This window comes from Mobula hypostoma, chromosome 3 (genome assembly GCF_963921235.1).
Source record: "Mobula hypostoma chromosome 3, sMobHyp1.1, whole genome shotgun sequence".
NCBI lineage: Eukaryota > Metazoa > Chordata > Chondrichthyes > Myliobatiformes > Myliobatidae > Mobula > Mobula hypostoma.
This window is the reverse complement of record NC_086099.1, coordinates 227,742,845-228,031,202: the sequence shown is the minus strand read 5'-3', so window position 1 is coordinate 228,031,202 and position 288,358 is coordinate 227,742,845. Positions and strand designations below refer to the sequence as shown.

Sequence of the window (288,358 nt, the reverse complement as noted above, 5' to 3'; positions counted from 1 at the left end):
GATGCAGTTGTTTCCCCAGGGTAACTGTGGGGTCTCCAGGTGCTGCATCAATAAACAGGTACTCAACCTGTATCTGTAGTTGTGAAGCAGGAAATCTGAAATAAGTGTAAAATGTTCCGCAGGTCAGGCGACATCTTTGGATTTAACGTCCAACTCCATATGTGTGAGGCAGAACAAAGAAAAATCAGACATTTTAAGTTGAGAAGGGGAAAGAATGGTGAGAACAAATGCAAAGAAAGGAGATCAAGTGAAATTGAGTTGTGGTTGTAGCTGCGAAGGAATGATGAAGGCTTGCTAATTAGATCTGGTCTGTCTGGAGATGTAGTTGGAAGATAATGAATGCAAACTCAAACAGTACTGGAAATGAGATTTTAACCCCCCCCGCCCCACCAAAACTTGTAGGGTTGGAAATACCCTGCAGATCAGGCAGCAAGGGTAGAGGAAAAATAATTAATATTAATTAGTCATTCATTGGAAGTGGCTATTTCTCAAGTTCAAGATTAATTGCCATTCAACAATACATGTGAATACAATAAAACAGCATTTCTCTGGGGTCAAGGTGCAAAGCACAGCACCAGTAGTGCATAACACATATAGCATTTATTGTTATGGTAACGTGCTCTGACACACACTTGGAAAGGCTGGTTATCTGAAATTATTGAAACAATTTGAGGACTGTGGACTGTAATGTGCCCAGTCCAGTGATAATGCTGTTCCTAGAGCTTGCTTTGCTCCCTGTTTCAGCAGTCATTTAGGGATGCTTCCTGGAAGCGGTTAATAAATGCTGATGTGCCAGAAGTTAGAATGCCACTGTAGCGTAGCGGTTAGTGCAATGTTAATACAGCTCTGGGCATTCTGGAGTTTGGAATTTAATTCCAGCATCCCCCTAAGGGAGATTCCCTTGCGTATGCATGGGTTTCCCTGGTGCTTACGCAGTCCAAAGATGTACTGGTTAGGTTAATTAGTCATTGTAGATTATCTTGTGATTAGGCTAGGCTTAAATAGGTGGGTTGCAGGGTGATGGGCCTATTCCACATTGCATCTCTAAATAAATTGTTCTGCAATAATTTAGCAGCAGCTCCTATTTATATGCTGAGTTTTATGATTTTGAAAGGGTATTGGGACTAGATTTATGATCCCTACAAAAGAGAATTGAACGCATATACAGTGCAAACCTGTGGGATTGTGTGGAAAAGGTGTGAGAATGATTGGAGATCTCTTGGAAGAGTGGGCAAGATTAACCAAACTGGCTCCTTTTGTACTGTATAAATATTTTCCTAAGTAGCTAAAGTTTCTGGATTTTAGAATGCTATTGTTGCTGCCAGCCATACACATATCCTTAGCCTATTACATGTAGGAGCAGAATTAGGCCAATCAGCCCATTGAGTCTGGTTGTCCTATTCCCGTATAGGTTGCAGGATGGTGATAATCTGAGTTTTTCGAGAAGCTGCTGCTTTTAGCATGATGTAGCTTTCTCTTAGATAGCAATACAATGGATTCTGGTTAACTGGGACACATTGGGACCACTACATTTTGGCCCAATTAGGTGCCTTCCCCATTTGGCCGAGGCTTCATGGAGCTATTTAAAAAACTATAAAGACAAATTGTTTAACTGAGTAACAAATTATGTATTTAAAAATCAATATAGAACAAATTGGAACACTATCAATACTACAGTACTATAAAACTATATTAGTTGCTAATTATCAACGGAAGAATTCATCCAGTGTACGCTGCAGAGTTCTTTTCATTGACTGTAAATGAGCAAGATCAGCACAGACACCCAGTGCCAATAATAGACTGCCTTCATACAGTGCTTTCTGCGGTTGCATCCTCCAAATCAAGATGATTGTTGGCACCTTCAAATTCTTTGTAGTCCCTAACTTGAAGTAGTGAAATCATTTCTTTTTCCATTCTTGGCTGTTTCTGGCATTTCCAAGCCTGAATGCTTGTAACCTCGGTGAGCAAAACAGTTCTGAATTGTCTTGCTGCTTAGTTCTCACCAATCATCAGTGACAAAAATTTCATTTTGAACACAAATACATGCAACTAACACCATTTAAATACGTTTGTTCTAAGCATTGTGTACCATCTAACTGCCACACAAGTGCATGTGCCTGGTACTGTTTAAAAAAAAATCTTTGGCAAGTCTTCTGCCCCAATTAAGTAGCTTAGTGTCCCGAACAAATGAAGGCAATCCCGGCTATTTTCTGGACTAGTTTTTGTTCTTTGAGTTGAACCGAGTAAGTGGTATCCCTGATTTACTGATTTCCCAATTAACTGGAATCCACTGTATTCATCCCAATGACAGGGGCTGGAAAGAAAGTTGAGGATCTTGCACTTCAGCTACTTCTTCTGTTGGCTTGTATGTTGTGGAGGGGAATGGGGTAGAATACTGGGGTCACTGGAAGATCACGTTTGTTTTGTACCAGGCAAATTGTACTCTTTTACTGTGAAAGCTTTAAACTACAATTAAAAACAAAATCAATGTCTTCCATGTATTATTGCACTATCTTTTCCAGGTTTCATTGTTATATGATCAAAATAAAATCTTATTTTACCACTATTTCATTGTGTGTGTTTTTTCCAATTATTTATCTTGCCTGTTTCTTTCCACTCATCATTTGACATTGGCCCGTTGCTGTCTGCAAAGAGTTCATACGTTCTGCCAGTGACCGCGTGGGCTTCCTCCGTGTTCTCCGGTTTCCTCCCGCAGTCTCCCAGTTAGTTTAATTTGTCACGTGGCGGTAAATTGGCAGTACAGCTCATTGGCCCGTAAGTGCTGCAGGCACTGAGAGGTCTGCAGAGGCTGAACGCCTTAGGTGATGGAGGAACTCAGGTCAGGCAGCATCTACGGGTGGCAATAAACATTCAAATGTTTCTGGCCAAGACCCTTCAAGACTACAAACCCCTACTGTTAGTGCTGACATTGCTTCTGTTTCATACTGCAATGTTTTTGAACTTCCATTAGAAATGGAAAGAGTTGGAGAGCTTCCAGGAAATGCACTGCGCTGTCTAATATCATGCCAAAAAAAAAATCCCAGTTTGAATTCTAATTGTGTAGTCTCATGGTGAAAGTAGATCATTGCTTACTGTTCCTGTGCCAGGAATGAGAGGTTACAGACTGAGCCTACTTTCTAATCCCTGCAATTAAATGTTGGCCTGTACAGCTTTTGCGCCTCCCATTGTTGAACAGCATGTTGGTATTCAAGTGTCATGAGCTTGAGAGTGACTGGAACATGGACAGAGTACTGGAAATAGTGTTTTTTGTTGTTACAATGCACGTCATGAGGTGCATTGCAAAAGGGCCAGTAACATCATGAAGGATCCCACCCACCCTGCCGAAGGACTGTTCGTCCCACTCCCATCAGGGAGGAGTCTGTAACATCTACACTTGAACCACCAGACTCAAAAACAGTTACTTTCCCCAAGCAGTAAGGCTGATCAACACCCCCACCCACTAACCCACCCTCTACATCCCCAACCAGCACAACTGTCAGTCACCTTGCCTACAGACACTTCTTACCCTAGCATCACTTTATGGACATACAGTCTATGTATATAAAGTATTTTATGTATTTATTTATTTTTAAATTATTATTGTGTTCATTTTCTTTGTGCTGCATCTGATCTGGAGTAACAATTATTTCATTCTCCTTTACACTTGTGTACTGGAAATGATATTAATGTTGAATCTTCTCCCCACCGATGCAGCCTGACTTGCTGTGCATTTCCATAATGTTCTATTTTTATTTCAGATTGGGTTGCTGCTAACTGGAATTACCATGTCCAAGCAAAGCAATTGTCAGGAGGCAAGGCTGAAAGTGAAGGGGAAAAAGAGAAACATTTGGGATTCACTTAATCTGGAGAACAGGCTCTTGGTCTTTACAGTCAGCTGGTGCTTTGTGAGAAAAGATACAGTAATCAATGTTAATGTCACCGAATATACAGGATATTTGCTCTCTTGCAATCTGGATTGATTTGGGGATAATCAGAGGTCCAGGACCATAAAATGGTGCTACCTGGAGATCTATATCCCAAGGTAGAACACAAAATAGCACAGCACAGGCCCTTGGGCCCACAATGTTGTGCTGACCATTTAGCCTACTCCAAGATCAATCTAACCCTTCCCTTCCAATTTTCTATCATCCATGTGTCTAAGAGTCTTTTAAATGTCCCTATTGTATCTGCCTCTACACCACCACCCCCACCCCCTGCAGGGCATTCCACCCACTCACCACTCCCTGTGAAAAGAACTGACATCCCCCTATACTTTCCCCAATAATAGCCATTGATATTTGTCACTTCTGTCCTGGGGAAGAAGTCTCTGGCTATCTAATTGATCTGTGTCTCTTATCTTGTACACCTCTAAGTAACCTCTCATCCTCCTTCACTCATGTAATTGAGTTTGTTTCTGTAGATGGGAATGGATTAATGCTCAAGTCTAATCAGTCCTCTGTTGCCATAGGCAATGCTTTAAGTACTGGATTCTGGGATAGAAGGAGAGTGGACAACCTTGCCTGATCTTGCTGTTTCTGCAGGCCTTGGTTGGTCTCCAGTTGAAATCTTTCTCCATATGGTAGTGCAGGAGCAACTAACTATCAAATGCTTGCATCTGAAATAGCCCCTGACAACCAAGTCCAGCTCCTGGTCTTTGTGTGTGGATTAGCTACTAAGCCTGGTGGAATAGTTTCTACTGACAGGAAAAGGGGCAAAGATGGGTTACTGGCATGTTAAAAACAGTCACTTTGGGGAGACGGGGCTCATCGGCCATGGTTGGCAGCTCATCTAGGAGAAGGAAAACTGATCTCAAGTCTCTGCTGTCTTGCAGCTATACCCACCCATTGGAAAGGCTGAGTAAACCTCAAGGAAAAATCGGGAACTGGAGTTCCTAAGGCAATCCTGTGAGTTTAATGCTGACTGGCAACTCCTGAGATGTCACTGGTGTCAAATTGTATCGGTTTTCCCTGTTCCTTTGGATTGGTCATCTGCATGGAGAGGGAGAGCCTGCTGTATGGGCACCAGCTTGCTCTCCATATAGTCACAGTAAAGTACAGCACAGAAGTGGGTCCTTGTTAGGCCCATTGGTCCATGCTGACCAATTTAAATGGTGTACCCCCGTCGACCTGCACCCGGACCAACGCCCTCCATACCCCTACCATCCATGAACCATCCAAACTTTTCAAATGTTGAAATTGAGCTTGCATGCACCACTTACACTGGCAGCTCAACCTTTTGAGTGAAGACATTTTCCCTTGTGTTCCCTTTGGTTTAAGGGTAAAAGGTGAAAACTATTGACCTCTAGTTGTAGTTCCACCCAACTGCAATGAAAAAAGCCTGCTTGCATTTACCCTATCTCCACCCCCTGACAATTTTGTATATCTCCATGAAATCTCTCAATCTTCTACTTGTTGTTCAGTCGTTAAGTCGAGTCTGACTCTTCGTGAGCTCATGGACTCCTGCACACCAAGCCTCCTTGTTGGAAATTGCCTCCCTAAGATCTCCCAAGGTCATACACATTGTCTGAGTAATATTATCTATCCATTGTAGCCTATGTCATCCTCTCCTTCTTTTATCTTCTGTCTTACCCAACGTGAGAGTCTTCTCCAAGGAATCCTGTCTTCTCATGATGTAACCAAAATATTTGAGCTTTTGTCTGATAATCAAGCCTCCTAGTGAGCAGTCTGGCTGTATTTCTTCAAGTATTGACTTGTTGGATCTTCTTGCTGTCCAACGATCATTTTCCTTCAGCATCCAAGTTCAAAGGCGTTGATTCTTTGAATTCAGCCTTACTAATAGTCTGGCTCTCACAGCCATACATCACAACTGGAAACACCATAGACTTGACTATACGGATCTTCGTAGACAATGTTATGTCTCTGCTCTTCAGTATTTTATCTAAATTTTCCATTGCTATCCTCCCCAGAAGTAAACGCCATTTAATTTCGTGGCTGCATTTACCATCTTTGAACTGAGGAAGACAAAATCCATCACTGCTACCACTTCCTTTCCATTTATTACCATGGAGTTAAGAGGGCTGGTCGACATAATCTTGGTTTTCTTAATATTGAGCAAAAAGCCAGCTTTTGGCACTACTTTCACTTTGATTAGAAGCTTCCTCAGATCCTCCTCACTTTCAGCTATTAGCATACTAGCATCTGCTAATCTGAGGTTGTTAATATTTTGTTTGGCAATTTTGAGTCCCCTAGACTAAGGAATAAAGTCCTAACCTATTCAAGCTTCCCATATAATTCAGGTCCTCCAGACCTGGAAACATCCTTGTAATTTTTTTTCTGTACTTCAAACTTATTTACATCTTTCCTGTAGGTAAGTGACCAAAACTACACACAATACTCCCAAATTATGCCTCATCGATGTCTAATACAACTTCAACATAACATCCCATCTCCTGTACTTGTATTTTGACTTATGAAGGCCAATGTGCCAAAAGCTTTCTTTATGACCCTATCTACCTGTGGCACCATTTCCAATGAACTATAGACCTGTATTCCCGGATCCCTTTGTTCTACTGTGCTATCAGTACTTGTATAAGACTTACCCTGGTTGGCCCTATTGAAGTGCAACACCTTGCACTTGTCCGTATTAAATTCCATCTGCCATTTTTCAGTCCATTTTCCCAGTAGGTCCAGATCCTCCTACAAGTCTTCCTCGTGTGTCCACTACACCACGAATCTTGGTATCATCCACAAATTTGCTGATCCAGTTAACCACATTGCCATCCAAATTGTTGATATAGATGACAAACAACAGTGAACACAGCACCGATCCCTGAGGCGCTCCAGTAAGAGAGACAACCATCTACCACCATCTTGACTTCTCAAAAAGCCAATGTTTAATCCAATTTACACACACAAAATGCTGGAAGAACTCAGTTGGCCAGGCAGCATCTATTGGGGGGGGGGGGGTGAAGTACAGTCGATGTTTCGGGCTGAAACCCTTAACCAGGACCCTTTGGGTTTCTGTACTTCAAACTTATTTACATCTTTCCTGTTGACCCTTTGCCTGCTGAGGGCCTCCAGCATTTTGTATGTATTGCTCGGATTTACAGCATCTGCAGATTTTCTCTTGTTTGTGGTCTAATCCAATTTACTACCTCATCCTGCCAAGTGACTGAGCCTTCTTGACCAACCTCCCATGCAGGACCTTGTCAAATGCCTTGCTAAAGTGATGTAGACAACATCTACGTTCACCAATTTTCCCGGTAACTTCCTCTTAAAAACTTTATTAGACATGACCTACCATGTACAAAGCCTTGCTGACTATCCTTAATCAGTCCATGTCTGTCAAAATACTTATATTTGGTCCCTTAGAATACCTTCCAGTAACTTTCCCCCTACTGTTGTCAGGCTCACTGGCCTATAATTTCCTGGTTTATTTTTAGAGCCTTTTTTAAACAGCGGAGCCACATTGATGGTACTACCCCTTCTCTAATCCCTCCTGCTCAGTACCTCACCTGCCACAAAGGATGATTTAAATATTTCTGCTTGGGCCCTGGCAATTTCTGCATTTGCCTGCTGAAGGATATAAGGGAAGACCTTGTCAGGCCCTGGAGGTTTATCCACTCTAATTTGCCTCAATTCGGCAAACACCTCTTCCTTTGTAATTTGTATAGGGTTCATGAAGTTGGTGCTGTTTTGCCTCACTCTTATAGACTGTCTCCTGTGCAAATGCAGATGCAAAAAATTCATTTACGATCTCGCCTATCTCTTTTGACTCCACACATGGTTACCATTCTGATCTTCCAGAGGACCATTTCCGCCTGCCCCCCCCCCCCCCCCGGCCTTGCAATCCTTTTGCTCTTAACATATCTGTAGAATCCCTTAGGATTCTCCTTCACCTTGTCTGGTAGGGCAAACCTCATGTCATCTTTTAGCCTTCCTGATTTCTTTAAGTGTTTTCTTGCAATTATTATACTCCACAGCACCTCTTTGTTCCTACCTGCCTGTACTTGCTATGCACCTCAATTTTTCTCTTAACCGGGGTCTCAATATCTTTAAAACCAAGGTTCCCCACACCTGTTATCTTACCTTTTATTCTAACAGGCACATACAAGCTTTGTACTCTGAAAATTTGACTTTTGAAGGCCTCCCACTTACCAAGTACACTTTTGCCAGAAAACAGCTTACCCCAATCCAGATTTGCCAGATTCTTTCTGTTGCCATCAAAATTGGCCTTTCTCTTATTTAGAATCTCATCCTGTGGACCAGACCTATCTTTTTTGCATTTCTACTTTGAAAGTAATGCATTATGATCACTAATCTCAAAGTATTCCCCCATACTAACTTCTGTCACCTGTCCTGTCACATTCCCTAATGGCAGATCAAGAATCTCACATTCTCTCAATGGCACTTCTACGTACTGATAAGGAAACTTTCCTGAATACATTTGACAAACTCTATCCCATCTAGTCCTTTTACGGTAAGGGAGTGGAAAATTAAAATCACCTACTGTAACAACCTTGTTTCTTGCAGGAGTCTGTGATCTCTCTACAAGTTTGTTCCTCTAAATCCCTCGGACTGTTGAGTGGTCTGTAATATAGCCCCATTAACATGGTCATACCTTTCTTACTACTCAGTTCCACCGATAACACCTCACTAGACATGTTCTGGAGTCTGTCGTGGTGGAGCACTGCCATGACGTTTTCCCCCCAGAGGTAACACCACCCCTCCTCTAATCCCTCCCACTCTGTCATGTCTAAAACAACGGAACCCCAGAATGTTGAGCTGCCAGTCCTGTCCCTCCTGCAACCTAGTCTCACTAATGGCTACATAATAATTCCAGGTGTTGATCCGTGTGCTGAGCTCATCTGCCTTTCCTACAATATTACTTTGAAATATATGCAGCTCAGGATATTAGTGCAGCACTAGCAAACCTTTCCCCAAGAGTACTAGTTCCCTTCCAGTTCAGGTACAAACAGTCTCTTCTGTACAGGTCCCACCTTCTCTGAAAGAGAGCCCAATTATCACACTGCCTTGGTTTGCGTAGTGTCCTGCGTATCACGTAGACAGCTGGGATGGTCAACCCCACCCATCTGATCTGTTAAATAAAGAGGGACCTAGGTTAACACTGAAAATGCTAGAGGAACTCGTCAGGTCAGGCAACAATTGTGGAGGGGGAATGAACAGTCAACATTTTGGACTGAGACCCTTCCGCATGGAAACATTGGAATTTGTGTAATTGAGATGGTTAGTGAGAAAGTGTGTAAAGTCTTTGAAGGGTTTTGATAAAAGTGAGGTGAAATTTAATGGCAGGAGTGCAAGAAACCAGAGGGCTTGCATCATGTCCAAGTATGGGAACATCAATGCTTTTGAAGGGGAAAAGCCACAAAACATAGTTTTCACAGCCCACTCTGTCACAGGTAAAGCCTTCCCCACCACTGAGCACATTTCCATGGACCACTATAGCAGGAAATCAGCATCTATCAAAACAGACCCCACCATTCTACATTGTTTGTCTGTATTCATGTAAGGTTTTTCATTGAATCTATTGTTTCTTTCTATTTAGCATGAATGCCTGCAAGAAAATGAATTTCAGGGCTGTACATGGTGACATATATGAACTTTGATAGTAAATTTACTCTGAACTTCAGGTTTCAGGTAATTGAAAGCATCAGTGACTAAGTGAGGACATTTTTCTTGCATGGCGCAATGTACAGATCTTATTACCTCATGTTAACCATATGGCCTTTAATGTAAGGCAGTGGCATGCTCCCTTTTGTTTTCAGATTATTAGCCAAGTCTTTGATATTTTAAAATAATTACTTAATGGTCCACAGTCTATCCTTAACCTTCTCTTCAACTTGAGACTGCCCTTTTTAATTTCCAGTTCTGTTAAAGGATTTCCAACTAAAATGAGCTGTTTCCCTTTATAGAGATGCTGCCTAGCCTGCTGAGCATTTTCTGTTTTTATTTCAGATTTTCAGTGCCTGCAGTGGACCTTGTCGATACTTGTAACCAGAGTTGCTCTTCATTTGGTGTCTGTCCATGCCAACATTTGAAACGTTTTAGAATCTCTAACTTGTAAAATTTGTATTTCTCACTCGAAGACTTCCATTTAATTCAAAGGGTGTTTGCCTGTTTTCTGAGAAACTGCTTTAACTTGGTCAGAAATTACTGTATGGGCATTGCACACAGCCAGCTGGTCACTGTCGACATGTGATCTGTGGGATCCTCACCTGGGCATAAAAGTCCTCTTTCTTTTCCCTATAGGTGGCTTTTGAGGTCTGATATATCTCTTGCATTGTCAATCAGAAAAAAATGGAGAATTTTCACCTGCGTGAAATCAAAATCTTCAGCTAAAAATGTATGCAAATGATGACACCATTACAAGACATGCGTTCTTTTTCCCACAATTAAAACAAGGCACAGTAGCATATTGGTTGGCGTAACACTTCACAGTGCTAACGATCGAGGTTCAGTTCCTCCCACTGTCTGAGGAGTTTGTACGTTTTCTCTGTGACTGAGTGGGTTTCCTCCGGGTGCTCTGGTTTGCTCCCACATTCCAAAGACCTATGTGTTAGTTAATAAGTTGTGGGCATGCTGTGCTGTGCTGAAGTGTGGTAACACTTGTAGGCTGTCCTCAATAGATCCTCAGATTGTGGTTGTTGATACAAAGAAAGTTCATTTTTATTGTCAAAGTATACATGTATAATACAACTCTGATATTTGTCTTCTCCAGTTAACCATTCAATACAGAAAGGCCATGGTTGTTGATGAAAGAAAAGACATCAACTCCCCACACCCACCACATGAAAAAAGAAACAAAACTTGCAGACCCCAAAATTTCCCACTCTTCCGTAGCAAAAACCAGCCACAATAACAATCATTCACCCCCTACACACAACAATCCCCGACCCCTTCACTCGCAGAAAAGAACTGTGGCAGTAGCACCAAAGCCCCAGGTCTCGCTCCCCTCTACTTACACACAAAAATTAACAGATGACCCACCAGCCAATCAGCCACAAGAAAGAAAACACCAAAAAACTGAAGGAAACCAAGATAAAGTACAGTACATAATCACAGATCGCAGAAGATGGGAAACATTTTTTTTGTCTGCATATGAGGAGAGCAGCCACATGAGCTCAGTCCTTCCATAAAGAGTGACTGTGACCTGGGCCCAAATGCTTCGAGATGGAGTCATTCATGACCCCACTCCTTGTCTTTGGTCTTTTCCACGAGTCAGCTTGTGTTCTTGGACCTTTTCAGCCCCACAAGGCCGCTCTAATCTCTGCACGGTAAGATCCTTCAATCGCGTTCCAAACTGTACGTCACAGTTTCTGTAACACAAACAAAGCAAAATGAATAAGCAAAAGGTGTAGAAAAAGTGAAATAATTGGATAGATTTGCCATCTGAAAGATGCCGCCTAAGGAATTGTTGTTCGCTGGTGCCATCTTGACCATCAATGACGCATTTCACTGTTTTGATGTACAGTATGCATGACAAACAAATGTAATTTCTTAATCTTCTCCTGAAGACCAACTACAGTGTTGGGTTTGATGCAGTGATTTGCCCATTCTCCCACAATAGGGTAATTGACTTTACAGTTCAATCATTTACATTGACTAGATGAGCCACCATCATTTTGTTCTGCATATCCCTACATTCTTGGAACTTGCTTATTTATAGCCATTTGTTGTACAGTATTAGATACCTGATTTCCAAGAACATGCCACTGCTGTGCCAACTTAATTGGCCCAGATTACGTTTCATCTTTTTAAGATCACTTGCGAAATCTGTCATTCCAATGACTGCCTAAATAAGTGTTCAGTTTAGTTCCCCTAAAGCTATTTCTGCCAGTTAACCTCTTTGACTCTATAACCCAGGTTTAATTTTCTCAGGTGACCTCCAGTGATCAAGAGTCAACTTTTTTTCACCATATAAATTTGTGAATATGAGGAATTTGTTGTGGGTTGGTGCAACTTACAACAAAAGACAGCATTCAACAAGTATGAATTAAAAAATAAAGTTGGTGGTTAAAATATGCATATGGAGTCAAATATGCCTAAATGCATAGACATAAATACCAGCATATATTTACAATGTAAACATTATAAAAAGTCATTTCAAAGGTCTATAGTGCTATGTATTGGTCACTGTAATATCTTGCCATCACACACTTTCTTTGGCAGCTGAGACCCAACTGTTAATTCTGTTATTTCTTGTAATTGTAGTGAGGTTAATTTTGATGTTGTTAAATCTCCAGCTGAAGTTATCTTTTATTGCATTCCTGTCAACAGTTTATCTTTCCTATTTACAGTTCCCAGTTACTGAAAATGTAACTGTACATTTTCTACATTCTTGTTTGCACTGATTACATACAGTTAGTTACACATAGTGGCAAAGAAAGGCTGCACCAATGCAAAAACCACAATCCAGGACACATCCACGGTTGTGCGTCATATATGCGAATCTTTCCAGAAACTGTGGGTCTTCACTGGGGTAAGGTCAAATGGTGTTCACAAGAAAAGGAAGTAAACTTAAGTGACAAGATTTGTTCCTGTTGTACTTAAATGATTGTATATATTTTGTGATGGGTAACCTTGAGGAAAATACCATTGTAAGGGGCAGAAAACGCTGGTGGGAGTTGTGTACAGGCCACCTAACAGTAGTAGTGAGGTTGGAGATGGTATTAAACAGGAAATTAGAAATGTGTGCAATAAAGGAACAGCAGTTATAATGGGTGACTTCAATCTACATGTAGAATGGGTGAACCAAATTGGTAAAGGTGCTGAGGAAGAGGATTTCTTGGAATGTATGTGGGATGGTTTTTTGAACCAACATGTCGAGGAACCAACTAGAGAGCAGGCTATTCTAGACTGGGTTTTGAGCAATGAGGAAGGGTTAATTAGCAATCTTGTCGTGAGAGGCCCCTTGAGTAAGAGGGACCATAATATGGTGGAATTCTTCATTAAGATGGAGAGTGACGTAGTTAATTCAGAAACAAAGGTTCTGAACTGAAAGAGGGGTAACTTTGAAGGTATGAGACGTGAATTAGCTAAGATAGACTGGCAAATGACACTTAAAGGATTGACGGTGGATATGCAATGGCAAGCATTTAAAGGTTGCATGGATGAACTACAACAATTGTTCATCCCAGTTTGGCAAAAGAATAAATCAAGGAAGGTAGTGCACCCGTGGCTGACAAGAGAAATTAGGGATAGTATCAATTCCAAAGAAGAAGCATACAAATTAGCCAGAAAAAGTGGCTCACCTGAGGACTGGGAGAAATTCAGACTTCAGCAGAGGAGGGCAAAGGGCTTAATTAGGAAGGGGAAAAAAGATTATGAGAGAAAACTGGCAGGGAACATAAAAACTGACTGTAAAAGCTTTTACAGATATGTAAAAAGGAAAAGACTGGTAAAGACAAATGTAGGCCCCCTACAGACAGAAACAGGTGAATTGATTATGGGGAGCAAGGACATGGCAGACCAATTGAATAATTTTCTTTGGTTCTGTCTTCACTAAGGAGGACATAAATAATCTTCTGGAAATAGTAGGGGACAGAGGGTCCAGTGAGATGGAGGAACTGAGCGAAATACATGTTAGTAGGGAAGTGGTGTTAGGTAAATTGAAGGGATTGAAGGCAGATAAATCCCCAGGGCCAGATGGTCTGCATCCCAGAGTGCTTAAGGAAGTAGCCCAAGAAATAGTGGATGCATTAGTGATAATTTTTCAAAACTCGTTAGATTCTGGACTAGTTCCTGAGGATTGGAGGGTGGCTAATGTAACCCCACTTTTTAAAAAAGGAGGGAGAAAGAAACCGGGGAATTATAGACCGGTTAGCCTAACGTCGGTGGTGGGGAAACTGCTGGAGTCAGTTATCAAAGATGTGATAACAGCACATTTGGAAAGCGGTGAAATCATCGGACAAAGTCAGCATGGATTTGTGAAAGGAAAATCATGTCTGACGAATCTCATAGAAGTTTTTGAGGATGTAACTAGTAGAGTGGATAGGGGAGAACCAGTGGTTGTGGTATATTTGGATTTTCAAAAGGCTTTTGACAAGGTCCCACACAGGAGATTAGTGTGCAAACTTAAAGCACACAGTATTGGGGGTAAGGTATTGATGTGGATAGAGAATTGGTTAGCAGACAGAAAGCAAAGAGTGGGAATAAACGGGACCTTTTCAGAATGGCAGGCAGTGACTAGTGGGGTACTGCAAGGCTCAGTGCTGGGACCCCAGTTGTTTACAATATATATTAATGACTTGGATGAGGGAATTAAATGCAGCATCACCAAGTTTGCGGATGACACGAAGCTGGGCGGCAGTGTTAACTGTGTGGAGAATGCTAAGAGGATGCAGGGTGATTTGGATAGGTTAGATGAGTGGGCAAATTCATGGCAGATGCAATTTAATGTGGATAAATGTGAAGTTATCCACTTTGGTGGCAAAAATAGGAAAACAGATTATTATCTGAATGGTGGCCGATTAGGAAAAGGGGAGGTGCAACGAGACCTGGGTGTCATTATACATCAGTCATTGAAAGTGGGCATGCAGGTACAGCAGGCGGTGAAAAAGGCGAATGGTATGCTGACATTTATAGCGAGAGGATTCGAGTACAGGAGCAGGGAGGTACTACTGCAGTTGTACAAGGCCTTGGTGAGACCACACCTGGAGTATTGTGTGCAGTTTTGGTCCCCTAACCTGAGGAAAGACATCTTTGCCATAGAGGGAGTACAAAGAAGGTTCACCAGATTGATTCCTGGGATGGCAGGACTTTCATATGAAGAAAGACTGGATGAACTGGGCTTGTACTCGTTGGAATTTAGAAGATTGAGGGGGGATCTGATTGAAACGTATAAAATCCTAAAGGGATTGGACAGGCTAGATGCAGGGTGATTGTTCCCGATGTTGGGGAAGTCCAGAACGAGGGGTCACAGTTTGAAGATAAGGGGGAAGCCTTTTAGGACTGAGATTAGGAAAAACTTCTTCACACAGAGAGTGGTGAATCTGTGGAATTCTCTGCCACAGGAAACAGTTGAGGCCAGTTCATTGGCTATATTTAAGAGGGAGTTAGATATGGCCCTTGTGGCTACGAGGATCAGGGGATATGGAGGGAAGGCTGGTGCAGGGTTCTGAGTTGGATGATCAGCCATGATCATAATAAATGGCGGTGCAGGCTCGAAGGGCCGAATGGCCTACTCCTGCACCTATTTTCTATGTTTCTACAGTGTTTCCTTGTCCTGAAATCGACTGGCTTCCATTTTCACTCTAGCAAAAACTGGCAAACTGTGCAAATACAAAAAGAAAAACAAAATAATAAATAAGCAATAAATAGTATGTTATTATATTCTGAGGCTGTGCCCTCTGGTCCCAGACTCCCTCCCTTAAGGAACCATCCTCTCCATGTCCAGTTTATCTAGGCTTTTCCTGATTGGTTTCAATGAGATTCCCCCTCATTTTTAACTACTGCAAGTACATACCATGAATCATCAAATGTTCCTCAAGCATTAACCCTTTCATCCCCAGGATTTTTCTCATAAGCCATCTCTGGACCTTCTCCAATGCCAGCACATCCTTTCTTAGATATGAGGCCCAGATTGCTCACAGTACTCCAAATGTGGTCTAACCAGTAACTTATGAAGCCTCAATCATTTGGTCACGATACTGGTTATTTTAAGAGTTTTATCACCACTGTTTGAGTCATGTGATTGTGAATATTTGGACCAAAATTGGCACTGGCAAGAGGCTCCTCTTTGAAGATGAAGTGGGCTATTTCAGAAAGGTTGAAGCATTGTATATATATATATATATATATATGGTTGGAATTGATGCAGAGTCTTTTGTTTAGTTACTTTTAAACAAACTCGGGTGTGGCAAAGAACTAATCACCTCTCAGTTGGCCACCGGGTTACCAGCGAGGGGGCTACGGAATGAGTTGGCCACCCGGTTGCCGGCGAGGGCTACGGAATGAGCTGGCCACCCGGTTACCGGCAAGGGCTACGGAATGAGCTGGCCACCCGGTTACCGGCGAGGGGGCTACGGAATGAGCTGGCCACCCGGTTACCGGCAAGGGCTACGGAATGAGCTGGCCACCCGGTTACTGGCGAGGGGGCTACGGAATGAGCTGGCCACCCGGTTACCAGCGAGGGGGCTACAGAATGAGCTGGCCACCCGGTTGCCGGCGAGGGCTACGGAATGAGCTGGCCACCCGGTTACTGGCGAGGGGGCTACGGAATGAGCTGGCCACCCGGTTACCAGCGAGGGGGCTACGGAATGAGCTGGCCACCCGGTTACCGGCAAGGACTACGGAATGAGCTGGCCACCCGGTTACCGGCAAGGACTACGGAATGAGCTGGCCACCCGGTTACCGGCAAGGGCTACGGAATGAGCTGGCCACCCGGTTACCGGCAAGGACTACGGAATGAGCTGGCCACCCGGTTACCGGCGAGGGCTACAGAATGAGCTGGCCACCCGGTTACTGGCGAGGGGGCTACGGAATGAGCTGGCCACCCGGTTACCAGCGAGGGGGCTACGGAATGAGCTGGCCAGCCGGTTGCCGGCGAGGGCTACGGAATGAGCTGGCCAGCCGGTTGCCGGCGAGGGCTACGGAATGAGCTGGCCACCCGGTTACCGGCAAGGGCTACGGAATGAGCTGGCCACCCGGTTACCGGCGAGGGGGCTACGGAATGAGCTGGCCACCCGGTTACCGGCGAGGGCTACGGAATGAGCTGGCCACCCGGTTACTGGCAAGGGGGCTACGGAATGAGCTGGCCACCCGGTTACCAGCGAGGGCTACGGAATGAGCTGGCCACCCAGTTACTGGCGAGGGGGCTACGGAATGAGCTGGCCACCCGGTTACCGGCGAGGGCTACGGAATGAGCGGGCTACCGAGTTACTGGCGAGGGGGCTACGGAATGAGCTGACCACCCGGTTACTGGCGAGGGCTACGGAAGGAGCTGGCCAGCGGGTTACCGGCGAGGGGGCTATGGAATGAGCTGGCCACCCGGTTACCGGCGAGGGCTACGGAATGAGCTGGCCACCCGGTTACCGGCGAGGGCTACGGAATGAGCTGACCACCCGGTTACTGGCGAGGCGGCTACGGAATGAGCTGACCACCCGGTTACTGGCGAGGGCTACGGAATGAGCTGGCCACCCGGTTACTGGCGAGGGGGCTACGGAATGAGCTGGCCACCCGGTTACCGGCGAGGGGGCTACGGAATGAGCTGGCCAGCGGGTTACCGGCGAGGGGGCTATGGAATGAGCTGGCCACTCGGTTAAGCGGGCTACCGAGTTACTGGCGAGGGGGCTACGGAATGAGCTGACCACCCGGTTACTGGCGAGGGCTACGGAAGGAGCTGGCCAGCGGGTTACCGGCGAGGGGGCTATGGAATGAGCTGGCCACCCGGTTACCGGCGAGGGCTACGGAATGAGCTGGCCACCCGGTTACCGGCGAGGGCTACGGAATGAGCTGACCACCCGGTTACTGGCGAGGCGGCTACGGAATGAGCTGACCACCCGGTTACTGGCGAGGGCTACGGAATGAGCTGGCCAGCGGGTTACCGGCGAGGGGGCTACGGAATGAGCTGGCCACCCGGTTACCGGCGAGGGGGCTACGGAATGAGCTGGCCAGCGGGTTACCGGCGAGGGGGCTATGGAATGAGCTGGCCACTCGGTTACCGGTGAGGGGGCTACGGAATGAGCTGGCCACCCGGTTACTGGTGAACTGCAGTTTCTTTGCTTTGACCAACAGTCAATGATTCTCAGAACTGGAAGAATTTTTTTTGCAAAATTAGGTTCATAACATTATGAACATTACATGTTTTCAATGTAATATATACTTCTGTTCTTGAAGGTAAAGATTAGCTTTATTTGTCATATCGATTGAACAGTGAAATGTGTAATTTCTGGTACAGCATGCCCACAAGTTACTAACTAACCCATACGTCTTTGAACTGTGGGAGGAAATGTGAAATCCCACACAGTCACGGGGAGAACGTACAAACTCCATACAGGCAGCAGTGGGAATTGAACCTGTGTCACTAGCACTGTAAAGCATTGCGCTAACCACTACACTACTCTGCCACTCAGTACACTATTGTATTTGGCTGTTGGGCTTAAGATAATGGTGATTACATGTGACAGCAGTGAAACCTCCAGGCACATGCTTGTCAGGAAGAGCTAGTTTCTTCACCTTGACCTTTTCTTCATTGAGATGATAACTAATCAATGTTCTTTGAGACTGGAAAACCTACCTGTTTTGTTTTTGCAAAATTAGGTACAGAATCTTTCCTATTTTCAACGTAATATAATTCTCATTCTTAAAGTTTAGCATTGTGTCGCATGGACATCGAAATGTTGTGAAATGTATCATTTTGTGTCAATGAACAACACAGTCGAGAATGTGTCTAGGGCAGCCTGCATGTTATGTTGGTGTTTCCAGTACCAGTGTAACTTACTAACTCCTAGCTGTATGTAGGAGGAAAGCAGAGCGCCCAGGTGGGACTGGGAGGAACGAGGTGCATCAGGAGAAAGGAAAGGACACAGAACGTCTAGTTTAACTGAAGTTGGAGAATTCAGTGTTCGTACCATGGGGTGGAATATGAGCTGCTGACCATTGGGTTTGTGGTTAGCCTCACCCAAACAGTAGAGAAGAAGACAGGGTAGAGATGAGAAAATGGGGAACTAGAGGTTGATTAGCCAAACATAGTGAGGACAGAGGTGATGGGTGGAGGCAGTATGATGGAATCTGACAGGAAAGGAAGGGGAAGATGGAATGCAATAAGTAGGCTGGGCAGATGGGAACTGTACAATCCTGTGGGAGGAGTCCAGGAAAGGAGACCGGAGGGCTGGAATAGGATGGGGAACCACACGGTCACAGGGAGTACGTACACAGGGAGCAGCGGGAATTGAACTCGGGTGCCTGGTGCTGTTGAGCTTTATGCTAACTGCTACACTACTGTGCTGTCCAGTATTTCCAACCAACCCCCAAACTTCAGACTGCTTTAATCTGGATTTTCTCCCAGCCGTCTAGAACACATTTTACCATAGAAAAGCTTGCATCAAATGGAATCTTGTGTTGCTGATTAATAATCTCAAAAATCTGAGGGAGTGTTTAACTCTAATAAAACTGCAGTCTTGAATTTGGAAATATAGTTTGATACTACAATCCTTTTGATATTAAGTTTGCTTGCTTACACCTGCTGGGATTTAGGGCAGCACTGAAGGTCTTCTATCTGTCTGTCTTTACACTCAGATGTAAAGAATTCATCACTGCTGTTTCTTTAACAGTTTTGTTTTACCAGTCAGGGTTGTTAGCCCTGAGCTGAACTCCCGAACTTGGAGGACCGCTCTTAGTCTGGCCCCTACGATTTGACCTGTTTGGCAAGAGCCAAAGAATGAAGCCCTGACTCTGGCCACATAGCTCTCCGGGCCATTGAGACACGCAAGCCCCAAACCACAACCAGATTGTCATCCTCTTGGAAGGTATCTAGTTCAAGTTCAAATTTATTGTCATCTGACTCTACATACATATAACCAAATGAAACAGTGTTCTTCTGGGCTATGGTGGACCCACAAAACATATAGTGCACACAGCACAAAAACAAAATACTACCACAAATAAGTTAATAAAATATAATTCAAAGTGCAAGTATTGCACAGCACGGGTAAATAGCTCACTGTCCCAGTGATGAGACCTGGATGGTAGCAGGGTATTCATTAGTCTCACAGCCTGAGGGAAGAAGCTGTTACGCAGTCTGGTAGTTCTAGTCCTGATGCACCTGTACCTCCTTCCTGACGGTAGTGGCTCAGAGAGATTATGGGATGGGTGGTAGGGATCCTCAACAATGCTTCAGGCCCTTTGTCTACAATGCTCCTGGTAAATTTCACAATGGGAGGGAGGGAGATCCTGATGATCCTTTCTGCAGTGACTTGGAAATCTGGCTGATATACCTCCAGCTTTCAGTTGGATCTCAGAGGTTCCAGGGCCCATGAAGATGGCCAGCTTCAGTTTGAAGTAAGAAGTGTAACAAATGTGTTAGTGCTCGTTTTCTTCCAAAGTCAGGGCATGTCTTACCATCCTGAAAATCATCGTCGTGGCTATCCCTCGAGGTCGAGGATGACGGTCTTCGTTCTGAAGAAGTGGCCCACAGTGTAAAGACACCTGTGCGTGTATTTGTTTAACATGTACTTGATGTTGCACTCCAAGAAGCACACGATACTTCACAAATCAACCAACTGATTCCAATGGCGTGGAAACCACGACGATTGGAGCTGATGGATTTGTTGCAGCCTCCACCCGCCTTCACAGCCGTTGAGTTTGAAGTAACTTCGTCCGCCTGTTCCACCGTTTTGAAGTAACTTCGTCCGCCTGTTCCACCGTTGAGGTCTTGGTTGGACTGTTCTTTGTCAGGGACCTCACCCTCGATCTCACCGCCATGGGTGACCCTACCAGGCCCATAGCTCCAGATGCCATTGCTGTCGGGATCACAGGACCACACAAGCTTCTCCACCAGGACAAGGTGACAATCCACGGAGAAGATCCTGAAAATAGAGATTGTTAGATTGGTTGTAAAACTTTAGATCAGTCTGACAAAAAGGTTGCGGGAACCTTGCTCTCACCACATCTACAGAATTGCCTCTAGTATCACAAATAATTGAATTCTTTATATATTCTCTAAAGACCTTTCTGTGTAGCTTCTGAATGATTAAAACCATAAGACAGATTGGGCCATTTGGCGCAGTGAGTCTGCTCTGCCATTTGATCATGGCTGATTTATTACCCCCTCCCTCCTCAACCCCATTCTCCTGACTTCTTCCTGTAACCTTTGACACCCTCAATAATCACGAACTTGTCAATCTCCACTTTGCAGAGTGCCTACAAAAAGTGTTCACCCCCTTGGAACTTTTCGTGTTTTTTCGTTTTCCAACATTGAATCACAATGAACTTTATTTGGCTTTTTTGACACTGATCTACAGAAAAGACTCTTGTGTCAAAGAGAAAACAAATTTCTACAATTGGTCTAAATTACAATTATTAAACACAAAATAATTGATTGCATACTTACCCCTTCAAGTCAGTATTTAGTAGATGCACCTTTGACAGCAATTACAGCCTTGAGTTGTGTGGATGGCTTTACGCATCTGGGTGCTGCAATTTTTCCCCATTCTTCTTTACAAAACTGCTCAAACTCCATCAGGTTGCATGGGGATCGTGAGTGAACAGCCTTTTTCAAATCTAGCCTCAAAGTCTCAATTGAATAGAGGTCTGGACTCTGACTTGGCCACTCCAGGACATTAACTTTATTGTTTTTAAGCCATTCCTGTGTAGCTTTGGCTTTATGTTTGGGGTCTTGCTGGAAGATAAATCTTCTCCCAAGTCGCAGTTCTCTTGCAGAGTGCATCAGGGTTTCCTCCAGGATTTCCCTGTATTTTGCTGCGTTCATTTTGCCGTCTACCTTCACAAGCCTTCCAGAGCGTGCTGCAGTGAAGTATCTCCACAGCATGATGCAGCCACCACCATGCTTCATGGTAGGGATGGTGTGTTTTTGATGATGTGTGGTGTTTGGCTTAACGTCAAACATAGAGTTTAGTCTGATAGCCAAAACGCTCAATTTTGGTTTCATTAGACCATAGAACCTTCTTCCAGCTGTCTTCAGAATCTCCCACATACCTTCTGGCAAACTCTAGCTGAGATTTCGTGTTGAGTTTTTTTCAACAGTGGCTTTCTCTTGGCCACACTCCTATAAAGCTGCCACTGGTGAAGCACCTGGGCAGCAGTTGTTGTACGCGCTGTCTCTTCCATCTCAGCCACTGAAGCTTGTAACTCCTTCAGAGTTGTCATGGGTCTCTTGGTGGCCTCCCTCCCTAATCCTCCTGTAAGGTCGGTTTTTGAGGACGGCCTGCTCTAGGCAGATTTACAGCTGTGCCATAATCTTCCCATTTCTCAATGATCAACTTAACTGCACTCCAAGGGATATTCAGTCACTTGGAAATATTTTTGCATCCATCTCCTGACTTGTGCTTTTCAATACCCTTTTCGTGGAGTTGCTTGGAGTGTTCTTTTGTCTTCATGGTGTAGGTTAAAATACTGACTCACCAGCAGTTGGACCTTCCAGATACAGGTGTATTTTTACTACAATCAATTGAAACATCTTGACTGCACATGGTGATCTCCATTTAACTAATTATGTGACTTCTAAAACCAACTGGCGGCACCAGTGATTTGGTGTGTCATATTAAAGGGGGTGAATACTTATACAATCAAATATTTTTTGTTTTATATTTGTAATTAATTTAGATCACTTTGTAGAGATCTGTTTTCACTTTGGCACAGTTTTTTTTTCTGTTGATCAGTGTTAAAAAAGACAAATTAATCCACTGTGATTCAATGTGGTAAAACAATAAAATATGAAAACTTTCAAAGGGAGGGGGGGGTGAATACTTATTATAGACACTGTATACTTATTGACTTGGTCTCCACAGCGGTCTGTGGCAATGAATTCCACAGATTCACCACTGTCCAACAAAGGAAATTCATCCTCATCTCTGTTCTAAAGGGGCATTTGTGAGGTTGTGCCCTCTGGTCCTATTGTCTTGTTTTGAGTGAAGACAATACCCTGCAACTGTTTTTAGCAAGCCGCGGTCTTTCTCAGAGCTTTGCTGTCGGTGTGACTTGTATATGCGGAATGTGAGAGCTTTTCTACCTTGGATATCCACATTGTCCAGTGAGATAATGTAAATTGTTCTTTAGTCTCTTAAAATGATCCAAGACCCAACTGTGTTCCTGAGATGGTCAGGAATAGGAATTCAAGGACAATGGATGGAAGTTTTTACTAAAACAGCAGTGATCAAAGTATGTGCACTAAAGGGCTGTTGTCTCAAATTGAGCTTAGTACCTTTATTATGTTGATTTTTTTTAAGGTTTTATTTTCATTTAGATTTTCAGGCCCATCTGCAACCTCCACTTGAATTACTATTGATACCTGTTGTAAATAATGCAAAATATTTGTGGTAAATCATGTGTGGTAAATACAATTTACCTCAGGTCTTTTCTGTAAATAAGGAAAAATATTTCCACACAAGCCTTCATTTCAGGGACAGTAATAGCACGAGATTCTGCAGATGCTGGAAATCCAGAGGAACACGCAAAATGCTGGAGGAACTCAGCCTGTCAGGCAGCATCTATGGAAATGAATAAAGAGTCAATGTTTTGGGCCGAGAACAGTCTCTGCTCAAAAAGTCAGCTCTATTCCTTTCCATAGATCCAGGAGCACTAGTAGCTAGATTATCCTATTAAAGCTGATAATAAACTTGACATTATTTCAGTGTGGAAATAACGGTGCAGTATAAATGCTGCATCCTCCAGTATAACCAAGTACACAATAAATATACCTTTGCAGTTATATGTGTGTTTAATATGTGCATGAGGTTGAATAATTAAATTTATCTGAATCAGTTTTATTATCCTTGATGTATGTTGTGAAATTTTGCAGCAGCAGTACAGTGCAGTTTAACATTGAGCTTACGGTTGCCCTCTCGGTATTGTACTCTGTGCCATGGGCTTTTGGTTTGCAGGGAGAGCTGGAATTCTGTGGTCCCTCCTGAGGTGGAAAAGCACATTTTCTGGTTACTGTGAAGTGATCTGAGTAGTGCTTCTGTCTGTTAACTATTGATGACAATTTTTTATTTTGCTAATAGTATTAAATTCCATCAGCTTTATTCCCAAAATCTGACCGGGTTGTGAAAAATGTTTTCATGTTTGATGGAGCACAAACTGTCCTAACTACAGTCTCAAGCAACTTCTAACCATCTTGCCAGGTTTTCTTATAGGGACCAAATTGCAGCTAACTACCTTCTTCCTCATTCACCTATTTGTAGTAAACTTCAGGCTAATCCCATTGCTAAATTAAAATCTCTGAATTTTCCCTCCAAAAGAAGTTTAATCGTGAAGCAAAAAATCTCAGTTCTACCTCAGTACTGTGCTACGCAGCAGTAAAAGATTAGTCACCCATTTTTTGGTTTAGTATGTAACATCTAGCTTATTGATCCTACCAACTTTTCAGACTTGGAATGGTTTTGATTCACATTGAAGTTTGAGTTGGAATATAATTTTTACAGAAACAACGAGAAAATGACCATAACAGCCTGTATTTTTCAAGTGAAGATCTCATTGGCGTTCCTTAAAATTCTTGCTGCTTTGTTTTTGATGAAAGGTGATCATCAATGGTGAGTTTCCTTGCGAAGGATCAGAAGACTTGATAAATTTTGATCAGCTTTGGGTGTAGATGAAACCGCAACAGCATCTGAACCCCAAATCTAAAGTGAAGTGAAAACTTTTTCCAGGCGTTAAATTTCTTGATAGTCAGACTGGCCTATGGCTGGATTAGAAATGGGCATTATTTGTAAAGCCCGGCTTTCTATTTGCAACTCTTGCTGAATGAATGGGTTCCCAAGATCCCTAGTTCCACACAATTTTTCTATGTCCAGCACCTGCAGCTCTGACCAGTATTTATTGGCCAGATGCCTGCCAGTAGAGGAGAATCCATAACCTTCCACAATCCTTGAACCAACTGGAACTTGGATCCAGTGCTTCTGGCTGACAAACTTTAGATTTGCCTTGCCATTAATGATTTCAGTGAATATACTTATTACGTCTTGCAGACCCTGCTAATAGACATAAGATTTTAATTCTATTGAGGTTCCTTAGTTCTGTCAACTTTTACGCAGCCCTTACTTTCACTAGTCTTCATAAAATTACACGACGATGCAAAAGAGAAGGATGCCTTTAGTCTTGTGTGCATTTGCACCCATTGAAGAATACCCTCACCTTCCAGCTTGTACTCCTTCCCCTCACCACCTTATTCTGGTTTCTTTCCTCCTTCCTGTCCAGTCCTGATGAAGGGTCTCACCCGAAATGTCGTCTGTTCATTCCCCTCCACAGATGCTGCTTGACCTGCCGAGTTCCTCCAATATTTTGTGTGTGTTGCTCTGGATTTCCAGCATCTCTTCTTGATTATGCAAGAATACCAATTTATCCTCCTGCTCTTTGCAAACCTGAAATTTCTTCGACCTGGTTTTTGTTTTAATGATTTACCCAGTGCTCATTTAGAAGGTTTTATAATTGTATCTGTTTCTGTAACTCTGGATTGCAACAGCTCTTCTTTTACAATCTTGTTTCCTTTGGCCACCGGAAGCAGTATCAAAAACATGCATGATTTTGAATTTTCCTTTGACCACCATTGCCGTGAAGCAAACTCGACTGCTCTCGCCTCTATGCATGTGATGTCCTCCATCGTCAGGATCAATCTAATAAAATTTGTTTCCGAAGCAAGATGCCTGTTCTCCAAATGGGGCCTAACCCATGATCTATAAAGATTACCTTAAGGATTCTATAGGCATCCGTTAGTCTCGTGAGACCATGGATTTGCGCCTTGGAAGGTTGGATGGAAGACTGGCAGTTGCCCATGCTGCAAGTCTCACCTCTCCATGCCACTGATGTTGTCCAAGGGAAGGGCACTAGGGCCAATACAGCTTGGCACCGGTGTGGTCGCAGAGCAATTTGTGGTTAAGTGCCTTGCCCAAGGACACAACACGCTGCCTCAGCTGAGGCTCGAACTAGTGACCTTCAGATCACTAGACCGCTGCCTTCACCACTTGGCCAACCTTAAGGATTACCTAAGGGCAATGATTACCTTTTCAATGGCGTGCTTACTGAACTCCTGCAGTTGTCAAAAAGTAATGCGCATTCAGCCTTGGGTCTCGCTGTTCTTGGACTCTTAAGATTATTCCTTTGAACTTGTCTGGTCGGAGTGCTGCTATGAGGGAGATGAGTGAGATGATCTTCCAGACTATTGTCAGATGGTTGCACTCCAGTCATCACATTGTCTTGAAGAATTTACATGGTTAGCAGCAGCCGGTCGTGGTTCCAGAGAACCTTTAGCTATTGCTCATGAACGAAGATGTGGAAGTGAGAAACTGCTCCCAATTGAAAATTTGTCTTCAAGCAGTGACCAAGTTCTTTTTAGATGACCAAATATATATGACTGAATCTAAGAACTAGAGAAAACTAACTAATTTTAATTGTAGAGATGCAACACAATAACAGGCCCTTCTAGTCCAACGAGCCCAAGCCGCCCAATTGCGCCCATGTGATAATTAATCTACTAACCTGCAAGTCTTTGGACTGTGGAAGAAAAAGGAGCACCTGGAGGAAACGTATTCAGTCGTGGGAGAATGTACAAGTTCCTTACAGACAATGGCAGGAATGGAACCCTGGTTGCTTACTCTGTAAAGTGTTGTGCTAATCGCTGTGTTTCCATGCTGAAATGCCAAGGAGTGGGGATTTCATAATTTGAAGCTGGTGGCAACTTGTTGAATCCTAGAATAAAGAATATTGTTTCTTTGGGTCAAATACAAATGTGTCTGGAGACTTTTAGTCACTATTATGCGCTTTTTCAAAGCCTAAAAGGATCAAAATGGACCCTTAGTTCCAAGCTTCTACGTAGATGATTCAGCTGGATGATGTTCTTCCTTGAGACATGTTTCCTGCTACAGGTCAGAGTTCAAGATTATCTTAGCATCTGGTGAATGGTACAAACCATTCAAAAAATTATTCACCAAAAAGTTCTTCAATTCCCTCTGACGTCAAGCTTAGAATTTTGCTCCTTGACCAAATGAAATTCAGTACCTTGCCTCTTGGTTGCCAGTTCTGCCTTTAATGAGGTGTGCTACTTGTATCTGAAATCTTGATTGTTAAAGGTTAAAGAGATCATGTTAGAGCAGTCACCTTGCTTCTCAACATTAGACTGTTTAGTAATGCAGCATGGCAGCAGGTTCTTCTGGCCCAACAAGCCTGTACTGCTCAATTACACCCACATGAGCATTTAACAAGAACGGTTCAACTGTCTGAGCTTCCTAAAGAAGGCCCAGGTCATCTAGTTTGACCTTTGTTCCTTTGTTTATCTGCATCAGTCTTGCCAGAGCAATTACACTGATCACTTGAACGATGACTCCTCTGCATTGATTAGTATTTGGACACATTGGAATAAGTTTGAAGAAAGCTTGAGTTTATTTTTCTTCCGCTTCTTTTCGCAGTTCGCAACAAACTTTGTATTTGTCTTTGGATGTAAATACAGGTCTCCATCAAACATTCCAAGTTAAAATTTAACTGTTGTTCAACCATGCACATGAATACAACTGAACGAGACAGTGTTCCTCCAGTGCTAAGGTGCAAAACACAGAACCAGCAGTCACACACAACTATCAAACAATTATGATAGCAGAAAAAGTTACAAAACTATCAAAAAAAATTATAATATAGCCCCAGTCAATGACTGTCATGGCCTGTAGACTGGTGGTGACTGGATGTTGTCCTAGAGCCTTGTTTCTGCAAGAACAAGCCCGCAACAGTTCCTCATCTTGTGCAAGTGCAAATGTGACTCATTCGTTTGTGTACTAACAGTTAGACAACAATAATCTGGAAATATAATTTTGAACATTTAATCCAGATTATCCTCCTCCATGTTACTAGCGTCCTGAAGCACACCCTGAAGTAGATGAGGGATACGTGAATGAGGAAGAAAATAAAAACTGTCTTTCACTCTGGTTTAACTCATTCTTTAAATGTGTTATCCTCCACATATCTCATGCAGCCTCGTATCTCACTGTTTCTAATCCCCATTTGGAATGTTTTATTAAACTTTCGCAAAATTGTTTTCCTCTGCTGTGCAAGTATAACCTACCCTGCAGGCTGTGCTCATCGATAAGCGAACCACAGACCGATGTGTGGCATGGCGCCCTTGTACAGCCTAAGAGAGGGAACCCCTGAGGGACTTCAGTGAGGTTAGATGGGGCCTGAGGTATGTGGAGGATAAGGATGAGAGAGAGAAGGTAGGTAACCTTGCTTGAAATAACTTTCCTTGCAAACTCCTATAAATTGGTATCAACAAACATCTGGTAATATTTCTCTTGTGGTGCAACTGCTAAGTGAGCCCTTCTGAGCTCAAATGCTCCTCCTAAAGCAGGGGCTCCCAACCTTTATTTTATGCCATGGACCCTCACCATTGACCGAGGGGTCCATGGATCCCAGGTTGGGAATCCCTGCCCTAAAGGAAAGATTGCCCTCACACAAAAGGTTGGAGGAACTCAGCAGGTCAGGAAGCATCTATGGAAATGAATAAGTAGTTGACATTGCAGGCTGAGGCCCTTCAGGACTGGAAAGGAAGAGGAAGATGTCAGAATAAGAAGGTGGGGAGGGGAAGGAGTACAGCTGGAAGATAAAAGGTGAAGGCTGGTGAATGGGAAAGTGGAGAAAAAGAAATGTGATGGGAGAGGAGAGTGATTGATGGAAGAAAGAGAAGGAGGAGAGGCACCTGGGGGAGGTGATAGGCAGGTGAGAAAAGTTAAGAGGCTAGCTTTCTGTGTTCTTCCAATCTTGCAGTGTGCGGGAAGTGTTTTGGAGTGTTAAATTTTGAGGTCCAGGCAAGTGATCCCTGGAATCTTGTGTTGATGAAAACTGTTGCTTTAAACTGATGCCAGAGTTTAAAATTTGCCACAAATTATTTGTGTCCCTGCTGAGCGAAGGTTTTAGTAAGTGACTAAGATTTCATTGTTGAACAGGACCGTGCAGGGTGTTGACAATAATGCAAGAGATATCTCTCCCAATGCACACATGGTCTGTGCCCGGCAGCACAGGGAGCCATGGTTGTGCTTGCCCTAGAGAAATTGGAGAATGTTCCCATGAAGCTTCTATCCAACCACTTCCCAGGCAGTATCCTCTTTTGACCAGAAGAGACATGTGAAATGGACAGTGCTTTCAGCTCCACCAACAAACTTTACTTAACTGCCTTGTGATGTTATAAAACTGCCCGAAGGCTGAAGACCACTTGGCTGCTTTATATTCCTACCCACATCTTCCCACTCTCCAAAAGCAGATGAAGTTACACCATGAAACAAAGCAGCAGAGCTAAGCCACTCAGACCATTCCATCGTGACTTTTTTTTTTATCCCTCTCAACCCCAATCTCTTGCTGTCTCCCTGTAACCTATGCGGCCCTCAATAACTGAGGACCTATCAACCTCCACTTTAAATATATTCAATAACTTGGCCATCTGTGGCAATATGTTCCACAGATTCACCACTCTGGCTAAGGAAATCCCTTCACCTCTGTTCTAAGAGGACACCCCTGTATTCTGAGGTTGTGTCCTCTGATCCTACACTCTCCCACCACAGGAAACATCCTCTCCACATCCACTCTACTGGGACCTTTCACCATTCCATAGCTTTCAATGAGGTCACCCCTCATTCTTTTGAATTCCAGTGAATACAGGCCCAGAGCCATCAAATGCTCTTCATATAACAAGCTGTTCAATCCTGGAATAATTTTTGTGAACCTCCTTTGAACCCTCTGCAGTGTCATCCTTTCTAAGATGAGGGGCCCAAAACTGCTCACAATACTCTAAGTGAGGCCTTACCAGTGCTTTATAAAGCCTCAACATTACATCCTTGCTTTTATATTTTGGTTCTGAAAGTCCCTTTACACCGTAGACTTTTCAGTTTCAAAAGTGGTCAACCCTTTTATTTTTTCTACTAAAGTGGATGGCCATACACTTCTCGACACTGTATTCCATCTGCCATTTCATTGCCCATTCTCCTAATTTGTCTAAGTCCTACTGTAGCCTCTCTACTTCCTCAAAACTACCTGCCCTCTACCTATCTTTGTATCATCCGCAAACTTGGCAATAAAGCCATCAATTCCATCATCCAAATCATTGACCCAAGTCCCAACACAGACCCTTGTAGAACATCGCTAGTCACTGGCAGCCAACCAGAAAGGCTTCTTATATTCCCACTCTTTGCCTCCTGCCAATCAGCCACAGCTTTATCCATGCTAGAATCTTTGCTGTAATACTATGGGCTCGTAGCTTGTTAAGCAGCCTCATGTATGGCACCTTGTCAAAGCCCTTCTAAAAATCCAAGGACACAACATCAACACGTTCTCCTTTGTCTATCCTGCTTGTTATTTCTTCAAAGAATTCCAACAGATTTGTCAGGCAAAATTTTCCCTTGAAGCCATGCTGACTATGACCTATTTTATCATGGTCCCCAACTGCTCCGAAACCACATTAACATCTTTCCACTGAGGTCAGACTAACTAGCCTATAATTTCTCTTCTTCAGCTTCTCTCCCTTCTTGAAGAGTGGAGTAGCATTTGCAATTTTCCAGTCTTCTGGAACCGTTCTAGAATCTAGTGATTCTTGAAAGATCATTTCTAATACCTCCACAATCTCTTCACCCAACTCTTTCAGAACCCTGGTGTGTACACCACCTAGTTCAGGTGACTTATCTACCTTCAGTTTCCCAAGAACCATCTCTCTAGTAATGGCAACTTCACACATTTCTGACCCCTGACGCCCTTGAACTTCCAACATACTGCTAGTGTCTTCCACAGTGAAGACCGATGCAAAATACTTATTCAGTTTGTCCACCATTTCTTTGTCCCCATTACTACCTCTCCAGCATTGTTTTCCAGCGGTCCGATATCCACTCTTGCCTCTTTCTCACTATAAATGTGGATCATACCAGAGAAGACCTAATTTGTTTTGGAAGGAAGTACAGAATTTGTGTTTTGGTATAATTTTAGCTGAGTTTAGAGTTTGCCAGTGTTGTTAACAAACTGTTTCTGAAGCATTAGAATTGACTGTTTTTACAAAGTTGCCATGACAACATCAGTGATGCAAACAGTTGTCCCTAGCGGCTGGGATTTGATATGCAGCAAATGGGTTCAGTCAAAGTTGAGTTGCTTCACCTTCACCCACCCTCTGCCCCTAACTCCTGCTCCCAGGGATTCCTGAGAGTGTTACCAGTGCCCTTTGAATAAATTAGTGTGGGGTGGGGTGGGGAGAACGTAAGCGTAATAATTTGTAATACATGTCTAAACAATATTGTCATCAGTTTGTTGCCGAATAAAGGTGGAGGCAAAAGCTTTCCCCATTTCAGTGGACTGTGGAAGCCTGCCACCAGGGTATAAAATGCTCTCTATTCAGTTCTCCAAGTGAGTATTCAGTTCCTTCACCATGTGGTACTTGCTCAGCAGTCTAGATGTGAGGGATCAGGGCAGTGGGCACAGTGCAGGCATGGCAAGAGTGGGATATTTGAATGCATCAAGATCTGCTGCATATCGGTTGGTCAGTGCTGTACCTGATCTTCACAATGCGTCATGTTTGGATGCCATGCAAAAATGTTTTTTCTCCTCCCAGCACTGTTCTCCCTACTCAAAAAAAAATCAAAAAAAGACTTGCTGCAGTGTCCAACCTGGTATAAATGTAAGTTTTCTTTCCGCCCGGCAGTGCACGAATGGTCACTTGATGTGTGCAGGCTGCTTCATTCACCTGCTGGCTGATGCCAGGCTGAAGGAGGAGCAGGCTACCTGCCCGAACTGCCGCTGCGAGATCAGCAAGAGCCTGTGCTGCAGGAACCTGGCCGTGGAAAAGGCGGTGAGCGAGCTCCCCAGTGACTGCGGCTTCTGCCTCAAACAGTTCCCACGCTCCATTCTCGAGAGGCACCAGAAGGAGGACTGCCAGGACAGGTAACGCGCTTCAACCTCAGCATCAGGCGTCAGGCACAGCCCCCACTCATCACTACTGAACAGGGTAGCAGCGACATCTTCACATGTCAAGGGTGCTTGGGACAATAAAATTTGGGCACCACCATATCATAGCGGTTAGCAGAACGCTATTACGGCTCAAGGTGCCAGAGTTTGGACTTCAATCCCGGCATCCCTATGGAGTACGTGGGTTTCCTCTGCGTTCTCCAGTTTCCTCCCTCGGTCCAAAAACATTACAGTTAGTAGGGCAATTGGTCATTGTAAATTGTCCCATGATTAGGCTAGGGTCAAAGCGGGGGGCTGTGCAGCACGACTCGAAGGGCAGAAGGGCCTTTTCCGTGCTTCACCTCTAAATAAAATTAAATAAATAACATTTAAAAACATCAAAGCCACAGTGGTGCTATTACCAGGGTCAAACTGCCCAAACAACCCCTAGCCCAAGGGAGGTCCTACCTTCCCGGTTATCAGTCACATCTTCAGGAACGCTGAAACCTGTGTTGAAACAGCATCTGTTTCTGCTACCCTTGTGTACTTTATTTTTAAGAACACTGGCCTCTTTCCAAATAGGTTATTGATTCTTTTTTTCCATCCTGTAATTTTTATAGATTAAAACTCTCAAACATGCCCAGAAAAGAAGTCCATGAGACCACTGACATTGGAGCAGAATTAGGCTATTTGGCCCATCGAGTCTGTCCTGCCAATCCATCAAGACTGATTTATTATCCCTCTCAACCCCATTCTCTTGCCTTTTCCCCGTAACCTTTCACACCTTGATTAGTCAGGAATCTATCAACCTCCATTTTAAATATACCCAATGACTTGGCCTCCGCAGCCATCCGTGGCAATGAATTCCACACATTCATTATCCACTAGCTAAAGAAATTCTTCCTCATTTCGGTTCTAAATAGATGTCCCTTTGTTCTGGTCCTAGACTATTCCACTATAGGAAACATCCTCTGCACATCCACTCTGTCAGCCCTTTCAATATTCAGTAGGCTTCAATGCGATTCTCCCCCCCCCCCATTTTTCTAAACTCCAGTGAATACAAGCACAATGCTCCTCATAGGTTAACCCTTTCATTCCTATTCTTCATCCTCTCCAATGCCAGCACGACCTTTCACAGATGAGCGGCCCAAACTGCTCACAGTACTTCAAGTGCAGTCTGACCAATGCCTTATAAAGCCTTAGTATCATTACCGTTGTCTCGCTGTCCATCTTCAAGCTGACAGGGCTTGGGGCTGGGGAAAGACATTAAAGCAGTGGGTAAGCCCACCCTGAGATAGAACATAGAGCAGTACAGCACAGCACCCACCCTTTGCCCCATGATGTTGTTCCAACTCTTTAACCTACTATAAGATAATTTATTTCTGTCATACATGTGCCTATCTAAGAGTTTCTCAAATGTTCCTAATGTATCTGCCTCCACCATCACCCTAGGCAGCACATTCTGTGCACACACCACCCTCTGTTGTTGTTTTTTAAAAAACTTGCCTCTGACATACCCCTATACCTTCCTCCAGTCATCTTGAAATTATGCACCCTTGTATTAGCCTCTTCTGCCTTGGGAAAAAGGTCTTTGGCTGTCCACTTATGCCTCCTGTCATCTTGTGCTCCTCTATCAAGTCATCTTAGAGGTTATATTTTAATGAAGTAGCCTGTGTCCAGTGCAGTCCATTCAATACTGAGATCTAGAACATCAACCAGCATAAAGCAGAAATTATAGAATCAAACCACTTAGTACTTTTATATTTTCTTACAAGCAAGCTATTTTTTCTTCAAGGTTAATTTAACCTCCGGTCCTTGGTGATCTTGTGCATCCACCAAGGTTTCAAGTACTGCCTGTGTTTTGTTTTTCTGACCTTCATTCCTATTAGATACAGAGTTTAGGTTCTCCCTCTCCTTGTAAACCATGTCCTGTAAGTGCTGAACTTACTGAGCACAACAAATCCTCCAGGCATCAGTGGCTGCAATTGCTGCACTTCTAAATAAAGCAATTATCCCCCAAATTAAATGTTTAAGAATTGATTTAAAAGCATACTACACACTCTTCTGGCCATTTCTAGTGTTAAAAATGCACCATGGCACCCTTGGATGCCTGCTTCCTTTTCACTCACCCTGGGCAAACACCTTGCCTTGGTGGACTATGCACCTAACAATTTCTGTTTCTTGGCACAACATGTCAGTGTAAACTGCAGTAGACCATAAAGTAGTTGTACAAACTGCCTCCTGGAATTCTCTCCACAGATAAGTTACTCATGAGAATAAGAGCAATGGCAATAAGCAAACATTTCCAACATCAAATCCACAAACATGAGTTTAAAGTTGACCTTAAAATAGGTGAAGGGACAGGAGAGTCAGTGGATATTGTTTATTTGGTTCAGAAATAATTCTGGGATTGAAAGGCTTGTCATATACTCAGAATTCAGCAGAATGACGGGTGATCTGATTGGAAACCTATCGAATGGTGAAAGACCTTGATAGTGGATGTGGAGAGAGAGCCTAAGACCAGGGGACACAGCCTCAGAATAGAGGGATATCCATTTAGAACAGAGATGAGGAGGAATTTCTTTAGCCAGAGAGTGGTGAATCAGGAATTAGAAACATAGAAACATAGAAACATAGAAAATAGGTGCAGGAGTAGGCCATTCGGCCCTTCGAGCCTGCACCGCCATTTATTATGATCATGGCTGATCATCCAACTCAGAACCCAGCCTTCCCTCCATACCCCCTGACCCCTGTAGCCACAAGGGCCATATCTAACTTCCTTTTAAACATAGCTAATGAACTGGCCTCAACAGTTTGCTGTGGCAGAGAATTCCACAGATTCACCACTCTCTGTGTGAAGAAGTTTTTCCTAACCTCGGTCCTAAAAGGCTTCCCCTCTATCCTCAAACTGTGACCCCTCGTTCTAGACCTCCCCAACATCGGGAACAATCTTCCTGCATCTAGCCTGTCCAATCCCTTTAGGATCTTATACGTTTCAATCAGATCCCCCCTCAATCTTCTAAATTCCAACGAGTACAAGCCCAGTTCATCCAGTCTTTCTTCATATGAAAGACCTGCCATCCCAGGAATCAATCTGGTGAACCTTCTTTGTACTCCCTCTATGGCAAAGATGTCTTTCCTCAGATTAGGGGACCAAAACTGCACACAATACTCCAGGTGTGGTCTCACCAAGGCCTTGTACAACTGCAGTAGTACCTCCCTGCTCCTGTACTCGAATCCTCTCGCTATAAATGCCAGCATACCGTTCGCCTTTTTCACCGCCTGCTGTACCTGCATGCCCACTTTCAATGACTGGTGTATAATGACACCCAGGTCTCGTTGCACCTCCCCTTTTCCTAATCGGCCACCATTCAGATAATAATCTGTTTTCCTATTTTTGCCACCAAAGTGGATAACTTCACATTTATCCACATTAAATTGCATCTGCCATGAGTTTGCCCACTCACCCAACCTATCCAAGTCACCCTGCATCCTCTTAGCATCCTCCTCACTGCTAACACTGCCACCCAGCTTCGTGTCATCCGCAAACTTGGAGATGCTGCATTTAATTCCCTCATCCAAGTCATTAATATATATTGTAAACAACTGGGGTCCCAGCACTGAGCCTTGCGGTACCCCACTAGTCACCGCCTGCCATTCTGAAAAGGTCCCGTTTATTCCCACTCTTTGCTTCCTGTCTGCTAACCAATTCTCCACCCACACCAATACCTTACCCCCAATACCGTGTGCTTTAAGTTTGCACACTAATCTCCTATGTGGGACCTTGTCAAAAGCCTTTTGAAAATCCAAATATACCACATCCACTGGTTCTCCCCTATCCACTCTACTAGTTACATCCTCAAAAAATTCTATGAGATTCGTCAGACATGATTTTCCTTTCACAAATCCATGCTGACTTTGTCCGATCATTTCACCGCTTTCCAAATGTGCTGTTATCACATCCTTGATAACTGACTCCAGCAGTTTCCCCACCACCGACGTTAGGCTAACCGGCCTATAATTCCCCGGTTTCTCTCTCCCTCCTTTTTTAAAAAGTGGGGTTACATTAGCCACCCTCCAATCCTCAGGAACTAGTCCAGAATCTAACGAGTTTTGAAAAATTATCACTAATGCATCCACTATTTCTTGGGCCACTTCCTTAAGCACTCTGGGATGCAGACCATCTGGCCCTGGGGATTTATCTGCCTTCAATCCCTTCAATTTACCTAACACCACTTCCCTACTAACATGTATTTCGCTCAGTTCCTCCATCTCACTGGACCCTCTGTCCCTTACTATTTCTGGAAGATTATTTATGTCCTCCTTAGTGAAGACAGAACCAAAGTAATTATTCAATTGGTCTGCCATGTCCTTGCTCCCCATAATCAATTCACCTGTTTCTGTTTGCAGGGGACCTACATTTGTCTTTATCAGTCTTTTCCTTTTTACATATCTATAAAAGCTTTTACAGTCCGTTTTTATGTTCTCTGCCAGTTTTCTCTCATAATCTTTTTTCCCCTTCCTAATTAAGCCCTTTGTCCTCCTCTGCTGAACTCTGAATTTCTCCCAGTCCTCAGGTGAGCCACTTTCTCTGGCTAATTTGTATGCTACTTCTTTGGAATTGATACTATCCCTAATTTCTCTTGTCAGCCACGGGTGCACTACCTTCCTTGATTTATTCTTTTGCCAAACTGGGATGAACAATTGTTGTAGTTCATCCATGCAACCTTTAAATGCCTGCCATTGCATATCCACCGTCAATCCTTGAAGTGTCATTTGCCAGTCTATCTTAGCTAATTCATGTCTCATACCTTCAAAGTTACCCCTCTTTAAGTTCATTGCCATAGTTGGCTATGGAGGCCAAGTCATTGGGTATATTTAAGGCAGAGAGGTTGATAGATTCTTGGTTAGTCAGGGCATGAAGGGATACAGGAAGAAGGCAGGAGATTAGGGCTGAGAGGAAAATCAGCCATGATGAAATGGCAGAGCAGACCCAATGGGCTGAATGGCCTAATTCTGCTCCTAGATATTATGGTCTTATTTTCAGAAGGCCTATGACAAGGTGCTGAACATGAGGCTCCTAAACAAAATAAAAGTCCATGGTGTTACAGTTATGGATAGAGCATTGGCTGATTGGCAAGAGGTGAAGATTGGGAATAAAAGGGGATCTGCACCCCAGGGTTCTGATGCAGGTAGCTGAAGAGATTGTGGAGGCATTAGTAGTGATTTTTCAAGAATCACTAGATTATGGAATACTTCAAAAGGGCTGGAAAATTGCAATTATCACTCCGCTCTTCAAGAAGTGAGAGGGGCAGAAGAAAGGAAACTATAGGTCAGTAAGTCTGACCTCAGTGGTTGAGAAAATGTTGGAGCCAATTATTAAGGATGAGATTTCAGGGTACTTGGAGGCACATGATAAAATAGATCAACGTCAGCATGGTTTCCTTAAGGAAAATTCTTGTCTGGCAAATCTGGAAATTTTTGAAGAAATAACAAGCAGGATAGATAAAGGAGAGTCAGTGGATGTTGTGTACTTGGATTTTCAGAAGGCCTTTGAGAAGGTGTTGCACATGAGGCTGCTTAAACTAGGTATTACAGGAAAGATACTAAATGGGTAGAGGATTGTCTGATTGATAGGAAGCAAAGAGTGTGAATAAATGGAACAGGTGAGGAAGAATTTCTTTAGCCAGAGGGTGGTGAATCTCTGGAATTCATTCCCATTGATGGTTGAGATGAATAGGTTCTTGATCAGTAAGGGCATCATAGGTTATGAGGAGAAGGCAGTAGAATGGAGTTGGGATGGAAAATAAAGTGATAGAGCAGACTGGCCTAATAGGTCAAGTAGGCATCCTGATTGGCATGGACGGGTTGGACGGAAGCGTCTGCTTCCATGTTGTATGACTCCATTTTGAAACTTTACACCCAGGTCAGAAAATCAGCAAATACTGGCATGCAATGTGACCCTGAATTGCAGGGTGAGGGACAATCAAAGCTTAACAAAGGTGCATAGCTAGTCAAGTCCTGGAGGGTGTCTTTACTTCCGCTGCTACCTACAAGTCTGTATGAAACAAACATGCCTGAGGTTCACTTTTTTTTTCCTGATTTGAGCCTTACAATTCCACATTGTACTTCCAGTTTACAAGTTGAATACTTAAGTGGTGTAGAGGCTATGATTTGAGAGGCTTCCTTCAGTCTGAAGCCAAAGTTGATTTTAACCAATTTGTGCTAGTGCATAAATGAGAGGTTTGTTTCATCTTGTCCACCCTTATGACTACATGACATGACAGTTTCCACCTACATGACATGATAGTTTCCTTTGAGAGAATTGGTTTCATTCTTTGCATGAGGCAAGGACAAGGCTGATTGCAAGCAATTCTCAGTATTGAAGTTCAGGAGTTTCTTCGATGTCAAACCAGCTATAAACTATTAGGAGAGATTTGATAAGATTATGAGAGGGACAGATAGACTAGACAGACATCTTTTTCCCCAGAGTTGAAACATCTAATACTAGAGGGCATGAATTAAGGTGAGAGGGGTAAATTTAAAGGGAGATATGAGGCAGGTTTTTTTAAACAGAGTGGTGGGTGCCTTCAGTGTGCTGCCTGAGGTGGTGGTAGAGGCAGATACAGGAGGGACCTTTAGGAGACATTTAGATGTACACATGAATGTGAGGAAAATGGGAGGATATGGCCGTTATGTAAGCAGAAGAGATTAGTTTAGTTGGCCATTTAATTACTAATTTATTTGGTTCACCTCAGCATTATGGGCTGAAAGGCCTGTTCCTGTGCTGTAATGGTCTATGTTGTATGTAATTATTGATTTTTGCACCAGGATGGTCGTTCTTTTTCTGTGTTCTGGTTTGTTTGAGAAAGAATCTTCAGCTGTAGGAAAACGGAGATTAGTATGGCATAGGAGTAGGACGATCCCATAGCCTGTACATGGGAATTCTGCATTAACTTCCTTGGGTAAATATGTCGGGTAGATTCTGTGAATACTGTCTTGTTAAGGGTCTGATTATTACTTAAAGCACATGGAACCAAAGTGCACGCAAATAGTGAAAAATACAACAGATTCTGCAGATGCTGGAAGTCTTGAGCAACACACACAAAATACAAGTCAGATAGCATCTATCCGAATCAGTTTTAATATCACTCGCATATGTCATAGAATTTGTTGTTTTGCAACAGCAGTACAATCAATACCTGAAAAAAAACTGTAGATTACATTAAATATAAAAAAGAAAATTAAATTAAGTAGTGCAAGAAAAAAGGGAAAAGTAGTTCATAGGTTTGTTGCCCATTCAGGAATCTGATGGTGGAGGGGAAGAAGCTGTTCCTGAAACATTGAGTGTGTGTCTTCAAGCTCCTGTACCACGACCTTGATGGTAGTAATGAGAAGAGGGCATGTCCTGGGTGGTGGGGTCCTTGACGATGGATGCTGCCTATTTGAGGCAATGCCTTTTGAAGCTGTCCTCGATGCTGGGGAGGCTGGTGCCCATGATGGGGCTGGCTGAGTTTACAACTTTCTGCAGCTTTGTCTGATCCTTCCAGTAAGATGGTGGCACATTCGATTGCATCAGCTTAAGCGGGGTCAACCAAAGGTGTTATTGTCCTTTTTAAATTTTTTATGATCACAAGACCCTACTGGAAATTAGAACTTAAAGTACTGCAGGTCTACTCCATCAGCGAGTTGCTTGTTGGTGGAGAAAGTGAAAGAGTTGGAATTGGTGCAGCTCGTGCTGCTGCCTGCGTCAGAGAGGCGTCGGAGGAGTCAGTGCGCCAAGGCAGTGCGCAGTCTAACAGCAAGTGATCGTCTTAGTTGCTTTTCTTGTGATCGCAAGACCCTGTTTGACATTGTTAATGTAGAATGCTGCAAATCCGATTCACTAATTTACTGGCAGACGGTGGGGGAGCTGCGCGGCCTTGGCTTCAAGTCATGGTGTCGCCTGTTTACAGCCGCCCAGCAGAGAGGTGTGGGAGTTGGTGTGCTCCACCAGTGTTCACTCAGCTGAAACGAGCTGTAATGTGTTTTGACAGCAGACTCCTGTAACATTCGTGATCTCAGGGTCTTGCACTATACTTTTGTGCGACTGTATTTTACTGATATCTTGTATGTGCTTGCTGTCTTATGTGCTATATGTGCCTTTTGCAATGTGTGACTTTTGGTATTGTGTTTTGCATCTTGGACCCAGAATCATGCTGTTTTGTTTGGCTGTATTCATGGATATTCATGTATGGTTGAATGACATTTAAACTTGAACTTGAACAGTGACCCCTCCATACCAGCTGATGAAGCAACCAGTTTCAATGCCCTCCATGGTACATCTGTAGAAATTTGCAAGTCTTTGGTGACATACCAATTCTTCTCAAACTCCTAATGAAATGTAGTCACGGTCATGCCCTCTTGGTAATTGTATCAAAATGTTGCACTCAGGATAGACTCCCAGAGATTTGAAATGACAGAGAAAAATACAGAGAGAGCTTAAGGTAAATAAACCCTTGTGGGAAAGTGACCATAATGTGATCAAATTTGCCCTGGTATTGGAGGAGTCAGGTGTATCAATATTACAGTGGAGTAAGGGGAATTACACAGGTATGAGAAAGGAGTTGGCCAGAATTGATTGGAAAAGAACACTGGCAGGGATGACGGCAGCAATGGCTGGGATTTCTGGAAGCAATTTGGAAGGCACAGGATATATACATCCCAAAGAGGAAGAAGTATTCAAAAGGAAATATGATGCAACCATGGCTAACAAGAGAAGTCAAAGCCAACATAAAAGCCAAAGAGAAGGCATATAATAGAACAAAGATTAGTGGGAAGTTAGAGGATTGGGAAGCTTTTAAAAACCAAAAGAAGGCAACTAAAAAAAGTAATTAAAATGGTAAAGATGGAATACAAAAGTAAGCTAGCCAATAATATTAAAGAGGATACCAAAAGTTTCTTCAGATACATAAAGTGTAAAAGAGAAGCAAGAGTGGATATTGGACCACTGGAAAACGATGCTGGAGAGGTAGTAATGGGGGACGAGGAAATAGTGCACAAACTGAATAAGTATTTTGCATCAGTCGTCACTGTGGAAGACACTAGCAGTATGGTGGAAGTTCCAGGTGTGAAGTGTGTGAAGTTACCATAGGTAGAGAGAAGTTTCTTGGGAAACTGAAAAGTCTAGAAGCAGATAAGACACCTGGGTCAGATGTTGTACACCCCAGGGTTCTGAAAGAAGTGGCTGAAGAGATTGTGGAGGCATTAGTAATGGCCTTTCAAGAATCACTAGATTCTGGAATGGTTCTGGAAGACTGGAAAACTGCAAACATCACTCCACTCTTCAAAAAGGGAGAGGGAGGTAAGAAAGGAAACTGTAGGCCAGTTAGTCTGACCTCAATGGTTGGAAAGATGTTGGAGTGGATTATTAAGGATGAGGTTTTGGTACTTGGGGGCACATGATAAAATAGCCATAGTCATCATGGTTTCCTCAAGGGAAAATCTTGTCTGATAAATCTGATAGAATTCTTTGAAGTCAGAAGCAGGATAGACAAAGGAGAATCGATCAATGTGTACTTGGATTTTCAGAAAGCTTTTGACAAAGGTGCTTAACAAACTATGAGCCCATGGTATTACAGGAAAGATTCTAGCATGGATACAGCAGTGGCTGATTGGCAGGAGGCAAAGAGTGGGAATAAAGTGTGCCTTTTCTGGTTGGCTGCCAGTGTCTTGTGGTGTTCCACAAGGATCTGTGTTAGGACCAATTCTTTTTACATTATACGTCAATGATTTGGATAGTGGAATTGATATTTTTTTTACTATATTTGCAGATATGAAGATAGGTGGAGGAGCAAGTAGTTTTGAGGAAGTAGAGAAACTACTGAAGAACAGACAGAGTAGAAGAATGAGCAAGAAATGGCAGATGGAATAGAGTGCCGGGAAGTGTATGGTCATGCACTTTAGAAGAAGAAATGAAAGAGTTGACTATTTTCTAAATGGAGAGAAAATGCAAAAAACTAAGATGTAAAGGGGTTCGGGAGTCCTTGTGCAGGATTTCCTGCAGGTTAATTTGCAAGTTGAGTCTGTGGTGAGGAAGGTAAATGCAATGTTGGCATTCATTTCAAGAGGACTAGAATATAAAAGCAAGAATGTAATGTTGGCAAAGCACTGGTGAGGCCTTACTTAGGGTATTGTGAGCAGGTTTGAGCACCTCATCTTAGAAAGGATATGCTGAGACTGGTGAGGGTTGAAAGGAGGTTCACAAAAATGATTCCAGGATTGAATAGAGGGATGTCCTTTTAGAATGGAGATGAGAATTTTTTTTTAGCCAGAGAGTGGTGAAGGCCATGTCTTTATGTATATTTAAGACAGAAGTTGATAGATTCTTGATTAGTCAGGGCATGAAGGGATACAGGGAGAAGGTAGAAGATTGGGGCTGAGAGGAAAATTGGATCAGCCATGATGAAATGGCAGAGCAGACTCAATGGGCCAAATGGCCTAATCCTGCTCCTATATCTTATGGTCTTACACAGTGGACCTTTTGAGTTGATATCACAAATGACACGAAGGAAACTGAGCAACACCTACAAAGTGTCGGGGGAACTCAGCAAGTCAGCAGCGTCTTTGGAGGGGAGTAAACGGTTGATGTTTTGGACCAAGACCCTTCATCAGTGTCACAGTTTGAAACATCGACTGTTGAAAGTAAATTTATTCTAAATTTTTGTCACCATATACAACACTGAGATTCGCTTTCAAGTGGGCATTCACAGGAAGTCCAAGAAACACAATAGGATCAATGAAAGACCGCTCAGCAGGATGGAGAACAACTTGTGTGCAAAAGGCAAACTGCAAATACAAAAGAGAAAAATAAATAATAAATTAGCAATAAATATAGAGGTCATGAGATGCCGAGTTGTTGAAAGTGATTCTCTAGGTTGTGGGGCGAGTAAAGTTATCTCTTCTGGCAATCCCCTCTATAGATGCTGCATGACCTGCTGAGGTAGTCATTTCGTTTTTGTGTGTGTCAGTGGGTGGAAGAAGGTGATGGAAATGAAAAAGGGAGGAGAAAGTAGAATGTGTCATGGTTCTCATCCCTGATCCACTCTCCTGAACTGAAGAATTGTACACTTACAAACATTGTAAGACCTCAAGACAGGAGCTGAACCAGGCCATTTGGCCCATTGTGTCTGCTGTGCCATTTCATCATGGCTGATCCATATCCCCCTCAACCTATTCTCCTGCCTTCTCTCCATAACCTTTCATACCCTGACTAATCAACCTCTGCCTCAAATATACGCAATGCCATGGCCTCACAGCCACCTGTGGCAACGAATTTGACAGATTCACTACCCTCTGGCTGAAGAAATTCCTCATCATCTCTTTTCTAAGAGTACGTCCCTCCATTGACTCCCCCACCAAAGGAAACATTCTCTTAACATCCGCTCAATCTCTTTCAATTTTCGATAGGTTTCAGTGAGCCTCTCTCCCCCCGCCCCCCCCCAAAGTCTTCTAAACCCCAGTGAGTACAGGTCCAGAGTCTTCAATTGCTGCTGACATGGTAACCCTTTCATTCCCAGAATTCACTGAAGCCGTACCCAGCCCTGATTTCATCCATCCCGGGCATTTGCCCAAAGAATAATTCCCTCTATGATGTCTTTATTGAAAGGAGCATCAGACAAAAATAAAATTGCTGAACCCTGAGCAGCTTTTTACCCTTAGCATTTATTAGCAGGCCAAGCATCAGCCAACGTTCCTAATGGTGTGATTCCTGATCTCCTGCTCAGTCATTTCCCCAGCCCTCAAGTTTGAAAATGACAGCAAGTAGCTGGCAATAGGCTAATGTAATAATGATGGTGTTACTGATGGGTAGGGCAAGAGTAGTGAATTTTGGGAGCCTCTTAATGCCCTGTCTAGGCTACTGATATATAATTATTAAACGCTCAGAACCTGTCCGCCATTCCATAACTTGGATTTTGAGCTGTGCTTGCCGCTGTTCCTGTCTGGATGTTTAGGATCATTGTCACAGACTTGTTTGGTTCCTTTCCCGTATACTCTGAGGAGAACGATTCAGAAATGTCTGGAAGGAAGGTGGATTAGCTTTATTTATCCCATGTACATCAAAGTGGACAGTGAAATGTGTCATTTGCATCAATGACCAACACACAGGCAGATGTGCTGGGGACAACCCGCAGGTGTCAGCACACTTCCGACGCCAATGTTCAAGTTCAGATTCAATTGTCAAAGTACATATATGACACCACATACGGCCCTGAGATTCACCTTCCTGTGGGCATTCTCAATAAATCTGTGGAATAATAGCCATATCAGGATCAATGAAAGACCACACCCAACAAGGGCATTCAGCCAGACTGCAGAAGACAACGGACTGCATTTAAAAAAGAAGAAATAACCTCCCTTTTGAAGTAGTAAATAATCAATTTACTTACCTTGGCATTACAGGAACAAGGAATTATAAGCGTCTTTTTGGAGAACATTTCACTAACCTTTTAAATCATACAAAACAGAGTCTAGTACAGTGGTCACCCCTGTCTGTCTCTGATAGGTTGAATTAATGTTGTTAAAATGTATATCCTTCCTAAATTTTTATACTTATTTCAATCTTTACCAATTTTTATTTCTAAAACTTTTGACTCGTTAGATTCTATTATTTCATCCTATCTATGGAAGGGCAAACGTCCCAGACTAAATAAAGCTCACCTTCAGAAACCTAAAAGGGTAGTTGGTATGGCCTTGCCCAATTTTCGTTTATATTACTGGGCAGCCAACATACGTTGTCTTATCTTTTGGTCTTACTTTTATAATCAGTCTAACTGCCCAATATGGGTGGCAATGGAGTTAAACTTTTATAAGAATTTCTCCATTCCCGCACTTCTTGGATCCGCACTTCCTTGCCATCTGCCTAAGCTAATTGTTAATCCTGTCATCAGACACACTCTGAGAATATGGGCTCAGTTCAGAAAATATAATGGTCTTCACGGTTTCTCTCTCTAGTCCTATTCTACATAATCATCTTTTTCAGCCTTCTATGCAGGATTTCACATCTCAAGACTGGCACAGAAAGGGCATTAGGTGCTTTGAAGATCTTTTCATAGACAATCGCTTTGCAACTTTTGAACAACTGTCTGTAAAGTTCAACCTACCCAACACTCATTTCTTCAGGTATCTCCAAATTAGATATTTTATCAGCCCTTTAATACCGAGCTCTCCTGAGGTACCCGATAAAAATGTTGTGGACTTATTTCTTCGTATGAACCCATTGGGTAAAGGTTTAATATCCACTATTCAAGATATGTTAGTGATTTTGAGGTGAGCCCCCTTTGACAAAATTAAAACTGCCTGGGAGCATGATTTAAATTTTCCTCTGCCCAACGAGGTTTGGGATTCAATTCTCAAGTCAGTTAATTCAACTTTATGTGCTCGCCACTGCCTTTTACAGTTCAAGGTTGTACACAGGGCTTATAACTCTAAAACTAAATTATCGCGGTTCTATCTTAATATTAGTCCCTGTTGCGACAGTGTAAAGGGGGCAAGGCTTCCCTTATTCATATGTACTGGGCCTGTCCTAGCTTGGAGAAATTCTGGAGAGATGTCTTTTTAACTTTATCCCATATACTTAATTGCTACTTGGAACCTAACCCTCTGATTGCTCTTTTCGGCACCTCGGGAGAAGTTGACACGCATCTGAGTCCAACTAAACGTCGTACATTGGCTTTTGCCTCTCTTTTGGCCAGACGTGCAGTCCTTGTGGAGAGATGTTGCCCCACCCACTCATGCTCAGTGGTTCAGAGACATTATGACCTGCTTAGACCTTGAAAAGATTCATTATTCACTTCTTAATTCGGACATAAAGATCTAAAAGGTGTGGGGACTTTTTCGTGAATATTTTCATAATTCTCGCTAAGGGTTCATCCCTCCTTTTTTCCGTTTGCATTTAAATCCCTTACTTCCAACTTCTTTCGGTTAAGATTTACGTTTTTATGTGTAAACATTACAGCTCAGGTAGTAGGTAATATACCTTTTTATAAATACAGCTCTGTGGTGATAAAAGTTCTGATTAACTTTTCTACAGTGGCATGCAAAAGTTTGGGCACCCTGGTCAAAACTTCTGTTACTGATAATAGCTAAGCAAGTAAAAGATGAACTGATTTCCAAAAGGCATAAAGTTACAAAGTGACATATTTCTTTAATATTTTAAGCAAGAAAACTTTTATTTCCATCTTTTACAGTTTCAAAATAACAAAAAAGGCAAAGGGTCCGAAGCAAAAGTTTGGGCACCCTGCTTGGCAGTACTTAGTAACACCCCCTTTGGCAAGTATCATAGCTTATAAACACTTTCTGTAGCCAGCTGAGAGTCTTTCAATTCTTGTTTGGGGGATTTTCTCCCATTCTTCCTTGCAAAAGCCTTCTACTTCTGTGAGATTCTTGGGCCGTCTTGTATGCAGTGCTCTTTTAGATTATGAAGACACGCAGTCCTCTTCTATTGTCATTTAGTAATGCATGCATTAAGAAATGATACAATATTTCCTCCATTGTGATATCACAAAACACAGGACAGACCAAGACTGAAAAAAAACTAACAAAACCACATAATTATAACATATAGTTACAACAGTGCCACAATACCATAACTTGATGAAGAAGTCCATGAGCACAGTAAAAAGTTCAAAGTCTTTCAAGTGTCCCACATCTCACACAGACGGAAGAAGGAAGAAAAACTCTCCCTGCCATGCCCAACCACGGTCCGACTCTGAGTCATCCGAAAACTTCGAGCCTCCGATCAGCTCTCCGACACCGAGAACTGAGCGCCATCTCTGTCCGAACAATTCGACCTCAATCTCGGTTGCCAACAGCAGGCAAAGCCGGGGATCTTGAGGCCTTCCCTCCGGATGATTCCTGACCGCGCAGTAACAACAGCAGCGAACGGGCGTTTCAGAAATTTCTCCAGATGTTCCTCTGTGCTTTCATGTCTATCTCCATCAAATCAGAATTGTTCACGGCCCCTATTTAATGGATACGATATCATTTTTCACCGGAGGGCTGTGCACGCGCGGCGTGCTGCTCTCTCTCCTCCCGCCTTTAAGGTCTATCCACAGATTTTTGATAATGTTCAGGTCAGGGGACTGTGAGGGCCATGGCAAAACCTTCAGCTTGTGCCTCTTGAGGTAGTCCATTGTGGATTTTGAGGTGTGTTTAGGTTCATTATCTTGTTGTAGAAGCCATCCTCTTTTCATCTTTGGCTTTTTTATAGATGGTGTGATGTTTGCTTCCAGAATTTGCTGGTATTTAATTGAATTCATTCTTCCCTCTACCAGTGAAATGTTCCCCGTGCCACTGGCTGCAACACAAGCCCAAAACATGATCGATCCACCCCCGTGCTTAACAGTTGGAGGGGTGTTCTTTTCATGAAATTCTGCACCATTTTTTCTCCAAACATACTTTTGCTCATTGTGGCCAAAAAGTTCTATTTTAACTTCATCAGTCCACAGGACTTGGTTCCAAAATGCTTCAGGCTTGTTTAGATGTTCCTTTGAACCTTTTGAATAGAAATTTTTGGAGAGGAGAAGATGGCGGTGCGACGCAGCACACAGCGGCCACTCCAGTGATGATATCTGTAATCTGTCAAGTAGGGTGCCGTGCACAATCCTGATTTGATGGAGGCAGACGTGACAGCATGGAGGAACACCTGGTGAAACTTCTGAAATGCCTGTTTCGCTGCCGCTGTTACTGTGTGATCCAGAATCTCCGGAGGGGAAGGCCCCGAATTCTCGGCTTTGCTTGTTGCTTGGCGGCCGGAGCGGGGTCAAAGCGCTTGGCAGAGATGGCGTTTGGAGGGCTGGTCGGAGGCTCGAAGTTTTCAGACGGACTCAAGAGTCGGCTGTGGTCGGGTGCTTCCAGGGTGCTGCATCGGCCAGTTTGTGGCGCTGGAGGTTCATGGCAGGGAGAGTTTCTCCCTTCTACTGTCTGCGTGAGATGATGGGACTGTGAGACTTTTTTTTTTACCGTGCCCATGGTCTGCTCTTTATCAAATTACAGTATTGCTTTGCACTGCTGTAACTATAAGTTATAATTATGTGGTTTTTGTCAATTTTAGTCTTGGTCTGTCCTGTGTTTCTGTGATATCATACTGGAGGAACATTGTATCATTTCTTAATGCATGCGTTTCTAAATGATAGTAAACGAGAACTGAGTGTCCTCATAATCTAATAATCTAATCTCACAAGAATTGAAAGACTCTTAGGTGGCTACAAAATGTGTTTACAAGCTGTGATATTTGTCAAAGGGGGTTTTACTAAGTACTGCCATGCAGGGTGCCTAAATTTTTGCTTCGGGCCCTTTAACTTTTTCGTTATTTTGAAACTGTAAAAGATGGAAATAAAAAAGTTTTCTTGCTTAAAATATTAAAGAAATGTGTCATCTTTAACTTTATGCCTTTTGGAAATCAGTTCATCTTTTACTCGCTTAGCTATTAACAGTAACAGAAATTTTGACCAGGGGTGCCCAAACTTTTGCATGCCACTGTATATATTGTAAGGTTGGCTTGGAGTTGGGTAGTGGGAGGGTGGGGTGGTAACTAACTTTATACGATTCTACTACGGGTGCTTTTCCTTAACTGTTATGAACTGTACATTTGATGTTTTGCACTGTATAAACTTTTTTTACTGTTTACTGAGTATGTTTATGTAGAAACATAAGAAATTAATAATAAAAAAGAAATAATAATAATAATAATAAATAAATAAACAATAGCCATTGAGGACATGAGATGAAGAGTCCTTGAAAGTGAGTCCATTGGTTGTGGGAACATTTCAGTGATGGGGCAAGTGAAATTATCTCCTTTTGTGCAAGAGCCTGATGGTTGAGGGGTAATAAGTCAATCAAATCAAATTCACTTGTCATTCAACCATCCATCAATACAGCCAATTCAAGCAGTGTTCCTTGGGGGCCAGGGGCCAGGGGCCAAGGTCTAAAACATACTCAGCACATTCAAGATTGTGAGCACACGTACAGTCAATCAAAAAGATATATAACCCAAGTCCCTGTGTGATACATCCTACAAATTGATGGGCAGTTCCTGGCAGTCCACAGATGAATGCACACACGCAATCTAGCTTTTCATTCCACCGATTGAATACTGGGAGGTAAAGCACCAATGGGAAAAGCCAGCTCCCAACCTTACTATTAAACCCGCTGATAAGTGGGGGTGCTGTTGTAGTCTGGCATACTGACCTCTACCTTGCCGAGGCACAGCGACAACTCGCAGATACCTCCTCTTATTTACCCCTCAATCGTGACTCCACTAAGGAGCACCAGGCCATTGTCTCCCACACCATCACCAACTTCATCCACTCAGGGATCTCCCATCCACTGCTACCAACCTTATAGTTCCCACACCCCGCACTTCCCGTTTCTACCTCCTACCCAAGATCCACAAACCTGCCTGTCCTGGCAGACCTATTGTCTCAGCTTGCTCCTGCCCCACCGGACTCGTTTCTGCATACCTCAACACGGTTTTATCCCCCCTTGTTCAATCCCTTCCTACCTATGTTCGTGACACTTCTCGGGCTCTTAAACTTTTCGATGATTTTAAGTTCCCTGCCCCTCACTGCTTTATTTTCACCATGGATGTCCAGTCCCTATATACTTCAATCCCCCATCAGGAAGGTCTCAAAGGTCTCTGCTTCTTTTTGGATTCCAGACCTAATCAGTTCCCCTCTACCACCACTCTGCTCCATCTAGCGGAATTAGTCCTTACTCTTAATAATTTCTCCTTTGGCTCCTCCCACTTCCTCCAAACTAAAGGTGTAGCTATGGGCATCCGTATGGGTCCTAGCTATGCCTGTCTTTTTGTTGGCTTTGTAGAACAATCTATGTTCCAAACCTATTCTGGTATCTGTCCCCCACTTTTCCTTCGCTACATCGACGACTGCATTGGCGTTGCTTCCTGCACACATGCTGAGCTCGTTGACTTCATTAACTTTGCCTCCAACTTTCACCCTGCCCTCAAGTTTATCTGGTCCATTTCCGACACCTCCCTCCCCTTTCTTGATCTTTCTGTTTCTATCTCTGGAGACAGCTTATCCACTGATGTCTACTATAAGCCTACTGACTCTCACAGCTATCTGGAGTATTCCTCTTCTCACCATGTCTCTTGCAAAAATGCCATCCCCTTCTCGCAATTCCTACGTCTGCACCACATCTGCTCTGAGGATGAGGCTTTTCATTCCAGGATGAGGGAGATGCCCTCCTTTTTTAAAGAAAGGGAGGGCTTCCCGTTCTCCACCATCAACTCTGTTCTCAAACGCATCTCCCCCATTTCACGCACATCTGCTCTCACTGCATCCTCCTGTCACCTCACTAGGAATAGGGTTCCCCTGGTCCTCACCTACCACCCCACCAGCCTCCGGGTCCAACGTATTATTCTCCGTAACTTCCGCCACCTCCAACAGGATCCCACGACTAAGCACATCTTTCTCTTCCCCCTCCCCCCCCCGGGCTTTCCGCAGGGATCGCACCATACGCGACTCCCTTGTCCATTCGCCCCCCCCCCCCATCCCTCCCCACTGATCTCCCTCCTGGCACTTATCCTTGTAAGCGGAACAAGTGCTTACCTGCCCTTACACTTCCTCCCTTACCACCATTCAGGGCCCCAGACAGTCCTTCCAGGTGAGGCAACACTTCACCTGTGAGTCGGCTGGGGTGATGTACTGCGTCTGGTGCTCTCGATGTGGCCTTTTATATATTGGCGAGACCTGATGCAGACTGGGAGATCGTTTTGCTGAACACCTATGCTCTGTCCCCCAGAGAAAGCAGGATCTCCCAGTGGCCACACATTTTAATTCCACGTCCCATTCCTATTCTGATATGTCTATCCACAGCCTCCTCTACTGTAAAGATGAAGCCATATTCAACTCCTTATATTCCGTCTGGGTAGCCTCCAACTTGATGGCATGAACATTGACTTCTCTAACTTCCGCTAATGCCCCACCTCCCCCTCGTATCCCATCCGTTATTTATATACACACATTCTTTCTCTCTCTCTCTCCCTCTCCCTCTCCCTCTCCCTCTCCCTCTCCCTCTCCCTCTCCCTCTCCCTCTCCCTCTCCCTCTCCCTCTCCCTCTCCCTCTCCCTCTCCCTCTCCCTCTCCCTCTCCCTCTCCCTCTCCCTCTCCCTCTCCCTCTCCCTCTCCCTCTCCCTCTCCCTCTCCCTCTCCCTCTCCCTCTCCCTCTCCCTCTCCCTCTCCCTCTCCCTCTCCCTCTCCCTCTCCCTCTCCCTCTCCCTCTCCCTCTCCCTCTCCCTCTCCCTCTCCCTCTCCCTCTCCCTCTCCCTCTCCCTCTCCCTCTCCCTCTCCCTCTCCCTCTCCCTCTCCCTCTCCCTCTCCCTCTCCCTCTCCCTCTCCTCTCCCTCTCCCTCTCCCTCTCCCTCTCCCTCTCCCTCTCCCTCTCCCTCTCCCTCTCCCTCTCCCTCTCCCTCTCCCTCTCCCTCTCCCTCTCCCTCTCCCTCTCCCTCTCCCTCTCCCTCTCCCTCTCCCTCTCCCTCTCCCTCTCCCTCTCCCTCTCCCTCTCCCTCTCCCTCTCCCTCTCCCTCTCCCTCTCCCTCTCCCTCTCCCTCTCCCTCTCCCTCTCCCTCTCCCTCTCCCTCTCCCTCTCCCTCTCCCTCTCCCTCTCCCTCTCCTCCCTCTCCCTCTCCCTCTCCTCCCTCTCCCTCTCCCTCTCCTCCCTCTCCCTCTCCCTCTCCTCCCTCTCCCTCTCCCTCTCCTCCCTCTCCCTCTCCCTCTCCTCCCTCTCCCTCTCCCTCTCCTCCCTCTCCCTCTCCCTCTCCTCCCTCTCCCTCTCCCTCTTCTCCCTCTCCCTCTCCTTTTTCTCCCTCTGACTATACCCCTTGCCCATCCTCTGGGTTTTCCCCCCCTCCTCCTTTTCCTTCTCACTGGGCCTCCCGTCCCATGATCCTCTCATATCCCTTTTGCCAATCACCTGTCCAGCTCTTGGCTCCATCCCTCCCCCTCCTGTCTTCTCCTATCATTTTGGATCTCCCCCTCCCACTTTCAAATCTCTTACTAGCTCTTCCTTCAGTTAGTCCTGACGAAGGGTCTTGGCCGGAATCGGCAACTGTACCTTTTCCTAGAGATGCTGCCTGGCCTGCTGCGTTCACCAGCAACTTTGATATGTGTTGTCCCAACCAAGCATTGACAGCATGCTGCACTGCCTCTGGCATCTCCTCTCCTGGATTGCCACGGCAGGCAAACCTGTGGCTTGATGTCTTGTCCTTGCTACAACAGAGACCACAGATCTCCTCTGCCATCTGTTGCATCACCAAACAAGGGAAGCAGGCTTGCAGCATCTCACATTGTCAATGTCCAACAGGGTCTTGGATTGCAAGAGAAACCTCCGAGACAATCACCTGCAGTTACACTGCACACCACTTTCGCGCACCAACTCCGATACCTTCCTGTAGCAAGCAGCAACATGTTCTCCACCCAGTCCAGCCCCTTTGCCAATGAGGAGCCCATTGATAGGGTAGCCCTGCAGTGCCCAAAGTTCTTGGAGTCCAGCATTGTCATGTGATCATAAAAAAATGACATTTTATAAAAGAAAAAGAACATCTTCGGTTGGCCCCTGTGAGGTTGCTGTGTCTGAATGCACCCTTTTCTTACTGGAAGGTTCCTGAACCTGGTGGTGAGGGTCCCGTGCCGCCTATACTACCTTGCTGATGGTAGCTGTAAGAGGAGAGCATAACCAGTGTGGTGGGTGTCCTTGATGATGGATGCTACATGCATGTCCGCAATTTACTAACCCTAATCTGTACATCTTTGGAAGATGGAAGGAAACCCTCTCAGTCACGGAGAATGTAAAATCTTCTGATGATCTGGTGGGAATTGAACCCCAATCTTACAGCTAGCACTGTAACCATAACACTATCGTGCCTGTCCTCTGATTGTTTTTTCACTGTCCTACCATTGTCTCTCAGTAGTCCACAAAGTTGCCAGATAATGATGGATACACTTCTAGACCAAGGCAGCAATTTTGCACCCCTAAAGGAGGTTATGTGTATGTATATATATATATATATATACATACACATATACATACACATTCTGGGAATTATACCAGTGGCAAAATCCAAGGGTGAAATTGCCATTTGAATTAATTAAATCAGGATAAAAATCTACAGTCCCCATATATAAAAAAAACAATGAAGTGCTAGATCCCTCCTGCCAACAATCCAAATCCTGTGAAGTAGTTCTTTGTAGGAAAGCTAATTCCTGACCTCAGTGTGAATTTGCCTTTTAACTGGTGCTCCCTTTCCCACTATTGTGGCACAGTTTGAGGCAGTGCATCCAGACTACTCATTCTGACCAGTTTCCTCAGTTAATTAACTCTTGAGGTCCTTGCTTCTTTGACACCTTCAATGCCAGATAGCCGCAGTCTCCAGGGGAGGGGCTTCCTTAATGGGCGAGAAGAAAGATGGTCATCTTGGAACAATCACAGTTGTGAGTGGCTAAACCATGGTGGGCTACTAATGAAGAAATATATCATTTTTGTTTAAATACTGGTTGTCTCAGTCACCTTTCTTGCCTACCTGTTCAGTCTTGCCCTCATTTTGCACTCTCTTCCCCTTTGATCCCTCGACAACTCATACAAATAGGAGAAGTATTGCTGCTGCTGCCATAGTTTTTAGATCAGAATCAGGTTTACTGGCAAATGACATGAAATTTCTTGTTTTGTGGCAGCAGTGAAATGCATTGAAAACTAAAAATTGCAATAAGAAATGTTTATTAACAAATTTAAATTAGTGCAAAAAGAGAGCAAAAATTATTGAGGTAGTGTACATGGGTTCATTGCTCATAAATCTGATGGTAGAGGGGAAGAACCTCATGCTAATACTTCACTCCTGGAAGGAAACTGTTTACACACCATTGTGGTTGAACCTGATGCAGTTAGGGAGAATTATATTTAGTATTATTCCGTAATGTTATCCACTGTAATTGAACTAGTTTGGAAGAATCATTTTCAGTTTAACAAAATTGTATGAATCTATGATAGATTCATGCTACTTTGCTGATCTACACATCCTCTGTCTTGATTACCCCCCCAACCCCCACTGATCCCTAGAACCCCCTTCTATTTCAGTCTGCTTATTATCACTGATATTAGGGTTAGGGTTTCACAAATGTCATGTTTTGTGGCAGCAGTATAATGTAATAAATAACAATTGCTATAAATGACAATAACTAAAAATAGTGCAAAAAGAGCAAAAATAGTGAGGTAACGTTTGTGGATTGTTCAGAAATCTGATGACCGAGGGGAACAAGCTATTCTTAAAACACTGAGTGTGTGTCTTGAGGTTTCTGTACCTCCTCCTTAATGGTAATAATGAGAAGAGGGAATGTCCTGGCTGGTGAAGGTTCTTAATGATAGGTGCTACCTTTTGGGGCGTCACTTTTTGAAGATGTCCTCAGTAGTGAGGAGGCTTGTGCCATGATGGAACTGGCTGAGTTTGCAACCCTCTGCAGCCTTTTCTTGTCTTGTGCATTGGTGACTCCATACCAGGCGTTCAGAATGCTCTCCACAGCGGTACATCTGTGGAAATGTGCGAGGGTCTTTGCTGACATTTCAAATTTCCTCAAACTCCTCATGGAAAATAGCTGCTGGAGTGCCTTATTCATAATTGCATCAGTGTGTAGGACTCAGGATAGATATTCAGAGATGTTGGCACCCAGGCTCTTGAAACTGCCTACCCATTGCACTGCAAACCCCTCGATGCGGACTGGTGTGTGTTCCCTCGACTTCCCCTTCCTGAAGTCCACAATCAATTCCTTGGTCTCACTGACGTTGAGTGTAAGTTCATTGACTCCAGTGCTGGGATGCCATCCCACGTGATGTAGGCTGCCCATTTTCTCCATCCTTTTTCCAGTCAGCTCGTGGATAGCCTGTACAGCTGCTACTGAATGGGATGATGTTTAAATATAGACTGCATTATAGCTGAACTCAGTTCATCCCTAGAACATACAGCCAAACACAATGTAGTGCATCAACACGGCCAGGTACTCTAGGAAAGGTTTTCCCCTGCAAAAGTGCTGGTTTAGTGGCCATGTGGTTTATCAAGAATCAATCAGGATATCAGAGGAACAGGCAATGCAGTTAAAGTGAAAAAGGAATCAAGGATTAACTTTATACCGTATACGTTTACACGTACAGTGGATTTTGGGTCATCAGGCCATTGGTTAATCAAGGCAGATGCTTATTTGGGACAACTCTTAAAGAACACAAACTAGTCGAGAAAATAGCTCTGATTCCCTTCTTTTATTTGGGGCTTTGTGCTACTTAATTGGGACAAGAGACTTGCCGTACTAGCACCAGTTGTGTGCACTTGTGTGGCCATTAGACACTTCATTGTGCTTACAGTAAACAGTTTTTAAATAGCATCAGTTGTGTGTGTGTGTGTGTTCAAAAAGCAGTGATTTTTGTCACTGATAGTTGGTGAGGAATAAACATTTAGACGATTCAGAACTGTTTTGCTCAGTGTAGTTTCAAGCATTCAGGCTTGGAGATGTCAGAAACGACAAAGAGTTAAAATGAAACAATTTCACTACTTCAAGTTAGCAGTTATGAAGAATTTGAAGGTATTGACAATCATCTTGAATGTTACAATGATAGTGAAGATTTGGAGGATGCAATCGTTAAAAGCACTGTATGAAGGCAGTCTACTATCTGCACAAGGTGTCTGCGCTGATTTTGTTCATTTACAGTCAATCAAATGAACACGGCAGCATAGTGTATACTGGATGAATTCCGTCGTCGATAACTGTTAGGAACTGATGCACAGCTTTATAGTACTGTAATAGTATTGGTAGTGTTTCAGTTTGTTCTGTATGTAATTTAAGTACATAATTTGTTACTCAGTTGTTTTTTGTACCTTTTTTATTATTTCCATAAAACTTTGGCTATTTGGGGCAGCTGCTTAAATATGAAGAATGCAAAATAATTGAAAAACACAATAAATATAAATACAAAAGACAGCTTATATGCATAGTTTGATTGTATGTCCATAACGTGATGCTAAACTTGTATAAGCTGATCGATTGGAAGTGGTGGAGTTAGTGGGTGGAGGTGTTGATCAGTCGTACTGCCCGGGGAAAGTAACTGTTTTTGAGTCTGGTGGTTCTGACGTGGATGCTGCGTAGCCTTGTCTCGGGTGGGAGTGGGACAAACAGTCCATGAGCAGGGTGGGTGGGATCCTTCATGATGTTACTGGCCCTTTCCTGGCACCTTTCTCTATATATGTCCTCGATGGCTGATAGGCTGGTGCCACCAATGTGTTGGACAGTTTCCATCACCCGTTGTAGGGCCTTTCTGTTCACCGTCGTACAGTTTCCATACTATGTAGTGACGTAGTTTATGAGGGTGCTCTCAGCTGTACATCGGTAGAATGACATGAGTATGGATGTGCTAAGTCCAGCTCCCTTCACCCTCCTCAGAAAGCAGAGGTGTTGGTGAGCTTTCCTGTCTGTAGGATGTGTTCTGGGACCATGAGAGGTTTTGCGAGATATGCACTCCTAGGAGTATGAAACTGCTGGACTAGATAGGTTGATCAGATTAATTCCTGGGATAAGAAATTTCTAAGATGCTGTGAAGTTTTTGTTTTGGTAGCCTTATAGCACTTTCCAGAAGGGAAAGCAATGGTTTTTCTTGCCCACTTCTTTGTCCAGGACACATACAAGTCCTGCAGTGATGGTAGACTGCAGACATGGACGTGACAGGTTACTGAATTTAATTAAAATAAACCAAACCAAATCTAAGTTCAGATGATGACTTTTCACCTCAACATCCTCTTTGATTTGCAGTCAGATTATATTTGATGTATAGTTTCAGAAACTGCAATACCTTTGACCATTCATTTACTTGGGTGTATTGGGTTTTAGGAATAAAATGGCTGTGGAACACAGTGAACGTCTGGGAAGTACGAACTGTGGTCAAACTCGGGTTCATGAACATTATCCCAGGAATGAAAGAGTTAACGTAGGAGTGTTTCATGGCTCTGGGCTTGTACTCACTGACCTTTAGAAGAATGGGGGTTGGGGGAGGGGAGAAACTCATTAAAACCTGAGCAAATATTGAAAGGCCTGGATAAAGTGGACATGGAGAGGATATATCCCATTGTGTGGGAGTCGAGGATCAGAGGGCACGGAGTCAGAATACGATGACATCTCTTTAGAACAGAGATGAGGAAGAATCTTTTTGGTCGGAGGGTGGTGAATCTGTGGAATTCATTGCCACAGATGGCTGTGGAGAGCAAGTCATTGGGTATATTTAAAGCAGAAGTTGATAGGTTCTTGATTAGTAATAGTGTCAGACGTTACGGGGAGAAGGCCGGAGAATGGGGTCGAGACTGAAAATAAATCAGTTGACAGAGCAGACTTAATGGGCTGATGACCTCATTCTGCTTCTGTGTCATATGGTCTTTCGAGATCTTTGGTTAGTCAGTGCAATCAACTGACCCAAAGCGCTGGATGTTCTGTGAGTCGGGCTTAATCTCGAGGGGAGCATAAAGGGGTCTGTTCCTCTGAATTCAACACTCCAGATAGAAACAATGTCCATCTGCAGAGAGTGTCTGGGTTGATGGACAGCTGAATGCTGTCCTTTCCACAACTTCCAGCGTAATGTCAAGGTAAGTGTGAATCAGTTTGTTTTCTCCTGTTGGCATCAGGGATCATTGGTGCACAACAGTAGAACACATCTTTACTGAGAGCAGAGGGGTTCCCACTGTAATACATGCAGAATGCTGGAGGAACTCAGCAGGTCAGGCAGCACCTATGGAGAGGAATAAAATGTCGACATTTTGTGCTGAAACCCTTCATCAGGGGCTTTTGTGTGTGTTACTCTAGATTTCTAGCATCTGCAGAATCTCTTGTGTTCCCACTGATGTAGGATTCAGTTGGTCGGACAGACAGGCAGTGTCTTTTTCCCAGGGTCAAAATGTCTAATACCATAGGGCATTCATTTATGGTGAGGGGGTAATTTCAAAGGGGATGTGAGGGGCAAGTATTTTACAGAGTGATGGATACCTGGAATGCACTGCCTGGGGTGGTGGTAGAGGCAGATACATTAGGAACTTATAAGAGACATGTATTCCCAAACTATATCATGTTTAAATTTAGAAAAAGTCGGAAGTGTCATTTTTGATCCTTCGGTTAAATTTGAAGAGACTTGGAAGCCATTTATTCAACATTTTCATATGATGTAGTTTGACCTCTTCCGAATCCTTTTTATTAACTTAGAATATATGAATAGAGGAGTGAAGTTGACGACATTAATGAATGCAACACACATCAAAGTTGCTGGTGAACGCAGCAGGCCAGGCAGCATCTCTAGGAAGAGTCCTGACGAAGGGTCTCGGCCCGAAACGTCGACTGTACCTCTTCCTAGAGATGCTGCCTGGCCTGCTGCGTTCACCAGTAGCTGTGATGTGTGTTGCTTGAATTTCCAGCATCTGCAGAATTCCTCGTGTTTGCGACATTAATGAATGTATTTGATCTAATATATTGGTTCAGCCCTATTTCGTTCTGTTTGGTTTTTGTTTTGGGTTTAGTAATTTAGGTTCTTTTTTAGGTTTTTTTGTTTTTTGATGTTTTTCTTTGTGATATCCTTTTCTTTTTATTTCTTTTCTCTTCATGATTGATTATATTAAAAGTTTGGAAGTCTATTACACTTGTACTATTTGTAGTTTCTCTTGCATATGTTTATGACCAATAATGTAATTCCAATCTCTTTGTATCACTATTGTTATAATGTTTATGAAATTGAAAACTAATAAGGTTAAAAAAGAAAGAAAGAGACATGTAGATAGGCACACAAATGTGAGGAAAATGGAAGGATATGGTTTAGTTAGTTTCATTATTTATTTGATTTCTAATTTAATCGGATTGGCTTAACATTGTGGGACAAAGGGCCTGTTACTGTGCTGTACTGGTCACGGTTTTATGTTCTATGAATGAGATGCACAGTGATGACCATATGAAGTAGATGAATTGTGGTTTCTCAAAGGAAACTGAGTTGAAGGCTTAGGAACAAACACCACTAAGATTTCTGTGGGACTGATTAGAGGTAACAGGAGCTCTTGCATTGAATCTTTCCATTCAGAGGCTTGGCATGAGATTTAATAGCGCTTTGACCAGTGGCTAATCTGGACATCAGAAGTTTGGAGAGGATGGGATTTCAAAAGGCAATGTTACAATAGTTATGGGGGATTTCAATATGCAGGTAGATTGGGAAAATCGAGTTGATACTGGATTACAGGAGAGGGAATTTCTAGAGTGCCTACAAGATGGCTTGTGGTTGAGCCCACTAGAGGATCTGGTATTCTGGTTTGGGTGTTGTGCAATGAGCCAGAATTGGTCAGAGAGTGTAAGGTAAAAGAACCCTCAGGGGTAAATGATCATAATATGATTGAATTCACCCTGAAATTTGAGAAGAAGCTAAAGTCAGATGTATCAGTATTATAGTGGAGTAAAGGGAATTACAGAGGCATGAGAAGGGAGTTGGCCAAAACTGACTGGAAAAGAACACTGGCAGGGATGACAGTAGAGCAGCAATGGCAGGAATTTTTGGAAGGAATTTGGAAGGCACAGAATATATACATCCCAAAGAGGAAGAAGTATTCTAAAGAAAAGATAATACAAGAGAGGTCAAAGCCAACATAAAAGCCAAAGAGGATATAATAGAACAGAAATTAGTAGGAAGTTAGAGAATCAGGAAGTTTTTAAAAACCAACAGAAGGCAACTAAAAAAGTCATTAGGAAGGTAAAGGTGGAGTACGAAAGTAAGCTAGCCGATAATGTCAAAGAGGATACCAAAAGTTTCTTCATATCCATAAATTGTAAAAGAGAGGCGAGAGTGGATATCGGACCACTGGAAAATGATGCTGAAGAGGTAGTAATGGGGGACATCGAAATGGTGGACGAATTGAATAAATACTTTGCACAGTTTTCACAGTGGAAGACACTAGCAGTGTGGTGGAAGTTCCAGAGGTCAGGATGCATGAAGTGTGTGAAGTTACGTTAACTAGAGAGAAGTTTCTTGGGAAACTGAAAGGTCTGACGGTAGATGAGTCTCCTGGACCAAGTGGTGTACACACCAGAGTTCTGAAAGAGGTAGCTGAAGAGATTGTGGAGGCATTAGTAATGATCTTTCAAAAATCACTAGATTCTGGAATGGTTCCAAAAGTCTGGAAAATTGCACATGTCACTCCACTCTTTCAAGAAGAGAAAAAGAAGAAAGGAGACTATAGGCCAGTTAGTCTGACCTCAGTGATTGGGAAGATGCTGGAGTTGATTATTAAGGATGAGGTCTCAAGGTCTTGCAGGCACATGATAGGCTGTAGTCAGTATGATTTCCTCAAGGGAAAATCTTGTCTGACAAATCTATTGGAATTCTTTGATGAAATAAGCAGGATAGGCAAAGGCGAATCGGTTGATGTCGTGTATTTGGATTTGCAGAAGGCCTTTGACAAGGTGCCACAGGCAATCTACGAGCCCCTGGTATTACAGGAAAGATTCTAGCATGGATAAGGTACTGGCTGTTTGGTAGGAGGCAAAGAGTGGGAATAAAGGGAGCCTTTTCTGGCTGGCTGCTGGTGACTAGTGGTGTTCCACAGAGGTCTGTGTTGGGACTGACTCTTTTTATATGTCAGTGATTTGGATGATAGAATTGATAGCTTTGTTGCAAAGTTTGCCAAAGATGTGAAGATAGATGAAGGGGCAGGTAGTTTTGAGGAAGTAGAGAGGCTACAGAAGGACCTGGACACATTAGGAGAATGGGCAAAGAAATGGCAGATGGAATACAGTGTTGGGAAGTGTATGGTCATGCACTTTGGTAGAAGAAATGGAAGAATTGACTATTTTCTAAACAGAGAGAAAATACAAAAGACTGAGACACAAAGGGGTTTGGGAGTCCTTGTGCAAGATTCCCTAAAGGTTAATTTGCAGGTTGAGTGTATTGGTGAGGAAGGCAAATGTAACGTTTGCATTCATTTCAATAGGACAAGAATATAAAAGCAAGAATTTTAACGTTGAAACTTTATAAAGCCCTGGTGAGGGCTCACTTGGGGTACTGTGAACAGTTTTGGGCCTCTTATCTTCGAAAGGTTGTGCTGAAACTGGAGAGGGTTCAAAGGAGGTTCACGAAAATGAATCCAGGATTGAGTGGCTTGTCATATGAAGAGTGTTTGATGGCTCTGGGCCTGTATTCACTGGAATTGAGAAGAATGAGGGGTGACCTCATTGAATCCTTTTGAATGGTGAAAAGCTTGATGGAGTGGATGTGAAGAGGGTGTTTCTTATGATGGGAGAGTTTTACACCAGAGGACACAGCCTCATTATAGAGATGCGGCCTTTTAGAACGGAGATGAGGGGGAATTTCTTTAGCCAGAGGGTGGTGAATCTGTGGAATTCTTTGCCACAGGCAGCTGTGGAGTCCAAGTCTTTATGTATATTTAAGGCAGAGGTTGATATATCTTGATTGGTCAGGGCATGAAGTGATATGGAGAGAAGGCAGGAGATTGGGGCTGAGAAGAAAATTGGATCAGACAAGATGAAATGGCAGAGCTGACTTGATGGGCCAAATGCCCTAATTCTGCTGCTATATCTTATGGTCTTATCCAAAATTATGAGGGTTATAGATAGGGTGGGTAAAGGTAAGCAGGCTTTTTCCACAGAAGTTGGGTGAGACTAGAACTAGAGGTGATAGTTTAAGAGTGAAAGGTGAAATGTTTAAGGGGAACCTGAGGGGAATTTTCTTCTCTCAGAGGATGGTGAGAGTTTGGAATGAGCTGCCACCACAAGTGAGCATGCAGGTTCGATTTCAACATTTAAGATAAGTTTGGGGATAAGTAAATGGATGGAGGGGTATGGAGGCTATGGTCCAGGTGTGGCTTGAAGGGACTGAGCAGAATAACAGTTTGGCATGGACTAGATGGGCTGATGGGTCCATTTCTGTGCTGCTATGTGGTATAATTTTGAGATGAGTTTGCAGATGATACATGCCAGCCGAGGTTCTGTCTGACCACAGGGTCAATGAGTCCTCCTGCTTTGTCACCGGCTGGAAAGAGCTCCTAGCAATGAGCAACCTTTTAAAGTTAGAGCAGTGAAGTTTAAATATGATGTGGGGGCAAGTTTTTTACACAGAGAATGATAGATGCCTAGAATGGGTTAGCAGCGATAGGAGTGGAAGCAGGCAGTTTCATGGAATTTAGGAAACTTTTACATAGAGCCATTGAGCACTACTACATGTAAACAGGCTCTTCAGCCCATCTAGACTCTGCCAAACCATTAATCTCCATAGCCCTCCCATCCATGTACCAATCCAAATTTCTCTTAAATGTTGAAATCAAACCCGCATCCACCATTTCCGCTGGCAGCTCATTTCACACTCAGCCCTCTGAAGGAAGTCATTTCCCCTCATGTTCCCCCTAAATGTTTCACCTTTCACCCTTAACCCATGATAAACAAGAAGAGGCCATTTAGTATACAGTAAATTGTTGTCAAGGTTGGCACATGTGAGCCAAATGGCCTGTCCAGTGCTGTACTCTCTATTCTATGTTAATTTGCCCATGCATTGGTCTACTACAGAAACTTGTTCTATTCTCCCACTAGAGAATTCTTTGTAGTGGTGTATAGATTTACAAAAGGAAAATCGTTTGACTGATCTGCTGGACTTTGTGGAAGTAGTCAGTCGAATAGATGCGAGGAAACTGAATATATATTTGGTTATTTAGAAGGCTTTTAGTAAGATCCCACTACAGAAGTTGGTCAGCAAGGCATTGGAGGTAATATACTGACACGGATGAAAATTGGGTTATTGTATAGAACATGGGAACTGGGAAAAATGTTTTGCTCTCAGGTTGACATGCTATGAGCAGTCAGTTGTCACAGGGATTGGCACATGGGCCCCACCTATTTGCCATCTGTACCAAATGTCATGTCCAGTAGTTTCTAGGTAATTGGGACACATCAGGACCAGTACATTTTGGTCCAATTAAGCGGCTGTCGCAATTAGCTGAAATTTCATGAAGTTTTATAAAGGTATAAAAAAGACAAACTGAGTAATAAATTTACATGAAATAGGAACAAATTAGAGCACTATCAATAGTACCACAGTACTATAAAACTCTGTATTACTTCCTAATAGTTATCGACAGAGGAATTAACAATACCAGTGCAGACACCTACTGCGGATAATAGACTGCCCTCATACAATACAATGCTATAGATGGTTGCATCCTCCAAATCCTCATTTTCATTGTAACATTCAAGGTGATTGTCAATACCTTCAAATTCTTCATAGTTCCTAACCTGAAGTCATGAAATTGTTTAATTTTCACTCCTGGCCATCCTTGTCATCTCCAAGCCTGAATAATTGAAACTTAAGTGAGCAGAACTGAATTGTCTAATGGTTTATTTCTCACCAACTATCAGTGACAAAAACACAAGCAATTGACACTATTTAAAAACTGGTCACTCTAACCATGGTGTAGCTTCTAACAGTCACACAAGTACAAGTGACTGGCGTTAGTTTGAACCTGTTCGGCAACAGTCTCCTGTCCCAACTAAGCAGCAAGATGTACCAAATAAAGGAAAGGAATTCTGGCTGTTTTCTCGATTAGATTTTTTATTTAAGAATTGTCCCTAATAGGCGGCTGCCTTGATTACCCCAATGGTCCAATTAGCGGGAATCCACTGTACTTCCTAGTGTAGTGCTGGAAGCCTGATAGAATTGTGAGTAGGGAGAACCCTGTGAAAGGGCTTCGAGGTAATCAGTAGCTGAGGATGAGTAATACTGTGGCTAATGAGCTTTTAAATGAGGCATTGGGAGCGTTAACATGTAAAGGGTTCTAGGAGTCCTTGTATACAAATTTCTGTGCAGGTAAAGCAAACAGTTAAGAAGGCAAGTGGTTTGGTCTTTACATGGAATTTTGAGTATAGGAGTAGAGATATCTTTACCTTAATATACGGCCTTGATAAGCCTGTATAGAACATAGAACAGGCCTATTGGCCCACAATGTTGTGCCAACCTTTTGACGTACTCTAAGCTCAATTTAACTCTTCCTTCCCACGTAGCCCTCTATTTTTCTTTTATCCATGTGTCTCTCTAAGTGTTTCTTAAATGTCCATAATATATCTGACTCTACCACCAGCCCTGGCAGCATGTTCTACACACCCAGAATTCTCTGTGTAAAATAAAGAAACTCTGACATTCTCCCCATAGTTTCCTCCAAACACCTTAAAATTATTTACCTTTGAATGAACCATTTTCACCCTGGGGAAGAATTCTCTGGCTGGCCACTCGATTTATGTCTTTTATCTTATGCGCATCTATGAAGAAGCTGTCTTCCTCCTTCACTCCAAAGAGAAAAGCTATAGCTTGCTCAACCTATCCTCATAAGATGTGCTCTCTAATCCAGGCAGCATCCTGGTAACTCTCCTCTGCACCCTCTCTAAAGCCTCCACATCATTCCTATAATGAGGCAACCAGAACTGAATGCAATATTCCAAGTGTGGTCTAACCAGGGTTTTATAGAGCTGAAACATTACCTCACAGCTCTTGAACTTAATGCTCCGACTAATAAAGGCCAACACACCTCATGCCGCCTTAACGACCCTATCAACGTGCACTGCAACTTTGGGGGATCTTTCAATGTTGGCATATTTTTGAATATTGTGTACATTTTTGCTCTCCTTGCCTACAGAGCACAGATATTTGACGTTGAGAGAGTGTGGTCCATGAGTCTGTTTCCAGGGGCTGCAGGTTTGCAGTTGAGTAGAGAGTAAGTAGATGGAATCTGTAGTCTCTAAAGTTTAGAATGAGAGAAGATCTAATGAAACGTGAGAATCCTGCCATTAACCCTGTCTTTTGCCTTCAACTTCCATCTTCTAAAGTAAATCACTGCACACTTTCCTGGATTCAACTCCATCTGCCACTTCTCAGCCCAGCTCTGCATTAGATTTTTGCTGTTGAGAGGGTGTGGTCCATGAGACTGTTTTCAGGGGCTGCAGGTTTCATGTATGAGTAGTGTGAGTCATCTTCAGAGTTTGGAATGAGAGTTCTAATGAAACTTTAACTTCCTAAGGCTGGATGTTTCCTTCCTGAGAAGGTTAGACCATTCAGAACTGAGGAGAAATCTCTTCACTCAGAGGGCAGAAAATGTTTATAACCTACCAAGGAAGACTGCCGAGCATCAGTCACACGGTTCATTTAGGTTTCTGCTTATCACGGGAGTTGAGGGACTTGGGTGGGTCTAGATTAATGGCATTGTGGTAAAATAGCCTTGGCCAACGGTGGAACAAGGTTGACGAGCTGAATGCATGTCTTGCTTTTGAGCCTTCATCGGGGTGAATATTTGGGATTGTTTTCCCACGTGTTGGGCACGTGGCCAAGTGGTTAAGGCATTCGTCTAGTTACCTCAAAGTCGCTAGTTCGAGCCTCGGCTGTGGCAGCGTGTTTGTGCCCTTGAGCAAGGCACTTAACCACATATTGCTCTAGTCTGTGCAAGGAGTGGCGCCCCACACAGACTTCCAATCTGCGCCTTGTAAGGCTGAAAATGCCCGACGCAGGCCTCTCATGGTCTGAGTTGACGTTCCCTCCCTCATCCCTCAAAAAAGTAGTTGAGGCCCCTGGGCACACATGGCAACCAAGATCAGTTACAGTCCACTGTTTCCCACTGTTTATCACTGGCCTCAGCACTGAACTGAACACAGTTGTGGCCTGCAGCCATTAGGCTCTTGGACCTGCTTCACTGGCCCCATTGCTGAACTGACCACAACTGGTCTGCAGACAGCAGGTCCCAGATCTGCTTCACAGATTCACGATTGTTTAATATCGTTTCCAGTACACAAGTGTAAAGGAGAACAAAATAATTTTTATATATATACATATGTATACACAAGATGGCTGATAGAGATTGACTGTATATCTATAAAGTGACATTAAGCACAGGAATGTCTGTAGATAAGGTGATGGACAGGAAATGGTAAAGTGGTGGTGGTTGGGGGTGTGGAGGGCTGGGTTAGTGGGTGAGGGTGTTGATCAGCATTACTGCTCGGGGAAAGTAACTGTTTTTGAGTCTGGTGGTCCTGGTGTGGATGCCACGTAGCCTGCTCCCTGATGGGAGTGGGACAAACAGTCTGTGAGCAGCGTGGGTGGGACCCTTCAAGATGTTCCTGGCCTTTTTCTGACACTTTTCTATATATGTGTCCTTGATGGTGGGTAAACTGGCTCTGGTGATGTGTTACGCAGTTTTGACGACCCATTGTGGAGCCTTCCTATCTGCTGCAGTGCAGTTTCCATACCGTGCAGTAATGGTCCAGACGTCGGTAAATGGCAGTAGGCAGAAAACCAGCCCAGCAGGGACTAGTTGGGCTGAAGGCCTATTTCTGTGCTGTAGTGTTCTATGACAGTATGTCATAGCCAGTATTTATATCTCCCTTCAACGTCAAAAAACTTAGCTGGTCTCCATCACATTCTTATCTTGAAGTGAATGATGTCCAATAAGTTTGCTACGTTGGATGCAGTTTAACACACATTGTTGCCTGCAGTGTAGGTAGAGTTCTGCTTTACCCTGGAGAGCATTCTAACTGGTTGCATCACCATCTGGTCTGGTGGGGTGCAACTGCACAGGATTGGAAAAAGCTGTACAGAGTTGCAAACTCAGTCAGCTCCATCACAGGCTCTCACGTCCACAGCATCGAGGACATCTTCAAAAGGTGATGCCTCAAAAAGACGGCATCCATCGTTAAGAACCCCCATCACCGAGGACATGCCTTCTTCTCGTACAGCAATCTTTCAGCAACAGTTTCTTCCCCTCAGCCGTCAGATTTCTGAACAGGCATTGAACCCATGAACAGTACCTCACTAGTTTTTTCCTCTCTTTTTGCATTGCTTGTTTAATGTTATGTATGTTTCATGATCTATGTCATTGATATTAAACCTGATTCTGATTCCGATGCATCAGCCACAATCAAAGAGTGGAGTAGACTTGATGGGCCGAATGACCGAATCCTTCTCCCATGACCTATGTCTTATTAGCTTCACAGGTGTAATGAAAAATTTGTAGTAGCATCACAGGCATGTAGCATCAGGCGAGCTCTATTCACAAGAAAAAGATTACACAAAAAAGTTATACAAGAAAGAAGATCTCACATGGTCTGTACACACCGGCTGTGTGGTGAAAAAGGCACAACAGTGCCTCTTTCACCTCAGACGGTTGAGGAAGTTTGGTATGGGCCCCCAAATCCTTAGGACTTTCTACAGGGGCACAACTGAAGCGTCCTGACTGGCTGTATCACTGCCTGGTGTGGGAACTGAATTTCCCTCAATCGCAGGACAGCTCAGCACATCTGTAGATGTGAACTTCCCACTATTCAAGACATTTACAGAGACAGGTGTGTGAAAAGGCCCAAAGGATCATTGGGGACCCGAGTCACCCCAACCACAATCTATTCCAGCTACTACCATCTGGGAAACGGTACCGCAGCGTAAAACCCAGGACCAACAGGCTCCAGGACAGCCACCAGGCCATTAGACTAATTAATTCATGCTGATACAATTGTATTTCTATGTTATATTGACAGTCCTGTTGTACGTACTATTTATTATACATTACTATAAATTGCACATTTAGATGGAGACATAATGTAAGGATTTTTACTCGTGTATATGAAGAGTTTAAGTAATAAAGTTAATTCAATTCAATTAGAACAACACACACAAAATGCTGAAGGAACTCAGCAGGTGAGGCAGCATCTGTGGAAATGACTGAATTTCCTCCAGCATGTTGTGTGTGTTGCTCTGGATTTTAAGCAGAATCTCTTGTGTTTACAATTAGAACAAGTCTGTTTTAGTGCAGAGAGATCACAGTGTTGCTATTCTCTCGTGGTGCCTGTTGGTTTAGGAACTGGACGGTGGGTGGAGGTGCATTCGTCTCATTGTTCTCATTAGACAGTAAGTATGTAAGCCTGCCTGTGCTGGTGTGAGAAATCAAAGCAGGAAGGCAAGTATTTTCACAAAAGGCTAGTTCCTGATTTAGTTCCAATCGATGTTTGTCATCGGAATCAGAATCTCTTTATTGCCAGTCTGTGAAACAGACCAGAATTGATCGTGGTTCGGTGCCAAGCATAAAACACAGAACAGTACCAGAACAGACAACACAATAGCAACCAACAATAGTGAAATCAATAATTAGCAGAGCAGTCACATGTGCAAACATCAATAAATGTGAACATATGGACAGACACTGAGAGCAGGAAAGACCATTTCACGGATGTTGTGCAGGGACAGTTGCGGTTTTGTTGAGAAGCTGGAGAGTGACAGGAATGAAGCTTCACAGATGAAGAGTAGTCCTGGTAGTGATGGATTTGTGGTGTCTCCCTGATGGCAATTTGGTGAATAGGAGACTGATAGGGTGGGTGGAGTCATCAGTAAATTTTTCAGATCTTTTCTTTGCTCCCACAATGAACAGAACATCCTCTTGGATTATACCAGTGCCTGAGAAGAATAATGTGAGCTGCCTAATGACTATCGCCCAGTAGCACTTACATCTACATGCTTTGGGAGGTTGGTCATGACTAGACTGAACTCTTGCCTCAGCAAAGACCTGGACCCATTGCAATTTGCCTATCGTCATAATAGGTCAACGGCAGTTGTAATCTCAATTGCTCTTCACACGGCCTTAGACCACATGGGCAACACAAACACCTATGTCAAGGTGCTGTTCATCGACTATAGCTCAGCATTTAATATCATCATTCCCACAATCCTGATTGAGAAGTTGCAGAACCTGGGCCTCTGTACCTCCCTCTGCAATTGGATCCTCGACTTCCTAACCGAAGACCACAATCTGTGTGGATTGGTGATAATATATCCTCCTTGCTGACGATCAACACTGGTGCGCCTCAGGGCTGTGTGCTGCTCTACTCTCTGTATACACATGACTGTGTAGTTAGGTGTAGCTCAAATACCATCTATAAATTTGCTGACAATACAACCATTGTTGGTAGAATCTCAGGTGGTAACGAGAGGGTGTACGGGAGTGAGATATGCCAACTAGTGGAATGGTGCTGCAGCAACATCTGGCACTCAACGTCAGTAAGATGAAAGAGCTGATTGCAGTCTTTAGGAAGGGTAAGACGAAGGAACACATACCGATCCTCATAGAGGGATCAGAAGTGGAGACAGTGAGCGAGTTCCTTGGTGTCAAGACCTCTGAGGATCTAACCTGGTCCCAACATATCAGTGCAATTATAAGAAGGCAAGACAGCAACTATACTTCATTTGGAGTTTGAAGAGATTTGGGATGTCAACGAATACACTCAAGAACTTCTATAGATGTACCGTGGAGAGCATTCTGACAGGCTGCGTCACTGTCTGGTATGCGATGGGGGTGGGGGGGATGCTACTGCACAGGACCAAAAAAAGCTGCACCGGGTTATAAATCTAGCCAGCTCCATCTTGGGCACTAGCCTATAAAATATCCTGGACATCTTTAGGGAGTGGTGTCTCAGAAAGGCAGTGTCCATTATTAAGGGCCTCCAGCACCCAGGGCATGCCCTTTTCTCACTGTTACCATCAGGTAGGAGATACAGAAGCCTGAAGGCACACACTCAGTGATTCAGGAACAGCTTCTTCCCCTCTGCCATCCGATTCCTAAATGGACATTGAAGATTTGGACACTACCTCACTTTTTAAATATATATTGTTTCTGTTTTTTGCATGATTTTTAACCTATTCAATGTACGTATACTGTAATTGATTTACTTATTGTTATTATTTTTTTCTTCTATATTATGTATTGTATTGAACTGCTGCTGCTGAGTTAACAAATTTCATGCCAGTGATAATAAACCTGATTCTGATTTGTCCCTGTCGGGGCAGCATTGTTGAATACACAGTGACGGTTCAATTTACCAGCTACTGTTTTTGTACAGAGTCTGTAAATTCAACAGAATTAGGTGAAGCAAATAAATTATAGATTCTAGGAAAGGTTACAGATTTCAAGTTTCAGCTGAAAATACTTAAAGCTTTGGATCTTTTCCTAGTAAAATTACTGTATATTCCATGAAAGAAACAGCTTCTTGTCCCTCTGCTGCAATGTCATTATCAACAGGATTACATTGTGCTGTAGTGTTCTTTCAAACTGTAACCTGTAACTGCAGAGCGACTAGGGAGACAAGTTAACTTGCCCTTTGAGTCGATGATGAGGAAAGCAAGTACAATGTTAGCATTCATTTCGAGAGGACTAGACTATAAAGGCAAGCATGTAATGCTGAGGTCTTACAAGGCATTGCACTTGGAGTATTGTGAGCAGTTTTATCTAGGAATGGATTGCTGAAAATGGAGAGTGTGCAGAGGAGATTCATAACAATCATTCCAGGAATGAAAGGGTTAACACATGAGAACAGTTGATGTCTCTGGGACTGTACTCACTGGGGTTTAGAAGCATGAGAAGTGATCTCATTGAAATATATCAAATATTGAAAGGCCTAGAGTGGATACAGAGAGGACGTCCCTCCATGAGGGTGGCGAATCTTTGGAATTCAGTTGCCACAGACGGCTGTGGAGGCCAAGTCATTGGGTATTTTTAAAGCGGAGGTTGATAGATTCTTGATTAGTAATAGTGTCAAAGGTTATGTGGAGAAGGCAGGAGAATGGGGTTGAGAGAGATAATAAATCAGCCATGATGGAATGGCAGAGCAGACTCGATGGGCTGAATGGCCTAATTCTGCTCCTATGCCTCATAGTCTTAATTACCTCAATCAGGTAACTAGATATCATCTCACACTGTTACAAGATAGATTGGTCAAAGTTAGTGAGCTGCCAAGGATGCAATAATTGAAAACGTTGCACACTGAATTCCAGCGCCATGTAGTGTAATTGCAGCTTGGGATGTTGGAGTTCAGTTCCGGCGCTGACAGTAAGAAATTTGTAAGCCCTTCCTGTGCATGCATGGGTTTCCTCCCATATTCCAAAGGTGTAGGGGTTGGTGGATTAATGGGTCATTGTGAAATGCCCTGTGATGAGGTTGGGGTTGAATAAGTGGGTTGCTGGATGGGGCAGCTCAGGGGCCAGAAGGGCCTGTTTTGCACTAATGAATATATCGAATAAAAATGAGAAACAAAAACTGACTCTGTACTTTTTCTCTGCTGAAGATCGTACTTTGGTATTTGAAATAGCTCATTTCTGATTTTAGAATATATGGTCAGCTGTACCCTTGATGGTTGAGGTATTTGTAGCTGTGGAAAGGAATGTTTTGAAATGCTCTGGTTGTGAAGCTAATTTGATTTTTGAGTGGAGGCAGGAATGACAATGATTTTCAGCAGAGTAAAATATGCTCGCAGTTTACTTATTGATATCTCACTTATTTCAGAATTTTTGGTTTATGTAACAATAAGCACAAGAGATTCTGCAGATCTTCAACGGGTGATGACTCGAAAAGATAGCATCCATCATTAAGGATCTTCACCCAGGACATAGTGTTATCTCACTGATAGCGAGGAGAATTAGGAGCCCGAAGACACGCACTCAACATTTCAGTAACAGTTTCTTCCCCAATGCCATCAGATTTCTGAATGGACAATGAACCAACCAATGAGCACTATCTTACTACTTTTATTTTTGCACTACTTATCTAATTAAATTAATACTGCAGTGTAAACAACGGCAGAAATGTAAATCATCATTCAGCTGAATCCTAGGAGAGCAAAGAATTCCCCGTCACACCAGCCTTTTCCTTCCCTACTGTTATTATAGGCTTATGAAAGACCTTAGGCCTGAAATGTTAACTCTCTCTTTCCACAGGTGCTGCCTGACTGTTCCAGTATTTTGTATTTCCTTCTGATTAAATATGTAGGAATGAGGTTGGGGCATTCGTTTCCATGATGCACCACTCCCTCCCGTTCCCACTCATGGAGAACTCAACCTTCAGAATCACAATCAGTTCAGTATCACTGGCAGATGTCGTGAAATGTATTGTTTTTCACAGCTGTACAAAATAATAAAAACTATAAGTTAAAGTAAGCAGATAAATTAAATAAGTAGTGTGAAAAGAGGGAAAAATTGAGATACACATCAAAGTTGCTGGTGAACGCAGCAGCCCAGGCAGCATCTCAAAGAAGAGGTGCAGTCGACGTTTCAGGCCGAGACCCTTCGTCAGGACTGAAAAATTGAGATAGTGTTGATCGGTCCGTTCTCCATTCAGAGAAATCTGATGGCGGAGGGGAACAAGCTGTTCCTGAAACATGATGTGTGTGTCTCTGAGGCATCACCTTTCGAAGGTGTCCTTGATGCTTTGGAGGCTGGTGCCCATGATGGAGCAGTATTAGTTCACAATTTTCTGCAGTTTTTTCTGATCCTGTGGAAAGTTATAAACTCAGCCAGTTCCATCACAGGTGCTAGATGCTCCTTTACATTTCATTCAGCTAAAAGCAAACTGTCAGGAGAATTCTGCAGGTCAGGCAGTATCCATGAAGATGCGGTTGATGAGATCTTCAGTAGTACAGTATGTCCAGAGGGGATAACTAGTGCAAACACAGAAAGTGTAAAGTAAGAACAGGGATGAGGAGGAATTTCTTAGCCAGAGGGTGATGAATTTATGGAATTCATTGCCACTGATGGCTGTGGAAGCCAGGTCATTTAAAGCAGAGTTTGATAGGGGCTTGATTATTAAGGATGTCAAAGGTTACAGGAGAGGGAGGGAGACTGAGGTTCATTGATCAGCCCTGATGGCATGGTAGCGCAGACTCAATGGACCGAATGGCCTAATTCTGCTCCTCTATCTCCTCATCTCAAGAGATTAGAGGAGTGACTGAAGCAGGAACTGATAGGCTATAGTTGGTGCTAATTGAGGAGGAGGAGGATAGCCAGTAGAAGCCTGGTGGGTGCAGGGGAGAGGAGAGCTCAGTCTGTTGATGTTCTTTGGCAGACAAAAATGAGGCATGAAACTGGTTGCTTACAATTGTTCATTGACTGTTACAAGAACAAAGAAAACAAAGGGAGAAGAAGCATGGGGGGAAGATGAAGAAAAAGAGAACCAATGTGGTCCTCTTGTGTCAGATGGCTAATTAACAGTAAATTCCATTTTTTGAATTAACCAGTCTGTTGTCAAGTAATGTGACCGATAGCCACCACTGAAACTGTGTTATTTCCAAACAGATATGAAGGCAACTGCACCCACTAAAAACACACACACACACACACACACACACACACACACACACACACACATATATACAAAATGTAAAAATACAAACTGCAAGGAAAATTTCTACAGATATACCATGGAGAGCATTCTAACTGGATGCATCATTATAATATTACAAAGGAAAAAGTGCTGGGCAAACTCAAAGGTCTTAAGATGGATAAGTCATCTGGACCAGATGGACTACATCCCAGAGTCCTGAGAGACATTGCTGAAGAGATTACGGATGCATTTGTCATGATCCTTCAAGTATCTCTTGATTCTGGCTTGGTCCTGGAGGACTGGAAAATTCCAAATGTCACTCCACTCTTTAAGGAGGGAGGAAGGCAAAAGAAAGAAAATTACAGGCCAGTTAGCCTAACCTCAGCGGTTGGGAAAGTGTTGGAGTCCATTAATAAGAATGAGGTTTCGAGGTACTCGGAGACTAATGATAAAATAGGTCAAAGTCAGCATGGTTTCTGTAAAGGGAAATCTTGCTTGACAAATCTGTTAGAGTTCTTTCGAGGAAGTACAAGCAGGGTGGACAAAGGAGAGGCAGTGGATGTCATTTACTCAGATTTTCAGAAGGTGTTTGATAAGGTGCCACACATGAGGCTGCTTAACAAGATAAAATCCTATAGCGTTACAGGAAAGATGCTAGCATGGATAGAGGAATGACTGTCAGAAAGGATTTATTGTCAATGGAGAAAGTCAAGAGGAAGTTCATGAAGATTCTGGGAATGAAGGGGTTAACATGTGAGGACCATTTGACAGCTTTGGGCCTGTACTCACTGGAATTTACAAGAATGCAAGGGGAATCTCAGTGAAGTCTACCAAACGTTGAAGGGGCTAGATAGCGTGGAAGTGAAGAGGATGTTTCCTATGATGGGGGTGTCCAGAACCAGAAGGCACAACCTCAAAATTGAGGGGTGACCTTTTAGAAGGGAGGTAAGGAAGAACTCTTTCGGCCAGAGAGTAGTGAATCTGTGGAATGCTCTGCCAAGGCCAAGTCCCTGGGTATATTTAAGGTGGAAGTTGATTGTTTCCTGATCGGTCAGGGCATCAAAGAATATGGCGAGAAAGCAGGTGTATGGGTTGACTGGGATTAAGGATCAGCCATGACGGTATGGTGTAGACTCGATGGGCTGAATGGCCTAATTCTGCTCCTATGTCTCGTGGTTTGGAGGGGCCGCTACACAGGATCGGAAAAAGCAACAGAAAGTTGTAAACTCAGCCAGTTCTATCATGAGCACTATCCTCCTCAGCATTGAGGACATCTTGAAAAGGCGATGCCTCCAAAAGGCTTCATCCATCATTAAGGACCCCCATCGCCCAGGGCATGCCCTCTTCTCATTGCTACCATCAGGGAGGAGGTACACACTCAACGATTCAGGAACAGCTTCTTCCCCTCCCCTCTGCCAACAGATTTCTGAATGGACATTGAACCCATGAACACGACCTCACTACTTTCCCTCTCTTTTTACACTACTTATATAACTTATTTTTTATATAAGTATGTACATATGTATACTTATTATAATTTAGTTTTTATCGTTATGTATTGCAATGTCCTGCTGCCACAAAAGAACAAATTTCATGACGTATGCTGGTGATATTAAACCTGATTCTGAAAGTAACAATTCTACAGTTCAATCAAACAAGTCAGGGAGCAGGTGATAAGTGAAGTGAATCTGCAGCTGAAAATGTATTACTAAATGGCAAAGTTACGCAGTGCTTTAATAAGGATGCATCTCAGGCAAGGGTCTATTTTAGATGCAGAATGTGCCTTGAGAGTGTGAAGTTTAATGGTTGTTTTTTCCTGTTGGAATGCTGATTTACAAGTGATGAAATGGAGATGTGAAACTGCAGATGCTGGAATCTGGGTCAAAAAAAATTCAGCAGGGCAGGCAGCATCTGCGGAGACAAGAATAGTTGACATTTCAAGTGGAGACCCTACATCAGGACAAAGGGTACACTGGGGTGATATAGACATCCCTTGTTCCTGAGAGAGAGGAGGGGTGAGGTAGAAGATGTTCACAATCAGCCTTCCCCTCTTCTTGAGGGAGAGGAGGGGTGAGGTAGGCAATGTCCACAATCAGCCATCCTGTGTTCCTGAGAGAGAGGAAGGGTGAGGTGGATGATGTCCACAATCAGCCATCCCCTGTCCCCGAGAGAGATGAGGGGTGAGGTAGATGATGTCCACAATCAGCCATCTCTTGTTCCTTAGAGAGAGGAGGGGTGAGGTAGACGATGTGCGTAATCAGACATCCCCTGTTCCTGAGGGAGAGGAGGGGTGAGGCAGGTGATGTCCACAATCAGCCATCCTATGTTCCTGAGGGAGAGGAGGGGTGAGGCAGGTGATGTCCACAATCAGCCATCCCGTGTTCCTGGGAAAGAGGAGGGGTGAGGTAGACGATGTGCATAATCAGACATTCCATGCTGGTTCAGAGAGGCCCCAGACTACAATTTAGGAATTGGAAGTAGGTAATCCTTTGAGGTTACACCATGGGAGGAGTTAGAGGAACAGATAACTTTGCAAATCCTAGAAGAGTGTAAAAACAAAGGTGCTGTAGTAATGGTGGTGGGGGAGATTTTAACTTTCCCAATACTGACCGGCATTGTCTTAGGTGCAAGGGGTTTTTGGATGTGGGTGTGTAATGTTCAATCAGGTTTGCTGGTCCAGCAAGTGAGAGACAGAAAGAGCTGTCTGTGAATAGGTATATTGATTATTTATTTACAAACAGTAAAAATTTGACCAAATGTTCATGTTCCCCAAGTTACAGAAACCACAAAGCTTGAATATTCAACAAACATACTTAGTTAAAAAACGCCCACAAGCATACTTTCCCAATTGCCGTGTGCACTGCTTGCCTGAAACACAGGAAGAGAGACAGAACCTCGACACGTGCTGTCTATATACCCAGGATATTTGAAACTGGACCCCAGGCAGCTAACCAATAGCAAAAGCGGTTGCAGTTTCTAAGCTAACCAATCATGATGGAAGTGGCTTTCACCAATCAGAATGAAACATGCCCTCCTCAGGACAGCCCACCTCTTGACAGTCGTGAACCTGTTTCAACATTACAGGCTGGAAATGTAAAATGCATCTGAGAGGGTTTTTTGAAGTTGGATGCAGAGTCATATAAGGATGGAGTTGCTATGAGACCTTGGAGTGCAACGATGGTAAATGATACTGTTTGTCAGGGACCTTTAGGGGATAATAACCTTTTTGCTGTCCTAATTTATTTCTTCTCTCCTATCCACTAATCAAAGGATTCATTTCATACCATTTCCTTATTCCTAATCTGTGTTTCCCCTTTTTTCCTGGTCAACCCTTCAACGTCCTTTGCTACATCAGTGACTCTCGCTACATCAGATTGACCTGCTGACTCCAACCATTTTCTAATTCACTTTTAAATGCTTTCCACTTATCGAATGTTGTTTTCCCTTCTAGCAGCTGGGCTCCATCCACCTCTCCCAGGCTTGGCCTTACATAAAACATTACCGCAAAATACGGACCATTCGGCCCATCACTTACTGTCAACCTTATAATCTACTCGAGGATCAGCTTAGCCCTTCCCTCCCACATAGCCCTTCGATTTTTAATCATCTATGTGCCTATTTATGAGTCTCTTAAATATCCCTAAAAGGAAGAAAAGGCATCCGTTAGTCTTGTGAGACCATGAATCTGCAGCTGGAAAGTCTTCACTCTCCAGGGCGCAGGCCTGGGCAAGGTTGTATGGAAGACCAGTAGTTGCTCATGCTGCAAGTTTCCCCTCTCCACGACACCAATGTTGTCCAAGGGAAGGGCATTAGGACCCATACAGCTTGGCACCAGTGTCGTCGCAGAGCAATGTGTGATTAAGTGTCTTGCTCAAGGACACAATATGCTGCCTCGACTGGGGCTCGAACTCATGACCTTCAGATCGTTAGTCGAATGCCTTAACCACTTGGCCACGTGCCCACTAAATATCCCTAATGTATCCATAATCTCTGCCTCTGAAATTCCTGCCCACCCCCCCCCACCCCACATTTCCTCCAATCAACTTAAAATAATCTCCCTTGTATTACTCATTTTAAGCCTGGGGAAATATCTCTGGCTGTCCACTCAATCTTCGCCTCTTATCATGTTGTACACCTCTATCAAGTTAAGTCTTATCCTCCTTCACTCCAAAGAGAAAAGCCCTAGCTTGTTTAACCTTTCCTCATAATAATAAAGACACGAGATCCCTTTCCACATAAGGCTTGTGGTAAATCTCCTTTGCATCCTCTCTAAAGTTCCCACATCCTTTCTTTAATGAGGAGACCAGAACTGAATAATACTCCAAGTATAGGAGAGGCCGAGAGGCGTATGGGCATAATTCAGGCATATAGGTTTCCCACTGATTTGCTTTGTGGTCTCGTAGCCCGTTCCCGCACCATGTGACTCTATCGTGGCAGCAGCCGGAATTTGTGACGAATCACAATTATACAGTAGATGTATATTATTTTTATCTTTATGATCCAGTGTGGAACTGGCCCTTCTGCTCAGCAAGCCGCACCATGCAACAACCCTCGATTTAACCCAAGTCTAATTACAGGACAACTTATGATGACCAATTAACCTACTAACCAGTATGTCTTTGAACTCTGGGAGGAAACCAGAGCATCCAGAGGAAGCCCACGCGCCACACAGGAAGGACGTACAAACTCCTTACATATCGTGCCGGAATTGAACTCTGAGCTCCGACACCCTGAGCTATAACAATGTTGTGCTAACCACTACACTGCTGTCGATGAGTGCTGGCTGACCTTGGGATGCACTGAGTTTCCAGGCACACCTGTGCTCACCGCCTCACCAACCTGTGAACAACAAAACCTGTAGATAATGTTCTTAAAGGCATTGCGTCTCCTAGAAAGGGGCCAAAGGACGGTGTGGGGTGAACAAAGAGTGGTCCCTGCCAAAAGCAGAAAAGAATCAGAATCAGATTGATTATCACTGACATACAGTACAGTGCAAAGATATAATTACTATATATTACAAAAAATTAAGTTAATAGCACAAAATAATAATAGATTCATGTTGTTCCTCTCCACGCCTTGTAGCGAATCGGGCAGTAACTTTAGCATTTGTGCATTTTTTACGAGGCCAAGTTGCTAGCTCAATGCTCAATCCAGCACAGATGGAAAGTGTGCAAGGAGCCGGCCAGATTTGTAGCTAGGTCCCCTCGCCTCGAAGCCCGGTGAGGATGCCACTGTACCCTTCACTGGAGTCCTGATGAAGGGTCTCGGCCCGAAAAGTCAACTGGTTACTCTTTTCCATAGATGCTGCCTGGCCTGCTCAGTTCCTCCAGCATTTTGTGTGTTGCTTGCATTCCCAGCATATGCAGATTTTCTCTCATGGGCGTCCAGTCTGAAAAACAGCCTTAACAGTTATGCCGAAGGGTTTCGACCCAAAACTTTGACAGTTTGTTCCTCTCCATGGATGCTGCCTGATTTGCTGAGATCCCCCAGCATTTCAGAACTTAGAACAAAGACCAGTACAGCACAGGAACAGGCCCCTCAGCCCTCAAATAAATTAATAATCACATGGCCAATCTCTTCTGCCTACACAATGTCCACATCTTTCCATTTCTATCACATTCATATATCTATCTAAACGTCTTTTAAAGGTCCCTATTGTAACTGCCTCTACCACCACCCCAGGCTGCACTTTCCGGGTACTATTGGATCTGTCTTCTTAGATTAGATTGTTTAATTGAAATTTCTTTGAAGTCTTAAAATTAATTATCTGCTTGTATTTTATATAATTACCTATATACAAGTAACTGCTTACTATGATTCCAAGTGGCTACAGCATGCACTTAACAGTTTAGTACATCTCTGGAAAGCTCTAGAAGCTTCTTTGTTGTGAATTAAGTGAATAAGTGCTTTCTCATTGGTTAACTTGGTACTGCAGTATTTGAATAAGTTCTTTCTAATTGGTTCTCTCTTATTTACAGATTTGAATGGAAATTTTCTTAATTGTTTTACGCAACGCGGCATCTTTAGTTTCTCTCTCTTCTTCAGCTAGTAGACCTCTGTCACTGTACTGTTCAAATTTTCTTTGTTCTGTCAACTCATAATAAAATGATTGTGAAGCCACAAGTTTTGTGCCTCAATCCTAACTTTGAAAAGAACCTTGGATTTAAATACCTGAATCTAATAGCACCCACCACTCTCAGTGTAAAAACTTGCCTCACATCTTCTTTGAGATGATCCCGCACACCTTAAATGTCTGCCCTCTGGTATAAGACATTTCCACCCTGGGAAAAGATACTGTCTGTCTACTCTATCTGTGCCTCTTATAATCTTATACAGGTGTCCCCTGCTTTTCGAATGTTCGCTTTACGAAACTTTGCTGTTACGAAAGACTTACATTAGTTACCTGTTTTTGCTAACAGAAGGTGTTTTCACTGTTATGAAAAAAGGCTGCGTTCGGAAAAAGCAGCGCATGAAAAAAAGCAGTGCGCCGCACGTCCCGAGCAGCTGCTCTCCCCCAGATTCAGAACGGCATTCTCACCAGCATTGCTTAAACACGTGCCTGTGAGCAGCCGTTTGCAAGATGAGTTCTAAGGTATTGGAAAAGCCTAAAAGAACTCGTAAGGGTGTTACACTTAGTGTAAAACTAGACATGATTAAGCGTTTCAATCGTGGTGAACGAAGTAAGGACAAAGTGAGTTTGGCTTGTGGAAGTTGACGAAGGTGATGTTGAAGAGGTTTTGGCATCCCATGACCAAGAACTGATAGATGAAGAGCTGATGCAATTGGAAGAGGAAAGGATAACAATCAAAACCGAATGCAGTAGCAAAAGTGAAGTAGTCCAGGAACTGAATGTGAAGCAACTGCGTGAGATTTTCGCTGCAATGATAAAGTACGACTTTAATTTTGAAAGTGTACGTCAGTTTAGGGCATATTTGCAGGATGGTTTGAATGCTTACAAAGAACTGTATGATAGAAAAATGCGCGAGGCTCAGCAGTCAAGCAAGCCTTCCACATCAGCCACAGCAGACGACGAACATCGACCTTCGACATCGAAGCAGGCAGACATAGAAGAAGATGACCTGCCTGCCCTGATGGATGATGAGATGACACCCCCGTGTCCTACCACCCCAATGGTCCCAATCCCCGGGCCGTGGACAGATACTGATTCGTGGAGAATGCAGCGGTGTCCGGGAGGCATCCAGCACATCTTTAAGAAAAAAGCCAAACTAAACAAACTAATTAATTAGGTGTCACCCGGCATGTAATTGTCGGCCCAGATCAGAGGCGACGCAATCGGCAATCGCCTCTGATCTGGGCCGACATTTACGTGCCAGGCGACACCTAATTAATTAGCTTGTTTATTTCGGCTTTTTGCTTAAAGATATGCTGGGTGCCTCCCGGCTACCGCTGGACCCCTGCATGCTTCGCAGATTGGTATCGGTTCGCTGCCCGGAGGGTGGGGGCCACTGCACCACCCCAGCCTCCGACGAGTTAGCCTAACACACCATCATCAGTGTGCTCTGCGCTGTCTTCCCGATTCCCGTAAGTGATATTACACTGTACATACATTATTTCTACTTTATATGGGCTGTGTATTTTTACATGTTGTTTGGTATGATTTGGCAGCTTCATAGCTTAAAGTTTACTGGAGAGCGCTTGCGCCGTGTTTCTGCCGAGAGCGCTTGCGTGAGATTTTCGCTACGGAGAACAGTGCAGGCAATCGTTGTAGAGAAGTATTTCTAATTTATATAGGCTGTGCGTTTATCATATCATTCCTGCTTTTACTATATGTTACTGTTATTTTAGGTTTTATGTGTTATTTGGCATGATTTGGTAAGTTATTTCTGGGTCTGCGAACGCTCGCAAATTTTTCCCATATAAATAAATGGTAATTGTTTCTTCGTTTTACGACATTCCGGCTTATGAACCGTTTCATAGGAACACTCTACCTTCGGATGGCGGGGGAAACCTGTAAACCTCTATCAGATCTCCCCTCAGCCTTCAGCACTCCAGAGAAAACAGCCCAAGTGTTTGTTCTTCTCCCATTACCCTCTGCGTTCTACCATCAAGGCAATTATATCTACCATCAAAGCTAGCTCTCCATAGCAGTCTCAGAGTAGAAGGGTGTCCATTTAGAACAGAGAGGAGGAGGAATTTCTTTAGCCAGAGGGTGGTGAATCTGGAATTCATTGCCACAGGTGGCTGTAACGGCCGTCATTGGGTATACTTAAAGCCGAGGTTGATAGGTTTTTGATTAGTAAGAGCATCAAAGATAATGGGGAGAAGGCAGAAGAATGGGATTGAGGGATAATAAGTCAGCCATAATGGTATGGCAGAACAGTGTAAATGGGCCGAATAGCCTAATTCTGCTCCTATGAAAGGAAGTGGAAGCTTTGGGGAGGATATATAGGAGATTTACCAGGTAGCTGCCTAGATTGGACAACATGTCTTATAAGGATAGGTTGAGTGAGTTAGGAGAATGAGAGGTGACTTCCCAGATATCTACACTCTCCTTATCTTTCCTCTGCCTTAACAGTGATTGAGCTACTCCTCTCCTCGTGTACCACCCCATGGGCCTCTGCATCCAAGATATTATTATCTGTAACTTCCACCACTTTCATTACCTGCCACCAAGCCTGCCCTCCCCCTGCCGCCCCTGACTCTGCCTTCTGCAGATTCCCTTGTTCATTTGTCCCTCTTGGCACATATCCTTGCAAGTTACAGAAATGATACACCTGCCCATTTACCTCCTCCCCCTCCTCCATTCAGGGCCTCAAACAGTCCTTCCAGGTGAGGCAACACTTTGTCTCTTGTATCTGGTGCTCTCAACGTGACCCCCCTGTGCTGGTGAGACCCAGTGTAAATAGGGGAGCCACTTTGTTTCCATCTACCGTAAGTGGGAATTCCCAATGGCTAACTATTTTAATTCCAGTCCCCAACCCTGTTTGGCATGTTGGTTCGTGGCCTCCTTTTCTTCCACGATGAGGCCACTCTCAGGGTAGAGGAGTGACACCTTGTATTCCATCTGGGTAGCCTCCAACCTATGGCATGAACATCGACTTCTCCTTCCGGTATTTTTTCCACTCCCATCTTTCTTCTTCTTTTCTCCACTCTGGTCTCTTCCCTCTTCCTGCCTATAACCTCACCCTTCTATCAGATTCCTTCTTCTCCAGCCCCTTACCTTTCCCACTCACCTGGCTTCGCCCTTCTCCTCCTTCCCCTCTACCCACCTTTTTATTCTGGTGCCTTTCCCCTTCCTTTCCAGGCCTGAAATGTTGATTGTTTATTCACTTCAGTAGATGCTGCCTGACCTGCTCAGTTCCACAAGCATTGTTTTGTGGGTTGAGAGCTGACTTTATCGAGGTGTACAATACAAGGTGATAGGAGGCACAACTGGAGTGGACAGTCAGAGCTTTTTTCCCAGGGCAGAAATGGCTAATACAAGGGGGCACAATTTTAAGGTAATTGGAGAGAAGTATAGGGGGGATGTCAGAGGTAGATATTTTACACAAAGTGGTGGATGTGTGAAACACCCTACCAGATAGAGCGGACACTTTAAGGACATCAGGAAACATTTGAGACATTCAAGAGACGTTTAGATGAACTTATGAATGTGGGGAGGAAAATGGAGAGATATGGACATTGTGCAGGCAGAAGAGTTTAGTTGGGTATTTGAATACTAATTTAACTGGTTCAGCACAACACAGTGGGCTGAAGGGCCTGTTCCTGTGCTGTACTGGGGCTATGTAGGAGTGCGGGGTTAAACAGTCAGCACAGTAATGTGGGCTGTTCTGTAACATTTGGTGGTGTGTGTTATCAGCTCATTTATTTCAGTTCTCTTGATTACTTGTCACACTTCATACAACAGTGACTGCTCTTCTTTGGCTATAAATGACTTTTGAGCTTGTGAAGGCACTGTATAAATACCATGGTCCTTCTATGGAATGTACTCAACTGCAATGTGTATTTGCTCTGTAGATATATATTGCGTGTACTATTTGATAAACTATGCATAGTAATCTAACCTGACTCATCAAATCAGGACTGTAACAGCTTGTCAGATATGAGGGGGTCTCAGGGCTCTGTGGGAGGACTTGCCAAGGGTCAGCACTGGGGGCACTGAGCAGCTGAACGCACTGCTATCTTTGGTGGAGCTGACCAGAGCCCTCAACCAGCTGCAGAGAGGCAAGTTCCTGGGACTAGGTGGGTCAACGGTAGAGTTTCTCCAGGCCTTCTGGGACATCCTAGGGGCTGATTATGCAGGGGTATTGGGGGAGAGCATGGAGACTGGTGAGATGCCCCTCTCTTGGCACAGAGCATTCATGGTCTTGCTGGCAAAGAAGGGATATCTGTTACCTGCAGAATTGGTGCCCTATATCCCTCCTGAGTGCGGAGTACAAGATATTTGGCCAGGCGATGGCCAATCATCTGGGCTCCGTGCTGGCAGAGTGGTCCACCCTGATCAGTCCTACACAGTCCTGGGGCAGTCGATCCAGGACATTATCCACCTTGTCCAGGATCTGATCTTCCTGTGCCGGGAGGCTGCTCTGTCAATCGCCTTTCTCCCTCTCTGTCAACCGAAAGAAGTCGTTTGGCAGAATGGACTCTGCAAGCATTCGGGCTCACATGCGATGGCTGTACGCCACCGCGGACTGAATGAGTCCTTGGCAGCATCCTTGTGCTTTGGGAGGGGAGAGCGCCAGGGGTGCCCCATGTCCGGACAGTTGTACTCGGTTTCCTCTGCCTTCTCTGCAGGAGGTTAATGGGTTTGGTTCTGCGCGAACCAGATCTGGAGGTTGACCTGTCGGCTTACAGCAGTGACGTCCTCCTCATGGTCACTGACCCGGTTGACTTGCAGAGGATGCAAGACTGCCAGCAGGTCTCTTCAGCTGCTTCATCTGCAAGGGTCAACTGGGAGAAGAGCGCGGGCCTCTTGGTGGGTCAGTGGCAGGTGGACTCCCGACCAGAGGGCTGAGGCCATTTGCGTGGAGCACCACGCACCTCCTCTACTCGGGTGTCTACCTGAGCTTGACGGAGGAGACCTGGCAGGTGAACTGACGGGATTTGGAGACAAAGATCTCTGCCCGGCTTGGGCGCTGAACAGGCCTCCTTCGTGCGATCTCATACCGGGTGAGGGCTTTAGTTATCAGTCAGATGGTTGCCTCCATGGTGTGATACAGTGTTTGTATCCAGGACCCAGAAGAGGCTGGTGGAATTCTTCTGGGGCAATAGATCTGGGCCAATAAGAGGCATTGGGTCTCTGCAGCTGGCCTGAGTGATCGCGGAGGGCAGTCAGTCCTTGGTGTGCGTGCGCATCCAGCTGGCGGCTGTCCGCCTCAGGATCCTGCAGAGATACCTGTACTGTGACCAGACGCCAAGGTGGCATGTGCTGGAGATGCACTTTCTCTGCTGGGGACGCTGCATGCAAGAGGCCACGCTAACCCTGGTGGACAGCGTCAGCCACACCGCTCTGTGGGAACTGCCCTGCTTCTAGCAGGAACTGTATGGGGTCTGGCTTCATCCCTGTTTGAGTTTCTCAAGGGGCTGTTGCTGAGGTTCTGGCTGTATTTTAGTCCCGCCCTCCTCATATATGGGCGCCCAGTTCAGAGGGGTGGGTCATGAGGAGGATCTCCTGGGCCTGCCCAAGATGGCCATTCACGGGTCTAGGCGGCAGAAGGTGGAGGGTGCTGCCCAGGCCGACTCTTCCGAGGATACGTCCATGCCCGGCTGTCCTTGGAGAGGGAGCATGCAGTCGCAATGGGCACATTGGGGGATTTCCGGAAGAGGTGGGCCCCACAGACTGTTTCATAGACGGTAGAAACCATATTTTAATTTGGGTATACTCACTGTCTTGTAAATACTGAATATCTGTACCTTGTGTGATTATATAAATAAACATTTATAGTTTTGTGAAAAAGAGAAAAATGGGCTGAAAGTACTTGCCTTTCTTTCATGGTATTGTAACGTGTCAAGCAGATGTAGATTGATAGTCTCAGAGTCTGCAGATGCTGCAAATCCACCTAGAAAATGCTGGAGGAACTCAGGTCAGGCAGCATCTATGGAGAGGAATAATCAGCCAATGTTTCAGGCCGAAACCCAAAACACTGGCTGTTTATTCCTCTCCATAGATGCTGCCTGATCTGCTGAGTTTCTCCAGTGTTTTGTGTGTGGTATGCTGATAGAGTTGTGTAATGGGATGTTACTGTGCTGTTGTTGTGTGTGAGGACATGGACACCAGCTGGGTATCTGTTTATTGGTGTTGCTGCTGGGCTTCCTACCAGTTAACCTGTCTCTATGTACTGAATATTCAACATTTAGGAATATGACTGAGTGTACACGGACCAGAGATCCAAGACTGTAACCTACTAAATGTTGACTGGCACTCAGACCTTGCACTGGGGGGGAGAGAGAGAGATTATCTGTATTTGTCACATGTAGATTGAAGCATACAGTGAAATTCATTGTTTGTGTCAACGACAACACAGTCTGAGGATGTGCTGGAGGCAGCTTGCAAGTGTCACATGCTTCTGGCACTAACATAGCATGACCACAGCTTTCAGACCCTAAAGTATATGTCTTTGGAATGTGGGAGGAACTTGGAGCACCCAGAGGAAACCCACACGGTCATGGGGAGAATGTACAAACTCATTACAGACAGCAGCTGATCTTTTAACCTACTCGTAAGATCAATCTAACCTTTCCCTCCTTCATGACCCTCTGTTACTCTATTATCCATGTGCTTTTCTAAGATATCCCTAATGTACCTGCCTCTACCGTCATCCCCTGGCAAGGCATTTTATGCACTCACCACTCTCTGTGTAAAGAACTTGCATCTGCCATCCCACACATTCACCCCCTCTGGCTAAAGAAATTCCTCCTCATCTCTGTTCTAAAGGGTCATCCTTGTATTCTGAGGCTGTGCCTGCTGGTCCTAGACTCCCCCACTATAGGAAACATCCTCTCCACATTGCAAGAGTGCTACATCTTTTAGAATATTCTTCAGACAAATGACGCTGAGACTTCCCAGAAGATACCCAGGACTATAGTTAGCTCTTATCCAGCAGCAGAAGATAAGATTTGCATCTTTGTGAGTGCTTGTGGTTTGCAGATCAGCTGCAGTCATCAGTGACGGAGGAGGTGAAAGAAGATGTGTGTTTCCTTCTGTTGAATGATGTTCAGGTGGCAGGGCTGACAATTGTGCCCTGGAGCAGTAATCCAGAGGATATGAACTCACTTCACATCTTGACAGATGTAGAATTGTAACTTAATCTAAATATATCACAATAAAGTTGTTGTCGTGGTTTTGGAGAGGGTGCAGAAGAGATTCACCGGGATGCTGCCTGGTTCAGAGAGCAGGTGTTGCACAAACTTGGGTTGCTTTCTCCAAAGCAGTAGAGGTTGAACGGGGACCTGATGAGATTATGAGAGGCGTAGATGGGGTTCAGCGGCTGTGGTCGGCAGTCATCAGGCTCCTGTACCGGCTGTAACGCTGAACTGGCTCCATGGCTGTGGACTTACCTTTGGGGACTCAGAGTGTGGTTCATGTTCTGTGGATCGTTTGCTTTTTTTAAAATTTCCTCAATTTGTTCTTTCTTTGTCGCACATTGGATGTATGTGACTGTCTTTGTGGTGTGGGTGGTTTTCATGAATTCTGTTGTATTTCTTTGTGTTGTGACTGCCTGCAAGGAGATGAATCTTAAAGTTGTGTGTGGTATGCATACTTTGGACTTTGAGAAGGACTATCTTTTTCTCACAGTTCAAATGTCTAATACTCAAGGACATGCATTTAAAATGAGGGGGAAGGTTGAAAGGAGATGTGCAGGGCAAGTTACAGGGTCATAGAACACTATAGTACAGAAACAGGTTCTTCGGCCTATCTACTCTTTGCCAAACTCTTATTCTGCCTAGTCTCATTGACCCACATGCCTGATCTTGACTTTGGCACCTCCATATCCCTCCCATCCATATACTTTTCAAACTTCTCTTAAATGTTGCATTTGAACCCGCATCAACTATCTCCACTGGCAGCTCGTTCCACACTCCCACCACCCTCTGTCAACAAGTGCCCCGTTAATAAAGCTTTACACATCCCTGCACAGAGAATGTGAATACGTGGAATGCTCTGCCAGGAAAGGTAATGGAGACAGTCAAAGGGGTTTTGTAAGTAGGCACATCAATGTGCCAGGAATGGACGTCAGGCCGAACAGGCAGGCACCACCTAACTCGTATTGTCCACGGTCAGGTTGAATCACATTGGCTGAAGCCTGATTCTGTGACGAGGGAGCAACCTCAGGAAAAGGCCAGGATGAATCATCCCCATTCAGTATTTTTGGTTGAAGGCATTTGCAAACGCCTGGTCTTGTCTTTGGCATTCGTGTTGTATTCCGGTGTGTGGAATAGTAGAGCAGACTTGATGGGCTGAATGGCCTAATTGTGCTCCTATGTCTTATGGTCAAGTGTTGTTGAGACTGAGGATGTTTTTCACCCATTAGCTGTTTATTCATTCACAGCTCCATGCAGAAGGGCTATAGACCTGTGATGTAGTCTGTTGGTTGTGAGATGACTGCTTCTGTCTGTTGTGCAACAGTTTTAATTATAATGCACATAGTCCTGTGCTGTGTAGTTACCTTGATACACTCACAACGCTTACAAGTGCTGGATATGGGGTTAGAATGGATATGACGAGCGAAAGGGCTTTTGTTCTGACTGAAGGTGAACAAGAAAGACAGGTTTAGAAAGAATGAATGCAGAGATGTACCTTTTTAATAGATCATCCGTAAACTTGGCCACAAAACCATGAATTCCATCATCCAATTCATTGACATAAACGTAAAAAGAACCGGTCCCAACACCAACCCCTGCAGAATACCGCTTGTCACCGGTAGCCAATCTAAAGAGGGTCTCTTTATTCCCAGCCTTTGCCTCCTGCCAATCAGCCAATCCTCTATCCATACCAATACACACAAAATGTTGGAGGAACTCAGCAGGGCAGACAGCACCTATGGAAATGAATAAACAGTCAACATTTCAGGCCGAGACCTTTCCTCAGAATACTTCGGCTTCTTTGGGATTCTTTTCAGCACCTTCCAAATTGCTCCCAGAAATACGGTGTCACCATGCTTTTGGCACTAACATAGCATGCCCACAACTTAGTAACCCCAACCTGTGCTGCAGGAGACCAGGGCACCTGGAGGGCGCTTTTATTAGTTGAGGCATTGAGTTCAGAAGTCAGGAGGTTATGTTCCAACTTTATAAAACTTTGATAAGGCCACATCTGGAGTTTTGTGTACAGTTCTGGTCGCCCCACTGTAGGAAGGACGTTGGGGTCTTGGAGAGGGTTCAGAAGAGACTTATCAGGATGCTGCCTGGTTTAGAGGGCATCTGCTATCACGAGAGGCTGGAGAAACTTGAATTGTTTTCTCAGGAGCCTCAGAGGCTGAGGGGAGATCTAACAAGATTGAGAGGCATCGCTAGAGTGGACAGAGAGTGTCTGTTTCTAAGGGTTGAAATGTTTAATAATGTTTAAGAATAACATACACTGAAGGTGAGAGGGGGATGTGAGGGGAAGGTTTTTTCACTTAGAGAACTGTGGATGCCTGGAATGCACTGCGTGGTATTGTGGTCGAGGCAAATACATTAGAGGCTTTAAGAGACGCTTGGATAGGCACGTGGATGTAAGGAAGATGGAGGGGTTATAGACATGGTGTAGATAGGAGAGATTAATGTTTGGGTGTTTTTGATTTGTTTTTAGCTGGTTGGCACAACACTGTGGGCCAAATGGCCTGTTCCTATTCCTCTTCTATGTTCACATACAAACCCCTTATGGACAGTGGTGGGGATCAAGCCCTGATCACTGATGGCTGGTGCTGTAAAGTGATAGTGCTAACTGTTATGCTCCTGTTCTGCCTGCTTCATTGGCTCCCTATTAATCACAATAAGCATCTATTCACTCATACAAAGTGTTGCTGCAAATCCTCGGCTGGGCTGAACCCACAGCCCGTCTCCAGAAAGCAAGTGCTGGAGAACACTGCCGCCTACAGGTTTCCCTTAACTTCACAGTTCTAGTCACCTCAAACAGGAAGGATTTCCAGCATTTGCAGAATCTCTCGTGTTTAAGAAGGACATGGGGACTTTGGAAAGAGTGCAGAGGTTTACCAGGATTGGAGGAGAACATGTGCAGTAAGGAGAGGTTGGCAAACTGGGGCACTTCATATGGGAGCGTAACGGGCCTTTCCTGCTGATCAAGCCCACACACCAAATGTTAAAAATGCCGTTATGATCTTTATTCACCAAAGAAAAAACAGCTGGAGTCGCTGAGCACTTTAGTGCAAGGGTGTTTATTAGGTGTGTCGAAAGTCAAACTTATAAAAATTAGTGAAAAAAATGCCAGTAACATAAAGAAAACACAATAATCACTCCGTACTCCATACTTATTCTAAACTCCTGACCACCTCTATCTCTCATACTTAGAGTGATGAGCTCCTTTTATAGGCACCAGGACATAATTACTCACAAAGTTAATTTCAGACTACGCATGAATTATGAGTGACTATGCATATAATACACCCACAACATTGTACCAATCATATTACAAAATAAACAGATGTATCTACATGGATGTGACCAATTCACCTACGAACAGGCAGCAGAGTGTGGGAGGAAACCCACGCGGTCCTGAGGAGAACGTGCAAACTCAGTGCAGACAGTGGTGGGCTTGAACCCCGGTCCCTGTCGCTGTAATAGCACTTCACTACCTTGCCCATCCCAGTATATTGATCTCTCTTTCTAAAGGGTATGTGTTTAATGTGAGAAGGGGAAAATACAAAGGAGATGTGTAGGGCAAGCGGTGGGGCTCAGGGGTGTTGGTAGAGGCAGATGAGACTTAAGAAACTCTTGGATGGGCATGTGAATATGTAGCGAGAGGGGTATGGTCAAGGTGCAGGGTTTAATTAGTGTGCGGCTACATTGTGGGCTGGCTGGCCTGCCCTGTGCTGTACTGTTCTACATTCTTTCCAAGCCACATCTTCTCAACCTGGAAACACATTGTGGACCCTTCTTAATTGTCTTAATCTTGGAGCCCCTTCCCCAATAAATACCTCCACTCGGAGGGGATTCCAGGGGCATTTAGGGATCGGTAGTACATGATTATCTTGATAGCATTGCCCAGCTCGCAGTTTTTATCTGAAATTGTTTAAAATGAACACATCAGGCTGGTCTGTTAGAAGTGCTGTCTCTTTGGGATGCATGGCAGGCGTGGGGGAGGCAGGATGAATCGGCTGACAATGGGTGTAGTGGTTAGTGCCACGTCATACCAGCGCAGCGGTTAACACAACAATATTACTGCTTGGGTCTTCTGCAGTTTGCTCTTTTATCCTGGTGTCCATTGAAAGGCGTCTGTACGTCCTCCCCATGGAATACGTGGGTTTTCCCTGGTTGCTCTGGTTTCCTCTCACAGTCCAGATACATATGGGTTAGTAAGTTGTGGGCATGCTGTATTGGTGCCAGAAGCATGGCAGGATACTTGCAGGATGCCCCAGCACATCCTCAGACTGTGATGGCCATTTCACTACTGTATATTAAAATGTACATGTGACAAATAAATCTGTCTACCTGTCCTCTAAGTGATTCCCGTACTCTCCTGGAATTATGGTGCAGATTGGAGTGGCATGCTTGTTTTTAAAACCTTTTACTTGTTTTGGGACAATGTGAGAGTCTGGGAGGTGATAGGTGGAAGAGGCAAAGGGTATACTGACATCTTTTACAAATGCACTAACTCCCACTGTAACCTTGACTACACCTCCACCCTGTCACTTACCATTCCCTTCTCAGTTCCTCCATCTTTGCCACATTTGTTCTCATGATGAGGCTTTCCATCCGAAATGCCCCTTTTTTCAGAAAATGGGATTTCCCGTCCACTGCTCTTCCTTTACCCTCTCTCTTTCTTGTGTCCCATTAACATATAGATTCTCCTGGTTCCCATGTCCCCCATGAGGCTGTGTACAAGAAAGGCCAGAATCACCTCCTCTGCCTGAGGAGACTGAGGTCCTTTGGAGTATGCAGGTCTCTCCTTCACGTGGTCTACCAGTCTGTTGTCGCCAGTACAGTCTTCTATGTGGTGGGGCGCTGGGGCAATGGTATTAACATAGGTGATGCCAACAGGCTCAATTAGCTGTTTAGAAAGGTTGGGTCTGTTCTAGGAGTCAAACTGGACACACTGAAGGCTCTGGTAGAAATACAGAAAATCCTGGCAATTCTGGACAATGTTTCTCACCCTCTGCATGCCATCTTGGCTGAACAAAGGAGCACTTTTAGTAATCGACTAAGACAACTGTGCTGCTCCAAAGAGTGCTGTCTGAGGTCATTCTTACCCTCGGCCATTAGGCTCTATAGCTGGGGGTGTGATGACCCCCTCCTGTTAGACTGTTTGAGGTAACTTATTTTTTATTCTTTCTTACTTCTCTTCTAATATTGTATATTTGTGTATCTGTGCACCTGTGATGCTACTATGACACTATAATTTCCTTTGGGATTAATGAAGTGTCTGTCTGTCTGTCCATCTATCTAACTCACAGTGGCCCTAGTTCCCATAAGCCCTGTAACACTCCAGAGCCCTTTAATCTTGCTGCATTCACTCAAAATTTTGTTATCCAACTGAATAAGATCTCTAAAAGTAAAGCAAATTAAAACTGTGTTGGCGTATTAGTTGTACTAGTCTGCACTGTCTGCCAGTCTAAGTGAGATGGTTAAATCTTTGTGGAACACAAATGAGGTACCAGATGACTGGAGGATGACAACTGTCAGTCCCCTTTCAGCAAAGGCAGCAGCACAGGGTCATGGGTTAAGGATGAAAGGTGAAATGTTTAAGGGGAACATGAGCGGGAACTTCACTCAGAGTGTGGAATGAGCTGCCAGCGAAAGTGCTGGATGTTTGTTTGACTGCACCGTTTGAGAGAGGTTTGGATAAGTACATGGATGGGAGGGGTATGGCCTGGGTGTGGGCAGAATAACAGTTGGGCATGAACTAGATGGGCTGAAAGGCCTGTTTCTGTGCAGTAGTGCTCCATGACTCTTTCAGGCTGTGCAGCCACTCTCATGGAGCTGCGGACCCTGCCATTAACTGTGCTGTCTCTCTACATTTTGCTCTCCCAAAGTGCAACACCAGATGTGACGAGATGGCCTTCGGGAGATCAAGTGTAATAGGAAAAGGAGTTCTTCAGCTCAGCTTATCCAAGCAACCTAAGCTTGTCCCAATCACCCACGTTTGACTCATAACCTTCCTATCCACGGACTTATCCAGATGTTGTTATGATACCTGCCTCAGTTGCCTTCTCTAGCAACTTGTTTCATGGACTCACCACTCTGTGAGTGAAGAAGTTGCCCCACGGTTCACCTTTAAGTCAGAATTGGATTTATTATCACTGACATATATTGTGAAATTAGTTGTTTTCTGGCAGCAGTACAGTATAATGCATTAAAAAATTCCATGTTACAATGAGAAATATATAAAAAAAAGTAGTCTAAAAAGGGAGAATAAAGTGAAATCGTGTTCAGTGTCCATTCAGAAGTCAGACGGTAGAGGGGAAGAAACTTTGTTGAGTGTGTGTCTTCAGGCTTCTGTACCTCCTACCTGATGGTAGCAATGAGAAGAGGGCATGTCCTGGGTGATGGGGGTCCTCAATGATGGATGAAGCCTGTTGAAGATGTTCTCGATGGTGGGGAGGCTAGTGGCCATGGTGGAGCTGGCTTTACCCTCTCACATTAAACCTATTCCCTCTAGATGTTTGGGTCTCTTTCCCTGGGAAATGGACTGTGTGTGTTCACTCTGTCTGCACTGTTCATGATTTATACAGCCTACACTCCAAGTAATGAAGTCCTAACTCTCCTCCTCATGACCCCACAACAGCCTCTATAGCTGTTCCTTCATTGTCACTGCATTTGAATGCTAAAATTTGTTTCCCAACGGCAGCGTGAGAGCACCTTCCCCAGAGGGACCACAGCACTTAGACCATAAGATATAGGAGCAGAATTAGGCCATCTGGCCCATTGAGTCTGCTCTGTCTTTCAATCATGGCTGATCCCTTTATCTCCTCCTCAACCCCAGTTCCCGGCCTTCTCCCCATAACCTTTGATGCCATGTCCAATCAAGAACCTATCAATCTTTGCCTTAAATACACCCAATGACCTGGCCTCCACAGCTGCATGTGGCAACAAATTCCACAAATTCACCATCCTTTGGCCAAAGAAGTTTCTCCACATCTCTGTTTTGGAAGGGCGCCCCTCTATCCTGAGGCTATGCCCTCTTGTTCTAGACTCCCCCACCATGGGAAACATCCTTTCCACATCTACTCTGTCTAGGCCTTTCAACGAAGAGCCATCAAACATTCTTCGTATAATAACCCTTTCATTCCTGGAATCATTCTTATGAAACTCCTCTGGACCCTGTTCAGTGCCGGCATATCTTTTCTTAGATGAGGAGCCTAAAACTGTTTACAATGTTCAAGGTGAGGCCTCACCGCTGTCTTATAAAGCCTCTTGTATTCTAGACCTCTTGAAATAAATGCTAATGTGGCATTTGCCTTCCTTACCACTGACTCAACCTGTAAGTTAACCTTCAGGGTGTTCTGCACAAGGACTCCCAAGTCCCTTTGCATCTCAGGTTGATGGATTTTCTCCCCGTTTAGAAAATAGTCCACACATTTATTTCTGCTACCTCCTTGATGCACTTCAAGGAGGCTTCTCATCCCCCACCTGCTCAAGGGTATTTAACGTAGCTGGTAAAAGTTGCCCAATCCTAAAAGTAAATAATAAAACAGTTGATAAAATTCCATCTTCCCCAAAATACTTTGGTGCAGTTCTACACTGCCATCACAGAGAGCGTCCTCACGTCAGCCGCTAGTTACTGTCCGATTTGGTGCAGCACCCTCTCACAATATACGGTGAATTGTTGGGTCGGCAGAAACAGTGGCCGTCTACCATCACTGCATGACTTGTATGTGTCTAGGACAAAAAAGCGGGCTGGACGCCACCCATCCTGCAAACTGCTTGTTCCAAAAGCTCTCTTCTGCAAAGCTCTATAGGGCTATTACAATAAAAAAGAACTTCACACCATCTTAAAACTTTCTTCCTCTAGACAATTAATCTAATCAACCTCTCTATTATCCCCACCCCGTCTATGATTGGCGCCACCTTTTTGAGGCATTGCCTTTTGAAGATATCCTTGATGCTGGGGCAGCGAGTGCCCATGCTTGTTACTGATGGTCATGCGACCACGTTGCTCTTCAAGTTGAGTCACTTGCCCTCTAATGCTGTTGTTTCTGCCTTGTGCCAGGGTGATGCAGTGCAAGTATAAACGGATTGGGTGCCCGTGGCAGGGACCCTACCACGAGCTGACGGCTCATGAAGGCGAATGTGGCCACCCCACCAAGACCGGCAACGAGTTGATGGAAATCCTGGATGAGATGGACCAAAACCACAAGAAGGAGATGCAGCTTTACAACAGCATCTTCAACCTGCTGAGTTTTGAGAAGATAGGATACACAGGTAAGAGAAGCACCACCTCCAGTATCTCATCCGTGCCTGCACTGCTCCTTGAGGAGACGCTCAGGGGCACCAGGAAGGCCACAGCAGAGATGCCCATCACAGTATGACACTGAGATTAATCCTGCTGGGCCAGGGGCAGGTTGGATAGAATCCTTAAGACATAGGAGCAGAATTAGGCCATTCAACCCATCAAGTCTGCTCCGCTATTCCATCATGCTTGATGCCGAGTCCCACTCACCCCCATACACCTGCCTTCTCACCATATCCTATGCTGCCTTGACCAATCAGGAAACGATCAACTTCTGCCTTAAATATACCCACAGACTTGGCCTCCACCACAATCTGTGGCAGAGCATTACACAGATTCACTACTCTGGCTAAAAAAAAATTCCTCCTTACCTCTGTTCTAAACGTTCGCCCTTAATTTTAAGGCTGTGCCCTCTAGTTCTAGATACCCCCACCATACGAAACATTCTCTCCACGTCAACCCCATCTAGTCCTTTCAACATTCGGTAGGTTTCAATGAGATCCCCATGCATTCTTCTAAATTCCAATGAGTACAGGCTCAAAGCTGCCAAACACCCCTCATATGTTAACACTTTCATTCCTGGAATCTTCCTCATGAACCTACTCTGGACTCTCTCCAATGACAATACATCCTTTCTGAGATATGGAGCCCAAAACTGTTGACCACTCCAAGTGCAGCCTAACTAGTGTCTTATAAAGGCTCAGCATTATCTCCTTACTTTTATATTCTATTCCCCTTGAAATAAATGCCAATATTACATTTTCCTTCTTTACCAGAGACTCAACCTGTAAATTAACCTTCTGGAAGTTTTGCATGAGGACTCCTAAGTCCCTCTGTACCTTAGATGTTTGAATTTTCTCCCCATTTTGAAACATAGAAAACCTACAGCACAATACAGGTCCTTCAGCCCACAAAGCTGTGCCGAACGTGTCCTTATTATAGAAATTACCTAGGGATACCCATAGCCCTCTATTTTTCTAAGCTCCGTGTACCTATCCAGGAGTCTCTTAAAAGACCGTATCATATCTGCCTCCACCACCGTTGCTGGCAGCCCATTCCAAGCACAGTAGTGACTTTAGATAATGGTCTGCACAATTGTTCCTTTTACCAAAATACATTATCATACATTTCCCAACACTGTATTCCACCTGCCACTTTTTTGCCCATTCTTCCAGTTTGTTTTTAAGAACTGCTGCAATCGCATTGCTTCCTCAGCACTACCTACCCCTCCACCTATCTTCATATCATCTGCAAATTTTGCCATAAAGTCATCAATTCCATTATCTAAATAATTGACAAACAATGTGAAAGATAGCAGTCCCAATACTGACCCCCGAGGAACACCACTGGTCACCAGCAGCCAACCAGGAAAGGCCCACTTTTATCCCCACTCGCTGCCTCCTGTCTCTCAGCCATTCCTCTATCCATGCCTGTATCTTTCCTATAACGCCATAGGATTTTATTTTGTTAAGCAGCCTTATGTGTGGCACCTTATCAAACACCTGAGAACCCAAGTAAATGACATCCACTGCCTCTCCTTTGTCCAGCCTGCTTGTTACCTCCTCGAAGAAATCAAACAGATTTGTCAGGCAAGATTTCCCTTTACAGAAACCGTGCTGACTTTGACTTATTTTATTATTAGTCTCCAAGTACCCTGAAACCTCGTCTTTAATAATGGACTCCAACACTTTCCCAACCACTGAGGTTAGGCTAACTGGCCTATAATTTCCTCTTTTGTCAGCCTCCCTTCTTAAAGAGTGTAGTGAGATTTGCAATCTTCCAGTCCTCTGGGACCATGCCAGAATTAAGTGATTCTTAAAGATCATGACCAATGTATCCGTATCTCTTCAGCAACCTCTCTCAAGGCTCTGGGTTGTAGTCCATCTGGTCCAGGTGACTTATCCACCTTAAGACCTTTCAGTTTGCCTAGCACTTTTTCCTTTGTAATAGCAATCAGCCCCAGCGAGGGGAAGGGGTACTTTGTGGGGAAGAGGCATGATATGGACCCCAGTGTGGGACAGGGACACCTTGCGGACCCCCGTGTGGGACGGGGACACCTTGCGGACCCCAGTGTGGGATGGGGACACCTCGCGGACCCCGGAGATGGACAGGGGCACCTTGTGGACCCCAGCATGGGTCGGGTCGACGTGACCCCAGTGTGGGACAGGTGGTACATTTGGATCCCTGTGGGGATAGCGATATGTTGTGGATCCTAGTTTGTGGGGCAGGGGAAGGTTATGGACCCCAGTATGGGATAGGGGTACATTGTGTACTCCAGTGTGAGACAGAGTAGGTTATAGACCCCATTGTGGTATAGGAATATGTTGTGTACCCCAAAGTGGGATGGGGGTACGTTGTGGACCTCAGCGTGGAGCAGTGTGGGAGGCAACTGTTCTATGTGGGGTGTTTGAAGGGACAGGAGGACTGAGGGGTTCAGAGGGATGGGGTTGGGGACTGAGGGGTTCAGAGGGATGGTGTTGGGGACTGGGGGGTTCAGAGGGATGGGGTTGGGGACTGAGGGGTTCAGAGGGATGGTGTTGGGGACTGGGGGGTTCAGAGGGATGGGGTTGGGGACTGAGGGGTTCAGAGGGATGGGGTTGAGGACTGGGGGGTTCAGAGGGATGGGGTTGGGGACTGAGGGGTTCAGAGGGATGGGGTTGGGGACTGAGGGGTTCAGAGGGATGGGGTTGGGGACTGGGGGGTTCAGAGGGATGGGGTTGGGGACTGGGGGGTTCAGAGGGATGGGGGATTGAGGGTGACTGAGGTTTAGAGGGACGGGGTACTGAGGAGTTCGGTGGGATGGGGGAACTTGGGGAGACTGGGAGGTTCAGTGGGACGGGACCGAGGGGTTCGGTAGGAGTGGGGACTGTGGGATTTGGGAGGGGAGACAGGGAATCTCGGGGGCCTGAGAGGTTCGGTGGGATAGGGGACTCAGGGGTTCGGAGGGATGGGGGACTCAGGAATTGAGAGGTTCAGAGGGATGGGGGATTGAGGGGTTTGGTGAGATGGGGGAACTTGTGGAGACTGGGAGGTTCAGTGGGAATGGGGATTTGGATTTAGTGGGCCAGGGGACTGTGGGATTCAGGGGTAGACAGGTAATCTAGGGGGGCTGAGAGGTTTGGTGGGATAGGGGACTGAGGGGTTCGGAGGGGTTTCCATTCATTTGTAGTTGTCCTCTTCCTTGGCAGAAGTCCAGTTCCGGCCTTACCGAACAGACGACTTCATCACGCGGCTGTACTACGAGACGCCCCGCTTCACCGTACTCAACCAGACGTGGGTGCTGAAGGCGCGTGTCAACGACTCGGAACGCAACCCCAACCTGTCCTGCAAGCGCACCCTCTCGTTTCAGCTGATCCTCAAGAGCAAGGTCAACTCCCCGATGGAATGTTCCTTCCTGCTGCTCAAAGGTCCCTACGACGATGTCAAAATCAACCCCGTCATCTACCACTTCGCCTTCACCAACGAGATGAATGAAACAGACTATTTACCATTGCCCATCATAGACTCGGTCGAGTGCAACAAACTGCTGGCGGCCAAAAACATTAACCTGAGGCTCTTTATATTTCAGATTCAGAAGTAGGAGCAGTGGGCGGGTTGTGGGGGGGTGGGGAAAAGGGAGGCAACTGAACGGATTGGCATCATTGAACCATATACCTCGAGAACGCCGGTCAACACCAGTCTGATGTTCAAAACACAAGGAGAATCCTTGAAAAGGGACAAAAAATAACAAATGTCTGCTCACTGCATGTGGTCATAACTACCCAAGACTTGAAACAGTTCCTGGATTTGTTCAGTAGCCTCTTGTACAGACGGTTGTAGTGGGAGTGGGAGGGGCAGTGTCGGAATCGAGAATCACTAATGTGGTGAAGAGCGGTCAGAATCTGTCTTCAGCAGCCCTCCCTCCTTCCTTTCACTGTCCTGTATGTCCTGGCTAGACGTTCTCTGAAATGACCAACCACAGATGGATGTCGTTTCCCCTTCCAACACTCCTGTCCTCTTTCCTGTCCCCCTTCTCCTCTGCTTCCTGCCCACAGGAGAGTCTCCTCGGATGAAAAAACATTCCGCTCACCGACTCCTGACAAAGAACCTCCCACTCACCAATCCCACTTGTCTGAGAGGGGCTGAGCGAGACTGACGTGTGCTGGGTGGGTAAGAACAACAGTACATAAACCCCAAGGATGTAAACTCAGGAGAGAATCACCTAGCTAACCTGAGAAATGTACAACACAGTAAAAGGCTGTTCGGCCCCTCGTGATCATGCTGGCAGAGGAATCCCACTTCCAGCACTCATCATAGATGAAAGTTTAGTATGTCCCAGCTACTGTTTAAATGTGATGAGGCTTTGTGCCATCTCCGTCCTTTTGGCCAGCATTTTCCAGACCTCCACACCCACTGGGTGAACAAATCTGTAGCTTATCGTCTATTGAATCCTTTTGTGTATCATCTTGAATCTCAACTCGTGGATTTCTCCTTTCTGGGTCACTCAGATCTGACCATAATAGCAGTGGGCATCCCAGGCTATTCTGGTGATCATCTAGACCAATAAACACCCCTGATGACTAACAGGGACCCCCCCCCCTCCCCGGTCACACTGCTGCAGTGTGGCAACCACAGGTCAAATGTGCAGCAGCCGGTCTCATTGAGATCACACAGTGCCCAGCACACGAGGGCTGCGACCATGCCTAGTCTCCAGTCTGTGAATGAGCATCTGTTCCAGGCTTAATGTGAAAAAGCAGGTTACACAGCAAGTGACCTTCACCGTTGGGTGTTCAGAACAATTTACATCCAATACCTGTTACGCCGATCTCCGGCACACAACAAGCCATCTGTCCCACCGAGGCTGTGTCATCGTTTCTGCTTCCCCTCCACCGGCCTCTGGCCACCTCCCTTCATCTGATAGATCCTTCCACTCCCAGCCTCCCCATAAGCCCACGTGCCCCATTCTCTTCCTTGCCCAGGAGGTGCGCACTCTCACCGCTCTCCAAGGGTAGGGGTTACTCTCAATTCCCACCTCAGTTTATAGTCTGTCATCTTATATTTATGTTTCATCGTATTGGCCTCCCCACCGGTGGAAGCAGTTTTCCTGCATATGCCTTGTGAAACACCCTTCCCTCACCTCGATGGCCGTGACCAGGTCACCTTTTAACGCCCTTCCAGAGGAAAGAGCACTAAACGTTTCAGCATTTTTCTCAATAGTTAAAATGTTTTTAACACCCCGCCCCACCCATTCCGTGCTGTTAACCTGAATACGTAACGATTTACCACTGTCACTACGTGGCCATTCTGGGCAGTTACGCAGGAAGGTGCCCTTACCCTGGTTAGCCCAGTGACTCCGTAATTACACAGTGTCCTCGGCATGGGCTGGATGGGTTGAAGGGCCAATGGTTACACAGGGATTGACTGTACAGTTACAGAGGGTAGGCATCCTGGACAGTACGATTTGTCACCCTGCTCATTGGATTGTATCACCACAACTGCTGTTGTGACCAGCACTTCAACCCTCCCACGCCCTGCTGACCAGAACTGTGTCCAGTTGCACAACCAATGGTTTTAACCAGCCCCTTTTAACCTTTGTCCCACTGAACTGGAACTCTGAATGGTTAAAGAAGCAATTGGTACGGAGGCTCTGGGGTCTTGTCTGGTACCAAAACGATAGTGTTGGTTCTTACCATTTATTTTCTGTACCCACTTGTATTGTATAGTTCAAATACCATAAAATCTAGATTATAATTCGCACTGGTGTACAAGTCACTCAGCCTACATTGGGTCACCACGGAAAGTGTGCAAGAATCCCGGATATTCAGTCTGTCAGCCTCATATCTTATTTTTATTACTGAATGTCTGTTTCTTTCTAATCCTCACTGACCACAAACATTTACAGAAAGGGCAGGTCACGGCGCGGGGACATTTCACAGTGGAAGGTCAAGTTCAGGTGGACCTTGCCAATCTATTATGCAGGAGGACACAGGCAAACTTGGGTTCTTTTCTCTGGAGTGGCGGAGGCTGAGGGAAGATCTACAAGATTATGAGAGGCATGGATAGAGTAGACAGACAATGTCTCATACCAAAGGGCATGCATTTAAGGTGTGAGGGGGTAATTTCAAAGGAGATGGGAGGGGCAAGTTTTTACACAGGGTAGTGGGTGCCTGGAGTGCAATGCCTGGGGTGGTGGTAGAGGCAGAGACATCAGGGACTTTAAAGAAATGTTTAGATGGGCACATGAATGTGAGGGAAATGGAGCGATTGGGACCTTGTGTAGGCAGAAGAGATGTAGGTGAGGGAAATGGAGGGATTGGGACATTAGAAACAGAAAGCCTACAGCACAATTCGACCCTCATGTCCCTACCTTAGAAATTACTGGGGTTACCCATAGCCCTGTATTTTTCTGAGCTCCATGTACCTATCCAAAAGTCTCTTAAAAGACCCTATCGTATTCGCCTCCACCACCGTTGCCGGCAGCCCATTCCACGCAGTCACCACTCTCTGAGTAAAAGAAACTTACCCCTGACATCTCCTCTGTACCTACTCCCCAGCACCTTAAACCTGTGTCCTCCTGTGGCAACCATTTCAGCTCTGGAAAAAAGCCTCTGACTATCCACACGATCAATGCCTATCATTTTTTAAATCTTTTTATTGATATATAATCTCCTACAGCAATAAAATACAAAAGTTCAACAAATTAGTATATATATAATTAATAAAGCTGAAGAAGAAAAAAAAACTTGTATATGCTAATGAAAAAGAAATTATATAAGAAAAAGAAGGAAAAAAGAGAACCCCAACTAACTAAAAAAAACCACTACAAAAAAAACCCCATTAGGAACCAACTCCTGGAGCAATGCGTTTTACAATCATCTATATATATATGAAAGAGAAAAAAAACAACTGCCAAATCACGTTCATATAACATAAAATTGGAAGGAAACCATATAAATTAATTCAAATTAATGATAATATTTGGCGAAAGAGCCCCACCTTCTCTCAAAATTGAATTGGGGTTCAAAAGTCCTACTTCTAATTTTTTCCAAACTAAGACATAACATTACTTGGGAAAACCATTGAGTTAGTGTAGGAGCAGAGGTATCTTTCCACTTCAATAAAATAGCTCTTCTTGCCAACTATGTAACGAATACAATTACATGTTGGTTTGAAAATGAAATACCCTGAATATGATGCGGAACTATTCCAAATAGAACAGTCAATGTATTAGGTTGTAAATTAATTTTCAAAGCTTTAGAAATTGTAGAAAATAAAGATCTCCAAAAAGATTTCAACGAGGGACATGACCAGAACATATGTGACAAAGTAGCTACTTCATTTTTACACCTATCACAATAATTGTTTATATTAGGAAATATTTTGGATAGCCTCTCATTTGTTAAATAATAACGGTGAACAATTTTAAATTGAATTAAACAATGATTGGCACATATCGAAGAAGAATTAACCATTTTCAGAACTCGCAACCAGTCTTCGTTAACAGAAGTCATATTAAGTTCTCTCTCCCAATCTTGTTTAATCTTTAGTGAGAGGTTATCTTTTTGTAGTAAAAATAAATTATAAATTCTACCAATGGAACCTCTCACTAAAGGATTCATATTCAAAATAGTATCCAACAAATCAGATTCTTGCATATATGGAAACGTAGAAACATATTTTTCTAAGAAATGTCTAACCTGAAAATATTGCAAGAGATCTGTATGAGAGAATATTTGCTAATTAGCTATTCAAAAGTCATCAATCGACCATCACTAAATAAATCTGCAAAATAACAGATCCCCTTCTTTCTCCATAAAAGAAAAATGGGATCAGTAATTGAAGGTTTAAATAGAAAATTTCAAAATACAGGGCTAAACAATTTAAATTGTTTAAAATTAAAAGAGTTGCGAAACTGAAACCAAATCAGTAAGGACTGTTTAATAACAGGGTAGAGATTTAAATTGGGAATTTTAACAAGTTGTAAAGGTAATGGAACTCCTAATAATGAAGTTAAATGAAATTGTTTAATAGCTTTTAATTCCAAATCAATCCAAGCTGGTTTTTGGCTCTTATCGAGCCAATATACCCAAAAACATAGTTGTTGAATATTAACAGCCCAATAATACAAGCTTAAATTAGGTAGCGCAAGTCCACCATTTTTTTTTGGAGTTTTGAAAATGAAACATTAACTCTTGGTTTTTATTATTCCAAATAAAGTACGAAATAGTAGAATCAATTTGATCAAAAAAATTTTTAGCTAGAAAAATAGGTATATTTTAAAAAATATATAAAAATCTAGGTAAAATCATCATTTTCACGGCATGAATATGACCTATTAAAGAAAGTTTAAGAGGATTCCATCTAGAAAGTAATTGTTTCATAGAGTCCAATAAAGGAACTACGTTAGCTTTATAAAGATCTTCATTTTTTTTTGTAATGGTAATACCCAAATATTTAAAAGAATTCACAATTCTAAATGGAATATCATTATATATAAAAACAGGAACATTTAAAGGGAACAATTGGCTTTTGTTTAAATTAAGTTTATATCCTGAAAATTTTCCAAAATCGTTTAATAATTCCAAAAGATTAGGAATAGTTTCTTCAGGATTCGAAATATAAACCAAAAGATTATCTGCATAAAGAGAAATCTTATGTATGGTCCCATTTATAGAAATACCATGAATGTTTTTAGCTTCATGAATTGTTACAGCCAAAGGCTCCAGTACAGGATTAAATAATAAAGGACTTAATGGACACCCTTGTCGAGTATCTTGTGAAAATGAAATAAAGAGAAATCTAAGATTATTAGTAATAATGGTAGCGATAGGGTTCTTAAAGATCATTTGAACCCACTTATTAAAATTATTACCAAAGCCAAATTTCTCTAATACATTAAACAAATAAGTCCATTCAACACTATCAAATGCCTTTTCTGCATCCAGAGAAATACCACATTGGGGTGTTTTGGATAATGTTGAATATATAATATTCATCAATCTCCAAACATTAGAAAAAGAGTAACAGCCTCTAATAAAGCCTGTTTGATCCATAGAGATAATTTTAGATCATATATTTTCCAAAAGATTAGCCATTATCTTAGAAGGAATTTTAGCATCCACATTTAATAGCGAAATAGGTCTACAAGATGAGCATTCAGTAGGATCTTTATCTTTCTTAAGGATTAAAGAAACAGAGGCTTCATAAAAAGAAGGTAAATTACCTTTCTCAAAAGATTCATGAAATATTTCCAAAAGGTATGGAGAAAGTAATTTTTCAAATTTTTTGTAAAATCCTACCGAATAACCATCGAGTCCAGGAGCTTTACCTGATTGCATTGACCATATAGCTTTCTGAATCTCATGCTCAACAATTGGGGCATCAAGGGTCTGTTGATCTTCAGCAGTAATTTGAGGAAATTTAATCTTATATGAAAAAGCCTTCATTTTGGAGGGATCTGCAGGAAACTGAGATTTATAAAGATCGGAATTAAAATCCTGAAAAATATTAATATCTTCATAATTACTTACCATATTTCCATTATCTTTACGAATCTTTAAAATTTGTCTTTTAACTCTAGCAGCCCTTAATTGGGATTTATCCCCAAAAATATAAAACTGACTTTTTAATTTAAGCAAATATCCTTCAATAGGATAAGTTAATAATAAATTATATTGTGATTGTAATTCCATTCTTAAACAAATCAACATTTGGAAAGATTGCATTGATATTATCTAAATCTTTAATTTGTTTAGCAATTTTTTCTAATTCCATTCTTGTCTGTTTCTTCAACTTAACTAAATAAGAAATAATCTGACCACATAAATAAGCTTTTAACGTATCCCAAGTTACTAACTTTGAGACATTTCCTGTATTATTAAAGAGAAAAAACCCTCTTATCTGAGTTTCAATAAACTCAACAAAAACTGAACTTTGTAACAAATGTTCTGGAAAACGCCAAGGTGGTCTTGTAGAAACAACATCTTTCAAATCAAGTATTTAAGGGAGCATGATCAGAAATAACAATTGCATCATATTCACATTTCTGAACATTAAATAAAAGTCGAGGGTCGGCTATAAAATAGTTGATTCTCACATACTTATTATGAACATGTGAAAAAAAGGAATATTTTCTATCACTAGGATGCATATGTCTCCAGACTTCAATTAAAAAGGAATTAATAAGTGATGCAGAGTGATTAGGGAGTGGATATCTAGATGATGATTTATCTAATAAAGGATTTAAACAAGTATTAAAATCTCCACCCATTAATAACATATATTCATTTAAATCAGGTAATAGAAAGAAAATATCTTTAAAAAATGAAGGATCATCAGCATTTGGTCCATATATATTAACCAAAACCATTTTCTTATTGTAAATTTTTCCTTTAACAATCAAAAATCTACCATTAATATCAGATATAATATCCTCCTGATTAAAGGGAATATTGGAATCAATAAAAAAAATGGAAACACCCCTAATTTTACTTTTGAGAGTTTGCATGAATCTGAGGGTCCTTCCAAAATTTAAAAAATCGATTTTTATCACATAACCTGACATGCGTCTCTTGTGCAAAAATTATATCAGGTTGGAATCGATTAATAATTTTAAATGTTTTCTTATGCTTAATAGGATGATTCCAACCACGGACATTCCAACTTAAAACATTTAACTCTCTAAGTAACATCATGAAACTTTATATCTAAAGAAAACAATGTCAAGATAAGGTAGTCGTGAATGGCGGTGATAAGCAACAATAATAACAATTTGCCTACGCTCCGGAATTCCATAATGGGAATAAAAAATAGAAACAGAAAAAAGAAAAAAACCCACCCAGAAAGCCCAGAAATAAGTTGATATCTATCGACGCAAGCCCCAAAGAATGCAAAAGAAGCAATTCAGAACTCCACCTGCCTTAATAAAAGGTACAGGTGAAAAAAAGGTAATCTGTCGGAGGATGGTCGAGGGGAGAAGGGGGAGGAGGAGGCCGGCTGAGTTGGCTCGACTGGAAGCTGGCTGTGTTTTGCTTGATGCGCGAATGTGGTTTGGAACCTGTTGAGGGAAAGAGAGTGGGGAAGGAACAGAAATTGCTGGGAGGGGGTCGTGTGGGTCCGGTAATGGCAGAAAAGATAAGAGGCGGGGTTGAGGGAAAGAAAGTGGAGAAAGAGAGGGATAGAGACTTGGGACCAGAGGTAGGCAGCTGGGGAGAGGTGGATTATTGTGAAGGGAGAAATAAAGGGAATGAGGAGGTAGTGAGGGGTCGGATGAATAAAAACCAAGACAAAGGGAATAAAAGAGTAACATAGAAACATAGAAAATAGGTGCAGGAGTAGGCCATTCGGCCCTTCGAGCCTGCACCGCCATTTATTATGATCATGGCTGATCATCCAACTCAGAACCCCGCCCCAGCCTTCCCTCCATACCCCCTGATCCCCGTAGCCACAAGGGCCTCTAACTCCCTCTTAAATATAGCCAATGAACTGGCCTCAACTGTTTCCTGTGGCAGAGAATTCCACAGATTCACCACTCTCTGTGTGAAGAAGTTTTTCCTAATCTCAGTCCTAAAAGGCTTCCCCTTTATCCTCAAACTGTGACCCCTTGTTCTGGACTTCCCCAACATTGGGAACAATCTTCCTGCATCTAGCCTGTCCAATCCCTTTAGGATTTTATACGTTTCAATCAGATCCCCCCCCCACAATCTTCTAAATTCCAACGAGTACAAGCCCAGTTCATCCAGTCTTCATATGAAAGTCCTGCCATCCCAGGAATCAATCTGGTGAACCTTCTTTGTACTCCCTCTATGGCAAGGATGTCTTTCCTCAGATTAGGGGACCAAAACTGCACACAATACTCCAGGTGTGGTCTCACCAAGGCCTTGTACAACTGCAGTAGTACCTCCCTGCTCCTGTACTCGAATCCTCTATAAATGCCAGCATACCATTCGCCTTTTTCACCGCCTGCTGTACCTGCATGCACACTTTCAATGACTGGTGTATAATGACACCCAGGTCTCGTTGCACCTCCCCTTTTCCTAATCGGCCACCATTCAGATAATAATCTGTTTTCCTATTTTTGCCACCAAAGTGGATAACTTCACATTTATCCACATTAAATTGCACCTGCCATGAATTTGCCCACACACCCAACCTATCCAAGTCACTCTGCATCCTCTTAGCATCCTCCTCACAACTAACACTGCCACCCAGCTTCGTGTCATCCGCAAACTTGGAGATGCTGCATTTAATTCCCTCATCCAAGTCATTAATATATATTGTAAACAACTGGGGTCCCAGCACTGAGCCTTGCGGTACCCCACTAGTCACCGCCTGCCATTCTGAAAAGGTCCCGTTTATTCCCACTCTTTGCTTCCTGTCTGCTAACCAATTCTCCATCCACATCAATACCTTACCCCCAATACCGTGTGCTTTAAGTTTGCACACTAATCTCCTGTGTGGGACCTTGTCAAAAGCCTTTTGAAAATCCAAATATACCACATCCACTGGTTCTCCCCTATCCACTCTACTGGTTACATCCTCAAAAAATTCTATGAGATTCGTCAGACATGATTTTCCTTTCACAAATCCATGCTGACTTTGTCCGATGATTTCACCGCTTTCCAAATGTGCTGTTATCACATCCTTGATAACTGACTCCAGCAGTTTCCCCACCACCGACGTTAGGCTAACCGGTCTATAATTCCCCGGTTTCTCTCTCCCTCCTTTTTTAAAAACTGGGGTTACATTAGCCACCCTCCAATCCTCAGGAACTAGTCCAGAATCTAACGAGTTTTGAAAAATTATCACTAATGCATCCACTATTTCTTGGGCTACTTAAGCACTCTAGGATGCAGACCATCTGGCCCTGGGGATTTATCTGCCTTTAATCCCTTCAATTTACCTAACACCACTTCCCTACTAACAAGTACTTCGCTCAGTTCCTCCATCTCACTGGACCCTCTGTCCCCTACTATTTCTGGAAGATTATTTATGTCCTCCTTAGTGAAGACAGAACCAAAGTAATTATTCAATTGGTCTGCCATGTCCTTGCTCCCCATAATCAATTCACCTGTTTCTGTCTGTAGGGGACCTACATTTGTCTTTACCAGTCTTTTCCTTTTTACATATCTATAAAAGCTTTTACAGTCAGTTTTTATGTTCCCTGCCAGTTTTCTCTCATTATCTTTTTTCCCCCTTCCTAATTAAGCCCTTTGTCCTCCTCTGCTGAACTCTGAATTTCTCCCAGTCCTCAGGTGAGCCACTTTCTCTGGCTAATTTGTATGCTTCTTCTTTGGAATTGATACTATCCCTAATTTCTCTTGTCAGCTACGGGTGCACTACTTTCCTTGATTTATTAAGAAATGATAGTGGAGAAAGCTCTGAAAGTGAGGAAGATGAACAAGCTCAGAGAGGAGGTGTTGTCATAATTAGGTTTAATGAGAAGGCTCAGGGATATATGAAGAAAATTAACCCGTTTGTGCTAACAACAACTCTGACAAATAAGATAGGGGAAATAGTATTTGCAAAAGTCCTTAATGATGCCAACCTATTGGTAAGATGTGCGAATGAGGAACAACTTGAGAAAGCACTCAAGCTAAAAGAATAGGAAAATGCAAGGTGGAATACACTGGGAGGGTGGGAGCACAAAATAGTGGTTGTAAAGGAGTGATCACGGGGATACCAATGAGTGTAAATATGGAGGAGAGAAAGAGGAATATCAAAGGAGGGAAAGTAATGAATGTTCAAAGACTGAAAACAACAAAGGAGGGAGTGAAAAAGGAAAGTGAATCAGTATTGATTGAATTTGAAGAAGAGTGCCAAGGAAGGTGTTCCTGGGTTTATGTGGTACCCAGTAAGGGTGTATGTGCCAAAGCCACTGAGGTGCTATAATTGTCAAAGGTTTGGACACGTGGCTAAAAACTGTAAAAGGCAGAGGAGATGTGCTAGATGTGGGGGTGATCATGAATATGGAAAGTGCGGAACAGGAGTTCAACCAAAATGCTGCAATTGTGGAGGAGTTCATAATGTTGCATATAGTGGGTGTGAGGTTGTCAGACGGGAGACTAAAATTCAAGAAATAAGAGTGAAAAGAAAGATCACTTATGCAGAAGCTGTAAGAATGTCAAGAGAACAGAATAATGCTCCTAATGAATAGGAAGCAATAGGGATACGAGAGATGCAACAAAGAACAAAAATGACAGGATTTATGTAGACAAAAAGGCTCTAGTAACACTCATTGCAGGAGTGATTAATAGTACGGCTGAGGTAAAGTCAAAAAGTGACAAAATTCAGCTGGTGGTAAAAGCAGCAGTAAACCATTTAGGGTTAGTAGGACTGACATGGGAGGAAGTGAGGGAGAACCTCAGTAATCAGTCAAGCCAGGAAGTGTCATGTGTTGGTTAATACTAATTATGGTGATTCTTTTACAATGGAATGCAAGGAGCTTACTGGCCAATAGCCAGGAATTCAAGCACTTTATTAAAGAAATGGTTGTAAAACCGGATGTAGTGTGTATTCAGGAAACTTGGTTGAAACCAACTTTAGACTTTGTGGTATATGGGTATACAATGATAAGGAAAGATAGAAATCTAGGGGGAGGAGGGGGTTGTGCTATGTTAATCAAGCAAGGTATACCATATAGGGTACTGGAAAAAGGAGATGATCAGGAATACATAGTGGTGGAAGTGTGGGAGAGAGGGGAGGGAGTGGTTATAATTAACTACTACAATCCATGTAAAAGGTTGGATTTGGACAGCCTATTAAAGATACAAGGACAAAACAGACATAAAGTAGTGTGGTGTGCAGATTTCAATGCTCATAGCACAATATGGGGGGATCAGATTACAGATCCAAATGGAAAGGTAATTGAAGATTTGATGGAAGAAAGGGATTTGGTGTGTATGAATGATGGTAGCGGCACAAGGATAGATATAACAACAGGAACTGAGTCAGTGTTAGATATTACGTTAGTGTCTAATACCTTGGCTGGCATTAGTAACTGGGGAGTTTGGACTGCTTCAGCAATAGGCAGTGATCACTACCCAGTTTTGTGTTCAGTGGGTGAAAGAGTTGAAGTAAGACCAGGTGGTGGAACCCCAAAGTGAGTGTTTGAAAAAGCTGATTGTGGTAAGTTCCAGAAGTTGAGTGAAGAAGGGTTGACAAAGATTGATATTTCTGGAAATGTAGATGAATTAAACAGTCAGGTGACTTCAGCAATTATCATGGCAGCAGAAGGATCTATACCTAGGAGTAAAAATAGGATGAATAGAAAACTGGTACCATGGTGGACAGAGGAATGTCGTCAGGCTGTAAAAAACAGAAATAGAGCATTCAGGCTAGTTAAAAGAACCCATAATATGCAGCATTTGGTTCAATATAAGAAAGCATAGGCAGTGGTGAGAAGAACTATACGTCAAGCTAAAAGGTCAAGTTGGAGGAGTTTTTGCGACAAGGTAGGAAGAACAACACCTGTGGGAGAGATATGGGGAATGATTAAGAGGATGGGAGGAGATAGAAGGGAATGGGAATATCCAGTAATGATATCTGAGAAGGAAACTGCAGTCTCCAGTAGGGATAAGGCTGAGGTCATGGCCAAGTCATTTGCACTGATACACAGTTCAGAAAATTTGTCTGAAGAAGGGAGAAGAAGAAGGGAAAGAATAATGAGCCAACACCCAGGTGTGTTAAGCAGGAGGGAAGGAACAGATGATATAATTGATGATCCATTTACATTAGCAGAAATGGTGAGAGCAATAAAGAGATCGAGACCAACCTCCCCAGGGAAAGATAGAAACATAGAAACATAGAAAATAGGTGCAGGAGTAGGCCATTCGGCCCTTCGAGCCTGCACCGCCATTTATTATGATCATGGCTGATCATCCAACTCAGAACCCAGCCTTCCCTCCATACCCCCTGACCCCTGTAGCCACAAGGGCCATATCTAACTTCCTTTTAAACATAGCTAATGAACTGGCCTCAACAGTTTGCTGTGGCAGAGAATTCCACAGATTCACCACTCTCTGTGTGAAGAAGTTTTTCCTAACCTCGGTCCTAAAAGGCTTCCCCTCTATCCTCAAACTGTGACCCCTCGTTCTAGACCTCCCCAACATCGGGAACAATCTTCCTGCATCTAGCCTGTCCAATCCCTTTAGGATCTTATACGTTTCAATCAGATCCCCCCTCAATCTTCTAAATTCCAACGAGTACAAGCCCAGTTCATCCAGTCTTTCTTCATATGAAAGACCTGCCATCCCAGGAATCAATCTGGTGAACCTTCTTTGTACTCCCTCTATGGCAAAGATGTCTTTCCTCAGATTAGGGGACCAAAACTGCACACAATACTCCAGGTGTGGTCTCACCAAGGCCTTGTACAACTGCAGTAGTACCTCCCTGCTCCTGTACTCGAATCCTCTCGCTATAAATGCCAGCATACCGTTCGCCTTTTTCACCGCCTGCTGTACCTGCATGCCCACTTTCAATGACTGGTGTATAATGACACCCAGGTCTCGTTGCACCTCCCCTTTTCCTAATCGGCCACCATTCAGATAATAATCTGTTTTCCTATTTTTGCCACCAAAGTGGATAACTTCACATTTATCCACATTAAATTGCATCTGCCATGAGTTTGCCCACTCACCCAACCTATCCAAGTCACCCTGCATCCTCTTAGCATCCTCCTCACTGCTAACACTGCCACCCAGCTTCGTGTCATCCGCAAACTTGGAGATGCTGCATTTAATTCCCTCATCCAAGTCATTAATATATATTGTAAACAACTGGGGTCCCAGCACTGAGCCTTGCGGTACCCCACTAGTCACCGCCTGCCATTCTGAAAAGGTCCCGTTTATTCCCACTCTTTGCTTCCTGTCTGCTAACCAATTCTCCACCCACACCAATACCTTACCCCCAATACCGTGTGCTTTAAGTTTGCACACTAATCTCCTATGTGGGACCTTGTCAAAAGCCTTTTGAAAATCCAAATATACCACATCCACTGGTTCTCCCCTATCCACTCTACTAGTTACATCCTCAAAAAATTCTATGAGATTCGTCAGACATGATTTTCCTTTCACAAATCCATGCTGACTTTGTCCGATCATTTCACCGCTTTCCAAATGTGCTGTTATCACATCCTTGATAACTGACTCCAGCAGTTTCCCCACCACCGACGTTAGGCTAACCGGCCTATAATTCCCCGGTTTCTCTCTCCCTCCTTTTTTAAAAAGTGGGGTTACATTAGCCACCCTCCAATCCTCAGGAACTAGTCCAGAATCTAACGAGTTTTGAAAAATTATCACTAATGCATCCACTATTTCTTGGGCCACTTCCTTAAGCACTCTGGGATGCAGACCATCTGGCCCTGGGGATTTATCTGCCTTCAATCCCTTCAATTTACCTAACACCACTTCCCTACTAACATGTATTTCGCTCAGTTCCTCCATCTCACTGGACCCTCTGTCCCTTACTATTTCTGGAAGATTATTTATGTCCTCCTTAGTGAAGACAGAACCAAAGTAATTATTCAATTGGTCTGCCATGTCCTTGCTCCCCATAATCAATTCACCTGTTTCTGTTTGCAGGGGACCTACATTTGTCTTTATCAGTCTTTTCCTTTTTACATATCTATAAAAGCTTTTACAGTCCGTTTTTATGTTCTCTGCCAGTTTTCTCTCATAATCTTTTTTCCCCTTCCTAATTAAGCCCTTTGTCCTCCTCTGCTGAACTCTGAATTTCTCCCAGTCCTCAGGTGAGCCACTTTCTCTGGCTAATTTGTATGCTACTTCTTTGGAATTGATACTATCCCTAATTTCTCTTGTCAGCCACGGGTGCACTACCTTCCTTGATTTATTCTTTTGCCAAACTGGGATGAACAATTGTTGTAGTTCATCCATGCAACCTTTAAATGCCTGCCATTGCATATCCACCGTCAATCCTTGAAGTGTCATTTGCCAGTCTATCTTAGCTAATTCATGTCTCATACCTTCAAAGTTACCCCTCTTTAAGTTCAGAACCTTTGTTTCTGAATTAACTACGTCACTCTCCATGTTAATGAAGAATTCCACCATATTATGGTCACTCTTACCCAAGGGGCCTCTCACGACAAGATCGCTAATTAACCCTTCCTCATTGCTCAAAACCCAGTCCAGAATAGCCTGCTCTCTAGTCGGTTCCTCGACATGTTGGTTCAAAAAACCATCCCACATACATTCCAAGAAATCCTCTTCCTCAGCACCTTTACCAATTTGGTTCACCCAGTCTACATGTAGATTGAAGTCACCCATTATAACTGCTGTTCCTTTATTGCACACATTTCTAATTTCCTGTTTAATACCATCTCCGACCTCACTACTACTGTTAGGTGGCCTGTACACAACTCCCACCAGCGTCTTCTGCCCCTTAGTGTTACGCAGCTCTACCCATATCGATTCCACATCTTCCCGGCTTATGTCCTTCCTTTCTATTGCGTTAATCTCTTTTTTAACCAGCAACGCCACCCCTCCTCCCCTTCCTTCGTGTCTATCCCTCCTGAATATTGAATATCCCTGAACGTTGAGCTCCCATCCCTGGTCACCCTGGAGCCATGTCTCTGTGATCCCAACTATATCATAATCATTAATAACAATCTGCACTTTCAATTCATCCACCTTATTACGAATGCTCCTTGCATTGACACATAAAGCCTTCAGGCACTCTTTTACAACTCTCTTAGCCCTTTTTAATGCTTGCCCTGGATTTGTCGGCCTGCCACTTTTACTTTTCCCCTTTGTACTTTTTGCTTCTACGCTCACTTTACACCCCTCTGTCTCTCTGCACTGGTTCCCATCCCTCTGTTGTGAACTAACCTCCTCACACCTAGCCGCTTTAATTTGATTCCCACCCCCCAACCATTCTAGTTTAAAGTCACCTCAGTAGCCCCCGCTAATCTCCCTGCCAGGATATTGGTCCCCCGAGGATTTAAGTGTAACCCGTCCTTTTTGTACAGGTCACACCTGCGCCAAAAGAGGTCCCAATGATCCAAAAACTTGAATCCCTGCCCCCTGCTCCAATCCCTCAGCCACGCATTTATCCTCCACCTCATCGCATTCCTACTCTCACTGTCGCGTGGCACAGGCAGTAATCCCGAGATTACTACCTTTGCGGTCCTTTTTCTCAACTCCCTTCCTAGCTCCCTATATTCTTCTTTCAGGACCTCATCCCTTTTCCTACCTATGTCATTGGTACCTATATGTACCAGGACCTCTGGCTCTTCACCCTCCCACTTCAGGATATCTTGGACACGATCAGAAATATCCCGGACCCTGGCACCAGGGAGGCAAACTACCATCCGAGTCTCTGGACTGCGTCCACAGAATCGCCTATCTGACCCCCTTACTATCGAGTCCCCTATCACAACTGCCCTCCTCTTCCTTGCCCTACCCTTCTGAGCTACAGGGCCAGACTCTGTGCCGGAGGCAGGGCCACTGTCGCTTCCCCCGGGTAAGCTGTCCCCCCCAACAGTACTCAAACAGGAGTACCTGTTGTTAAGGGGCACAGCCGCCGGGGTACTCCCCATCACCTTCCTTTTCCCCTTCCCCCTCCTAACCGTGACCCACTTGTCTGCCTCCCGTGGCCCCGGCGTGACCACCTGCCTTCCACTCCTCTCTATCACCTCCTCACTCTCCCTGACCAGACGAAGGTCATCGAGCTGCAGCTCCAGTTCCGTAACGCGGTCCCTTAGGAGCTGCATCTCGATGCACTTGGCGCAGATGTAGACGTCCGGGAGGCTTGGAGACTCCAGGGCCTCCCACATCCGACACCGAGAACAGCAAACTGCCCTCACAGTCATAATGCCCCTCTCCTCAAATAGCAACAGAAAATGAATGTCAAACCTTCCTCGCCTCACCCGCTTCCGCCTAAGCCCGGTGAGCCGAAGCCCTTAAGTCTTCACTCTGCTCCCGGCTCACTCCGCCGCCCGCAAACTACGCTGCCCGCTCTATGAGGCTCTGTTCCTTTTAAATCTGCCGCGCTGCACTGCCCTACGTCACACGCCTGCGCAGTCCCGCCTCTCAGAAAGCCGTTGGAGAAAAAAAAATAACGAAAATTTCAAAAATCTCTTTTTCGGCACTCCCACTCAGACTCTCAGACTCCTTCTTCGAATCAAATCCGAAGCAGGATGTCTGCCCTTTTAAATCTGCCGCGCTGCACTGCTCGACGTCACACGCCTGCGCAGTCCCGCCTCTCAGAAAGCCGTTGGAGAAAAAAAAATAACGAAAATTTCAAAAATCTCTTTTGAAAGATCTGATATGCTCTGTGATGCTAAAAAATCTAGGAGAAGGAGCGCTCTTGAAGTTGCTGCATTTTTATAACAGAGTGTGGGAGGAGGGAAGATTACCAAGTGCATGGAAAGAAGCAGTAGTAATTCCAATAAGGAAGCCTGGCAAGGATCTGTCAAAACCCACTAGCTACAGACCAATTGCATTAACATCAAGTATATGTAAGATAATGGAAAGGATGATAACAGAAAGGTTATCATATGAGCTTGAGAAAAGGGGAATGCTGGCAAGTTATCAGAGTGATTTTAGAAAGGGAAGGAATTCCATGGACTCAGTGATTATGTTAGAGACTGAAATAAGGAAGGCCCAGGCAAATAGAGAGTCAGTAGTGGCAGTGTTCTTTGACATTGAAAAAGCCTATGATATGATGTGGAAGGAAGGATTATTAATTAAACTGCACAAGATGGGGGTTGGTGGGAGAGTTTTTAATTGGATTAAAGATTTTTTGGTTGGTAGAAAAATTCAAGTTCGGATTGGATCAGAATTATCAAAACAGTACATAGTGGAAAATGGCACACCTCAAGGTAGTGTGATTAGCCCGTTACTTTTCATGATTATGATCAATGATGTCTTCACAAAGGTACCAGTGGATATAGGTAGGTCACTGTTTGCAGATGATGGGGCCTTGTGGAAAAGAGGCAGGAACATGGACCATATAATCAGGAAACTACAAGAAGCAATTGATGAAGTGGTGGAGTGGGGTTATGATTGGGGATGTAGATTTTCAGTAGACAAAACTCAAACTGTATTTTTTACCAGGAAAAGGGTTGAGGTAGGGAAGAAGTTAAGGATGTATGGGGTTGAATTAGAAAGGGTTGCATCATTTAAATTTCTGGGAGTTATATTTGATTCGCGATTAACATGGGCAGACCATGTCAGGAAAGTTGAGGAGAAATGTAAAAAAGTAATAAATGTGATGAGATGTTTGACTGGTAGGGAATGGGGAGCAAGTTGTTCAGCTTTGAAGAGAATGTATGTGGCTTTAGTAAGATCTGTATTGGATTATGGAAATATAGTATATGGATCAGCAGCTAGGTCTCTTATAAGGAAACTGGATGTGATTCAGGCTCAGGCCTTGAGAGTGTGCAGTGGGGCTTTTAAAACGTCACCAGTGTCAGCACTACAGGTAGAAATGGGAATAATGCCTTTGGAACTAAGAAGGATGCAATTGATGGCAAACTACTGGGCTAACTTGCAGGGGCACAATGATTCTCACCCTACTAAAGGAGTGTTGCAGGAGTGCTGGGAAAATGGGAGGTTTCAGAGGGATACCTTTAGTCGGGTGGGGAATGATATTGCTAAAGAATGTGGAGTGTTTGATCTGAGGATAAGTCCTTCAGTAGTTTATCCGGTTGTAGCTCCATGGAAGCTTGTATGGCCTGACATAGACTGGTATTTGTTAGAGGTAAAAAGGAAAGAAAGATATAAAACAGATTTGGTAAATGCATTTAACTGTCATGTGATGGAAAAGTATAGTGATTATACTCACATTTATACAGATGGTGCGAAGGAACCTGAAACAGGAGTGACAGGGTTTGGGGTGGTAATACCAGCAAAAGAAATTGGAATCAGCAGAAGAACATCTAATAAGTTAGGAGTGTTTACAGTGGAGATGCTGGCAGTGTTGGTTGCGTTGCAATGGGTGCAGAAAGCCAGACAAGCAAAGCATTGATATGTTCAGATTCATCCTCAGTTCTAGCAAGTTTAAGGTCTTTTCACACAAACAGTCGGCAAGATGTACTTTATGAAATCCTTCAGTTAGTTACAAGAATTGCAAATCAGGGAGATCAGGTAAAATTTCTATGGGTTCCAGCACATGTAGGGGTGAAGGGGAATGAGAGGGTGGATGAGTTGGCAAAGAGGGCGTTAAAGAAAGAAAATGTGGAAATGCACATTAGTATCAGTAAAGCAGAGGTTAAGTGTGTAATCCGGGAAAAAGTCAACCGAATGTGGCAAGAAAGATGGGACAGGGAGGGGAAAGGGAGGCATTTATATCAAATACAAAAGAGTGTTGCAGTTACTAGGGTAGGTAATGGAAACAGAAGAGAGGAAATTGTGTGGACTAGGTTAAGGCTGGGACACTGTGCATTAAACAAAACATTGAAAGTGACAGGGAAACACCAGACAGGATTGTGTGAGGAATGTCAGGAAGAGGAGTCAGTAGAACATGTAGTTCTGAGTTGCAGCAAGTATGGGATACAGAGAGATGATGAGAAATAAATTAAGGGAGTTGGGGATGCAGGAATTCACATTAAAAGGGTTGCTGGGCACGGGCGAGAGAGCACAAGTCCAGGTATTTTTAGTGTTTTTAAGGGGTACAGGGGTTTTTTATAGAATATGACGAATAAACAGGAATAGGATACTAGGATGGTCAAAGATGGGAGGGTGAAGTGTAGGTTTGTGTGTGTGTGTGTGATTGGGTGAAGGGATTTACAATGTATGTCTAGTGCACATTCTGGAGCAGAGGGTGGCGGTAATGCACCATTAAGCTGGATGCCAACCGCCGTAAAACAAGATACAGACTGACAGGTAATCTGTCTCCCTCTCTCGAGTATACAACTCATTACAGTCGACATACAACCCATTACAATTAAATTAGAAAAAAGTTAACAGAAACGACCTTCAATTTAGAAAGTAACCTTCATAACATTAGATAAGTCCAAAACAAATTCTTAAGATATTTGCTCAGAAGAGAAAACAGTCGCCATCTTTAACTTAATACATCTCTCTATAAAAAGTGAAAAAAAACCCGAATAGTAAGTTAAAAGTTCTTAACAAAAACATACAAAGCAAAAAAAAACAATTAGTTCATAAATGTAGCAAACAGAAAGAAATTCTAAATGATTTAAAGTTTCTACAGTCTTCCAACAGATCCCATACGATATCCTAAAATTAAAACCGTCCAAACGAGTCTATTTCAAAGATAAAGGTACATTTTAACACCAAGACTTTCTATAGTCCTCAATTCTTCCAATCTCATCATTCCTTATATCACGAAATGATCAAACAATTGTAAGTCCTTTAAACATCAGGCTTCAGACTCATCAGAGAGAGAATTAATAAAACGCAATGCATCGGAATCCTCAAAAATACGAACCCCAGAGACTTTAGCGAAAAGCCTTAATTTAGCTGGATATTTAAGAAAAGGATGCATCAGCTTTTGAAAAGCCATATGCATCACGGCTGCAAATTCAGAACGTTTCTGAACTTCATGCGGAAAATCTTGAAAGAAACGAATGTCAGAGCCTTGAAATTTAAACAGTCTTTGTTTTCTTGCCAGTTTAATAATAGTCTTTGTCTCGAAAACGAAGAAAACGCACAATAACACGTCTATTTTTGCCTTGATCCGAAGTTCCGACTCTATGAACTATTTCGATGTCGGGCGATTATGGAAAAGCCTCGGGACATAGAGATTGAAACATTTTAGCAAAACAGTCCAGTGTGTCGGCTGATTCTGATTTTTCTTTCAATCCAACAATTCGAATATTGTTCCGACGGAACGAGCTTCCAACTCAACAATCCGACGTTGACCCTTTTCCAGATGAGAGGAAATATCAGCTGCATTATGAGTTACTTCTTTAAGATCCAAGCTCAAAGAATCAACTTTTTCCTCCAACGGGAGACTTTCTTTTAGCTGAGTTAGTTCAGCGACGATAGAGCTCATTTGAGTCTCTCATCTATTAACCCAGGCTGGCTCCTCTGCAGCTTCGTCAGTGTTGTTAGGCTTACCATTACCTGTATCGGGATTCCTTTTAGTGCTGCTCAAGGTAGCCATAACTATAATGATCACTTTGCAAGATCCCACCGAATAAAGTTAAAATTTCAAAGTTTAAGTGAGGAAAGGGAGAAATTAAAGGCAGACAGAAAGACACTGTGTCTTACATGTCCACAGGCGGAAGGCGGAGTCCTGTCAATGTCTCTCATCATCTTATAAGGCATGCTCCCCAATCCAGGCAACATCCTTGTGAATCTCCTCTGCACCCTTTCTATAGTTTCCACATCCTTCCTGTAGTGAGGCGACCAGAACTGAGCACAGTACTCCCAAGTGGGGTCTGATCAGGGTCCCATATAGCTGCAACATTACCTCTCGGCTCCTAAACTCAATCCCATGATTGATGAAGGGCAATACACGGTATGCCTTCTTATCCACAGAGTCAACCTGTGCAGCTGCTTTGAGCGTCCTATGGACTCAAACCACAAGATCCCTCTGATCCTCCACACTGCCAAGAGTCTTACCATGAATATTATATTCTGCCATCATATTTGACCTACCACAATGAATCACTTCACACTTGTCTGGGTTAAACTCCATCTGCCACTTCTCAGCCCTGTTTTGCATCCTATCAATGTCCCACTGTAACCTCTGACAGTATCCACACTATCCACAACACCCCCAACCTTTTGTGTCATTGTGTAGGCAGAAGAGATGTAGGTGAGGGAAATGGAGGGATTGGGACCTTGTGTAGGCAGATTAGCTCGCCATAAGATTACTAACTGAATTGGTTCAGCACAATGTTGTGGGCCAAAGGGCCTGTTCCTGTGCTGTACTGTTCTATGTTCTATCAAAACAGTACAGCATGGGAATTCAGCCCATGATGTCTGCACTAAACATGATACCAAATGACATGAATCCCTTCTGCCTGTCCATATCCCTCAATCCCCTGCATATTCATGTGTGTGTCTAACACCTGTATCGTATCAGCTCCCATCACCACCCCTGGAAGCATGTTCCAGGTACACACCAGAAACATCTCCTTTAATCCTTGACATTTCCACCCTGGGATAAAGACTGACCGTCTATTTATGCATCTCATAATTTAACACACCTCTGTCAAATCTCCACCTCATCCTCCAGTGCTCCAGAGAAAATAATCGGAGTTTATCCAGCCTCTCCCTATAGTGAATTTTCTCTAATCCAGGGGAACCTGTTCTTCACCTTCTCTGAAGCCTCCACGTCCTCTGGTAATAGGGCAACCAGAACTGCACACACAGTACTTCACGTGATGTGGCCTAATATAGATTTTATGAGATGCCTGCTGCCAGGACAGATTCAGCCAGGGTCTCTTTATTCCAAGAGAGAAGACTACTGCCCCTTCTAAAGCCTTGCTATTCCCACTTTGCCACAGGATAGAGGGACTTGCTGTTGAACGCCTGCCCAGTGTCCACAACTTACTAACCCTAGACCGTACATCTTCGGAATGTGGAAGGAAACTGGAGCTCCTAGACAAAACCCACGAGGTCACAGGAAGAACATACAAACCCCTTACAGGCAGCAGATGGAATTGAATCCTGATACAACTATAAGACCACAAGGCTGGGGAGCAGAATTTACACCACTCCAACATTTCATCATGGTGTAAAAAAGACCAATTACAATTTAACTGAGTAACACATTTTGTATTTAAATGAAATACAGAACAAATTAGCACACTGACAAAACTACTACAGTGCTATAAAACTGTGTATTTGTGTCTAATAGTTACCAATGGAGGAATTAATTCAGTGTATGCAGCCATGTTCTTTTGATTGACTGTAAATGAACAAAATCAGTGCAGACATCTAATGGACTGCGTTCACAAAATGTTTTTAACGATTGCATCCTCTAAACCTTCATTTTCATTGTAACACTCAAGATGATTGCCGATACCTTGAAATTCTTCATTGTCCCTAAGTTGTGGAAGTACGTAATGAAATGGTTTGATTTTCAGTCTTGGCCATTTCTGGCATCTCCGAGACTGTGTGCTTGAAACCACAGTGAGCAACACGGTTCCAAATAGTCTTATTGCTTATTTCTCGCCAACTATCTGTGACAAATGTGTGTGTGCTTTTTGAACACAAGCATACACAACTGACATTACTTAAAAGCTGTTCACTCCAAGCACTATTGTTTAATGACCATACAAGTGCATGTGACTGACACTAGTTAGAAACTGTTTGGCAACCATCTCCAGTCCCAATTAATCAACACAGTGTCCTAAATAAATGAAGGGAATCCTGCTATTTTCTTGATTAGGTTTTGGTCTTTTAAGAGTTGTCTAAAATAAGCTGCCGAGCCAGTTAACCAGAATCCAAGGTCCCAACATTGATCTCTACAGAACTCTGCTGATCACAGGCTTCCAATCAATAAAACTACTCTCGGCCTCTGAAGTCATGTTTGGATCCAGCTGACCAACACAACTCAGATCTCTCAAATCTCCACTCTTCTTCAATGGCCTTCTGATCTGAGCGAGCATTCTAGAATCATTGGGATTTGGAAGATGATGACCAATATATCCACTGCCACCACCTTCAAAATCCAGGATACCCTCACCAGGCCCTTGTCACTTAGAGTCATAGAGCACTACCGCACAGAACAGCCCCTTCAGCCCATCTAGTCTGTGCTACACTGTTATTCTGCCTAGTCCCATCAACACACTCCTGGACCATAGCCTCCCACACCCTGCCATCCATGTACTTCTCTTCCAGTTGCAATTGAGCCTGTGTCCACTGGCAGCAATTCCACACTCTCACCATCCTCTGAGTGAAGAGGTCGCCCCCCCCCATGTTCCCCTTGAATATTTTACCTTTCACTCTTACCCTGTAACCTCTAATCTTAGTCTCACCCAACCTCAGTGGAAAAAGCCTGTTTCCAATTACCCTATCTATACCCTCCATAATTTTGTGTACTTATATCAAATCTTCCCTCATTCTCCTGCGCCCCAGGGAATAAAGTCCTCACCTACTCAGCCTCTACCTATAACTCGGATCCTCAGGATGTGCGGGTCAGGGGTTGTAAGTTGACACGCTACATTGGCTCTGGAAGCACAGCGACACTTGCGGCTGTCCCCAGCACAATCCAAGACTGATGACACATTTCACTGCATGCTCCGATATACATGTGACAGGTAAATGATCGAGGCACGACAGCGGAGGCACGTGGATGACAGCGAGTTAGACCAGCGGGAAGAATTCAAAAGGACATTATTTTTTCTTCAGTGTTTTGATCGAAGCACGACTGTGCAGGTGCATGGATGTCAGGAAGTTAGACCGGCGGGAAGAATTGTAAAAGACAGCTTTAAAGAGCGGGTGCTGGAGTAGAGGGAGTCAGAGTAGGAGGGCTTTGGCTCAACGGGTCGCAGCGAGGTAAATTACTTGTGAAGAAAAGGAATAGGAAGTATGTCTGTGTGGCCAGTGTTCTGTACTGAGTGTTGGATGTGGGAAGTCCAGGAGTTTCCCAGCCTCCCGGATGGGCAAATCTGCAACAGGTGCATCGAGCTGCAGCTCCTTAGGGACCGGGTTAGGGAACTGGAGATGCAGCTCAATGACCTTCGTCTGGTCAGGGAGAGTGGAGGTGATAGAGAGGAACTATAGGCAGGTAGTTACACCAGGGCCTGGGGAGACAGATAAGTGGGTAACAGGAGAGGGAAGGGCAGGAGTCAGATACTAGTGAGTACCCCTGTGGTTGTCCCCCTTAACAGTAAGTAGTCCTGTTTGAGTGCTGTCGGGAGGGATGACCTACCTGGGGGAAGCAACAGTGGCCGTGCCTCTGGCACAGAGTCTGGTTCTGTGGCTCAGAAGGGTAGGGAAAGGAAGAGGATGGCAGCAGTGATAGGGGACCCATAGTTAGGGGGTCAGACAAGCGATTCTGTGGACACAGGAAAGAAACACGGATGGTAGTTTGCCTCCCAGGTGCCAGGGCCTGGGATGTTTCTGATTTTGTCCACGATATCTTGAAGTGGGAAGATGAACAGCTAGAGGTCATGGTACATATTGGTACCAACAACATAGGTAGGAAAAGGGAAAAGGTCCTGAAAACAGGCTACATGGAGCTAGGAAAGAAGTTGAGAAACAGGACCACAAAGGTAGTAATCTCAGGATCACTGCCTGTGCCACATGACAGTGAGTATAGGAATAGAATGAGGTGGAGGATAAATGTGTGGCTGAGGGATTGGAGCAGGGGGCGGGGATTCAGATTTCTGGATCGTTGGGAGCCCTTTTGGGGCAGGTGTGACCTGTACAAAAAGGACGGGTTGCACTTGAATCCCAGGGGGACCAATATCCTGGCGGGAGGTTCTCTAAGACTACTGGGGAGAGTTTAAACTAGAATTGCTGGGGGGGGGCGGGGGGAGAACTGCACTGAAGAGACGGAGGAAGGGGCGGTTGATCACAAATAGAGGAAGCTTGTAGACAGTGTGAGAGGGAGGATAGGCAGGTGATAGAAAAGGCATGCACTCAAACCAATGGTTTGAGATGTGTCTATTTTAATGCAAGGAGTATTATGAACAAAGTGGATGAGCTTAAAGTGTGGATCAGTACTTGGAGATATGATGTTGTAGCCATTACAGAGACTTGGATGGTGCAGGGGCAGAAATGGTTACTAAGAGTGTCAGGCTTTAGATGTTTCAGAAAGGTCAGGGAGAGAGGTAAAAGGTGGGGGTGTGGCACTGTTGATCAGAGATAGTGTCACGGCTGCAAAAAGGTGGAAGTCATGGAGGGATTATAGACAGTAGACAATTGGTGCAGGAGTAGGCCATTCGGCCCTTCGAGCCAGCACCGCCATTCACTGTGATCATGGCTGATCATCCACAATCAGTATCCAGTTCCTGCCTTCTCCCCATAACCTTTGATTCCGCTATCAGAGATTAAGGGAGCTAGGGCTTTACTCTTTGGAGAGAAGGAGGATGAGAGGAGACATGATAGAGGTGTACAAGATAATAAGAGGAATAGATAGAGTGGATAGCCAGCGCCTCTTCCCCAGGGCACCACTGCTCAATACAAGAGGACATGGCTTTAAGATAAGGGGTGGGAAGTTCAAGGGGGATATTAGAGGAAGGTTTTTTACTCAGAGAGTGGTTGGTGCGTGGAATGCACTGCCTGAGTCAGTGGTGGAGGCAGATACACAGTGAAGTTTAAGAGACTACTAGGCAGGTATATGGAGGAATCTAAGGTGGGGGCTTATATGGGAGGCAGGGTTTGAGGGTCAGCACAACATTGTGGGCCGAAGGGTCTGTACTGTGTTGTACTATTCTATGTTCTATCTTTAAGAGCTCTATCCATCTCTTTCTTGAAAACATCCAGAGACTTGGCCTCCACAGCCTTCTGGGGCAGAGCATTCCATACATCCACCACTCTCTGGGTGAAAAAGTTTTTCCTCAGCTCTGTTCTAAATGGCCTACCCCTTATTCTTAAATTGTGGCCTCTGGTTCTGGACTCACCCATCAGCGGGAACGTGCTTCCTGCCTCCAGTGTGTCCAATCCCTTAATAATCTTATATGTTTCAAACAGATCCCCTCTCATCCTTCTAAATTCCAGTGCATACAAGCCCAGTCACTCTAATCTTTCAACATATGACAGTCCCGCCATCCCGGGAATTAACCTTGTGAACCTACGCTGCACTCCCTCAATAGCAAGAATGTCCTTCCTCAAATTTGGAGACCAAAACTGCACACAATACTCCAGGTGTGGTCTCACCAGGGTCCTGTACAGCTGCAGAAGGACCTCTTTGCTCCTATACTCAATTCCCCTTGTTATGAAGGACAGCATGCCATTAGCTTTCTTCACTGCCTGCTGTACTTGCATGCTTGCTTTCAGTGACTGATGTACAAGAACACCTAGATCTGGTTGTACTTCCCCTTTTCCTAACTTGACTCCATTTAGATAATAATCTGCCTTCCTGTTCTTACCACCAAAGTGGATAACCTCACATTTATCCACATTAAACTGTATCTGCCATGCATCCGCCCACTCACCCAGCCTGTCCAAGTCACCCTGCATTCTCATAACATCCTCCTCACATTTCACACTGCCACCCAGCTTCGTGTCATCGGCAAATTTGCTAATGTTACTTTTAATCCCTTCAGCTAAATCATTAATGTATATTGTAAACAGCTGCGGTCCCAGCACTGAACCCTCCGGTACCCCACTAGTCACTGCCTGCCATTCCGAAGGGGACCCGTTAATCGCTACTCTTTGTTTCCTGTCAGCCAGCCAATTTTCAATCCATTGTCTACGGAGTCTCTGTGGGTGGAAGTTAGAAACAGGAAGGGGTCAATAACTCTACTGGGTGTTTTTTATAGACCACCCAATAGTAACAGGAACATCGAAGAGCAGATAGGGAGACAGATTCTGGTACAGTGCAATATTAGAAGGGTTGTTGTGACGGGAGAATTTAATTTCCCAGATATTGATTGGCATGTCCCTAGAGCGAGGGGTTTAGATGGGATGGAGTTTGTTACTTATGTTCAGGAAGGTTTTCTGACACAATGTGTAGATAAGGCTACAAGAGGAGAGGCGGTACTTGATCTGGTATTGGGAAATGAACCTGGTCTGGTGTCAGGTCTCTCAGTGGGAGAGCATTTTGGGGATAGTGATCATAATTCTATCTCCTTTACCATCACATTGGAGAGGGATAGGAACAGACAAGTTAGAAAAGTGTTTCATTGGAGTAAGGGGAAATATGAAGCTATCAGGCAGAAACTTGGAAGCATAAATTGGGAGCAGATGTTCGCAGGGAAATGTAAGGCAGAAATGTGGGAAATGTTCAGGGATATTTGTGTGACATTCTGCATAGGTATGTTCCAGTGAGACAGGGAAAAGATGGTAGGGTACAGGAACCATGGTGTACAAAGGCAAGAAGGCAAGAAATATAGTTAAAAAGAAAAGAAGAGCTTACGAAAGGTTCATAAAACTAGGTAATGATAGGAATCTAGAAGATTATAAGGCTAGCAGGAAGGAGGTTAAGAGTGAAATTAGGAGAGCCAGAAGGGGCCATAAATGAGGGAATTAAATGCAGCATCTCCAAGTTTGCGGATGACACGAAGCTGGGTGGCAGTGTTAGCAGTGAGGAGGATGCTAAGAGGATGCAGGGTGACTTGGATAGGTTGGGTGAGTGGGCAAACTCATGGCAGATGCAATTTAATGTGGATAAATGTGAAGTTATCCACTTTGGTGGCAAAAATAGGAAAACAGATTATTATCTGAATGGTGGCCGATTAGGAAAAGGGGAGGTGCAACGAGACCTGGGTGTCATTATACACCAGTCATTGAAAGTGGGCATGCAGGTACAGCAGGCGGTGAAAAAGGCGAACGGTATGCTGGCATTTATAGCGAGAGGATTCGAGTACAGGAGCAGGGAGGTACTACTGCAGTTGTACAAGGCCTTGGTGAGACCACACCTGGAGTATTGTGTGCAGTTTTGGTCCCCTAATCTGAGGAAAGACATCTTTGCCATAGAGGGAGTACAAAGAAGGTTCACCAGATTGATTCCTGGGATGGCAGGTCTTTCATATGAAGAAAGACTGGATGAACTGGGCTTGTACTCGTTGGAATTTAGAAGATTGAGGGGGGATCTGATTGAAACGTATAAGATCCTAAAGGGATTGGACAGGCTAGATGCAGGAAGATTGTTCCCGATGTTGGGGAGGTCTAGAACGAGGGGTCACAGTTTGAGGATAGAGGGGAAGCCTTTTAGGACCGAGGTTAGGAAAAACTTCTTCACACAGAGAGTGGTGAATCTGTGGAATTCTCTGCCACAGCAAACTGTTGAGGCCAGTTCATTAGCTATGTTTAAAAGGAAGTTAGATATGGCCCTTGTGGCTACAGGGGTCAGGGGGTATGGAGGGAAGGCTGGGTTCTGAGTTGGATGATCAGCCATGATCATAATAAATGGCGGTGCAGGCTCGAAGGGCCGAATGGCCTACTCCTGCACCTATTTTCTATGTTTCTATGTTTCTATAAGAAGGACCTTGGTGGACAGGATTAAGGAAAACCCCAAGGCATTCTATAAAATGTGAAGTGCAAGAGGATAAGATGTGAGGGAATAGGACCAATCAAGTGTAACGGTGGAAAAGTGTGTATGGAACCACAGGAGGTAGCAGGGGTACTTAATGAATACTTTGCTTCAGTATTCACTACGGAAAAGGACCTTGGCAATTGTAGGGATGACTTACAGTGGACTGAAAAGCTTGAGCATGTAGACATTAAGAAAGAGGATGTGCTGGAGCTTTTGGAAAGCATCAAGTTGGATAAGTCACTGGGACCGGATGGGATGTACCCCAGGCTACTGTGGGAGGTGATGGAGGAGATTGCTGAGCCTCTGGCGATGATCTTTGAATCATCAATGGGGATAGGAGAAATTCTGGAGGATTGGGAGTTGCAGATGTTGTTCCCTTATTCAAGAAAGGGAGTAGAGATAGCCCTGGAAATTATAGACCAGTGAGTCTTAGTTCAGTGGTTGGTAAGTTGATGGAGAAGATCCTGAGAGGCAGGATTTATCAACATTTGGAGAGGTTAGGAATAGTCAGCATGGCTTTGTCAAGGGCACGTCGTGCTTTACGAGCCTGATTGAATTTTTTGAGGATGTGACTAAACACATTGATGAAGGTAAAGCCGTAAACTTAGTGTATATAGATTTCAGCAAGGCATTTGATAAGGTACACCATGCAAGGCTTATTGAGAAAGCAAGGAGGTATGGGATCCAAGGAGACCTTGCATTGTGGATCCAGAATTGGCTTGCCCACAGAAGGCAAAGAGTGGTTGTAGATTCTGCATGGAGGTCGGGGACCAGTGGTGTGCCTCAGGGATCTGTTCTGGAACCTTTACTCTTCATGATTTTTATAAATGATCTGGATGAGGAAGTGGAGGGATGGGTTAGTAAATTTGCTGATGACACAAAGGTTGGAGGTGCTGAGGATAGCGTGGATGGCTGTCAGAGGTTACAGTGGGACATCAATAGGATGCAAAACTGGGCTGAGAAGTGGCAGATGGATTTCAACCCAGATAAGTGTGAGGTGGTTCATTTTGGTAGGTCAAATATGATGGCAGAATATAGTATTAATGGTAAGACTCTTGGCAGTGTGGAGGATCAGAGGGATCTTGGAGTCCAAATCTATAGGACACTCAAAGCTGCTACGCAGGTTGACTGCATGGTTAAGCAAGCATATTGTGCTCAGTTCTGGTCACCTCACTACAGGACGAATGTGGAAACTATACTTTATACTTTATTGTCACCGAACAATTGATACTAGAATGTACGATCATCACAGCGATATTTGATTCTGTGCTTCCTGCTCCCTGGATTACAAATATTAAATATTTAAAATAGTCAAAATTAATAAATATTAAAATTTTAAATTATAAATCATAAATAGAAAATAGAAAAAGGGAAAGTAAGGTAGTGCAAAAAAAAACGAGAGGCAGGTCCGGATATTTGGAGGGTACAGCCCAGATCCGGGTCAGGATCCGTTCAGCAGTCTTATCACAGTTGGAAAGAAGCTGTTCCCAAATCTGGCCGTACGAAAGGGTGCAGAGATTTACAAGGATGTTTTCTGGATTGGGGAGCATGCCTCATGAGAATAGGTTGAGTGAACTCAGCCTTTTCTCCTTGGAGCGACGGCGGATGAGAGGTGATAGAGGTGTATAAGATGATGAGAGGCATTGATCATGTGGATAGTCAGAGGCATTTTCCCAGGGTGGAAATGGTTGCCACAAGAGGGCACAGTTTTAAGGTGCTTGGGAGTAGGTACAGAGGAGATGTCAGGGGTAAGTTTTTTTACGCAGAGAGTGGTGAGTGCGTGGAATGGGCTGCCAGCAACAGTGGTGGAGGCGGACACGATAGGGTCTTTTAAGAGACTCCTGGATAGGTACCTGGAGCTTAGAAAAATAGAGGGCTATGGGTAACCCTAGGTAATTTCTAAAGTAAGTACATGTTTGGCACAGCATTTTTGGCCAAAGGGCCTGTATTGTGCTGTAGGTTTTGTATGTTTCTATAATGTATTAATCTATTTACTGTGTGTTATGTCTTACCCTGGTTTATCATCCCAAAGTTCAACACCTCTCGCTTGCCTGGATTAAATTCCATCTACTGGTCCAGAACCTCTGTAAGATTCGATGGCCTTTCTTGCTGTCCACCATGCCCCAATCTTGGTGTCATCCCAGTTTATCAAAGACCATGTACTGTGTGTCACCGTATACTACCCTGGGATTCATTCACAGTTAATACAAAGAAACACAATAGAATGAATGAAAAAACACATACAATTGAGACAAACAACCAATGTGCAAAAGACAATAAACTTTGCAAATACAAAAACAAAATACAAAATGTATAGGTGACAACGGACCCAGCACCGATCCCTGAGGCACGCCTCTAGTCACAGGCCTCCCAGTCAGAGAGACAACCAGCTACTACCACTCTCTGGTTCCTCCTGCTTCTGGAGCAGCCTCCCATGTGGGACCATTTAACTGAATAACAAATTATAGATTTAAACAAAATACAGAACTTATTAGAACACTACCAATTCTACCACAGTACTATAAAACTGTGTATTTCTAATAGTTATCGATGGAGGAATTTGCCAGTGTACGTAGCTGTGTTCTTTTGATTGACTGTAAATGAACAAAATTAGTGCAGATAACAGACTGCCTTCATACCATGCTGTCAACAATTGCATCCTTCAAATCTTCATTTTCATTGTAACATTCAAGATGTTTGTCGATACCTTCAATTTCTTTGCACCTCTAGCTCGTTGAAGTGGTGAAATTGTTTCATTTTCACTCCTGGCCATTTCTAATATCTCCAAGTCTGAACGCTTGAAACCACAGTGAGCAAAAACAGTTCAGAATTGTCCTGTTGCTTATCTCTCACCAACTATCAGTGACAAAAATCACTGCTCTTTGAACACAAACACACACAACTGATGGTATTTAAACACTGTTTGCACTAAGCACGGTGTAGTGTCTAATGGCCACACAAGAGCACGTGACTGACGCTAGTTAGAAACTGCTCAGCAACAATCTCCTGCCCCAAATAAGCGACAGGGTGTCCGAATAAATGAAGCGAATCCCAGCTATTTTCTCAATTAGTATTTGTTGTTTAAGAGGTGTCCCAAATAAGCCACTGCCCTGATTAACCGATAGACCAATGAACAAGAATCCACCCTACTGATACGTATCCAGTCTCCTTCCAGACACTTCATTTCTCCATGAAAGCTTGTCGGAGCTGTTCGTCACTCAGGACCCCTAGTTTGTCACCAAAGTCCCTGCAACTTCTGTAGAAACAAAATATTGGATTGGTTTATCCATCGTATCTTCATTAGGCCAAGTAATGCATAGAAAATAGAACAGGTCTCTGACTCTATTCAAAGATCAATCTAAAACTTCCACTCTGCACAACCTTTCATTTTTCTATCACCCATGTGCTTATCTAAGAGCTTTATTAATGTCCCTAATGTATCTGCCTCGACCACCACCCCTCGCAGGGTGTTCCACAGACCCACCACTCTGTGTGTAAAACCTACCTCTGACATCCCCCCTCCCGCTTATACTTACCTCCAATCACATTAAAAGTACACCCTCCCCCCCCCCGCCGTATTAACCACTCTCACCCTGTGAAAATGTCCGGCTGTCCACTCAAACTCTGCCTCTTATCATCTTGTACATCTCCATCTAGTTCTTTCTCATCCTCCTTTGCTTCAACCAGATAAGCCCCAGCTTGCTCAGCCTATCCTCGGAAGACTTGTTCTCAGCACCCGGTAAATCAATGCATCTTCTCCCTCAGCCAGTGAGGGGCCTACTCATTGGAGATGATGGTGCACTGGCCGGGATTTTTACTCTGCAATCTCCGTCTCCTGGCATCACTCCCATTCCCAGAGAGCACTGAAGGATGATGGGTGACTCCATGAACTTTCTACCCACACTTACCTGGAGATGCTAGAATGCATACCCCATCTGATAGCAGTGACATTTCCAAAAAGCCCAGTCAATGACTTCCAAAATCATCCAGCAACACAGCCATCTGCTCCCTCACTTTTACAGTACATGTGGCCCTTCCCTGGCAGGGGAGAAAGGCAAACAAAATTCCTGTAGCATCTTAACGTCCATGTGCAAGTTCACATTGCTCTTCACGACGTGTCCGCTCCTCCCTGGTTAACTTGGCCCGTAGGAAAGTGCACTTAATTCAGGCAAAGAGTCATAGATTCTTCACCGCACAGTAAGAGTCGTAACCTTAGTTTGATGGTGTCTCTCCCTCAGAACAAACCTCATTCTGATAGTCACTCGATCATACCCACCCTTACTCTGATAGCATCACTCCCTCAGTCAGACCCTTACTCTGACAGCGTTATTCCCTCAGTCCCACCCTCACTCCAAGAGCGTCGCACTCCTATTCCCTCACTCCCAACCTCACTCTCAAACCCACCCTTTCCCAGATGTCCCACTTTGTATCCCTTCATGCCCTGACTATTCAAGAATCTATCAATCTCTGCCTTGATTTTAAAGAGCGGGGGGGGGGGGGAATGTCAGAGTGAGGTTGGAGCTGAGGGAGTGACGGTGGCGCTGAGGGAGTGACACTGTCGGAGTGAGGGTGGATCTGAGTGAGTTATGCCTCAGAGTGAGGGCAACAACTACAGCAGCGCCAGGAGAACTTCATTAGTCTTAAGGTTATGAAGCGCCGCTGGTTTCCTTGTCTGTAAGTCTCGGGTCCCGCCAGACTCTCCCATCTCAACCTCCGCTTTGTGTGGATGCTGTGGAATTTGCAACCCTGTTGCACCTCACTGCCAAGAAAGAACAGAAAGCACACTGCACGCGATTAAAGGAATTATATTTATGAATCTTAACTAAAGGGTTAGTAAAGAGAAAAACAAAAAAGGCCCATATAATTAAACAGTCAAACGTGCACTGGTTGGAGCCCAAATCGCCAATCCTCAGTCGATCTTGGAGCCCGGCTCCATCGAATCACAATCTCCCCACCGTGTCGGATCCTATGACCAGATATCTCCTTCAACTTCTCTCCTCATCTCACCCTGAACAAAAAAAACCAGCTCAAATTCCAAAGCATCCATTATCTCTACCCATAACTCAAACACAGCTTCTACAGGAAGACCATTATGTTAGCAATGAAACCTTTCCCAAGATGTCACACTCTCCCCCAACCAAATTAGTCATGTCCTCATGACATTGAGATAATGTGTCACCCCTTCATACAAAGCACAAAGTCCAGCCCTGGCGTCAATGGCTGTCAATAGGTGCCTCACTCCGTTCCCTGGCTGTAGCATAGGCCAGTCTGTCTGGGGGTGTCCTGATTCTTTGGGACCTCCTTATCCCATCATCCGCTTTTTCAGTTTCAGACACTCCCTGGGCTCTTTTCCGTCTACCTGGGGAGGCTCCCGCCTGTCCACTACTCGAGTCTCCCGACAACTCAGGGCCCCTCGTCACTTGGCTGAGCTCACCCTCATGCCCAGAGTCCAGCCTTCCGTTATTCTCTAACCACAAACCTGCCTGTCCATTGCTAGCTCCCCCAATTTCACCTGCCTCGGTGTGAGAAGGGTTGGGAATCTCTTCATCAATTATTGGGGAGTTTGCAAAGGGCAGCATATACCACACCCCTATTTCCTCTGAGTCCGTATCACATTCAGAGGTGGGGTCCGGTCGAATCCTTCCCACTGCTGGTCCTTCAGTCCCCCTCCCCACGTCACCACAGAGTCCTCTCACTGGGTGTAGGGTCCAGGTCGGGCTCTGGGTCTGCACGCACCCCTTGTCCCAGAGGTAGAAGGTGGTTCCAGTGAGAATCCTCACAGGCCCATTCCCATCCTCTGGTTTCACCTGGTTTGGCATCTGACTTTCCACCACATAGGGCATAGCCGCCCAGCGGTCAGCCAACTTATACTTTCCAGGTAGCCCCAAATTCTTTACGAGGACTCGGTCTCCAGGCATGAGTTGGGAGAACCTCACCTTCTGATCATACCTCCTCTTATTTCCTTGATTCTGCTTGACAGCTGAGACCTCAGCTAATTCATAAGCCTTTTTCAGCTCCCTTCTCATATCAGACAAATACTTCAGATGAGTCTTTGGTGGAGGTAAGTCTTTGGTGGTCAGTCTTCCTCACCAGTCCCAAAACAAAAGTCAATGGGCAACCTCACCTCACACCCAAACATCAGATAATATGGTGAGTACCCGGTAGCTTCATTCTGTGTACAGTCGTAGCAGTGGACCAGATGTCTAATATGTTGACCTACTTTGTTCTTTTTACTGATCTCCATTTCGAGAGGACTAAAACAGAAAAGCAAGGATGTAATGCTGAGGCTTTATAAAGTATTGGTCAGACCACACTTGTGAGCAGTTTCCGACCCCATCTGGGAAAGTATGTGCTAGCATTGGAGAGGGTCTGGAGCAGGTTGGCAAGAATTATTCTGGGAATGAAAGAGTTAACATACGAGCTGCATTTGATGGCTCTGGGCCTGTACTTACCAGAATATATCATTGAAAAATATCAAATATTGGGAGGCCTAGATAGAGTGGATGCGGAGAGGATGTTACGGGGAGAAGGCAGGAGAATGCAGTAGAGAGAGATAATAAATCAGCCATGATGGAACGGCAGAGCAGACCCGATGGGCCAAATGGCCTAATTCTGCTCCTGTGTCTTATGCTCCATTTTTCATTGGGAATTTGAAGAGATTTGGTATATCAAACAAAGACACCAACTAATTTCTACACATGTACTGTGGAGAGCATTCTAACTGGTTGCATCACCGTCTGGTACGGAGGGGCCAGAGCACAGGATCAGAAAAAGCTGCAGAGAGTTGTAAACTCAGCCAGCTCCATCATGGGGACCAGTCTCCCCAGCATCGAGGACACCCTCAAAAGGCGAGGCCTCAAAAAGACGGCATCCGCCATGAAGGAGCCCCATCACCCAGGACATGCCCTCTTCTCATTACAACCATCAGGGAGGAGGGACTGGAACCTCAAGGCCCACACTCAGTGGTTTAGGAACAGCTCCTTCCCCTCCGCCATCAGCTTCCTAAGTTGTTTATGAAGCCCTGAAAACTGCCTCACTAGTTTGCTCTCTTTTTGGACTATTTATAATTACATAATGCACTTGTACCCCTCAGTTCCGTGAGACTCCTCAGTGCACTACCACACACATTATATCTGTTGTACTGGTTCTTTAAGGTTGCCATAGCTGGGGGTTCAGTGGGGACAAACTCCTACTACCAATGGAGTGCATCTCAAATAGCCTCTGACAGCCAAGTCCAGCTCCTGGACTGTACACTGTGACTTGGCTTCTAAACTGGTGGAACTGTTGCTACTGACAGAAGAAGAGGCAAAGGTGGGTTACTGGCACCTTAAAACCAGTCGCTTTGGCAGATGGGGCTCATCAGCTGTGGTTGACAGCTCATTTAGAAGGAAAATTCTGATCTCAAACCTCCACTGCCTTGCAGCTATACTCACTCATGGAGAAGGCTTCAGAGTAAACCCTGAGGGAAAAATCCAGAGCTGGAGTCCCTAAGGCAGTCCTACGTTGAGTTCAACGCTGACTGGCAACTCCTGTGACGCTGCTGGTACCAAACTGAATTGGTCTCTGCCGGTCCTTTGGATTCATCAGCCAGACAAGTTTGCTCTCTACATCGTACTGCCCTGGGCTGTGTATCATGTAGGCAAGTAGGATGCAACAGCTATGGTCAACCACAACCAACAGAAGGCCATCACTGACTGAAGTGTAGCCCAGAAGCTCGGGGAACACACCGGCCGGTGGGCCAGCAGTTAGCAGGTCCCACACTAACACAATCTTTTCAGTGTTAATCCAGACCACTTCAGCAACAACTGGGCAACCATGGCTTAGACTGTGATTGTACAGAGGCTCCCGTGGGATGCAGGGGAGTGTGTCACTGCAGGCTGCAACCAGAAAAGCCAGGTCCCAAACAAGGTGTTCACTATTCATCTCCTCCCTCACCCCCATTCAGGGTCCCAAACAGTCCTTCCAGGTGAGGCAACACTTCACCTGCAGATCTGCTGGAATTGTCTATGTAGCCTCCTCGACATTGGAGAGACCCAGTGTAAATGGGGCGGGGGGGGGGGAATCGTAGAGCACCTCCGCTCCATCCACAAAAACCAGAAATTCCCAGTGGTCACCCAATTTAACTCCAATTCCCATTCCTGTTCTGATATGTCAATCCGTGGTGCCCTCTTCTGCCACGATGAGGCCACCCGCCCTCATTTGTCACATTTACCTGAAGCACTGTTGAGGATCCCTACCACCCATCCCACAATCTCTCTGACCCACTACCATCAGGAAGGAGGTTCAGGAGCATCAGGACTAGGACTGGCAGACAGGGTGACAGCTTCTTCCCTCAGGCCGGGAGACTAATGAATACCCTGCCACTACCGAGGTCTTATAACTAGGACAGAGAGCTGTTTACTGTTTACCTGTGCTGTGCACTACATGCATTTTGAATTATATTTTATTAACTTACCTGTGGTAATATCTTGTTTCATGTGTTGTGTGTGTGATGTATGTTTTGTGGGTTCACCGTAGGTTGGAGGAATATTGTTTCATTTGGCTGTCTATGGGAAAGTATTCTTAGAGATGGAAAATATAATCATCTGGATAGACAGGGTCTGATTAGGAACAGTCAACATGGATTTGTGCGTGGAAGGTCATGTTTGACAAATCTTATTGAATTTTTTTAAGAGGTTACTAGGAAAGTTGACAAGGGTAAAGCGGTGGATGTTGTCTATATGGACTTCAGTACGGCCTTTGACAAGGTTCCACACGGAAGGTTAGTTAGGAAGGTTCAATCGTTAAGTATTAATATGGAAGTAGTAAAATGGATTCAGCAGTGGCTGGATGGGAGACGCCAGAGAGTAGTGGTGGATAACTGTTTGTCAGGTTGGAGGCCGGTGACTAGTGGTCTGCCTCAGGGATCTGTACTGGGTCCAATGTTGTTTGTCATATATATTAATGATCTGGATGATGGGGTGGTAAATTGGATGAGGAAGTATGCAGATGATAGGTGACATTGTGGATAATGAAGTAGGTTTTCAAAGCTTGCAGAGACATTTAGACCAGTTAGAAGAGTGAGCTGAAAGATGGCAGATGGAGTTTAATGCTGAAAAATGTGAGGTGCTACATTTTGGTAGGACTAATCAAAATAGGACATACATGGTAAATGGTTGGGCATTGAAGAATGCGTTAGAACAGAGGGATCTAGGAATAATGGTGCATAGTTCCCTGAAGGTGGAATCTCATGTGGATAGGGTGGTGGAAAAAGCTTTTGGTATGCTGGCCTTTATAAATCAAAGTATTGAGTATAGGAGTTGGGATGTGATGTTGAAATTGTACAAGGCATTGGTAAGGCCAAATTTGGAGTATTAGGTACAGTTCTGGTCACCGAATTATAGGAAAGATGTCAACAAAATAGAGAGAGTACAGAGAAGATTTACTAGAATGTTACCTGGATTTCAGCACCTAAGTTACAGAGAAAGGTTGAACAAGTTGGGTCTTTATTTTTTGGACTTAAGAAGGTTGAGGGGGGACTTGATAGAGGTATTTAAAATTATGAGGGGGATAGATAGAGTTGACGTGGATAGGCTTTTTCCATTGAGAGTGGGGGAGACTCAAAGAAGAGGAAATGAGTTGAGAGTTAGGGGGCAAAAGTTTAGGGGTAACATGAGTAACTTCTTTACTCAGAGAGTGGTAGCTGTGTGGAACGAGCTTCCAGCAGAAGTGATAGAGGCAGGCTCGATATTGTCATTTAAAGTTAAATTGGATAGCTATATGGACAGGAAAGGAATGGAGGGTTATGGGCTGAGTGCAGGTCGGTGGGACTAGGTGAGAGTAAGAGTTCGGCACGGACTAGAAGGGCCGAGATGGCCTGTTTCCGTGCTGTAATTGTTACATGTTATATATGTACAGTCCCTTGTAAAAATATTCAGCCCCCAACCCTTTGTTTACATAAATGAGTATTAGAACATTGAAATCCATAGCACATTACAGGCCCTTCAGCCCACAATGTTGTAACCTACTCTAGAAACTGCCTAGAATTACCCTACCACATGGCCCTCTATTTTTCTAAGCTCCAGGTACAGTACCCTATGTATCCATCTCCACCGGCACTGCATTCCACACACCCACCACTCTGTGTAAAAAAAACTTACCTCTGACATCCCCCTTGTACCTACCTCCAAGCACCATAAAGCTGCACCCCCTCGTGTTAGCCATTACAACCAGGGATTTTGATCAATTTAACTGAGAGTTTTTATTTGTCAATCACATGCTCCTTTCTTTCACAGCAGAGCCCAAAAAAAAAGGAAAACTGTAAAGTACGAAAAAGTAAAAATTCGAAAACTGAACAAGTGCTCCTCACTGCCAGAGGACGTTACTGTCTTCCCGTTCGACCTGGGATCCTGCTGCAGAGCTCTTCCAGCAGACGGGCAGAAGCAGAAAAAAATCCTCACCATTACTGGATGAGATTCAGGAGTTTGGTAATGTACTGCTGATGGCAAGCTGAAGCCAGAACCAAGCCCTCGAGAATAACACGGCATTATTTCCCCTTCGCCCTGCCACAGCGATAACAGTGCAGGGCCCTTGCAGAAACATCGGCCCAGCACGGGCCTGGGATGAAGGAGGCTGCCTTCCGGTACACACAGGGTTAACGTGGTCACACTTGGATCCAGAGAGTGGACGTGCGGCTGAATATACTGCTTAGGCATTGTCGAAGTCTTTCTTTGTGGGGTACCTGCAGTCTTGCTTCTCTAACACAGGAGGCTCCGACCTGCAGAGAGGGCAAATCGATCAAACCTTCCTTCAGGCTCACCAGAGACCAGTTCATCCCCAAATCCCCTTCATCCCCACAACTCAGTGGGTCAAAAATCTCACCAATGTGGGAGGGGGCAGTACCGATGGAGGGGAGGTCACTGCGAGAGGGGTGGTACTGAGAGAGGCTCATGGTGTCACAGCCCTCTCTCCTAAAGTTGAAAATTTGCTGCAAAATCACCAAGGAACAATTTTGGAGACTGCCAGAAGATGCTGAGAGAGTGAAGTATCACATCAGCAGCAGAGTGACCCTGGGAGTCACTGGGTGTTCCCTCGGACCTTGAAGGAGACTAGTGTTGAAATTGCAGGGGCCCTGGCTGAAATATTTAAAATATCGCTGTCTACAGGTGCGGTGCTGGAGGATTGGAGAGTGGCTCATGTTGTTCTGCTGTTCAAAAAAGGATCAAAAAATAATCCGGGAAATTATAGGCCAGTAAGTTTAACGTCGGTAGTAGGTAAGTTATTGGAGGGAGTACTAAGAGACAGAATCTACAAGCATTTGGATAGACAGGGGCTTATTAGGGAGAGTCAACATGGCTTTGTGCGTGGTAGGTCATGTTTGACCAATCTGTTGGGAGTTTTTCAAGGAGGTTACCAGGAAAGTGGATGAAGGGAAGGCAGTGGATATTGTCTACATGGACTTCAGTAAGGCCTTTGACAAGGTCCCGCATGGGAGGTTAGTTAGGAAAATCCAGTCACTAGGTATACATGGAGAGGTGGTAAATTGGATTAGACATTGGCTCGATGGAAGAAGCCAGAGAGTGGTGGTAGAGAATTGCTTCTCTGAGTGGAGGCCTGTGACTAGTGGTGTGCCACAGGGATCAGTGCTGGGTCCATTGCTATTTGTCATCTATATCAATGATCTGGATGATAATGTGGTAAATTAGATCAGCAAGTTTGCTGATGATAGTAAGGGGGTCAGATAGGCGATTCTGTGGACGCAGTCCAGAGACTCGGATGGTAGTTTGCCTCCCTGGTGCCAGGGTCCGGGATATTTCTGATCGTGTCCAAGATATCCTGAAGTGGGAGGGTGAAGAGCCAGAGGTCCTGGTACATATAGGTACCAATGACATAGGTAGGAAAAGGGATGAGGTCCTGAAAGAAGAATATAGGGAGCTAGGAAGGGAGTTGAGAAAAAGGACCGCAAAGGTAGTAATCTCGGGATTACTGCCTGTGCCACGCGACAGTGAGAGTAGGAATGCGATGAGGTGGAGGATAAATGCGTGGCTGAGGGATTGGAGCAGGGGGCAGGGATTCAAGTTTTTGGATCATTGGGACCTCTTTTGGCGCAGGTGTGACCTGTACAAAAAGGACGGGTTACACTTAAATCCTCGGGGGACCAATATCCTGGCAGGGAGATTAGCGGGGGCTACTGAGGTGACTTTAAACTAGAATGGTTGGGGGGTGGGAATCAAATTAAAGCGGCTAGGTGTGAGGAGGTTAGTTCACAACAGAGGGATGGGAACCAGTGCAGAGAGACAGAGGGGTGTAAAGTGAGCGTAGAAGCAAAAAGTACAAAGGGGAAAAGTAAAAGTGGCAGGCCGACAAATCCAGGGCAAGCATTAAAAAGGGCTAAGAGAGTTGTAAAAGAGTGCCTGAAGGCTTTATGTGTCAATGCAAGGAGCATTCGTAATAAGGTGGATGAATTGAAAGTGCAGATTGTTATTAATGATTATGATATAGTTGGGATCACAGAGACATGGCTCCAGGGTGACCAGGGATGGGAGCTCAACGTTCAGGGATATTCAATATTCAGGAGGGATAGACACGAAGGAAGGGGAGGTGGGGTGGCGTTGCTGGTTAAAAAAGAGATTAACGCAATAGAAAGGAAGGACATAAGCCGGGAAGATGTGGAATCGATATGGGTAGAGCTGCGTAACACTAAGGGGCAGAAGACGCTGGTGGGAGTTGTGTACAGGCCACCTAACAGTAGTAGTGAGGTCGGAGATGGTATTAAACAGGAAATTAGAAATGTGTGCAATAAAGGAACAGCAGTTATAATGGGTGACTTCAATCTACATGTAGACTGGGTGAACCAAATTGGTAAAGGTGCTGAGGAAGAGGATTTCTTGGAATGTATGCGGGATGGTTTTTTGAACCAACATGTCGAGGAACCGACTAGAGAGCAGGCTATTCTGGACTGGGTTTTGAGCAATGAGGAAGGGTTAATTAGCGATCTTGTCGTGAGAGGCCCCTTGGGTAAGAGTGACCATAATATGGTGGAATTCTTCATTAACATGGAGAGTGACGTAGTTAATTCAGAAACAAAGGTTCTGAACTTAAAGAGGGGTAACTTTGAAGGTATGAGACATGAATTAGCTAAGATAGACTGGCAAATGACACTTCAAGGATTGACGGTGGATATGCAATGGCAGGCATTTAAAGGTTGCATGGATGAACTACAACAATTGTTCATCCCAGTTTGGCAAAAGAATAAATCAAGGAAGGTAGTGCACCCGTGGCTGACAAGAGAAATTAGGGATAGTATCAATTCCAAAGAAGTAGCATACAAATTAGCCAGAGAAAGTGGCTCACCTGAGGACTGGGAGAAATTCAGAGTTCAGCAGAGGAGGACAAAGGGCTTAATTAGGAAGGGGAAAAAAGATTATGAGAGAAAACTGGCAGAGAACATAAAAACGGACTGTAAAAGCTTTTATAGATATGTAAAAAGGAAAAGACTGATAAAGACAAATGTAGGTCCCCTGCAAACAGAAACAGGTGAATTGATTATGGGGAGCAAGGACATGGCAGACCAATTGAATAATTACTTTGGTTCTGTCTTCACTAAGGAGGACATAAATAATCTTCCAGAAATAGTAAGGGACAGAGGGTCCAGTGAGATGGAGGAACTGAGCGAAATACATGTTAGTAGGGAAGTGGTGTTAGGTAAATTGAAGGGATTGAAGGCAGATAAATCCCCAGGGCCAGATGGTCTGCATCCCAGAGTGCTTAAGGAAGTGGCCCAAGAAATAGTGGATGCATTAGTGATAATTTTTCAAAACTCGTTAGATTCTGGACTAGTTCCTGAGGATTGGAGGGTGGCTAATGTAACCCCACTTTTTAAAAAAGGAGGGAGAGAGAAACCGGGGAATTATAGGCCGGTTAGCCTAACGTCGGTGGTGGGGAAACTGCTGGAGTCAGTTATCAAGGATGTGATAACAGCACATTTGGAAAGCGGTGAAATGATCGGACAAAGTCAGCATGGATTTGTGAAAGGAAAATCATGTCTGACGAATCTCATAGAATTTTTTGAGGATGTAACTAGTAGAGTGGATAGGGGAGAACCAGTGGATGTGGTATATTTGGATTTTCAAAAGGCTTTTGACAAGGTCCCACATAGGAGATTAGTGTGCAAACTTAAAGCACACGGTATTGGGGGTAAGGTATTGGTGTGGGTGGAGAATTGGTTAGCAGACAGGAAGCAAAGAGTGGGAATAAACGGGACCTTTTCAGAATGGCAGGCGGTGACTAGTGGGGTACCGCAAGGCTCAGTGCTGGGACCCCAGTTGTTTACAATATATATTAATGACTTGGATGAGGGAATTAAATGCAGCATCTCCAAGTTTGCGGATGACACGAAGCTGGGTGGCAGTGTTAGCAGTGAGGAGGATGCTAAGAGGATGCAGGGTGACTTGGATAGGTTGGGTGAGTGGGCAAACTCATGGCAGATGCAATTTAATGTGGATAAATGTGAAGTTATCCACTTTGGTGGCAAAAATAGGAAAACAGATTATTATCTGAATGGTGGCCGATTAGGAAAAGGGGAGGTGCAACGAGACCTGGGTGTCATTATACACCAGTCATTGAAAGTGGGCATGCAGGTACAGCAGGCGGTGAAAAAGGCGAACGGTATGCTGGCATTTATAGCGAGAGGATTCGAGTACAGGAGCAGGGAGGTACTACTGCAGTTGTACAAGGCCTTGGTGAGACCACACCTGGAGTATTGTGTGCAGTTTTGGTCCCCTAATCTGAGGAAAGACATCTTTGCCATAGAGGGAGTACAAAGAAGGTTCACCAGATTGATTCCTGGGATGGCAGGTCTTTCATATGAAGAAAGACTGGATGAACTGGGCTTGTACTCGTTGGAATTTAGAAGACTGAGGGGGGATCTGATTGAAACGTATAAGATCCTAAAGGGATTGGACAGGCTAGATGCAGGAAGATTGTTCCCGATGTTGGGGAGGTCTAGAACGAGGGGTCACAGTTTGAGGATAGAGGGGAAGCCTTTTAGGACCGAGGTTAGGAAAAACTTCTTCACACAGAGAGTGGTGAATCTGTGGAATTCTCTGCCACAGCAAACTGTTGAGGCCAGTTCATTAGCTATGTTTAAAAGGAAGTTAGATATGGCCCTTGTGGCTACAGGGGTCAGGGGGTATGGAGGGAAGGCTGGGTTCTGAGTTGGATGATCAGCCATGATCATAATAAATGGCGGTGCAGGCTCGAAGGGCCGAATGGCCTACTCCTGCACCTATTTTCTATGTTTCTATGATACAAAGATTGGAGGTGTAGTAGACAGTGAGGAAGGTTTTCAGAGCCTGCAGAGGGATTTGGACCAGCTGGAAAAATGGGCTGAAAAATGGCAGATGGAGTTTAATACTGACAAGTGTGAGGTATTGCATGTTGGAAGGACAAACCAAGGTAGAACATACAGGGTTAATGGTAAGGCACTGAGGAGTGCAGTGGAACAGAGGGATCTGGGAATACAGATACAAAATTCCCTAAAAGTGGCGTCACAGGTAGATAGGGTCATAAAGAGAGCTTTTGGTACATTGGCCTTTATTAATCAAAGTATTGAGTATAAGAGCTGGAATGTTATGATGAGGTTGTATAAGGTATTGGTGAGGCCGAATCTGGAGTATTGTGTTCAGTTTTGGTCACCAGATTACAGGAAGGATATAAATAAGGTTGAAAGAGTGCAGAGAAGGTTTACAAGGATGTTGCCGGGACTTGAGAAACTCAGTTACAGAGAAAGGTTGACTAGGTTGGGACTTTATTCCCTGAAGCGTAGAAGAATGAGGGGAGATTTGATAGAGGTATATAAAATTATGATGGGTATAGATAGAGTGAATGCAAGCAGGCTTTTTCCACTGAGGCAAGGGGAGAAAAAAACCAGAGGACATGGGTTTAGGGCGAGGGGGGAAATGTTTAAAGGGAACATTAGGGGGGGGCTTCTTCACAGAGAGTGGAGGGAGTATGGAACGAGCTGCCAGACGAGGTGGTAAATGCAGGGTTCTTTTTTAAAATTTAAGAATAAATTGGACAGATACGTGGATGGGAGGTGTATGGAGGGATATGGTCCGTGTGCAGGTCAGTGGGACTAGGCAGAAAATGGTTTGGCACAGCCAAGAAGGGCCAAAAGGCCTGTTTCTGTGCTGTAGTTTCTACGGTTTCTATGGTCCTGGGGATGGGGTAGGGCCCGTGGTCGGGTCTACAGTGAGGGTGAGGGTGAGGGTGAGGAGTGAGGGATGGGGTCTACAGTGAGGGCGAGGAGGGAGGGATGGGATAGAGCCCGTGGTCAGGTCTACAGTGAGGGTGAGGAGAGTGGGATGAGGTAGAGCCCGTGGTTGGGTCTACAGTGAGGGTGAGGAGTGAGGGATGGGTCTACAGTCAGGGTGAGGAGGGAGGGATGAGGTCTACAGTGAGGATGAGGAGTAAGGGATGGGGTCTACAGTGAGGGTGAGGAGTGAGGGATGGTTCTACAGTGAGGCAGTGAGGGTGAGGAGGAAGGGATGGGTCTACAGTGAGGGTGAGGAGGGAGGGATGGGGTCTACAGTGAGGGTGAGGAGTGAGGGATGGGGTCTACAGTGAGGTTGAGGAGGGAGGGATGGGGTCTACAGTGAGGGTGAGGAGTGAGGGATGGGGTCTACAGTGAGAATGAGGAGTGAGGGATGGGGTCTACAGTGAGGGTGAGGAGGGATGGGGTCTACAGTGAGGGTGAGGAGTGAGGGATGGGGTCTACAGTGAGGGTGAGGAGTGAGGGATGGGGTCTACAGTGAGGGTGAGGAGGGAAGGATGGGTCTACAGTGAGGGTGAGGAGTGAGGGATGGGGCCTACAGTGAGGGTGAGGGGTGAGGGATGGGGTCTACAGTGAGGGTGAGGAGTGAGGGATGGGGTCTACAGTGAGGGTGAGGAGCGAGGGATGGGGTCTACAGTGAGGGTGAGGAGTGACGGATGGGGTCTACAGTGAGAGTGAGGGGTGAGGGATGGGGTCTACAGTGAGGGTGAGGAGTGAGGGATGGGGTCTACAGTGAGGGTGAGGAGGGAGGGATGGGGTCTACAGTGAGGGTGAGGAGTGAGGGATGGGGCCTACAGTGAGGGTGAGGGGTGAGGGATGGGGTCTACAGTGAGGGTGAGGAGTGAGGGATGGGGTCTACAGTGAGGGTGAGGAGCGAGGGATGGGGTCTACAGTGAGGGTGAGGAGGGAAGGATGGGGTCTACAGTGAGGGTGAGGAGGGAAGGATGGGGTCTACAGTGAGGGTGAGGGGTGAGGGATGGGGTCTACAGTGAGGGTGAGGAGTGACGGATGGGGTCTACAGTGAGAGTGAGGGGTGAAGGATGGGGTCTACAGTGAGGGTGAGGAGTGAGGGATGGGGTCTACAGTGAGGGTGAGGAGTGAGGGATGGGGTCTACAGTGAGGGTGAGGAGTGAGGGATGGGTCTACAGTGAGGGTGAGGAGGGAGGGATGGGGTCTACAGTGAGGGTGAGGGGTGAGGGATGGGGTCTACAGTGAGAGTGAGGAGTGAGGGATGGGGTCTACAGTGAGGGTGAGGAGTGAGAGATGGGGTCTACAGTGAGGGTGAGGAGGGAGGGATGGGGTCTACAGTGAGGGTGAGGAGTGAGGGATGGGGTCGACAGTGAGGGTGAGGGGTGAGGGATGGGGTCTACAGTGAGGGATGGTTCTACAGTGAGGGTGAGGAGCAAGGTGGTCACATCAGGTGTAGATGACGACTACCTGGAGGGGGATGAGAGCGTTGGACCCAGTGAGGGGGAGAGGGGGCCATTTTTGAAGCCGAGATGGCTGAATTCCTCGACCCCAGCACCGAGTCACAGCCTGTCTCTCTGAAGGAGATCCGACAGTTCTTATGGGATTACCGAAAGAAACCTTTCAAGGCCCAGTTGGCCACTGATCGCGGGTCGGGTCTGGGAGGGGTCGTCCAGTCGATCCGCGTGATCCTCCAATCGAAGGGGAGGGGAGCTGAGGTGACCCGTGAGGATCGGCGTCAGTTCAAGAGGCTCCTGGAGTCCCTGGAGAGGGTCACAGGGTGAAGGGAGGAGAGGGCTCGAAGGAGAGCTCCGATCCTTCATCCAGGGGCTCTGGTGAAGGGTCTCAGTAAAATGCACCATGAAGCTGAGTGTTGTGACCCTTAACATCAATGGCGGTAGATTCCATCATCTCTCTGTCCTCTGGGACGGGAGATATGTGGTGAGATTCCTGCAGGAATCCCGTACTGTTCCCGGAGATGAATCTACTTGGCTCCTGGAATGGCGGGGGTGGGGTGGGGGGGGGTGTCCACATGAGACACCTCAGCTCCACTTCCAGCTGGGTGGCCCTCTTGTCAGCCTGAAATAGGAACTCGTACCAGGCCGTCTGCCTCACCTCGCCGCGCGTCAGGACAGTGTGCCAGTGCACTTTGTCGATGTGTACACCCCTGAGCCCGGCCCGATGCAGGCCTGCCTGCTCCCAGAGGTGCCTCCATTGCTGGGGTTCATAGATCGGAGCGAGTGCGTTATCATGGGGGGTGATTTCAACTGTACCCTTGAGGACAGGGACCACACTGGTCCTCAGAGCAGCTGAACATCAGTGAGGAAGTTACCGTTGGTCGAGTCCTCAGACTTGGTCAATGCCTGGCAGAGCTCTCACCCTGACCTCTGAGCTTTCTCAAGGAGATACAAACGGGGTTGGGGCTTACGGATCAACCAACTCTATATCTCTAGGAAGACAGCCGGTTCCAAGATTCATTCCGGCTGTTCTGGAAGTCCTGGCGGGAGGAGCAGGGGAGTTTCCCCTCCCTGCGGCTCTGGTGGGATGTGGACAAGGCTCACATCCAACTGCTCTGCTAGGAATATGTGCACAGGAAGACCGAGTGGTGGATGTTTGGGATGGATCAGCTTGAGAAGGAGCTGGTCGACCTGGAATCCCGGCTGGAGCTGACCGATGCGGACCAGCCCCTCTGGGATGAGTACAGTGGAGGCAACTGCAGCTTGAGAGGTCCCGAGGCTCCTACGCGAGGATGCTGCAGGATCTGGACCAGGCCACACCCTTCTACTCTCGGGAAGGGGAGGGGTGTCCACAGGCAGCTAGTGGAGTTGCTGCAGAGGATGGCTCCTCCGTCGCGGATCCAGCAAGAATTGTGGTGAAATGCTTTCCTCTGCATGTCTGGCTCGCGCAGAAGAAAGCCCGTTAAACTCTTACGGAGAAAGCAAGGGCATGGGCTCTGACTTTATCTGGGCAGGGTGCTCCTGTGTCATTGGGGAAAGGTGCTCTGTCTGCTGAGCGGACTGGTCCTGGTCCTGATCCTATTACGGTGGGTGTCGGGAGACCATGGGGAAGTGGAGGGGTTCCAGCTACGTCACCACCCAACGTGCTCGTCAGACTCAGATCTCAGGAGACCACGTGGGAGAGGGTCCTGCACAACGTGAGCCGTCTCGCAGGGACGCCCACCGTGCCATTCTGTGATGCTCCAAGGTGCTTCTTGTACGGACTGTTCCTGCACACCTTCCACTTCCTCGCCTTCATCTGCCGACCGGACTCGCCTTGGTGGTCCGTGTTACCGTCCGGCAGTGGAGAGGGTCCCCAGTGGAAGTCTCTGTACACGGGGGTGCTTCCCCTGTACACTGGGGACCTGGCAGTACATCAGGCAGTCCCATTCAACAGTCTCTGTACACAGGAGAGCTTCCCCTGTACACCGGGGACCTGGCAGTACATCAGGCAGTCCCATTCAACAGTCTCTGCACACAGGGGTGCTTCCCCTGTACACTGGGGATCTGGGGTGGAAGGTACTGCAACAGGCTGTCCCGTTCAACAGGTTCCTGAGCAGGTTTACTGATGCCCCGTCCACCCGTGCATTCTGCGGGCGGGAGGAGTCAGTGTACCATGAGTACACAGAATGTGAGAGGTTGCAGCCCCTGTTTGAGTTTCTCAAGGGGCTGCTGAGGTCCTGGCTGCATTTTAGTCCCACGCTCCTCATGTATGATCACCCAGTTCAGAAGGGGGTGGGGCGAGAGGTGGGCCTGGCCATGATGGCCATTCACGGGTCTAGGCGGCGGAAAGCGGAGGCCGACTGCCTGTCCCTTTTCCGAGGATACATCCGTGCCCGGCTGTCCTTGGAGAGGGAGCACGCGGTCACCATGTGCACATTGGGGGATTTCCGTGAGCGATGGGCCCCACGGGGTATTGACTGTTTTTTATAGACAGTAGTAAGCATATTTTAATCTGAGTCTACTCACTGTCTTGTAAATACTGAATACGTGGACCTTGTGTATTTGTGATGTAAATAAACTTGTATAGCATTGTTAGACAAAGGGGTGGTACTGAGGGGGTGCTGCATGGGGAGTAAGCATGCACTGAGATGTTAACACCCCCTCTTGTTAAACAATCCCAGTCCATACAAAGCGGACTGCGGCTCCCAGGTGCAGTGGGACAGGGCAAGGTGGGGTCACTGCTCCCCTCTCCCGACGTGCCTGACGGCATCTGCCTTCATGAGCAAATCCGAGCAGAGAGATGGAGAGGGAGAGGCTGGAATTCTGACAGAGAGTTTGAAGGGGAGTTCGCGTGTTGGTGAGGGGGTGGCGTAAGGGTGTCTCAAAGAGAGAGCCTACCGGCTTAACGCGCCAGTACCTACCTGCATTCCCAGCCCAGAGTGAGGCCAGAGTCCACGCAGTCCCTCTTCTCTTTCCTGAGGAGTGGGAGAGAAGAGTGAATCATAGTCATAGTCATACTTTATTGATCCCGGGGGAAATTGTTTTCGTTACAGTTGCACCATAAATAATAAATAGTAATAGAATCATAAATAGTTAAATAGTAATATGTAAATTATGCCAGGAAATAAGTCCAGGACCAGCCTATTGGCTCAGGGTGTCTGACACTCCAAGGGAGGAGTTGTAAAGTTTGATGGCCACAGGCAGGAATGACTTCCTATGACGCTCTGTGCTGCATCTCGGTGGAATGAGTCTCTGGCTGAATGTACTCCTGTGCCCACCCAGTACATTATGTAGTGGATGGGAGACATTGTCCAAGATGGCATGCAACTTGGACAGCATCCTCTTTTCAGACACCACCGTCAGAGAGTCCAATTCCATCCCCACAACATCACTGGCCTTACGAATGAGTTTGTTGATTCTGTAGGTGTCTGCTACCCTCAGCCTGCTGCCCCAGCACACAACAGCAAACATGATCGCACTGGCCACCACCCTTGACTGTGACAGGGGCAGTGGTCTGGAGCCTTGCTGGGCGAGAGAGGGGAAGATGGTGATAAGGGTGGGGGAATACCAGCCTTGCTCACAGTGTTCTGGAGCCTTGCTGGGGCAGAGGGAGGTAGGGGTGAGGAGTGCCAGCCTAGGGATTAAAATGGAGACTGAAGACGTTGGAATCTGGATCAACACTCAATCCAGATTAGAGAGTAGGTCTATAGGCTGAGCAATGTTCTATAGAAAGGCACATGAATGTGAAGATGGAGGGATGTGGACATTGTGTAGGCAGGAGGGATTAGTTTTTATTTTATTTATTTATTTTTTAGCTGGTTCGGCACAACACGGTGCGCCAAAGAGCCCATTCCTGTGCTGTACTGTTCTATATTCCATGCTAGGACTTCCGCAGGGATCGCTCTCTATGCGACTCCCTTATCCATCTGTACCTCACACTGATCTCCCTCCTGGCACTTACCCTTGCAAGTGGAACAAGTGCTACACTTGTCCCTACACCACCCCCCTCACTACCATTCAGGGTCCCAAACAGTCCTTCCAGGTGAGGCAACACTTCACCTGTTAGCCTGTTGGTGTCATATACTGTGTCTGGTGCTCCCGTGTGGCCTCCTGTATATCGGTGAGGCCTGGTGTAGATTGGGAGACCGCTTCGCCAAGCATCTAGGCTCCGTCCGCCAGAACAAGCAGGATCTCCCAGTGGCCACCCATTTTAATTCCTTTTCCAATTCCCATTCCGATATGTCTATTCAGAGCCTCCTCCACTGTCGTGATGAGGCCACACTCAGGTTGGAAGGACAACACCTTACATTCCGTCCGGGTAGCCTCCAACCTGATGGCATGAACATCGACTTCTCTAACTTCCGGTAATGCCCCTACCCCAACCCCTCTCCTTCACCATTTCCCATCCCCTTTTCCCCCTCCCACCTCATCTCCTTGCCTGCCCATCACCTCCCTCTGGTGTTCCTCCCCCGTTTTCTTTCTTCCACGGCCTTCTGTCCTCTCCTATCAGATTCCCCTTCTCCAGCCCTGTATCTTTTTCACCAATCAACTTCCCAGTTCTTTACTTCATCCCCTCCCCTCTCAGTTTTACCTATCACCTTGTGTTTATTCCCCCCCTGCCACCTTTTAAATCTACTCCTCAGCTTTTTCTCTCCAGTCCTGCCAAAGGGTTTCGGCCCGAAACATCGACTGTACTCTATTTCCGTGGATGCTGCCTGGCCTGCTGAGTTCCTCCAGCATTTTGTGTGTGTGGCTCGGATTTCCAGCATCTGCAGATTTTCCCTTGTTTGCTGAGATTTACTTTTTTTATTTATTGAGATACAGTGTGGAATAGGTCCTTTCGGCACTCTGTCCACCCATCACTGATCACTGGCCTAATCACGGGACAACTTATACTGACCAATTAACCTACTGACTGGCATGCCTTTGGACTGTGGGAGGAAACTGGAGCACCCTGAGGAAACCCAGATGGTTACGGGGAAACATACAAACTCCTTGCAGACAGTGGCAGGAATTAAGCCCAGCATTGTGCTAAGCACTAAGCTACCACACCGCAAGATGCTCCCTGGACTAGAGAGCATGTCTTAAGAGATAAGACATATCTTATGAAGATAGGCTCTTCTCTTTGGAGCGAAGGACGATGAGAGGTGATTTGAGCGAGCCATACAAGAGGCAGGGATCGAGTGGACTGCCAGAGACTTTTTCTTAGCTAAGACGAGGGGGGATAGTTTTAAGGAGATTGGAGAAAGTATGGGGGGGGAGGGAATGTCAGAAACAACTTTTTACACAGAAGCTGGTGGGTGCGTGGAACGTGCTGCTGGAGGTGGTGGTAGAGGCAGGTAGATTAGGGACATTTAGAGACTTTGAGACAGGCACATGGATGATGGAAAAATGGAGGCTCCGTGCAGGAAAGTGTTGGATTGATCTCGGACTAGGTTAACGAATTGGCTCAACATTGTGGACTGAAGGGCCTGTACTGTTCTGTGCTCTGTGTTCTGATACCTCTCCATTTGTAAACCCCAAACCCTTCACACAAAGGCTAATTCGCCATTTATAAACAAAAGCGATTCTGCGGAGGCTGGAAACCTTGGGCAATGCACACAAAATGCTGGAGGAAGTCAGCAAGCCAGGTAGCATCTATGGAGGGGAATAATCAGTCAATGTTTCTGGCCAAGACCTTTCATCAGGACAGTTCCAAGGTTCATTTATTATCAAAGTATACAACTCTGAAATTCTTCTTCTCCAGGTAGCCATGAAACCAAGAGAGAAAAGAAAGGTAACACAATCATTAACCCCCAAATCCTTCCTCCCACACAAAAAATGAACAAAACAGAACAGACATATCGATCCCCAAATCCTCCTCCCCTAACAAAAAAAAGATGGGGTGAAAAACACAGAATATGAAAAACTGTAAGACTGAAAAAAGTATCTAGTAAAAGTCCATATCCAAAATGCAGAAAACCTGGGTAACATTCTCTGGGCACAGCAGCCGGCTCTCCCCTCTCCACAACAGAGCAATCCCCAGCGATCAAAAGGCAGGCAGCTGCCTCTCACCTTCCACATTTGCCTCAATGTTTCAATATCCCTCACTGCTTCAATCGGCTTGCGACCCATCCCGCAGCCCGCTCGCCATGAGGTTCACATACACTGCCTCTGCCTCCCGGAATCCTCTCGGATACTGCGGAGCGCTAAAGCACCCAAACGAACTCCAAACCTCCGCATTCATCTCGATGTTTCAATCCCCCTCATTGCTTAATCAGCAAAATGAAGAACATGGGCTTGTGCCCCATCCCGCAGCCTGCTCGTGCTCACCACCTCTGCCTCCCGGAATCCTCTGGGAGAATGCCGGTTCATCAGGACAATACGCCAATACGCTGCCTTCCTTAAGTACTTGCGGCAACGTCGACGAACCTGTTGTGATTCATGTACAGGAACATGACCTGCTCATCACTCATCTGCAATCCGGCTCAACCCACCTTTAGAATCCTCCTCCGCAAGTGCAAGACCTCACACCTTCTGCTTGTATCAGCTTTCACCCACTCTCCCGCTGGTTGGACAGCACCACACACAGATCGAGCAGAACTAGACCATTGGCCCATCGACTCTGCTCTGCCATTCCATCATGGCTGATTTATTATCCATCTCAACCCTGTTGTCCTGCCTTCCCCCCATAACTTCTGACACTCTGACTAATCAAGAACCTATTGCTACATACATAGCCAGTGACTTGTTCTTCACAGCCGTCAGTGGCAGCGAATTCCACAGATTCACCACCCTCTGGCTAAAGACTCATCTCTGTTCTAAATGGACATTCCTCTATTCTGAGGCTGTGCTCTCCGGTCCTTGTCTCCCCCACTATACGAAACATCCTCTCCACATACACTCTATCTAGGGCTGGGGGAGGAGGAGATAGATGGAGGGGGAAGGTGAGGAGAAGCAGATTTTACGAGGGGTAAGAAATCGCGAGTGAAGTGAGTGTTTGTGGACAGGAAAGAGGAAGAACCCTGGGAAGGAGGAGGGGGTAAGAGAAATATCTAGGTCTGGATGACGTGGAGGGGAGGGGTCACTGGCCAGGATCGAGTGAGCGAGGAGAGTCAGGGTGAGGGTTGACAGGGAAGAGATGCTGAGGGCTCTGGGCAGGGTTCGGTGAGGGGAGGGCCACAATACTCACTTCAATACGGGGGGCCGTGTTTGGGTTTCCGTGTTGATGAGCTGCACAGTCTGCCCCCAAGGAGGAAATTCCTGACGATCCAGCTCACACCACGGCCTCTTCCTGCTCTGACGGAAACTGTCGACATAGATAGAGGAGGAGGAGGAGGAGGAGGTTGAGGTTGAGGCATCCGCATTCGACCCCGGCCAATTAAACAACATTTCCTCTTCATTCGGCACCTGCGGGGAGACAGAAACCAGCTCTGTGAGAGATTTACTCACGGGCCACGTGGGGGCAGAGGAAATTTACCAGGATGCTGTCTGGATTAGAGACCATGTCTGATGAGGATAGGTTGAACAACCTAGAGCTTTTTTCTTTGGAGTGAAGGAAGATGAGAGGTGACTTGATACAGGAGTACACGATAAGATGCAGAGACAGAGTGCACAGGCAGAGACTTTTCCCCAGGGCCAAAATGGCTGATACCAGGAGGCATAATTTTAAGGTAATTGGAGGAAAGAACAGGGGGAATAGAAATAGAATTTTTACATGGAGAGTGGTGGGTGAGTGGAACACCCTGCCAGGGCTGATGATAGAGGCATTTAGGGGCATTTAAGACCATAAGACAAAGGAGCAGAAGTCAGCCATTCGGCCCATCGAGTTTGCTCTGCCATTTTATCATGAGCTGATCCATTCTCCCATTTAGTCCCACTCCCCCGCCTTCTCACCATAACCTTTGATGCCCTGGCTACTCAGATACCTATCAATCTCTGCCTTAAATACACCCAATGACTTGGCCTCCACTGCCGCCCATGGCAACAAATACCATAGATTCACCACCCTCTGACTAAAAAAATTTCTTCACATTTCTGTTCTGAATGGGCGCCCTTCAGTCGTTAAGTCATGCCCTCTCGTACCAGACTCCCCCATCATGGGAAACAACTTTGCCACATCCACTCTGTCCATGCCTTTCAACATTCGAAATGTTTCTATGAGGTCTCTCCTCATTCTTCTAAACTCCAAGGAATACAGTCCAAGAGCGGACAAACGTTCCTCATATGTTAACCCTCTCATTCCCGAAATCATTCTAGTGAATCTTCTCTGTACCCTCTCCAACGTCAGCACATCCTTTCTTAAATAAGGAGACCAAAACTGCCCGCAGTACTCCAAGTGAGGTCTCACCAGCACCTTATAGAGCCTCAACATCACATCCCTGCTCCTATACTCTATTCCTCTAGAAATGAATGCCAACATTGCATTCACCTTCTTCACCACCGACTCAACCTGGAGGTTAACCTTAAGGGTATCCTGTACGAGGACTCCCAAGCCCCGTTGCATCTCAGAACTTTGAATTCTCTCCCCATTTAAATAATAGTCTGCCCGTTTATTTCTTCTGCCAAAGTGCATAACCATACACTTTCCAACATTGTATTTCTTTTGCCACTTCTCTGCCCATTCTTCAATCTATCCAAGTCTCTCGGCAGACTCTCTGTTTCCTCAGCACTACCAGCCCCTCCACCTATCTTCGTATCGTCAGCAAACTTAGCCACAAAGCCATCTATTCCATAATCTAAATCGTTGATGTACAATGTAAAAAGAAGCGGCCCCAACACGGACCCCTGTGGAATACCACTGGTAACTGGCAGCCAACCAGAATAGGATCCCTTTATTCCCACTCTCTGTTTCCTGCCAATCAGCCAATGCTCTATCCACGTATGTAACTTTCCCGTAATTCCATGGGCTCTTATCTTGTTAAGTAGCCTCATATGTGGCACCTTGTCAAAGGCCTTCTGAAAATCCAAATATACAACATCCACTGCATCTCCTTTGTCTAGCCTACTTGTAATTTCCTCAAAAAATTGTAATAGGTTTCTCAGGCAGGATTTCTTTTAAGGAATCCATGCTGAGTTCTGCCTATCTTGTCATATACCTCCAGGTACTCTGTAACCTCATCCTTGACAATCAACTCCAACAACTTCCCAACCACCAACGTCAAGCTAACAGGTCTATAATTTCCTTTTTGCTTCCTTGCCCCCTTCTTAAATAGCAGAGTGCCATTTGCAATCTTCCAGAACCATGCCAGAATCTATCGACTTTTGAAAGATCATTGCTAATGCCTCCGCAATCTCCACAGCTACTTCCTTCAGAACACGAGGGTGCATTCCATCTGGTCCAGGAGATTTATCTACCTCTAGACTATTCAGCTTCCTGAGTACTTTCTCTGTCCTAATTGTGACTGCGCACACTTCTCTTCCCTGCCACCCTTAAGTGTCCGGTATATGGCTGATGTCTTTCTCAGTGAAGACTGATGCAAAATACTCGTTCAGTTCCTCTGTCATCTCCTTATCTGCCATTACAATTTCTCCAGCATCATTTTCTATCAGTCCTATATCTACTCTCACCTGTCTTTTACTCTTTATATACTTGAAAAGCTTTTAGTATCCTCTTTGATATTATTTGCTAGCTTCCTTTCACAGTTCACCTTTTCCCTCTTAATGACCTTCTTAGTTTCCTTTTGTAAGCTTTTAAAAACTTCCCAATCCTCTGTCTTCCCACTAATTTTTGCTTCCTTGTATGTCCTCTCCTTTGCTTTAACTTTGGCTTTGACTTCTCTTGTCAGCCACGGTTGCATCCTTTTTCCATTTGAAAATTTCTTCTTTTTTGGAATATACCTGTCTTGCACCTTCCTCACTTTTTGCATAAACTCCAGCCACTGCTGCTCTGCTGTCCTTCCCGCCAGTGTCCCTTTCCAGTCAGCTTTGGCCAGTTCCTCTCTCATGCCACTGTAATTTCCTTTACTCCACTGAAATACCGACACATCAGATTTCGGCTTCTCTTTTTCTAATTTCACAGTGAACTCAATCGTGTTATGATCACTGCCTCCTTAGGGTTCCTTCATACGTACATGGTTGATAGAAATATGGAGAGTATGTGGGAGGGAAGGGCGAGATTAATTGAGTGTTAAAAGATTAGCACAAAAATGTGGCACAAGTAGCCTGTACCATGCAGAACTGGTCTACGTTCTACCACCCAGGACATGCCACGGGTGAGGGAGCAGATGACTGCACAGCAAGGATAAGCCAGGTAACTACAGGCCAGTGAGTCTTGTAACGTCTCCAACCTGATGGCATGAATATTGATTTCCCCAGCTTCTGGGAATGTTCTCCCCCTCTCTCTTCCCTCTTCAATACTCCACTCTGGTCTCTTCTTGTCACCTGCCCATCAGCACCCCCGGTGCCCCACTTCCTTCCCTACCTTACAGAGAAGAAGGAGGTTTAGATGGGATCAGAGGGGTAATATTTTCCACAGAGAATGTGGTTACAATCTGAACACGCTGCCAGACAAAGTCTCTCTCACATAGTCTACATAAAAATTAGATCACAAAGATCTCGAAGGCAGGTTATTTAGTTGGTGAGAATGCTGCAGAACAAGGGACTTATCTCTGTGGTCACTAACACTCTGATTCCACACTATCCTGGCCCAGGGTTTCATCTGCACATTGCTACACTGGATAATACACCACCAGTACAGAAAATCATAGAGTCATAGGTCACTACAGTACAGAAACAGGCCCTTTGGCCCATCTAATGCATGCTGTACCATTAATCTGCCCAGTCCCATAGCTCCTCACATCTCTTCCATCCACATACTTATGCAAACTTCTCTTAAATGTTGCATCCACCACCTCCACCGGCAGCTCCTTCCACACTCTCACCATCCTCGGAGTCAGCTTCCTCCTTAGGTTCTCCTCAAATATTCCACCTTTCCCCTTTAACCTATGACCTCTAGTTCTAGTCTCACGCCTCCTCAGTGGGAAAAGTCTGCTTGCATTTACCCTGTTAGTACCCACCATAATTTTGTATCCTTCTGTCAAATCTCCCCTCAAACTCCGGGGATTAAAGTCCAAACCTATTTAACCTTTCCCTATAACTCAGGCCTCAAATCCCAGCAACATCCTTGTAAATTTTCCCTGCACTCTTTCCATCTTATGTTCATCTTTCCTGTAGGTGGGTGACCAAAATGGCACACAGTACTCCAAAGCAGGTCTCACCGACGTCTTACACAATTTCAACATAACATCACGAAGGATGTCAAAAGTGTAAACCTCACAGTCTTTCTTCCCCCCGGGAACAGAAACTCTAAACTAGAAGCAGAGGTTTAAGGTTGAGAGGTGAACGATATAGAAAGGACCTGAGTGGCCATTTCTTCACACGGAGGATGTCGGATGTCGGGTGTATGGTGTACGGTGCATGGGATGAGAACAGCACAAACAGAGAGCTGGAGGAACCCATTGGTCCAGGCAGCAGCTGTGGAGGGGAATACAGAGTCCACACCTCCGACCAAGATCCTTCATCAGGACCGAAAGGAAGGGGCAATAGGAAGGCAGGGCCAGGGGAAGGAGTACAAGCTGTAATCAGAAGAGGTAGTTGAGGCTGGTTAGACAGACCTGGGCCAAACAAGGAGAAGTGGGGTGGCTTGGCAGCTTTGCGGTTAGCACAACGCTGACCAGCACCAGTGATTGGGGATCGTTTCCCACCGTTGTCTGTAAGGAGTCTGTAGCTCTCCCTGTGACCACGTGGGTTTCCTCCAGGTGCTCCGGTTTCCTCCCACAGTCCAAAGACGTATGAGTTAGAGTCAGTAAGCTGTGGGCACGCTGTTGGCACCAGAAGTGTGGCGACACTTGCAGGCTGCCCCCAGCTCGTCATCAGACTGTGTTGGTCACTGACACAAAGCAACGCATTTCACAGTATCTCTCGATGTATAAACGTCAGATAAAGTTACTCTTTTATCTAGTTTACATGGGCATCCTGGATAGCGTGAACCAGTTGGGCTGAAGGGCCCATTTCCGTGTTGTGTGACCAATGATACGGGGGGGGGGGGTTGCTAATATGCATGGCTTCGCACTGACGCACGGAAACCCCTGAAACACACACAAAATGCTGGAGGAGCTCAGCAGGTCAGGCAGCATCTATGGAGGGGAATAAACAGCTGCTATTTCAGGCCAAGACCCCTCATCAGAAACTCTGGGCTTTGGCGGCCCCAGAACTCACAGTCTGTCAGCGTGACCCTGGCACAATAGGCCAGAGACATACCTTCTCAGTGCCCTGGTATATGACACGCAGAGACTGCAGTCTCTGGATGCCCTGCTGCAGCTCGAGACGCCGGAACACTAGCTGCGACTGCCACCGAACCATTAGAGCCTCCATCCACTGGGCAAACCGTGAGGACCTCCGCTCTTCATCCAAGACTACCACATCTGTCCGCTCCATGCCTGGAAGTGGTGGGGGGGAGGCAGGAAACGGTTAGAAAACAGGACAATTGAGGAAACCTATTTCAAGGTAAATAAGGGTCAGGAAGCAGGCCAGGGGAACTTTGGAGCCCTCTGCACTGATCTCGGAAGATCTCCATAGACCTAGCCTGGGATGTCACCCCGAATCATTCCCCACATCCAATCCCATCTCTCTCTCACTCACTCCCACACCGATCCCGGGAATCCTCATAGACCTGGCCTGGGATGTCACCCCGAATCATTCCCCACATCCAATCCCATCTCTCTCTCACTCACTCCCACACCGATCCCGGGAATCCCCATAGACCTGACCTGGGATGTCACCCCGAATCATTCCCCACATCCAATCCCATCTCTCTCTCACTCACTCCCACACCGATCCCGGGAATCCCCATAGACCTGGCCTGGGATGTCACTCTGAATCATTCCCCACATCCAATCCCATCTCTCTCTCACTCACTCCCACACCGATCCCGGGAATCCCCATAGACCTGGCCTGGGATGTCACTCCGAATCATTCCCCACATCCAACCCCATCTCTCTCACTCACTCCCACATCGATCCCGGGAAGATCTCCATACACCTAGCCTGGGATGTTCCTCCCAGCCATCCTCCACATCTTATCCCACCTTTCTTACTCCTGCACCAATCCCGGGAAAATCTCCATAGACCCGTCCTGGGATATTCCTCCCAACTTCCTCCCGCATCCAAAACCACCTCCCTTACTGTTGCACCTCCCCTCAAGGCAACAGTAAGCGTATCTGTTCACCTGCATTTCCTTCTCCAGATCCCCCACCCTCACCTCACCACATCTCAACCCTTCGCCGCTCCATCTTACCCCCTACTGCAGAACCTCCAGTCAATCATGGCTGATTTAATATCCCTGTCAACCCCATTCTCCTGCCTTCTCCCCATAACCTTTGATGCCCTGACAAATCCAGAACCTATCAACCTCTACTTAAAACATACCCAGTCACTTGGCCTCCACAGCAGTATGAGCCAATGAATTCCACAAATTCACCACCCTCTGGCTAAAGAAATTCCTCCTCATCTCTGTTCAAAATGCATGTTCCTCTATTCTGAGGCTGTGCCCTCTGGTCCCTGGCCCTCCCACTCCCGGAAACATCCTCTCAATGTCCAGTCTATCTAGGCCTTTCATTATTTGATAGGTTTCAATGAGATTCCTCTCATTTTTCTCAACTCCAGCACTTATAAGCCCAGGGCCATCAAATGCCCCTCATGTTAACCCTTTCAATCCCGGGATAATTCTCCTGATCTTCCTCTGGACCTTCCAGCTCATCCTTCCTTAGATAAGAGGCCCAACACTCATAACACACCAAGTACGGTCTGACCAATGCCTCATAAAGCCTCAGCGTTACATCCTTGCTTTTATATTCTAGTCCTCTTGAAATGAATGCTGACATCGCATTTACCTTCCTCACCACAGACTCCAGCTGAAAGCTTAGCTCTCTGTCTCAGCTCCACTCCTCATCATCCCACCCACTTCCTGCCTTTACTGCCCACTTACCAATACCCAGCCCACCTCCCCATTCCACCCCGCACCTCTTCCCCCCTCCACCCCGGCCCTCGCACTCCCACCACTCACCCTCGCCGTTCCATCTGTGGGTCAGGATGAGGAAGGGCATGCTGACACAGAACTCGCAGGAAGAGAGGAGATGGAATGGAACACGTTCCTCGTGGGGGGCAGAGTGCTCTGGGATCAGCAGGAGAGAGAGAGGGAAAGGGGAGTCAAGCCAGAGAAACATTTCCTTCCACACTCCCAAACTGAAACTGAACTAGCTTCACATCACCACCATCCATAGAGTAGTACAGCATACTTCCACCTGACCGGACTGTGCTGACAAGATGCCATATCCAAGCTAGTCTTGATTGCCAGCGTTTAGTCCAAAATCAGGTTTATTATCACTGACATACATTGTGAAATCTGTTGTTTTGTGGCAGCAGTACAATGCAATTTATAATTTAAGAATGTATAAAGTTTATATATATATACACACACACACATACACACAAACACACACACAAATAGACAAACACGTGTGTGTGTGTGTGTGTGTATGTGTGCGTGCGTGTGAGAGAGAGTAAAGGAATAAGGTACAGAAAAGGGGGCGTGGCCATTGTGTGAATGGAGCGACGTTAGAGAGGGGAGGATTGGATGAGATACATATCAGGAAGTTTCTTTTTTCATTCTTCGATGACAACTCCATTCTCCATTTGTTAGTACATAAAGCAGCGACGATGACTCCATTCTTCATCTCACAAGCTGCTCTAAAAGCATTCAAAAGTAGGCATTCAACAAATGATCTTGAGATCCATTACCAACCTGATTTTCCCAATCTACCTGCATGTTAAGATCTCCCACGACTATCATAACACTGCATTGTTGACACACTTGTTTTACTTCCCAGCTACTGTCTGGACACACCTTGCACTGCAAGGACATGCAGGTAAGCAGAGGGGGTGGCACGGATCTGTTGGTGACATAGGATTGGAAGATGTAGAATTGTTGTGGGCAGTGTTAAGAAACTGCAAGGGTAAAAAGACCCTGATGGGAGATTATACAGGCCTCTGAACAGTAGCCAGGGTGTGGATTACAAATTACAACGGGAGATAAAAAATGCATGCCAAAAGGGCAATGTTACGATAGTCATGGGGGACTTCAATATGCAGGTAGATTGGGGAAAATCAGGCTGGTGCTGATATTGGATCTCACAAGAGAGAATTTGTAGAATGTCTACAAGATGGCTTTTTAGAGTAGCTTGTGGTTGAGTCCTCTGGAGGAATGACTATTCTGGATTTGGTTTTGAGTAATGAACCAGATTTGATTAGGGAGCTTAAGGCAAACAAACTTTAGGAGGTAGTGATCAGAAAATGATCAGATTCACCCTGAACTTTCAGAAGGAGAAGCTAAAGAATGATGTTTTAGTGTTACAGTGGAGTAAAGGGAATTACAGAGGCATGAGAGAGGAGTTGGCCAGAATTGATTGGAAGGGTACACTAGCAGGGATGATGGCTGAGCAGTTGTGGCTGGAATTTCTGGAAATAATTTGGAAGGTACAGAATATAATCATCCCAAAGAGGAAGAAGTATTCTAAAGGCAGCGTAACACAACCGTGACTGACAATAGAAGTCAAAGCAAACATAAAAGCAGAAGAAAGGAAATTATGGACCTGACCTCAGTGGTTGGGAAGACATTGGAGTCGATTGCTAAGGATGAATATTCGGGATACTTGGAGGCACATGTTAAAATAGGCCAAAAGTCAGCATGGTTTCCCCAAGGGAAAATCTTGTTCGACACATGTGTTGGAATTTTTCGAGGAAATAATAAGAAGGATAGACAAAGGAGAACCCACGGATGTTGTGTGCTTGGGTTTTCAGAAGGTCTTCAATAAAGATACCAGCATGGATAGAGCACTGGCTGAGAGAGTGGGAATAAAGGGAGCCTTTTCTGACTGACTGCTGGTGACCAGTGGTGTTCCACAGGGGTCGATGTTGAGGCCGCTTGATTTTTACATTGTACGTTAATGATTTGGATGACAGAATTAATCGCTTTGTGGCCAAGTTTGTGGATGATACAAAGATAAGTGGATGGGCTGGTAGTGTCCAGGAATTAGAGAAGCTGCAGAAGGATTAGGAGAATGGGCAAAGAAGTGGCAGGTGGAATAAAGTGTTGGGACGATAGAAGGAATAAAGGCGCAGACTGTTTTCTAAACAATGAGGAAATTCAAAAATCCAAGGTGCAAAGGGTCATGGCCTCGTGCGGGGTTCCTTGAAGGCTAACTTGTAGGTTGGGTTGGTGGTGAGGAAAGTAAATGTAATATTAGCATTCATTTCGAGAGGACTAGAATAGAAAAACAAGAATGTAATGATGAGGCTTTATTAAGCAATGGTGAGACCTCACTTGGAGCAGTTTTGGACACTTGGGAGTGGTTTAATCTAACATGGCAGGGGGATGGGAACCAGTATGATAGAGCTGAGGATGAGCCAACAGGTTTACAAGTGGATGATGGGTGTAATATGAATGTAAGGAAGGACAAGCCAATGATTGGGTACCAATGCAGACAGAGCAAAGAGTTAAATTGTACCACAGAGGCAAAATTCAAAAGGATGAAGAATACAGGACTGAAAGTGCTGTATTTAAATGCATGCAGCATTCAGAATAAGGTGGACGAAATTGTGGCGCAATTAGAGATTGGTTGGTACGACGTTGTGGGCATCACTGAAACATGGCTGAAAGACGGCTACAGTTGGGAGCTTAACATCAAAGATTATATGTTGTATTGAAAGGACAGGCAGGAAGGCACAGGTGGTCACGTGTCTCTGTTGGTAAGAGATGGAATTACATCTTTAGAAAGAAGTGACATAGGGTCAGAGAATGTTGAATCTTTGTGGGTGGAGTTAAGAAACTGCAAGGGTAAAAAAAACATTATGGGAATCACATATAGGCCACAGATAGTAGCCAAAATGTAGGGTTGAGATTGCAAAGGGAGCTGGAAAAGGCATGTAAATGTAAAAGGCATGTAATAAGGGTAATGTCACAACTGTAACGGGGGACTTCAATATGCAAGGGGTTTGGAAAAATCAGGTTGGTGTTGGATCGTAAGAGAGGGAATTTGTTAAATGCCTACAACTTTTTAGAGCAGTTTGTGCTTGAGCCTACTTGGGGAAAGGCTATCCTAGATTGGATGTTGTGTAATAACCCTGATCTTATTATGGAGCTTAATGTAAAGGAACCCTTAGGAGACAGTGATCATAAATATGATTGAACTCATACTGTAATTTGAAAGGGAGAAGCTTAACTCACATGTATCAGTTTCACAATGGAATAAAGGGAATTACAGAGGCGTGAGAGAGGAGCTTGCCCAGGCAGATTGGAAGCAGTTGCTGGTGGGGATGATGGCAGAACAGAGGTGGCTGAAGTTTCTGGGAATAGTTCACAAGGCACAGGGTAGATATGCCCCACAGAGGAAAAAGTTCTCAAATGGCAGGGCTAGACAACCATGGCTGACAAGGGAAGTTAAGGAATTCATAAAGCCAAGGAAAGGGCATATAAGGTAGCAAAAGTGAGTGGGAAGTTGGATGATTGGGAAGCTCTTAAAATCCAACAAAAGGCAACTAAAAAAGCTAGAAGGGAAAAGATGGCCAGGATACCAAAGTTTTTTCAGTCATATAAAGAAAAAATAGGGAGATAAGAGTTGAGATTGGACCACTGGAAAATGATGCTGGTGAGGTAGTAATGGGGTCAAAGAAATGGCAGATGAACTTAATGGGTACTTTGTATTAGTCTTTACTGTGGAAGAAACTAGCAGGGTACCAGAGATCCGTGAGTGTCAGGGAGCAGCAGTGAGTGCCATTGCTATTATAAAGGAAGCAGTGCTCGGCAAACTCAAAGGTCTTAAGGTGGATAAGTCACCTGGACCAGGGATCTCATTGAAACCTACCGAATGTCGAAAGGACTAGATAGGGTGGATGTGGAGAGGATGTTTCCTATGGTGGGTGTATCCAGAACTAGAGGGCACAGCCTCAGAATTGAGGGGTGACCCTTTAGAACAGAGGTAAGGATGAATTTTTTAGCCAGAGAGTAGTAAATCTGTGGCAGAGCATTTTAAATCTGTGGAATGCTCTGCCACAGACTGCGGTGGAGGCCAAGTCTGTGGGTATATTTAAAGCAGAAATTGATCATTTCAGGATTTGTCAAGGCATCAGAGGATATGGCGAGAAGGCAGGTGTATGCGATTGAATGGGATCTGGGATCAGCCTTGATGGAATGGCAGAGCAGACTCGATGGGCTGAATGGCCTAATTCTGCTCCTATGCCTTATGGTCTTATCTAAGAAAGGATGTGTTAACATTGGAGAGAGTTCAAAGGAGGTTCACAAAAATGATCTGAGAATGAAAGGCTTGTCGTATGAAGAGCGTTTGATGGCTCTGAGCCTGTACTCACTGGAATTTAGAAGAAGGGGGGGGATCTCATTGATGGGAGAGGAGGTTTCCTATGGTGGGGAAGTCTAGGACCAGAGGTCACAGCCTCAGAATAAAGTCACGTTCATTTAGAAGAAAGACAAGGAGGAATATTTTTAACCAGAGATGGTAAATCTGTGGAATTCGTTGCCACTGGTGGCTTTGGCGGCCAGGTCATTGGGTGTATTTAAGGCAGGTGTTGATAGTCAGGGCATGGGGAGAAGGGAGGAGAATCGGGCTGAGGGAAAATGGATCAGCCATGATCAAACAACGTGGAGCAGACTCAATGGGCCAAACAGCCTAATTCTGCTTACGGTTTAAGTCTTACCGTTTTATAACTTTTAACCTCATGCCAAACAGAGATTAGGGATGAGAAGATGAGCTTCATTTGTCGTGTGTACATTGAACCATGCAGTGAAATGTGCCATTTGCATCAAAGCGGTGAGGACTGCGCCATGTCGCCAAGCCTCTGGCGCCAACATAGCATGCCCACAGCTCTTTGAATGTGGGAGGAAACTGGAGCAGCTGGAGGAAATCCACATGGTCACGGGGGGAAATGTACAGACAGAGGTGAGAATCGAACCCGGGTTGCCACCACTGTGCCACCATGCTGCCCTGTGTACCATTTCCCTTAAAACTTTCCAAACCACAGACCTGTCCAACTGTCTGCTAAAAGCTTTTATTGTACCTGCCTTAAGCACCTCCTCTGGCAGCTCGTTCAACATAGATGTCTAAAATAAGTTGTCCCCAATAGACCAGTATAGCACAGTACAGGCCCTTTGGCCCACAATGTTGAGCTGACCCACTAACCTACTCTAAGTTCAATTTAATCCTTCCCTCTCACATAGCCCTCCATTTTTCCATCGTCCATGTGCCTATCTGAGAGTCTCTTAAATGTCCCTAATGAGAATGATATATACAACCCTATTGCTACTGTTATTACCAATAACTGTAGATCCCCTTTTTTTCAGCTTTCACGGGGGACAAGACAAGGTTGCCCATTAAGTCCTTTGTTATTTAATTTAATACTAGAACCCCTTGCTATTGCTCTTCATGAAGCTAAAGGTATTTATGGGGTTTTTGTGAATGAGACCATTCATAAGATTTCTCTTTAAGCTGATGATTTACTGGTTTATATATCTGATCCCGAGGAATCTATTCCTGCCTTGCTAAAGTTATTGAATGTATTTGGAGATTTTTCAGGACATAAAATAAATTTTAGTAAAAGTGAATTGTTTCCTTTAAATGAATCTGTTTCTATATATGATAATACTCCTTTCAAAGTCATGGATTCCTTCAGATATTTAGGTGTTATAATCACTAAAAAATATAAGGATCTTTATAAAGCTAATTTTGTTCCCTTGATAGATTCTATGAAGTATTTATTTAGTAGATGGAACCCACTTACATTTTCACTTGCTGTTCGCATCCATATAGCCAAAATGATGATTTTATGAAAATTTTAAAATTTATTTCAGAATATCCGTTTTCTGACTAAGAAGTTTTTTGATAGGATTGATTCTATTATTTTACCTTTTATTTGGAATAATAAAAGACCACAAGAATTAGTAAATGTCACTTACGAAAGTTGAAAAAGGATGGAGGTCTCGTTTTGCCTAATTTAAGAATGTATTACTGGGCTGTTAATGTGCGATATATGTCCTTTTGGTTACACTGGGTTGATAAGAACGATTGGGCAATTTGGGTAGATTTGGAATTGAAAGCTGTGAAACAGTTTTATTTAACCTCGTTATTGGGAGCTGCTTTACCGATACAATTAGCTAAAGTTGCTAATTAAAATTTATACCCTGTTATTCAGCATTCTTTACAAACTTGGCTCCAGTTCCGTAATTTTTTTAATCTTAAAAAATTTAAACTTTGTGGTTTAATTTATCAAAAATACTTTTTTAAGCCTTCTTTGAGCGATCCAATTTTTTTACTTTGGGAAAATAAAGGTATTAATTCTTTTCTGGATTTATTTAAAGAAAACAGATTGATGTCTTTTGAACAATTAGTTGATAAATATTCTCTTTCATACTCACACTTTTTACAATACCTTCAAGTTAGACATTTCTTACAAAAATATTTAAGCAATTTTCCTTACATATTGGATGCCGACCTGTTAGATACTATTACGAGTATGAACCCTTTGCTGAAGGGTTCCATTGGAAGAATTTATAATTTACTATTACAATGGGATAAGCGTCCTTTATTTAACATTAAACAAGATTGGGAAAAGGAACTCAATTTGACTTTTATGACGGAGGACTGGACGCGGATTCTGAAGTTGGTTAACTCTTCTTTGATCTGTGCTAGTCATTCACTGATTCAATTTAAAATTGTACATCGTTACTATGTGACGAAGGAGAGACTATCTAAAAGGTTTCCTAATGTTAATAGTTATTGCAATAGATGTAAAACTGAGACAACTACACTGACACAGATGTTTTGGTCCTGTTCTATACTGGAACAGTTCTGGAAGTCAGTTTTTTCTACAATTTCTAAAGCACTTAAAATTAATATACAACCTAACAAATTAACTGTGCTTTTTGGAATAACTTCTCAAGATATCCATGGTATCTCTTTGTCGGACCAACATGTCATTGCACTTGTTACATTGATAGCAAGGAGGGCCATTTTGTTGAAGTGGAAGGATACATCGGCTCCCATTTTGTCACATTGGTTCTCTCAAATGATGCTATGTCTTAGTTTGGAGAAAATTAGAAGTCGAACTTTTGAAGCTATGTTTGATTTTGAGAAAAGGTGAGGTTCATTCGCTCGTTACTATCATTTGAGTTAATTGATAGATTTCCTCCACGATCTAATTGTAATTTTTTTTTCTTGCTGGTAGTTTGATGTTTATCTTCAGAAGCTTTTTGTCTAACACATGGCTCCGGGGATGAACACCTAATGGGGTTTTTTTTTCTCACTTTTCCTGGCTTAGTAGGGTTTTTTTTTCTTTTTTTTTGTCACCAAAATTTTTTCAATCTTTAAAATAATTTTTTTTTCTTGAGACATTGTAAGTGTTGCCTACTTCGATGTATTCTTGTTAATTTTGGATAATTATACTAATAAGATTTGAAAGAAATGTCCCTAATGTATCCGCCTCAGATAATGGTAGGGGTCCATGGCATGAAGAGCGTTTGGAACCCCTGTTCTAACCCAATGAGTCCTTCCCACCTTCTCTCCCCTGGTATCAGGCCAACTGGTCTCAGACACAACAAACCCCCATCACAAACCCTGGCATGACATACGGTGGTCCTCCAGGGAGAGGACACCCACCTCACCCCTCACAGCCTGACCACAATTCAGCAAACTCAGTTTATGTAAAGACTGAGACTGACCTTCATACTTGAGAACCACTTCATCTGCCGATATCTACGGAAAAGAGAGGGAAAATACCAAATGACTGGAAGGAAAATAATTAGATAGGGAGACAGCACTGTCCAAGCTAAATCTCCCTCACCCACAGGTCAACAGTAAACTTCCCCCCACCACACTCCACCAGGTCAACTCCCCCCACCCACAGCCCACAGCCCACCAGGTCAGCAGTCAAATCCCCATACCCACAGCCCATCAGGTCAACTCCCCCACCCACAGCCCACCAAGTCAGCGATCAAATCCCCATACCCACAGCCCAACAGGGCAACTCCCCCACCCACAGCCCATCAGGTCAACTCCCCCACCCACAGCCCACTAGGTCAGCAGTCAAATCCCTATACCCACAACCCACCAGATCAACTCCCCCCACCCACAGCCCACCAAGTCAGCGATCAAATCCCCATACCCACAGCCCAACAGGGCAACTCCCCCACCCACAGCCCATCAGGTCAACTCCCCCACCCACAGCCCACTAGGTCAGCAGTCAAATCCCTATACCCACAACCCACCAGGTCAACTCCCCCCACCCACAGCCCACCAAGTCAGCAATCAAATCCCCATACCCACAGCCCAACAGAGCAACTCCCCCACCCACAGCCCACTATGTCAGCAGTCAAATCCCCCCACCCACAGCCCACCAGGTCAACTCCCCCCACCCACAGCCCACCAAGTCAGCGATCAAATCCCCATACCCACAATCCAACAGGGCAACTCCCCCACCCACAGCCCATCAGGTCAACTCCCCCACCCACAGCCGACTATGTCAGCGGTCAACTCCCCCCACCCACAGCCCATCAGGTCAACTCCCCCACCCACAGCCCACTATGTCAGCAGTCAAATCCCCCCACCCACAGCCCACCAGGTCAACTCACCCCACCCAAAGACCACCAGGTCAGCGGTCAATTCCCCCCACCCACAGCCCACCAGGTTAACTCCCCCCACCCACACTCCATCAGGTCAATGGTCAAATCCCCCCCACCCACAGCCCACCAGGAGAGTGCTAAACTCCCTCTACTCACAGTCCACCAGATCAACGGTCAACTTCCCCATTTCATGGCCCACCAGGTCAGTGGTAGACTCCCACCCTCATTGCCCACCAGGTCAACAATCAAATCCCTCCACCCATAGCTCACCAGGTCAACAGTCAGCTCCCCCACTCACAGTCCACCAGGCCAATTCTCCCACCCCCACAGCCCACAAAATCAATGGTCAATCCTCCACCTACCCCAGTCCAAAGGGTCAAATCCACTCACAGGTCACAGCTCAACTACCCTCAGGTTACAAGGAAGTCAAAGGTCACCACTCAGAGTTCATAAGATCCATGTCCAACCCCACCCACAAGTCATCAGGTCAACGCAACCCATAAGGTAGCCCGAGTTGGTACAGGACATTCTGAAAGTGGAGGGTGAGCAACCAGAGGTCATGGTCCATATTGGTATAAACAACGTAGGCAGGAAAGGAGATGAGGTCCTGCATTGTAAGTATAGGCACTTAAAAGACAGGTCCTCTAGCATTGTGACCACAAGATTATTCTGATGCAATGTGGAAATTAAAGGAACGAGCAGTGCCTGAAGGGGTTGGTGTAGGGTCGGCTTCAGGGCACTGATGACCACACAAGAGAGATGGGATGTGTCTGAACTGGAGGAGCACCAATATCTTCGCAGGGAGGTGTTAAAAGTAAAAAGGTTGCAAAGGAGAGTGCGGAGCCACGCAAATGTTCAGGGTCTTAAATGAATACTTCCCGTCTACATTTAAGGTGAAGAAGAACTTAGAAGCTAGGAATTCACCAATGGACCAGTGATATCCTGCAGCATATCAACACTATGAAGGAAGTGGTGTTGGAGGTTCTGAAAGGCATAAAGGTAAGTAAGTGACATGATGCTTGGTGGAGTTGTGGATAGTGTAGAACGTTGTCCTAGGTTACAATGGGACATTGACAAGATGCAGAGCTGGGCTAAGAAGTGACAGATGGAGCTCAACCCGGAAAAATGTGAAGTGATTGACTTTGGAAGGTCAAATTTGAAGGCAAAGTACAGGATTAATCGCAGGATTCATAGCAGTGTGGAGGAACAGAGGGATCTTCAGGATCCACGTCCATAGATCCCGCAAAGTTACCATGCAAGTTGATAGGATGGTTAAGAAGGTGTGGTGTATTGTCCTTCATTAGTTGGGGATTGAGTTCAAGACAATCTTGCAACTGTATAAAACCCTGGTTACAGCACACTTGGAATATTGTACTGAGTTCTGGCTGACTAATTATAGAAAGAATGTGGAAGTGATAATTGAAAAACAACGGCAGGAACCTCAACAAGATCTGTCGGATTTACATCCGTTTGATTTATTTTCATCATCTTGACTTTCCCCAGGAATTTCTCCAGCTCCCGGAGTGGCGAGGACTCAGATGCTACTGGCTTCCTCAGGATCGTGGTTGGCTCTGCTTCCTCGTCGCTCTCTTCAATCTTGGGCAGATTGAAGTCCACCTGGGATCGCGCACACACAGTCGTCATCCACTTACGGATTCCGATCAGCTCTACCCAGAAGAAAGAAACAATAAGCAGTTATCATCGTCTACGGAGGGGGGTAAAGAGTTGACATTTTGGGCCAAGACCAAACAAAAAAGAGCTTTGACCAGTGAGCAATCTGGACATCGGAAGTTTGGAGAGGAGGGGACTTCAATCAGGTCCACTGCCCGAGGATAAAAGGCAGCAGCGGGTCACCACAGTGTAAAGAGATTTGACCAGTGACCAATTGGTGTTTGGGATTGATTAGCAAGAGCAAATTAAAGGAAGGCAGGGCAAGCATTGTGGCCATCACTGAAGCAACCTTCGTCTGAGTGGACAGAGTCAGAGTGGTGATCGAGGCTTCAGTCAGAGAAAGCAAAGGAAAGAAAAGCTCAAGGTTAAGTTTGTTTTCCCTCCCGTCTTTATATCTGCTCAGCTGGGACAGTAGAGATGCCAAGCAGGATGGTTGCGTGCTCCTCCCTGACGACTACAACTGCAAGAAGTGCATCCAGCTGCAGCCTCTAACAAACCAGGTTAAGGAGTTGGAGCTGAACTGGATCAACTCCAGGTCATTCAGGAGGCTGACGGGGTGATAGATAGGACACATAGAGAGGTAGTTAACATTCAAGGTGCCGGACACAGGAAACTGGGTGACAGTCAGGAAGGGGAAAGAGGTTAAGGAGCCAGTGCAGAGTACCCCTGTGCCCAACCCCCTCAACAACAGCTATATCACTTTGGATATGTCATGGGGGTTGACCTATCAGAAGAAAGCCATAGACATTGGGTTTCTGGCACTGAGTCTGCCTCTGTGCCTCAGAAGGGAAGTGGGGGAGAAGAGGCACGCTGTGTTGATAGGGGATTTGTTAGTTAGGGGAATGGACAGGAGGTTCTGTGGGCAAGAATGAGATTCCCAGGTGGAATGCTGACTCCCGGGTGCCAGGATCAGGGACACCTCAGAATGAGTCCTCAGCATTCTTAAGTGGGAGGGTGAACAGCCAGAAGTTGCGGTCCATGTAGGTACCAATGACATGGGTAGGATGAGTCACAGGGAGTTAGGTACTAAGTTAAAGGGTAGGACCTCCAGGGTTGTGATCTCAGGATTGCTACCCGTGCCGCGTGATAGTGATGCTAGAAATAGGAAGATTATACAGTTTGATACATGGCTAAGGAGTTGGTGTAGGAGGGAGGGCATAAGATTTTTGGATCACAAATAAGAGAAAATCTGCAGATGCTGGAAATCCGAGCAACACACACAAAATGCTGGAGGAACTTAGCAAGCCAGGCAGCATCTACGGAAAAAAGTACAGTCCACGTTTCGGGTCAAGACCCTTTGGCAGGATTTTTGGATCCATGGTTTCACTTCCAGGGAAGGTGGGACCTGTGCAGAAGGGACGATTTGCACCTGAACTGGAGGGGGACTAATATCTTAGTGGGAAGGTTTGTTAATGCTGCACGGTGGGGTTTAAACTAGAGTTGCAGGGGAATGGGAACCAGAGTGTCAGAACAGTTAGTGGAGAGGTTGTGGAGGCAGACGTTAACAGGAATCAAAAGCTTGAGCATGGTACAACTAGCGTCCTGAGCTGCCTAAATTTCAATGCAAGAAGTATTGTAGAAAAGGTGGGTGATAGTGCTGAAGGTGAGGTGGCTGGTTTACAAACAGAGGCAATATGCAGTGAGGAGAGGCTGTTGATAGGGCAACATTGCATCAACAGGGTGAGTTGCAATGTAAAAGCAGACAAAATCAAAAAGGGTGAGTACAGTACTGAAAGTGTTGTATTTGAATGTGCGCAGTATACGGAATAAGATAGATAAACTTGCAGCATAGTTGCAGACTGGCATTAATGAATCATGGCTGAAAGATTATAACTGGGAGCTTAATGTCCAAGGATACACATTGTTTTGGAAGGACAGGCAGGAAGGCAGAGGGGGCGGCATTACTCTGCTGGTAAAAAATTAAATCAAATCATTAGAAGGAGGTGACATAGGGTCATAAGGTGTTGAATCATTGTGGATAGAGCTAAGGAACTGCAAGGATAAAAAGACCCTGATGGGAGTTGTGTACAAACCGCCAAACAGTAGTAAGGATGTGGCTCACAAATTACAACAGGAGACAGAAAATGCATGCTAAAAGGGCAATGTTATAATAGTCACGGGGGGCTTGAATGTGCAGGCAGATTGGGAAAATCAGAATGGTGCTGGATTACAGAAGGGGAAATTTCTAGAGTGCCTACAAGATGACTTTTTAAAGCAGCTTGTGGTTGAGCCCATGAGGGGATCAGCTATTCTGGACTGGGTGTTGATCAATGAATCAGAATTGACTGGAGAGTTTAAGGTAAAAGAACCCTTAGGGGACAGGAATCATAATATGATTGAATTCAGTCTGAAATTCGAGAAGGAGAAGCTAATGTCAGATGTATCAGTATTACAATGGAGTAAAGGGAATTGCAGAGACATGAGAGAGGAACTGGCCAGAACTGATTGGAAAAGAACACTGGCAGGGATGACAGAAGAGCAGCAATCCCTGGAATTTCTGGAAGCAATTTGGAAGGCACAGGATATGTATATCCCAAAGAGAAAAAAGTATTCTAAAGGAAAGATGACACAACCGTGGCTAAGAGAGGTCAAAGCCAACATAAAAGCCAACAAGAGGGCATATATTAGTGGGAAGTTAGTGGATTGGGAAGCTTTTAAAAACCAACAAAAGGCAACAAAAAAAAATCACTAAGGTAAAGATGGAATACGAAAGTAAGCTAGCCAATATTATTAAAGTGAAAACCAAAAGTTTCTCCAGAAACATAAAGTGTAAAAGAGAGGTGAAAGTGGATATCTTCCAGAGTGAGACCACTGGAAAACAATGCTGGAGAGGTAGTAATGGGGGACAAGGAAATGGCAGACGAACTGAATAAGTATTTTGCATCAATTTTCACTGCGGAAGAGACTAGCAGCATGGTGGAATTTCCAGGTGTCAGGGATCATGAAGTGTGTGAAGTTACCATCACTAGAGAGAAGGCTCCTGGGAAACTGAAAAGTAGATAAGTCACCTGGATCAGATGGTGTACACCTCAGGTGCCTGCAGAGATCACGGAGGCATTAGTAATGATCTTTCAAGAATCATTAGATTCTGGTATGGTTCTGGAAGACTGGAAAATTGCAAATGTCACTCCACTCTTCAAGAAAGGAGAGAGGCAGAAGAAAAGAAACTGTAGGCCAGTTAGACTGACCTCAGTGGCTGGGAGGATGTTGGAGTCGATTATCAAGGATGAAGTCTCAGGGTACTTGGAGGCACATGATAAAATAGATCGTAGTCAGCATGTTCTCCTCAAGGGAAAATCTTGTCTGACAAACTTGTTGGAATTCTTTCAAGAAATAACAAGCAGGATAGACAAAGGAGAATTGATTGATGTTGTGTACTTGGATTTTCAGAAGGCCTTTGACAAGGGGCACACATGAGGCTGAGTTACAGGGAAATTCTAGTATGGATAAAGCAGTGGCTGGATTGGCAGGAGGCAAAAAGTGGGAATGAAGGGAGCCTTTTCTAGTTGGCTGGCAGTGACTCACAGTGTTCCACAGGGGTCTGTGTTGGGACTGATTCTTTTTATGTTATATGTCAATGATTTGAATGACAGAATTGATGGCTTTGTTTCCAAGTTGGCAGACGATAGAAAGATAGGTTGAGGGGCAGGTAGTTTTGAGGAAGTAGAGAAGCTACAGAAGGATTTAGAACAGATTAGGAGAATGGGCAAAGAAATGGCAGATAGAATACAGTGCCGGGAAATGTATGGTCATGTATTTTGGTGGAAAAAAATGAAAAGGGTTGACTATTTTCTAAGTGGAGAGAAAATACAAAAAAGATGAGGCACAGAGGGATTTGAGAGTCCTTGTGCAGGATTCCCTAAAGGTTAATTTGCAGGTTGAGTCTGTGGTGAGGAAGACAAATGCGATGTTGGCATTTATTTCAAAGAGAATAGAATATAAATGCAAGGATGTAATGTTGAGACTTTATAAAGCATTGCTGAGGCCTCACTTGGAGTATTGTGAGCAGGTTTGGGCCCCTTGTCTTAGAAAGGTTGTGCTGAAACTGGAGAGGGTTCAAAGGAGGTTCACGAAAATGATTCCAGGATTGAATAGCTTGTCGTATGAAGAGTGTTTGATGGCTCTGGGCCTGTATTCACTAGAATTCAGAAGAATGAGGGGTAACCTCACTGAAACCTATGAAATGGTGAAAGGCCTTGACAAGAGTGGATGTGGAGAGGATGTCTCCTATGGTGGGACAGTCTAAGACCAGTGGACACAGCCTCAGAATAGATGAGCATTCTTTTAGAATGGCGATGAGGAGGAATTTCTTTAGCCGGAGGGTGGCAAGTCTGTGAAATTTTTTACGATAGGCAGCTGTGGAGGCCAAGTCTTTATGTATGTTTAAGGCAGGGGTTGATAGATTCTTGACTGGTCAGGGCTTGAAGGGATACTGGGAGAAGGCAGGAGATTGGGCCTGAGAGGAAAATTGGATCGGTCATGATGAAATGGCAAAGCAGATGCAATGAGCCAAATGGCCTAATTTTGCTCCTATATCTAACGGTCTTCTGGTCCTAATGAAGGCTCTCAGCCTGAAATGTCAGTTGTTCATTTCCACACATGCTGCCTGACTTGCTAAGTTCCTCCAGCATTTTGTGTATGTTGTTCTGGATTTCCAGCAACTACAGAATCTCTTGTGTTTATGGGAAATGGTCATCAGCTTCTTCCCCTACACCATCATGATTTCTGAATGGTCCACAGACACTGCCTCGCTCATTATTCCTCCTTTTAATGTTATTTATTTATTTTTGAAATTTAGAGTAATTTTATGTCATTGCACTCTACTCTGCCACAAAACAAACAAATTTCACATCATTTAAGTCAGCAATAGTTAATCTGATTCTTATTGTTTATACCAGGGATTCCCAATTTGGGGCCCATGGACCCCTCTTTTATGGTATTGATCCATGGCACAAACAAGGTTGGGAATCCCTGGGTTAAACAGATTGAAAACTGGGTTGAACTCAATGGGGTTTTAAAGAATGAGAGGTAACCTTACTGAAACAGGATTCTTAGGGAGTTAGGCAAGGAGCTAAAGGAGATTTGGTATGTCACCAAAGGCTCTAGTAAATTTCTACTGAAGTACCGTGGAGAGTATTCTGACTGGTTACATCACTGTCTGGGATGGAGGGGCCAGAGCACAGGACCAGAAAAAGCCGCAGGAAGTTGTAAACTCAGCCAGCTCCATCATGGGCACCAGACCCCCCGACATCCAGGACACCTTCAAAAGCTGGCATCCATCATCAAGGACCCCCACCACCCAGGACATGCCCTCTTCTCATTGCTACCATCAGGGAGGAGGTACAGGAGCCTGAAGACACACACTCAATGTTTCAGGAACAGCCTCTACCTCACCCCCATCAGATTTCTGAACGGGCTGTGAAATCACAAACAGTGCTTCTTTATTTAAGACCATAAGATACAGGAGCAGAGTGAGGCCATTTGGCCCATTGAGTCTGTTCCGCCATTTCATCATGGCTGATCCATTTCCCTCTCAGCCCCAATCTCTTGTAGCAGCTCTTCATTTCTTACTGTCTGTCAGTAATTTTGTACAAATGTCCTGCCACTGCCACTACAGAGCAACACATTTCACTACTTGCGCCAGTGATACTCAAGCCAATCCGTCTCTGATTGTGAGATGGTTTCTGGCCAGTGAGTCTGGTGGCCTGATCCAGGTGTGACTGATAACTGAGAATTTCTTTCCTCAGAAGGGTGAGTGGAACTCCTTGATACAGAGAGTTCAGCAAGCAAGCATACAAGGATGGAATAAATAGATTTCTAATCAGTGAGGGTTCAGGGGTTTAGTAGTGCGATCACTCGAGTCGAGGGTGATGTTCTCCCATAGGGCTATTCTCTTAATGGAGAACGCCTCTGCATGACTGTGAGTCTATGGAGTCTGATGCACAGCCAACCATCACACGGTCCTTGACAGATCGGGGTCAGGGTCCAGTGCATGGAGTGTAAGATGGCTGGGGACCCTTCACTGCTGTAAGCTTCCTCCACCTTCACTGTCATTGTGATGCGTCATCATCTTCTGCCAGCTCCACCACTGAGGTCGTGGCTGGATTGCTCTTCGTCCTTACCCAACCAGGAGCTAATCTCCAGATGGCATCACCCTCGGGACCTCAGGAACTCACCACGACAAGATGACGATTCTCAGAGAAGATGCAGGGGTTCGGGTGAAAGGGCAGGAAAGTGGATGAGGAATGCTGGATCAGCCACTGTTCTATTGAATGCAGAGAAGGATCGAGGGGCCCATGTCTGTTCCCACAGCTTACGGTTTAATGAGAGGATAGGAATGGTGATGGGAAGTGAGAGGGTCTTACTGCGGTGCAGAAGCACCCCGAAAGGGAGCAGAGAAATGAAAATACTGTTAAACTCCAGTTGTGCCTCAACAATATCAGGGGATTCCCAAACTTAGGGCAATGGAGCCAGACACCAGAGACATGAGACATTTGACTCACCACATTCGTGATGAACGCCCCACCCCACCACACACCCCACGCATAAATAACACTTACTCACGACAGAGCCTTATTCTCCCAATGTAACACACACACACACACACACACACACACACAAAGTTCTGGAGGAACACAGTATTTGCTGATACTGATACTGAGCCTCTATGGAAGGGCATAATCAGTCAATGTTTCTGGCTGAGTGTATCACATCAGATTGATTCTGAGAATGTGGCAAGGATGCAGGGGACCGATCGAACGTGCAGGCAAATTGACTGGATGCCCGGAGTGCGGGAGGCACGCTTTTTTTTGGCATAGTCTTTTGAGCGCGTAGTGTATGCGGTCGATCAATCACGCGGTGAATTAATTGGGCTGCCTCCTAGTGGCAGAGGCTTTTGAGTGCCTATGTTTGTCACTCCCATGGCGTTTACCGTCGCTAACATGATTCATTAAAACACTCAATCGTACTACTCTGTTGTGCGACATAAGACATAGAAACATGATTATGTCATTCAACCCATCAAATCTGCTCCACCATTCCAGCATGGCTAATTTATTAACACTCTCAACTCCATTCTCCTGTCTTCTCCCTTAACCTTTGATTCCCTGACTAAACAAGAACCTGTCAACCTCCACTTTAAATTTATCCAATGACTTGGCCTTCACAGCTGTTTGTGGCAATGAATTCCACAGATTCACCACTCTCTGAATAAAGAAAATCCTCATCTCTGTTCTAAAGGGATGCCCCTCTATTCTGAGGCTGTACCCTCTGGTCCTAGACTCCTCCACCATAGGAAACGTCCTCTTTACATCCACTCTATCGAGGCTCCTGTCATTCTTCCAAACTCCAGTGAGTACAGGCCCAGAGCCTTCAAACTCTCCTCATATGTTAACCCTTTCATTCCAGGGATCTTTCTCATGAACTTCCCCAGGACCCTCTCCAATGTCAGCACATCCTTTCTTAGATAAGTGGCCCAAACTGCTCACAATACTCTAAGTGAGGCCTTACCAGAGCCTTATAAAGCCTCAGCATTTTATCCTTGTGTTTATATTCCAGTCCTCTTGAAATGAATGCTAACATTGCATTTGCCTTCCTCACCACAGACTCAACCTACAAATTAACCTTTAGGGAATCCTGCACAAGGATCCCAATTCCCTTAGCATTTTTTGTTTTGTATTTTTTGTATTTTTGTATTTTTCTATTTTCTCTCCATTCAGAAAACAGACAACCCTTTCATTTCTTCTACCAATGTGCATGACCATACACTTCCTGCAATCTATTCCATCTGCCATTTCTTTGCCCATTCTTCTAATTTAAGTTTTCCTGTAGTCTATCTACTTCCTCAAAACTACCTTCCTCTCCACCTATCTTCATATTATCAGAAAACTTGGCCACAAGCTGTCAATTTTGTCATCCAAATCATTGACATGTAACGTAAAAAGAATTGGTCCCACCACAGACCCCTGTGGAACACCATGAGTCACTGGCAGACAACCGGAAAAGGCTCCCTTTATTCCCACTCTTTGCCTCCTGTCAGTCAGCCCTATTCTCTAGCCTTGCTAGAATCTTTCCTGTTGTAGTTCTTACTCTGCATTATATGTAACACCCCCTGCACAAACCCCACTAACCCACAACAGCGGCGTATTTGTTAATACAACACACACACACACACACAAAATGCTGGAGGAACTCAGCAGGTCAGGCACTATCTATGGAAATGAATAAGCAGTCAACGTTTCTGGCTGAAACCATTCATCAGGACTGGGAAGGAAGGGGGAAGAAGCTGGAATGAGAAGATGGGGTGGGGTGGGGTGGGGAGAGGGTAGGAGGACGTTAAAAGGTGATAGGTGAAACCAAGTGGAGGGGGAGGGCAGACTCAATGGGCTGAACTGCCTAATTCTGCTCTTACGTCTTATGGGTAATCTAAGAAGCAGAGAGGTGATAGGGGAAAGGGCAACTTACTGGAGAAGGAAAGGAGAGGGGACCATTGGAGAAAGGACAGGAGGAGAGACACCAGAGGGGGGTGATGAGCAGGTGAGACTAGAAGGGGTGAGAGGTGAACCACAATTGTGAAAGGGAATAGAGAGAAGGGGAAGGGGAAGAAACGACCAGGAATTGGAATAATCGATGCCTTTAGGTTGAGATGTTATTCGTCCAACCCAGGTCTGGCCTCATTGTGGCAGTAGAGGCGACCATGGACTGACCTAAGATCACAAGGCCATAAGGTATAGGAGCAGAAATAGGTCACTTGGCCCAAGGAGGCTGATCCAGTGACCTCTCAGCCCCAGTCTCCTGCCTTCTACCCATATCCCTTCATACCTTGATCAATCAAGAATCTTATCAACCTCTGCCCTAAACATACATAAAGACTTTGCCTCCACAGCTGCCTTTGGCAAAGAATTCCACAGATTTACCACTCTCTGGCTAAAGAAATTCCTCCTCATCTCCATTCTAAAAGGACGCTCACTCTCCACGTGTTGGAATGGGATTGGGAATGGCAGGTTGAATTGAAATGGTGGCCTCCAGGAGACCCTGGCTTTTGCGGAGGACAGAGCGGAGGTGTTTGTCAAAGCCCTCTACTTACTGGGGATAATTTCATCGATTATCTGCAATGGCTTCAGGACCGGTTCAAACTGCACCGATAATTCATTGCAGATTTCATCCAGAAACTGCTTCAGGCGAGAGTGGATTTCTTGCTGAACAGTAAGAGAGATGATGGTTAATTCATCTTATCCAAGTTCAAGGTTATTGCCATTTCAACCATATACACATATACCGCCAAAGGAAACAACGCTGCTCCAGACCAAGGTGCACAACACACAAGACAAGGTAATGCTACCCAAATAAATTAACAAACAATTCCAATTCTTCCCACCACACAGTGGGTAGTGTTTACCATCAACTTGTGGACTGTGTTTGATGAAAAGGGCTGATGGCTCTTGACCACCGTTCGTCTATCAGGAGGCCACGAAGTGCAGTGCAGCCAAAACTGGAGTATGATTGTCAGAGTGAAAGCTTGTCCTGCACACTGTTTATACAGATCAGACCATTACACAGAGCACTGAGGTAGAACAAGGTAAAACAATAACAGAAGGCAGAGTGTTACAGTGACAGAGAGAGTGCAGACAAACTAATAAGGAATGAAGCCAAAATAAGGTAGATTGCGAAGTCAAGAATCCATCTTATAGTTCTAGGGGCATAAAATGGGGGAGTCACGGTAGTGCAGTGGTAAGGGTGATGCTATTACAGCTCGGGATAGCGGAATTCAGAGTTCAGTACCAGTGACCTCTGGAACGAGTCTCTGTACGTCCTCCCCGCGGAATATGCGAGGTTTCCCCAGGTCCCCACAGTCCAAAGGCACACCATGTTGGTTAACCGTCCTGTGACGAGGTTAGGGTTATACGGGGTGGTTGGGGGTTGCTGTACAGCACAGCTTGAAAGGCCCAGAAGGACCGATTCCACACTGTATCGATAAATACATAAAATTAAATTTTTAAACGTTCTCCTTCAGTTCAGTGGCACACGCGATGCTGGGGGGGGGGGGAGAGAGAGAATGTCCAGGGTGGGAGGGGGAGAGAGAGAACGTCCAGGGTGGGAGTGGGGAGAATGTCCAGGGTGGGAGGGGGGAAAGAGAGAATGTCCAGGGTGGGAGGGGGAGAGAGAATGTCCAGGGTGGGAGGGAGGAAAGAGAGAATGTCCAGGGTGGGAGGGGGAGAGAGAGAATGTCCAGGGTGGGAGGGGGGAGAGAATGGCCAGGGTGGGAGGGGGGAGAGAGAGAATCTCCAGGGTGGGAGGGGGGAGAGAGAATGTCCAGGGTGGGAGGGGGGAGAGAGAATGTCCAGGGTGGGAGGGGGGAGAGAGAATGTCCGGGGTGGGAGGGGGGAGAGAGAATGTCCGGGGTGGGGGGGGGGGGAGAGAGAATGTCCAGGGGGAGAGAGAATGTCCAGGGTGGGAGGGGGGAGAGAGAGAGAATGTCCAGGGTGGGAGGGGGGAGAGAGAGAGAATGTCCAGGGTGGGAGGGGGGGAGAGAGAATGTCGAGGGGGGGAGAGAGAATGTCCAGGGTGGGAGGGGGGAGAGAGAATCTCCAGGGTGGTTTGGGGGGGGAGAGAATCTCCAGGGTGGGAGGGGGGGAGAGAGAATGTCCAGGGTGGGAGGGGGAGAGAGAGAGAATCTCCAGGGTGGGAGGGGGGGAGAGAGAATGTCCAGGGTGGGAGGGGGAGAGAGAGAGAATCTCCAGGGTGGGAGGGGGGGAGACAGAATGTCCAGGGTGGGAGGGGGGAGAGAGAATGTCCAGGGTGGGAGGGGGAGAGAGAGAGAATCTCCAGGGTGGGAGGGGGGGGGAGAGAATCTCCAGGGTGGGAGGGGGGAGAGAGAATGTCCAGGGTGGGAGGGGGAGAGAGAGAGAATCTCCAGGGTGGGAGGGGGGAGAGAGAATCTCCAGGGTGGGAGGGGGGAGAGAGAATGTCCAGGGTGGGAGGGGGGAGAGAGAATCCCTCTTTATCTCAGTTCCAAAGGGACTCCCTCAATTTTGAGCCTGTGCCCTCTAGTTCTGGATCCCCCTATCAGAGGAAACATCTCCACATCCACCCTATCGAGTCCTTTCAACATTTGTTAGGTTTCAGTGAGATCCCCACACATTTTTCTAAATTCCAGTGAGTACAGGCCCAAAGCTGCCAAACTCTCCTCATGTGGGGAGAAGGTAGGAGATTGGAGCTGACAGGAAAATTGGATCAGCCATGATGAAATGGCAGAACAGATTCGATGGGCCATATGGCCTAATTCTGCTGCTATAACTTGGGGTCTGGTGCAGAAGGCAGGAGAATGGGGTTGAAAGGTATCATAAATCAACCATGATGGAATGGTGCAGCAGACTCAATGGGCCAAATGGCCTAATTCTGCTCAGATGTCTTATAGTCTTATGGTCCAAATTTATTCTCAAAGTCCATATATGTCACCATATACTACGCCGAGATCCAGTTTCTTGCAGGCATTCACAGTAGAAGATAGACATGCAACAGAATCACTGAAACACTACCCACAAAGCCTGACAAATAACCAATGTGCAAACAAAGACAAGCTGCAAATAAAATCATTGAATAAATAGATTTAAGAAATAATACAGAGAGCAGGACTTGTGCAGCCCGTGAAAGTGAGTCTGCAGGTTGTGGAATCAGTTTGGCGTAGAGGAGAGTGAAGTTATCCTCTCCGGTGCAAGAGCCTGATGGTTGGAGGAGGGTAATTACTGTTCCTGAACTTGTGGCTTTGTACCTCCTGCTTGACGGCAGCAGCGAGAAGACAGCACGGCCCGGGTGGTGGGGATCCTTGACGACGGATGTTGCTTTCCTGCGAAAACACTCCTCGTAAATGTGTTCAGTGACGGGAAGGACTTTTCCTGCGGTGGACTGGGCTGCGTCCACCACCCTTTGTAGCTTTTTCCACTCCGGGGCATCGGTGTTCCCACCCCAGGCTGTGACGCGGCTAGTCAGGATACTCTCCGCTGTGCGTCTAAAGATGTCGGACAAAGTTTCAGATCTCTAAGACAGTAGAGGCACAGTCATGCCTTCTTTGCGATCGCAGCTACTTGCTGGTCCCAGCACAGATCCTATGAGATGATAACGTCAAGGCATTTAAAGCGTCAGCCCACCCCAACACCGCGGGCCCCTCACCTTTAAGAGATCCAGCTGGTCTGTGAGCTTGCGGCAGGCACCGGAGAAGAGCTGATCCTTCTCCTCGTGGACGTACTTCTCCATCTGGGATTTCATCCGGTCAAAGCAGCGTGGACCGCGCTCTGATGCGCACACTGCGAGGAATTGGGAGCGTTAACAGACCGACCGTTCAGCAGCTACAAAATCAGATCCACGCTCAGCTGCAGTTAAACACGACAGCCAGTGTGCACAGCAAGCGCCCACAATGACCTGAAGCCATCTTTGGATGGTGTGCATCTCAGACGGCCTCTGAACAACCAGGCCCAGCTCCTGGTCTTCACGTGCGACCTAGTTACTAAGCCCAGCTGAATGGTTTCTACTGACAGGAGAAGGGGCAAAGGTGGGCTACCGGCACCTTAAAACCAGTCACTTCGGGCAGATGGGGCTCGTCAGCCGTGGTTGGCAGCTCACCTAGGAGAAGGAAAACTCTGATCTCAAACCTCCACAGGCTTGTGGTTATACCCACCCCTGGGGAGGCTTTGGGATAAACCCTGAGGAAACATTTGGAACTGGGATTCCTAAAGCAGTGTTACGCTCAGTTCAACGCTGACTGGCAACTCCTGCGACACCGCTGGTACCAAACTGTATCGGTCTCTGCCGTTCCTTTGGGTTCATCTGCTGCGTGGAGAGGCGGAGCCTGCTGTATGGACGCCAGCTTGCTCTTGGTGTCCTACTGTCTTGGCTTGAGTATTACACAGACAGCTGGGACACAACATATCCATGGTCAACCCCAACCAACCCCTATCATCTTTCGATAGTATCCATAGAGAACAATTTTACACTGCTCTTGCTCAAAAAATGACTTCAGTACCACCCCTCCCACAGTGTGACCCTCCCTCTGTACCACCCCTCCCACAGTGTGACCCACCCTCGGTACCACCCCTCCCACAGTGTGACCCTCCCTCGGTACCGCCCCCCCACAGCAAATACCTCCCTCAGTACCACCCCTCCCACAGTGTGACCGCCCCTCCCACAGTGTGACCCTCCCTCGGTACCGCCCCTCCCACAGTGTGACCCTCCCTCGGTACCGCCCCTGCCACAGTGTGACCCTCCCTCGGTACCGCCCCTCCCACAGTGTGACCCTCCCTCGGTACCGCCCCTGCCACAGTGTGACGCTCCCTCGGTACCGCCCCTCCCACAGTGTGACCCTCCCTCGGTACCGCCCCTCCCACAGTGTGACCCTCCCTCGGTACCGCCCCTGCCATAGTGTGACCCTCCCTCGGTACCGCCGCTCCCACAGTGTGACCCTCCCTCGGTACCGCCCCTGCCACGGTGTGACCCTGCCTCGGTACCATCCCTCCCACAGTGTGACCCTCCCTCGGTACCACCCCTCCCACAGTGTGACTCCCCCTCGGTACCGCCCCTCCCACAGTGTGACCCTCCCTCGGTACCACCCCCCCCACGGTGTGACCCTCCCTCGGTACGCCCCTGCCACGGTGTGACCCTCCCTCAGTACTGCCCCTCCCACAGTGTGACCCTCCCTCAGTACCGCCCCTCCCACAGTTGTGACCCTCCCTGAGTACCGTCCCTCCCACAGTGTGACCCTTCCTCAATACCGCCCCTCCCACAGTGTGACCCTCCCTCGGTACCGCCGCTCCCACAGTGTGACCCTCCCTCAGTACCACCCCTCCCACGGTGTGACCTTCCCTCAGTACCGCCCCTCCCACAGTGTGACCCTCCCTCAGTACTGCCCCTCCCACAGTGTGACCCTTCCTCAATACCGCCCCTCCCACAGTGTGACCCTCCCTCAGTACCGCCCCTCCCACAGTGTGACCCTCCCTCAGTACCGCCCCTCCCACAGTGTGACCCTTCCTCAATACTGCCCCTCCCACAGTGTGACACTCCCTCAGTACCTCCCCTCCCACAGTGTGACTCCCCCTCAATACCGCCCCTCCCACAGTGTGACACTCCCTCAGTACCTCCCCTCCCACAGTGTGACACTCCCTCAATACCGCCTCTCCCACAGTGTGACCCTCCCTCGGTACCACCCCTCCCACAGTGTGACCCTCCCTCAGTACCACCCCTCCCACAGTGTGACCCTCCCTCGGTACCGCCCCTCCCACAGTGTGACCCTCCCTCAGTACCACCCCTCCTACAGTGTGACTCTCCCTCAGTACCACCCCTCCCACAGCAAATACCTCCCTCAGTACCACCCCTCCCACAGTGTGACCCTCCCTCAGTACCACCCCTCCCACAGTGTGACACTCCCTCAATACCGCCTCTCCCACAGTGTGACCCTCCCTCAGTACCGCCCCCCCCACAGCAAATACCTCCCTCAGTACCACCCCTCCCACAGTGTGACCCTCCCTCAGTACCGCCCCTCCCACAGTTGTGACCCTCCCTCAGTACCGCCCCTCCCACAGTGTGCCCATCCCTCAATACCGCCCCTCCCACAGTGTGACCCTCCCTCAGTACCGCCCCTCCCACAGTTGTGACCCTCCCTCAGTACCACCCCTCCCACAGTGTGACCCTTCCTCAATACCGCCCCTCCCACAGTGTGACCCTCCCTCAGTACCGCCCCTCCCACAGTGTGACACTCCCTCAGTACCTCCCCTCCCACAGTGTGACCCTCCCTCAATACCGCCTCTCCCACAGTGTGACCCTCCCTCGGTACGCCCCCGCCACGGTGTGACCCTCCCTCAGTACCGCCCCTCCCACAGTGTGACCCTCCCTCGGTACCGCCGCTCCCACAGTGTGACCCTCCCTCAGTACCACCCCTCCCACGGTGTGACCCTCCCTTGGTACGCCCCTGCCACGGTGTGACCCTCCCTCAGTACCGCCCCTGCCACGGTGTGACCCTCCCTCAGTACCACCCTTCCCACAGTGTGACTCCCCCTCAGTACCGCCCCTCCCACAGTGTGACCCTCCCTCGGTACCACCCCCCCACAGTGTGACCCTCCCTCGGTACGCCCCTGCCACGGTGTGACCCTCCCTCAGTACCGCCCCTCCCACAGTGTGACCCTCCCTCAATACCGCCTCTCCCACAGTGTGACCCTCCCTCAGTACCGCCCCCCCCACAGCAAATACCTCCCTTAGTACCACCCCTCCCACAGTGTGACCCTCCCTCAGTACCGCCCCTCCCACAGTTGTGACCCTCCCTCAGTACCGCCCCTCCCACAGTGTGCCCATCCCTCAATACCGCCCCTCCCACAGTGTGACCCTCCCTCAGTACCGCCCCTCCCACAGTTGTGACCCTCCCTCAGTACCACCCCTCCCACAGTGTGACCCTTCCTCAATACCGCCCCTCCCACAGTGTGACCCTCCCTCAGTACCGCCCCTCCCACAGTGTGACCCTTCCTCAATACTGCCCCTCCCACAGTGTGACACTCCCTCAGTACCTCCCCTCCCACAGTGTGACACTCCCTCAATACCGCCTCTCCCACAGTGTGACCCTCCCTCGGTACCACCCCTCCCACAGTGTGACCCTCCCTCGGTACCACCCCTCCCACAGTGTGACCCTCCCTCGGTACCGCCCCTCCCACAGTGTGACCCACCCTCAGTACCACCCCTCCTACAGTGTGACTCTCCCTCAGTACCACCCCTCCCACAGCAAATACCTCCCTCAGTACCACCCCTCCCACAGTGTGACCCTCCCTCAATACCGCCTCTCCCACAGTGTGACCCTCCCTCAGTACCGCCCCCCCCACAGCAAATACCTCCCTTAGTACCACCCCTCCCACAGTGTGACCCTCCCTCGGTACCACCCCTCCCACAGTGTGACCCTCCCTCGGTACCGCCCCTCCTACAGTGTGACCCTCCCTCGGTACCACCCCTCCCACAGTGTGACCCTCCCTCGGTACGCCCCTGCCACGGTGTGACCCTCCCTCAGTACCACCCCTCCCACAGTCCCTCAGTGACTCTCCCTCAGTACCACCCCTCCCACAGCAAATACCTCCCTCAGTACCACCCCTCCCACAGTGTGACCCTCCCTCGGTACCACCCCTCCCACAGTGTGACCCTCCCTCGGTACGCCCCTGCCACGGTGTGACCCTCCCTCAGTACCGCCCCTCCCACAGTGTGACCCTCCCTCGGTACCGCCGCTCCCACAGTGTGACCCTCCCTCGGTACCACCCCTCCCACGGTGTGACCCTCCCTTGGTACGCCCCTGCCACGGTGTGACCCTCCCTCAGTACCGCCCCTGCCACGGTGTGACCCTCCCTCAGTACCACCCCTCCCACAGTGTGACTCCCCCTCAGTACCGCCCCTCCCACAGTGTGACCCTCCCTCGGTACCACCCCCCCACAGTGTGACCCTCCCTCGGTACGCCCCTGCCACGGTGTGACCCTCCCTCAGTACCGCCCCTGCCACGGTGTGACCCTCCCTCAGTACCGCCCCTCCCACAGTGTGACCCTCCCTCAGTACCGCCCCTCCCACAGTGTGACCCTCCCTCAGTACCGCCCCTCCCACAGTTGTGACCCTCCCTCAGTACCGCCCCTCCCACAGTGTGATCCTTCCTCAATACCGCCCCTCCCACAGTGTGACCCTCCCTCAGTACCACCCCTCCCACAGTGTGACCCTTCCTCAATACCGCCCCTCCCACAGTGTGACCCTCCCTCAGTACCGCCCCTCCCACAGTGTGACCCTTCAATACCGCCCCTCTCACAGTTGTGACCCTCCCTCAGTACCGCCCCTCCCACAGTGTGACCCTTCCTCAATACCGCCTCTCCCACAGTGTGACCCTCCCTCAGTACTTCCCCTCCCACAGTGTGACCCTTCCTCAATACCGCCCCTCCCACAGTTGTGACCCTTCCTCAATACCGCCCCTCCCACAGTGTGACCCTTCCTCAATACCGCCCCTCCCACAGTGTGACCCTCCCTCAGTACCGCCCCTCCCACAGTGTGACCCTTCCTCAATACTGCCCCTCCCACAGTGTGACACTCCCTCAGTACCTCCCCTCCCACAGTGTGACTCCCCCTCAATACCGCCCCTCCCACAGTGTGACCCTCCCTCGGTACCACCCCCCCACAGTGTGACCCTCCCTCGGTACGCCCCTGCCACGGTGTGACCCTCCCTCAGTACCGCCCCTGCCACGGTGTGACCCTCCCTCAGTACCACCCCTCCCACAGTGTGACCCTGCCTCAGTACCGCCCCTCCCACAGTGTGACCCTCCCTCGGTACCGCCCTTCCCACAGTTGTGACCCTCCCTCAGTACTGCCCCTCCCACAGTGTGACCCTTCCTCAATACCGCCCTTCCCACAGTGTGACCCTCCCTCAGTACCACCCCTCCCACAGTGTGACCCTTCAATACCGCCCCTCCCACAGTGTGACCCTCCCTCAGTACCGCCCCTCTCACAGTTGTGACCCTCCCTCAGTGTGACCCTTCCTCAATACTGCCCCTCCCACAGTGTGACACTCCCTCAGTACCTCCCCTCCCACAGTGTGACTCCCCCTCAATACCGCCCCTCCCACAGTGTGACACTCCCTCAGTACCTCCCCTCCCACAGTGTGACACTCCCTCAATACCGCCTCTCCCACAGTGTGACACTCCCTCAGTACCACCCCTCCCACAGTGTGACACTCCCTCAGTACCGCCCCTCCCACAGTGTGACACTCCCTCAGTACCGCCCCTCCCACAGTGTGACACTCCCTCAGTACCACCCCTCCCACAGTGTGACCCTCCCTCAGTACCGCCCCTCCCACAGTGACACTCCCTCAGTACCTCCCCTCCCACAGTGTGACACTCCCTCAATACCGCCCCTCCCACAGTGTGACCCTCCCTCAGTACCGCCCCTCCCACAGTGTGACACTCCCTCAGTGCCACCCTTTTGATTTTCAACTCGGCTATTATCCTTCAGTCCCTGAATTTGAGCTGTCTGTTCACAGTACGACCGGGTCTGGCATGGATGACAGCTCATAAGATCACGCAGGTACTAGGGGCTGACTGGGGAAAGGGCACTTCCTCTGTCTGACCCCAGGCCTTGGAAGGGTCTGCCTCTGCTCCCTCCCCCCCCCCCAACCTGTGATAACTCGAGTTCTGCGGGCACGTTTAAAGAGACGGTAAAGGGCAGCTTACCCGAGTAGGCTCGCATCATCCCAGTCTGCACGGACGGAGTAAGGATACGGGAGATGCTTCGCTGGCGATCAGAGATGTCGTTCATGAGCAAGATGGCAAAGTTCTCCAGCTGCAGGTGTGGGGAGAGAGAGGGCGAGGGGGGGGAGGCGTGCAGAGAGGGGTATACGAATACAGGAAGAGATAGAGAGAGGAAAGGGGGAAAGATGGAGCAGAAAATATTGGAGAATCAGATTTATTACCAAAGGAATGATCAAAGTTCAAAGTAAATTTTATTACCAAAGTACATACAGGTCACCAAATACAACCCTGAAATTCTTTTTCTTGTGGGCATTCCGAGGAAAACAAAACAAAACAGAACCAGTGAAAAATCTACACAGAAAGACGGACAAATAACCAATGTGCAAAAGACAAACTATACAAATAATACTATAGGAATCTTTGAAAGTGAGTCCATAGGTTGTGGAATCATTTCAGATTTGAGGTGAATGAAGTTATCCACACTGATTCAGGAGTCTGATGGCTGTAGGGTAACAATTGTTCCTGAACCTGGTGGTGTGGGACCTAAAGCTCCTGTACCTCCTGCCAATGATGGTCATGGCCTGGAAGATGGATGCTGCTTTTTTGTGCCAATGCTTCACTCATCATCAAAGACCCCCGTCACGCAGGTTATGGTCTCTTCACTGCTGCCATCTGGAAGGTGGTATCAGGTTCATTGTTCAAGAAAGGCTCTAACAATAAGCCAGGAAATTATAGGCTAGTGAGACTAATATCAGCCATTATTAAATCACTGAAAGGTATTCTAAGGGACGAGATATATCAGTATTTGGATAACGGCCCAATTAGGGATGGTCTACGTAGCTTTGTGTGTGGTAGATCATGTGTAGCCAATCATATAACCATATAACAATTACAGTACGGAAACAGGCCATCTCGGCCCTTCTAGTCCGTGCCGAACTCTTAACCTATCCTATTCCCACCGACCTGCACTCAGCCCATAACCCTCCATTCCTTTCCTGTCCATATATCTATCCAATTTCACTTTAAACGACAACATTGAACCTGCCTCAACCACTTCTGCTGGAAGCTCGTTCCACACAGCTACCACTCTCTGAGTAAAGATGTTACCCCTCATGTTACCCCTAAACTTTTGTCCTCTAATTCTCAACCCATGCCCTCTTGTTTGAATCTTCCCCACTCTCAATGGAAAAAGTCTAACCACGTCAACTCTATCAATCCCCCTCATAATTTTAAACACCTCTATCAAGTCTCCCCTCAACCTTCTACGCTCCAAAGAATAAAGATCTAACTTGTTCAACCTTTCTCTGTAACTTAGGAGATGAAACCCAGGCAACATTTTAGTAAACCTCCTCTGTACTCTCTCAATTTTATTGACATCCTTCCTATAATTCGGTGACCAGAACTGTACACAATACTCTAGATTTGGCCTTACCAATGCCTTATACAAATTCAACATTATATCCCAACTCCTATACTCAATGCTCTGATTAATAAAGGCCAGCAAACCAAAAGCTTTCTTCACCACCCTATCCACATGAGATTCCTTCTTCAGGGAACTATGCACCATTATTCCTAGATCCCTCTGTTCTACTGCATTCTTTAATGCCCTACCATTTACCATGTATGTCCTATTTTGATTAGTTCTACCAAAATGTAGCACCTCACATTTTTCAGCATTAAACTCCATTTGCCATCTTTCAGCCCACTCTCCTAACTGTCCTAAATCTCTCTGCAAGTTTTGAAAACCTACCTCATCATCCACAACACCACCTATCTTAGTATCATCTGCATACTTACTAATCCAATTTACCACCCCATCATCTAGATCATTAAAATATATGACAAACAACATTGGACCCAGTACAGATCCCTGAGGCACACTGCTACACACCGTCATCCAATCTGACACACAGTTATCCACCACTACTCTGGCGTCTCCCATCTAGCCACTGCTGAATCCATTTTACTACTTCCATATTAATGCCTAACGATTGAACCTTTCTAACTAACCTTCCGTGTGGAACCTTGTCAAAGGCCTTACTGAAGTCCATATAGACAACATCCACCGTTTTACCCTCGTCAACTTTCTTAGCAACCTCATCAAAAAATTCAATAAGATTTGTCAAACATGACCTTCCATGCACAAATCCATGTTGACTGTTCCTAATCAGACCCTGTCTATCCAGAAAATGATATATACCATCTCTAAGAATACTTTCCATCAATTTACCCACCACTGACGTCAAGCTCACAGGCCGATAATTGCCAGGTTTACTCTTAGAACCCTTTTTAAACAATGGAACCACATGATCAATAAGCCAATCCTCCAGCACCATCCCCATTTCTAATGACATTTGAAATATTTCTGTCAGAGCCCCTGTTATTTCTACACTAACTTCCCTCAAAGTCCTAGGGAGTATCTTGTCCGGACCCGGAGACTTATCCACTTTTATATTCCTTAAAAGTGTCAGTACTTCCTCTTCTTTAATTGTCATACTTTCCATAACTACCCTACTTGTTTCCTTTACCTTACACAATTCAATATCCTTCTCCTTAGTGAATACCGAAGAAAAGAAATTGTTCAAAATCTCCCCCATCTCTTTTGGCTCCGCACATAGCCGTCCACTCTGATTCTCCAAGGGACCAATTTTATCCCTCACTATCCTTTTGCTATTAGTATAACTGTAGAAACCCTCTGGATTTATTTTCACCTTACTTGCCAAAGCAGCTTCGTATCTTCTTTTAGCTTTTCTAATTTCTTTCTTAAGATTCTTTTTACATTCTTTATATTCCTCGAGTACCTCATTAACTCCAAGCTGCCTATATTTATGAAGATGTCTCTCTTTTTCTGAACCAAGTTTCTAATATCTCTTGAAAGCCATGGCTCTCTCAAACTTTTAACCTTTCCTTTCAACCTAACAGGAACATAAAGATTCTGCACCCTCAAAATTTCACCTTTAAATGACCTCCAGTTCTCTGTTACATCCTTCCCATAAAACAAATTTTCCTAATCCACTCTTTCTAAATCCTTTCGCATCTCCTCAAAGTTAGCCTTTCTCCAATCAAAAATCTCAACCCTAGGTCCAGTCCTATCCTTCTCCATAATTATATTGAAACTAATGGCATTGTGATCACTGGACCCGAAGTGCTCCCCAACAAATACCTCCGTCACCTGCCCTGTCTCATTCCCTAACAGGAGATCCAACACTGCCCCTTCTCTAGTTGGTACCTCTATGTATTGTTGCAAAAAACTATCCTGCACACATTTTACAAACTCCAAACCATCCAGCCCTTTTACAGAATGGCCTTCCCAGTCTATGAGTGGAAAATTAAAATCTCCCACAATCACAACCTTGTACTTACTACAAATATCTGCTATCTCCTTACAATTTTGCTCCTCCAGTTCTCGGTCCCCAATTAGGTGGTCTATAATACACCCCTGTAAGCGTCACAACACCTTTCCTATTCCTCAATTCCACCTGTACAGATTTTCCAGGAGGGGGGTTACCAGGAAAGTTGGTGAAGGGAAGGCAGTGGATGTTGTCCACGTGGACTTTAGCAGGCCTTTTGACAAAGTTCTGCATGCGTGGCTGGTCCAGAAAGCTAAGTCACTTGGCATTCAGGGTGAAGTAGTCAACTGGTTATGACACTGGCTTCGTGGACAAAACCACAGAGTGGTGTACAGGGTTGCCTCTCTGACACCACTCTGTGGTTTTGTCCACGAAGAGTGTCATAACTGTCACTCTGGCCTGTGACTAGTCACTCTGGCCTGTGACTAGTGGTGTGCCACAGGGATCGATGTTGGGTCTATTGTTGTTTATTGTCTACACTAACAATTCAAATGATAATGTGGTAAACAAACCAGCAAATTTGTGACACGTTAGGCACAAGTAACAGACTCCTAGACAGTCACATGGATGGAAGATGTCAAATCGAGGACAGAGAACTTTCATTAGGGGCATGATTGAGAGCATCCTGACTGGCTGCATGACTACCTGGTATGGGAACTGTACTTCCCTCAATCGCAGGATTCTGCAGAGAGTGGAGCCAACAGCCCAGTGCATCTGTGGATGTGAACTTCCCACTATTCAGGACATTTACAAAGACAGGTGTGTGAAAAGGGCTCAAAGGATCATTGGGGACCCGAGTCACCCCAACCACAATCTATTCCAGCTGCAGCCATCCAGGAAACAGTACCGCAGCATAAAAGCCAGGACCAACAGGCTCCAGGACAACTTCTTTCACCAGCCCATCAGACTACTTAATTCATGCTGATGCAACTGTATTTCCATGTTATATTGACTGTCCTGTTGCACATACTATTTATTATAAATTTTGCACATTGCACATTCAGACAGAGATGTAACATGAAGATTTTTACTCCTAATGTATATGAGGGATGTAAGTAATAAAGTCAATTCAATATGGATGGTGTAGAAGGAAGGGGTTAGATTGATTGTGGAGTAGGTCTCATACAGGCTGATACAACATCATGGAACTCCCCGAGCCCGGCTGCAAAGGGGGAGGGTTGGGCATACGGCTAGCAACCACATCCCATTAAAAAAAAACCAGAGCCACAGAAACACTAAGAGAAGCTCCAAAGACGTCATCCCTGCAAGAGGAAGGATCGAAAATATGGGTTACACCTGGGGACAACCTTAAAGACCGTCCCAGCAGAGAGGACTCGAGCAAGCTGCTGTCGGAGTTCTGCGCCCCAGTAGGCATGGGGGGGCTTCAGAAGAAAGAAGAAGAACACCATGGGCTAAAGGGCCTGTACTGGGCTGTACTATTCTGCACTCTGTGGACAGTTCAGGCAAAGATGATCAGATCATCATCGGGGGCTCACTGCTCCTCCAGGACAGAACTCCCCAGAAACCAAATAGGGCGTCAAACAAGAAGCTGGAGGAACTCAAAGGATAATCAGGCACTGGACATAGAGTATCGGAGCTTTATTTATTTGTGTGTTCAGGAAAGCTTCCTTAACCGTACGCTGTCGGAGCAGTGCTGCCAGGATAATCAAGGACACGACCCACTCAGCCAACACACTTTTCGTCCCTTTTCCCTCCGGGAGAAGGCTCAGGAGCTTGAAGACTCATACGGCCAGATTTGGGAACAGCTTCTTTCCAACTTTGATAAGACTGCTGAACGGATCCTGACCCGGATCTGGGCCTTACCCTCCAAATATCCGGACCTGCCTCTCGGTTTTTTCACACTACCTTACTTTCCCTTTTCTATTTTCTAGCTATGATTTATAATTTAAATTTTTAATATTTACTATCAATTTGTAATCCGGGGAGTGCGAAACGCAGAATCAAATATCGCTGTGATGATTGTTCGCTCTAGTATCAATTGTTTGGCGACAATAAAGTAAAGTAATCAGCATGTAGAGGTCCCAACAAGAGTGCATGTGATACTGGATCTGCTATTGGGGAATGAGACAGGGCAGGTGACAGAAGTTTGTGTAGGGGTACACTCTGCATCCAGTGACCACAATGCCATTAGTTTCAGAGTAAATATGAACAAAGCGAGATGTCTGGCCCGCAGGCTGATATTCTAAATTGGAGAAAGACCATTTTTGATGGTATCAGAACTTATCTGGGAAGTGTGAATTGGGACTGGCTGTTTTCTGGCAAAGGTGTACTTGGAAAGTGGGAGGCCTTCAAAAACAAAATTTTGACAGTACAAAGCTTGTATGTGTCTGTCAGAATGAAAGGTAAAGATAACAGGTGTGGAGAACCTTGGTTTTCAAGGGATATTGAGGTCCTGGTTAAGAGAGAAAAAAAAGAGGTACATAGCAGGTTTAGGTAAGTAGGAACAATTGAGATGCTTATGGAATATAAGAAATACAGGAGAACACTTAAGAAATAAATCAGGATGGCTAAAAGAAGGCACAATTTTGTCCTAGCAGACAAGGTGAAGGAGAATCCCAAGGGATTCTACAGATATGTTAAGAGCAGAAGGATTGCAAGGCATAAAACTGGTCCTCTGGAAGACCAGAATGGTAATCCATGTATGGAGCCAAAACAGATGGGGGAGATCTGAAATGCATTCCTTACATCTGTACTTACTCCAGAGATGGACAGAGTCTATAGAAGGGAGGAGAAGTAGCATCACCTTCGTGGACACTGTACAGATCACAGAGGAGGAGGTGGCTGCTACTCTGAGGCAAATTGGTGGGAGAAGACAAGAGAGTGGAAGTAAAGGGTTGCCTCGCTGACTGGAGGCCTTTGACTAGTGGTGTGCCACAGGGATTGGTGCTGGGGCCGTTGTTGTTTGTCATCTATGACAACAATTATAGATGGATGATAATGTGGTTAACTCGATCAGCGCATTTGCAGATGACACCAAGATTGGGGGTGTAGTGGTCTGTGACAAAGGCTTTCAAGGCTTGTAGAGGGACCTGCATCAGGTGGAAAAATACAGATGGAATTTAATGCAGACAAGTGTGAGGTTTTGCACTTGGTTAGGACCAACCAGGGTAGGTCTTGCGCAGTGAACGACAGGGCACTGAGGAGTGTGGTGGAGCAAGGGGATCTGGGAATACAGGTACATAATTTGTTGAAAGTGGCATCACAGGTAGTTAGAGTCGTAAAGAGAGCCTTTGGCACATTGGCCTTCATAAATCAATGTATTAAGTACAGAAGATGGGTCGTTATGTTGAAGATGTACAAGACGTTGGCGAGGATTAATTTGGAGCAGTGTGTCCAGTTTTGGTCACCTACCTACAGGAAAAATGCAAGTAAGGTTGAAGGAGTACAGAGAAAATTTACAAGGATGTTGCCGTGTCTGGAGGACCTGTGTTTTAAGAAAAGGTTGAATAGGGTAGAACATCAAAGATTGAGAGGAGATTTGATGGAAGTATACAAAATTGAGGGGTATGGGTAGGGTAAATGCAAGTAGGCTTTTTCCACTGAGGTTGGGTGGGACTACATCCAGAGGTCATGGGTTAAGAGTGAAAGGTGAGAAGTTTAAGGAGAACATGAGGGGAAACTTCTTTGCTCAGAGGGTCATGAGAGTGTGAAATGAGCTGCCAGCACAAATGGTGCCTGCAACTGTGATTTCAATGTTGAAGAGAAGTTTGGACAAGTACGTGGATCGTTGGGGTATAGAGGGCTACAGTCCAGTACAGGTCAATGGGAGTGGGTAGCTTAAATGGTTTTGGGATGGACTAGATGGGCTGAGGGGCCTGTTTCTGTGCTGTACTTAGCAGGACTTCTTTCTTTCTTTATTTATTGATTGATTGAGAAACAGGCTCTTCCAGCCCTTCGAGCTGTGCTGCCCAGCAATCCCCCCGATTTAATCTGAGCCCAATTTACAATGAACAATTATCATACCACCCAGTACGTCTTTGGACTGTGAGAGGAAACCAGAGCACCCGGAGGGAACCCATGTGGTCACAAAGGAGATGGCACAAACTCCTCAGAGACAGCAGTGGGAAATGAAGCCGTGTGGCTGGGATTGGAAAGGGTTGTGAAAACCACACGCTCCCATGCTGCCCTGCTGAGGTGGATCGAGGCACGACTGCACAGGCGCGTGGACGTCAGCAAGTTAGACCGGTGGGATGAATTTAAAAAGAGAGCATTTTTTCTTCAACGGTTTCATCGAGGCACAACTGCGTAAGTGTATGGACGTCAGCCGGTTAGACCAGCAGCAAGAATTTAAAAAGAAGACAGCTTTATAGAGCTGGTGTCAGAGTAGAGGGAGTCAGAGTAGGAAGGCTTTGGCTCAATAGGGCTTCGGCGATTACGGGTCGAGGCGAGGTAAGCTACTTGTGAAGAATAGGAATCGGAAGTATGTCTACGAGGCCGGTGTTCCGTACTGGGTGTCAGATGTGGGATGTCCGGGAGACTCCCAGCCTCCCGGACGGCCACATCTGCACCAGGTGCATCGAGCTGCAGCTCCTTAGGGACCGGGTTAGGGAACTGGAGATGCAGCTCGATGACCTTCGTCTGGTCAGAGACAGTGAGGAGGTGATAGAGAGGAGCTGTAGGCAGGTAGTCACACCGGGGTCTGGGGAGACAGACAAGTGGGTAACAGTCAGGAGAGGGAAGGGCAAGAGGCAGATACTAGAGAGTAGCTCTGTGGCTGTCCCCCTTAAGAGTTACTGTTTGAGTACTGTTGGGGGGGAACAGCCTACCTGGGAGAAGCAACAGTAGCCATGCCTCTGGCACAGAGTCTGGCCCTATGGTTCAGAAGGGTAGGGAAAGGAAGAAGATGGCAGCAGTGATAGGAGACTCTATAGTTAGGAGGTCAAACAGACGATTCTGTGGATGCAGGAAAGAAACACGGATAGTAGTTTGCCTCCCAGGTGCCAGGGACCGAGAGGTTTCTGATCGCGTCCATGATATCCTGAAGTGGGAAGATGAACAGCCAGAGGTCATGGCACATATTGGTACCAACGACATGGGTAGGAAAAGGGAGGAGGCCCTGAAAACAGACTACAGGGAGTTAGGGAAGAAGCTGAGAGGCAGGACCACAAAGGTAGTAATCTCAGGATTAATGCCTGTACCACGTGACAGTGAGTATAGGAATAGAATGAGGTGGAGGATAAATGCGTGGCTGAGAGATTGGAGCAGGGGGCAGGGATTCAGATTTCTGGATCATTGGCACCTCTTTTGAGGCAGGAGTGACCTGTACAATAAGGATGGATTGCACTTGAATCCCAGGGGGACCAATATCCTGGGGAGAGTTTAAACTAGGATTGCTGGGGGTTGGGAACTGAACTGAAGAGACGGAGGAAGGGGCAGCTGAGTCACAAGTAGAGAAAGCTTGTAGGCATTGTGAGGAGGAGGATAGGCAGGTGATAGAGAAGGGTTACGCTCAGACTGATGGTTTGAGGTGTGTCTATTTTAATGCAAGGAGTATCATGAACAAAGTGGATGAGCTTATAACGTGGATCAGTACTTGGAGCTATGATGCTGTGGCCATTACAGAGATTTGGACAGCTCAGGGGCAGGAATGGTTACTTAAGAGTGCCAGGCTTTAGATGTTTCAGAAAGGACAGGGAGGGAGGCAAAAGAGGTGGGGGCTTGGCACTGTTGATCAGAGATAGTGTCACGGCTGCAGAAAAGGAGGAAGTCATGGAGGGATTGTCTATGGAGTCTCTGTGGGTGGAAGTTAGAAACAGGAAGGGGTCAATAACTCTACTGGGTGTTTTTTTATAGACCACCCGATAGTAACAGAGACATCCAAAAGCAGATAGGGAGACAGATTCTGGAACGCTGAAATGGTAACTGGGTTGTCGGGAGATTTTAATTTCCCCAATACTGATTGGCATCTCCCTAGAGCAAGGGATTTAGATGGGGTGGAGTTTGTTAAGTGTATTCAAGAAGGTTTCCTGACACAATATGTAGATACGCCTACAAGAGGAGAGGCTGTACTTGATCTGGTATTGGGAAATGTACCTGGTCAGGTGTCAGGTCTCTCAGTGGAAGAGCATTTTGGAGATAGTGATCACAATTCTATCTCCTTTACCATAGCATTGGAGAGGGATAGGAACAGACAAGTTAGGGAAATGTTTAATCGGAGTAAGGGGAAATATGAAGCTATCAGGCAGGAATTTGGAAGCATAAGTTGGGAACAGATGTTCTCAGGGAAATGTACGGAAGAAACGTGGCAAATGTTCAGGGGATATTTACATGGTGTTTTGCATTGGTATGTTCAACTGAGACAGGGAAGTTATGGTAGGGTACAGGAACCATGGTGTACAAAGGCTGTTGAAAATCTAGTCAAGAAGAAGAGCTTACGAAAGGTTCAAAACACTAGGTAATGATAGAGATCTAGAAGATTATAAGGCTAGCAGGAAGGAGCTTAAGAAAGAAATTAGGAGAGCCAGAAGGGGCCATGAGAAGGCCTTGGCAAACAGGATTAAGGAAAACCCCAAGGCATTCTACAAGTATGCGAAGTACAAGAGGATAAGACGTGAGAGAATAGGACCAACCAAATGTGACAGTGGAAAAGTGTGTATGGAACCGGAGGAGATAGCGGAGGTACTTATTGAATACTTTGCTTCAGTATTCACTACAGAAAATGATCTTGGCAATTGTAGTGATGACTTGCAGCAGACTGAAAAGCTTGAGCATATAGATATTAAGAGAGAGGAAGTGCTGGAGCTTTTGGAAAGCATCAAGTTGGATAAGTCACCGGGACCAGACGAGATATACCCCAGACTACTATGGGAGGCACGGGAGGAGATTGCTGAGCCTCTGGCGATGATCTTTGCATTATCAATGGGGACAGGAGGGGTTCTGGAAGACTGGAAGGTTGCAGATGTTGTTCCCTTATTTAAGAAAGGGAGTAGAGATAGCCCAGGAATTTATAGACCAGTGAGTCTTACTTCAGCAGTTGGTAAGTTGTTGGAGAAGATCCTCAGAGGCAAGATTTATGAACATTTGGAGAGGCATAATATGATTAGGAATAGTCAACATGGCTTTGTGAAAGGTAGGTCCTGCCTTACGAGCCTGATTGAATTTTTTGAGGATGTGACTAAACACATTGATGAAGGTAGAGCAGTAGATGTAGTGTATATGGATTTCAGCAAGGCATTTGATAAGGTACTCCATGCAAGGCTTATTAAGAAAGTCAGGAGGAATGGGATCCAAGGGGACCTTGCTTTGTGGATCCAGAACTGGCTTGCCCACAGAAGGCAAAAAGTGGTTGTAGACAGGGCATATTCTTCATAGAGGCTGGTGACCAGTCGTGTGCCTCAGGGATCTGTTCTGGGACCCCTTCTCTTAATGACCAGGTTGAGGAAGTGGAGGGATGGATTAGTAAATTTGCTGATAACACCAAGGTTGGGGGTGTTGTGGATAGTGTGGAGGGCTGTCAGAGGTTACAGCGGGACATTGATAGGATGCAAAATTGGGCAGATGGAGTTCAACCCAGATAAGTGTGAGGTGGTTCATTTTGGTAGGTCAAATATGATGGCAGAATATAGTATAAATGGTAAGACTCTTGGCAGTGTGGAGGATCAGAGGGATCTTGGAGTCTGAGTCCATAGGACACTCAAAGCTGCTGCGCAAGTTGACTGTGTGGTTAAGAAGACATACGGTGTACTGGCCTTTATCAACCATGGGATTGAGTTCAAGAGCCAAGAGGTAATGTTGCAGCTGTATTGGACCCTGGTCAGACCCCACTTGGGTACTGTGCTCAGCTCTGGTCGCCTCACTACAAGAAGGATGTGGAAACTATAGAAAGGGTGCAGAGGAGATTTACAAGAATGTTTCCTGGATTGGGGAGCATGCCTTATGAGAATAGGTTGAGTGAACCTGGCCTTTTCTCCTTGGAGTAACGGATGATGAGAGGTGACCTGATAGAGGTGTACATGATAATGAGAGGCATTGATCATGTGGATAGTCAGAGGCTTTTTCCCAGGGCTGAAGTGGCTAGCACAAGAGGGCACGGTTTTAAGGTACTTGGAAGTAGGTACAGAGGAGATGTCAGGGGTAAGTTGTTTTTTTTTTACGCAGAGAGTGGTGAGTGCGTGGAATGGGCTACCGGCAGCAGTGGTGGAGGCGGATACGATAGGGTCTTTTAAGAGACTCCTGGACAGGTACATGGAGCTCAGAAAAGTAGAGGGCTATGGGTAACTGTAGTAATTTCTAAAGTAAGGACAGGTTCTGCACAGCATCGTGGGCCGAAGGGCTTATTTTGTGCTGTAGGTTTTCTGTTTGGGGTATAGGTCATTAGTGAGGCTAATGAACTGATTCCTGCCCACCCACATGAATGACGGTGGTCAGGGCGAGTCTGGTCATTGGGGAGAGCACTGTATGGGACAGCTGAGGAGCGAAGCTCGGCCTGCTGTACTCACTGACCTTGGCACGGACTGCTGAGAGCTGCTGCCACCGAATATGATTGACCGGCCGAATGTCGCCTTCAATCTGCCTCACTCGCTGCAGCAAATCAGAGAAGAAATATTCCAATTTCTCCAGGACGTCAACTTTAAATCTCCCCAGGTGCTGGGGGATGAGGATACTGCAGGAGGAAGGAGCGTGCAGATGGTGAATGTGGGGGAGAGAGGGGTCAGTGTGTGTGGTATAGAATGGAAACAGGCCATTCAGCCCAAACACCTCTCCCGCTGCCCCCACCCCTGACAAATATCACCCCCACAGAGACATCTACATCCCCCCTACCCCTACACACCACACAGGTATAGCCCCACAGATATCTACCTCTCCATACCCCCACCCCCTACAAATATCACCCCACAGAGACATCTACCTCTCCCACTACCCCCACCCCCTACAAATATCACCCCACAGAGACATCTACCTCTCCCCTATCCCCACACTCCACAAATATCACCCGAGAGACATCTACCTCTCCATACCCCCACCCCCTACAAATATCACCCCACAGAGACATCTACCTCTCCATACCCCCACTCCCTACAAATATCACCCCACAGAGACATCTACCTCTCTATACCCTCAACCCCTACAAATATCACTCCACAGAGACATCTACCTCTCTCCCTACCTCCACACTCCACAAATATCACCCCAGACATCTACCTCTCCCCTACCCCCACCCCCTACAAATATCACCCCAGAGAGACATCTACCTCTCCCCCTACCTCCAGACTCCACAGGTATAACCCCAGAGAGACATCTACCTCTCCCCTTACCTCCAGACTCCACAGGTATCACCCACACAGAAACATCTTTATTTAATTCGCGTTTCCAGTATGGAATTGGCCCTTCCAACCCAACCAGCCGCAACGCCCAGCGAAACTCTGATTTTACCCTCGCCTAATGACAGGGCGATTTACAATGGGGAACGAACTACAATCTATACGTCTTTGGAATGAGGGCAGACTGCGGAACAGCCGGAGGAGACACACACACTCATTGAGTGAACGTACAAACTGATTACAGAGGACACCGGAACTGAGCTCCAAACTCGGAGTCCCCAAGCTGTAATACCCTGGGCCGACTGCTACAATACTGTGTTCACCCTTTCCTCCATCACCCCTCACTCCCTCCTCCCAACTGACCCTCAGTGCTTCCCTGCTCTCTCTTTTCCCTTCAGTACCCTAGACACCACCCCAATACCCTTCGCCCATGCCCACCTCCCACGCACTGCCTGCCCCAATACCCCTTGCCCATGCCCACCTCCCACAGCTCCAATAACCCTCGCCCATGCCCACCTCCGACGCTCCCCCTGCCCCAATAACCCTCGCCCATGACCACCTCCCACAGCCCCAATAACCCTCGCCCATGCCCACCTCCGACGCTCCCCCTGCCCCAATAACCCTCACCCATGCCCACCTCCCACGTTCTCCCTGTCCCAATAACCCTCACCCATGCCCACCTCCCACAGCCCCAATACCCCTTGCCCATGCCCACCTCCCACAGCTCCAATAACCCTCACCCATGCCCACCTCCAACGCTCCCCCTGCCCCAATAACCCTCGCCCATGACCACCTCCCACAGCCCCAATAACCCTCGCCCATGCCCACCTCCGACGCTCCCCCTGCCCCAATAACCCTCACCCATGCCCACCTCCCACGTTCTCCCTGTCCCAATAACCCTCACCCATGCCCACCTCCCACAGCCCCAATACCCCTTGCCCATGCCCACCTCCCACAGCTCCAATAACCCTCGCCCATGCCCACCTCCGACGCTCCCCCTGCCCCAATAACCCTCGCCCATGACCACCTCCCACAGCCCCAATAACCCTCACCCATGCCCACCTCCCACAGCCCCAATACCCCTTGCCCATGCCCACCTCCCACAGCTCCAATAACCCTTGCCCAGGCCCACCTCCGATGCTCCCCCTGCCCCAATAACCCTCGCCCATGCCCACCTCCCACGTTCTCCCTGCCCCAATAACCCTCACCCATGCCCACCTCCCACAGCCCCAATAACCCTCGCCCATGCCCACCTCCCACGTTCTCCCTGATCCAATAACCCTCGCCCATGTCCACCTCCCACAGCTCCAATAACCCTCGCCCATGACCACCTCCCACAGCCTCAATAACCCTCACCCATGCCCACCTCCCACAGCCCCAATACCCCTTGCCCATGCCCACCTCCCACAGCTCCAATAACCCTCACCCATGCCCACCTCCCACAGCTCCAATACCCCTCGCTCATGCCCACCTCCCACATTCTGCCTGTCCCAATACCCCTCGCCCATGCCCACCTCCGACGCTCCCCCTGCCCCAATAACCCTCGCCCATGACCACCTCCCACAGCCCCAATAACCCTCGCCCATGCCCACCTCCGACGCTCCCCCTGCCCCAATAACCCTCACCCATGCCCACCTCCCACGTTCTCCTTGTCCCAATAACCCTCACCCATGCCCACCTCCCACAGCCCCAATACCCCTTGCCCATGCCCACCTCCCACAGCTCCAATAACCCTCGCCCATGCCCACCTCCGACGCTCCCCCTGCCCCAATAACCCTCGCCCATGACCACCTCCCACAGCCCCAATAACCCTCACCCATGCCCACCTCCCACAGCCCCAATACCCCTTGCCCATGCCCACCTCCCACAGCTCCAATAACCCTTGCCCAGGCCCACCTCCGATGCTCCCCCTGCCCCAATAACCCTCGCCCATGCCCACCTCCCACGTTCTCCCTGCCCCAATAACCCTCACCCATGCCCACCTCCCACAGCCCCAATAACCCTCGTCCATGCCCACCTCCCACGTTCTCCCTGACCCAATAACCCTCGCCCATGTCCACCTCCCACAGCTCCAATAACCCTCGCCCATGACCACCTCCCACAGCCTCAATAACCCTCACCCATGCCCACCTCCCACAGCCCCAATACCCCTTGCCCATGCCCACCTCCCACAGCTCCAATAACCCTCACCCATGCCCACCTCCCACAGCTCCAATACCCCTCGCCCATGCCCACCTCCCACATTCTGCCTGTCCCAATACTCCTCGCTCATGCCCACCTCCCACGTTCTCCCTGCCCCAATAACCCTCACCCATTCCCACCTCCTGCATCCTACCTGCCTCAATAACTCTCGCCCATGCCCACCTCCCACAGCTCCAATACCCCTTGCCCATGCCCACCTCCCACGTTCTCCCTGACCCAATAACCCTCGCCCATGTCCACCTCCCACAGCCCCAATAACCCTCGTCCATGCCCACCTCCCACGTTCTCCCTGACCCAATAACCCTCGCCCATGTCCACCTCCCACAGCTCCAATAACCCTCGCCCATGACCACCTCCCACAGCCTCAATAACCCTCACCCATGCCCACCTCCCACAGCCCCAATACCCCTTGCCCATGCCCACCTCCCACAGCTCCAATAACCCTCACCCATGCCCACCTCCCACAGCTCCAATACCCCTCGCTCATGCCCACCTCCCACATTCTGCCTGTCCCAATACCCCTTGCCCATGCCCACCTCCCACGTTCTCCCTGCCCCAATAACCCTCACCCATTCCCACCTCCTGCATCCTACCTGCCCCAATAACCCTCGCCCATGCCCACCTCCCACAGCTCCAATACCCCTCGCTCATGCCCACCTCCCACATTCTGCCTGTCCCAATACCCCTCGCCCATGCCCACCTCCCACGTTCTCCCTGCCCCAATAACCCTCACCCATTCCCACCTCCTGCATCCTACCTGCCTCAATAACTCTCGCCCATGCCCACCTCCCACAGCTCCAATACCCCTTGCCCATGCCCACCTCCCACATTCTGCCTGTCCCAATACTCCTCGCTCATGCCCACCTCCCACGTTCTCCCTGCCCCAATAACCCTCACCCATTCCCACCTCCTGCATCCTACCTGCCTCAATAACTCTCGCCCATGCCCACCTCCCACAGCTCCAATACCCCTTGCCCATTCCCACCTCCCACATTCTGCCTGTCCCAATACTCCTCGCTCATGCCCACCTCCCACATTCTGCCTGTCCAAATATCCCTTGCCCATGCCCACCTCCCATATTCTGCCTGTCCCAATACCCCTTGCCCATGCCCACCTCCCACATTCTGCCTGTCCCAATACCTTGCTCACGCCCACCTCCCACATTCTGCCTGTCCCAATACCCGTTGCCCATGCCCACCTCCCACATTCTGCCTGTCCCAATAACCCTCGCCCATGACCACCTCCCACGCTGTCCCACAGCCCCTGCCCTTACCTGAATTGCTCGTTCCAGACCATCTGAAGAGGGGTGAGCAGCGGTCGGCTCAGCTCCTCATTGAAGTCGACGGCTCCACAAGCAGGGGACGAGAAGGTCCCGTTACGACTGCACGTTGCCTTGTAGGTTGGGTAGGGAAGACCACTGGGAGGCTGTAGAGAGCAAGCAGAGAGAGTCCAATGGATGGGATGCTCCGGACTCACCCAGAGCAGGGGCTCGAATCGCACCATCACACACAGCAGTGTCATTCAGCCAGCTGGCCCGTCGACTTTGCTCAAACCCATTCTCCAGTCATCCCTCTGTAACCTTTGATCCCTGACAAACCAGGACCCTGGCAAACCCTGTGTTAGGGATTAGTGTGGGGACTGATACAGGACTGTGGGGAGAGAGTGGGATTAGTGTGAGGACTGATACAGGACTGTGGGGAGAGAGTGGGACAGTGGGATTAGTGTGGGGACTAATACAGGACTGTGTGGAGAGAGTGGGACAGTGGGATTAGTGTGGGGATTGATACAGGACTGTGGGGAGAGAGTGGGACAGTGGGATTAGTGTGGGGACTGATACAGGACTGTGGGGAGAGAGTGGGACAGTGGGATTAGTGTGGGGACTGATACCGGACTGTGGAGAGAGAGTAGGACAGTGGGATTAGTGTGGGGACTGATACAGAACTGTGGGGAGAGAGTGGGACAGTGGAATTAGTGTGTGACTGACACAGGACTGCGGGGAGAGAGTGGGACAGTGGGATTAGTGTGGGGACTGATACAGGACTGTGGGGAGAGAGTGGGACAGTGGGATTAGTGTGGGGACTGATACAGGACTGTGGGGAGAGAGTGGGACAGTGGGATTAGTGTGGGGACTGATACAGGACTGTGGGGAGAGAGTGGGACAGTGGGATTAGTTTGGGACTGACACAGGACTGTGGGGAGCGGGGCAGAGAGAGTATTTGAGCTTTGTGACGGGGCTACGGGAATTAGTCTCGGAATGAATCGGGTCTATAAGGGTAACCACCACTGATATGATAGACCAGAAGATCTGCTGTCCACTGGACACAAGAGGCCGATGGTGTACGTCGATCAGGAATCCGGACTACAGCTCAGAACACAACAGAAGCACAGCCCACTGACCCGTGAGCCCCAGCGCAGGACGGTGTCCGAACAGGTCTTCAACGCCACCTTCTTCCCAAAGCTCAGCTGTGTCTTGATTTCTGCAAATGAGCCCTCGATGTTCCGGCTGCAATCCTCGGCTGCCTGCTGGAATATCTCTCGGACGCGGAACAGACAGTGTCGTACTGCCTCGCGCACCTTTGCCTGGAGGGAGACACTCTGTGGAGAGACGGCACACACCCACAGTGAAACAGAGTCGGGGGTCGGGGAAGGCGAAGGGCGTACAATACAGCAGCCTCACCTTCGATTCCAGCACCCTCCTCCTCACAGGGCTGCACGAGATGCTGCAGTTGTTGGAAAGCCAGCGTAGTGGTTAGTGTAACACCATTACACCGGTGACCCAGGTTCAATTCCCACCACTGCCTGTAAGGAGTTTGTACATTCTCCCCGTGACCACATGGGCTCCAGTTCCCTCCCACAGGCCACGGGTCAGGGTCAGGGTCAGGGTCAGAATCAGAGTCAGGGCTGGAACTGTGGTAACACTCGTTGGGTGTCCCCAACACATCCTCCTACTGTGTTGGTTGTTGACACAGACATGGCTTTGATGTACATGTGATAAAATAAAGCTAACTTTTAAAATCTTTTTCCAATACACACAAAATGCTGGAGGAAGACAGCAGATCAGGCAGCTTCTTTGGAAAGGAGTAAAGTCTATGTTTCGGGCCGAACCCATGTTCATGCCATCATGGAGACTCTCTAGATGGAATATGAGGTGTTACGAGTCTGGCCTCATCGTGGCAGTGGACCGACATGTTGGTGTGGGTCCTCTCGCTGTCCACTGCCCTTCCACGCTCCTGCTGCCGTGACCAACCCCCACCCCCACGTACCTGGGCTCTGCGATTCGTCAGGTAGTTGACGACGTGACTGACAAAGGTGGCCAACTTGCGGATGACCACCTCAGCGCCCAGCGCTCGTCTGGCCAGCGTGATCCGATGGACGAATCTCTGCACAGCGGGAATCTCTGCGGGGAAACCAAGGAGAGGAGACTGGCATCAGTGTTCCCAAACCAGTGTACGGAGGTTTCACAAACAAGAGGAAGTCTGCCGATGCGGCAAATCAAAGCACCACAAGCAAAATGCTGGAGGAACTCAGCAGGCCAGGCACAAATCTTTGGAATGTGGGCGGAAACGCATGCAATTACGAGGAGAACGTACAAACTCTTACGGACACTGGAGAGAATCGAACCCTGATCGGTAATCAATGACACTGTAAATCGATTATCCTAACTACTGTCCTGGACTCGAAGGCCTGAGCTACAGGGAGCCGTTAGGCAGGTGAGGACTTATTCCTACAAACATAGGGTGTTGAAAAGGTGTCCTTATCACGAGATATGAAATCATGGGGGCCACAGATAGGGTGAATGCAAAGTCTACCCGGCTGTCTGTCTATTGACTGATTGACTGATTGATTTATTGATTGATTGATTGCCCCAGCACTGCACAGGATGTTCCAGCACACTGAGCCACGTTGCCCAGCAACCAACCAATTTTAACCCAGGCCTAACCACAAGACGTTTTACAATGACCAATTAATCTCCCGAAGGTAGCGCGACTCTATTACAGCTCGGGGCATCTGGGTTCAGATTTCAATTCCAGCGTCCTCTGTAAGGAGTCTCTGTACGCCCTCCCAGTGGAACACGCAGGTTTCCTCAGCTACTCTGCTTTCCTCCCACCGTCCAAAGACGTACTGGTCATTGTAAATTGTCCCGAGATTAGGATAGGGTTAAATCGGTGTTGTCGGGGGTTGCTGGGGTGGGGTGGTGGGCTCGAGGGCTTGAAAGGCCTACTCCGTGCTGTATCGTTAAGTAAATAGCTGGTGGGTCTTTGGAGCGCGGGAGAACACCAGAGCACCCACGCGGTCGCGGGAGGGAATGTACAAACTCGGTTACAGAGGGCGCGGGAACTGAACTCTGATGCCCCCAGTTGCAACGGCATGATGCTGTTTTTCTTCAGGTTTTGGGGTTTAAGGTGAGAGGAGAGAGGTTTAAAACAGATCTGAGAGGGAACTTCTCTGCTCAGAGGGTGATGTGTATATGGGACGATCTGGTCAGAGGAAGTGGGTGGGGTGAAGCTGGGATAAAAACACTTAAAAGACATTTACCTGGGGTTGGTGTGATGTGGGTCAAACAGGGGCAAATGAAATGGGATTCACTCAGGTAGGCTGATCCCATCAGAAGAATGAGATGGGGGGGGGTGGAATTTAATTGAAATCTATCAAATATTGAATGGCTTAGAACAGGACTCACTCAACCTACAGGACATGCTCTCTAATCCAGGCAGCACCCTGGGGTAAATCTGCTCTGCACCCTCTCTAAAGCTTGCACGTCCTTCCTATATGAGGGGACTAGAGCTGAACACAATGATCCAAGCTCCTTCTGGAGGCTGAGACTAGGGGTCCTCTTCAGCACATGGTCAAGGCTCCCGTAGTTAGAGAGGACGCAGGGAATATGAAGGTACTGACTTCATCCCCTCTGTACCCGTCTCTGCATCTTTCGCTTTCCTAGTGACACACACAAACAGCTGGGAGAACCTTGCAGGTCAGGGGAATAAACAGCCGACGTTTCAGGCCGAGGCCCCTCACTAGGACTGGAAAGGAAAGGGGAAGATGCCAGAATAAGGTGGGGGAGAGGGAAAGCGGGGGGGGGGGTGAAGCAAGAAGGTGGAAGGTGATTGGTGGAAAGGGTAAAGGGCTAAAGAAGAAGCAATCCTATAGGATAGGAGAGTGGACCATGCGAGGAAGGGAAGGAAGAGCAGAGCCAGAATGGGGAATAGAGAAAGACAGCAGGTGCAGGGGAGAGAAATTACCAGAAGTCTGAGAAATTGATGTTCATGCCCTCAGGCTGGAGACAATGTGAAAAATCAAGAAATTTCCCTCTAATATTTCAAGAAATTACCTAGGGTGATCTGTATTAAAGGAGAGAATGACTTTTTTGACGAAGAATTTTGGTCTGAAACGTTGACTGTTTATTCCCCTCCATAGATGCTGCCTGACCTGCAGAGTTCCTCCAGTATTCCGTGTGGGTTGCTCAACATTCCGGGCACCTTTGGAATCTCTTCCGGTTTTATCTGCTTTCACTGGCAAAATGGATCCCACCACAATTTCCGATGGTTTATGTTACCCCAGAAATCAAGGGATCCTTTTTATTCCCTCGTGGAACAGCCAGGGAACTTCAACATCGATCTGAAGAAGCAAAGGGGCCTTGGTTTAAGCGGCCACCTAAACTAACCCCATCCCAATCTGAGAGTCAAAACATCCAGAGACGCTGGAAATCCAAAACAGAAGCTGAAAAAGCTGGAAACACTCAGCAGTGGGTTTCCACAGTAATGTAGCGGTTAGCCTGAGCTCAAGGAGTCAGAGTTCAGAGTTCAATACCGCGCTGCCCGTAAGGAGTTTGTACGTTTTCCCGGTGACCGCGTGGGTTTCCTTCCAGTGCTCTAGTTTCCTCCCACAGTCCAAGGGCGTACGGGTAGTAGGTTACCTGGTTACCGTAAATTGCCCTGTGTAAATAAATGGAGATTGCTGGGCGGCCTGGTTCGTTAGGCCGGAAGGGCCTGTTCTCTCAATGAAATGTTAAAAATAAATTAGAAAGTCTGTGAGAAGAGAAGCAGTTTACATTTCAGGTCTGGCAGATCTGGGTCTCGAACCTGGAGGATTATCTCTGGTCCTTGTCCCGATTGGATATTTTCTGATTTTATTTCCCACCTCCACCCCCTGTCCAAGCCTCAGTGAGGGTGACAGACTCAGGAAGGTCTAACCTGTGTCCTCGATGTTGTGAAAGACCCTTGGGGGACCATCACGCTGAAGCTTGTCCCTCAGCTTCAGGTACTCGGTGGAGCTGACCGTGAACACGGGCAGTTGTGTGTCCATGGGAGGGTCTGGGCCCGGTCCGTCTGCCATCGAGCGATACACCTCACATACATCCTCCTCCTCCTCTTCCTCTGTCTCATCGCTTTCCTCCTGATCCTCATCAGAATCTGTATCTTCATTTATGACTTGGCACTTCAGATCCTAAACACACCAAAACAGACATCACAACCTGGGGGGAACGCAGAGTCAGGTGGCCAACACGCACCGATGGCGGACAGACACTGAGAAGAGGACAGAGGAGCCAATCTAACACCCAATAGAGGAGTCTTCTGCTGAGGAAAGCATCCTCCACCACTCCCTACAGCAATGAGGTAAATAAAGTTGAAAGACTACAGAGAAAATTTACAAGGATGTTGCAGTGACTGGAGGACCTGAGGTATAAAGAAAGATTGAATAGGTTAGGACTTTATTCCTTGGAACGTAGAAGATTCAGGGCAGATTTGATAGAGGTATACAAAATTATGAGGGGTATAGATAGGGTAAATGCAGGCAGGCTTTTTCTACTGAAGTTGGATGAGGCTACAACTGGAGGTCATGGGTTAAGGGTGAAAGGTGAGAAGTTTAAAGGAGACCCAAGGAGAAACTTCACTCAGAAAGATCATGACAGTGTGCAACGTGCTGCCAGTGCAAGTGGTGAATGCATGCTGGACTTCAACATTTAAATGAAGTGTGGATAGGTACTTGGATTGTAGGGATATGGAGGGCTATGGTCCGGGTACAAATCACTGCGGCTAGGCAGTTTAAATGGTTCAGCATGGACTAAATGGGCCGAAGGGCCTGTTTCTGTGCCATACTTTTCTATGGCTTAAAATTTACTGAGGTGCAGTGAAAATCTTGCTAGATCAAGTCATTTGCAGTGTATTGGCATGTGACAATAATAAACCAATTTCATCTAAGGCCGTGTAATTGCTGCACGGAGTGACAAACAAGAGAAAATCTGCAGATGCAGGAAATCCGAGCAACACACACAAAATGCTGGAGGAACTCAGCAGGCCAGGCAGCATCTGTGGAAAAAAGTACAGTTGACGTTTTGGACCAAAACCCCTGCCAAAGGGTTTCAGCCCGAAACGTCGACTGTACTCTTTTCCTAGATACTGCCTGGCCTGCTGAGTTCCTCCAGCATTTTGGGTGTGTTGTTTGGTAGTGAAGTGGGTTACGATAACATCAGACAACAAAGATTTTGCTTCCTGAATACTTTATCTTATACAATATCTTATGGATTTTGGGCTGCCGACCATGAAAATCACCATGAAATTTCCTGATCACGCAACATTCATTTGAAATCACCTATATTTGTTATTTCAATTCATAATTCATTCAAATGCTGCCCACAATCTAAGCTGGAAAGTTTTCTATCTTGTGTGGGCATGCTTAGGCAGGGCAGGTTTTAGAAAGGCTATAAATTTCCGTGACAGATTTCGATATGTGGCACTGTCAGGGACAAGCATGGTGAAATGTTTCACCAGGACACTGAGGTCATGGAGAAACAGTATCAGGGCAACTGGAATCCAGCAATGTTGGCTGATTATTGTTGGACATTTAAGCGAGAAACCTCAGACACTGACTACAAATGAAAATCATCAACAAAAAAACATTTTTAGCTTAGTTGAACTATTGCAAAGTATCAGCACCGATATGCAATTAAATGCATTATATTTGATAAAGGCTAATTTTTTGTTTCTCCGAATTCCTACATGATACACGTAGTCTGAAATTATATTTGTGTTCAGCTTCAAGTGTCCTATCATAAACAAAAAAATTCTGAGGAAGCAACATTTTTGAAAGAATTTGTTGTTGAGTGTTGTCAGATTATTATTGGAGCTGGTACACTCCTTCCATCACTGACTGTGAACTGAGGCTCATGCCGAATATCCCCTCTTCCCCTGACAAGATCCTAATCCTATTTCTTCAAAGGAACTTATAAAAATATTCTTCATTCTTCTACAGTCTGGCTGAAAATCTCTTCAATAGACAGCTCAAAACAGAGGGTGCAGGTTCTTCAACACGTCCACTGGTTTGTTCTCCATTCTGACGGTACAACATTCCACAGTGCAGGATCTACTCAGCACCATACCCATGATATTTCTGCACTTTCCTCTGATTAGCACTACTCCCCCCACAGTGTGACACCGTCTCAGTACCGCCCCTCCCACAGTGTGACCCTCACTCGGTACCACCCCTCTCACAGTGTGACCCTCCCTCGGTACCACCCCTCCCACAGTGTGACCCTCCCTCGGTACCGCCCCTCCCACAGTGTGACCCTCACTCGGTACCGCCCCTCCCACAGTGTGACTCTCCCTCGGTACCACCCCTCCCACAGTGTGACCCTCCCTCGGTACCACCCCTCCCACAGTGTGACCCTCCCTCGGTACCACCCCTCCCACAGTGTGACCCTCCCTCAGTACCACCCCTCCCACAGTGTGACCCTCCCTCAGTACCGCCCCTCCCACAGTGTGACCCTCCCTCAGTATCACCCCTCCCACAGTGTGACCTCCTGTACCGCCCCTCCCACAGTGTGACCCTCCCTCTGTACCACCCCTCCCACAGTGTGACCCTCCCTCAGTACCACCCTCCACAGTGTGCTTCTCCCTCAGTACCACCCCTCCCACAGTGTGACCCTCTTTCAGTACCGCCCCTCCCACAGTGTGACCCTCCCACAGTGTGACTCTCCCTCAGTACCACCCTCCACAGTGTGCTTCTCCCTCAGTACCACCCCTCCCACAGTGTGACCCTTCCTCACTACCATCCCTCCCACAGTGTGACCCTCCCTCGGTACCACCCCTCCCACAGTGTGACCCTCCCTCGGTACCACCCCCTCCCACAGTGTGACCCTTCCTCGGTACCGCCCCTCCCACAGTGTGACCCTCCCTCGGTACCGCTCCTCCCACAGTGTGACCCTCCCTCGGTACCACCCCTCCCACAGTGTGACCCTCCCTCGGTACCACCCCTCCCACAGTGTGACCCTCCCTCGGTACCACTCCTCCCACAGTGTGATTCTCCCTTAGAGCAACTCAGACTCCCCACCACTTTGTGATATTTACCGGGAGAGTTGAATACCCTGTCACAACCGGGGTCTCGTCACTAAGACAGTGAGCTGTTTGCTGTTTACCCGTGCTGTTGAACGATATTTTATTAAATTATTTATAGCAATATTCTGTTTGACTGCTGTGTGTGATAGATGTTTTGTGGGTGCACCATGGTCTAGAGGAGAGTTGTTTCATTTGGTTGTACATACAGATAGTCTTGAGCTTATTCCAACCCTGACTTTTGTCCCTTAGCTCAGCTCCTCAACCTTGGCACTCACCTGCAGTCCTCGCTTGAAATTGAGGCAAATCTTTTGCTTGCAGAAGTAGTTTCGGGCCCTGATGGCATTCAAGGAGAGTTCCCTCTGCTTCACGCCCTCCTCATGGCGGAGATGAGTCAACTGTGAGCAAAAGAGAAAAATGTCGGACTAAAACTCCTCACTTCAGGATCACAGCACCCCGCTAACTAAAACTGACGGAAAGAGTAAAGCATCGCAGCTCAAAGCGTCAACTATCCATTTCTCCTTTGTGATGCTGTTTGACCTGCTGAGTTCCTCCAGCTACTGGCTTTAAAAGACCTCTTCATTGTGGGAGCAAAGAAAAGATCTGAAAAACTTACTGCTGACTCCACCCACCCTATCAGTCTCCTATTCACCAAATTGCCATCGGGGAGACACCACAAATCCATCACTACCAGGACTACACTTCATCTGTGAAGCTTCATTCCTGTCACTCTCCAGCTTCTCAACAAAACCACAACTGTCCCTGCACAACATCCATTAAACGGTCTTCACTGCTCTCTGTGTACTGTTGATAATTATTGAGTCTGTCCACATGTTCACGTTTATTTAAGTTCGGTTATTGATGTTTGAGCTTGTCACTGTTCTGCTGATTGTTGATTGCTCATGGCTGTTTGCACTATTGTGTTGTCTGTTCTGGTACTGTCCTGTGTTTTATGCTTGGCACTGAACCACGATGAATTCTGGTCTGTTTCACAGACTGGCAATAATGTGGTTCTGATTAAAGACTCAGCGTCATTGAAAAGTACAGTGCAGAAACAGGCCCTTCAGCCCATCTAGTCCATGCTAAACCATTTAAACTGCCTACTCCCATCTACTTGCAATGACCACAGCCTTCCGTACCCCTACCATCCACGTACCTATCGAAACTTCACTTGAATGTTGAAATCGAGCTTACATGCACCAATGTGCTGGCAGCTCATTCCACACTCTCACCACCCTCTGAGTGAAGCAGCTTCCCCCTCATGTTCCCCTTAAACTTCTCACCTTTCACCCTTAACCCATGACCTCCGGTTGTATTCCCACCCAACCTCGGCAGAAAAAGCCTGCTTGCATTTACCCCAACTATACCCCTCGTAATCCTGATTCTGATCTTTTGTCTTGCCAGATTCCTCCAGCTCCCCTGCACCCTCACCACCAACAGAGAGAGCAGAGCGGGTCTCCGCTGAGCTCCTTCTAAGAAAGATTTGCGATATGGACTTGACTGACATTCACTGGAAAATGGCACCACTGAAGATCCTGGGATTGTGTTAACTTGAGGAAGTGTTGGTGAGCTGGTACTTTCAGGCTGGACGGAAGGATGCTGATAGTATTTCCCCGAAGCTGGTGTTGGGCTACTGAGCCCTGTGCTAGAGACAGCACGGCGGCCAAGCGGTTAGTGCAACGCCTCACAGTGACAGGGTTCAATTCCCTCCCACCGCTGCCTGGATGGAGTTTGCATGTTTTCCCCATGACCCCGTGATTTCCTCCAGCTGCTCCGGTTTTCCTCCCACATTAAGGTACCACATAGGAGATTGGTGGGTAAAATCAGAGCTCATGGCATTGGGGGGAGAATATTGACATGGATAGAAAACTGGTTGGCAGATAGAAAGCAAAGGGTAGCAGTGAATGGGTGTTTCTTGGAATGGCAGATGGTGACTAGTGGGGTGCCACAGGGCTCGGTATTGGGACCACAGCTGTTTACGATTTACGTCAATGATTTAGAGGAAGGCATTGTGAATAACATCAGCAAGTTTGCTGATGATACTAAGCTGGGTGGCAGTGTGACATGTGATGAGGATGTTAGGAGAATTCAAGGTGACTTGGATAGGCTGGGTGAGTGGGCAGAAACTTGGCAGATGGCGTTTAATGTGAATAAGTGTGAGGTTATTCACTTTGGGAGCAAGAACAGGAAGGCAGATTATTATCTGAACGGTGTGGAGTTAGGTAAGGGAGAAATACAAAGAGATCTAGGAGTACATGTTCATCAGTCTCTGAAGGTGAATGAGCAAGTACAGCAGGCAGTGAAGAAGGCTAATGGAATGTTGGCCTTTATTACAAAGGGAATTGAGTACAAGAGCAAGGAAATCCTTTTGCATTTGTACAGGGCCCTGGTGAGACCACACCTGGAGTATTGTGTGCAGTTTTGGTCTCCAGGGTTAAGGAAGGACATCCTGGCTGTGGAGGAGGTGCAGCGTAGGTTCACTAGGTTAATTCCTGGGATGTCCGGACTGTCTTACGCAGAGGTTAGAAAGACTGGGCTTGTACACACTGGAATTAAGGAGATTGAGGGGTGATCTGATTGAGACATATAAGATTATTAAGGGATTGGACAAGATAGAGGCAGGAAATATGTTCCAGATGCTGGGAGAGTCCAGTACCAGAGGGCATGGTTTAAGAATAAGGGGTAGGTCATTTAGGACAGAGTTGAGGAGGAACTTCTTCTCCCAGAAAGTTGTGGAGGTGTGGAACGCACTGCCTCAGAAGGCAGTGGAGGCCAATTCTCTGGATGCTTTCAAGAAGGAGCTAGATAGGTATCTTATGGATAGGGGAATCAAGGGTTATGGGGACAAGGCAGGAACCGGATATTGATAGTAGATGATCAGCCATGATCTCAGAATGGCGGTGCAGGCTCGAAGGGCCGAATAGTCTACTTCTGCACCTATTGTCATTCCAAACACGTAAAAAACACAGGAGTAGAATTGGGCCATTTGGCCCATTGCCGTTCAAAAATGGCTGATTTCCTTTCCCTCTGGGTGACTTGGAGGCTGAGAAGTCATCTTGTAGTATATTAAGATCACAATGGGCATAGAGGGGGTAAGCAATTTTTTCCCCCCCAGCATTAAGAATCAAAAACTACAGGGATAGATTTCGGGTCAGAGGTGAAAAGTTTAAGAGGGTAAAGAACAAGTTGGTAAGTTGGTTTATTATTGTCACACGTACCAAGGTACAGTGAAAAACTTCTCTTGCACACAGTTCATACAGATCAGATCATTACACGGAGCATTGAGGTAGAACGAGGTAAAACAATAACAGAATGCAGAACAGAGTGTTAGTTACAGAGAAAATGCAGTGCAGGCAGACAAGAAGGTCAAGAGTCATAATGAGGTAGATTGAGAGGTCAAGAGTTCATCTTACTGAACGAACAGACTGTTCAATAATTTCATAACAGCGGGGTAGAAGCTGTCCCTTGAGCTTGGTGGTACAGTATATGCTTTCAGGCTTTTGTGTCTTCTGCCTGATGAGAGGGGGAGAAGAGAGAATGTTTGACGTAGGGGGGGGTCTTTGGTTATGCTGGCTGCTTTATTGATGCAGTGAGAAGTTTAGGCAAGAGTCCATGAAGGGGAGGCTGGTTCCTCTGATTTGCTGGACTGTGCCCACAACTCTCTGCAGGTACTTACATTCACAGGCAGAGCATCTGCCATATCAAGATGCAGATAAGATGCATTCTGTGGTGAATTGATAAAAATTGGTGATGGGCAAAGGGGACATGCAGAAATTCTTTAGCATCTGGAGGAAGGAGAGGTGTTGACGAGCTTCCTTGCCTGTTTACTGGCAACGTTTAAGAACATAAGAAATAGGAGCAGGAGGAGGCCATCCGGCCCATCTAGCCTGCCCCGCCATTCAATAAGATCATGGCTGATCTGTCCGTAAACTCAGCTCCATCTACCTGCCTTTTCCCCATAACCCTTAATTCCCCTACTATGTTAAAATCTATCTAACTGTATCTTAAATATATTTAGTGAAGAAGTCTCAACTGCTTCCCCGGGCAGAGAATTCCACAGATTCACCACTCTCTGGGGAAAAACAATTTCTCCTCATCTCCATCCTAAATCTTCTCCCCTGAATCCCGAGGCAATGTCCCCTAGTTCTAGTCTCACCTACCAATGGAAACAACTTTCCTACTTCTATCTTATCTATCTCTTTCAAAATTTTGTATGTTTCTATAAGATCCCCTCTCATTCTTCTGAACTCCAGAGAGTATAGTCCCAGGCGACTCAATCTCTCCTCATAGGTTAACCCCTTCATCTCTGGAATCAACCTGGTGAACCTCCTCTGCACTGCCTCCAAAGCCAGTATATCCTTCCTCAAGTACAGAGACCAGAACTACACACAGTACTCCAGGCGCGGCCTCACCAGTACCCTGTATAGTTGCAGCATGACCTCCCTGCTCTTGAATTCAATCCCTCTGGCAATGAAGGCCAACATTCTGTTTGCCTTCTTAATAACCTGTTGTACCTGCGGGCCAATTTTCTGCAATTCATACACAAGCACTCCCAAGTCCCTCTGCACAACAGCATGCTGCAATCTTTCACCATTAAATAATAATCTACTCTTCTATTATTCCTTCCAAAGTGCATGATCTCGCATTTACCAACGTTGTATTCCATCTGCCAGACCTTGGCCCGCTCACTTAACCTATCTATATCCCTCTGCAGACTCTCCACATCCTCTGTACAATTTGCTTTTCCACTCAGTTTAGTGTCATCAACAAATTTTGCTACGCTACGCTCAGTCCCCTCTTCCAAATCATCAATGTGAATGGTAAACAGCTGCGGGCCCAGCACCGACCCCTGCGACACCCCACTCACTACTGACTGCCAACCGGAGAAACACCCATTTATACCAAATCTCTGCCTTCTATTGGTTAACCAATCCACTATCCACGCCAATACACTTCCTCCGACTCCATGCATCTGTATCTTATTTATAAGTCTCTTGTGCGGCACCTTATCAAACGCCTTCTGGAAATCTAAGTATACAACATCCACCTGTTCCCCTCTATCCACTGCACTCATTATGTCCTCAAAGAACTCCAGTAAGTTTGTCAAACAGGACCTGCCCTTTCTGAATCCATGCTGCGTCTGTCTAATAGAACCACTCCTTTCTAAATGTTTCGCTATTTCTTCCTTAATGACAGCTTCAAGCATTTTCCCGACCACAGATGTTAAGCTAACTGGCCTATAGTGGCCCGTCTTTTGCCCACATCCTTTTTTAAAAAACGGCATAACATTTGCTGTCTTCCAATCCGCCGGGACCTGCCCAGAGTCTAGAGAGTTTTGATAAATGATTACCAACACGTCTACTATAACCTCCGCCAATTCCTTCAGCACCCTGGGATGCATCCCATCAGGACCAGGGGACTTATCTACCTTCAGGCTCTAGTTTGCTCATCACTATCTCTTTAGTGACAGTGATTTTATTGAGGTCTCCACCTCCCATTTCGTCCATAACATCCTTCTTTGATATATTAGACATGTCCTCCACCGTGAAGACCGTGTTTTTACATAGGAGATGGCAGATGTGTGGAATGAGGAAATGATAAAGGCAGGCACATTATGCGGGCAGGTATATGGATAACCAGAGCTCAGAGGGGTAGTTTTAATTTTATTCGGAGATACAGCAAGGTAATTGACTTTTCTGGCCCAACGAGCCCACACCGGCCAATTGTACCCTGTGGCTAATTAACTTACTGATGTGTACATCCTTGGCTGGTGGGAGGAAACCCACACGGTCATGGGAAGAACCTACAAACTCCTCATAGACAGTAGGGGGATAGGAGCTGGGTCGCAGGCACCGTACTAGCGTTTGGCTAGCTGTTACGATACCGTGCCATGTCACCAAGTGCAAGAATGCATTTGGTAAAATAAATGCCAGCATTGCATTTGCCATCTTTACCACAGACTCAACCTGTAAATTAACCTTCTGGGAGTCTTGCACGAGGACTCCGAAGTCCCTCTGCACCTCTGATGTTTGAATTTTCTGACAGCTGGGAAGGCCAAGTCATTGGGTATTTTTAAAGTGGAGGTTGATAGGTTCTTGATTCGTTAGGGCGTGAAAGGTTACGGGAGAAGGCAGGAGAATGGGGTTAATAATAAATCAGCCATGATGGAATGGTGAACGAGGTGGACCTGATGGGACGAATGGCTTGATTCTGCTCCTATGTCTTATGGACAATGACAGAAACACTCACGTCCACTTCCAGCTGTTTGATAGCCAGTTCCAGCTGTTTGGCCCGTTTTCCATTCTAGAGAAGAAAGAAGAAAAAAATCATTGCAGGAATTCCTCTAGATAATAAATGGTCCTCAAGAAAGCACGAGAGTTTGACAGCTTAAGCCAACTACCCACTACCCTAGTCATTGTAGAATCTTTGTGATTTCTATGCCTTGGACGAGGAAGTGGAAGGGCGGGTTGGTAGGTTTGCAGATGACGCAGAGGTCGGTGGAGTTGTGGATAGTGTAGAATGTTGTTCTAGGTTACAATGGGACATTGACAGGATGCAGAGTTGGGCTGCGAAGTGGCAGATGGAGTTCAATCTGAAAAGTGTGAAGTGGTTCACTTTGGAAGGTCAAATTTGAAGACAGAGTACAGGGTTAAAGGCAGGATTCTTGGCAGTGTGCAGGAACAGAGAAATCTTGGTTTCCACAGCCATAGATTCCTCAAAGTTGCAGCGCAAGTTGATAGGATGGTTAAGAAAGTATACGGTGTGTTGGCTTTCATTGGTCGGGGGGGGAGATGACTGAATTCAAGAGCCACAAGGTAATGTTGCATCTCTATGAAACTCTGATTAGACCACACTTGGGAGTATTGTGTTCAGTTCTGGTCACCTCATTTGTAGGAAGGATGTGGAAGCTTTAGAGAGGGTGCAGAGGAGATTTACCAGGAGGTTGCCAGGATTACAGAGCATGTCTTATGAAGACAGGTTGAGTGAGTTGGGGCTTTTCTCTTTGGAGCAAAGGAAGATGAGAGGTGACTTGATAGATGTATACAAGATGATAACAAGCATAGATTGAGTGAACAGCCAGAGACTTTTCCCCAGGGTGGAAATAGCTAATACAAAGGGGCATAATTTTAAGGTGATTGGAGGGAAGTGTAGGGGGATGTCAGAGGTAGATTTTTTTTATATATACACAGAGTGATGAGTATGTGAAAAGCCCTGCCAGAGGAGGTGGTAGAGGCAGATACATTAGGGGCATTTAAGATAGGTACATGAATAACAGAGAGATAGAAGGTTATGTAGAAGGGTAGGGTTAGATTGATCTCAGGTTAGGTTAAAAGGCTGGCATAACATTGTGGGCCGAAGGGCCTGTACTGTGCTGTACTGTTTTAGGTATGTATGTAGGGGTGTACAAGGTGTCCAGGGAGGGGTAGCACCTCTGGTGAAGGGGCTTGTCGCATCTTTTCTGGGGCAGCTCACTCACCTTTGGTCCTCACCGGACACTCAGCTCTCACCTGCGGCTCCAAGTAGCTGTTTGCTTGCGACAGCGGTCACACCCCGGTACACCGCTTCGACAGGTGGGCGAAGCCAGGTGAGGATAACCGGCAGCTTTGCACCCCGGTGACCCCGGGATATTCCCGTCCAGGAATGCGGTCAGCTCTGGGCGGACTGGGCAGATGAGATCTACAGTGAGATCCAACCGCCAGGAAGGCGGCCCTGCAACGCTCCGTGGGGAGCGAAGGGCACAACGGGGTACAGAGGATGTGCTGGTCATCCACTATAACTGAGGAAGATCCCTGCTTGTGACGCTTGTTCATACAGCTGGACCCAGCCTTCTGAGAGCAAGAGAGTGGAAATGTTCCAGCACCACGGCTTTTCCACTTGAAACACTCTCCCACACAGGTTTCATGCCGTCGTTGGACAACCAACATGGTCCTAGGTTCTATGTACAGTGCTGCGAGGAAGTTTGTGAATCCTGTACAATCTTCTCTATTTCTGCATAAATATGACCTCAAGTATGATCAAATCTTCATGCAAATCCTAAAACTAGATAAAGAGAGCCCAATTAAATAAATAACACAAAAATATCATTTATGTTTGTATTATCTATGTGATTGGGTTCTCTTTATCTAGTTTTAGGATGTGTGAAGATCTGATCCCATTTTAGGTCGTATTTATGCAGAAATAGAGAACGTTCGAAAGCGTACACAAAGTTTCTGGCACCACTGCAAGTGCTGATTCAAGGGCACACCCTGGGCATGGAAAGCCGTTTCTGAGAGTATAGATTACCTCGCTGCTGGATTGTGCGCATTCCAGCTCCAATCTCCAGGCCTTTTGGTTCGCTTGCTGCTGGTCAATTCGATCCCTCAACTCGGCAATCTCAGCTTCCAGGGAGCTGCAGGCGTCAGTCATAGACAGAGCTCTGGCAAAGGAGAAAGCACGTCAACCCACAGCAATCCACCGTCTGCATACCCTGCTGCTGTTGCTTTGTGGGTTGTTGTGTGGAGAGTACCCTGACAAGCTGCATCACTGCTCATCACAAAAACTGCACTGCAGTGGAAAAGGCAGCTCCACACTGAGTAGCTGACACTGCCCAACGCGTCACCGGCACCAGCACCAACCTACCTGCCGTCAAGGGTATATATATATCAGGGCCATCTCCCTGATGGGAGTGGGACCAACACTGCATGAGCAGGGTGGGTGGGATCCTTCATGATGTTACTGGCCCTTTTCCACCATCTTTCTATATATATAGTAACATCATGAAGGATCCCACCCACCCTGCTCATGCAGTGTTGGTCCCACTCCCATCAGGGAGAAGGCTGCGTAAGTTTCTTTCCCCAAGCAGTAAGGCTGATCAACACCCAACGCACATCAATGTCGCTGGTGAACGCAGCAGGCCAGATAGCATCTCTAGGAAGAGGTTCAGTTGACATTTCGGGCCGAGACCCTTCGTCAGGACTAACTGAAGGAAGAGCTAGTAAGAGATTTGGAAGTGGGAGGGGGAGGGGAGATCCAAAATGATAGGAGAAGACAGGAGGGGGAGGGATGGAGCCGAGAGCTGGACAGGTGATTGGCAAAAGGGATATGAGAGGATCATGGGACAGGAGGCCCAGGGAGAAGGAAAAGGGGGCGGGGGGGGGAACTCAGAGGATGGGCAAGGGGTATATTCAGAGGGACAGAGGGAGAAAAAGGAGAGAGAGAAAAAAGAATGTATGTATATAAATAAATAACGGATGGGGTACGAGGGGGAGGTGGGGCATTAGCGGAAGTTAGAGAAGTCATTGTTCATGCCATCAGCACCTGATCAACACCTCCACCCACTAACCCACCCCACCACACCCTCAACCACCACTACTTTATCAGAGTCACCTTGCGTACAGACAGACACTCCTGTGGCCAGTGTCACTTTATGGACATACAATCTGTGTATACAAGCTATCTTGTGTGTTTACATTTACTGTTGTTTATTATTTTTTATCTTCTGTGGGTTTTTGTGCTGCATAGGATCAGGAGTAACTCCTTTACAGTGTATTCTGGACATGACATTAAACAGTCTTAATTGTTGAGTTCTGTGTTGTTCTGCTGAGCATGGTATAGATGCTGGAATGTGTGGTGACACTTGCGGGCTGCTCCCAGCACATCCTTGGGTTGTTAAGGCAAATGATAGATTTCACTTTGTTGATGATAAATAAATCTGAGTCAGGATCTGAATCTGAATGTGCTACTCCTTCACCTCACCGTTGCCTGCAGCCTGAACTACACCACGGAGTCAGACTGCACAGAAACACATCCACAGGCCCAACCAGATGCTTGGAGTGCTGTCGCAGGAAAGCAGCATCCATCATCAGGGACCCCCACTACCCGGGCCATGCTCTTTTCTCGCTGCCACCATCGGGGGGAAGGTACAGGAGCCTCAGGACTCTCACCACCAGGTTCAGGAACCCCTCAACCATCAGGCTCTTGAACCAGAGGGGATACTGAGCTGTTCCCACAACCTATGGACTCACTTTTGTCTCTTCATCTTATCTTTTTGATATTTATTGCTTAATTTTCCTTCATTTTTCATTTGTACAGTTTGTTGTCATTTGCACATCGGTTGTTTGTCCTTCTTGTTGTCTGTGGTCTTTCATTGTTTCTATTGTGTTTCTCTGTATTTACTGTGAATGCCCGCAAGGAAATTAATCTCAGGGTTGTATATGGTGACATACATACAGTACTTTGATAATAAATTTACTTTGAATTTTCTCCATCCAAGCTGGTCCCATTGGCCACATTTGACGCATATCTCTCTAAACCATTCCAACCCATGTACCTGTCCAAGAGCCTTTTGAATGTTAATGTCCCTCCCTCAACCGCTTCCTCTGGCATCTCTAGGTACCACCCTCTGGGTGAGACGGTGGACCCTCATGATCTTATTAATTCTCTCATGTTAAACTCTGACCTATAGTTTTTGATTCTGGTTTAAGGTGGCACTGGTGAACTATAGTGACGACTTGCTGGTAGCAAACGCAGCCACTAACTGCTTCATTAATCACGCTTTTCCTCGAAAAAGACTCTGCAATCAATAGCCTGTAACTTTTCTTTTGGAGTTGAGCTTTTGAACTGCCTGTGATTTCTACAGTGCCTCACAGGTGCAGGATGGTTGGGTTGTAGCGTGTACAGCTGGGGCCTGGCCTGGGCATGAGAGTGGGAAACAGGACAATGTTTGGCTGCTGGAGTGGACTAGGAAGCTATTTGAAGCAGTGGAACCGGGGGGGGGGGGGGGCACAGTCCAGGCAGTGGGGCCTGAGCCCAAAAGTGAGGAACATTGGAAAGGATTGGTATAGGCCAAATAGAGGTGGCAGAGCCTGGGCCTGGGAGCATATCAAAGTGGAAGGGCCTGGGCTCGGGAGTGAGGAACGACCCACCGTTTGGCCGATTTAGGTGCCGGGCCAGACTGAACAGGTCAGGGTGTTGGGGTGGGAGGGGAGGGGAGGGAGGAAAGATGCTCAGCTCACTGCTTGGTGGGGTTTACTTGTCTCTGCGTTATACTGAGGTTGTGGCCTGCGACTAACGGGCTCCTGCACCAGCCATGACCGTGGGCTCACTTTTGTGACTGTGGCTTGTTTACGTTTACTGTTTGCATGATTTGGTTTTTTGTTCTGCACAGCTGGGTGTTTGACAGTCTTCTCATAAATGGGTTCTAGTGTGTTTCTTTGCTTTGCGGTGCCCTTAAGGAGACAGATCTCAAGGTTATATATAAGATACACACTTCGATAATAAATGTACTTTGAACTTCGATCACCCTAACGATGCCCCTCTTGATTGTATGCAACTTTATAAAATCACTCCTCCTCATTTTCCACCACTCCAGTGAATGAATTCCTGGCCTGCTCTAACTCTATCGGTAACTTAGAACTCTACTTCTGGCAACGTCCTGGTAAATTTCCTCTGCACTTTTCCCAGCTTTCTTGCCGCAGCATCAAATTTAAAGCAGATTTATTATCGGAGTACGTACACATCACCATATAGCATGTTGAGATTCATTTTCTAGCAGGCATATACAGAAAATAAATACAATTTATGAAAAACTATACAGTACAGAAACAAAGACTTGACAACCAACCAATGTGCAGAGACAAACAAGACCATACGTTATAGGAGCAGAATTAGGCCATTCAGCCCATCAAGCTTGCTCTGCCTTTCCATCATGGCTGATCCATTTCCCTCTCAATCCCATTCTCCTGTATTCTCCCCGTAACCTTTGATGCTCTGACTAATCAAGAACCTACCAACCTCCAGTTTAAATATACCCACAGCCGTCCATGGCAATAAATTCCACAGATTCACCACCCTCTGGCTAAAGACAGCCTGCTCCACCATTTCATCATTGCTGATCCAATTTTCCTCTCAGCTCCAACCTCCTTCCCTGTATCCCTTCATGCCCTCTATTAACCTCTGCCTTAAATATAAATAAAGACTTAGCCTTCACAGCAGCCTGTGGCAAAGAATTCCACAAATTCACCACTCTCTGGCTAAAGAAATTTCTCCTCATCTGTTCTAAAAGGACACCCCTCTATTCTGAGGCTGTGTCCTCTGGTCTTAAGACTACCCCACCACTGGAAACATCCTCTCCACATCCACTCTATCAAGGCCTCGATGGGCCAAATGCTCTCATTCTACTGCTATATCTTACGTTTTTTTGGTCTAAATGCTTTTCTGCTGCTTTTCACTGTCTGGCACAGACGCGGCTCTGATCAAGTTCAAGTTTATTATCATTCAATAGGTACATTTAATGTCAGAGAAGTGTATACAATATACATCCTGAAATTCTTTTCCTTGGCAAACCCTGAACATGAATACAGCCGAACGAAACAGTGTTAGTCCAGGTGTGAGGTGCAGAACACAGTACACACAGTCGGACCCTGTGCAGGCAGTCACTAAATAAGCTTAGCACAAATCCCTGGGTGGCGTGGCCTGAAGGTTGATTTTCCAAATCTACCTGCATGTTGAAGTCCCCCATAACTATTGTAACTATTGGCATGCATTTTCTATCATCTGTTGGAATTTGTAGGTCACATCCTAACCACTGTTTGGGGGGGGGTCTGTACACAACTCCCATCAGGATTTTTTTATTCTTGCATTTCCTTAGCTCTATCCACAATGATTCAGTGCCTTCCGACCCTATGTCACCTTTTTCTAATGACATGATTTCATTTTTTACCAACACCTTCAGTCCTGTATTCACCCTTTTCAATTTTGTCTACCTTTTACATTGCAACTCCGTAAGACTGCAAGACATAGAAGCAGAATTAGGCCATTCAGCCCATCAAGTCCATTCTGCCATTTCATCATCCTTTCTGAGATATGGGGCCCAAAATTGTTGACAATACTCCAAGTGCGGCCAGACTAGTGTCTTATAACGCTTCAGCATTATCTCCTGTTTTTATATTCTATTCCTCTTGAAATAAATGCCAACATTTCATTTGCCTTCATTACCTCAGACTCAACCTGTGAATTAAACTTCCGGGAGTCTTGCACGAGGATTCCTAATTGTCTTTTCCCCCATTTAGATAATAGTCTGCACTACAGTTCCTTTTACCAAAGTACATCATCATACAGTTCCCAACACTGTATTCCACCTGCCCATTCTTCCAATTTGTGTAAGTCTTGCTGCAATCACATTGCTTCCTCAGCACCACCCCTCCACCCATCTTTGTATCATCCATAAACTTTGCCACAAAGCCATCAATTCCATTATCTAAATCTTTCACAAACAATGTGAAAAGTAGCGATCCCAAGACTGACCCCTGAGGAACACCACTAGTCACTAGCAGCCTTTTATTCTCTCATCTCCCTATGACTGTCAGTCATTCCGCTATCCATGCCATCTTTCCTGTAATGCCATAGCATTTTATCTTGTTAAGCAGCCTCATGTGTGGTGCCTTATCAAACGCCTTTTGAAAAACCAAGGAAATGACACATTCTGCCTTTCCTTTGTCCCCCCTGCTTGTTACTTCCTCAAAAACTTCTAAAAGAGTGGTTTTGTAGACGGGTCATATTCTTTATTGAAGGTCGGTCACCAGTGGTGTGCCTCAGGGATCTGTTCTGGGACCATGATTTTTATAAATGATCTGGATGAGGAAGTGGAGGGATGGGTTAGTAAGTTTGCTGATGACACAAAGGTTGGGGGTGTTGTGGATAGTGTGGAGGGTTGTCAGAGGTTACAGCGGGACATTGATAGGATGCAAAACTGGGCTGAGAAGTGGCAGATGGAATTCAACCCAGATAAATGTGAGGTGGTTCATTTTGGTAGGTCAAATACGATGGCAAAATAAAGTATTAATGGTAAGACTCCTGGCAGTGTGGAGGATCAGAGGGATCTTGGGGTCCAAGTCCATAGGACGCTCAAAGCAGCTGCACAGGGTGACTCTGTGGTTAAGAAGGCATACGGTGTATTGGCCTTCATCAATCGTAGGATTGAGTTTAGGAGCCGAGAGGTAATGTTGCAGCTATATAGGACCCTGGTCAGACCCCACTTGGAGTACTGTGCTCAGTTCTAGTTGCCTCACTACAGGAAGGATGTTGAAGCCATAGAAAGGGTGCAGAGGAGATTTACAAGGATGTTTCCTGGATTGGGGAGCATGCCTTATGAGAACAGGTTGAGTGAACCTGGCCTTTTCTCCTTGGAGTAACGGATGATGAGAGGTGATCTGATAGAGGTGTACATAACAATGAGAGGCATTGATTATGTGGATAGTCAGAGGGTTTTTCCCAGGGCTGAAATGGCTAGCACAAGAGGGCACAGTTTTAAGGTACTTGGAAGTAGGTACAGAGGAGATGTCAGGGGTAAGTTTTTTTTTTACACAGAGAGTGGTGAGTGCGTGGAATGGGCTGCCGGCAACGGTGGTGGAGGTGGATACGATAGGGTCTTTTAAGAGACTTTTGGATAGGTACATGGAGCTTAGAAAAATAGAGGGCAATGGGTAAGCCTAGTAATTTCTAAGGTAGGGACATGTTCGGCACAACTTTGTGGGCCGAAGGGCCTGTATTGTGCTGTAGGTTTTCTATGTTTCTATGTTAAGATTTCCCTTTACAGAAATGATACTGACTTTGACTTATTTTATCATTAGTCTCCAAGTACCCTGGAACCTCATCCTTAATAATGGATTGCAACACTCTTCCAACCACTGAGATTAGGTAAATGGTCTATAATTTTGTTTCTTTTACCTTCCTCTAACTCCACCACCCTCTCTCTGTTTATTCAACTTGACCATGCCCCAGCCCTCTAGTTCCACCAACCTCTGACTGCTTGTGACCCAAGAATACAGCACTGGCAGCAACCACTTGGACCCCAGGCTCACAAGTCCCTCGCCATCCTCCTCATCATCCCTCACAGAATTAAACCCTGCCCTAATACGCAGAGGGCCGCACACACACACACACACACACACACACACACACACACACACACTATACACATACTTGCGTGTGTCACACAAAAACACACACATACCCACAAGGATGGCCATATCAGGTGGCGCTGTAGTGCAGTGGTTAGCACAACGCTTTACAGCACAGGTGAATGGGGTTCAATTTCCGCCTCTGTTGGTCAGGAGTTTGCACGGTCTCCCCGTGACTGCGTGGGTTTCCTCCCACAATCCAAAGATGTATCAGTTGGTAGGTTAATTGGTCGTTATAAATTGTCCATGACTAGGCTTGGGTTAAATCGGGGGTTGCTGGGCGGTGAGGCTCGAAGGCCCAGAAGGGCCTGTTCTGTGTTGTATCTCAATAAAATAATAACATTTTAAAAAAAACAATCCACGCACTACCTCCGATCAACACAGACACACCTACACGCTCACACACAAAGTGATCATAATTGCATTAGTTTCAACCTAATTATGGAGAAGGATTGGCCTGGTCTTCAGGCTAAAATTCTAAATTGGAGAAAGACTGATTTTGATGGCATTAGAAATGATCTGGCACGTGTGGATTGGGACAGGCTATTTTCTCGCAAAAGTATATTTGGTAAGTGGGAGGCCTTCAAAAGTGAAATTTTGAGTCACAGAGAAGTACAGCACAGAAACAGGCCCTTCAGCCCATCTAGTCCGTGCTGAATCATTTAAACTGACTATTCCCATCGACCTGCACTGGGACCATAGCCCTCCATACCCCGACTATCCATGTACCTATCCAAACTTTTCTTAAACATTGAAATTGAGCTCATATGCACCACTTGCTCTGGGAGCTTACTCCACACTCTCACAACCCTTTGAGTGAAGAAGTTTTCCCTCATATTACTCTTTCACCTTTCACCCTTAACCCATGACCTTTAGTTGTAGTCCCATCCAATCTCAGTCGAAAAGCCTGCTTGTACTTACCCTATGTATACCCCTCACAACTGTATATACCTCTCTATGTACATCTCTGTCAAATCTCCCCTCAATCTTCTTCGTTCCAAGGAAGAAAATCCTAACCTATTCAACCTTTCTTTTTAACTCAGGTATGCCAGGCCTAGCAACATCCTTGTAAATTTTCTCCATACTCTTTCAACCTTATTTACATCCTTCCTGTAGATAGATGGCCAAAACTGCACATAATACTCCAAATTAGACCTCACCAATGTCTTGTACAACTCCAACATAACATCCCATCTTCTGTACTCAATACATTGATTTATGAAGGCCAATATGCCAAAAGCTTTCTTTATGACTCTATCTACCTGTGATGCACACCGTCACTCACAGGCCTCCAGTCGGAGAAGCAGCCCTCTACTCCCACTCTCTGGCTTCTCCCACAAAGCCAATGTCTAATCCAATTTACTACCTCATCCTATTTAACTATCTCTGCTAGGGTCCCACCAAGTTCTGCACCTGCTTCCTGTAGGGTCCGAGGGAACAGCTTGTCAGGCCCTGGGGATTTACCCATCCTGATTTGCCTCAGGACAGCAAACACCTCCTCCTCTGCCATCTGTACAGGGTCCATGAAGTTGGCTCTGTTTTGCCTCACTCTTATAGACTCTGTGTCCACCTTCCGAGAAAACAGTGTTTTGAAACATAGAAAACCTACAGCACAATACAGGCCCCTCGGCCCACAATGCTGTGCCGAACATGCAAGTGTCTGTCAGAATGAAAGGCAAGGATAACAGGTTTTGGGAACCTTGGTTTTCAAGAGATATTGAGGCCCTGTTTAGGAAAAAGGAGGTGCATAGCAGGTATAGACAGGTGCTTATGGATTATAGGTAATGCAAGAGAACACTTAAGAAAGAAGCCAGGAGGGCTAAAAGAAGGCATTAAGATGCTCTAGCAGACAAGATGAAGGTGAATCCTAAGGGCTTCTACAGGTACTGTATATTCAGAGCAAAAGGATTGCAAGGAAGAAAATTAGTCCATGCGAAGATCACCATGGTCATCACTCAATGGAGCCGAAAGAGATGGGGAAGATCTTAAATGGATTATTTTTGCATCCCTTTATACTTGGGAAATGGACACTGAGTCTAAAAAGCTGAGGCAAAGTAGTTGTGAGGTTATGCACCATATTTGGGTTACCTAAGAGCAGGCACTTGCTGTCTTGAGTCAAATTAGGGTGAATATATTCCCAGGGCTTGACAAAGTGTTCCCTCAGACCTTATGGGAGGCAAGTGCAGAAATTGCAGAGGTCCAGCAGAGATATTTAAAACGTCCTTAGCCACTGGTGAGGACCGGAAGACTGGAGGATAGCTAGTGTTATTCAAGGAAGTCCCTAAATATTAGCTAGGAAATTGTAGGCCAGTGAGCCTGACGTCAGTAGCGTGGAAGTTATTGGAAAGTATTCTAACGGACAAGATGTACAAGTACTTGACAGTCACGGTCTGATTAGGGATCACCAATTGCTCACCCTCTGGCTAAAGAATTTCCTCCTCATCTCTGTTCTAAAAGAACATCCCTCTATTCTGTAGCTCTGTCCTCTGGTCCTAGACTCCCCCCATTATAGGAAATAACTTCTCCATGTTTACTCTGTCAGAGCCATTCAATGAGATCCCCTTCCATTCTTCTAAGTTCCTGTGAGTATAGGCTCAGAGTCACCAAACACTCCTCATATGTTAACCCTTTTATTTCTGGGATCTTTCTTGTGAATCTCCTCTAGATCCTCTCCAATACCAGCACTTATTTTCTTAGATAAGGGGCCCAAAATTGCCCATAATACTCCATGCAGTCTTGTCAATGCCTTATAAAGCCTCAATATCCCACCCTTGCTGTTACAATCTAGTCTAGTCTTTTACATGGAGGATGAAATAGTAAATTAGATTAGATATTGGCTTTCTGGGAGTGGCCAGAGAGCAGTAGTAGATGATTGCCTTGCTGACAGGAGGCCTGTGACTAGTGGAGTGCCGCAGGGATCGGTGCTGGGTCCGTTGTTGTTTGTTGTCTGTATCGATGATGTGGATGATAATGTGGTTAACTGGATCAGCAAATTTGCAGATGACACCAAGATTGGGGGTGTAGTGGACAGTGAGGAAGGCTATCATGGCTTGCAGCGGGATCTGGACCAGATGGAAAAACGGCAGATGGAATTTAATGCGGACAAGTGTGAGATGTGACACTTTGGAAGGACCAACTAGGACAAGACTTGCGTGGTCAGTAGCATAGCACTGAGGAGTGCGGTAGAACAAAGGCATCTGGGAATGCTGATCCATCATTCTGTGAAAGTGGTGTCACAGGTAGACAGGGTTGTAAAGAAAGCTCAGGGCACAGTGGGCTTTATAAATCAAAGTACTGAGTACAGGAGATGGAATGTTATGCTGAAGTTGTACAAGGCATTGGTGAGGCCTAATTTGAAGTATTGTGTGCATTTTTGGTCACCTACCTACAGGAAAGATGACAGTAAGATTGAAAGAGTGCAGAGAAAATGTAAAAGAAAGTTGCTGGGACTTGAGGACCAGAGTTACAGGGAAAGGTTAAATAGGTTCAGACTTTATTCCCTCGAGTGTAGAAGAATGAGGGGAGATTCGATGGAGGGATACAAAATTATAACGGGTATAGATAGGGTAAATGCAAGCAGGCTTGTTCCACTGAAACTGGGTGAGATAGAGGTCATGGGTTAAGGGTGAAAGGCGAAATATTTAAGAGAATCTGGGGGATACCACTCATTGGGCGGTGAGAGTGTGGAACGAGCTGCCAGTGAAAGTGGTGGTTGTGGATTTGGTCAATATCTAAGCGAAGCTTGGGTAAGTTCATGGGTGGAAGGCCTATGCAGAATGACAGCTTGGCATGGACTAAATGGGCTGAAGGGCTTGTTTCGGTGTCGTGGCACACACCACACGCTTTCGGTCAACCCTGCCCCCTGAGCGTGGCCCCGGCCCGTACCTCATGATCTCAGTGACATTGTGGGAGTCGGTCTTGGTGCAGATGAAGGCGATGCAGCCAAACTGACCGTCCATTAGCAGCTGCCTGCGGAGACTCTCATCCAGTGTCTCCTTGGCCGTCTTGTCGTCCACCGCTCGGGTCACGTTGGCAACGATCCACACCGCGTTGCACGTCTTCAGGTACTGAGTTTGAGAGAAGTACAATGGAGTCACCATTAGTCCGAGGTCACAACCCGCGGCCCTCACCCCCAAAAGGGACGTTCAGGTCCTCGACCTTCCACCTGGCAAATGAATGCACAAACAGCTAATCCCTTCCCAAGCACGTGTCACCAGACTCAAGGAAAGCTTTCACCCCACTGTTGAGTGGTCCTCTAGAACGTTGAGATGGACTGGTGACCTGACAATCTACCTCGTTATGGCCTTGCACTTTATTGTCTGCCTGCACTGCTCTCTCTCTCTCTGTAAGTGTAACAGTTTAATCTGCAAACCGCAACAACACACACACAAAATGTTGGAGGAACTCAGCAGGTCGGGGAGCATCCATGGAAATGAATGAACAGTTGACGTTTCTGGCCACAACCCTTCTTTAGCAGAATCTCGTGTTTACATTCTGCACTCTGTCACTGCTTTCCCTTGCACTACCTCAGTGCTCTGACAAGGTGAAATAATCTGCATGAATGGCATGCCCAGTCAACGTTCCAGGCCGAGACGCTTCATCTGGACTGAACAGTAGAGGGGAGAGAATGATATAAGAAAGAGGTGAAGGGAAGAGATGGAGCAAGACCTGGCAGGTGATGGGTGGATCCAGGTGAGGATAGTCCATGGGCAGATAGTGGAGGGGAGAGTGGGAATGGTGACGGAGGGTGGATATTTTACGTGGAAGCAACAGAAGACTGCAGAAGATGGTATCTCATAGAGAAAGGTGACGGAGCATGGAACCAAGTAAGGGAAGTGGGTAGGGCAGGTGGGACAGTGGAAAGAGAAGACCCAGTAGGAGATGTGTGAATATGACGAACAGACTGTGGAGGGCTAACAGCCAACACCCACGCCTCCTCCCTGCCCCTCAGGGTTTGAGACCGGTGTACACACGTCTATCATCTCAAGCTTTAGACCATAAGAACACAAGATTTTGGAGCAGAATTGGGCCATTCAGCCCATCGAGACTGCCCCACCATTCAATCATGGCTGATTTATTTCCCTCCTCAATCCCAGACTCCAGCCTTTTCCTTGTAACCTTTGACCCCTGACTAATCAAGAACCTATCAACTTCTACTTTAAATATACTCAAAGACTTGGCCTCCACAGCCATTTATGGCAACAACTTCTGCAGATTCACCAACTTCTGGCTAAAGGAATTCCTCCTCATCTCTGTTCTTAAGGTCCATCCCTCTGTGCTGAGGCTGTGCCCTCTGGTCCTAGACTCTCTCACTATAGGAAACATTCTCTCCATATTCACTCTGTCTTAACCTTTCAATATTCAATAGGTTTCAATGAGGTCCCCTGCATTCTTCTAAACTCCGTTGAGTTCAGCCCCAGAGTGATCAAATGCTCCTCATACATTAACCCTTTCATTCCTGGGATGATTCTTGTGAACCTCCTCTGGACCCTCCCCAGTGCCAGCACATCCTTTCTTAGATAAGGGGCCTAGAGCTGTTCACAATACTCCAAATGCCTCATGAAGCCTCAGCATTACATGCCTATATATGACCCACGCACACCCACGTCCTAACCCTCAGCCACAGTTGATTGCAGGGGCTTCAGCCACTCACCTCCTTGGCCACGGAGTTCCTGGCGGCGTTGGAATCCCTGACGCCGGGCAGGTCAACCAAGACCGCGCCAGTCTGCAGCACTGGCGAGTTAGGCACTTGGACACGCACCCTCTTGACAATGGGCCAGAACTCTCCACCCCTGCTGTTTGAGGAATCGTTGCGGGAGTCAATGTAGGGTTGCACTTTGGAGCAGAAATCATTGACCTGAAGGTGAGCGAGGGCACAGAGACAAGTTAAAAAAATAAAGGCCGGCGGATCAGACTTCAGAGCTACACAAGGCGGCAACAGCCAGTGTGTGAAGAGAAGTTTTAAGATACCAAATTCAAGCTCATTTCAAAGTAACTTTATTATCAAAGTACGTTTACGTCACCATACAATGCTGAGATTCATTTTCTAGCGGGCATTCACAGTAAATATAAGCAACACAGCAGAATCAGTAAAAAAAACGCACACAACAGAAACGGACAAACAACCAGTGTGCAAAAAGACAACAAACCGTGCAACAACAAAACTAAAATAATAATAATAATAATAATAAGTAAGCAATAAATATAGAGAGCATGAGGTGAAGAGACCTTGAATACAAGTCCATAGGTTATGGGAACAGTTCATTGATGGGGCAAGTGGACTGAAGTTATCCCCTCCAGTTCAAGAGCCTGATGGCTCCTGACCCTGGTGTGTGAGTCCTGAGACTCCTGTACCTTCTTCCCGATGGCAGCAGCCAGAAGAGAGGATAGCCTGGGTGGGGTCTGTCTCTGATGATGGACGCTGCTTTCCTGCAACAGCACTCTGTGTAGATGTGCTCAATGGTGGGGAGGGCTTTAGCCATGATGGACTGGCCGTATCCATTACTTACTGTAGGATTTTCCATTCAAGGGAATTGGTGTTTCCAGACAAGGCTGTGATGCAGCCAGTCAGTGTACTCTCCGCTACACATCTATAGAAGCTTGTGTAAAAACACAAACACGAGAAAATCTGCAGCTGCTGGAAATTCAAGCGACACACACAAAATGCTGGTGGAATGCAGCAGGCCAGGCAGCATCTATAGGAAGAAGTACTTCTTCCTATTCTTCCTATAACGTCGACTGTACTTCTTCCTACAGATGCTGCCCGGCCCGCTGCGTTCCACCAGCATTTTGTGTGTTTATAGAAGTTCGTCAAAGTCATGCTGAATCTTCACAAACTCCTAAGGAAGTAGAGGTGCAGCCGTGCTTTCTTCATAATTGCATTGACGGGCTGGTCCCAAGACAGGTTCTCCAGGAATATCTAGGAATTCAAAGTTGCTGTCCCTGTCCACTTCTGATGAGGACTGACTCACTGGCCTCTGGTTTCCCTCTCCTGAAGTCAATAATCACTTCCTTGGTCTTGGAGACATTGAGTGAGAGGTTGCTGTAATGATTTTCATTCTCCCTCCTATATACCGAGTCATCGCCACCTTTGATTCAGCTACGACAGCGGCGCCATTGCAACTTGAATATGGCATTGAAGCTGTGCTCGGCCACAGTCAGAAGTGTAAAGCAGGTAGAGCAGGGGGCTAAGCACATAGCACAGCCTTGTAGTGCACCTGTGCTGATGGAGATCGGGGAGGAGATGTTGTTGCCAATCCAAACTGACTGGGGTCTCCAGGATCCAACTGCACAACTGCTGTCTCCCATGTCACCTGATTTAACTTTATAGGAGCTGACAGTATTCAAGCTCTGCCACAACGGTTGAGCATCCCTCATTGATTCAAGTTTGGTCCGGAATTTACACTTCGTCCATGAGATGGCTTTCCAGAGATCGTACCTAGACCTCCTGTAACTTCCTCGGTCTCCAGACCTGACTGCCTCTGACCTGGCTCTCAGCAGATTTCAGATCTCATGGTTCACCCAGGGCTTCTGATTGGGGAAAACTCTGAATGAATTAGTGGAGACACATTGGGTACAGAGCGGACAGAGGCTGGTTGGGGAAGGAAGACTCGGAATGAATTAGTGGGGACACATTGGGTACAGAGCAGACAGAGGCTGGTTGGGGAAGACTCTGAATGAATTAGTGGAGACACGTTGAGCACAGAGCGGACCAATGCTGGTTGAGGAAGGAAGACTGGATGATGTAGTGGGGGACATGTTGAGCACAGACTGGAGAGAGGCTGGTTGGGGAAGGAAGACTCTGAATGATTTAGTGGGGAGCGCACAGAGGCCAAGAAAACATTCACCCACCTGCACTTCGCTGATGGTTTTTGTTGTCCCCAGGTACTGGGTGACTTCCCGGATCTGCGCTAGCTCTGGGTACGGGAGAACTCGTCCGTAGACCGCCTTGACACGGCTGTACGCCACACTGGCCTCGGAACCAGGGTCCGGTCGCCGTTTCTTCAGTCGCCCCTTCTTGTCAGTCATGTCACTGAGCAGCGCGAGCAGCTCTTTATTCCATTCCTGAGGGCAGACAGAGAGTCATTAGCACACGCCGGGGAGGCTCAGTGCGATCAGGCACTGCGGCACTCCACCACGGACAGTCCCAATTCCGGGCTGGGCATGGCGATAACAACCTCTTCTCGTAGGAACTCCAGAGCTCCAAAAACCTCATCTCCGAGAGAGGAAGGATCTTCGAAGGATTATACCTTGAAGATTGAAGGAGAGGCCCGTGACAGAGGACTCTGGGGAGCTGCTGTCAGTGGCCTATTGTCCAGCAGGGGTGATGGGATTAAGACCAAGGAGCAGAAGAGACAGCAGACAGTGTTCTGTAGAGAACAACACTCAAAGCATCAACGGTACAAGGTGAAAGGTTTAGCAGAATTTTGAACATGCTAGATCTAAGTAGTGACAGAGCTACTAGGACTTGATGTTTCAATCCCTATGGTAAGTTGGCACTCTCGATGTTGGCAGTGGGTTTGGAGTGGTGACAAGGAGGGAGGGTTGGTACGTCATCGGGGTCATCAGGTGGGCACCCTCCTTTATTGACGTTTCGTGCTTAAAACTACCTGTCCACTCATTCTTTAGAGCTTCCTTATCCAATAACATTAAATAAAGATGAGGGAGATGGGGAGACGGGGAGACGGGGAGACAGACCACGTGACTGTATGTATATATGTGCGTGCCATCTATTAGCAGCTACCATCAGGCCGGAGATACAGAGGCCTGACGTCCTACACCACAAGGCTCAATAGTCATAGTAGTCATAGTCATACTTTATTGATCCCGGGGGAAATTGGTCTTCGTTACAGTTGCACCATAAATAATTAAATAGTAATAAAACCATAAATAATTAAATAGTAATATGTAAATTATGCCAGGAAATAAGTCCAGGACCAGCCTATTGGCTCAGGGTGTCTGACCCTCCAAGGGAGGAGTTGCAAAGTTTGATGGCCACAGGCAGGAATGACTTCCTATGACGCTCTGTGTTGCATCTCGGTGGAATGAGTCTCTGGCTGAATGTACTCCTGTGCCCAACCAGTACATTATGTAGTGGATGGGAGACATTGTCCAAGATGGTATGCAACCATTTCCCTTCAAACATTCCTGAAACAATCAGCAAAACCCTTATCAGTGCAGTCTAGCAACGCTAAGAACAGTTTCACCACTTTGTACTCAAATGGACTTTTTTTTAAAGTCTAATTGCGTTTTGTTGTAATAATTTGTATAATTTATGCCTTTCTAGTTACTGCTGCTTATCTGATGCTCTGATTCTGCTGCAAGCAAGATTTTCATTACGCGTGGACTTGCGCAGGTGACCATAAACTTGACTTTGGAGTGATCTGCAAGCTGACTAACCAGCCCAGCCAGATCCTAGTCTAAATCATTTGTGTGTATCAAACAATATCCTTCTACTAATTACCACCACCAGGCTGAAGGACAGCTTCTACCTCACTGTTGTCAGACTCTTGTACATTAAAGATTAACTATTCATTTATTTAATGAGATACAGAGTGGAACAGGCCCTTCGAGCCACGTCACACTGTCCAGCCTAATCATGGGACAAGTTAAAATGACTAATCAACCTACCTACCGACCAGACAACAGGAATTCTGCAGATGCTGGAAATTCAAGCATCACACATCAAAGTTGCTGGTGAACGCAGCAGGCCAGGCAGCATCTTTAGGAAGAGGCGCAGTCGACGTTTCAGGCCGAGACCCTTCATCAGGACTAACTGAAGGAAGAGTGAGTAAGGGATTTGAAAGCTGGAGGGGGAGGGGGAGATGCAAAATGATAGGAGAAGACAGGAGGGGGAGGGATAGAGCCCAGAGCTGGACAGGTGATAGGCAAAAGGGGATACGAGAGGATCATGGGACAGGAGGCCTAGGGAGAAAGACGGGGGGGGGTGACCCAGAGAATGGGCAAGAGGTATATTCAGAGGGACAGAGGGAGAAAAAGGAGAGTGAGAGAAAGAATGTGTGCATAAAAAGGAGTAACAGCTGGGGTACGAGGGGGAGGTGGGGCCTAGCGGAAGTTAGAGAAGTCAATGTTCATGCCATCAGGTTGGAGGCTACCCATACGGAATATAAGGTGTTGTTCCTCCAACCTGAGTGTGGCTTCATCTTTACAGTAGAGGAGGCCGTGGATAGACATGTCAGAATGGGAATGGGATGTGGAATTAAAATGTGTGGCCACTGGGAGATCCTGCTTTCTCTGGCGGACAGAGCGTAGATGTTCAGCAAAGCGGTCTCCCAGTCTGCGTCGGGTCTCACCAATATATAAAAGGCCACATCGGGAGCACCGGACGCAGTATATCACCCCAGTCGACTCACAGGTGAAGTGTTGCCTCACCTGGAAGGACTGTTTGGGGCCCTGAATGGTGGTGAGGGAGGAAGTGTAAGGGCATGTGTAGCACCAGTTCGTCTTTGGACACTGGGAGGAAACGGGAGCTTACCGAGGAAACCCATGCGTTCTTGGGGATAACGTACAAACTCCTTACCAGTATCCCGGGTTCAGGACCTGAACCCGGGACACTGGTTGTGCTAACCACCACACTAACCAAGGAGCCCCTGAAATCTCAGTCTGCCAGGTCATGGCCCTCGCACTTTATTTGTCTCCCTGCTCTGTAAGTGTAACACCAGAATCCGCATTCTATTTTTGCTTTACACTTGCTACTCCCCGATGCCTTTGCCTGGCAATGATCTGCGCAGATGGCAAACAAAACAAAGCTTATCTGTGTATCTTGATGCATGTGACAAAAAATGAAAGAACAGAAAGGACAGCATCTACCCCGTTGTATCGAATGGCCTCCTAGTACAATAAGATGGACTCTTGACTTCTTACTCTCTGACTAATCAAGAACCTTTCAACCTCCACTTTAAATGCACCCAATGACTTGGCCTGCACAGATTCAGAGTAAAAGGTTACAGGGAGGAGGCAGGGGAATGGGACTGACAGCAGACCCAATGGGCTGAATGGCTCCTACAGAGCCCTCAATGGATCTACAGGATGTACCGACCTGAGAGTCTCTTCAATGTTCATGCTTCAATGCCCCTGTTGTAATGAAATGGTTTGTATTTCACACTGTGTCTCAGTACGTTAACTAGTACTTTCTTCTTTGGAGCGACGGAGGATGAGAGGTGACCTGATAGAGGTGTATAAGATGATGAGAGGCATTGATCGTGTGGATAGCCAGAGGCTTTTTCCCAGGGCTGAAATGGCTAACACGAGGGGGCATAGTTTTAAGGTGCTTGGAAATAGGTACCAAGGGGATGTCAAGGGTAAGTTTTTCACACAGAGAGTGGTGGGTGCGTGGAATGCACTGCCAGTGACGGTGGAAAAGGCGGATAAAATAGGGTCTTTTTAGAGCCTCTTAGATAGGAACATGAAGCTTAGAAAAATAGAGGGCTATGCAGTAGGGTAATTCTACGCAGTTTCTAGGGTAGATTTAAATACGAGGAATTCTGCAGATGCTGGAAATTCAAGCAACACACATCAAAGTTGCTGGCGAACGCAGCAGGCCAGGCAGCATCTCTAGGAAGAGGTACAGTTGACGTTTCAGGCCAAGACCCTTCGTCAGGACCAACTGAAGGAAGAGCTGGTAAGAGATTTGAAAGTAGGAGGGGGAGGGGGAGATCCAAAATGATAGGAGAAGACAAGAGGGGGAGGGTTTCGGATCTCCCCCTCCCCCTCCCACTTTCAAATCTCTTACTAGCTCTTCCTTCAGTTGGTCCTGACGAAGGGTCTCGGCCCGAAACGTCGACTGTACCTCTTCCTAGAGATGCTGCCTGGCCTGCTGCGTTCACCAGCAACTTTGATATGTGCTGTAGATTTCTATGTTGTACGTTCTTTCGTATGTTCTGTGTCATACAACATGGACATTCTTGGCAAATTTTTCTACAGAACTGGTTTGCCATTGCTTTCTTCTGGGCAGTGTTTCTCCAAGACAGGTGACCCCAGTCATTATCAATACTCTTCAGAGATTGTCAACTGGACATCAGTGGTCACATAACCAGGACTTGTGACGTGTACCAGCTGCTCGTACGACCGTCCACCACCTGCTCCCATTGCTTCACGTCACCCTGATCGGTGGAGGGGGGGCTAAGCAGGTGCAACACCTTGCCCAAGGGTGCAGGCTAGCGGAGGGAAGGAGTGCCTTACACCTCCTTTGGTAGAGACGTATCTCCACCCTACCAGGATAGAGATGTACAATACAATAACAGGCAGAGATCGAGTGGACAGCCAGGAATTTTTTCCGGGATGGAAATGGTTAATACTAGGGGGCATCATTTTAATGTGATTGGAGGAAAGTGTAGGGGAATGTCAGAGGTAGGTTTTTTTTTAAATACAGAGAGTGATGGGTGTGTGGAATGCCCTGCCTGGGATGGTGGTAGAAACAGATACACTAGGAGCATTTAAGAGACTCTTGGATAGGCACATAGATGATAAAAAAAAATGGAGGCTATGTGGGAGAGAAGGGTTAGATTGATCTTGAAGTAGGTTAAAATGTCAGCACAACATTGTGGGCTGAAGGGCCTATACTGTTCTATGTGACAATAATAAACAACTTTTCCAGTCTATTGGTGCAGTTGATACGAACCTTTCATGGAAATTGCCACTCTCACCTCCTCAGAGAAGAATTCTATGACAGCCCTGTAGCAGCGCGAGCTGGCGTTGTGGGAGACCTCGACAACTACGGCTGTGCAGGCTCTCATGGCCGACGTGGGCAGGACACCTTCCTCGTCTAACAGGGCGTTCAGCAGGCTGCTCTTCCCCGATCCTGTGTCTCCCACCACAGCCACATAGGTCAGAGGAGGCACTGTCTGTTCCTGCAGCTCCTTTATCTGTTCCCTTTAGACAGGGCGAGACAAGGAAGAGAGGGAGCAGTATTGAGAAAGGTACAGCAGAGGTCATAAGACATAGGAGTGAAATTAGGCCACTCAGCCCATCAACTCCACCATTCCATCATGGCTGATTTATTATCCCTCTCAACCCCATTCTCCTGCCTTTTAGATTATGAAGACTCTTTCATTGTCATTCAGTAATGCATGCATTAAGAAATGATACAATATTTCCTCTGGTGTGCTATCACAAAACACAGGACAGACCAAGACTGAAAAAACTAACAAAACCACATAATTATAACATATAGATACAACAGTGCAACAATACCATAACTTGATGAAGAAGTCCATGAGCACAGTAAAGTTCAAAGTCTCTCAAATGTCCCACATCTCACGCAGACGGGAGAAGGAAGAAAAACTGCCTTCTCCCCGCAACCTTTTTTACCCTGACTAATGAAGAACCTATCAACCTCCGCTTTAAATATGCTTAATAACATGGCCTCCACAGCTGTCTCTGGCAATGAATTCCACAGATTCAATACCCTGTGGCGAATGAAATTCCTCCTCATCTCTGTTCTAAATGGACATCTCTCTGTTCTGAGGCTGTGTCCTCTTGCCCTGGACTCCCCCATCATAGGAAACATCCTCTTCATATCCATTCTATCTAGGCCTTTCAATATTTGATAGGTTTCAATGAGATTCCCTCTCATTCTTCTAAACTCCAGTGAGAACAGGCCCAGAGAAATCAATCGCTCCTCATACGTTAATCCTTTCATTCTCGGGGTCACTCTCATGAATCTCCTCTGGACCCTCCCCAGTGCCAGATAAAGGGCCCAAAACTGCTCACAATTCTCCAGAGCTTCAAAAACTCCTCATACGCTAAACCTTTCATTCCGGGGGTCATTCTCGTGAGACAGCAGGCATCATTGTGGCGGGGTAAGAGATGTGCCCATGATTTTGCAGAGACTGGGCCCAATAACGCAGAGCGACGAGATTACTATGGCTTCTTTCAGATAAGACCCTGGATCAAGAACCTGACTTACAGTCACACAGGAGGCTCTTTTCAAGTCCAGCCACAAGTTCTCTGTGGGATTGAGGTCCGGACTCTGACTTGGCCACTCCAGGGCATTAACTTTGTTGTTTTTAAGCCATTCCTGTGTTGCTTTGGCTTTATGCTTGGGATCATTGTCTTGCAGGAAAACAAATCTTCTCCCAAATTGCAGTTCTCTTGCAAACTGCATCAGGTTTTCCTCCAGGATTTCCCTGTATTTTGCTGCATTCATTTTACCCTCCACCTTCAGAAGCCTTCCAGAGCCTGCTGCAGTGAACCAACCCCACAGCATGATGCAGCCGCCACCATGCTTCACAGTAGGGATGGTGTGTTTTTGATGATGTGCCAAACATAGCGTTTAGTCTGATGGCTAAAAAGCTTAAATTTGGTTTCATCAGACCACAGAACTTTCTTCCAGCTGACTTCAGAGTCTCTCACATGCCTTCTGGCAAACTCTAGGCGAGATTTCAGGTGAGTTTTTTTTCAACAGTGGCTTTCTCTTTGCCACTCTCCCATAAAGCTGCCACTGGTGAAGCACCTGTCCAACAGTTGTTGTACGCGCAGTCTCTCCCATCTCAGCCACTGAAGCTTGTAACTTCTCCAGAGTTGTCATGGGTCTCTTGGTGGCCTCCCTCACTCATCCCCTTCTTGCACGGTCACTCAGTTTTTGAGGACGGCCTGCTCTAGGCAAATTTATAGCTGTGCCATATTCTCCATTTTTCAATGATCAACTTGATACTCAGTGACTTGGAAATTTTCTTGTATCCATCTCCTGCCTTGTGCTTTTCAATAACCTTTTCGTGGAGTTGCTTGGAGTGCTCTTTTGTCTTCATGGTGTAATTTTTGCCAGGATACTGACTCACCAGCAGTTGGACCTTCCAGATACAGGTGTATTTTTACCACAATCTATTGAAACACCTTGACTGCACATGGTGATCTCCATTTAACTGATTATGTGACTTCTAAAACCAACCGGCTGCACCAGTGATGATTTGGTGTGTCATGTTAAAGGGGGTGAATACTTATGCAATCAATTAGTTTGTGTTTTATATTTGTAATTAATTTAGATCACTTTGTAGCGACCTGTTTTCACTTTGACACAAAAGAGTCTTTTTCTGTTGAGCTGTGTCAAAAAAAGGCAAATTAAATCCACTGAGATGCAATGTTCCAAAATAATAAAACATGAAGACTTTGGGGGGCGGGGGTGAATAGTTTTTATAGGCACTATAAGTACAGTACTGTGCAAAAGTCTTACACCCAATATATAGGTAGAGTGCCTAAGGCTTTTGCACAGTACTGTAGTAATTTTAATATAGCACTGTACTGCTATAGCACAAAAAAAACAAATTTCATGACACATGTGAGTGATGATAAACCTGATTCTGATATGGGTCTCTATTATGGACTGGGAGTGGGAAGGGGGCTGGGTGAGGGGAATCATGGTTGGGGAAAGGGGAAGGGAGAGGGCAGGGAGTGGGAAGCACCAGAGAGACATTCTGTAATGATCAATAAACCAATTGTTTGGAATCAAATACCCTTGCCTGGTGTCTCAGGGTTGGGTGTGTCTGCACCTGTACCACCCCACCCTCCCTGGCACTCTTTCTCTGCCACCTGTCCCATACCCCTCCCGCGGTGCGCCACCCTCTCCATTCCCAACATCCTTTGCTCCTGACAGATTTACAAACTTGCTGACAAATACAGTACTGTTCAAAATTGTTACGAACCCCAGCTTAAAACTTTTGCACAGTACTGTAACTTAATAGTTTACTATTACTGTGTACCGCTGTCGCAACAAAATAAATTTCACCACATATACCAACGATTTTAAACCTGATTCTGATGCATTACCTCGATAATCCCCTTCTGCACCTTTATTTATTTTTGTAACTGTTTTTTAATGTCTTGCCCTGTACCGGTGCCACAAAACAACAAATTTCTGGGCAGATGTCAGAGATGATATGTTTTTTTCCGATCTGTTTGTAATTCACCTGTAGGCTGCTAACGTTCCCTCCCACACAGAGGCAGCTTGTGACGAACATCCTCTGCTGCTGCCATGAGGCCACAAGACTGAGGAGCAAATTCTGCTCCACTATGGAATCATGCCTGATTTTTTAAAAAACCCTATTCTCCTACCTTCTCCGTGCAACTCCTGACCAATTAGGAATCTCTCTCTGCCTTAAACACACCAATGACTTGGCCTCCACAGCCAACGATGGCGATGAATTCCATAGATTCATGGACTCTGGATGAAGAAATTCCTCCTCATCTTCGTTCTAATGGAGAACCCTTCTATTCTGAAGCTGAGCCCTCTGGTCCTAGACTCACCCACAATATGAAACATCCTCTCCACAGGCACTCTATCTAGGCTTTTTAATATTCAATAGGGTTTCAATGAGGTCTCCCCTCCTTACTCTTCTAAACTCCAGCAAATATAGGCCTGGAAACATCAAACACATCTCCCAGATTAACCCTTTAATTTCCAGGATCGTTCTTGTGAACCTCCTCTGGGCTCTCTCCAATTCCAGCACATCCGTGCATAGACACAGAGCCCAAACCACAAACTCTTCCCGACTGTGGCCGTTTCCTAGGCTCTCACCTCCACTCAGACACGTGCTGCTCAGCGACCCCCTCAGCCTCCAGCGCCTCAGAGATGTCCCGTAGCAGCAGGCTGCACTCCTTCAGCTGGAAGCTGATGTCCTCGTCGGATTTAGCCCAGCAATGCACCAGTGATGGTGGGACAAAACCCGTGTCGCACTCTGGCAAAAAGGAAAAACATCGTATTAAAGACATCACCCCATCTCAGATGTACACCATTCGTAGCAACACTTTGGATTAGTTTATCTGTCACACGTACATCAAAACAGAGTGAAATGTGTCCTTTGTGTCAACGATAATCTGAGTATAACGCTCAGCTATATTGGCTCGTATTTATCTAGGGGAAACCTTGTCCGCTGCCCCACTGTGTCTCCCGGTTGCTATGCAATGCCACCTGATTCAGCCTCAAACATCAATCATCAGCCAACACACAACGTACATTTTACAGATTACACTTTATAAATCTTACTAGGACTATGAGATTAATAGAGATACAATACAAAAGGAAAAGAAAAAGGCGCCAGACTTATCAAAGTTCAATTTCTTGGTGCACACAGTTGGAGCTCGGGACCTTCTCTCTTCACCCTGCAATCCACTCCGACCCCCTCCACTCGCAGCTCAGGACCACCCAAAATGATCAACCAGACCACTCCCAGCATGTCCGTCTTACTCCCGGTCTCTCCTCCAAAAAACCCGCCAAAAAACCGTTTCCCAGCCATATGAGACAGAATATCACCCCAAAAAATAACATGAACGCCCACAACAGGAATTCTGCAGATGCTGGAAATTCAAGCAACACACATCAAAGTTGCTGGTGAACGCAGCAGGCCAGGCAGCATCTATAGGAAGAGGCGCAGTCGACGTTTCAGGCCGAGACCCTTCGTCAGGACTAACTGAAGGAAGAGTGAGTAAGGGATTTGAAAGCTGGAGGGGGAGGGGGAGATGCAAAATGATAGGAGAAGACAGGAGGGGGAGGGATGGAGCCGAGAGCTGAACAGGTGATAGGCAGAAGGGGATACGAGAGGATCATGGGACAGGAGGTCCGGGAAGAAAGACGGGGGGGGGTGACCCAGAGGATGGGCAAGAGGTATATTCAGAGGGACAGAGGGAGAAAACGGAGAGTGAGAGAAAGAATGTGTGCATAAAAAAGAGTAACAGATGGGGTACGAGGGGGAGATGGGGCCTTAGCGGAAGTTAGAGAAGTCAATGTTCATGCCATCAGGTTGGAGGCTACCCATACGGAATATAAGGTGTTGTTCCTCCAACCTGAGTGTGGCTTCATCTTTACAGTAGAGGAGGCCGTGGATAGACATGTCAGAATGGGAATGGGATGTGGAATTAAAATGTGTGGCCACTGGGAGATCCTGCTTTCTCTGGCGGACAGAGCGTGGATGTTCAGCAAAGCGGTCTCCCAGTCTGCGTCGGGTCTCACCAATATATAAAAGGCCACATCGGGAGCACCGGACGCAGTATATCACCCCAGTCGACTCACAGGCGAAGTGATGCCTCACCTGGAAGGACTGTTTGGGGCCCTGAATGGTGGTAAGGGAGGAAGTGTAAGGGCATGTGTAGCACTTGTTCCGCTTACACGGATAAGTGCCAGGAGGGAGATCAGTGGGGAGGGATGGGGGGGACGAATGGACAAGGGAGTTGTGTAGGGAGCGATCCCTGCGGAATGCAGAGAGAGGGGGGGAGGGAAAGATATGCTTAGTGGTGGGATCCCGTTGGAGGTGGCGGAAGTTACGGAGAATAATATGTTGGACCCGGAGGCTGGTGGGGTGGTAGGTGAGGACCAGGGGAACCCTATTCCTAGTGGGGTGGTGGGAGGATGGAGTGAGAGCAGATGTACGTGAAATGGGGGAGATGCGTTTAAGAGCAGAGTTGATAGTGGAGGAAGGGAAGCCCCTTTCTTTAAAAAATGAAGACATCTCCCTCGTCCTAGAATGAAAAGCCTCATCCTGAGAGCAGATGCGGCGGAGACGGAGGAATTGTGAGAAGGGGATGGCGTTTTTGCAAGAGACAGGGTGAGAAGAGGAATAGTCCAGATAGCTGTGAGAGTCAGTAGGCTTATAGTAGACATCAGTGGATAAGCTGTCTCCAGAGACAGAGACAGAAAGATCTAGAAAGGGGAGGGAGGTGTCGGAAATGGACCAGGTAAACTTGAGAGCAGGGTGAAAGTTGGAGGCAAAGTTAATAAAGTCAACGAGTTCTGCATGCGTGCAGGAAGCAGCGCCAATGCAGTCGTCGATGTAGCGAAGGAAAAGTGGGGGACAGATACCAGAATAGGCACGGAACATAGATTGTTCCACAAACCCGACAAAAAGGCAGGCATAGCTAGGACCCATACGGGTGCCCATAGCTACACCTTTAGTTTGGAGGAAATGGGAGGAGCAAAAGGAGAAATTATTAAGAGTAAGGACTAATTCTGCTAGACGGAGCAGAGTGGTGGTAGAGGGGAACTGATTAGGTCTGGAATCCAAAAAGAAGCGTAGAGCTTTGAGACCTTCCTGATGGGGGATGGAAGTATATAGGGACTGGACATCCATTGGTATGAACGCCCATTGGTTCATACGCTCTCTTATCAATAATATAACCCAAACAAACTGCAGCGAGAGAACCTTCTCAGCATTTAACATAACAAAGAAGCCATTTTGATTAACATACGCAGTAACATAAAAGAAGAAACCCCTTACACGAGGATGTGTTGGGGGCAGCCCACACGTGTCATGAAGTCAGCACACTACAGCACAGAAACAGGCCCTTCAGCCCATCTAGTCTGCGCTGGACTATTATTCTGCCTACTCCCATCGACCTACTCCCAAGCCATAGCCATTCATACAGCTCTCATCCATGTACCTATCCAAACTTCTCAATCGAATATTGAAAGGCCCAGACAGAGTGGATGTGGAGAGCATGTTTTCTATGGACCAGGGGGCACCTCAGAATAGAAGGATGTCCCTTCCGAACAGAGATGAGGAGGAATTTCTCTAGCCAGAGAATGGTGAATCTGTGGAATTCATTGCCCCTGACGGCTGTGGAGGCCAAGTCAATGGGAATATTTACAGCGTCAAAGGTTACAGGGAGAAGGCAGGAGAATGGGATAGAAAGAGATAATAAATCAGCCATGATGGAATGGTGGAACAGACTTAATGATATGTCTTATATATATAGTGGTGCGAGAAAGTTTGTGAACCCTGTAGAATTTTCTCTAATTCTGCATAAATGTGACCTAAAATGTGATCATATCTTCATGCAAGTCCTAAAACTAGATAAAGAGAACAAAATTAAATAAATAACACAAAAACATTATACTTGTTCATTCATTTATTGAGCAAAATGATCCAATATTACATGTAACACACATCAAAGTTGCTGGTGAACGCAGCAGGCCAGGCAGCATCTCTAGGAAGAGGTACAGTCGACGTTTCAGGCCGAGACCCTTCGTCAGGACTAACTGAAGGAAGAGTTAGTAAGAAATCTCTTACTGTACCTCTTGCTAGAGATGCTGCCTGGCTTGTTGCATTCACCAGCAACTTTGATGTGAGTTGATTGAATTTCCAGCACCTGCAGAATTCCTGTTGTTTCCAATATTACATGTATCCGTTGGAAAAAGTATGTGAACCTCTGGGGTAATGCTTTCTACAAAAGCTATTTGGAGTCAGGCGTGCCAATCAATGAGATGAGATTGGAGGTGTGGGTTGTAGAGGTGCCCTGCCCTACAAAAAAGACAAAGAAAGATTCGTTTATGTGCACAATGCCTCGACCAAAACAACTTTCAGAGGACCTTAGAAGAAGAATTGTAGTCAAGTCAAGTTTATTGTCATTTCGACCATAAGCTGCTGGTACAGTACACAGTAAAAACAAAACAATGTTCCTCCAGGACCCTGGTGTTACATGAAACAACACAAAACTACACTAGTCTGTGTGAGACAACACAAGGCTACACTAGACTACGTAAAACAACTTTAAAAAAAACTGTAGAAGAAGAATAGTAGAGAACCATTAAGCTGGAAAAGGATATAAAAGTATTTCTAAAGACGTGAGTGTTCATAAGTCCACAGTAAGAGAAATTACCTACAAAATGGAGGAACTTCAGTACTGTTGCTACTCTCCCTCAGAGTGGGCCATCCTGCAAAGGTCACATCAAGAGCACAATGTGCAATGAATGCTGAAGGGGGTAAAAAAGAGCCCAAGGGTAACAGCAAAAGACCTGCAGAAACCTCTAGAATTTGCTAACGTTTTGGTTCACGTGTCAACGAGAAGAAAAACACTGAACGAGAATGATGTTCATGGAAGGACACCACGGAGGAAACCACTGCTCTCCAAAAAAAAAAGACAATGCTGCATGTCTCAAGTTTCCAAATGACCACCTGGATGTTCTACAACACTTCTGGGACAATGTTCTGTGGACCGATGAGACAAAAGTTGAACTTTTTGGCAGAATTGCACGTTGCTGTGTTTGGAGGAAAAAGGACACTGCACACAAATGCCAAAACCTTATCCCAACTGTGAAGCATGGTGGAAGGAGCATCATGGTTTGGATCTGCTTTGCTGCCTCAGGGCCTGGACAGCTTGCAACAAGACATTGATTGGAAAGATAAAAGTAAATCAACAACAGAATGGTTTAAAAAGAAGAAAGTTTGTGTTTTGGAATGGTTGAGTCAAAGTCCTGACCTTAATCTTATAGATATGCTGTGGAAGGACCTGAAGCAAACAGTTCATGCAAAGAAGCCCACCAACATCCCAGAGTTAATGCGGTTTTGTAAAGAGGAATGGCTTAAAATTTCTCCAAGCCAATGATCAACAGTTACAGGAAATGTTTGGTTGAAGTTATTGCTCTACAAGGGGGTCACACCAGTTACTGAAAGCAAAGGTTCACATACTTTTTCCAACAAATACATGTACTACTGCATCATTTTCTCAATAAATAAATGAACAAGTATACTGTTTTCTGTGTTATTTATTTAATCAGATTCTTTTTATCTAGTTTTAGAACTTACGTGAAGGTCTGATCACATTTTAGGTCATATTTATGCAGAAACAGAGAAAATTCTACAGGGTTCACAAACTTTCTAGCACCACTCTACTTATAATCATATAACAATTACAGCATGGAAACAGGCCATCTTGGCCCTTCTAGTCCGTGCCGAACTCTTACTCTCACCTAGTCCCACCGACCTGCACTCAGCCCATAACCCTCCATTCCTTTCCTGTCCATATAGCTGTCCAATTTAACTTTAAACGACAACATCGAACCTGCCTCAACCACTTCTGCTGGAAGCTTGTTCCACACAGCTACCACTCTCTGAGTAAAGAAGTTCCCCCTCATGTTACCCCTAAACTTTTGCCCTTTAACTCACAACTCATGTCCTCTTGTTTGAATCTCTCCCACTCTCAATGGAAAAAGCCTATCCACGTCAACTCTATCAATCCCCCTCATAATTTTAAATTCCCCCCCAACCTTCTACGTTCCAAAGAATAAAGACCCAACTTGTTCAACCTTTCTCTGTAACTTAGGTGATGAAACCCAGGTAACATTCTTGTAAATCTTCTCTGTACTCTCTCTATTTTGTTGACATCTTTCCTATCATTTGGAGACCAAAACTATACACAATACCCCAAATTTGGCCTCACCAACGCCTTGTACAATTTCAACATTACATCCCAACTCCTATATTCAATGCTCTGATTTATAAAGGCCAGCATACCAAAATCTTTCTTCACCACCCTATCCACATGAGATTCTACCTTCAGGGAACTATGCACCATTATTCCTAGATCCCTCTGTTCTACTGCATTCTTCAATGCCCTACCATTTACCATGTATGTCTTATTTTGATTAGTCCTAACAAAATGTAGCACCTCACATTTATCAGCATTAAACTCCATCTGCCATCTTTCAGCCCACTCTTCTAACCGTCCTAAATCTCTCTGCAAGCTTTGAAAACCTACTTCATTATCCACAACTCCACCTATCTTAGTATCAGCTGCATACTTACTCATCCAATTTACCACCCCATCATCCAGATCATTAAGATCTAAATGTTGCAATAAAATTTGCATCCATCACTTCTTCTGACAGCTCGTTCTACACTTTTTCCAGGAAAGCAGAGAGGAAATCTCGCCATGCTTCTGGTGGGAACGTAGAGCAGTACAGCACAGGAAGAGGCCCTTGGGCCCACAAAGTTGTGCTGAACCAATTGAATTTGTAATCAAATGGACAATTAATCCACTCTGCCTACACAATATCCATATCCTTCCATTTTATCATATTCATGTGTCTATCTAAAAGTCTCTTAAGTCTCTAAAGTTTCTGCCTCTACCACCACCCCAGGCAGGACATTCCAGGTACCCACAGCTCTCTGTGGAAAAATAACTTGCCTCTCATATCTCCTTTGAAATTACCCCCCTCACCTGAAATGTATGCCCTCCAATATTAGATATTTCAACCCTGGGAAAAAGATACTGTCTGTCTATACTATGTCTCTCATAATCTTATAAACCTCTATCAGGTCTATATAGAGCTACCACAGCTCCAGAGAAAACAACACAAGTTTGTTCAACCTCTCGTTATAGCACATACTCTCCAATTCAGGCAGAATCCTGGTAAACCTCTTCTGCACCCTCTCCAAAGCCTCGACATCCTTCCTATAGCGGGGTTCAAAGTTCAAAGTATGCAGCCGTGAGATTTCTCTCCTTACAAGCAGCCTCAAAACAGCCAGACCACAACTGTGTGCAATATTTCAGATGTGGCCTAACTAGAGTTTCATAAAGCCACAACATAACTTCCTGACCTTTGAACTCAGTGCCTTAACTAATAAAGGCAAGAATCTTAACCACCCCATCAACCTGTGTAATCACTTTCAGGGAACGATAAACTTGGACCCCAAGATCCCTGCACTTATCAACACCGTTAAGGGTCTTGCCCTTAACAGTGTACTGTCTCTTTATATTTGACCTACTAAGGTGAAACTCTCCACTTTTGGTCGGGTTAAACATCACCTTCCATTTCTCCGCTGATATCTGATCGACATTTCATTTGGAGTTTCAGGAGATTTGGTTTGTCACCTAAAACACTCGAAAATTTCTACAGATGTACCACGGAGAGTATGAGCACTTTGGCTGGCTGCATCACTGTCTGGGGACTGGAGGCTACTGCACAAGATCGAAGATGCCGAAAGCTGTAAAATTAGTCAGCTCCATCTTCGGTACTAGATTCCTTAGTATCCAAGACATCTTCAAGGAGCGGTGTTTCAGGAAGGCGGCGTCCATCATTAAGGACCCCCACCACCCAGGACAAGCCCTCGTTACACTGATACTGTCAGGAAGGAGATACAGAAACCTGAAGGCATACAATCAGCGATTCAGGAACCCCATGCAAGGCTTATTGAGAAAGTAAGGAGGCATGGGATCTAAGGAGACTTTGCTTTGTGGATCCAGAACTGGCTTGCCCACAGAAGGCAAAGAGTGGTTGTAGACGGGTCATATTCTGCATGGAGGTCGGTGACAGTGGTGTGCCTCAGGGATCTGTTCTGGGAACCCTTCTCTTCATGATTTTTATAAATGACCTGGATGAGGAAGTGGAGGGATGGGTTAGTAAATTTGCTGATGACACAAAGGTTGGGGGTGTTGTGGATAGTGTGGAGGGCTGTCAGAGGTTACAGCGGGACATTGATAGGATGCAAAACTGGGCTGAGAAGTGGCAGATGGAGTTCAACCCAGATAAGTGTGAGGTGGTTCATTTTGGTAGGTCTAATATGATGGCAGAATATAGCATTAACGGCAAGACTCTTGACAGTATGAAGGATCAGAGGGATCTTGGGGTCTGAGTCCATAGGACACTCAAAGCAGCTGCGCAGGTTGACTCTGTGGTTAAGAAGGCGTACAGTGTATTGGCCTTCATCAATTGTGGGATTGAGTTTAAGAGCCGAGAGGTAATGTTGCAGCTATATAGGACCCTGGTCAGATCCCACTTGGAGTACTGTGCTCAGTTCTGGTCGCCTCACTACAGGAAGGATGTGGAAACTATAGAAAGGGTGCAGAGGAGACTTACAGGGATGTTGCCTGGATTGAGGAGCATGCCTTATGAGAATAGGTTGAACTTGGCCTTTTCTCCTTGGAGCGACGGAGGATGAGAGGTGACCTGTTAGAGGTGTATAAGATGATGAGAAGCATTGATCGTGTGGATAGTCAGAGGCTTTTTTCACCCCAAAGCTGAAATGGCGAGCACAAGACGGCACAGATTTAAGGTGCTTGGAAGAAGGTACAGAGGAGATGTCAGGGTAAGTATTTTACGAAGAGTGGTGAGTGCGTGGAATGGGCTGCTGGCGACAGTGGTGGAGGTGGATACGATAGGGTCTTTTAAGAGACTCCTGGATAGGTACATGGAGCTCAGAAAAATAGAGGGCCATGGGTCACCCTAGGTAATTTTTTTTGTAAGTACATGTTCAGCTCAGCATTGTGGGCCAAAGGGCCTGTATTGTACTGTAGGTTTTCTATGTTTTTCTATTCCATCATGGCTGATTTATCATCCCTCTCAACCCTATTCTCCTGCCTTCTCCCTGTAACCTTTGCCCTGATTAATCAAGAACCTATCAACCTCTGCGTTAAATATACTTAATGACTTGGCCTCTACAGCCGTCCGTGGCAATGAATTCCACAGATTCACCACTCTTTGGCTAAATGAATTCCCCCTCATCTCTATTCTGAAGGGACGTCCCTCTCTTCTGAGGCTGAGCCCTCTGGTCCTAGACTGTAGGAAACATCCTCTCCAAGTCCACTCTATCTAGGCCTTTCAATCTTTGGGAAGAGAAGGTACTGCCTGTGACTGGACAGGTAAGAACTTACTTGGCCACAGAACCTAGTTGCCAGGATGGAGTTGCTCACTGCTCTCACCTGAAGGCTGAGAGGCTTCCTTGTCCTTTCTGCCCCAGTGTGCCACGAACTCCGATCTCTGGGGACCTTCATCAATCCCTTCTGAACAGCTGGCTCCGGCCGCCATGTCGTGCCCAGCAGGATTCCGGCCAGAGCAGGGATTGCGCTCGCTCTGGGACAGGTGGAATTCTGTTTGGCTGGGAGGTGGCCCCGCCACATCGGATCTCATGGGGCCGGGTGAGAGGTTATAGATGTTCCGCTGAGAACTCTGCCGCTCCTCCAAATCACGAGAACACACCGTCTCAGCCAGCGGGAACAACCTGTCACCGTCAAATCCACAGGAAAGACGCCGACGCGGGCTCCTCCCCTCATGGCAATCTGTGGGAGGCAGGGGATACTGGGACTGGGAAGGGGAGAGGAGGCCGGCCTCAGACTTGCACCTGGTTCTGGTGGGGGGGCTCTGGGGGCGAAGGACCTTGGTGAGAGGGGAGGTGGAATGCCACAGGTCAGGATGGCCAGCGGCGGGACACCACCCCAGGCCCCTCTGGGGGACGGGCAGTGTGGGGCAGTGGTTGGTAGCAGGGCGAGTCCCCGAGTGGGAGGCAAAGCCTGCAGGAGGCTCGGTAAAGCAGCCAGACACTGACCACTGCCCACAGGCATGGTCACCAGCCTCCCTGCCGCTCCCACTTTCCTTTTTGACGGGCTTCATCTTCGACTGAATTCCACTGCTCGGTGAGGTGCTGGCAATACCCGCCCTGGCACCTGGGTCACCAGCCCCCCTGCTGGTCAATGACAAGATGCTGTGGTCAGCTGCTAGTGCCGGGTGACAGACCGGAGCGTCTGGACCACTGGACGGAGGATGCCAGCCGCAGGGGACAACCTGCTTGGCACCCCCAGCATCGTGCCTAGTAGTGTCCATGGCCGGGTGAACTGGCCGGTCCCTGCCCTGGGTACCTGGAGGAGCCCGGATTTCTGTCAACGAGGGGGAGAGGTACTGATAGTTCCTGGTCACTGGCGCACTGATGGGTGGGACGTGGTCAAGAGGGCTAGCGTCCACCCCTTCAGCGGGAACATCGTCTCTCTCTATCTTCACGTCTGCTGCAAGAGGCTCTGTGAAAGGAATAAGGCGGGGGAACAGGATTAGAAGGGGCAGAAAGCAGCAAAAACCCACAGATCCTGGAAATCTGAAATAAAGACTAGAGTCCTAGAGCACTATAGCACAGAAACAGGCTGTTCAGCCCATCTAGTCCCTGCTGAGCTGTTATTCTACCTAGTCCCATCGACCTGCACCAGGGACCGTTGCCATCCATACCCCTCCCATCCATGTACACATCCCAATTTCTCCTAAACGTTGAAAATGAGTCCACGTTCACCACTTCCGCAGGTAATTCCTTCCACAGTCTCACCGGCCTCTGAGGATGTGAAGGGCACTTTTATGAAGAGGTATAACATTATGAGGGGTATTGGATAGGGTAAACAGAAGGAAACTATTCCATTATCAGAGCTAGACTAAACTAGAGGAGATAAGGACAGTAAGTTTCTACACTGAGATACAGCACGCTAACAGGCTCACCAGACCAATGAGACCATCCCACCCAATTATACCCATCTGACCAATTAACCTACTAGTAAGGAAGGCAAATACAATGTTAGATTCATTTTGAGAGGACTAGAATATAAAAGCAAGGATGTATTGCTGAGGCTTTATAAGGCATTGGTCAGACTGCATTTGGAGTATTGTGGGTAGTTTTGGGTCCTTTATCTAAAAAAAGATGTGCTGACCTTGGAGAGAGTCCAGATGATGTTCATGAGAATAAACTTGGCAATGAAAGGGTTACTGTGCGAGGAGTGTTTGATGGTTCTGGGCTGGACTCACTGGAGTCTAGAAGATCAGGAGGGCCTGGGGGAAATCTCACTGAAACCTATTAAATATTGAAAGGCCGAGAGTGGACATTGAGAGGATGCTTCCTATAGTGGGAGAGTCAAGGCCCAGAGGGCACAGAGAGACTGGACGTGGAGAGGATGTTTCCTATAGTGGGAGAGTCAAGGACCAGAGGGCACAGTGAGAGTGGACATTTTGAGCATGTTTCCTACAGTGGGAGAGTCAAGGCCCAGAGGGCACAGAGAGACTGGACGTGGAGAGGATGTTTCCTACAGTGGGAGAGTCAAGGACCAGAGGACACAGAGAGACTGGACATTGAGAGGATGTTTCCTATAGTGGGAGAGTCAAGGACCAGAGGGCACAGTGAGAGTGGACATTTTGAGAATGTTTCCTACAGTGAGAGAGTCAAGGACCAGAGGACAGGGAGAGACTGGACATTGAGAGGATGTTTCCTATAGTGGGAGAGTCAAGGACCAGAGGGCACAGTGAGAGTGGACACTTAGAGGATGTTTCCTATAGTGGGAGAGTCAAGGACCAGAGGACACAGAGAGACTGGACATTGAGAGGATGTTTCCTATAGTGGGGGAGTCAAGGACCAGAGGACACAGAGAGAGTGGAATGGAGAGGATGTTTCCTATAGTGGGAGAGTCAGGGACCAGATGACACAGAGAGACTGGACATTTAGAGGATGTTTCCTATAGTGGGGGAGTCAAGGACCAAAGGGCACAGTCTCAGAATAGAAGGATGTCCCATTAGAACAGATATGAGGAGGAATTTCTTTAGCCGGAGTGTGGTGACTCTGTGGAATTCATTGCCACAGACAGCTGTAGAGGCCAAGTCATTGGGTATATTTAAAGCATAGGTTGATAGGTTCTTGATTAGCAAGGGCAGTAAAGGAGAATGGAGTTGAGTGATATAATAAATCAGCCATGATGAATTAGCAGAGTAGTCTCAAAGGGCCCAGTGACCTAATTCTTCTCCCATGCTTTATAGTCTTCAACCCTCAGTTCTAAGACCCTTCCCCACTTTGACAGCTGCCAGCCTCTCACCAGCTGCTTCTAAGGCTCAAGACCCACTGACAAAATCACCCCGTGCTCGCCAGTCCATATCGAACCTACCTCGGCAGGCTACAGGTTCTCCAGGTGTCTCCAGGTGTGCTGCCTTCTCTGAGCTGGTCCTTCCCACACGAAGACCACCTCCCCACCTCAGCTGGGCCAAGGCTGGATCCTCCATGATGGTGCTCCAAGCTGTCGTCCCCAAAGGGTTTTTGAGCTGTAGCCTGGCTGGCTGGCTGGTAAGCCAGCTGGGGGACTGTTCTACACCAGACTCATGTTCCCTTGATGACCTGCAGCCCATTGTTCCTCCCTGGTCAGGGCTGTGAGAGTCTGGCAGCTCCCAGCCTTTTCTGTGACTCTGTCCCGGTACTGCATGGTCACCAGGGGCCACACTCCGCACAATGCAACCTCCAGCATCTGAAAGACCGTCAGAGAGTCCCTGCTGTTCCGTTGAACGTTCGAGAGCAGCTGCTGACCCCACACCTGCGAGGCTGCCTGGAGAACCCTGGCCAAGTGCTGACACATCGACAGAGCAGGCGTTATCACCCACGTCGAGAGATGACCTTTCTGTGACATCATCACTTTCCATCTTCATGTTGCTGTGACTTAGATTATTGCAGTGGGGGAATAACCGTTCAACGTTAACAGGCTCAATCTGATCATCACGATGACCCAGGGCATTGCTATCACAAGCAGGTGGTTTTGTAGTAACAACAGGTTCAGCTTCATTCTCACCTTGACCCAGATCGCTATCGTCAAGAGCTGGTGGCTCTGCAATATTACCAAGTTCAGCTTCATCATTACTAAGACCCAGGGCGTCGTCATTGAGACCTGATGATTCCGCTACATTAACAGGTTTAATCACATTGTCACTACGGCCCAGATCACTGCCGTTCAGAGCTTGTGGCTCTGCAGAAATAACAAGTTCAGTTTCATCGTCACTGTGACCCAGATTGTTGTCGTCCAGAGCCTGTGGCTCATCAGAAATAACAAGTTCAGTTTCATCGTCACTGTGATCCAGATCATTGTCCAGAGCTTGTGGCTCTGCAGAAATAACAAGTTCAGTTTCATCGTCACCGTGACCCAGATCGTTGTCGTCCAGAGCCTGTGGCTCATCAGAAATAACAAGTTCAGTTTCATCGTCGCTATGATCCAGATCATTGTCAAGAGCTGGTGGTTCTGTCACATCAACAGATCCAACCAGATTGTCACTACGACCTGGGTTGCTGCTATCCAGAGCTGGGAGCTCTACAGTAATAACAGATTGAGTTTCATCATTACTGCCACCCAGGATGTTGTTATCAAGACCTGGCGATCCTGTTATACCAACAAGTTCAACCACACTGTCACAACAACTCAGGTCATTACTGTCGAGAGCTGGTGTTTCTGCAATATTAACAGGTTCAACTTCATCATCACTGTCGTCATGAGCTGATGGTCCTACAATTTTATCGTTACTTAGAGCCAGGACATTGTTACTGAGACCTGATAACTCTGTTACACGATCAGGTTGATGCACACTGTCACTACAACCCAGATCACTGCTGTCCAGAGCTGATGGTTCTACACTATTACCAAGCTCAGATTCATCTTCATTAAGACCAAGAGCAGTGTCACTATCAGCCGGTTGTCCTTTCGCATTAACAGACTCAGTCTCTTTGTCACTAAAACCCAAGGCATTGCTGCCAGGTTGTGCTACACTGTGACTGATGTCACTGTCACTTTCCTGAAGGCTCCTGTGGTGAAGAGCTGGTTCCACAACATCGACACTTTCCAATTTATTGTTGGTACGATCGTGAAAATTATCACTGAGGGCTGACAATTCTGCCAGGTTGACAGATTCAATCTCGTCATCGCTACAACCCAGATGAGTGTCGTCAGGGGCAGGAGGTTCTCCTGTACTGTCAGATTCGGTCTCATTGTTGCTACAACCTAACTGGGCTGCATAATGACCATCCACACTGTCGCACTGAGCCAGCCTACAGCAGCCAGGAGATGACGGCTGTACTACACCAAGACTGTTCATGCCTTCACGGCTCTGAAAAGGGTTGCCACGTTCCATCACCTGACCGGGGTCTGTCAGGTTGGGAGGACGACTGTCCCGACCCAGGGCAGGTAAGCAAGCCGACATACCTGAACTGGATCTATCATCCCTAGTCAAGTCAGCGGTCCGCTCAGCTGGGCGGAAAGGACTCCGATCTGTCCAGGATTCCTCAACATTGTCTACAAGGATGCAGCTACTTGGCTTCAGAGGTGTATGAGGTGCTTTCAATAACAAAGAGTCCCTTCCATCACAAACCATCTCCTCAGTTCCACTGACATTAGAGGAAGTCCCTTTCAGCGTCAGGCTCTGGCGTTGATTACATCCGTCATGCCCTGGCACCTTGGGGGATTCAGTGATGGAAGGAAACCAAGGGAGGGCGATGGGTCCTACCTGGGGTGGGCTGGGAGCCTCTGTGTAAATCTTTCTGCCTTGAGTAGAGCAAAAGGGAGTCTCTAAGTCCTCAACTGGAGAGTTCTCCTCTAGCTGGGTGATGCCACATGCGTTCTGACCGAGGCGGGGAGAGTGGTTGAGAAGGTCCGGGGTTGCACCCCAGCTATTTTCCTGGGCAGCTTCCGATTCCCGAGTCACGTCACTGTCTTCTGGCAGAAGGCATATTTCCATGTCTCCAGCATCAGGATCATGCCAACTTATCCCACCAGACGCGTGATGGGAGACCGTTGCCTTAGTATCATTAGTCACATGCATAAGGGCAGGCCCAGGAGGACCAATCTCACAGAGCCTCTCAAGCTGCCTTTCCTGGTTCTCAGACACTTCCATCTGGTCTTCCCCTGACTTTGAGCCTGAGTGGCTGTGTCGCTGACTGCTGCCGGAGGATGTCATGCTGTGCTGAGGCCCGTCGACCGCCTCGGCTTTGCACTGGACGCTGAGAGATTTGAAGAAGTCTTTAACAATTCTCGCCACCTCACCTTGCCGGTTCACCACAGCGAGCTTGGGAACCCTGTGCTCCCAAGGTGGTCTGTACTCAGCGAAGAACTGGCGGACCATCCTGCCGATGTAGTTGGCTCGGTTCTGCTTCAGCTGGTTGGAGAAGGACAGCAGACTCAGATTTATTCTCCTCTCAGAGTGGAGCTCCCCTGGCCCTTTCAGCTGATCAGTGCACTTCCTTTTACTGGGGGCAAAACTGGAACTGGAATCTGCTAGCTCACTTTCACAAGGTCTCTTTAGTGCTACAGAACCAAGATGTCTTGAGCCATTTGACCTCCAGTTGCCTGCCAAGTCCTCCTCCTCCAACTTAATCTCAGAGTGCTGTGGGTTTGGACACTCTGGGTTCAGTTTGACATGACTGGAGTCATCTCCAGGGTCCAACTCCACACCAATTCTGCTTGCAATTTCAACCCAATTCTTGCCCCAGTCTTGGTGAGCCACATTTATTGTTTCTGATTCTACACCATCCAGAGATGCAGCCATGGATTTGGCCTGACATGACGCCTCAGGGAACAAAGATTCTTTTCCTTCTCCAGCCAAGTCGGTTCTCTCGCCCACCTGCCTAGCCTCACAAGTGTCCATGCGCCCACCTTCTCTATCTGGAGTTCTGCACTTTTTCGAAGTGTCTTCTTCTGGCTTTTCTGGTGTAAGCTGCAGTTGCAAGCTTTGGGTCCTATCTCTCGTGTCATGGGCAAGGTCTGAGTAATGTGAAGGTGTCTTAACAGCTCCAATGCCATCCTCCAGCACACACAGTCCTTTCTCACCCAGAGTCCCCTCTGCAGCGTCCACTCCCTTTTTTACCTCTGCCTGGGGTTTTCCCGACATTGAAGCTGACATTGCCTCGGTATAGGCCTGGAGCTGACCGTCAGGGTCAGGTGGTGTGTGAGGCGGCTCCTTCTGTCTTCCAGATGACCAAGCCTGTTGTACCTGCGAAGGTGATGGTCCTGAAGCTCGAGGTCCATTTGCTTCCCCGTACCTCTCGTCCACAAGTCCCCGATTGTCCGAGCCCCCAGGAATGAGCTTCACTCCTGTAGCAGTCGATGCCTTGCAGATGTTTCTCTCCTCTTTGGTATCCCACACAGAACTTTGAGCGCTGGCAAAATGAGTAACTGAAGGCTGGAACCTCCTATCCTCCCGGGTGTGTGGATCGCTGGGACACACCTGGCCTAGTTCTGTTTTCAGCACACACCCAGGGGCAGCCAGGTCACTGGACGACAGCACACTGCTCTGCACTGACCCATGCTCTGAGCCGCCAAACACGTGGTCCTTTCCGCTTTGCTCGTCTTCCATCTGTTCAATCCCAGAGAATGCATCCTCTCCTCCAACTTCAGTTGTGGAAGGTGCTTCCAATTGGTCCACGATGTGACATTCCAGGTGCCCGATCACTGTGTCACTAAGTCCTGGCTCCAGCTCCCCGGGCCTCCCTCCTTCCTCCTTTGCATCCTCTTGAGATTCAGTCCTCTGGAGATCACCAGGATCCGCTGGACTGCCTCCCACCGCTCCCACGACACCCGATGGGAACGGGGAAGCCCCAGATCCCTGGCACTCATTCGTTCCGACTTGCTTTCCCTCTCCAGCGCCGGCCACACACTGCCCTGGCTGGTCGGTCAACCCTGCCGCCAAGGAAGCGCCCACCTTGCTCGAAGCTGATTCATGCTTCTCAGGCTCACTCAACGCCAGCCCCCCTGCAGGCGGGGTGCTCAAGTGCAACTGTGCGTCCCAAGACAGGAGCCACTCATCTGGAATAATGCCACTGGGCCAGTGGGGATCATCTGCCACCACCTTCTGCTCTACTGTCGTCTTCTCGGCCACTGGAAAGCCGTCACAAGGAAGGGTTTCACTACCCGGCAAGGTCTGGTTCAACTGAGGATCACTTCCACCCTTGTAACCAGAAAGTACTATGGCCTTCCTCCCAAAATGTTCCTCCATATTGGCAGCAGGTGATGTGGAGACTCTGATTTCCCCCTCTGTGACACTAGGACCCTGTCGGGCAGAGATGTCCAGTTCTCTCTCAGTGACACTAGGACCCTGAGGGGCAGTGATGTCCAGTTCTCTCATGACACTAGGACCATATGGGGCAAAGATCCCTGACCCTCTCTCAGTGACACCAGGACCTTGTGGGGCAGAGATGTCTGATTCTCTCTCAGTGGCACTAAGACCCAGTGGGGCAGAGATGTCTGATCCCACCTCAGTGACACTAGGACCCTGTGGGGCAGTGATGTCTGATCCCACCTTAGTGACACTAGGACCCTGAGATGCAGTAACGTCCGGTTCTCTCGTGACACTAGGACCCTGAGGGGCAGTGATGTCCAGTTCTCTCTCAGTGACACTAAGACCATATGGGACAGAGATGTCTGATTCTCTCTCAGTGACACTAGGACCCTGTGGGGCAGAGATGTCTGATTCTCTCTCAGTGACACTAGGACCCTGTGGGGCAGAGATGTCTGATTCTCTCACAGTGACACTAGGACCCTGTGGGGCAGTGATGTCTGATTCTCCCTCAGTAATTGTGAGACCCTGTGATGTGAAGCTGTTGATCTCCAGCGCGGATCTTGTGATATTGTTTACCCCCTCAGGGACAACGGGTTCCCCTAGGGTGGGAATGCTAGCTCCCCCTTCGGCAACAGTGGACCCCTGCACTGTGGCGGTACTGGAGATGGTGGGACGCCCTGGGGCAAACGGTCCAGTTCCTCTCTCACAGTCGATGAGATTCTGTGACAGGGGAGGATTAGATCCCTGTTCTGACACAGAGGAATCCTGCAATTTTGGGAGGTCAGCTTCCTTCTCAGGGGCAGTAGGATCTGGTGATGTGGGGGTCTCAGGTCCCCCCTCAGAGGTGGTAGAACCCAGTGACATGGGGGTCTCAGGTTCCCCCTCAGGGACAGTGGGACTCAGCGATTTGGGGGTCTCAGATTCTTTCTCAGAGGTGGTGGGACTCAGTGATGTTGGGGTCTCAGATCCCTCCTCAGAGAGGGTGGGATCCAGTAATGTTTGGGTCTCAAATCCCTCTTCAGAGAGGGTGGGATCTGGTGGTGTGGGGGTCTCAGATCCCTCCTCAGAGAGGATGGGATCTGGTGGTGTGGGGATCTCAGATTCTTTCTCAGAGGCGGTAGGACTCAGTGACGGTGGGGTCTCAAACCCCTCCTCAGAGAGGGTGGGATCAGGTGATGTGGGGATCTCAGATCCCCTCTCAGAGAAAGTGGGATCCAATAATGTTTGGGTCTCAAATCCCTCCTCAGAGAGGGTGGGATCTGGTGGTGTGGGGGTCTCAGATTCCTCTTCAGAGAGGGTGGGATCTGGTGGTGTGGGGGTCTCAGATCCCTCTTCAGAGAGGGCGGGATCTGGTGGTGTGGGGGTCTCAGATCCCTCCTCAGAGAGAGTGGGATCCGGTGATGCGGGGGTCTCAGATCCCTCCTCAGAGAGAGTGGGATCCGGTGATGCGGGGGTCTCAGATCCCTCTTCAGAGAGGGTGGGATCTAGTGGTGTGGGGGTCTCAGATCCTTCAGAGAGGGTGGGATCTGGTGGTGTGGGGGTCTCAGATCCCTTCTCAGGGATGATGAGACTCAGTAATGTTTGGGACTCAGATCCCTCCTCAGAGAGGATGGGATCAGGTGGTGTGGAGGTCTGGTGGTGTGCCAGTACGCCATCGGGCTTCCTCACACCTTTCCCTGCTTCAGGAACTGAGAACGGACTGGTCTCTGCACTCCTGCCCACCTCTGCACTGGGTGTACCTAAAGCCTCCGACCTGCAGGACAGGTTCCCGAGTTCCTGTGTTTTTACCGGGAACCGCAGGTGGTCTTCACCTTCTGGAGCTCTGTGGATGGGCTGCACGCAAGGGTTTATCAGCTCCGTCTTGGAGTGGGTCTCCACTCTCTCAGGGAGAAACATTTTCTCTTGTATCGCCACAAGCTCGCCAGCAGATGCAGAAGGCTCGGGTGAGATGGGTTTACTGATAACTTCACAGTCCAACCTGGTTGCCGAGGCGACGGCTCCCCCACGTGGCAAAGGCACCTTCCTCGCCACTGCTGCTGGAGTGACGTTAGCCACATCCACATCCCTGTCTGCACATTCGGACACCAAGTCTACTTCCATACTTTTGTCCATGGTCTCTCCAGTCTCCTCAGCATCAACTTTCAGAGAGAGGCAGATCAGCTCAGATGCCTCCTTGGCATCAGAATCATCTTCTTCCCCATTAGGGCCACAGTGCTTTACATCAACATCAGCTACACTTCCCCCACCTTCAACTCGCCCGTGAGTCGCCACCTCCAATTCCGGAGGAGCATTCAGGTGAATCGTCCCTTCCAAGTTACCGTCAGATTTGAGGACTTCACCCATCTCCATCTCCAGTGATGCACCAGTCTCCATCTGCTGAGACCTTTCCGTCTCCAGCTCCCGCGATGCGTCTGTATCTATTTCCCGTGGTGCACTGATCACTGCCTGATGAGATATTTCCACCTCCATTTCCTGTGATTCCACAATCTCCAGTTCCCGCGACACACCCATTTCAATCCCCAGTGACACTCTGGTCTCCATTTCCTGTGACGTTTCTGTTTCCATTCCCCACGATGCACCCACCTCCAGTTCCTGTGACTCTGCTGCCTCCCGCAATGTACCCGCCTCCACGCCGCATGATGAGTCCGCCTCCATCTCCTTCGACTCCTCTGTGTCCAACTCCTGGGCCCTTTGGTCAAGCAGGTTTAATTCGCCTTGAGCTTGCATGTCCTCCACATCGACATCAGTTGAAGGCCTTGGTGGCTTCCTGTGGGTTTCACTTTCCCCAAGGGCTCTGGCTTCCTCTCCATGTGCCCTGCATCCGTGCTCTCCTTCTGTGGGATCTATGGCTGTACTGACTTGATCCTGTACTCCTCCCTGAGGTCCCACAGGTGAAGAGTGCAATTTCCAGGAGGGAATCACCAGCCTTTTGTTCTCACCCGGGTCAGAAGGGCTGAAAGTTGAGAGGGTGGCAACCGGAACACTGTCATTGTTCTCGGCCAATTCAACGGGCAACTTTGACTCGAGTTTGGTCTCTGAGGCAAAGGAAGTTGCGGAAGGTTTTGGCACAAAACTGTCCAGTGTTGTACATTTGGTCCGAGCTGTGTCAGTAGCTGTTCCCATTTCCTTCATAAAGGATAATCCCTCTCTTCTTTGCTTTACCCACCCGGACTGCCCCACAGATACAGCCTCCAACTTGTGTGGACCTTGTGACTCCATCAGGATCCCAGGTCCTCTCAGCATCTCGGAGTTAATCAAACTCACATCCTTTTCCATCTGTTCTGCAGGTATGCTTGAAACATCTCCAGGCAGAGAATCAGAAGTTTCTGCCCCCAGGGTGGCTTCAGGACAGTTAAGAACAATGGCGCTTTGGTGGGAATTGTCTGATGGCAGTTGCTTCTCTCTCTCACAGGCCGAACCATTGCCACCAGCGATCACGCCTGCAGTTGTCCCAGCTTCGGTCAGTTGCTCCAGAGGAGTCGACCGGACATCCATGGGCTGAGAGAGCGCATCATCTTCATGAGCTGGATCCACAAGTGCTTTCTGAGGGTAACCACTCAAACACTCATTCTCTCGACGTCTTGCTGTGCCCTCTGCAATTCCACCTTCCGGCAGGAAGTTTCCACCGGGCACGCCTCTGCTCTGGCACGCACCCCTCAGTCTGTTGTCAGGGTCTTCGAAAACTTCTAGGCTTTGGGCACTAAATGAATGCTTGGGTGCAGAGTTGCCCTCAACGAGGGTGCCCTCCGAGGGATTGCTCACAGCATTGTGCCGCCCCTCGCTTTTCACGGTGGGGGCTAAAGAGTCAGTCACAGCCGTCTCCTCCCAATCTCGACGGGGAGCACCTGAGATGACACCTGTCACTAGATCGCCCTCCCTGCTCAGGTGAGGGCAGCAGTCTTCTTGATGCAGGAGACCTTGCCAGTCGGACAAGGCTGAGTCCCCACAAGCGTCACGGACGGGTGGCATGGAGCTCTCTGCACTCTGAGTGGCTGGTGCCTCTTGTCTGAGGGTGCTGTCTTGCTCTGTGAATTGAATCTGCACGCCCTTCCGCTGATGCTCGTTAAAGTTCCCAGTGGCAATGCGATCCACGGTTGCTTCAGTCACACGCTCTGCTCCAGTGTCCGCGGGACGCACCCAATCCATTTCCAGCGCAGGCTCTCGGATTTCATCCCATGCAGCCCCTGTGCTGCTCCCGGCCGACACGCTGCTCGGAGAGGGTGAGGCACTGGTATGGACCTCACCCCGCAGAGAGACTCCGTCCACGGGCAAGAAAGCAGCCGCCACCATGCTGACTTTGGCTCCGTTTCTGCTCCTCTCCTGGGAGGACAAGGCCACTGGTGTGGAGTGACAGTCCCTCCTGGCTTCTCGTCCTGCAGAACTGCCCTGACCAAAGGGAGCTGCCGGCACCTCCCACCCATCCAAGGACGGCTGGTGTTGCTGCAACTCCAGGACCTGAGTTATTAAAAAACAGGTTGAATAGGTTAGGATTTTATTCCCTGGAGCGCAGGAGAACGAGGGTAGATTTGATAGAGGTATACAAAATTATGAGGGATTTAGATAGGGTAAACGCAAGCAGGCTTTTTCCACTAAGGTTAGGTGGGACTAGAATTAGAGGGCATTGGTTAAGGATGAACGGTGAACATGAGGGGGCATTCTTCACTCCGAGGATGGAGAGAGTGTGGAGCCGGTGGATGCAGGTTCAATTTCAACACTTAAGAGAAGTTTGGTCCAGGTGCGGCTAGATGGGACTAGACAGGTCGAAGGGCCTTCACTACAAGAGCAAGCCCTTCATTCATAACTCCCTTTCGGGAGAGAAGGGTGTCCTGAGCCAGACTGGGCTCTGTTCACCATGATAAAAATGCAGCTGTTCAGCTCCGGGTGCCTCACTGCAGGAAGGATGTGGGAGCTTTCGAGAGGAGATTCACCGGGATGCTGCCTGGATTAGAGAGCGTGTCTTCTGAGCACAGGTTGAGTGAGCTCGGGCTTTTCTCTTTGGAGTGAAGGAGGACGAGAGGAGACTCGATTGAGGTGTACAAGATGAGAGACACAGATCGAGTGGAGACTGCTTCCCAGGGTGAAAATGCTTAATACAAGGGGGCATAAATTCAAGGTGACGGGGGGAAAGTATAGAGGGGGAATGTCAGAGGCAATTCAGAGAGTGGTGGGTGCGTGGAACGCCCTGCTGGGGTGATACTAGAGGCAGATTCAGTAAGGAATTTAAGAGAGGCCCATGGATGATAGAAAAATGAAGGCTATGTGGGAGGGAGAGTTAGATTGACCTTGGCGTAGGTTAAAGTGTCAGCACAACATTGTGGGCCAAAGGGCCTGGACTGTGCTGTAGTGTTCTATGTTCACTAATATTGCCGAGGAAAGGAGAGAGAGGTGCCCTTTCCATCCAGTCAGGTCAACTCCTGCCTTGCTCTGTCCTGGTTCAGCAGGCCAGGCAGCATCTCTGGGTGGAAATGGGACAGTTGACTCTCCATCTGGACTGAAAGACAAGGGAGGAGACAGCCAGTGTAAATGGTGAGGGAGGGAAGGGTGGATCTACATGAGAAGTGGCAGTCAGATTGAAGAGGAAAACATAGAGATGGTTATAGGGGCTGGGAGGTGACAGCTGGAGACAACTGTGGCCTTGAGGTTATGGTATCTGAGAGGAATTAGCCAGCTGGGAACCACATGTACCTGATGGCCCAAATGGCCTGTCTCTACAACATAAGTATCGACAGCTGGACTCGGTTCCTTACCGTTGGCGTGATGCAAGGCGTGGACTCGCAGCTGGGTACTGTGCCTCGCTCCTGCTCGCAGTCACATAACTCGAACTGGGAACACAAGGCAATAGGGTGGTTAAGGAGGTACACAGCAGGCACCGAGTTCAAAGGTCAGGAGGTTACGTTGCAGCTTTATAAAACCCTGGTCAGGCCACACCTGGAGTGTTACGTACAGTTCTGGTCACCCCACTACAGTAAGGATGTCGGGCTTTAGAGAGGATGCAAAAGAAGTTAACCAGGATGCTGCCCGGTTTAGAGGGCATGGGCTATAACGAGAGGCTGGACAAAGTTGGGCTGTTTTCTCTGGAGTGGCAAAGGCTGATAACTTATGCTGAAATCAGTCTGTAACTTAGAGCCTTGCAAATTTCGGCATGCTCTCCATGATGTCAGGCTGAATAAAGGTACCACTGCTTGAAGTCTGGTCTCTAAAGTCATTTTTCTTCCTCAAGTACTGAAAATAGAGGCACAACGAGCCTTTATTAAAATATTTCAGAATCAGTCAGGTGTATTATCATTGATGTGCGTCATGATATTTGCTGTTTTGCCGCAGCAAGGCATGAAAATTACTCCAAGTTACAACATAAATAGTGCAAAAGATGGATAACGAGGTTTACATTTATGGACCTTTCTGACATCAGATTGACTGATTAGCTTCATTTGTTACACGTACATCAAACATTGGGTGGCAGGGTGGAGATATGTCTCTATCAAAGGAGGTGTAAGGCACTCCTTCCCTCCACTAGCCTGCAGGTTACTTTTGGGCAAGGTGTAGCACCTGCTCGGCTCTCCCCCACAATCTCTGAAGAGGATTGATAATGGCTGGGGTCACCCGTCTTGTAAAGACACTGCCCAGAGGGCAATGGCAAACCACTTCTGTAAAAAGAATTGCCAAGAACAATCATGGTCAAAGGCCATGATAACCCACATTATACGACACAGCACGTAATGACGACGACGACGACGACTTCAAGACATAGGTGAAATGCATCAAATCAAATCAGCGAGGGTTGTGCTGGTCATCCCACAAGTGTCACCGACATAGTGTGCCCTTAACTCACTTACCCTAAACCGCATGTCATTGGAATGTGGGAGGAAACCGCAGCACCCGGAGGAAAATCTCGCCGTCTGATGGCAGAGGAGTTCTTAAAACCGCCTGACCCATTGTAGCCAGGTTCATCAGAGTGTCACTGAGTGTACAGCACAGAAAGAGGCCGTTCAGCCCATCGAGTCCATGCCAAACAAAATGTCTATCTATCCCATTTCCTCACATTTACCCTTTATCTCTCTAACCCCTTTCTAACTTTTTGGCCCATAATCTGCCTCCTCAGCCCATGGGCAATGGAAGAAGACACTGAATGCCAACGTACACAGCACACGAGCACTGCGTGAGACATCATGATCAGTTTGTGCCCCTTATCCAGGAAAGGATGAGCTGGCATTGGAGAGAGTGCAAAGGCGGTTCACGAGAATGATTCCAGGAATGAAAGGGTTAACATATGAGGAGCACTTGATGGCTCTGGTCCTGTACTTGCTGGAGTTTAGAAGATTGAGGTGGGGGGATCTCATTGAAACCTATTGAATACCGAAAAGCCTCAATAGAGCGGACACGGGAGGGTCAGTTTCCTATTGTGGGGGAGTCTAGGACCAGAGGGCACTGCCTCAGTATAGAGGGGCATCCAATTAGAACAGAGCTGAGGAGGAGTTTCTCTCGTCAGAAGGTGGTGAATCTGTGGAATTCATTGCTACAGATGGCAGTGGAGGTTAAATCAATGAGTATATTTAAAGCAAAGGTTGTTAGGGGGTGTTTTGCAACTTCAGAATATTAAACTAATTTAATGGAAGATACAGGAGTCCAGGAATGCAGGTCTAACTTTGGGCTTACTTCAAGCAAGGCCACACACGTATCATGTGGTAGTGTGGTGATGTATGCAATTCATATATTTACACATATAACCCACAATTAATTATTTAAACAAACAAGAATGGGGGGGGGAGGGAGAGAGAGAGAGAGAGACAGAGAGACAGAGAGACAGACAGAGAGAGAGATAGTGTGTGTGTGTGTGTACGTACGTACGTACGTACTTGACAGGGATAATAAATCAGCCATGATGGAATGGCAGGTTCGATGGGCCGAGTGGCCTAATTATGCTCCTGTCTCTTATGGTCTTATGATTAAGCTATGATCTCCTTTCAGCCATGACTCAGCGATGCCCACGTTGTACCTGCCAATCTCCAACTGCACTCCAAGATAATTTACCTTAGTCTGTAAACTGTGAACATTCAAATATAACACCTTCAGTCCTGTATTCATCACCTTTTTCGATTTTGTCCCCGTTACACTTCAGCTCATCCCACTGACTGCAATTTTGCCCCATCATCTGCCTGTCCTTCCTCAGTCTCACTACACACTGCCTCTGCTTGTATACTAACTGCCCCATCACTCTGGTTCCCATCGCCCTGCCAAATTAGCTTAAGCCCTCAGTTAGGGCTCTTGCAAGGAGCTTACAAGGATATGGGATTGACGGAGACTGAGGTTCTGTCTGCTGTCAGGAATGTTCCAGTGACTCACATTACACTCAACAGTCTGTTCCAACTAAACACATTTTGTTTACCATGAAGTAAAACTCGGAGTTAGGCTGCCGCACCCTCTCTCCTTGGTCCACTCGACAACTCTGGGGATGGCCAAATGTCACAGTGTCTCCTTCGCTCAGGACCACATCACCTGGGAGGGAGACGCACAAAGGCAGGTGATAACCAAGGTAAGCTCGCTCATCACACAAAACAGAACAGTACAGCACAGCACATGGACAGGTGCCCCGAATCTGGCACCACATTTAACTCAAACCCTTCTGCCTGCCCTCAATCTACACCCACCCCCCCATTCCTGCAGATTCCAAATCAAAGAAAATCGATAACACTGGACAACAAACTTTGAAGAGTTGCTTCCTCTGAATTTTTTTGTTTCTGATAGATCACTTGAAGCTAAACACAAATATAATTTCAAACTACGTGTATCACGTAGGAATTTGGAGAAAGAAGAAATTAACTTTTATTGAATATAATGCATTTAATTGCATAACAGTGCTGATGCTTTGCCATAGTTCAACTAAGCTAAAAATGTTTTGATGATTTTCATTTGTACTCAGTGTCTGAGGCTTCTCATTTGGGTCCAATAATAATCAGCCAGCATTGATGGATTCCAGTTGCCCTGATACCATTTCTCAATGACCACAATGTCCTGAAAAACCCTTTCACTATGCTTGTCACTGACAGCGCCAAGATTTGCAGGGAAGAAGTCTAAATGGGAATGCAGAAAATTAATCTTTAATGACATGTTGCACTTCATTGTTTTATGTACTTGAAGCACGTTGTCAACCAGCTGCATGTAGTTTTGTGCCCTGTAGTTGACAGAAAATTTTCAACAACATCCTTGAACGCCTTCCATGCGATTTTCCCCAGACCCACTAGAAGTTCTTCAAATTGCCTGTAATTGATGACCTCTTTGATTTGTAGACCAACAAATATGCCTTCCTGAATTTTGATATTTGAGACAGATGTTTCTCAGAATAACTGATCCCAAAATCGGTCAAAGAAATTTATAGCCTTTATAAGTTTATATCCAGCTATCCAGCACCTGCCCTGCCTAAGCATGCCCAGACAAGATGGAAAACTTTTCAGCTTAGATTGTGGGTAACATTTTAATGAATTATGAATTGAAATAACAAATATAGGTGATTTCAAACAAATGTTGTATTAGGGAAATTCAATGGCGATTTTCATGATCAGCAGTCCAAAACCCTTAAGATACACACAGAAGTTTTCAGAAAGCAAAATCTTTGTTTTCCACTTTATTAGATACATGCGCTTGCCGTGGTTATTTATATAATTAAATGAAGTAGTGCAAAAAGAGAACAAAAAAACAATAGAGAGGTAGCGTGCATGTGTTCATGTCCATTCAGGAATCTGACGGCAGAGGGCAGGAAGCTGTTCCTGAGCATTGTGTCTTCAGGCTTCTGTACCTCCTCCCTGATGGTAGCAATGAGAAGAGGGTGTGGCCTGGGTGATGGGATGCTGCTTTTTAAAGCATTGCCATCTGAGGTGTCCTCAATGGTGGGGAGGTGAGTACCCGTGATGGAGCTGAGGGCTTGATGAAGGAACCGATGAAAGAGCCAGGCCTTTCAGTAGTCAAGCCTCCATACTGGTTCAAAGGTCATTTATTATCAAAGTATGTAACTCTGATATTCTTCAATTCTCCAGGTAGCCAAGAAATCAAGAAAGAAAAGTAAAGAAATGCAGCACAAATCTCTCAAACCCCCACGCAAAAAAAAAAGAACAAAATGGATCAGGCACATCCACCCCTAAATCCCTCCTCTCCCACAAAAAAAACCAAAATGGATCAATGGATCAGGCACATTGACCCCCACCCCCCCGCCAGAATCCCTCCTCCCCCACAAAAAAACAAACAAAATGGATCAGGCACATTGATTCCCCCGCCCTCCCTGAATCCCTCCTTCCCCACAAAAAAGTGGCCACTGAGGATGTACTACTTTGAGATTCATTTTGTTTGCAGGCATTTTACAGGAAAATAAAGAAATACAATAAAATTTATGAAAAACTATACATAAACAAAGACTGACAAACAACCAATGTGCAAAAGAAAACAAATGAGCAAATAAAAAAATAAGAACATGAATTGCAGTCATGAAGAGGTCCGTGTGTCGACAAGCCTGGTAAATGCACCTCGTGACAACATATAGTACTGCATATAGTACCGATGAGTTTTCAGTGGAGTCCAGGGAGAAAGTTACAGGACGCAACTACTTGAATGGTTCAGTGGGAAAATGAAGATTTAAAGATCTGAAAGGTTAGCTTTATTTGTCACATGTACATCACAACATCGAAACAGCCAATGAAGTGCGTCATTTGTGTTAACCACCACGCAGTGCGAAGATGTTCTGGGGGCAAATCCGCAAGTGTCGCCATGCTTCCTATGCCAACATAGCATGTCCTCAACAATGAGGCTCAGCTCCCAATTAGAGATGATCACCATCATCACAATGTGCTTTCCCCCAATGTCCAGAATGTACGTGGACCCGTTGTTCCTGATCACCCTGAGCGGCCCCTCGTACGGTCACTGCAGGTGCCCGGTGTGCGCCCCTTCATACCAATACAAACTCACAGTTCTGCAGGTCTTTGGGTACGCAGGTCGGGCTCTGTCCATGCTGTGAAGTGGGTATGGGGGCCAGGTTACCGAGCCTCTCACGTAGTCTGTCCAGGACTGCTGTGGGTTCTTCCTCTTGCCCCCTTGGAGCTGGTATGAACTCTGCTGGGACCACCAGGGGTGCGCTGTACACCAGCTTGGCTGACGACGTGTGCAGATCCTCTTTGGGCGCTGTGCGGATTCCAAGCAGGACCCAGGGAAGCTCGTCCACCCGTTAGGCTCTTCCAGGCGGGCCATGAGAGCCGATTTCAAGTGACATTGGAAGCATTCCACTAGTCCGTTCGACTGTGGGTGGTAGGCAGTTGCGTGGTGTAGCTGTGATTCCAACAGGCTGGCCACAGCCAACCACAGGCTGGAGGTGAACTGGGCGCCTCCGTCGGAGGTAATGTGGGCTGGTATCCCGAAGCGTGCTACTCAGGTTGCAATCAGCGCTCGGGCGCAGGAACCGGCGGTGGTGTCATTGAGCAGGACCGCCTCTGGCCATCTGGTGAACCGGTCTACCATAGTTAGGAGGTACTGCGCTCCTCGTGACACTGGCAGGGGCCCCACGATATCCACATGAATGTGGTCGAACCTCCGGCGGGTGGGTTCGAACTGCTGCGGCGGGGCTTTGGTGTGCCGCTGAATCTTGGCTGTTTGGCACTGTGTGCATGTTTTGGCCCATTCGCTCACCTGTTTGTGAAGTCCGTGCCACACGAACTTGCTGGAGACCATCCGGACGGTTGTCCTGATAGATGGGTGCACCAAGCCCTGTATGGAGTCAAAACTCGCCGCCGCCAGGCTGCCGGGACGATGGGGCGAGGTTGGCCAGTAGCCACGTCACACAGGAGGGTCCTCTCACCTGGGCCTACGAGGAAGTCTTGCAGCTGCAAACCCAAGACTGTGGTCCTGTAACTGGGCATCTCGTTGTCTGCCTGCTGTGCCTCTGCTAGTGCTGCATAGTCCACCCCCTGGGACAGGGCCTGGATAGCTGGTCTGGAGAGTGCGTTTGCCACGACGTTGTCCTTTCCCAAGACATGCTGGATGTCCGTCATGTACTCGGAAATTTAGGACAGATGTTGCTGGTGGCAGGCCGACCAGGGATCGGACAGCTGCGTGAACGCGAAGGTCAACGGTTTGTGGACCATGAATGCAGTGAACGGCCTGCCTTCTAAGAAGTACCTTTTTTTACCATGCCCATGGTCTGTTCTTTATCAAATTATGGTATTGCTTTGCACTGTAGTAATTATATGTTATAATTATGTGGTTTTTTTCGTCAGTTTTTTAGTCTTGGTTTGTCTTGTGTTTCTGTGATACCACACTGGAGGAACATTGTATCATTTCTTAATGCATGCATTACTAAATAACAATAAGAGAGGACTGTGTGTCCTCATAATCTAATCTAATCTAAATGCTGGATTGCCAGATATAGTGCCAACAGCTCCCAGTTGAAGGCACTGTACTGGAGTTCGGGTGGCCGTAGGTGCCTGCTGAAGAACGCCAGGGGTTGCCAGCACCCCACTGACTGCTGTGTTGGATGCGTCCACTGTGAGGGCAGTTGGAACGTCCGTTCTGGGGTGCACCAGCATCGCGGCGTCTGCCAAGGCTTCCTTGGCTTTAACAAAAGCGGCCGCGGCCTCTTTGTCCCAAGTAATGTCCTTGCCTTTACCCAACATCAGGGTGAACAAAGGGCACATGATACAGGCTGCTGAGGGGAGGAAGCGGTGGTAGAAGTTCACCATACCAACAAACTCCTGCAGGCCTTTGACTGTGTTGGGCCGGGCGGATCGCATCTACCTTGGCGGGCAGAGGTGTTGCCCCATCTTTGGTAATCCTGTGGCCCAGGAAGTCGATGGTGTCGAGTCCGAACTGGCATTTGGCCGGGTTGATTGTGAGGCCGAAATCACTCAGGCAGGAGTAGAGCTGGCGGAGATGGGACAGATGCTCCTGACGACTACTGCTGGCTATGAGGATGTCGTCCAAATAAATGAACGCAAAGTCCAGGTCGCGTCCCACCGCGTCAATTAGCCGCTGGAACGTCTGTGCGGCATTCTTCAGGCCGAACGGCATTCGGAGGAATTCGAACAGGCTGAACGGGGTGATGAGTGCTGTTTTGGGGATGTCTTCAGGATACACCAGGATTTGATGGTATCCCCGGACAAGGTCTACTTTGGAAAAGATGCTTGCCCCGTGCAGGTTTGCTGCAAAGTCCTGTAAGTGCAGCACAGGGTAGCGGTCTGGAGTTGTAGCCTTGTTCAGTCTGCGGTAGTCACCACTTGGTCTCCAGCCCCCCGTTGCCTTGGGCACCATGTGCAGGGGGGAGGCCCACGGGCTGCCAGACCGCCGCGCGATCCCCAATTCCTCCATCCTGTTGAACTCCTCCTTCGCCAGGCGGAGCTTGTCCGGGGGGGGGCCTTTGTCCGCGGGCGTGGAGGGGTGGTCCCTGGGTCGGAATGTCTGGGCATGGCTGCCGTGAACTGCGGTGCCAGAACCGATGGAAAGTCCGCCAGCATTCTGGTGAATTCGTTGTCAGACAGCCTGATGCAGTCCAGGTGTGGGGACGGCAACTTGGCTTCACCCAGGGAGAACATTTGGAAAGTCTTGGCATGGACCAGTCTTTTCCCTTGCAAGTCCACCAGCAGGCTGTGAGCTCGCAAGAAGTCCGCCCCCAGGAGTGGTTGGGCCACGGCGGCCAGTGTGAAGTCCCACGTGAACTGGCTGGCGCCGAACTGTAGCTGCACTGTGTGGGTGCCGTAGGTCCGTATCATGCTGCCGTTTGTGGCCCTCAGGGTGGGTCCCGGCTCCCTGTTGCGGGTGTCGTACCCTGTCGGGGGTAAGATGCTGATTTCCGTTCTGGTGTTGACCAAGAAGCGGCGTCCTGACTGTTTGTCCCAGACATACAGGAGGCTGTCCTGGTGGCCAGCCGCCATAGCCATTAGTGGCGGCTGGCCCTGGCACTGGCGTTTCCCGGGAACTTGCAGGGCAGGCGACAATGGTGGGCTTCTGTGCCCCACCATTGGTGGTAGAAACACCACTGTTCATTGGCCTCCTCACTCCTGCCTCTGGGTTGTGTGCGCTCTGTTGCTGGGCCTGGTCTGGCCTGCTGTTGGGCACATGGCTTGGTAATCCGTCTGACGGACGCCTCGCTCTCCCTCTTGGCTTTCCACAGCACGTCTGCCCGGGCCGCCACCTTCCGGGGGTCACTGAAATCTGTGTTGGCCAGCAGCAGATGTATGTCCTCGAGCAGTTGCTCTAGAAACGCCTGCTCAAACATGAGGCAGGGCTTGTGTCCTTCAGCCAGGGCCAGCATCTCGTTCATTAATGCTGACGGCGGCCCGTCTCCCAAACCGTCCAGGTGGAGCAAGTGGGCACCTCGCTCACGCCGTGAGAGACCAAAGGTCCCTATGAGCAGCGCTTTGAATGCTGCATATTTTCCTTCTTCCAGAGGTGACTGTATGAAATCCTCAACCTGTGCGGCTGTCTCCTGGTCAAGGGAGCTCACCACATCATAGTAACGTGTGGAATCCGAGGATATCTGCTGAATCTGGAACTGGGCTTCTGCTTGGTCAAACCACACGCGTGGTCGCAGCGTCCAGAAAGTTGGCAGTTTTAGTGAAACTGCGTGAACAGATGAAGAGTTGATCATCTTTGGTCCAATCCTCGTTTGGACCGTCGGGGTCACCAATGTAGCAATATGCTACACACAGAGCTAGAAATAACGACACGCAGTCTGTAAGTTGCACTCGAGACTAGTTTATTCAAACTTCGCGGCACTGGCTTTTACGCAGTTCCGTTCCCGCCCTCTCCAGGTGGAAATGACATCACAGGTGCATTACAAAAGTCTCTTCCTACACGCGGGCTTTCTCCCCTTGCTGGTGAAGGAGGTCCAGCGCCATTTTGGGGCTGGCTTCTCTGCCAACGCGCGCGCCATTTTGTGAGCCGGTTCGCCTGCGGAGAAAGTGGGTCACCACAAGGAGATATTTGTGTGGGGTTCTGTGTAGATACGTTCCAATGAGACAGGAAAAGGATGACAGGGTATAGGAACCGTGGTGTACAAAGGCTGTTGTAAATCTAGTCAAGAAGAAAAGAAGAGCTTACAAAAGTATAAAAAATCTAGGTAATGATAGAGATCTAGATTATAATGCTCCAGGAAGGAGCTTAAGAATGAAATTAGGAGAGCCAGAAGGGGCCTTGAGAAGGCCTTGGAGGAGATTGCTGAGCCTCTGGTGATGACCTTGCATCATCAATGAGGACAGGAGACGTTCAAACGATTGGAGGGTTCCGGTTGTTGTTCCCTTATTCAAGAAAGCGAGTAGGTATAGCCCAGGAAATTATAGACCAGTGAGTCTTACTTCAGTGGTTGGTAAGTTGACGGAGAAGATCCTGACAGGCAGGATTTATGAACATTTGGAGAAGCATAGTATGATTAGGAATAGTCAGCATGGCTTTGTCAAAGGCAGGTTGTGCCTTACGAGCCTGAATGAAATTTTTTGAGGATGTGACTAAACACATTGATGAAAGTACAGCCATAGATGTCATGTACATGGATTTTAGCGAGGAATTTGATAAGGTACTCCATGCAAAGCTTATTGAGAAAGTAAGGAGGCATGGGATCCAAGGGGACATTGCTTTGTGGATCCAGGACTGGTTTGCCCGCAGAAGGCAAAGAGTGGTTGTAGACGGGTCATATTCTGCATGGAGGCTGGTGACCAGTGGTGTGCCTCAGGGATCTGTTCTGGGACCGCTACTCTTCGTGATTTTTTATAAATGACCTGGATGAGGAAGTGGAGGGATGGGTTAGTAAATTTGCTGATGACACAAAGGTTGGAGGTGTTGTGGATAGTGTGGAGGGCTGTCAGAGGTTACAGCGGGACATTGATAGGATGCAAAACCAGGCTGAGAAGTGGCAGATGGAGTTCAACTCAGATAAGTATGATTGTGTTCAACTTTTAATTTGATAGGGAGAAAGTAAAGTCTGACACAGCAGTATTTCAGTGGAGTAAAGGAAATTACAGTGGTATGAGAGAGGAGTTGGCCACAGTAAATTGGAAGGAGATGCTGGCAGGGATGACAGCAGAGCAGCATTGACGTGAGTTTCTGGAAAAAGGAGGAAGACACAGGATAGATGTATTCCAAAAATGAAGCAATACTCAAATGGCGAAGTAATACAACTGTGGCTGACGAGGGAAGTCAAAGTTAATGTAAAACCAAAAGGGAGGGCATACAACAAAGCAAAATTTAGTGGGAAAACAGAGGATTGGGAAGCTTTTAAAACCCTACAGAGAGCAACTAAAAGAATCATGAGGAAGGAAAAGATGAAACATGAAAGCAAGCTCGCCAACAGTATCAAAGTGGATGATAAAAGCTTTTTCAAGTACGTAAAAGACAAAAGAGAAATGAGAGTGGATTTAGGACCACAAGAAAACGAGGCCGAAGAAATAACAGCAGGGGACAAGGAGATGGCCGATGAACTAAATGAGTATTTTGCATCAGTCTTCACTGTGTAAGACACTAGTAGTGTGCCAGATGTTGAAGGGTGTGAGGGAAGAGAAGTGAGTGCAGTTACTATTACAAGGGAGAAGGTGCTCAAAAAACTGAAAGACCTAAAGGTACATAAGTCACCTGGACTAGATGAACTTCACCGTAGGATTCTAAATGAGGCAGTGGTAGAGATGGTGGATGCATTAGTAATGATCTTTCAAAAATCATTGGACTCTGGGATGGTGCCAGAGGACTGGAAAATTGCAAATATCACTCCACTCTTTGAGAAAGGAGGAAGGCAACAGAATGGCAATTATAGACCAATTAGCCTGACCTCAGTGGTTGGGAAGATGTTAGAGTCAATAGTGAAGGACGAGACTATAGAGAACTCGGTGACACAAGTCAAGTTAGGAGAAAGTCAGCATGGATTCCTTAAGGGAAAACCTTCCCTGACAAACCTGTTGGAATTCTTTGAGGAGAAAACAAGTAGGATAGATAAAGGGGATGCAGTGGATGTTGTATATTTGGACTTTCAGAAGGCCTTTAACAAAGTGCCACACATGAGGCTGCTTACCAAATTGAGAGCCCATGGCATTACAGGAAAGCTACTAACATGGTTAGAGCATTGGCTAATTGGTTTGAGGCAACGAGTGAGAATAAAAGGATCCTTTTTTGCTTGTCTGCCAGTGACTAGTGGTGTTCCGTAGGGGTCAGTGTTGGGACCGCTTCTTTTTACGTTGTATATCAATGATTTAGATGATGGAATAGATAGCTTTGTTGCCAAATTTGCAGATTCTATGAAGATTGGTGGAGGGACAGATAGTGTTGAGGAAACAGGTAGGATGCAGAAAGACTTTGGACAGATCAGGAGAATGGGTAAGACAGTGGTAAATGAAATACAATGTTGTAAAATGCTCAGCCGTGCACTTTGATAGCAAAAAAAATAAATGTGCAGACTGTTTTCTAAACGGGGAGTAAAACCAAAAATCTGAGACACGAAGGGATTTGGAAGTCCTTGTGCAGAACACCTTGAAGGTCAACTTACAAGCTAAGTTGGTGGTGAGGAAGGCAAATGCAATGTTCGCATTAATTTCAGGAGATCTAGAATACAAGAGCAGGGATGTGATGCTGAGGCTTTATAAGGCACTGGTGAGGCCTCACTTTGAGTAGTGTGAACAGTTTTGGGCTCCTCTTAGAGAAAAGATGTGCTGGCATTGGAGAGGGTTCAGAGGAGGTTCACAAGGATGATTCTGGGAATGAAAGGGTTATCATACGAGGAACGTTTGATGGCTCTGAGTCTGTACTCACTGGCATTTAGAAGGATAAGGTGGGATTTCATTGAAACCTTTCAAATGTTGAAAGGCCTTGAAAGAGTAGATGTGGAAAGGATATTTCCCATGGTGGGGGAGTCATGGACAAGAGGGGACGCCCTCAGGATAGAGGGGTGCCCATTTAAACAGAGAGGTGGAGAAATTTCTTTAGCCAGAGGGTGGTGAATTTGTGGAATTTATTATCACAGGCAGCTGCGGCGGCCAGGTTGTTGGGTGTATTTAAGGTGGAGGGGGAAAAAGGATCAGATGTGATTGAATGGCAGAGCGGACTCGATGGGCCAAATAGCCTAATTCTGCTCCTATGTCTTATGGTCTAGAGTGCACCAAAAACTGTTGTCCACCTCAACACTTTGACATCTCAAACAGGCTCTCTCTCGTTAATGAGGGAGAATGGTATATTGTTACTGCGTATTGGGTGGGGTGTTGATGCTTTTGCTACAGCAGGGAGGGGGAGTGGGGGCTTTGGGGTTCCAACATTTCCTGCCATTCATCCCTTGGGGTTTTTCTTCTGTTTTGTGGTCGTCTGTGAAGAGTAAGAATTTCAAGTCGGATACTGTATATATTTTCAGATATTAAATTGAACCATTGATTTCTGGTCACAGGTGCTGTAAAGCATTACACTAACTGTGCCATCCAGTCAATATTCAATAACAGATGCCACTAATAGAAGAACTTTATGATGCTTACAAACTGCCAATTAAATTTTGCAGAAGAAGCCATCAACAATAATTCACCGTCAGTAGCAGCAAGTCCCTGCCGAACTCACCGTCCAGTCGCCGGTCATTGACGTAGACGCCGGTAAAGCTGGAGTCCACCAGCCGGTGCTGGTTACCCAAGAGGGAGCGGATAACACGAGCGTGGGTCCGAGAGATACACCTCTTCTGCGACTCATGGGTGGAGCTCAGAACGTAATCAACAACCTTGCTGTTCCGGCCAATCAGGGTCACCCGCTTGTCGAAGCTTTCAGGGGCGGGGGTGAGAGAAGAGAGGAGATCACGTCAGATCCCACCTTCTGTGCAAGCGAGTAACGAATAATTCTATTTGTCACACGAACACTGAAGCATGCAGTGAAACATGGAGCTTCCATCAATGACCAACACAGTCAGGATGCGCTGGGGGAAGCCCACAAGAGTCTCCATGCTTCCAGCACGCACACTGCACGCCCGCAACTTACTAACCCTAACCTGTATGTTTCTGGAATGTGGGAGGAAACCCGGGGGAGAATGTACACATTCCGTCGACAGCAGCAGGAATTGAACCCTGATCCCTGGCACAGTAAAGCGTTACACTGGCCACTACGCCACCCTGCCACTTCCTCAGTCGGCTCATTCCAGGTACTCACTAGCCTCTGTGTAAAGACATTACCTCTCAGGTCTCTTTTAAATCCTTCTCCTCTTATCTTGAATTCGTGCCCTGTAGGTTTGGACTCCCCATCCCTGGGGAGAAAGACTGTGACTGTCCAGCTGATCCACAAGGCAGCATGGTCGTGTAGTGGTAGCATCAAGGTGGAGTTATTTCCTGCCACTGCCTGCAAAGGGCGGGAACGTTCTCCCCGTCTGCACACAAGTTTCCTCCCACAGTCCGAAGACATGCCGGTTGGCAGGTTAATTGGTCATTGTAAATTGTCCTGGGATTAGGCTGGGGTTAAATAGATGATTGGTCAGTGGTGTGGTGGTGAGGAATGGATGGATGGAGTGAGTCAGTGGTGGATGGAGGGAGAGGGAGTGAGGAATGGGGGATGATGGGATGATTAGGGAGAGGGTGTGGGGGCAGAGAGGGAGAGCGTAGTGGAGGGTAGGTGGGAGGGTGGAGGGAGGTGTGGGAAGGAGGGATGGAGGAAGGAAGAATGTGGGAGGGAGGAGGAGAGCGGGAAGGAGTGAGGGAGCGAGCGAGGGGTGAGGGAGAGGGTGAGTGTGGGAGGGAGGGAGGGATAACATCACAAACTTCTGTACGGACAGCCGCAGTCAGCACTTTAGATTAGATTTACCTTTATTGTCATTGTGCCGAGCACAGGTACAAAGGCAATGAAATGCAATTAGCATCTGACCAGAAGTGCAAAAGAATAGTATTATTTACAAAATAACTGTAAGGCCCTTCTGCCCCGGTGTTGTACGACCACTTAACCTCAGAGTCATCTAACCCTTTCACCCTTTAGTTTGCTTTTGTAAAAAACATCACCTCACCTTATATCCATTGCCAATAGTCACTAATCAGCTTTTTAAAAAAGCTTTTGGAAACTCTTCCCATCCATCTTCATAGTTCTAATTTTTCATTCCTTATTAACTTAACGAGCCCTCGTTCTTGTCTGATCCGTCTCCGTGAGGCAGGAGCGGATTGGGCCTATGCCGCCATTCAATCATGCATGAGTTATTATGCCTCTAAACCACCAAGAGAGTGGCTGTGGAGAGGATGTTTCCATGGGGGGGGGGGAGTCCAGTACCAGGGGGCACAGCCTCAGAATCTCAGAATAGAGGGGGAATTTCTTTAGCCAGAGGGTGGTGAATCTGTGGAATTCATTGCCACAGTCGGCTGTGGAGTGCAAGTCATTGGGTATATTTAATGCAGAGGTTGATAGATTTGTGATTAGTTAGGGCAAATGTTACAGGGAAAAGGCAGGAGAAAGGGGTTGAGAGGGATAATATATCAGCCATGATGGATGACAGAGCAGACTCATTTGGTCAAATGGCCTAATTTTGCTCCTGTGTCTTATAATAGGACACAGACCAGTACAGCACAGGAACAGGCCCTTCAGCCCACAATGTTGTGTCAAACCAATTAGATTAGTAACCCAATGGCCAACTAAACTCATCCTCCCTGCCTACACCTTGTCCACATCCCTCCATCTTCCTCACTTTGATAACAGATTCTGATCTTGTGGTTTTGGGCCTTATGGTCTCTGTTCTACCTACTCAATGCAGTTGGTGACGTCAGGCAGCGAAGGTCTACGGCCGATCCGCCGGAGGTGATAACGAGGCAGGCCATCACTGTTCAGGGAACGACACACCATGGTCTCAGCCACAAGCTGTTATCAATATTCCACAGTGGCTGCAGCGGGGGAGCAAAAGGAGCAGAGATTTGACATGATTCAGCTCCTCGCCACCCTCACACAGCATCTGTGAAAAGAGAAAGAGTTTACATTTCATCTTGACGAACCCTCAGATCGAGTGGACAGCCAGACACTCTCTCCCCAGAGTGGAAATGGCTAATACAAGGGGGCGTCATTTTAAGGGGTTTTTTTTGCACAGAGAGTGGTGTGTGTGTGGAAGGTGCTGCTATGGATGGTGTAGATGCAGTTATGTTAGAGACACTTAAGGACTCTTGGATTGACACGTAGAATCAGAGTATTACAGCACAGAAACATCTATACAAGGTGGAATTGTTATTTTGCCTAGTCCTATCAACCTACACTATGACCACAGTCTTCTTGCCCCTTCCATCCATGTACCGATCCAAATTTCTCTTAAATGCTACAATCAAAGAGAAATTTGGCTAAGAACACCAATGGGAGGGGTATTGGGGCAATAGTTCAGGTGTGTGTTGATGGGACTAGGCAGAAAACTAATTTGCAACAGATGAAAGATAAACAGAGGAAGGGTTAGATTGATCTTGAAGTAGGGTCAGTACAACATTGTGGGCTGAAGGGCCTGGACTGTTCTATATTTTGTATTCTATGGGTCATTCCACCAACTTCTTCAGAAGGATTTTCCACAGATCTCCTCACATGTTAACCCCTTCTCACCCGGAATCATCCTCATGAACCTCCTCGGGACTCTCTCCAATGACAACACATCCTTTCTGAGATATGAAACCTAAAACTGTTGACAACATTCCGAGTGCAGCCTGACTAGTGTCTTATAAAGGCTCAGCATTATCTCCTTGCTTTTATATTCTATTCCCCTTGAAGTAAATGCCAACATTGCATTTGCCTTCTTTACCACAGAGTCAACCTGTAAGTTAACCTCCTGGGATTCTTGCACAAGGACTCCTAAGTCCCTCTGCACCTCTGATGTTTGAACCTTCTCCCCATTTAGTTAACAGTCCGCACTATTGTTCCTTTTACCAAAATGCATTATCATACATTTCCCAACACTGTATTCCATCTGCCATTTTTTTGCCCATTCTTCCAATTTATCTATGTCTTGCTGCAATCACATTGCTTCCTCAGCACTACCTACCCCTCCACCTATCTTCATATCATCAGCAAACTTTGCCACAAAACCATCAATTCCATTATCCAAATCATTAACAATGTGAAAAGCAGCGGTCCCAATATTGACCCCTGAGGAACACCACTAGTCACCAGCAGCAAACCACAAAAGGCCCCTTTTATTCCCACTCGCTGCCTCCTGCCTGTCAGCCATTCCACTATCCATGCCAGTACCTTTCCTATAACGCCATAGGATTTTATCTTGTTAAGCAACTTCATGCGTGGCGCCTTATCAAATGCTTTTTGAAAATCCAAGTAAAAGGCATTCACAGCCTCTCCTTTGCCCCCCCCCGCTTGTTACTTCCTTGAAGAACTCTAACAGATTTGCCAAGCAAGATTTCCCTTTACAAAAACCATACTGACTTTGACATATTTTATCATTAGTCTCCAAGTACCCCAAAACCTCATCCTTAATAATGGATTCCAACACTTTCTCAACCACTGAAGTTAGGCTAATTGGACTATAATTTCCTTTCTTTTGTCTTCCTCCCTTCTGAAAGACATTTGCAATTTTCCTGTCCTCTGGGACCATGCCAGAATCAAGTGATTCTTGAAAGATCATCACCAATGCACCCATTATCTCTTCAGCAACCTCTCCCAGGACTCTGGGATGTAGTCCATCTGGCCCAGGTGACTTATCCACCTGAAGACCTTTCAGTTTGCCTCACACTTTTTCCTTCATAATAGCAATGGCCCTCACTCCTGCTCCCTGACACTCACAGACCTCTGGCACACTGCTAGTGTCTTCCACAGTGAAGACAGGTGCAAAGTACCCATTAAGCTCATCTGCCATTTCGTCAGTAGGGGTAAGGAGGGCTATGGTCCAGGTGCAGGTAGGTGGGAGTAGGCAGTTTAAGTGGCTTGATGGGCCAAGGGGACTGTTTTTGTGCTGTACTCCTCTAGCATTCTACAACACAGTCGACACCAGAGCCGTTCACGTCACGGGACTGTGTTAGACACATTTCTCTCCTTCCATCCTTTACCCAATTCTCATCTGTGCTGTTGAAGGTGATGTACTTTGGTAGGTTAAACCAGGGAACATCTTTCACAGTTGATGGTAATTGTTGTAGAACAGAGATACTGAGCCGTATAGATTCACGTTTCAGGATTCAAGATGGTTTCATGTCACTTCCCGTACACAGGTGTAAAAGAGAACAAAATAATTGTTACTCCGGATCCGATGCAGCACAAAAATAACACAATTATAAAAAAACACACAACAATTACAGCTTATAGATAGCTTAATGGTTCCTCAGGTTGTCATAGCCGGGGGTGATAGTGGGGCTAAGCTCCCACTATTAAATGCTCCAAATGGCGTGCGTCTCTAACAGCCTCTGACAACCAAGTCCAACTCTTGGCCTTCATGTGCAGCTTAGCTACGAGGCTCCGCAGAACTGTTTCTCCTGACAGGAGAAGGGGCAAAGGCGGCTTACTGGCACCTCAAAACCAGTTGCTTTGGGCAGGTGGGGCTCATCAGCCTTGGACGACAGCCTGCTTAGAAGGAAAACTCTGATTTTAAACCTCCGCTGCCTTGTGGTCATACCCACCCACGGGAAAGGCTTTGGGAGTAAACCCCGAGGAAGAAATCTGGAGCTGGGGTCTTTACGGCAGTTTAATGTTGTTTACATCTTCACTCGGGCAACCTCTGCGATGACACTGGTGCCAAGCTGTATCAGCACCTGCCCTTCCCTTGGACTACATCAGTGACGTGGAGAGGGGGAACCCGCTGCATGGGCAACAGCTGGTTCTTCAAATCTTCCCGCCCTGGCGAGGACACGGTCCACCAGAGGTGCAAACCCATGATCTCACATGATTGACAGCTACCCACTGCTATAGACAGCTTTACGATTGTCTGTCATAAAGAGTGACAGATGACATCACTCCCTAACGGTCACGACACATCTAGTCTGGTCCAAAGTTCGAAGTAAATTTATTATCAAAGTATATGTTTCACCATATACAACACAGAGATTGATTTTCTTGCCGGCATACTCAATAAAATAATAACCATAATATAATCAATGGAAGACCACACCAACTTGGGCGTGCGACTAGTATGCAAAAGACAACAAACTGTGCAAATACAAAAAGAAAGAAATAATAATAATGATAAATAATATCAAGACGTGTTGGCGTGTGGCCAAGTGGTTAAGTCGTTTGTCTAGTGATTTGAAGGTTGCTAGTTTGAGCCTTGGCTGAGGCAGCGTGTTGTGTCCTTGAGCAAGGCACTTAACCACACATTGCTCGGCGACGACACTGGTGCCAAGCTGTATGGGTCCTAATGCCCTTCCCTTGGACAACATCGGTGGCTTGGAGAGGGGAGACTTGCAGCATGGGCAACTGCCGGTCTTCCATACAACCTTGCCCAGGCCTGCGCCCTGGAAACCTTCCAAGGCACAAATCCATGGTCTCATGAGACTAACGGGCGCCTATCAGGAAAGAAATATCAAGAACATGAGATGAAGAGTCCTTGAAAGTGAGTCCATGGGTTGTGGCAACAGTTCAGTGATGGGGCAAGTGAAATTGAGTGAAGTTATTCCCTCTGGTTAAGGAGCCTGTGGGTTGAAGGTTAATAACTGTTCCTGAATCTAGTGGTGTGTCCCCTGAGGCTCCTGTACCTCCTTCAGCGAGAAGAGCATGACCTGGGGTGGTGGGGGTCCCTGCTTTCCTGCGACAGCATTTCGTGTAGCTGTTCTCAGTGGTGGGGAGGGCTGACGAAGGTGCTTGGCATGCTTGCCTTTGTCAGTTAGGGCACCAAATACAAGATGTAGCACAAGGCATTGGGAAGACCACAGCTGCTTGCCTAGTACAGGAAAGATGTCGTTAAGCTGGAGAGGGGCCAGAAGAGATTGATAAGGATGTCGCCAGGACTGGAAGGCTTGAGTGATAAGGAGAAATTGGACAGGGAGGGAGCAGTTTGTAAAATCATGAGGGTGATAGATAACATGAACAGTACAGGCCATTCATCCCGCAATGCTGCTACTATCTTTTAACCCACACAAAGATCAATCTAACTCTTCCAACCTACATAACTCTCCTTTTTTCTATCATCCATGTGCCTATCTTAATCTATCTGCTTCTACCATCAATAACAGAGCATTCCACGCACCCACCACTCTGTAAAAACCTTACCTCGATACATCACCCCCTCACCATACTTCCCACCAATCACCTTAAAATTATGCCCCCTTGTTTTAGCCAAATTTGCCCTGGGAAAAGTCTCTAACTACCCAACTATCATCTTGTACACCTCTATCAAGTCACCTCTCATCCTCCTTCGTTCCAAAGAGAAAAGCCCCAGCTCGCTCAGTCAGCCCTCATAAGACATGCTCTCTAATCCAGGCAGCATCCTGGTACATCTCCTCTATAGTCTCCCTAAAGCTTCCACAAGGGCGATAATCACAGTCTTTTTTCTAGGATAGGGAAGCCTAAAACTGGAGTCAATTTGTTCAAGGTTAAAGGAGAAAGATTTAAAACCACCACTACTTTATCATTTCCTGGAAGTCACCTGATGCACAGAGACTCCTGTGCCTAGCATCACTTTATGAACTGATAATTTAAGTAAATATATATGCTATCTTATGTATTTACATTTATCGTGTATTTTACTATTAAGGTTCAAAGTAAATTTTTATTATCAAAGACATATGTAATGCCTTGGTTCATATTTTTACTGTTACATATATCGCCATATACAACCCTGAGATTTATTTTCTTGTGGGCATACTCGACAAATCCACAGAATAGTAATGATCACAGAATCAATGAAAGACCACCCAACTAGGGTGTTCAACCAGAGTGCAGAAGACAACAAAACTGTGCAAATACAAAATGAAGGAACAATAATATAAATAAATAAGCAATAAATATCAAGAACATAAGATGAAGAGTCCTTGAAAGTGAGTCCAGAGGTTGTGGGAACATTCCAATGATGGGGACGAGTGAAGTTATCCCCTTTGGTTCAAGAGCCTGATGGTTTGAGGGGTAATAACTGCTCCTGAACCTGGTGCTGAGAGTCCTGAGGCTCCTGTACCTTCCTCCTGATGGCAGCAGTGAGAAGAGAGCATAGAGGTTCCCTGATGACGGATCCTGCTTTCCCACGACAGCGTTTCACGTAGATGTGCTCAATGGTTGGGAGGGCTTTACTCAGCCGCATCCACCACTTGTTGTGTTCTTTATCTTTCGTGATTTTTTTTATGCTACATTTGATCCAGAGTAACAATTATCAGAATCAGAGTCAGGTTTACTATCACCTGCATATGTTGTGAGATTTGTTGTCTTTGCGGCAGCAATACAAGCAACACACAATAATATAGGCAAACAGTAAATTACAGAAACTATGTATTTATATAGGCCCCTGGTAAGCCTCAGGCTTGCCTCAGCTCGCTTTCGTCTGGGGGGAGCAGCCTTCGGCCCCGCCAAACTAGGTAATCAAGTTTGTGTGGAGGCTGTGTGATGTACCCCACCCCGCCAAATAAGACAATACACCAATTGCGATTAAATGATTACACTTTACAGATCTTACTGGAACTATGTAATTAATAGAGGTAAAATATAAAAGGAAAGTAAAAGGCGCCAAACTTATCAAAGTTCAACCACTTCGTTGCACAACAGCTGGAGCTCAATTAATGGAGTCTTCTTTCCACCATTCGATCCCCTCCAACCCCCTCGACCCGCCGCCTGGGACCAACCACGGTGGTCGACCAGACACTCCACGCGAGTCTGTCTTCGTCTCCTCTCCTTGCCGAATACCCTGAGCCTCGGACTCCCACTCGGGGTCCGTCCCACCACCAAGCTTACAGCATCGCGTCTCCTCTCTCTGTCCCCATCCGCCTTCTGACCCAAAGCCCACGAAAAACAATAGCTTACACACAAGAAAGAATAACATCTATCACAATTGGTTCGTTCTCCCTCTTATCAATAATATAACCCAAAGCAGAAAGAGAGAACTCCTTACATCGCAGTTATTATTACAGAAAAGCCATTTTAATTATAACATAACAACGAAGCCATTTTGTTAGCCTTCGCAGTAACATAAAAGAAGAAATCCCTTATATTTAACTATTAAAAATAGTGTAAAAATAGAAATAAAGAAGTGGTGGTAGTGTTCATGGGATCAATGTCTATTCAGAAATCAGATGGCGGAGGGGAAAGCAGCTGTTCCTGAATCACTGAGTGTGTGCCTTCAGGCTCCTGTACCTCCTCCATGTTGGCAGAGGGGAAAAAGCTGTTCCTGAATCACTGAGTGTGTGCCTTCAGGCTCCTGTACCTCCTCCCTGATGGCGGAGGGGAAGAAGCTGTTCCTGTATCGTTGACTGTGTGCCTTCAGGCTCCTGTACCTCCTACCTGATGACAGCAATGAGAAGAGGGCCTGTCCTGGGTGATGGGGGTCCTTAATGATGGATGCTGCCTTTTCGAGGCATCGCCTTTTGAAGACGTCTTTGATACTAGGTGCCCACGATGGAGCAGACAAAGTTTACAACTCTTTGCACCTTACTTCAATCCTGGGCAGTTGCCTGCCCTCCCCATACCAGACAGTGACACAGCCAGCTAGAATGCCCTCCACAGCGCAACTGTAGGTATTTGCGAATGCTTTTGGTAACGTACCAAACCTCCTCAAACTCCAAATGAAATATAGCCTCTGGCGGGTCTGCTTTGTAGCTGCATCGCTATGCTGGGAGCAGGTTAGATCCTCAGAGATCCTGACACCTAGGAACTTGAAGCTGCTCACTCTCTCCACTCCTGATCCCTCTCTGAGGATTTGTACGCATTCCTTCGTCTTACCCTTCCTGAAGTCCACAATCAGCTCTTTCATCTTACTGACGTTGAATATCAGGCTGTTGTTGCGCCACCACTCGACTAGTTGGCATATCTCACTCCTGTACCCCTTCTCATCACCACCTGAGATTCTACCAACAATGGTTGTATCATCAGCAAATTTATAGATGGTATTTCAGCTATGACTAGCCACACAGTCATGTGTATGTAGAGAGTAGAGCAGTGGGCTAAGCACACCCCCCTGAGGTGTGCCAGTGTTGGTCGGCAGTGAAGTGGAGATGTTGTTTCGACCTGCACAGATTGTGGTTCTTTTGGTTACAGTATTTTGTTCTCTTTTAAACTTGTTTACAGGAAATTACATTAAACAATCTTGACTCAGCTCAAGTGGCACTAAGCCAGGAATTAGATGCTGCTATGAATCATCCTAGCACGTTTTATGCACAAGGAAGGCACAATAAGTACATCCTCTGCAGAGATGCTCCTGATACCTTAGGCAAGGGCAACTTTTGTTATGCCTCACCACCAACCTCCTCCACATCCTGCAAGAAACGAAACTGAAACTGCTGAGATAAAACAGCGAGGAACGTGCGGACAACAGCAGCATGGCCAAAGCCTCCAGTGACCTCTGACCCCACACCGCTCTTATCCCGCCCTCCACGCCCCAGTTGGCTTGGCCGACCCCACGCCAAGGCAAACTCCCTTTTTTTTAAGTGACCACCCCGCTGAGGAGTCGTCCCGAGGGTGCTCACAGCCCCTAAAGTAGTGACAGGAGTAGTCCCAGCCCCTGAAGTACTTACTGGAGGGCGGTCACTGTCGCGACGCGGGACTCTGGAAGGATCGATGGATGGGGACCCAGCAAAAGGCGACGACGCTTTCAGGGGAGCACTTGGCCAGAAGAGCAGGGTGAAAGCGGGCTGTCTGGACCGGTCCTGGGCAGGCTTCCCTCACTCAAACGCAGCAGGATCAATCGTCAAATGACTCGGTGAGACATGCGCACTCGCTGCGGCGCCGGCGGTCCGGGGCGTCGCAACCGGCAGCGCAGCACCGGCCCGCCCCGGGGAACGGACGAACGGACGAACGGACGAACGGACGGACGGGCGGGCCGCGGCTCCGGCTGAGGAGGGGTGGCCGGTCACAGGATGCCAGTCCCGAACACTTATTACTTCAGATGAGCCCATTCCCTAACTGTTCTAATGAACTGACCAGTTTATAGCCATACACCCTTCGGCCCAACTCTTCCATGCCCACCAAGGTCGTCCCATATCCCTCTAAACTTCTATCTGATTATTAAATTTCACTCCCCAGCTCTTAAAGAACACAGAACAGTGCAGGCCATTCGGCCCACGATGTTATGCTGGCCCTATCACCTACTCTTAAGATCAATCGATTGCTTCCCTCCCACATGGACCTCCACTTATCTATCATCCATGTGTCTATCCAAGAACCTCTTAACTACCTCTAATATACT

At 46.4% G+C, this 288,358-nt stretch overlaps 2 protein-coding genes across 4 annotated transcripts in view; one reads left to right on the top strand and one right to left on the bottom strand.

The window, feature by feature from the left end:
• The window catches only part of zftraf1 (zinc finger TRAF-type containing 1), a 163,168-nt gene extending 60,305 nt beyond the window's left edge, over nt 1-102,863 (top strand). Inside the window, exons 2-4 of one of the 2 annotated variants that reach the window (XM_063044679.1) lie at nt 31,312-31,550; nt 94,109-94,320; nt 97,537-102,863. In XM_063044679.1, the coding sequence (XP_062900749.1) occupies nt 31,330-31,550; nt 94,109-94,320; nt 97,537-97,928 (825 nt within the window). In that variant the 5' untranslated portion in view covers nt 31,312-31,329 and the 3' untranslated portion in view covers nt 97,929-102,863. The remainder of the gene's footprint in view (nt 1-31,311; nt 31,551-94,108; nt 94,321-97,536) is intronic. The other variant, XM_063044678.1, reaches the window with a different exon arrangement.
• Nucleotides 102,864-128,577: 25,714 nt separating this feature from the next.
• LOC134344596 (uncharacterized) lies at nt 128,578-287,848 on the bottom strand. 2 transcript variants are annotated; one of them, XR_010017467.1, is made up of 31 exons: nt 287,688-287,848; nt 279,815-280,018; nt 277,672-277,865; nt 267,506-267,615; nt 264,870-264,944; nt 254,205-263,577; nt 251,226-252,314; nt 242,332-242,491; nt 238,466-238,691; nt 233,652-233,864; nt 231,454-231,657; nt 229,686-229,867; nt 219,145-219,277; nt 217,111-217,164; nt 211,140-211,259; nt 207,724-207,976; nt 204,796-204,929; nt 203,930-204,127; nt 202,806-202,957; nt 198,513-198,672; nt 186,682-186,790; nt 180,629-180,762; nt 177,546-177,657; nt 168,230-168,456; nt 165,890-165,923; nt 158,171-158,278; nt 156,368-156,546; nt 151,299-151,516; nt 147,049-147,102; nt 136,573-137,165; nt 128,578-128,593 (listed from the first exon to the last, which is right to left on the bottom strand). XR_010017467.1 is itself a non-coding variant. In XM_063044680.1 (30 exons), exons 2-30 carry the CDS (start codon nt 279,910-279,912, stop codon nt 137,096-137,098), a joined length of 14,373 nt encoding a protein of 4,790 aa, XP_062900750.1. In that variant the 5' UTR covers nt 279,913-280,018; nt 287,688-287,848; the 3' UTR covers nt 135,908-137,095. The 2 variants fall into 2 exon arrangements, 1 of the variants encoding a protein (XP_062900750.1); XM_063044680.1 differs by lacking the exon at nt 128,578-128,593 and having other exon boundaries at nt 135,908-137,165.
• Nucleotides 287,849-288,358: the final 510 nt, after the last annotated feature.

Excerpts from the sequence above, each read along its gene's own strand:
- LOC134344596 (XM_063044680.1), bottom strand. The coding sequence starts at position 279,912 with ATGGTGTGTCGTTCCCTGAACAGTGATGGCCTGCCTCGTTATCACCTC. Across the intron at positions 204,930-207,723 it reads TCACAACATCGAGGACACAG|AGATTCCCGCTGTGCAGAGA; the intron begins GTTAGACCTTCC and ends GTTTCCCCGCAG. Across the intron at positions 151,517-156,367 it reads TATACCAGGGCACTGAGAAG|GTGCCGAATGAAGAGGAAAT; the intron begins GTATGTCTCTGG and ends GTCTCCCCGCAG.